The sequence below is a fragment of the Apostichopus japonicus genome, chromosome 14 (assembly GCF_037975245.1).
Source record: "Apostichopus japonicus isolate 1M-3 chromosome 14, ASM3797524v1, whole genome shotgun sequence".
NCBI lineage: Eukaryota > Metazoa > Echinodermata > Holothuroidea > Aspidochirotida > Stichopodidae > Apostichopus > Apostichopus japonicus.
Genome location: NC_092574.1, coordinates 5,347,445 through 5,633,326, shown reverse-complemented (window position 1 = coordinate 5,633,326; position 285,882 = coordinate 5,347,445). Strand labels below are relative to the sequence as shown.

The window sequence follows — 285,882 nt, the reverse complement described above, 5'->3', positions numbered from 1 at the left end:
TTACTATATTAATAGCATTTTTTTCCCTTCATATTTCTTGACAGGATTTAAATATTTGAGGAAGAATAAAGCAAGATTTTATTGAAAGAAAAGATGTGTTTGTCTTCTTTATATGTACACTAGTGTCTCCTAGAGTGGACCCACAGGACCATATGGGCTATTTGATTCCTTGCCGGGGCAAAAGGAAGCTAAGCGAGGGAGATAACATGTGTTTGTGTGTGTGCCAATAGCTTGTGAAGAAGGTAACTTGGAAAATACATAATGGATTAACTTCATACTAGGTATGTGGATCAGTCGCGGTGATTCAACAAATTTCTTAGCTACTCTTTGAAGGCCGAATTTGAAGTGGTCCATAATTGCCTCAGTTTACCTGATTTCCACACCATGGTGTACTTGGATTCATCCTCATCAACAAGCAAGGTATATAATTGTATTATTTTGATAAACAAACCAATTTTTACTTGCTAAAGATGTGCCTGTTGACACCTTTCATGAGAAAAACCGGTGCAGATCCAGACTTTTAAAAATGAGCTGGTTTTGTCATGGGCCCGGTTGTTGCCAACCCCCTTGTTGGTGGGTGATGGTCGGGGGTCTACCCAGAAATTTGTTTTAGTTGTGCAATATATAGCCCCCAACCCCTGGATCAGCGCCTGGGAGAAGAGTCGGAAGACCCGAGCGAATATTATGGACTTGTCTAGAATATTCCACCTAAGATGTAGTTCCAGTAGAGTAGTACAACAAGTCAACAACAGAGTGCGTATGATCACATTTGTCATATTTCTGCAGTAGACAAGCGGATCGAATTCGGTGACCATATCAAACGCTAACTTCAACTCATATATTGTGCAAGACTTACGTCGACCAAAATGTAAGTAACCATATTTTGTATGTGTTTTCCTAAATTATTTCACAAATACGTTATTATTGCTCATACATCTATGGTTTTCCATATTTTCTCCAACAGGGCGAAGGTAACTTTCAAAATAACCCTTACTTCTGATTCAAAACTGCCATTCAAAGTGTGAGTACTTTTACTCCCTTCCGTTCTCATGTTGTTAAGGCCAACTCGCCGTTAGTACCGTTTTCACGAAATGACTAAGCTACAGTTTTAGGCGTTAATACTGTAACTAAAGACTTGTGATACATTAATACTTATCTGAAATTATTCCTTGCTTGTGCCTTTTTGTCCTGCAGTCAGGGGAATAAGGCAATATGCCTTCAGTATTGGTTTGACTGCCGGTTCACTGGTACACACAGCTAGATGAATAAGGAGTCGAGACTGATGCATGCACTCTTCATCGGGCTGCCAGGCAAATAAGACAACCCATCATTCTTCTCACCTGGCAGCTGGTCAAAATTTGGAAACTGTTCTTAATATTTGTCATCCTCGTTGTGATGCCCGAGAGGAGTTTTTAACGAGTACTTAACATAAACAGGCTGTTGGGTTAATGACAAATCATAACTTTCCCATTTCCCACAGCTTGACATATTGGAAACCATATCTAGGCTAGTCCTGCACATAGTCTAATTAATTCATTTATCAAAGACTTGAGTTTGATGCGAATATTGGTTGGAGCGTAGTAACGTTGGAGTAGATTATGGTAATGATGCCTTACTATGATCTAGTGAATTCACTTGGTATACTTGATGCTAAAAACTTTTCAAAGGACAATAAATATTACCCATACTTTGTCTCTCACTTGAGACATTTACTCCACTAGAAATAGATATTAATAAAATCAAAATGATTGTATGAAAAGAAGTTTATATTTATTTATTTTCTCAGGCTGAGTGTTCCAGAACAGGCCCCATTCACAGCAGTACTTAAATTTGCAGCTGAGGAGGTGAGAAATAAAAGAATGAAGGATGTAGGATCTGTTACAATTACTAGTCCAGGTTTATAGACAAAATTATGTGGGAGAGATTCCCTCCAAATGGGGTGGGTGGGCAACTTTTTTGAATGAATGGGCCAGATATAAGGAGTGAAAACTTAACTGGGGCGCACCTAACCAACGACCTGCTGTTGATTTCAATCCTTTGATTCTGAGGACTTTCAAGCAATAGGTGTGTGTACTTTATTTGTATTCACAAAAACATAATGTCAATACAGCACAGTTGATAATTAATGGCATAACAGGCCTACCTGACAGCATCCTCAAAATGCCGATAAATTCTAAGCAGCTAGCTCGTTTTTTTGTGATGATGTAATATAGATTGATTTCTTTTTCTTGTTCTTGAGACATCTCACGTGCCGCAAAAAAATCACTGGCAGGCTGCCTGTGGCCTGCGGGTCGTAGTTTGCCCACCCCAGTTGTAAGGTGTTGATTCCTTGCCAAAGGCAAAGGAATCCATGCGATGGTAATGGTGTGTATCTGTGTATGCAACACTTGTTTGTAAACAAGTTTTGTAACCCAAAGTTCATGGTTGAACTCAATTTTTTTCTGTGAAAGTCAAAGGTCAAGTGGTTAAGTGGTTGTGAAAACCTAGTAAAGGGTGACTCCAAAAGTGGAGCTTGGATAGACTCTATACTTTGCAGTTGGATAGTCCAAGACATTCAAACATCATTTGAGATTAGCAGAGCCCAAAGTCTGATAATTTTGTAAATATCATAACTCCAATTGTAAATAAAATTCTTACCTTGTATGTATATCCACCTCAGTGAATACAAGAAGCCTATTGTTTTCTTTGAAGGTCAAAGTTCATTTGAAGTCAAGAGAAGGTATTAAAACATGGTAAAACTGAAAACATGTCCACATGATTGTAAGAATCCTGCCAATCATGTGAATTAAACAATGGTCAAACCTATAAATGTTGTCTGTGGTGTTAGATTAAATCTTCTAGTAATCCTGAATGAAACTTAGATCTTAGTTTCTCTTAGACTCATGTACAGTATACATACAATAAATTTACTTGATATTAACTGTGAACTTTATAAAGAGCAAAACACCAAAATTCCAGATCTCATTCAGTATATTTCCCTTCTACTTCTATTATTGTTCAAGTCCATCAAATTAATATAAATATTCATTTTTTTTCACTAAAAGTTTGTGTGTGTTTTTCATTAGGAAGGCTAATGCCCCTGATACAGTACATGTTGCTTTAACAAGCCACTTAAAATGTCTCAATCTGTAGTGGTATTTGATTCTGCAACTTACTGTAGGCCTACAGTAGATATGTCTTTGTTTTATACATAGATATATATATTTTAAACTACTCATTTCTGATATCGTTGCACATAATAAATTCTTTTTAATTGTCTGTTTTTTGCTTCTTCTTCTTGCAGTTCAGTGTTCCACCAGCTACCAGCGCTATTATCACAAATGGTAAGGATTTCCAACTCATATCTTACCAGCTTTGTAAATTGTAGCTAAACATGAATTTAGTCATCTTAGGCATTTTGATCTGTTGAGGTGTTTACATGTTAACAATGTTAATAATGTTTAAAGAACTCTAAATGGAGCAGAACCTTATTGGCAAATGAACTAAATGCACCATATAATGTCTAATGTTATAATGCCTTTTATTAGTATAAGTGCTAAATACAGTACTGAGCACTACTGTTGGCATGATTTCATGTCATTTCTGTTGTAAGATCCTTTCATGATAACAAATGGACACATTTTGCTTCTGTTGCCTTTGCAGACGGCATTGGTATAAATCCTGCCCAGAGTGCTGGAAATGTTTTCTTAAAACACGGATCTGAATTGAGGCTAATACCGAGGGACAGAGTTGGAGAACATATATGATCCTCCTAATACACTGTAAACATTCCACAGATGGAACCAGTAGAAGCCCCAATGCCCACCAATCTAAGCATGAAGATTGTTGTGTTAATACCCTAAATACAGACATGATACAGACTCTGGTACAGACATGAATATTCTGTCTGGGAGATATTTGGGTCTGTGATTATGTAACCTGCAGATGGACATATCATTGGCTGTATTTTACTTTGGCTTGTTGCTCTTCTGATTTCAACCTCTCTACTAGAAGATTCTCACATTAAAATTGCTTCTTCTAGTGTGTAAAACTCGGACAACGTTTTTTCTCTCTTTCTATATATATTTACAAATTTAGTTTATTGACAATCTTGATTCTCTAAGCTTTGAGAAATCTTTGTTAATATGTAGTTTGCCTTGAATTTGAACTCAATCTTTGGCAAAGTTTGTTTTGCCTACAGGAGTTCTGACAGAACCAATTAGGAGACATGGCAGTTTGTTTGGGTGGAAACATCTAATACAAGTTACTCAATTTTTCTTCCATCAAACCCATTCATCTATCTCTCATCATGTCAATGAATTTTTGCCAAAGGTAAAAAAATTGCCAAAATGTCTGGAGAACTTTGCTAGCATAAAGTGTTATAAAACTTTATTACAACTGAAGAAAGCTTTGTAACAATAATTGATGGCAGAGTACTTGCATGAAAGTTATATTTACTGTTTGCCAAATGACATATAGCAACAAAATCCTTGTCTGTTTATTCTTGTTGAGGAAGTAATGATAACTTGTATTTAGTCTGTCTTGTGGAGTTTTGTTAAGACTGAGGCTAAAAACCCTATGCAGTTCCACATCTATAATCAATTTCATCAGGATCTGAGATCAGGTAGTCATGGTGTCATGTCAAAGGTCATCTGAAGATAAACTCTGAAACAGCTAATACATTTTACAGCCTCAGTTACACTCACAAACCTGTGTCAAAAGGATTATGTTGTCAATGATACAAGTGAGTTTGAGATAACTCCTACGTTCATGATTTGCAAGAAGTGATAGAAAGTCCAGTCTTGTGGCACTGCTTGGGATTAACTGTCATTGGGTTTGTTCCTGCTTGTGTGACTGTCCTATGTAAACTTTGAATGTTTTATCAAATTCTTTGTATCACTTCATCTCATGCATGGATTTAACTAAGTCCTTGTGGATTTTAATATCTGACAAATGTTTATATTGAAAACAGTATGTGTTTATAGGTAAATATCGCATGTCCTAGGTAATGTTCGGATATGTTTCAAATTATTTTGGTCGACCTAAATAATTATCTAATATCTTAACACTCTACGTAATCAAGGCGACTTGTCTAACAGTATATAATGCAAACACATTGGAGTCGTATTTAGGGTCTCTAGCTTCCTTATATATCTTGCCTGTTATGTGTCAGTTTCTTAGTAAAACAACTTGAATGGGATGGTTTTGTTTCAACTATGTTTCAGTTCCATCTATTTTTAACATTAGGGCTTTTATGTGTCGTACCCAACTTTACGCATTCAAAAATAACTTAAAAGTGTTTCCTTGTGGGTATAACAACTATTGAAATTCCCAGTTCATTGAGGGCCAAATTTTTGGGAAACTGCTTTGTTTGGTGGTGGTTAAAGATGTGTGAAAATTCGGACATGGGTACTGATTTTCAGTCCAATTAATAGATTCGTGTTCATTTACATTACATCATACATTTTCTTTCCTGGTCACAGACATTTTATTATTGGTGATACAATTTGATATGTCATAACTTTATGTAGGATTAAGCTTTGTTTTTGTGGCAAAGAAATTAGTCCTTGTAAGGTATGTTATATGTCTTGAGGATTTGGAGTTATGTTTTATATCTTGAGGGAATGGGGTTAGTAAGAATTCATATACAGTGAGCTAGCTTCTGACAGCTTTGGCCAATACTTAATTATAAGTATATGTAAATTTCATAAAATTTAAGTAATAGCAAATGAGGAAAACAGTATGTAATATGGTTCCTCTCAACATATCAAAGGATCACGTTCAGTTTTAAGTTGTTCTTATCAAAGCTGACTTTTCTGTCAGGTGTGGTGGTATGGTAGTTACAGCCAAGGGCTGTTTGAGTATTGAAGGCATTGAAGACTCGCGCACAAATAAATGTCTTATGCCGGTAATCTGACTTAGTTTCGAATGAGGTGTAATAGAAGTGTTAGACACCACCATCGATCCCAGAAAATACACACACAGCTTGCTACCGTCAGTAATAAGACACTAGTGATCAGTCAGTACATACAGCTACGGTCAATACCCACAACACAGTGTATATAGCAGCGATGGACATCTCAGGTCCAGATAAAAGATAACAAGGTATCACGTTTCATTACTGTCTGCATTTTGTAGCGACACAAAAAAAAACCTGAACTTGCAAGCAACGGAAAGTTAACTTTTTCAGAGCACAGCACGCTGTTTGGGGCGAGTCTTCAATGCCTTTAAGACAGTTCAACCTGTTGAATCTGCTAGTACACACAGACAGAATAGTCTACACAATAAAACGGTAAAGAATATTTTGTTTCATATATATCTTATCTTTTATTCATTTTCTTCCAAAAAAGTATTACACAAGTTGATGACAATAAACAAGTACGAGATGATATTTCCCTGAGTCTGGTTTATTCCCATCAATTTAATAACTTTTAAAGTGGTAAAAATACAAATACTTATATATTATTCTCTCTCGCTTTGAAAGATTGGAGACCCTTTTCATAAACATGCCAAATACAATAAAAACAAGTTAGAAAATACAAAACCGATGTATTTTACTACTGAAGATGTCAGACAATGCTTTTCTTTCTAAAATATTTCATCTATAAATTTTGTGTATTGCTACTGAAGTTGAAATACTGATTATAAAAGTGCTTTTCATAATAATATCAAAAAGATATTGCTCACCAGGAAACTAAATATCAGTTATGATTTATAGAAATATTTAATGGACCGACCCTCGGAAAACAAATTCTTTCAACTTTTTTTCAAATGTACTAAATATATATTGAATTTCTTTACTGGAATACTTACTTTTCAGCTTTTTACTAATTTGGAAAGCTTCAGATAACCCCCCAAAAATGGATGGGGGTGGGGGGAGCAAAGGAGGGAGGAAAAGAACAAAAGGAAACTGCAACAGATTTAATACACTACATATTAATTACCCAAACGGAATGTATTAATTACAAATTGTTACAAATGTAACATTGATGGAATTTATAATTGGAAGACTTTGCTGAACTTCTGGATGATAAGGTTTGGCAAAGTAGTTTCATTTAGCTCAAAGGTTACTCCCAATGAATGCAAAAAGAGACACATTTTTGTTGATATTTAAAAGATATTTCTAGAAACTAAACTTCCATCTTTTGAGTCTTCATTCTACTACAACTTGATTGACATTTCATAAAAACAAAAGTTTTCATTAATGACAAGAAAGACTTAATGACGAGAATGGATGAAACAACTCTTATGGAAGTAAAGTTACTCTCAAAGCTTGACGGAAAACACAAACTTGAAGGAAGAAAGCATTCCTGCAAAGAGACTTTATCAACAAAATAATTCACATCACAAATCATAAGAATGCTACTTTGTGGACTGGAATGTTATAAAAAAAAGGTATTTAAGATGAAATCTTTTTAACAGTTGATTTATATTTTGTCTGATTATTCATAAAAACAACTATGAATATTCAAAGATATTCATGATTCAGAATGACGTTACTAGGTATTAATGTACATATAGAGTGAATGTCAGAGAAGAGTAGCAGAAACAGGTCTTGTATTTTGGTACGTGATTCACTTCAAATCTAAGATCATATGATCAAGAACTTAAGTGAATTTATTGCATTTCATGAATAAGACAAAATTAGTCAGTTTCATAACAATTCAAGTGATAGGCAAGTGTTACTCCTAAATGATTTAACTTTTCATATATATGCATTTGGAATTATGAAATTTGCCTTAAGTCAGGAATGTCTGGCTCATGTTTCATTATAACATGCATCTTTCAAACAGAATATAGAATAATTTACACAAAATTACGTAGTGTCTTCTACATGCATGCGATATTTCTCTTCCTTACGAGTGACCTGTCGTACAGATTTACATTTCTGAAAAATTTAAAGTTATGTTAACTCTGGATACCTATGAACGATCTGTTTTAAATCCTGAGTGTTTGAGACATGACTAGTGCACTCAACTACCATGTTATGAAATTTCTGCTGGTCAAACGTCATTTGAATATATTTTCAATTTAAATTCATCATCTTTGTTGACGCTGAAATGTACCTATAGCAAAGCAATCAAATATTAATTTCATTCTTAATTTATTTATTAATTTGACAGAGAACCAAATAGCCAGCTAAATAGATACTCTGTCAGTACAAGAACAGCAAATTATTGCCCAAAGAAGAGTCTAAATGTGCTTTCCTCAACGAATTTAATATCTTGAATATATTTTTTTCAAATCAGTAGTGAAGAGGGCCAAACTGTAAAACTTGAGCCCCTCATGAAAAAAAGAAGCATAGCAAATATATATTACAATGGAGAAATGAGTCGCCTTTTGAGACCATTTATGGTCATTAAAGGTTTTATATTGAAGTATAAAATATTTCACTTGAGTGATGCAGGCCAGCCTTTTTTGAGAGTAATATCTTATGAACTGGATGTCCATTTTCTTAAAGGGTGTGAAGAATCGCGCACAAAGAAACGTTGCATGCCCGCAATCTGACCTAGTTTCAAATGAGGTGTAACAGAAGTGTTAGACACCACCATCAATCCCAGAAAATACACACACAGCTTGCTACCGTCGGTAATTAGACACTAGTGCACAGTCAATACATACAGCTAAGGTCAATACCCACAACACAGTGTAAATAGCAGCGATGGACATCTCAGGTCTAGATAAAGGATAACAAGGTATCACGTTTCATTACTGTCTGCATTTTGTAGCGACAAGAAGAAAACGTCATTTGCTAGCAACGGAAAGTTAACTTTTTCACAGAGGGTGGCACACGGTTTGGGGCGAGTCTTCAATGCCTTTAAGGTAAGGGCTTCCAAGGATATTGCAACAGTTGAAATGTTCCTTAGCAAATTCATGGAAAAATGATATTTGATTCATGGTACAGTGTATCTTTAGAGGACTTTTGATAAGACTACCAGATTGTTAAAAGACCTTACACTAGACACATACGCTTGTAGCAATGCTATACTGTTATCTTCCTTGTTGTGTTAAAGTTTTGTTACGTGGAGAGCCGTCTGGAGGTAGCCTCCACGGCCGTTCGCATTACTGAGCTGCCCATACTCCAGTATAAAGCTAAAGTCCTCCATCTGAAGACAACTTATGCCTTAATCATCCTGCGAAATGAAATGAAACAAACCAGAGTTGCCCAATTTGAGAGTAAAAATACATTTATACAAACTATTAATTCTCTCAGGGCTTTATAGACAGCCCTTTAGTAAAATGTCTGATTTGTGAATAATCTTTAGCAAAGGAGGCCATTTATGTATCTACATAATTGTTCAAAAAGTTTTCTGAATTGTTTTTTCTTTTTTTTTCCGATTGTCGGATTTCAGCAAATTGATTTTACACAATGATGGTGATAGTGATTCTTGCAAAAAACCATCCAAATTGTTAATAGGGAGAGGTAGGTAGCAAGGCTCTTAGCAGCTTGTTAATATGTTTAAGACAAGTACCATTCTATCTGTGTTCAACCGTATACTAAATTCTATCCGTTAAACTATTTACGCCTTTCAAAACGATTAAGTATACAATGCATACTGGTTCTTTTTAGAAAGGCATAAACAATGTCAAAGGTATAATTTAAGAAACAAATGAATGACAATGTCCAACAGAAACTACAAACTTTGTGACTTCTATTAACTTTTTTCCATTTTATATCTAGTGGATGATAAAGGAAGTTGCTATAAACATGAGCAAATGATAAGGTTGTGAGGACTAATACATCAACGAAGGATCGTTACTCTAAAACTTACTCGCCGTGTTTGAATGTCAGATAATTCTCACAAACGTGTCACCAGAAAGCAAGATTTTCGAGCTTTGTAAATTTAAAAACTCACCCATTCATCATCCTCAACCCCTTCCATCTCTTCCTGGGGGAGGGGAGTCTCATTTAAGGTAAGAACGTTTGTCATGGCACTCAATAGCTGCAAAGAATAGGAAGAAACTTTGTTTACAACACGGTCTCACAATTAGTCTTCTAAGTGCATAATATATGAGTGTTATCACACTTGTTATATTGCAGCTGCATCACTTATATTACAGATGCATCACATAACTCTCCTAAGTGCATAATATATGACTGTCATCACACATGTTATATTACAGATTCATCACTTACTCCCTACATCACAATTACCCTTCTAATACATAATATAAGACTGTCATCACATATGTCATACTACAGCTGCATCACTCATATCCTTTAACAAAGCACCACCAACCTCTTCTTTCTTCTCCTGGTCAGACTTCATCTCGAGTAATTCTTGACTAGAATACTTCGGAGGAGGTGCGTTCACCTTAGGAACTTCACTCACTGACAAACAAAGAGAAGAAACCGAAAAAGAAGAAAAAAACAGAAAAACTTAAAGAAGTCCTTTTAAAGCATAAAACTTGAATCTTTACAAGGTCAAATAATAATAAGATTAAATAATAATGATGATATGTAGAGATAGAACCTGCGGAAACACCTTTCAGCAATGAATTAGCAGAGATGGCCTTTAAGAAAGATGAGTTAACTTGTCACAGGGAACCCGTACCAAAGGTCTCTTTTGCAATATTCAAAGTTATTAAACAAATTTTTACTTAAAAACGATGCACAGGGAAGACCAAACATGAGTTCAGTATATTGTTTCATTTTCAAAACTGTATGCATAAATTAGTATAAACATGACCATATCAAAGTCAATTAATATTTCATACAAATTTAGAAAATGATAAATGATATGAAGTTACTATTGTTCACCGCTGAAACATTTTTCATTTACTGTTTAAATACAAATATGTATTTCACTCTCAAATTTAAAGTCCATGTTTACAATAACGCATAATCCACCAATTTCACCGAAAGTTGCCAATACTTGTTGATGACATAACTTACAAGGTTTCATTCCTTCTGGTCCAAGGTAGACTCTTCTTTGTTCTTGACCATTCTCTCCATTAAACCAATCAGAGCCTTCCAATGACCATTCCCATGATGCTCTGGTGTCTGGGAAGATATCGTCTTGGAAGTATTCTTTCTGTAAAATGGAGGAGATTCGTTCACATCAATATTATTTTCATCTTTACCACCTTCCCTCCATCCCCCTACACCCCTCCCCCTTTGCCTGTATCCATATGTAGTAGTCAAGGATATTATTATAGTCATTTATCTCAAACTAGCATAAAGGTCACTATTCAGTCTTAATCATCCCTATCTTCTACTGCTCACTTCCATGACTTACCCTCCATCTTCCCTCCTCCTCAACTTCCAATCGAGCCCCACCCGCACCCCCCCTCCCCTTCCTTCCCTATTAGTGTACAAACTATCAAAAGTTAGTCCATTGAGATTGACATCTGAACTTTGACCTTTTCTGAATCTTGCAATAGAGAAAGTCATCAGTTAGTATCATCAACCTTCCTTTCATCTGTTCTCTTTCATATTTCCTACACTCAACCTTCCCCTGTTCCACACCTCACCTTTTGTATACCTCTCCCTCCAATAAAGATGAAGGTTACCCTTTCTCAAATTTGTCTTCTAGAATCCACAAGAAAAACTTCCAACTTACCTTGACCCTTGGCACTGTGAAGGTCACAGGTTCCATTGTTGTCATAGTCAGCCGCATAGCACGCATAACCTCCACATCCTTAACTGCACAAATAGTTTTTGGAAGGAAGGAGAATGCCTGTTGACAGAAACACCATTGTAAGACATTGAATCTCTTGGTTAAGTAGATACATCAATGGCAAGTGAAACAAAAGGTCTAGAACATACAATTTGGGACCGCAACTTTTTCATTGAATAAGTGCTGTCAGGTGAGATATAAAACATTACAATGGTTTCATAAATTTTCTTGTGAGAGTTGTGATATAATAGACAACAACAGCACTGACAGTCTTATCGCTTGAAAAACTTGAAAAAAATTGCTTTGCAATCAAGTTTAAATGTATAAACAGTATGTAATAATTTCCCTTAACCACTTCCTTTAAGTTATGCTACTTCTAAGCTTTGGTTTCCAAGAGTGTGGTTCACAAGTACTGATGACAACCTTCATCCCAAATCTTACATGCTAATTAGGTTCACCTGCTGTCAAAAAGCTGTCAGTCATGTGACTTTAGCTGGTACGAATGCTACGACATGACTCTTTTGTGTAGAATTCTTTGCATGAAGGGAAAAAATCAATATTTAACCACAGCAAGTTACTTCAAGCAATTTGTTACCATGGGAATAACCAACCTGGTGAATTGAAGTGGCTGAGAAACCGGATAGATCTGAAAGGTACGGCGGTTCTGCGAGAACTTCAAACAAATCAGCTGTAGAATCCCCCTAAATGAAAATAAATAACAGAAACACTCTGAATGAACAGTACCAGCGATACATACTTCTCTGACATATCAGTGTGAACTTGAATACTTCTGAAGGTATATATCAGCAGCAAGATATAGCAGAGGAAAAATATATTGGGAATCTAGCAATTTCAGCTTTGTACTATCGAAATAATATTGGTATACAGTAGAATCATTCCTGAAATAACATATAATCTACTTGAAAGGACTGTTTAATTTTAGAATGTAGTGATTTGAAAGGTATCTGAATTTACTTTGATTGATCACGTGGACACAGTTGATGTAAATTTACGTTATAGTGCCCTGTAAATGCGTTTTATTAATGAAACCGGTTTGATTGTCTTAGCGGACGAACCTTTCCTGAGAGAAACAAGATGTTTGTGTCCTCATCATAATGTGGAATAAGGAAAGACGGCGAAGTCTTCAGATCGACAGAGTGAACAGGTCTGCTGAGATCGGATGCTTTAAGGAGAGTAACCAACCTAGTGCTCTGACTGAAAGAGAGTTTAGAGAGGAAAGATATAGTTGATGGTGTCTGGTAACTAATAAATGTTTGGAATAAAATCTGAAATGTCAAAACCCTACCATAAATGTGTTAAGTACAACTCTTGTAAATAATCTAAAACGAAGATATGTAAAGAATAAGGGAGTTATCAAATTGGAAATATTTCTATTAGAGCAAAATATAGTTAGGTTAGGTTACTATAAAGGTTACTATATAGGTTAGGTTAGGTTAGGTTACTATATAGGTTACTATAAGTTAGGTACTATAAAGTATACAAGTAACCTAACTGTCTGCATACATGCAAAAATAAGAAGGTATGCTATGTATATAGCTACTGTATACTGTGTTTGCAGTTAGGCTATAAACACTGTTTAAGATTACTGCATTAAAGTATTGTTGAGAATGAGAGAAACACATTGTGGAATTCCTAATGCAGTTTCATTATATGAGATATATAGCATATAGAAGAATAAAAAAATGGAAGCATTTGTAATTAGTATTATAGTTAGATAGGTACTGTAGTATTTCGGACAGCAGATTTAAAGATACTTTTTAAGAAAAAGTCGCCCAGGAAAGAACCTGGGCAAGAAAACCAAACTACCAAACGACTGATCCGCTCTCAGCCCCAGTCCCCTTGCATCGGGACTGTGACTGTGTGATCATCGTCAGGTGTGTATCACCATTCCCCTTGAAAGCGAACAGATACTACACATGATCTCAGCCAAAAAGCCGAGAAGCGACTGTATAAAGTGAACCAAACAACAGAGACATTGTGTGATGCTGCCTAGTTCATAGAATGGTTACGGTCACTAGAGTCCGAAACTTTGACAACATTGTGAACACAAGATCCTCGCAAAAATATGACCTAAACGGAAATTCCATAGAGTAAAAATATGTCAAAGAATTGGTTTTAAGCGGTTAAAGGCTTTCAATAATTGCAAAATTTTAGGTAATTAAGGATCACATAATAAATTCATCATATATCAATACAAATATGACAATACTCACTTTTTCTGTCCAGATACTATGAGATGAGTTCCATTTAAGACAAATAGAATGCGAGCTCCTTTATTGCCAGAAACAAAATTATGTTCCTACAAAAGAGACACTAAAATAGTCAGTGAGATTTGCAGATGAAAGATAAAAATACAAAAATACACCATTATCATATTTACGGGGAAAAAAAACAGAATTTTATATTTTTATCCGTTCTGAGTAATCCAACTAAGGAAGTTTCAATTTTTGTGTTACTTCTTGAAGATATGATATGCTTACCTGAACAGGAGAGTTAGATGATCTTGGCTCGTACAGCCTAATCTTGCCATCCTTACATAAGGTGGCGACAAATTTACCATCTGGACTCCATGCTGCACTGAAAATCTTAAAAAAAAGAAAAGAAAAGTCAGATCCTATTTAGCACCTTTTACAAGTTTGTAAACCACTTCAGTGGTAAAAGTAAATATTGTGGTTTGTATATACATTTGTATGTTAGGATAGGGCTAGGTGATTTACTCATCTTTTTCTAAGATTAAACCATAGTAATTACCATACCAATGCACATTGATACTAGACTACAAAGTTTTAACCCAGACAGGTGAGATGGCTTGGTTATTATCCATTTGTTCACTCAGTGTTTAATGTATAATTGTTTTACCTACCTGATCTGTGTGCCCCTCCAGGGTAATTTTATCCTCTCCCGTTGAAATGTTCCAGATCTTCACTGTCAGGTCTTGCGATGCTGACAGTAAAACATCTTTGGCAAGAGGATGAAACTTAATCAAGTATATTCTGTCGTTGTGACCTGAAAGATCAAAATGAAAAAAATATAATTTATTACTTTTGTTGACAGAAAAAATCAGGCAAAAGACCCGTTAATGAATGAAAATTGGAGATTTATTCATCCATTAATAAAGTTACCCTAATAAAGTGGTAGCAACAAAATATATATATATATATCACATATTAATATACAGACAACAAGGATGAACTTACCCATTAATACCACCTCAATATCAGCGGAAAAGCCTTCACTAGTTTGACCACTTATCTTCCAGACGGTTATCTTACAATTGAGGCAGCACACAGCCAGACGATTATCATCAAATGGGTCCCAAGCAAAGTCACTCGCATCAGATCCATGCTCAATGAAAGGCACAGATTCAGGCAGCTTGCATGGTTTATCTAGCTGCAAAGCCAAAGGTCACAATCAAGAGGGAAAAATGAGTATAAGGGAAGAAAAACAAAAAGGAATTAACCACAAACGGTAGAAGGACAGAAAATGGGCAAAGGGAGATAGCTTCTTAGTATAGTATTGAGGACAGGCACAGGGAGATAGCTTCTTAGTATAGCATTGAGGACAGGCATAAGAAGATAGCTTTTTAGTATAGCATTGAGGACAGGCACAAGAAGATAGCTTCTTAGTGAAGCAATGAGGACAGGCACAAGAAGATAGCTTCTTAGTGTAGCATTAAGGACAGGCACAAGAAGATAACTTATTAGTATAGCATTGAGGACAGGCACAGGGAGATAGCTTCTTAATATAGCATTGAGGACAGGCACAAGGAGATAGCTTCTTAGTGTAGCATTGAGGAAAGGCACAAAAAGATAGCTTCTTAGTATAGCATTGAGGACAGGCACAAGAAGATAGCTTCTTAATATAGCATTGAGGACAGGCACAAAAAGATAGCTTCTTAGTACAGCATTGAGGACAGGCTCAAGGAGATAGCTTCTTAGTGTAGCATTGAGGACAGGCGCAAGGAGATAGCTTCTTAGTATAGCATTGAGGACAGGCAAAAGAAGATAGCTTCTTAATATAGCACTGAGGACAGGCACAAGGAGATAACTTATTAGTATTACATTGAGGACAGGCTCAAGGATAAAGCTCATAAGCATAGAATATTTTATACATGAGTTAATCCATACAAAGGCAGTTCAATATTTCTTAGTAGAAATAAAAAGTACTAATTACCACCTGCGTCCTTCACTCATGCCATTGCAATATTATCACATCCACTATCATGTATGTCTTGATGATATAAATAAAAACATTCCAAGTAGCCCACTTACATCAATGATGGCAATGTTACCACCCGCTCCAGACAGAGGGACTGCCGCCCATTTCTTGTTGACATGGAAACCGTCACATTCACTCATGGTGCTGATACTGGTCTTCTTGAGGCTGGTGAACTGCAACGACCGATGCATCATGACGGTGCTGATGTGACGGAACTTTGACGTGAATCGCTTCAAGATGGGCCCCTTCGGTTTTGACTTGCTCTCCACGGCAACCGCAGGTTTGACGACATCACCATTACTGACTTTAGAGGCTACACCATCAGCCTTGGAACTTGTGCTTTTGGAAGGTGGTGAAGGCTTTTGTGGCAAAGTAGTCTTTGCTGGTTTATCAGGCTATCAGACATAAGAAAAATAATTAATTAATGTCAACAATTTGTTATGACTGAGTACTCAGTGAACTAATAGGTCTCCCTCAGAAACCCAAGAATGGCTTTGACAGTTCCTAAGGAAATTGATTATCCTTAGACTTCCAAGAAATCCTTCAGGAGTGTTAGCTCTGTGGTTAACGCCGGTGCCTTTCAATCATAAGGTCCCGAGTTCGAGTTACTCCAAGATTAATGTATGTCGTCCAGTTACAGAGTTGTTGACAATTGACAATTCATAATCATGGACGTTAAATATGAATCTAAGAGACTGACTTCGATCAGCTCGCGGCTTTGATAAGCCAATGATGGCTTCTTCGTGAGTTCCTGCTTGCAGGAGGATCTAAAATACATACATAAATACATACATACAATAGCAGAAGTACATAGTTATGTTCAGTGCTCTTGTTATTAATGAGGTCATCTGAAGGACATATTCAATCCTGTGGAGGAGCATTGTAATGACACACTTCAAGATCAATATATAAATATGTAGAATATTAAGTAAACTAAAACTACTTATATAACCTCAGGATCAACAAGTACAGTGCTCTGAGATTTACTGATATATTTATGTCCAAGTTTAATATGGCTATTTCTCTATAAATTGCCTTAAATGAGGGTGCTAATTAGAAGAAATCAAATCTTGCATATTGTTTAACCATATTACAGCTTCATTGGTTACAACCTAATACCCAAATGGTTGGGAATGCAAGAGATATATTGGCCTTAGTAGCCACAGGAGGAACTGGCCACTAGAAAAACATCTATATTAAAGGAATGCAAATAACATTATGAAAGATTCTAGACAACCAAAATATTCTTACACTCCATATTACCAACTTTGTTTAACAGAAATTAATAAAGATGGAAAATTACCTTTTGTACTTTGACCTCTTCTGTCTTTGTCTTTTCAGCTTTGTTCTCAGAAGAGGAGGAACCTTTCTGTTTCTTTCCAACAGGCTTGGCCTTTGATGGATTTAAACTCACCCTTGCAACCTGAAATTTCAATCATAGTTTATTCATTCAGAGTTTAGTTTATGTGGTTTAAGACAATTATCTAACAACAGTCAATGATGACCAAAACTCAGACAACATTCACCAACAATTCCAGTCAACAAACACTGACCCCTGAATAATCACCGATTCAAATCCATTTCAACAAATTACTTTGAAAACGGTCGTGTGATTATAAATTTATTAAGATAAACATATCCATTTCAACAAATTACCTTGACAACGGTCGTGTGATTATAAAATTATCAAGCTAAAAGACCAACTGTCTTTACGCTTGTAGTTTAAACGGAGGAAGCTACCATTACTTCATAAAATCTACTAAAAGGTGGACTTAATGAATATTCATATTTTTACTGACCTCTGCATTGTTGCCCTCAAACCACTCCTCTGAGGTCAACCCTGGTTCATCTCCTCTAAAATCAGGGAATAGTTCCGGTTGGAAATCTCTGTGGGACTATAAAACATAAAAGTTGACATTACTTCCACCATTTAATATGTCTCATATTAGAAAATTATGCAATTATGAAGATTGAAGAAATTTTATACGATATATGCCAAGTGTTAAAAGGAAAATCACTGATACAACTCCCAGTTGAATGGCTTATGCTACCTAATGGAATTAAGAGAATGAAATGTATCCATTTGATCTAAAAGTGTACATTATACAATAATCTCTTATGCTGCAAAGGTACATGAAACTGTAATAGAGCTACACTAAACATACTGAATACACACTGAATATAAACCTACACCATAATGTGAAATCATAACTTGAAGCATACGGAAACATGACTGTTAAGTTTTCTCTATGAGATGGAGAAATTTGTAGAAACCACTTCACACACACACCCATACATGTTTTTATTACATTCCAACCGAGGACCCCATTGTATTTTCCATTGTTCAAATCCACGTACCCTAACCTTAACAATACCCCATACAATAGAATTCTTCCGATGACGTGGTGATTCTTTAGAAATCACAACCGTGGACCTGGAATTCTTTTGTTCAATTCCTCGGTCAGAATACGAAACAAACATACACACACACACTTATCAGATTTTATTGTTTACATACTTTTCTTGGAACTTCATAGGAGACCGGTATGACCCCATCTTGGGTCAGTTGTAACAGGCGATTCACCTCGCATGACATGACATTTAGCGCCCTCTTGTTGACCAATGCAGCACCCTTTTGTTGCGCCTTGCCCACATAGGTAGAGCCTGAAAGGGGGAAAAAAAAAATTGAAAGTTGGAACACCAATTAACCATATTTTGACAGAGATAGAATTTGTTTTTAACCAACTGCTATCTACTCTAAAAAGTCTGTGAGGGTAATGTAAGAAATTTAGACGGTTTGACAACAGATTCTTTAACAGAACTGTTAGCATTATGACAAATTATTTCTGAAAATTAGAGTTTCTATAAAGACAATAGGAAGAAACAAGAACAACAAGACATCATTGGGAAACATATAATGGAAGCAACTGTTAAACCATTGTGATGAAGTTGAGTTAAATGTATACATTTAAAACCATACAACATGAGATAAACCCTGGCATATGAAGTAGCCAATTATCGACAGAACTGCAAAAATGATTTAAAGAGATAATCTTACTAATGTCAAAGAAAAATGAAACGGTTGTGAAAGCAAGAATGTGATTCGTAGTATTCCCAGCAGTCACAGTATACAATACAACCATATCTATACGTTGAATTAGTCATCTGTAATATGTCACTAGTCTCACACACAACAAGATATCACTCACATTCCTTGAGGAAGGGACTGGAATCAATGACATCATAAAATCTTATGGTTGTCTCTCCCTGTAAAATCAGATAAAAGAGATAAAACTATAATATGAGGTCTGAAGGGTGAAATGTAGATTTTATCATCTTGATGATGTTAATGATGAAACAAAGACAGACACTTTTACTTCGTTAACTCTCTTGTAGAATCTCGACATTAATGGAGAAATTAATTAAATAGGAAAAAAAATGACAGATTGGGATACAGCTATGTTACCTATTAAGCCAGAATGGCGTATTGAATGCAACTCAGTGTTTTGTAACTAAACCGTTATTGAAAATTACTCAGAACAATTCCTCCTGCCAACTGTGACCCACTGTTAATGAGTTAACTCTCACCAATGTCACTATACAGAAGCTAGCTAGTTCAAATATTGCAAATGTAAGAATAAATTAAAAGACAAATCTACAGATATACTAAAGAATACATTCTTTACTAGTTGAGAATATGTTGACTAAAATCATTCCGAATGAAATGTCCAAATTTCTGCTTTTGTTTGTAAAATTCCAAGTCATGAAATGACGACTGTCTCGAATAGTGAGTGAGAGATATACAATTTAAGGAAACAGAAATTCAATCTTTTTCTACCAATACACTGAGATATGTGATTGTCAGCTGAAATTAAACAACCAAGTCACGAGATGGTTTCGAAATGAAGTCGTTGAATCAGGAACGTACCTTGCCAGCTATGAAGAGCATCTTTGTATCAGGATCGTAGAGAGGAATCATAATTCTGAAGAGAGAAGAGAAGCAAAATCAAGTTGTCGTACACCAATACAAATGTATACTAGTATCTGAAATTTGCATATTCATGAAGGTTTCATGTATGTATTTTAGATCCTCCTGCAAGCAGGAACTCGCGAAGAAGCCTCATTGGCTTATCAAAGCCGCAAGCTGACCGAAATCAGTCTCTTACGTTCATATTTAACGTCCATGATTATGAATTGTCAATTGTCAACAACTCTGTAACTGGACGACATATACATTAATCTGGGAGTGACTCGAACCGGGGCACCTTATGATTGAAAGGCATCGGCGTTAACCACTGAGCTAACACTCCTTCATAATACCGGTGTTGTGGCCAGAGTGGATCAAGGCGGTCATATAGTAAGATGGGTTTTTTCATCCAACAGCTATCTATGGTTTACCCATTTGAAATGGCTTTCTAAATTGAAAAGTTTTCCAAATTTGAGTTAAAGTCTTGAATTGGAAGACACCCGAGGTATAAGTCGTATTTCATAAGCCCTTGCGGGTTTCTCCCACATTTGCGGTCACTTAATCATCGTAAAAATTACCGCTGATAATTATTATATTATTATATATATAATGATCTAACATTAGTTCATTTGACTGATTGATTGATGTTTGATTGATGATTGATTGATGATGATGATGATGATGATTGTGATGATGATTGATGACTGATTGATCATTTGACTGATTGATTGATTGACTGATGATTGATTGATTGACTGATGATTGACTGATGACTGATTGATGATGACTGATTGATTGACTGACTGATTGATTGACTGATTGATGATTGATTGATGATTGATATTCAGACAACTTCAGGAAGTTTTGTAGAAATGATCATTTCTTGCTGCTTAATAATGTAAATCAATCAATCAATCAATCAGTCAATCAAAATAAATCAATGAAGTCATTGGTAAGAATAAAAACACAGACTTACCCTGAAGAGGGGTCAAAACTCAGTGAAGTTACTTTCTGCTTAAAGTTCCTCACGTCAAATAAAAATGCTTGTCTCTGTCGTGACTGCAAAAATGAAAGCACAGAACAGATTTGATTAGTCTTTAAAATTGTCCAGTATTTGGGCAAATAAGCGAGAAAATGCTTCAGTTGTGCAACAATGTTAGGTACATTGCCCTTTGAAAATGTTATGAAATGCTGAAATCTGTATAAAAAAAAACAGAACAGGTCTTTTAACGAGAATTCCCCTGCTGACATGAATGCAACAGATTTCAATTTCAATTTCTGTATTCCAGTATAAATTACAAAATTAATAAATAGGACACATAATAATGATACATAAAAGACGTAAAAATGTACAATCATGAAAACATGAACAAATAAGAAATAAGATGGGGGATTAGAAGTTTGAAAGATTAAAAGGATTCTAACAGAGATTATAATGAACCCATTTTGAATATAAATGGCTGCTCTGTAGATAAATGAGTTCTTAAAAAGCATAATTCTAAAAGATTCTTAACAGATTGATGAAAACATCAAAGGGAATGGTAAAAACCAAGTATAATGGTGTATACGGATCTAAGACCAACCATTGAAATCCCACAGAAGATAAGTCCAAGTATAAAATACATTACCTTGGTAGCTCCTGTTGATAGCACATAGTCCTGGTCTCCAAACCAACACACTCTGGAATCTTTCTCATTTTCATGACCTTTCGTTTCCTGAAATTGTAAACAGAAATCATGGACTGTAGCATATGGACAGTAGCATGGACTGTAAGCATATGGACTGTAGCATATGACTGTAGCATACGGACTGTAGCATATGGTCTGTAGCATATGGACTATAATGTGTTCTCCCCTAAATTGCATGGTAGGCTACCAATGATAAACCTTTCAACACAATCTAACATTCCTTATTTTGATTTACTACTAACCTAATATTCGTCCTATATCTTTGCTAGAATTTTACATTTACGAAGTTATCAAATCGTCAAAGTGATCTATCACTGAGTATTTGTATCTTATAGGCATTTCTTTGCTTCACGTCATGGACCACCAAGATCTGGCAACTCAAATGAAGTTATAACACCCCCAAACACAACCCCCTTACCCCCTCAAAAAAAGAAAGATTGTACTACTTTTTTGTAGGTAAAATTAATAGAACAAATTTTCATTTATTTCACTGAACTATTAAAGACATAATTGCTTGTTCTGCTGATATTAAAGAGGCCATGACACGAAAAATCCAACTCATCGAGAGTAACTTCCTCTGAATCTATGAGAAAATCTATGTTCAAAACTATCCTCAACACCTTGAAAACCTCAAGGACTAATTAGTAATTAACGTTTTAATATTCGCATCCGAAAATAGATATCTGAGAATGCGATTTCACAACAAGACAATGATGACGTCATGTTAGGAACACACGTGCAAAGCCCAGGCATGTATCGGATACGCGACGATCATACCGTTCCATATACACGCACATTTACACTGAGAGAACAACCACTGTATTACGCTATATCGTTAGAAATTTCAAGTTTGTTTTTCAACTGTTGTAAACTATCCGAGAGAAATGCCGGTCCGTTGTGTTGTTGGGGGTTGCATAAATATCATTACCCATGCAATTAGCCTTCATCCATGGTTGAAGGACGAAAAAAACACGGCGATTATGACCAAGTTAGTGCACAACACCAGCGCCGATTTCACTGGGCCTAGCCAGTATGCAGCTCCGAATGAAGCGAACACTTCACGGAAGCATACTACGATCCCTCCTTTTTGTTATGAAATAAAACAAATGGACTTTAACGGTTCGACATAAAAGAGTCATTCTTCTGTCAAGTAATCCACAAAAAACTACTCTGAAGACCAGATCGGGGAACAGGAAACCTCCAATGGGGCAAGTGGCGATCCTTAGGAGGTAGCGCGCCGAGCACTAGTAGTACTATAGTATTAGCGTTACTACACTGAAGTCGCAATAGACGAAGAGATTTTACTGTATCATCTAAATTAACACCCCCTTCATTGCTCTATTGTATACTAATAAGCTATGAGGTTAGCTTCAGAAGCAATGGGTTACATCTTCTTGTGAACAAATCTCAGTGCCCCAATTTATTTCTGGAATATGCTGGATCAGTTAGTTATAGCAATAATTTCTTATTCCTATTCCAGGAAAACCATTTTTTATGTTGTGGAGGGAGTGGGGGTAATGGGGATGGGTCAAAATAGGTAGGTAAAAAGATTTTATTCCAAAGGGTGTTTAATTAAATCTCAAAGCGATTTATTTTAAAGTCACAGAGCCAAAATTTCACACAACATAGTTCAAGTGTTAAATCATTGAACAAAATTTATTCAATATCAGTTCTAGACAGTCATTCTGGACAATCTGAACTAACATTAACAACAATCATTGTATTATATGACATAAAAGTAAAACTGTACTTTCCATAAACATTATCATTCTTAAATAACACTAATGTGATTTGTGACATCAAAGGAGGTTAAAAGAAAACAACTTACATGAATTTTTTTGCTTTAAGCCTACAAAGCAGTTGCATGTCCATCGCTATCAATCGTTGTTGTGACAAATTAATTAGAATAATCCAGAATCAAATACAATAAAGGGTTATTTAAACCAAGAAACACTGCACGAAGTAACTCACATGCAAAAATGTTACACAAGCACGACGACACGTACAACACTGATGATGGGCAATGTGAAACACAGCATCACACGCATTAAAACAATCGAAGACCATTAACAGGGTGTACTGCTGAGTTTTTGAAGAAAGACTACAAAACAAACCAACTGCTGCTGAAGAAACAAAGTCTAAACATTCAAGAGTTCTGCTGCCTCCATTGGTCTTTATTATGACTTTTCTGTCAAATATCATTGGTGATATGGATATTTTGGCTTCCAGATTAAAGGTACGAATCAAACGTCTGGGAGGTAAATGCCCCTAAAAAGGTCAATGCCCGTTCCCTTATGCACATATTATATGACATCACGGTCACGCCAATACTTGTGTCCAAATGCTTCAAAACATGCCTTTTCTTTCATTGTTGATGTTGGGTCTGGAAAATAACCTTTTCATCCTGAATTAAAAGTCTTGAATTTCAATATATCAACACTGAGGGAACCCTGACGGTTGATAATCCAACACAATTGTAGTTTAGAAAAGGAATTTCTCAACCAAGGCTTCCTATACAATGAGTTTTCTCCTGGCAACTTGAATCCAGTGTAATGACCATTGGCTGGAAAATCACTTCTGATCCTTTGGACTGCACATGATGGTAGCACAACCCTGACGTGTCTTGCTAGGAATCCCAAGTATCATTGAACCTGTTGACCGTAGGCTATGTATCTGTACTGCCTGGGAAAAAATTTATGAAAGTTAAAAATGTATTAATGTTGGCCATGATGTCCACAATAACAAGCAGGCATACAATGTACAGTTATGGTTACATTTGTTGTGATTTTACACCTTCCGTGTATCATGAAACATTCTTTTGTTTCAGAAAATTGATTTGCAAAACTCCAGGCCAAAGTACTAGCCAAGTAATAATGAGTATGAAATAACACATATGCCTACCTAGCATGGCTGCATAATGCAACTTACATCCCCGAGCCAAACTTTCAGTATGCAACAACCCTACTAGTACTACACACTCTACATATGAGTTGTAAGTTACCGTAACACAACGCACAATACGGTTTAGGGTGTTCCGCGAATTCCAACAACACATGCACAAAATGGACTGGATTTTGTTTTTAAATGCTTCGTTAATAAATTCTTACCACGTTGTATGTTCCTTGCAATGGTTTCGAACGGATTTCTTCTTCGATATGTTGTGGAGCTTCAATTTCGGCTCGTTTAACAGGCTCGAACTGATACGGTTCTAACACCTCCGCTCCACCCTCAACGTTCGGTTCAATATTGGAATGATCATCGCCTTCACTCTCTGCTTCGAATATGAGAAAGGGCACTCTAATTATAGCCCAATTTCACTGCCTAGTGAAGAACCATTATCACTTTGAACTTCGGTTGCCGCAATTGGTTCTGGATCCGTCATTTCACAGGAAATTTTGATTTGATATCGCACTTGTGATCGGTGTTTTGTTTAGTAACTACTAGTGGTATGTGTACTTGTCTACTGTGTACGTGAATGGTATATTCGGAGGATCGTAAATGTGTTCAAAACGTGACGTCACATGACGTCATGCGAATCGGAAAATTTTCGAGTAAACAAAGTTTCAAACGCCGAAAAGGGTAAATTCATTCTCAATTTTCGACTTGAAAAATCAAGTTTTAAACTGGCAGAATGGTTGATACATGTTCTAGAGAACATTCTTTGATGGATCCCAAAAATATAGGACTTTGAAATTTTCGTGTCATGGCCACTTTAACATTTACTGTCAATAGTTTTGTCTTTTTTGAAATGCAAGTCAGAGCAAGATGATACAAATTGACTACTGTAGCAGAAATTTTCATGTTTCCAAAGATTATTTGGAAAGAACTTGGGCACAAACTGCTTGTAGTGAGCTGCCGTACAAGAAACCCCCTCCCCCTTCCCCCTCCCACCCCCCAAAACATAAAGCTTGAGCATTAAGGCAATATTAAAGTGGTTACAATGAAATATGCTTGGTTAAACTAGACTTTAAATTTTGTAAAATACTTGAAAAATTGTATCACAAAACGTCTTTGTTTGTAAAAATAAATGCTAACAAAAAGTGAAGGAATTACAAATTCTTACACTAGAAATGCTGCTCTGCCTTGGATCAACAATGCGAATTGTTTTGTCTTTTCCTGAAGTTGCCAGAAGACGGCCATCTTGTTTCCATGACAGGCTCTGAATGGTGTCATTATGTCCATCAATAGCTAAAAATGAACCAAAGGAAAATAGAATAAACAAGAGCATCAATGATGCAGTATCTCAATACTGGAAGTTTTAATTTTGATTCCTAATTTCAAATCTTTGCTCTGTCTCTACAATTATCAATCATGGTACAACAAATATATAACTTGCATTTTTGCTACTTTGCCACGAATAGTCTCTGCAGGTTACACTTTATCCTGCTAGTCTTGCCTTTAGCGCTCATTGCCTGTTAGTCGAAAGGACGACGTTGCAAGGTTTAGTAATGTCATAGAATATTTAAGAACTTGTTTCTTATGTGGTATCCTTCATCTTGGGTCAGTCTCTGTTGGACTTTTTGGTCATATAGTTTGACGTCAATGACAACGGCCAAATTAGAAGAGGCGAACAGCTCGACCAGATTCTTGATGCCTGCCTTGAGAGCTAGGCCTATTGACCTACTGTATGTTACTGTAGACTGCAGTGGTGACTACCATCAAAACTGTGTCCACTTCTAGATATCAAAACAACCCACGTTTTTCATCTCAATTTTTCTGACATGAAGATTTCATGGATTTATGACTTGGAAAAATAATGTAAAAGAAGATTACAAGTTTTTATATGCAAGTGATGGGTGGCCTCTTCCTCCCCTTTTAGCCACCTCAGTTCCTCTCCATTTTGTTATTTTATTTTAATTCTTTGTACATTTGATGTCAAATATTACAGGTTCAAAAGAAAGCTAAACATACTTCTTATAACCTTATACATCTTATATCCTTATAAATAAAACATAACCTTATACAATTTTTATAGTCTTATAAAAGTTGTGATGCTATGGCCGGCTCCTCTTTTATACGTACCCATCAACAAACTTACCCTGGTCCTTCCTAGGAAGAGCTGTCTGAACACCAGTACAATGCTAATGTGGCTATCACTGAAAGCCTAATAGACCTAGGGGGCCTAGGCTAGGCCTATATATATATTTTTTTAAATGCACTAGGCCTACAGTAAGTAGCCTTCAGAAATACAAGAATGTGTATACGTAATTATACAAAATACATGAAGGGCAATCAAACAAACTTATCATGGCCCTTGCTCTGAAAAGCTACCTGAACACCAGTACTATCCTTAAATGGAGGTTACAAAAACGAAGGCCTGATATAAAATGCACTTATATGTAATTAGCATGCAATACACTACACCTGGCGTACCTAACTACAATACAAAAATTGGTCGCGAGGGTAGCCATTTTCGTATATCTAACATGTAGCTGCCATGAGTCATAGCCAATCTGCTACAAAACAGACTTGGGGGCGGGGCTTAATCATCAAAAACGGACCTTTTTACTAAAAGTAGGGGCGGCAGCTCAGTGTTGTTTTAAGAAAGAAAAATCATTTAAACATCAAAATAAAGCAAATAAAAGCCATAAAATGTCATATACAGCTGGTAAAATTCTTATTAATACCTACCTGTAAACAACAAATGAAAGTTTAAAATGTTAATAAAATATATAATACATAGGACCCTATCTTAGACGATACCACTGTTGACAGACAATTCTATTCTATTCTCTTTCATAAAACATAAGTTTTGGAGCGTGTGCAAAAATGGGTTGTTTAAACTGGATTTCAGACCAAATTGGCCCGATTTGGACATAAATCGGTGAAAAAGTCATAGAATGAGATAAAATTCTCGAATAAAAAATAGTAACTTTTGTTGGCCTATATGATATATGCTTGCTCTGAAAATTCCAGAGAAAAAGAACTTTATATGAAGACGCTGAAAAATTTTTAAGAGAGGAGAGAGTCCCACTTACTGTTACAATATCTCTATACATGTAATGTATTGAGATAAAAATTAGCCAGGGAAGGGTTTTAGTGAACAAGAATAAACCAAATTTTCTGATCCATCAAAAAGAACTGGGATTAATATAAAGACAAAATAATGGGATGAAAAATAAAGAGAAATTCAGCTAAAGAGGGCACAATACCAAATAAGACAGTTGTGCTGACATTTACTATTCACAAGTTTATGAAACATTACAAAATAATATTTGTAATGTGTTTCAGTATGTACATATTACCTGTTTATGGCAAATACTTTCTAAAAAACATTGGCAAAAAAAAACTACTGTAACTGTGATTCAAAAGAAGACAAAACAAGAAACTGAATATGCATATATGTATATGCATATGCATATGAAAAAGCAACCTACAAAGCTTCTCTGCTCCTGATGATATGTCAAATATTTTCAGGGTGCTCTTGATGGATGCAGCAAGGACACTGGAAGCCGATGGATTGTAGGAAATGACCTCGACTGGGCCATCTTGTTGCGGCAGGCTCAGAGAGGCTGTTGATAAGCTCGTACTTAATCCTTCTTCTGGAATATCCCAGATACGAATCTGTCGAGCAGATGAAACGTTTCATACACTCTCGTCTCTGTCACAAACATGAGACAGCTACTAAGCTTAGAGATAAAAATGTTAAAAATAATAATCAACATTTTTTTATTTCTTATTATTTATATTTTTTTTTAAAACACATTCAATGCAACTACTTTCTTGTTAACAGGTTTTTTATCCTCACAGAGTGAAGAGAAATTACAAAAGACAGTAATGGTTTCAGGTTTTCAATCAATGTAACCGGCTTACCAATCCATCTTGTGAGCAAGTAGCTAACTGAAAATCATCAAATGGGTTGAAATCAAAATCTGTCACAAATTCTGAATGAGCTTGTAGCTGGGGAATGGACATATCCTTGCGACCTTTGGCATCGACAGGAAAGACGGCTAGGTTGCCTCCATCTGCAAAACAAGTATCAGTTTATAACATTTTCTCATTTTTTACATCCCAAATTCGTTCAAGCTGAAATTTGTGTTCATTATTCAGACCTTAACAGTTGCAGTTTCTTCAACAAAAGCTCCAAAGGAAGGAGGAAAAGAAAGAAGGCATAGAAAGGTATTTAACAATGGAGTGATTAATTGCTGCATATACTTTAAACCATTTATCTGTTTTCAACAGATTTTTTTTAATACTTTAAAATGATAAGCATCATTAATTTTATCATCCAACTTTCATTGAGACTGGGAGCATTTGGCCGAAAGTAGAGTTCATATTCTAATGAGAAAAAAAAACCAGCAAATTTTAACTAGCCGTGTGGTACATTGAATGTCCCAATAAAAACATATTATTTTAATGTAACTTAAAGTCTCAATGTGTGTTTGCTGATGAAACTTCCGAAGCAGATTAAATGTTTCTTATTCTAAATACACTCTAACCAGGTGGGTTTAATGGAGTAAAGCTGTCGCCATTGAAAGAAAATTTTTTATTTTGTTGCCCTTATGGCGCGATTGATTTACCGTAAAATCACTGCGACTGCCCATATCAGTATGTTCAGTACACAAATGTAACCTACATATAGCTCGTATCGTCCACTTTTTATACCCAATTTCACGGAGAAAACGTCTGAAAACACCTGTTTATTCCTTGCAATGGAAGGAAATGACACAATTTTGCAAGCTGAAAGAAAGATACTATTCAAATATGGACCTAACACAGGCTAGCACACAGGCGAATGATCGTAAATTAAACAGAGTGATTTTATTGGCCAATGACCTGTTGGGCGGGGCTTGCAAATTTGGATTGAATTTTGTAGAATCTACGAACTCTTTAAAAAATCTGGCGAATTTTATCCAGCTCAAAATGTTTATTAACAGATACTTCAATAAAAATAATGTTTATTAATATGAAAATTGCAGAGAATGGTGTCATTTTCAGTAAGCTTTTAGAGCAGTAAGCTGGAAAGGTCAAAATTAAAATTTGGCAAACAAGCATTGAGACTTTAATACTTTGAAAACTCTGTGTAAAACTGCTGGTAATACGGAAAAAACCAAACTTACTTCCAGATTCGACGTTAAAGGCCATAAGAGCGGCGCTTGCCTTGATATGGTTGCCATGGCTGAAGGGCAGAGAACCCACTCTGAGTCCTGTTATCCATGACTGTACAAAAAACAAACAAAAAAAAAAGGTGAAAGAGCTTCACAGAATGTAGATTTGAAACATAATTTTAAATTCATCTGTTTCTGTTTACCCAAGACTTTGCACATTTAATTCCTTATTAATAATATTGAGAACAATTTCAGCATATAAAAGATATGTTTTAGGTTTGCAATGAAAGAACAGTAATTTAACTTCCAACAGGATATGTATGTCTGTCTGTACCAATGGAGCCATGTTTTAATTACACAAACCTATTCCAAACTGAAACAAGGAACATGATCGGATGTACTCCTCTCTTTTTCTCATACTCATCAGTATAGCTGCTTATAGAACTGTGTGTTGTCTGTACTTCTACTTTCATTTTGTATATATCTTGTAACATAAATTTCACAACTTCAGTGTAAATCAATTGCCACAGAACAATCTAAAGACATATCAGTACTGAACATTGTGAATAGTTTGAAACTCTATTTTTATCAAAATGTTTTAATATGTACTCAGCACAAACAGAAACCAGAGCAAGACTAAAAAAGTTTCCTACAATCCCATTAATATTCCACAACTTCACAAATTCTCAACCAGGCCCTGACTTGGAAATCAAAACTATATTTAAGCAACATTAATTTAAATCATAATAAAAAAAATCATTTTCAGTTGAAGTAATGGTACAATCAAATAGCCAAGTACACTTGTGTTGAATAGCAAATATCGTGTCGTCTATTGGGATCCTCTGATTTTTAGCATATAAACATTATAGTTGGTTAAGTCCATAAATTAAAGTTAAACAAAAGCCATATTCCGTCTCTCTTAGAAAAAGAACTAGAAAGGTAAACCGTATATTTGAAATATCAAACAAAGTTTTACTTAATGAAATACATAGTTGTGATAATACAGATTGCACTGCCTTCATTTTCCAATAACTTCTAAATTATGAGCTAGACCTATGCAAGGTCAGAATGAAAATTAAGTTTGCTCTTACCTCCATATGAGGAACCTTTTCCTGAGCATTCCTGAACTTTGATACCTTGAACCGACTCATCCTGTCGAAAGGTTCTCCTGTTCAAGTTGACCAAAAGGGAAGACGTGCTATAGAGCAAAAAATTATCAAGCAATCTTGTGTCATTTATCTACATGTGCAATATGTTATTGGTAGACTATACAACTGCACTGCCTCTGTTGAACAATTAATGCTGTGCATTATTACTGTTATATTAAATTATGATTTTATGGTAAAAATGTGAAATTCTTTAAGTGAAAAGAAAAAAAACACAATAACAATGAATAAATATTAAAAGAGACACAAACCTAGTCATTTCTAAGCTAATCCTGCTGTATGCTGATAATGAAGAACGTATTAGAGAAATACAATGAAGCAAACGGTTTTCTTTTACGACAATGTGTGTTGAATTTCCTTCGCCAGCATGAGACAAGACAATTGGATGATGTCATTACAGCGCCCCTACCCCAATAGTGTTTGGCTTGTTAATGTTTCTCCTTAAAAGGCTCTATCCGAGTCTACTGTATGTGATGTTACTTTGTTTACTTATGTATAACTTGTGAGGGCTGCTGCTGAATAACCAACGTTTGTTTGCCAACATTGTCATTGATTACTATAGATTTCAAAAACAATACGATTTGTGGCTTTATCAATTGGCTGATGCTCTACACATGCGTTTGAGGGAGGGGTGTGTGGGTCCTTATTACAATCTCTCGTGAGATTGATATCTTACTCAGATTACAATTCTTAGGCCTAATTAACGAAATTAAGGATACTTTATAAATGAAAATCAGTTCTGGTCTGTCCAGCTGGGTTAAAGTTCAATACCCGGCCTGCTTGTTGCTTCTCATGCACAATCTCCAGTTCTTCGAAATGATGGTTCTGCTGCCTTCTTTTCTGTGTACGACCTCAAACAAAATTTGCAACGCCTCTTTTGTACTGCTTGGCTTTGCGACTTCCTGGATTGTTTCACTTTACTTGTTTGACCATTTCGGTGCAACATGTTTACGCTATTTTATTTGATTCAGCTCAAGGATAGTAAAACACACTGTGTGGATCTATGGTCATGTGCATTCCTCTCTGGCATAATTTGATAGTTTGATTCTAGTCAAAAACTTTGTAGACATCAAACTCAAAAACCGGTGTGAAGTTAGATACTTATTCCTCGTTCCTCGTTCGACGTTCTCTTTGCACTCTTTGGACCGGGCAAGACGCATTATGGTACCTTTCTACAATGTCCTTAGAGTTCATATGACCATGGAGGTTCTGTTTTTACCTCCATGATATGACCAATTGGTTAGGTGGTCTAAGGCCTGCTGGTTTTGATTAGGGCCTTAAGGGATTTTTTCAGGTCCCGTTACTTTCATGATGATTTAGTGGTCATTTAAATTGGTCAAACACTCTTTGGACGGTGCAAGACGCATTATGGTACTCTTCTACAATGTCCGTAGAGTTCATGTTACCCATCGGTTTGGTGATCCAATGCGTGCTTCATGGATTAGGGCTTGACCAATTTAAATGACCACGTTTGGACCGGGGAAGACGCATTATGTTAATTTTCTACATCGTCTTCAGAGTTCATATGACCCATTGATAAAACTTCATTATCTTTGGAAAAATACACTAAAATGTACTTTTTCGACAAAAAACCTTGATCATCTCGTACAGAGGCAAAAGGCTTTCCATAGTTGTATATCGAATCCATTATGAATAAGTAACATGTGTACTACAGTTACTTATTCGCGAATGTCGAACGAGGAACGCGGAATAAGTATCTAACTTCACACCGGTCGACTAAAGTATAAACACACAAGTACATACTGTATATAGCCATAGTGCCACAATCGGAGAAGGACGTACTGTAGATACTCAAATTACAAGTTCCAAAATAATGCAGAACAATTTGTGTAAATAGCATAAGATTGTTGTATCAATTGGATCTTCAGAAGCAATATAACCTAGAGTATACAGTGGTGGTGTCTCACGAAAATGTCAGGTAAACTTATTGCGCTGAAGATAAAAGTTAAACATAAACACCACACTAGAGTCTGACCCTTTAGTTAGAGATTCGGAGTACAAAGTAACACAGTCACAATCACAGTATAACACGGCTAAAAGCCTATGTTGACAGACCTAATGGTACGTGTTGACGGTGTTGTACAGTCATGTGATGTTGGTACTGCATCAAATTGTTTGGATTAATAGTACGACATCGCAGTCCAGTTTAAAGCATAACTCTAAAAATCTTATTCTAACGTTAGATCAATTGGCAAGAGTAAAATGTCATTGCCAGTGCAGGCCTAAGCTTGGTTTTGATATAATAATATTGTGGTTATTTGTTAAACTAGTCACTAGTCTATCTCAAATGAAAGTATGGTGATGTGGTGTTGCCATTCTCTGATCATTTCAATTTTATTCCTCATTTGGTTGCATGTCTAACAGTTGAGATTCCTCTGGATAAATGTGGTATATATAAATATAGATATATGTATAAAAACGCTATTCCATCGCATTGCAACTTAGAATTTCATGCACATTGAGTTCTTTTCACTGCTGCGATCATCATGTAACTTGTTGGCAACTCAATCAGAATTGTCTGATGATCGCCACAGTGAAAAGAACTCAATGTGTGCGTGAAACTCTGAGTTGCAACGCGATGGAATAGCGTGATTTTACATAAATCTATATAGCTCTGCACCAGTTGTATTGAGCACTATACTGCTATAACTGAATTCACATACTACGTATATATATTTATAATTAACAACAAGCTTTCCAGCTCCGCAGTTCATCAATCTTTCTAATCTAATCTATGGCATTGAATACTGTACTAGATGCCAAACAGTTATTACATAAAGAGATCAATTTGATGCCAAATTTAATGCTTTGACCAAAAGCTTTGTTTTGTTTACTTTTATTGTGTTCTTTTATCATTTATGTGTCACGTCATTCACTGTAACAATTCATATTTAATAGCAAATACCAGTCCACACAGACAGCCCAAGTGCTAACTGAGTTTTGTTTCATTTGCAGAAAGTCCATTGTTGCTTTAATGTGAATAGCAAGTGTGATCTGTAAAGATGCCAATCCTCTATTCGACTGTGGCGAGGAGTACGACGGTACTAGCCTGTCAAGCAAGCTGCAGGGGAAATTTTAGTGAAGTTGTTGAACAAGTTCTGATGAAAATAACTCCTGAGAATGCTAAATTGACATACTCAAATGAAAGCTATCTCTTTCATTACATCACAGATGATCGGATTGTCTATCTTTGCATAACAGATGATGTGAGTCTTGATTAATTTTTCTTGCTTTCTTAAGGATAGAGAGGTGTGGGGTGTCATTCTTCAAGAAAGTTGTTAATCTTGTATGAACTTGCTGTATGTCTTTGTTCATTCCCTTCCTGCTACCCATTCCCAAATAACCTCACTGCACCTTCACCCCAGTATATCCTATTTCATTTTAAACAACAATGCAGTTTCAAACCTTAGTGCCACTCAGCTGTTCTGCTAAGAAGCTCTGCATATATTTTAAATGTCAGACCTCAGTTGCTGACTTGTGTATGAATGTGCAGAAATGATATGTTCGGCCTACACATATAAGCATCATTTGTAAAAGTTCCTTTAGTGTAAAACGTTAGTTTCGTGTGTGTTGACTGTTGACCAACATGGAATGGACTTTGGTCATCCAAAAAATTTTATATATTTTGGAAGGATTGGATGATAGTTAACTAGAGCACCAATGGTGCAGAAGCTCATACCTTTTCGAGCTTAAAAATGTAGGGCCCACAAAACTTTATGGCCCATCAAATTTCAGGCCATTTTTCAGATTCCACCAATTTTGGGCCCATGAGGGATAACCCCCCCCCCCCTCCGTTAGCAGAATCCTGGCCACACCACTGGCTATAATTCCTATTTTTCCCCCTTTAAATCCTATTTTACCCACTCTCTCAAACAATACCACTGACCTACCCTATTAAACTTTCTCCCCTTTACCTGAGCAGACCTGAAGCACTCCTTGCCAAAATTTTGGCTGGCTGCCTACATACCTCAGGCTCAAAGACTTCTAAGAATCGGCAAGTGCTGATTGGCTATAGGGCTCTCATGCTTACAGTTCAACAGTTAATAACAACTCCCAGTCCTGCTTTAATTCCACTAACAGCCTCTGCAGAGCTTAACCACAAATGTAACAAACACTGCAGAGACTGGGAGACAAATTAAAGGAGCTTTGGCAAAAGGTGAAGGCTCAGATTTTTTTAAACAATGGGGATTAATTGTAATTAATTAACTTTTGACCAAAAATTATTAGGCATCACCTTATTCATACACAATCCAACAATCATCAGTTCAACTTTGAATATGATCCAGCAAAATCTTGAGGAGATTGAGATGTTTGAAAATATTACAAAGAATGACCCCCGATGACCCCCTAAATGACATTTGACCTCAATTTTCCGAACACCCATCGTAACCCTCATCCCGAGGAACGTTGTGACCAAGTTTCATGATAACTGGCCATACACTGTACGAACAGGAGCAATTTGAAAATATAGGGCCGCGGCCCGGGCCACAAAAGACCCCTAGTTGATCTTTGATCTCAAATTCATGAACACCCTGAAGGTAAAACTTCCATAGTACTATCGTGACAAACCCTCAACATTGTACCATGGAATCTGTAGGAGAAGAAGCATTTTGCGTATTTCCACAAAATGGCCCATTACGGCCCACAGGTGACCATTGACCCCAAATTTCGGACCATCTCTGATGGCCCTATACCCAATGGTCCTTGTGTCCAAGTTTCATGAAATTCCATCAAACACTGTGCGAGTGGGAGCGGTTTTACCAATTGTTGACGGATAGAGTGATAGAGTGATAGACGCCGCACTGTAACAATAGCTCACACCAGCATGCTGGTATGAGCTAAAAATCAAATCTGGAAGGGTAGTTTACAGTCCAAAGAAAAGCCAAACACTATGCTGATTTTTTCTTTCCTTCTACCTCTCGGTTTTATTTGTGTGTGTGTGTGCATGACAAGTTTGCATGAGGACCTACAAACCTGGTTTGCAAGGGGAGGGGGATAGGCAAGGGGAGGGGGATATGCAAGGGGAGGAGGATAGGCAAGGGGAGGGGGATAGGCAAGGGGAGGGGGATAGGGGAGGAAAGGTGGAGTGGTGAGTTTAGAGTTATATTAACTTGTGTAGTATGTTAAAATCTAGCATAAAATTTCTGTAAATACTTTTCCTTTGCAGTAAAGTATCATCATGCCATTGGGAAAACATGAATGAAAATGATCTAGTATGCTTGTTAATAGAAATTAATAAAAGATCAATGCAGAGTTTCGTATAAGTAAAAGATGCGTTTATACATATTTTGTCTAGCATTTGCTAGATAATCACAGTCAAAAGTTATGAAATACCCTACAAGTGTTAATATCATTTGTGGAAATTGCGTCACAGCGTTTGTGTCATAAAAATTAGGATTCCCAAATTGCACACGACATGATAGATGTAAGCCGTAGACTGTTGCCTAGTCACTCGTTCACTTGATATTATATTTTAAGTAGATTTGACAGGCTGAAAATTTTGTTAGTTCATAAATTTAGGATCAGATTATCCAACTAAGAGACAATTGTTTAGGACAATTAATTGTTTATTACAACTGACAAAGCAGGAAAATTTGCTCTTGTAGAATTTAATATGACCTTGAAATTGTTTAGATCTTGTCGTAATTACCCCACTGGAATCAGCACGAAGATGTACATACCTTCCTGATTGTTAATTATTGACCATTTTGAGTGACAGCACAGAATGTTCTTAGTAGTTTGTGTAATCATCGATGAATATCAACAGAACATTATCTTTTTTTTTATCCTCTAGGAATTTGAAAGATCAAGAGCATTTGCATTTCTCTCAGAGGTGAAGAGAAGGTCAGTATTGGCGCCTGTTGTTTTCACCAGTAAATCATTTCATTAAGTGTTCCCAAAATTTAGTTGCATAAATGGCAGGTTATTTGAAAGCCAAAGTCACTCTAAAGAATGTTGATGAACTGTGCTTAAAATCACACCTCCTTGGAATCATGTACGTTCAGAACTTTGAAACAGAAGTGTAAACATTGACAGATGAGAATGTGCACCACCATCTGACAACCTTCTTGAATATTGAAAGAGGTAATGGCACTCCATTCAACATCATTACTCTAAATTCATCATGAAGGTTTTCAAAACCAATTTTAAAAGAGCAGAACTTTATCCCATTACCTAATCTACAACCCAGAAATACTGAATCCACGGATATCACCCATCAGTAATTTAATCCCATTACCCAATCTACAACCCAGAAAAACTTAATCCACAGATATCACCCATCAATAATTTAATCCCATTACCCAATCTACAACCCGGAAATACTGAATCCACATTTATCACCCATCAATAATGTAATCCCATTACCCAATCTACAACCCAGAAAATCTGAATCCACAGATATCACCCATCAGTAATTTAATCCCATTACCCAATCTTCAAACCAGTAATACTGAATCCACAGATATCACCTATCAGTAAAGTTTCAGACTGGAAAGTATTACCACCAAGTTTGAAGCCTTTGCATTTACAGTTTTGGAGTATAGTCTTAATTGTGACACACTTTCATGGTATAGAATTGACCTCTGACCTCCATTGTTCATAGCCTCAAGTGGATTGACTGTCTTTCTCCACTAGTTTTGTCAAACTTTGAAGAGTGAAGTGCAGAATATGTTCTCGTTTGATAACTCGTTGTTTGCGATGTCTCCTTAATAGTGTAAATCCTGTCGCAAAATGCAACCCAATTGTGTTACATAGAACGTCTGTGGTATTTAACCCTCTCTGTGTATGAAAGAGAAGGTGACGACTTAATGAAAACACTTTCACTAATGACTGTTATATGTCAACAACATTCAGAAGGGTAATACCTTTGCAATGATCAAGTTAAATCTGGTATGATGTTCTGGTACTTCAGGACACAGTTTCCTCAGTTGTCAATCAGGTGATCCCATATAAAGTATACATACATACATACACACATACATACATACTTTTATAAAGCGCAAACTCCATATGGTCAATGCGCTAAAATTTACAAGAAAAATAATACCAACAAAATGTACAGTTAATTAAACTGGTAAGTCTTAAGTTGTTTTTTGAACAGTGCAACAGAGTTAGAATTACGTATGTATGAGAGGGAAGAGAGTTCCACAACACAGGACCTGCACTGGAAAAGGCGCCCTCACCCACCCGTTTCTTAGAAGATGACGTAAGAAGCAGGGTCCCATCCATTGCAGACCTGGTAACAGGACCAGATAATGGTGCGGTTTTCCACTGAAGCATGTTAGAGAGATAAGCCGGGGCTGCATGATTCATACATTTATATACACATAAAGATATAATTTAAAAGTATAAAATATTTATAAGCCAGCTGGCTTTCCGGTTTTACCTCCAGGTTTACCTCCACCTATGGATCTAGAGTACACACCGCATTGCCTTTTGCCATGAACAGCGAATTTTCTCGTGTCTTAGAAATACAGATGGTGAGTTGTCCCTTTTTTGGCATTCATTGTATATCTGCAATTTATATGTTATTGTACAGTCTCTTGTTCAACTCCAACGATCATTTGCTTTTCTTTACTCGTTGTGTTGCTTTTTCTTTGCCAGAAACATTTTGGTGAAAGCAAAGCCACAGGATCTACCATAGATGCCATACAGAATGATCTCGATGATCTAAACAGAATCATGGTGAAAAATATTGGTAATTGGACTATTACTTCCCCCTTCACTAACCCAGTAGTACTCAATTCATTCATTCATGTCGGTGACGAACTAAAAACAATACTTATTCCGTAAAGAATTCATGTTAATTACTTCAGTTAAAGGGATAGATAGTGACTAGCAGACTTCTTTCTTTATAGTTCACTCCATTACAAAGATTTACTTAAAAAGTAACAATAAAGTTGTTAAAATTTATAAAAAAATTGTTCAAAAGTATTGTATTCACATACAGAAATTCAGATATGTTTTTGTATGATTATTTAACTATTCACTGTCTGCAACTATCTTCACAAATATTGGTAACACTTTTTTCAAAGGTATCGAAAATTAAAACCCTCGGTAAATAATTTTTCCTCCAGAACAAATCACCAATCGTGGAGAGAAACTCGAACTATTGATAGATAAAACTGAGGATTTAGCAGAGAGTGTAAGTTTTACTCATATATATTCTTACTTTGCATCAGTTAGACCATCCATCTGTTTATAACTCAAACACAGTAAATAATGAATAATTTATTACTGTAGGTATATATGAATATACTGTTTAATATTAAACCTGTACATAAGCACAGCTTCGGTATATATATATATATATATATATATATATATATATATATATATATATATATATATATATATATATATATATATATATATATATATATATATATATATATATATATATATATATATATATATATATATATATATATATATATATATATATATATATATATATATGCCAAATCATGTTGGTGTGTGTCTGCATGCACATGTGACTATGTAACTATGTATGTGAGGAAATACCTCACCATGAACAGCAGACATGGTATATTTAAGCTTGTCAGTGAGTTCTAAGTAGAAAGTTGTCCTTGTTGGTGAAGGTTGGGAGTCAGACTAGTGTCAAGTACAGTGTTCACTAGTACAGTTAAATGCAGGGGAGGGGGTCCCTTTGGTGTAACTGCAGGGTTTCACAGTAACTAATCCTTTTCAGGTAAGTGTAAAGTCTGAATAACCTATACAAGTTAGTAACACACCACCTGCAAAGGAAGAAATTGAGGGGAAAGTTATGTTTACCAATTTTGCAACTGTTTTTAAGGAAAGACTAGAACAGGAATATGGAAGGGTCTTCCTAGCTTAAAGCTGTATTATGTGTTGAATCTATTGTTAATGGAAATGCCTAAATAATTCAACATAAAATAACACATTAACGGTTTAAAAATGAAAATATAAAACATTACCATTAATTAACATTTTGGAAGTTTTCTATATTGGAGTAATCAGTTAGTAACTATTTAATAGCAAAAATTAGGATCGGCCAACTGGCCGTAACCATATATAAATTTTTCAGTTATATTGAAAGGTATGTAAACAAGAATGTTTCAATATTTAAGTTGGTTTACTGAAAATGATTCCAGTCATTATCCCAAGTGCAGCTTTCTAATGAGTTTTACATCTAAATGTCTAATGTAATTTTCATATTTTGTTCCTTTGTGCAGTCTGTCACATTCCAAAAGAGCAGTAGGACTTTGGCGAGGTCAATGTTTATGAAGAACCTAAAACTAATCATACTTATGATTGTTATTGTTGCTGTGAGTATATTTTCAACTCTATTTCACTTTATTGTACTACCCTGGTTACTACTTGCACACTCTGCATTGTGCCAATGGCAAGCTAAGAGTATGATTGGTCAGTTTTACATAAAAAGTTGCTTTGAAGGGCAGAAATATTGGCAATGTGTGTTGAAAGCTACATGATTGTTGTCCCTCACTTTAATGTAAATTATTTTGACTTTTTGCTAAAACCTTGCTTGTATGCTGTGATGTCATGGTGATAGATGTACGTCAAAAATATAATTTCCTATGATCATCTTGTCGTTTTATCCTTGAAATGTGATGCATTTGGAATGCTTGCTTAGTGGTCAATATTCTTCTGTTTTAGAATTTCTTTAAAATGAAATTTTGTTGTAGAAAGTTTTTTTTGCTCAGTTGATAAAATGATTTACAGGAAACTTGATATAAAGAAGAACGAAAATATTTTCAGCCGAATTGGTGTGATGCTATCATTGACTCTATGTTATCAGATTACCAGATTATCAAAACTGGAAATTTTAACATCTTAGCAGCCATACAAAATTCTTTAAAGATGTGGTTGTGTCCTAGATAGTGCAGGAAATTTCCAGCAAATTCATTTAAGATTGAATCTGTAGTAGCCACTGGAATATCCCTTCAAGTAATTATCATTAAGTACCACAAGCAAGAAGATTTTCAAACTATTGATGATGTAACTGCTGCTTAATCTGCCAAAGATAGATGGGGGGGGGGTGGGGGTGGGTAGGGGAGGTGATGTGGTTGTGTCCTAGATAGTGCAGGAAATTTCCAGCAAATTCATTAAGATTGAATCTGTAGTAGCCACTGGAATATCCCTTCAAGTAATTATCATAAAGTACCAAAAAGCAAGAAGATTTTCAAACTATTGATGATGTAACTGCTGCTTTATCTGCCAAAGATAGATGGGGGTAGGGGGATGGGGGAGGGTAGGGGAGGTGATGGTTGGGAATTGCAGTCTGTTTTAGTGTTGGAAATTAACCATTAACTACAACAACTATCTTTCAGGTGATTCTGTTTTTCATCATCGCTTTTGCCTGTGGTGGATTAACCTTCAAGGAATGCGGACGTTAGCCATGTTGAATTAATTTCAATAGTGTTCGGTGATATCGATGGATCAGGATACCCTGGCTAGATCTTCTGGCAGCTGTAGATCACATGGGACTACATCTTGTTACTTTGGGATTATTGATACACATTTTTACGATACAAAGAGTTTTTAATTTGATGATAACCATTATAACTTTGGAGGGATAATCAGGATAATCTTTGGAGGGATAACCAGGATAATCTCAAATCAAACTTTGGAAGGATAATCAGGATTATAACTTTGGAGGGATAATCAGGATAACTTTGATAAACTTTTGCAAATTTCGCTGGATAAGTCTTCATTCAAGCAGAGAGTTGATATGAATTAGGTATAAATTGATATCAAACATTATTATGAAATCTGTCAATAAATGGGAGACAGAAAAGTGCATAGTGTGCAAGAAATGCATCAAAGCATACAGCAATTTAGAAAGAAATTGTGAATTTTATACTTAACCTCTCCAATGACCAAACCTGCTTCCCACTCCTCCCAGCCACCACATTATCTGTTGTACTCTTGATGTGTACTCTCCAGGCACTGGCAGTTGTTAATGGAATCTTCATATTGGGTCTAACAATGGGTCCACCACATTATCTGTTGTAATCTTGATGTGTACTCTCCAGGCACTCTCAATTGTTAAAGGAATCTTCATGTTGGGTCTAACAATTGGTGTGTGAAATAAGATTCAAATGAAGTACAGTAAAAGGTATCTTTTTATTAAGAGGGACCCAGAAATAAGGGCTATTAGAGCTTGACAAGTGTATTGCCATGCATGATTCAACCCTGAAAACTGAATGATCATTTAGCTATTAAAATTCATACATTTCAGATACCTTGATTATGGGCCAATTTTCCTCAGAAATACATGTTTTCTTTTGAAACTGGGGGTCTTTACATCTTCCATTTTGTTTTGCTCGATATAAATCAAACTGTATTTACTCTTTGCCTTTCCAGTCCTACATTTATTTTAAACTAGTTGCTTCACTTTCATTAATTTTGTATTTTTATTGTTTTATAAAACATTAGACTATATGCATTGCTTGTAAGGCAGTACATCCTATGCGAGATTGTGTATTATCTTCAACTACTGATACCATTATGTTAATTTGTTGAAGGACTAAGGGTTATGAGCTAGTGGTATAAACTTGTAGTAGTCTGTATACAACAATGTGATGTGTATGAAATTGTGTTAATTGACTAAGGGTTATGAGCTAGTGGTATAAACTTGTTGGTTTGTATACAACAATGTGATGTGTATGAAATTATGTTAATGGACTAAGGGTTATGAGCTAGTGGTATAAACTTGTAGTAGTCTGTAAACTGTATACAACAATGTGATGTGTATGAAATTATGTTAATGGGCTAAGGGTTATGAGCTAGTGGTATAAACTTGTTGGTTTGTATACAACAATGTGATGTGTATGAAATTATGTTAATGGGACTTAGGGTTATGAGCTAGTGGTATAAACTTGTAGTAGTCTGTATACAACAATGTGATGTGTATGAAATTGCGTTAATGGGCTAAGGGTTATGAGCTAGTGGTATAAACTTGTTGGTTTGTATACAACAATGTGATGTGTATGAAATTATGTTAATGGGCTAAGGGTTATGAGCTAGTGGTTTGTATACAACAATGTGATGTGTGTGAAATTATGTTAATGGGCTAAGGGTTATGAGCTAGTGGTATAAACTTGTTGGTTTGTATACAATGTGATGTGTATGAAATTATGTTAATGGACTAAGGGTTATGAGCTAGTGGTATAAACTTTGTACATTGTCTGTACATTTTTGTACTTTGTACATTATCTGTATACAACAATGTCATGTGTATTGAAATGTTACATCACAGTCAATCATGCAGAGTGCTACCAGGAAACGGAGAAAGCAAAATGGGGCAATACATCATCTTGAGCCTTGACCTGACTTATTATATGCTGTGTCATGAGTGATAGTTGCCTTGAAATATTAACTACCAGTACTAGGTTAATTTTGAATTATTCCAGTTTTAACTTTGAATCAACTAGGATAAAAGCTTTGGGCATCATGAGGACTTGGTGATGGTGAGAGGAATGAGAGGGTTGCAAGCTGGACAAGTCTTTAAAAGTATTCAGCTTTGGTGATGTTTCAGTTAACTAGAGCTAAGTGTCATTATTTAGAACATAGTTTTAAGTTCTTGCAGTTACAGATTTCTAACTTGAAATGTATATGAATTTACACATTGTGTACTAATATTTGGTTTAAGATATTATCTAAATAAATTGACTACTTTTCTTTCATTTTTATTTTGAGTATTAGCATTTTTATTACTTTTATTGTCTCTATTATTAACAATACCTTTGATAGAAACACCCCCCCCCCCCCGAAGGAACCCCTCAAAGAACAATAAACAAAACAAAACACAAGATACATGTATTGGGTTAAATTAGGAGTTAATGATATTGCTTCAGAAAAGGATACAAACATATGCTACAGTTACAAAATGAAGTAGGATTGATCAAGTATATTACTAGTTGCAAATAAATGTTCTTTATTTGCAATATCTGAACATGACAAAATTTAAGCTTATCTTCACAGCAAAGACTGCTATGAAGACATAAGCAAGACAGCACCAATTTGAAGTCACTAACAGCTAACATTTGGAAGAGAAATACGACCTTACTGTAAAGATGTGAACTTATAAACCATACGTGGAAGACTGTTAGAGCTCCATAATAAGCCCACATTGTACTGGATCCTAATGTCAGTGAACAGTAACAAGTCTATTCCTGGGATTTACTGGTAGAGCTACAAGAATAAGCCCTCATTGTACTGGATCCTAATGTCAGTGAACAGTAACACGTCTATTCCCGGGATTTACTGGTAGAGCTCCAAGAATAAGCCCACATTGTACTGGATCCCATTGTCAGAGAACAGTAACGTCTATTCCTGGGATTTACTGGTAGAGCTACAAGAATAAGCCCTCATTGTACTGGATCCTAATATCAGTGAACAGTAACAAGTCTATTCCTGGGATTTTCAGTCTGGAAAGATATTACAGATCTCCTTAAATTGCTCACCTGAGCTCTATATTAAACAGTTCCATGAATTTTGCATATAAACAGGAGACAAGATTCCAAAGTAAACAAATACTTTGATTAGATATAACTAGACCAGTGCTGTTGCAAGAATACACCAAATTTGCATTTAATACAGATAATAGCTACTAGTTACAAATGTCCACTGAAGCAGGAAAACATAATCAAAATGTCTATTGAAAGGTAGCCAAACAGTGATTAGAGGAGAGAGAGTCTTCAATATGTTTGCTTGATCCACTACCTTGTTTCACATGCTTTTAATTCTATCTCTTCATTTATATCAATGAGGGCTACAGATTTTAAGGATGATACTGGAGTGCAATGATAGTACTGTTACTGCCCAATTGCTACCACATGGTCTGAGATATCAATAACTCACATGATCAAGTTTCTTCTTACCATGGTAACCAATCCAGAAACCTTACTCTCTTTGGATCAGTGTTCAATGTCAGTTTAAACTTCATTGCCAATATCATTACCAAATGAGAGACTTAAGAGTCCGATGTAATTACATCCCTTCCTTACTTGATATTGGATAGAAACACAGCAAGTTGAACACTTGGGTAAGAAGACAGATTCCTGAAATTGTTTGAAGATGGTAACAGTAAAATTCTAGGAGGTTGGCAAGTAAATCACTTAAAACTTAACTGTTTGTCTCAAGGGCCTCCGGCTGATACCAACCTTGTTGGTAAAGGAAGGCATTGTGATACTGGATCTTTCATTTCTGGGACTATACTAGATAATTTTTGGAGAGGAGGGGGGGACAACCCAGAGCTCCCAACTGACCCGCAATTCGCGGTTGGACCCGCATTCTAACACCCAAACCTGCGCAAGCGTCCGAAAAACCCGCATTGTAATTGTCAAGTATACATAAAAAAAATTGCATCAAATTTTGACTTAGCAACCATCATTTCTTTAGCATTTAGCATAATAGAGTATAAAACCTCCTTTACAGCATCATTTGAACCTCAAATTAGCCTATATTTCTTTTCATTGGGGCGAGCAGCGAACAATTTCATGCCACGGGAAAGAATGAACAAAGCCTTTCTAAGTGCCACCATTTTACATGTAGGCATCACCAGGATTCCCCAAAAAATCAAAAGGGGAGGGGGACACCCCTCCCCTTATAGTGTCCCCCTCCCCTTATACCCCTCCCCCAGGACGGCGATTCGTGGCATGGACCAGCATTTGCCTTCTCAAGAGTTGGGAGCTATGCAACCTCTTAAACCAGGACATTTTCTTTCCTTTTTTAGCAGACACTAATTGTTTTTAATACTAGGAGATAAGAAAAAACTAACAATATCATATAGGTTACCTATAAAACACCTCAAGTTATCCACTAGTTTGACCAGTAGCAACTATTTACAAGAGGTTATGAAAGAAAAAGAAAAAGAAAGAAAAAAACTTCTATTTGGCATGAACAAAATACAAAAAAAAACAAAATAAATTATAGTCTTGTAAGCTAGGAAACTAAATAAACTAACTATATTTAATACTAACAGATTCTGCAAGAGATTTAATTATGTTAATTTTAAGCTGACAAACATAATATTCTGAATAAAGAAATGTTGTCTTCATGCATAGGCATAATAAAGTTAATGAATATTTACAAATGATGGTAAAACTCAAACCACCTTTCTGGTTGTACAGATAATCAAATCTGCATTCTTGTAACCTCCCAAAGATAGTCAATATTTCTGATCAAGCTGATAACACACCCTCCTCATAAGTCTGTTTCATATGGTGAAAATAGATAATCATTTTGCATACACAAACACTATTTACAGAATGATTTGTTCATTATTTAAAAAAACCATTAAATAAATCACACTTCTAACTTTTCAAAATATAACTGTATATTCTGAAAAATTGAATCTGTATAATAACCTCTATCACTTCTTTTTCTTACTTCAGGAGTAAATAGCCTGGATGAACAAATGCCAATATTCTCAACTTTAAATGATCAGCAGAGTAATGTCACTACAAATCTTGATGGGTTTGAAGTTTTGAGAAAACTTAAAATTCTGAAAAGCTATAAAACTGACACAATTTTTGTAAATGGTGCTTTATGAACTTGTAACAAAAGGTTGTGGTCTGTTGGGAAATTAATTCCTTGCTATACCATTCTATTTCATTTCTTCATGGCAAAATGCACTTATTAGACCAAAATACAAATTAATTATGCAAAGGTATTATGTAGAAGGGAAACCTTATTTAAGTATGAAGTTATAACATAAAGCAGCTAGTGTTAATGTAGCCTAACATAATAACTACATATGTAATAAAACCTATGTATTGTGAATGCATAATAAATACAAACTCATATGTTTCAATGAACAGTTTGCAAAAATTGTGGCCCACTTACCAACGTATCGAACAGGAAGTTCACAAAATGAATATTTCAGACATAAACATTGGACACATGCACAGGCAATTGTATTGACCTTTCCATTCAGGGTTGTACATTGGGCTTCATATTTCATGCAGTCACTATACCTTTCACCATTACATGTGTCTGTCCCAAATTAGCACATTTTAAGGTTTCTCTCAGAAAAAATTGTTTCTGTAGCTGAGCGAGCCATTCAATACAGGATACGTTATCAAATACCCTTGAGTTATTACTTGCTTTGCTGGCAGAATCCACGAATATAATGAGTTCAGTCAAAGTACTTCACTGTGAAGGCCCTACATGGTTCTTCAATATCACATACTCAGGTCAAAACTTTTGCTTGCCCAGGCGCCCAGTTAATGTTTGAAAAATAACTGTACTTCATTAGGTTAACAAAGTGATGTTGACGTTTGGATATTTCATTCCTAGGTCTATACAATAGGCAAAAAAGTTATATTGCCCCTATTGTTTGATTACTTGGAACATATTAGTGCCAAAAAAGACCTAAGAGATGGGTACTGGTTTGACTGTGTTGATAATGGAATTAATAATGCGGCTTTAACACTAGAAAGCCATCAATTTTATTACTTGCAGACATCTGTGGTTGAAATGTATAAAGTAATGGGTAGTGCATCAAAATTAATGAATTGCTAATAACACACACTCCATTTTTAGCTCTTTACAAGAGGTAGACAATAATAACTGGTCTGGAAGGCAGTTGTTTTACAATGCTAAGCAACCACATATTCATGTGGTCAAAGTCAAAAGGCTTCCTTTTTAAAATGAATACCCAATTTACTAGAACTTTTGGCTACAAAGGCTGTTCAAGTTCTTGAAAATATCAATAAATCTTGCAATGCATGGTTAGGTGTCTGCAGAATGAGTTCATGGAATACCATACCCCATCACTGATTGTACCTATCAACATTACCAAAGTCCAGCTCAATAATTAATACCAGTATGTTACTCTAACACCACTCTAACACCAATATGCCATGAATAGCACCTAGCATGGTGAGATGTTACAAAGGTGCTTCCACCCCAACTTACTGCATAAATTACCTCATGCAAGTAGACATTCAATGCGAATTAACCAAGCTTTTGATTCATGTTAATATAGGGTAATATTTTAAGGAACAGTTAAAGGATACAATGTGAAGGTTTCAAGTAAATTTGATAACAAAAATAATTCTTCAATTTTCTCACATTGTAGTAGTTGATTTGTAAATAAAGCAGCCACTACTAAGAGACCCTAATGGTAGTAAAGCCATGAAACTATAAGACATCTACTATCACACTGATGAAGGACACTTGTGATCTAAAAAGAAACTTAGTATTTGAATAAACAGACCAAAAAAGTAAACAGACAAACTATGTTGTTTGCTGTGAGGAAATACTGGCAAGATAAAATGTAGACTTTGTTATGGATTTGATGAAATGAATTATAGCATAAGCATATTCTAATCTAGAATTAATATACAAATGTATGCAATCCAATACATTGATTATTGATGTTAGTAATTGCCCTGACTTACCTAACACTAAACTGGATCTTGAATCACTATACTGTCATAGACATTCACACCCATGTATGCATTCCAATTAATTCACTCTTGCTGTTAACCTTTGCTGATTGCCATCCAGGACTGAAAGATTAACAGTGTCCCGATCATTTGAAATAAGCATCCTGGATGTAATCAGATTCATTCACACTTTCTGTACAGGTAACCTTAGTGGAATACCCCAGTGGCGTAGGAAGGTACTTTTGAGTGGGGGGGCTGAAGACTGATGGCCGGCCTGGGGGAGGGGTCTAAGGGAATGAGTGTCCCCCTCCCCTTTTGAATTTTTTTTGCATTTCCAGGTGGCCTCAGATGCAATTTGGTGCAATATAGCACACTTCAACACCCATTCCATTTTGTAAATAATTTTGCAATTTCACCTGGCCTTAGATGCAATTTGGTGCTCCAAATGAGATTTTTTTCTCATTTGGAAATGAAAAAGGGGTTTTCTGACTTGCGGAGCGGGGGGCGGAATGATACTTCCGCTCCCCCATATTTTTCACTTGGGGGCTGGCGCCCCCAGCCCTCCCCCCCCCCCGGTTCCTACGCCCTTGGAATACCCTACTGAATGGACCAGCCATGCAGTCCAACTTACTCCTACTCTATATATGTTGGTAGGTTATCTCACTTGTCTGCAGCACTACATTCTAAATCAGCCATAATCTACAGTCTGTATCAATCAGATGATAATCAGAGTATAGCAACATTATTTTCACTGTCTGTCTATCTTTGTTAATAACTTAATCTTTATTCTAACTGCTAGGAATCTGTAAGTTTATCAAAGTAATAGCACGGTCAGAAGAGCAGTGAGTTACATAAAACTGGTTAATTGAGAATGTTGTATCAAAAATGGTAAAAAAACAAAACCGTCACAACTTTGCACTCGTAGGAAGGATAAAATCCAGAATAAATTTCATCTCCCAAATACTGCAAAATGTAGAGTATTAGTAAGACTACTACTTAATCTGATTTTTATTTTGTTTATAAAATAAATTGCACTTAGCTAATGCAAGAGTTGTCGGAGAATTAAGGCTTCAAAGATTTTACACTCGCATCTTTTCCATAATTGGCAGAAGCATATCAAAGCGAGGGCGCTTTGCTGGGTCTTCGTTCATACAGATCTTGATGAGCTTAGCTATGTGTGGAGAAACACCAGGTGGGATTTCCACTCTTAAACCTTCGCCTACAATCTGTGAAACAATGAGAAAATAAAGGAAAAAATATATTATGTAAGTATGTATGTATGTATGGAAGACTAACCAATCTTACACTAGTCAAAGGAAATAATCACAAATGTAACAAAAGTTTAAACCAGAATGCAAAATGCATTGAGGTTTCGATAAACTTCATTACACTAGACCAGAAATAGCTCTTTATAATATAATTATCCTGAACCATTATTTTGATGTACAATTAAATTATGACATGATAAAACCCAGGTCAGTCTACTGTACATGGCAATTAACACCTTAACCAAAAACAGTAGGGGTCTTGTACATACCAAGTATGACAAGTATCCATGATTCCTACCTTGAGACATCATGTTTAAAGTTCTTCAAAGTTTGACCTCTGGTGACCTCAAATGAACTTTGACCTACAGCACCACCAACAGGCTTCTTGTAATCAATATGGCAAATCCGTATACCATGTAAGAGAAGTATCCATGATTTCTACCAAATGGTTTCAAAGCTTGACCGCTGGTCACCCAGAAGACCTTAGAAGTCCACCGAAAGCCAAGGACTTTTCTATTTAATATAACACATCCACATACCAAGTTCGAAAAGTATCCATGCTTCCTAACTCAAGATATCGCGTTTAAACGTTTTGACCTACATTAAAATAACAGAGTTCTTTTACTCAATATTTATAACACATCCACATGATAATGATTATGAAAGGTATCCATGCTTCCTGCCTTGAGATATGTCGTTTCCAAAGGTTAGAGTGTTTGACCTCTGGTGACCTCAGAAGACCTTTGACCTCCACCAAAAACAATAGGGGTCTTCTACTCAATATGGCACATACACATGCCAAGTATAAAATGTAACCATGCTTCCTTACTTGAGATATGTTTTTAAGGATTTAAGCTTTTGAACTCTGGTGACCTCAGATGACCTTCGACATCCACCAAAAACAATATAGTTCATCTTTTGGATGGACCTCAAAATTCGGAACTTTGTAGGAAATATAGCCTGGATTCTACTCTATCTTGACTGCCTGCAGAACAACCAACTTCATTTGGGTTGACCCAATGGCCTTGTATTTATTTTACCCTGTGTGCTTTTATATTCTATAAGGATTTGTGCGTATGTGTTTGTATGAATGGAAAGTGGCCAGCGGTGAGCAACAAACCTGTAGGTCAAATCATTCCTTCAGTTTTCATTAAAAAGACCCCGCCTTATCAATCCCCTCCTACCCATGTTAGAATAACCTTATCAATATTCATATTTCACATATTGGACTCTTCAGTTATATATGAGTCTCTCTGTTAAAATCTATTATTCGAATACAATCTTCACTAAAGTGTAACTTAGCCAGCTACACACTGTTTCCTTGTGTTATTGTTATTTCATACTGATGGGACACTAGTACTAAATACCTCCAGTCAAACCCAAAGGGTGGAACATCCCTTACACATATACATACACATACACTCGCACACACAATGACTGCATAGGTTTCTCTTGTCATGGAAACTAAAAACTATATTTTTTCTTTCATGGTAGTGGGTGTTTACATTCTAGATAAGGAAATTATATTGGATTTAATAGCTGACCACCTTACTATCACATGTAGGCCGTATTGTATGGGCATCTCTAAAGGAAAGAACATTTTCAAGAACAAAGGAATGCCTTTCCTTTGCATAGATCGTTCACAATCAAGACAATTTCCCATGGATATTTTTGGGTGTGAATGTGGATAATTGGGTATTCGGGCTTCTACAAGCATTTATATACGGTCTCCACTTACACCCATAGTCACCACAGAAAAACAGTTACAACTTCCTGATGTCACCTTTGACCTACCTTCATACCAATTTCCATTGGTGACAAACCAGCAAAAGGAACTTCCCTTGTAGCTATCTCCCACAGGAGAACTGCAAAACTCCACATATCTGCACCACGGACATTCATATCATCCTGCCCTCGTTGCAACGCTGTTCGAAAAAAAAAACAATAGAATATCGGCAAAATGTTAAAGTGATGTTCTGGTGTCTGAAGTCCATTGCTTAACAAAATTCCTGGGAAGAAAAATTTGCTTAAACTTTGATGAAAGCATCTGGCCACAACAGAATTGATCACAGCATTTGAGTTGAAAATATATTTTTCTTTTCTAATGTACTGAATTTACTTAAATAGAAGTCACATACTGATGATTTTCTACCTGAAGCACTGAGCAGACAATTCCAACCTATATCACATTTCAAAGCTTAATCAACAAAACTATTAAGATAGGAAAGTATTAAAAGGTTTGAATAACATCTGTCATGATGACATCACAGGCCACCTACTACCATCCACACCCTGGAGTAACAAGGAGGGTTTATCTGGTGGAAATAGTTTACCTTCAGACAACCATTTCTAGAGGTACTGACCTACTAGTAAGGTTTTCAACTTACAGTGCAGAATATTTGATATGTGACATATGGTCTGCCACCAGAATATCCCTGTATAACAAACCTACACCATACAAAGCAATTCAGTATAGAATAGTAGGCACCAATGGGACAATGTTGCAATTTAATGTTTGAACCTTACATATGATAAATAGCTAACAATATTCTTCAACAAATCTACTATATATATGAAACTTTATTTACATCAATAGTAAGGGCATCCACAAACAATATGCAAAATCACATTGTAACATTTTGTTACCTACCCTCTGGTGCCATCCAGGCAGGATAAAACATTTTGCCTCTGTTTTGAAAAGAGAATCTTGTATCAGCCATGCTGATCTTGGCAGTAAGATCATCCTCAATCTAAAATTAAGAACAGAAAGATTTCCATTAAATGAGAAAAAAAAGGTCAAAATTCCAGATGATCTCAGACCTACATTTCTGTTCAAAACAAACTGTTTTCTCAATCCCAATACTACAATGCATGTCCAGAACATGACAGCAACCTCATGGTCAAGGTTAACTTCAGTATGTCTGCACACGAATTAACCAACATTCTAATGCAGAGTACATCACTAAATTTTGAGGAGAATGCTATTCTTTGATATTTTTATGGACATGTTACTCACATTTGCCAACTCTCATTCCATATTTCCTATTAATTTCAATCAAATTTCAAGCATGAAAGCTAGGTGTTGCTTTCATGCAGGAGACATCAATCAATAAAATCACCTTTGAGGCAAATCATTTGTAACACACAAATCACTTTCATAGTGTGTAAGCTCCACCCACTTTTAACTAATATTAATCTGCAATGTGAATACATCTGAACATATCAAGAAGGGTAAGAATGTTCCATCCTTGTTTGATTTAAGACACAAATTTACCTTGTAACATTCAAGAAATTATACAGATTGCTATGGAAAACTGTCTCTATAAAGTACCTCATTTGCATATTATGCAAATTAGGCAACAATACGTCATTTTCTTTATTAAATGCAAGAAATAATGGAGTATATGAAACCAAATTTCACATATCAGTAACAAAACTGAAACATCTGACTGTAAAGCAATAATACAACCTACAAAAAAAACCTATTTCTAAATAAGTACCTCCTTCTTGATACAACTTTTGAAACGAGTACCTTATTTGTTTATATGATGAAGACGACAAATTTCAACTTTTATCGTCTTTACCATGGGGAGCATGATTATTCAATGATCGTAAAGTGAGCGTAGTCCTGCTGACACCAATAAAACACACTAATGCATCGCCAGGTAGCTTAGGCAACCTGGGTCAGGTGCAATTTTTGATTCCCCATTTTTGGGGGAATGTCAGAAGTAAGCAAGAGACATTTTAGGAATTATCCATTTATAAGGTCAAAATAACATGCTATCTTAGGGCTTTAGTTTTTATCATACTTTCCAAAAACTTGGAAAAAGCACCCCACACTATCCTTCATTCATACTCAACGTACGATATTAGATTAACATGTTTGCGTGGATTAAACCAGAAATACGTACACAAACAGAAATTGGGGATTTTCCACTATTCAATGATATTGGAATAGGGCAACCCTTCATGTTCAAAAGTTCACAATGAAAAGTTTTCAACTATCAACAAGTCACCACGTGTTTGGAACTTCAGACAAGAAGAATGTAACATAGGGGCTATGTAAATACGGGGTTTTAAACTATATACATGAGAATAGTACAGAATTATTTATATCGTTAATCGGCTGTTGTTTTCTCCAGAAAATATACTTCAATAAGTACAATATCCATCTTTCGTACAAAAAGTTCTAAAAAATTAGCCAAAGATAACTATAAATGACATGGTGGAACCCTCCGCAATAATTAACGAATCCATTCCATTACAGCATCAAGTCTCAAGTACCGTACTTCACTGTGTGTACCAGTACCGCACCCTCTAGGCTACAATATACAGTCCCGGGTGGAGATAGATTTTAGCTGCATATTGTAAACCTCTTATCAACAGTTCTCCTTAACCATGTCATATGAACTACACCACAAATGGGCAACATTGACAGTATTCCCTGCATATTTGAACATCAAATCAAAAGTGTTTTTCTAACTTGACATTGTGAATGAAAGTTAAGTAATTACCATTATGTTCTTGCTATTGAGGTGGTAGCCAGGTATTAGTGGTTCCATAGCATGGAGGAAGGCCATCCCTCTAGCAATATCTAAGGCAAAGCTCACCATTTGTTCATGTGTTATCATAATATCTGCCAAATTAAAATAAATATGAAAAAAACGGTTATCTTTTACCATTTACAGATCTTTACCCTTTTGTTAACATATATGCTAATAGACCCATCAGTACAGTTAATGTGAAACTAGTTAAATGTTAATAATTAGCATTAAAGCAGTTTTTTTAGTTTGTTGAGCATATTCACCAAACCTACCAAGTATAACTAAATTAAAAGATGGCACTTGACACTATCATATATTTCTTATTTACTGAAAGTAATTTAATAAATCCATTTAAGTCGTGAGTGAATGCTGAATTTGGCTTTTATAAATCTCTGGTTATTATTGTAACATTGATAAAGGTAACTGAAAACGTCTCTGAGCAAAGTTTAAATTTTCAAATGAACAGGTATCATATAAAAACAATCTTTGTTGATTCATCTCAGTTTAAGGCAGATAACCTTAGTGGACAACAAGCACAGCTAAACCTGACATTCACCAGCCAGTTCATGACACTTGACTGGTGAATTCAAGTATCTGCATGTTACAGGGTTTAATCATCCACTAGTGTAACAATTTACCAACAGCCAACTCAATAACTGCAATTCACTCAATGAAGTTGATGTAAAAAACTTCATAATCGTAAAATAATTGTAATCAGTAACAAAAATGTCTGTGACATCTATCAGAAACGAATGAAATCATTACTTACTCGCCAATTACTTGTAAACACATAAACTGTAGGAGGAAGTGTTAGTTTGATGCTATTCCTAAAGCATACCATTTAAGTATTGTATGAAGATACTGAGGGATTGATGCTTCAATCATAGCAGGATCTACTTCACAGATAGATTGCCGTAATCAAAATGACAGGCCGACATAAATTTATGCATTTCTTACGGAGGCTCATTTTGCAAATGTGAAGTACTTTTTTAACAATTTTTTCTTTCTCTTGCTCCTTTCTTATTACATGTTATTCCAGTTTATGTTAGCAAAGCCTCCAAATTGAATTTGGCAGATACTACATGCTCCTAGTTCATGGCTTTACTGAGGACTACTAACCTGTGGCTTCATGTAAGACATGGTGCAGCGACCCATACGGAACATATTCACTGAGAACCACCAGGCTTGGGGGTTGATTAACACATCCCAGCACAGGATGGATGTTGGGGTGAGAGAAGATTCTCAGACGAGGAAACTGCTCAGCAAACTCCCTCGATACTCTTTGAGAAACATTTGGTGCTCGAACAAATTTTGCCATCACTTCTGATCCTTGCCAAAGAGCCTTCCACATCTGATACATGCAAAACACGCAAGAAACACACAATTTTAAAACAGACACATTTCTTAAGTACTGTCATTTTTACACTTCTTAGTTCTGAACAGATTCAATTAATTCTTCAATTTCATCAACGACAACAATACAATGTGAGAAAATACTTCCTCCTTATAATTGTTTTGCAACATTTAGATAATTCTAACAGTTGCTGAATTTCAACAAAGTTAAAAATAACATTTGAAAATCCTAAAACTCATTGAAGAATTCAAACAAGACATTTTGACTGAATTAGAACATTTTATTGATATTGTTAACCTCCTTAAATATGTTGCGGTTGCAGCTCATGTTGAGTTCTATGGATTTGCATATAAAACATATTCACCTCCCCTGTCGGCCCTACGTTGATCTTGGTCTGCATTTTAATGTGTTTAAGTTCAATTCCAGCATACCGGGACAACGTACCATCACCTGCAAAAAATAATGTTTCCTTAATTATGTAACTTAGTTTATCAAATATTATACTGAGTTGGACAAGGCCAAGAAGTTGGTACATATAAATTAGCAGTAAAATAATGACTATATAAAAAATAAAAATAAAGAACAACGGGAATCAATGAAATAAGAGAGATGATAGAAATTGTACTCACGACTTCTCGTTTTGGTGCCACTCCAGTTGTTAGACCTGTAGGGTATTTTGTTTATTTCCTGGCCCATTTCTTTAGCTTGTTCTGAAAGAAAAGTTGCAAGGTGGGGGTTACACAAATAATCCTCTTTAATTCTTGATGCTTTCCATGTACAGTACTGTAACTAATCTAAATAATCCAATGTGAATGCTTAGCCTGAACTTCCCTGAAGATCATCTTCGATTCACCAATAACTAAACACAATTGTGCATTTTTCTGTCAATTGGACTTTTTTAGTCAGCACACCTACGAATGTTTATTCATGGATAACTAATAATTTATGAGTATAATTTTGTGGTTTTATATTTTAAGTTGGTCAACAAATCATGATATGCTAGCAAGAACTTTACAGCTACTACCAGAGTACAACTCATGGAAGTTTTTAAAGACTATATCCATTCAACAACATAAATATGCTGTATTTACCTTACTTTAAAATGTATTGAAACAAAGGTACAGTATGACATGAACAAAGAATCCATTATGACAATAAACAATCGTAACACACACCAAAATAATTAGTTAATTTGATTCAGAAAGTAAAAGAGAAACTGTACCTTCTAACTGCTTCCTTAGTGATGGTTTTGCCTTCTCCAATGGTGAATGATTGAATTTATTGGCAAGATTAATGTTCGCCCCATTGTTGACAAGGTCCTGACGAGATATAAGTGTATACAGTTCCAGTACAAAATATTACTAGTTACATAAATAACATATATGGTACGTTAAGAACAGACCTCCTTAAAACTATATAATAAACCCTGATCTAATGTTTCCCCTAAAATAATTTAATTTTCTTCTGATTTAAACAGCTTCATTTACAGTGTGTTCACACTAATAAATTAATAATTAGTAATTCAGTAAATAATATGTACCCATCATTAAGAAATATTTGCAAGAGCATAATTGGAGCTCAGATTCTAAAAAACTCGCAACTTGACATAATCCACTTGATTTTAATAAATATTAACGCTATTTTGCCAAATAATCACTTTGTGGTACATACAGTTACCACCCGGAAAAAAATGGGGGGAGGGGGGTGGGGGGGTCTCATCTTATCTTATTAAAATATACACACATGATGCATCTCTTAGAAAGTTGCTCACCTCTGCTATTTGTTCATATCCCCAGAAACAAGCATAATGAAGAGATGTGTTGCCATGCTCATTAACAGCATTCAAGTCTGCTTTACACTGCAGTAACTGTAAAGTAGAGACAATAAATACTCTGAAACAGTAGTACTTAACTAGTTTTGTTCAGGTATGAATGAACGAGTATTATTCTTCAAGGGCCACTGCAGAATTTGGTCATACAAAATCTGACACAAAAACTGTAGAAACTGTTAATATATATATGTCTGAACAAATAACATAATTTATATTTTTACATCTTCAATTACCCCTTATTTTACATGGTGATGTCTGTCGTCTAATAATAGACCAATTTTAAACAAAATTGTGTATTAACCAATCTAATGATCTACTGTATATATTGTTATGTGATAATTGTATCAAATTCAATAGCATTGAAAATTTGATCGGAATCAATGCAAGGCAGCATCAATTGTCTCCTTAAATATGACTTCATTGTCTACAACATAGATAACTGTATGCATCATTAAAACTGTGAATTTATTAAAATTCAACACAACATTATTACAACAGTTATTGGAGAATTAGTATATAAAGTAAACTCATCCATGAACATAGAATAGAATTTTTACCTTCATAACTATTTCTCGATGGCCATGAGCAGAAGCTAGATGCAGTGCTGTATCATCCCCCATATTTGTAGAGTTGATTTTGGCTCCTCGACTGATCAGCATATCTACAATATTCAAATGTCCCTCTTTACTGGCCCAGTGCATGGGACTGAACCCATGATCATCGCTAGAGGACAAGAATCAGAGCAACATCACTATAAGTATCCAGTGACCAAGTGCAGCTATTCATATGAAGTGTAACATTTTCAGGCAGAAAGAGGAGAAATGTCCAAAAATCTTCTGTTTTTTACAGACAGAAGAATCCAATTATGACACTTAGTACATAAATAGTGAAAGATAACAGTTGCGAAAAAAGAAAAAAAAACCTGTTTCCCAACATTGGGTGCTTTATAACATACATACATAGATACCAGGAGGGTAACGTTAACGTGTTCTATAATTACAGGCAGTCCAAAGACTACCAAATATTGACTGGCAATATTAATAGAAGACACCGCCTAACATTACCTAACATAACCTCAGTGCTTACAATACCATCATAGTACTATTTATGCAAATAGGGAGTATACATGTATTGTGCATATAATTTCACCTTATGTGACCTTTACACATCTAAAGATCAAATCAAATGATACACTATTCTATATTAGACCAATTGTAACAACCTACCCTTGATTTGGATCATTCTCCACTTTGTCCAACCAGACTCTCACAAAAACAGCATTCCCTTCTCGAATTTGGGAGAAAATGTCATCCATTTTAAGTGCACTAAAACAAAAATGAAAAGAAAAAGAAAAGTAATGTACTTGACCCCGAGTAATAATCTACTCAGAGCACATCAAACTGTACCAGTTTTCAGATGGTATCATCACTCAAATACAGTAAGTTAATGGGTAAAATTTATTAACACATAAGTCTTCCTCATAGGCCAGACAGTGTGTTTTATATTATCTGTATTTTTAAAATGGACTTTAACTGTCTCAAGCTATACTGTACATGATTAGGTTCGTGATCTTTGGTCGAAAAAGATTTTTTTTTATATGTAGTATACCTCCTGCTAAGAATTTTAGGTTGCAAACAGTGTCAACTCCTAATTTGATCAGTGCAGAATATACTACTTTGCCTAAGTTGCCTTCATTCTCATATTTACCCAGCATAATCTAGTTCTTGAAGAGCTTATCTCAAGACATAGAACTCATTAAACTTTATGTTCCAGGGAGAAATTGAAAAAAAACGTTTCACAATTCACATTGTGAGATTGGTTAAACATGATTTGTTAAAGGAGGCTAGCAGTGATTCCGATTCACTGGAACACACTAAATGAAACATTTTCAACATCAACATTTCATCTTGATGTGACCTAAAAAAAATCACTCGGGATCTTTTCAAGTTTTCATGCAAAAGGACGGTATTCACCAGCGTAGAAAAGCCAATAGACTGCTAGACTAAGACGGTCGATGCCTGTATTTTAATAACATTATTAAAATAACCGGGCGACTCAAATTGAGGTCACAACCTGTAGTTTGAGAACCAATGTTGTTTTGTACCATACTTGTACTTTGACCAATGGGATTGCAGCCAATGATTGTTATAGGTAAAGAATGAATGATGTCATAATGATGAGTACTATGTAGTGACTGAACCAATTGATTCCAAACCATGTCAGTTAATATCATTCTGGTATACAAATCATGTGCTAATATTCCCGGTGTTTATGTCACGCTTGATGCTAAGACAATGGTGGTGAGGGTTGGATGACAGACAAATGATGGCCTCTAAGAGTCATATACAATCAAACTTCATTGGGTACCTATACTACAGGATAATCTACATGATGATAAACTTTGCAAAACATATTGTTTTGAGTATGAGAATACACTGGATAAAATTAAAACATTTATATTTAATATTTACCTGTAGTGCAAGAGAAGATTTGATCTGTTTTACCAAAAGAGCGGCTTATCCTTTGTTAGGCCTAGCCTGTAGGACTTGGGACACCTGTTCTGTTCAGCAGTGACACTGTCAGTCAATAGTGTTGCCTCTGGTGCAGCACAAATGCTACCAGCAGCATAACTTGCAATACCAATAGGCCTGACTTTAATGTGATTGTGAGGCTAGGCTACACTTACAGATGTCTACTGTGCTTCATTTCAGTACCAATACTGCCCGGGGGGCAGTGTCATTCTGCCATTGGTACTTCCCGCCATCGAAAATGTGCTCTTTTAGTCATTAAAAAAGGGCCTTTCCGCCATGTTACTGACATGGCGGTAAAGCACTTTTCTATAGCGGAAAGAGCACATTATTGTGGGTAGGAGTTATGTTAGTATACATAGGTTAGAAATATAAATGTAAAATGTTATCCATGCTTTTCCATAACATTTTGTGATAACTTTAATCAAATATCTGTGGGAATAACTTTTAAGTTCCTCTGAAGCCTTGTTTGCCAGAGTTAGCGGTGAAATGTACCCGATGTTTTCCCAAATTGCGACATTTATATCATGTATTGATCACATAATAAAAATATCTGCAGTCATGTGAATGACTGAAAAAATAATTGATTACATTAATATCTTTGTGGAATGACTTCGAAATTCGATCGTAAACGCCATGGGTTTGGACTTGGAGCCCTTCCGCCATGGCGGACAGGTATGTACATAGGCGGAATGGCACTAGATTCATGAATCATGGTATGAATCAAGGACAAACTAAAACGAATGACAGCGAATGACCGAATGACAATTGACTTTGTACAGGGTTAATTATCATTTTCGAATGACAACGAATAACAACGAAGGACGGTGGTGAGAAGAGATAGAATGATTAACGGAGTGGAGTAAATGCGGTTATTGGTTTTCTGCGCAAAAATGAGTTAAGGAAAATCGCATGTTACGTGGTTGCAGGGTTTTGATGTAGTTTACGGATAGAAATCAGGGAAAGTTTTTGTGTGAGAATGCGCTTGAGTGCTTTGCTTTTGACATTTACCTCTGTAGATTTATATAGAAAGATAACTTAAGTAATTGATAGGTGCTGGCTAACTGATTTATCCACGATTAATTTACTATAAGGTGCGTTTGTATCTTCTCCGTTCTTTACTAGATCTGTAAGCAACGCACTTCGCGTCCACTCGGTTTGCGTGGCTTCAATATACCCACAAAGTCTGAACTGTGATATCCGGTTGAAGCAAATGTCTGTGCTGTCATTCACCCGCATTCGTTTTAGTCAACGCAATTTTTTAGTGTGTACAACATACTGTCATTCGTTATGTGTAAAGCAATTGTCATTCGTTTTAGTAACACCCTATGAATCATGCTGCCTAGGCCTAGGCCTATACCATCTACAGAACCTTCGAATGTGTATCTTGCCATAGGTGGCAAGTATTTTCGTTGGAATTATCCTATGTAAAGGTACATTATTATTATTATACTAAAGGGTAGGCCTAAGCATTGTAGCCTTAATTTTAGCAACAAACGTGTCTACTGTACAAAGATAGCTTGCATAGTTACTGAGTTAGGCCTCACGCAGAAACGTTATCTTGGCTACCCTACACGCAAGTTAACGTTAGGCAAGGGCGTTGACTAAAACTAGGTAGGCCTAACGCTAAATCTAACGTTAGAAGAATTGCCTTTACAATGAAATATTGCGGTATGTATTTAAAGCAAGAAATTTCTTCCGAACCTGGATATCGGTAGGTAACCCGTCGATAAAACTAATGAAATAGACTGTCGTTACCCGACAACATCATTCCTTTCGTTAGGCTAGCCGGCGTAGGCGTACAATATTTACCAGCGAAATAGTATAGTTTGTTCATATCATATATACCCACTACGCTAAACGGTTACAATCGGTAGAACCGACTGGTAACAAGTCTAGTAAACATTTTCTGCATTCCAAACTGAGTACAGTATTCATTTATCTTTGGGCACGCAATTGTAGAGATCGGAGTTGACATGTCTGCGGGCGAACGGGGCCATCATAAATTGCGTCATCTATAGATAGATAGATAGAAAATTTATTGTCCATTTCAGAAAAACAGAAAACGGAAATTATTTCCCGTCGACAGTAAACATAATAGTGAATACAAACATAAACATACAATAAGTAAACTATAAGTGAACAACTACGAGAATAAAACTAAATAGGCAGAACCAGAACAGTAACAGGGGCAGAACAGAGGGCTGCAAGTGATAGATCACACACTGTGGCTAGATCTCTTTACACGTGAGTTAAATAAGTGTGTTGCCTCAGGTAAGAAAGAATTACGGAACCTGGACGTTTTTGTATTGGGCACCTATGAAAAGTTTGCTGGAAAAATCAAAACTAAGTGGGTACAAGGGATGTTTGGATACTGATAAGAATATGCATGTGCGATGGTTATACTCTCGCTGTTTACATTCCAAGCAAGTTCTTTACTCAGAACGTGTGTAGGTATATACTGGAAGATTTGGGGAGAAGGAACTTGGTCGAGGTCACCGGCCTCTCGCAAGGCCGACCAGTGGCGGTGCGTCCATACAGTCGGGGGGGGGGCGGATGCCCCCCTCCCCTGACGGACTCACATGGACTGCTGGCGCCCTTTTCAGCTTTTTACCACTTTTACTTATTCGCGATTATTTACTTTTTCATTGCGCTCTCATCTACCTATTGACATTTGTCACATTTTGTTGGCGATGACACCTACTTATTCTTCGTTTATTTGCAAATTAGCAAGGCCAGGAAAGGGTCATTTCCGGCGATCTAGTAGGTATCTTTACTCAAAAAATTCTGTACGGTCCGCGCCAACTTGTCATGGCGCTCCGCCTAGATAGTGTTGAAAGCGCCACTACAGACCATTCTCGCCCCCTTGACCAATACCCCTAGCTCCGCCACTGAGGTCGACCATCGGTATGTTACGAAAAATAGGAATCGAAAGAAGGAAAGTTTACCCGCCAACTTAACATCCCTACACCCTAGGGCCGGGCATTGAAAATAATACCAGGCTTCAAGGATAAGCATTCCATCTTTGACGGTGAAATTTCAAAGTATTCACATTTAGGCTTTTTTATTGGGGTTGAGGAGGGGTGGGAGTGCAGACCGTATTACCTCACACAAAAGAAGTACTTATTCGAACACCCTTGCGCGTAGACCTAACTTTAAACCTCATCCATATCCTAAATATACTTCGGAATGCACCAGCAATTCACTTAATAAAACATTTCACTTTGGACCAAGGACACCGTGTGCAAATAAGGAGGATTGGAGGTGATACAACCAGATATAACAGAGGTTTGAAGTGACCCATTACCATTACTTTTGTAACACTATGCTAAACTTTGTATGTACCCAAATAAAACATTGAGACATTTTTTATTTAAAGATGCGTCAAATGACATGTAATACCTTTATAATTGCGAGAGAGTCATAAAATAGGCGTTAGATCTTTGCTCCGTGTAACTGCTTCGTAGTATAGTTTCCAGATTAAGTTCTTAATGGCGTATGTAGCATTTACTGAGCTAATCTTGAATATCAAGAGCACAGACTGACTGCTATACTGATATTGGCTAGTGCTTTTTTGTTGTTGTGCAAAACAACAATTTTCAGATATTTGATGCTTTGACGAGTTGTACTAAATGTGCAAAACGAAAATTTTCAGAATTTGGACTTTCTGACGAGTTGTAATAAGTGTGCAAAAGGGTAATTTTCAGAATTTTGACGTTTTGACGAGTTGTTCAAAGTCTGCAAACGCGTAATTTTCAGTCTTTTGAGGTATTGATGAGTTTTACTAACTGCGAAACACGGTAATTTCAGTTTATTGACGTTTTCACAAGTTTAAGAAAGTGTGCAAGTCTACAATGCAATGTCCCCCTCTACACTTCCGTATTTTCCGTTCACTTTAGTAATTCATCATATCTATAATTGATAACATATAGCTTGATTACAAAGTTTTCATATATTGAACTTAGTCAAGTGACCTTAGACCTCTCCCAAAACTACTCAAAGGATAGTACGCCCGGTACTCATTAAGTATGAGATTCATGCAAGCTTTACCATAGATGTTGAGAAGCTACTTGCATGTTTACATGGAACTTCTATTATTTTTGCAACTTTTGGACTTTGACATCGCTCAATAGCGAAAACATCCAAGAACTAACTAACTTAAGGTGACCATAGTTTCCTGACTGGAATCAGGGACATTTATTGCGTGACTGATTGGGGGAGGGGTACACCCCCTCCCCATTGGAAAATTTTCAAGTGCCTATAAGGTGCTTAGATGTAAAATGGTGATACTTAGAAGCACTTTTTAAATCAATTTTATTTTCAAAAATGTAGCTTTTTCTTAGATGAAATTTCATTACTTTACGAAAGAGTGCTAGGCTAGATCGATCTAGCATATTTTAACAGTGTTTCCACTTTACACTGGCCCACCTGAAATACTGGTTAGTTCCGTTCTGCGACTACACACTTGACTAAATTTTGTTTTGACAATTATTTTACTAATAATGTGGGATTTTTCGAAATTCCTGAACATTTTGACGAATCGGGGAAATTTTCGGTGACACTTGTTCATCGGGGACAACACACTGTAATTGGGGACTGTCCCCGGAAATCGGGGACGTCTGCATGGTCACCTTAAACTAACTTGGAATCTGCAAACCAATTGCAAGTTTGAAGTTCGTACGAGTTATAGTGACTTTTCGTGTTTAAGAGCCAGGGCACCTTAAACGGCACATACCTACCGTCACACATTATTACAATGGCATAGATTCCTGTTAGCTTTCAACAAGGATTACTGACAAATTTGGCAACTTTGGAACTCTACACAGTGGCGACGTCGCGCTGAGTACTGGGGACTCATGGGCATGTAAATATGGCCCAGTGGTGAAACAGTCCAATGACATACAGTCGTATCTAAACATGTATGGGATGGATACTACAGGTATGCTAATTGTTATTAAAACAACGTTCCTGTCCAATGGCAATTTTGTCTCGATTTTTCCAACATGACTCAGCAAAATATTAATAAAATGTGTGTAATCAGTGGAGGCTACTCAATGACTCAGCAAAACTTTATGAGACAACGGGTTGGAATCACATTGAATTTAGTTCAGTGCTTGGAACCATCGCGTATCCGCCGTCTGGGTTCAAGTGAGTAAAATCGGTCTTAGGCCTATGATAGCATGTGACTCGCAGTTTATCATAGCTCTTACCAGGGAGCTGCTACTCTAAGCTCTCTGTATACAATATATGCTACGGTGGTCTTGGAGGTGTATGTTAGTGCTTTTTTTTAGAAAGTAACTTGCCATCATTTTTGTCCAAAACTATTGGTAGTATAAAGTGCACCTCGTGAATTGCCCTTTCGGGATGGCGATAACACAGTGATCATATGTTCATTCATGAATACTTGTTAAAATTCCCGAATCTGTTAGTGTAACAACTCAACTTACAAAGATTATGTTGAAGTGTTATCAATACATCAACATCGCTGCCATGATGTCACGTTATAGTAACTAACGTGTCAACTCGACAAATATTTACTTATTTTCAAGTTCAGTACACAGCAAATATCATCCACATATATTCATTCCTGAAACTCCCTTAATTAAAGTAAATTCAGATCATTTGTAATATGTCGTACCCTACTAGTACTATACGTAAGCACAACGTTTGTATGTTGCTTACGGACCACCGTACTTGAATGGGGTGTCAGTGTCTCTCTAAACAGTACAGTACAGCCACCGTCTGTGACTATTTAAAATCTTTAAATTCACCGAAAGACAGGACATGTACACCCAATCTAAGGTAAACTGTCTTTGGTTTCACTGTAATCGGGTAGAAACAGCGCGATGCAAGCACCTAGCCTCTGTTGGGGTATGTTAAGTCGCCTGGCCGATGTCTTCGTCTTAGAAGTTGTTGGTATTCCCAATATGGATTCGCAAAACTGGCATTCGGTAACCCTAGGCCTAACGTTAGGCCTAACTTTCTGTGAGTTCGTCTACGTATCAGTACTAGTCTAGTGTAGTATTACCATTCTATGAGTATTAACCTTCTGAAGTATTCTTAGTCTAAAGCATAGAAATTGATAGGTTAGTGGGCCTAGTACAGTATAGTCAGTATTGCGAAGTTCGGAACACTGCGTAGTTCGGACACCCCTAAGAAATACACGATTCCACTATGACAACCTACAGCAAGAGCCAATTTCACAAAAACTACAAAGCTACAGTTATTATCTCTCCAAAATTATCCGTGTGCAAGTAAGTAGGCCTACTTACATATTTGTCAATAGAAGGAAGTTATACTAGTTTTGGGGTCTTTTAAGGCTCTGGTGTCCGAACTTCGCAGTCTCCATGCTACACATCTTTACAGAAGTTGTACACTTAACCAGTTAAACTATAATGGTTGTGACTATTTACCCAATGGTGGGGTGAATAAGCATGGCATGCTTTCTTTTTCACCAGTGAGCTGAGCTGATTTAAAGAAGAAGAAAAGTCAACAAATGCACTGATTCTAAATTGCGTTTGTTTCTTCTTCTTATTATGATGATTTAGTTTTTCTAGTTTTATTATTACTTTGTAAACAGAATGATGAATAACAGTCATCTTGTCTGTGCTAAGTTTATTATGGAGACTAGTATAATATACTGATTGCCTTTTACTCAAGCCAAGAAAGCATTACTGCTCACTCAACTCTGTTTTAAATATCGAGATCAACTTTTTAAAAGTGATTAATGATGAGCTACTCGTGGTTTCAACATTATCTATCTGTAGGCCATTATCAGTGCTCATTTGAAGCAACAAGAATGGTTTTACCTTGATGAGAAGAACTTTTTTGTGTGAATTCTGTGGATACCAAAAACTTATAACAACATAACTTTGGCAACATATAAGTACTGTGAAGTTCCAACATGGTAATTCTTGTTTGACCACCCCTTTCCCTCCCTCTCCTTTGGACACTGTATACTCTTGTGAACAAAATTGTTGGTACAACACTTTACATTGTATGGGGTATCATTCAGTCTTGGTGACAGATTTTTTTTATATTGAAAAGAGATGCACCCAAGGGGGACATGGAAGGGTCCTAGCAGAAAGAAATACAGAACAACGCAATAGTATCCAGTTTCATCAGTGTATTCACGTCACAAGTTAAGAACAGTCTCAGCCTGGTATTAATTAAAGGTGATAGCCAGCATCCTTCAAACCCTCACAACGTCTATGGAAGCTGTGTCATTACAAACAGGAAACTCTTGCCATCAACCCCAGAAAATATCTGTATTTTTCAGTTAATTAGTTTACTAGCAAAGCTTGATGTCATAGATCCTCTATGCTTAAAATCTTGGTCAGCAGTGACCAAACAGCATGGCCCCAGCTGGTGACCAGCTGCTTCTCAGAGTTCACCCATGGAGAGCCAAACAGGCAACATTTCGCTTAACCACAATATCCGTTTGCTTTTTCTTCATCTCCAGGACTCCCTGAACATTTTATTCATAAATTTCATTATTCTCTGAAACTTTTGGTCTACTTTTGGTGCAGAATTTGACCCTCCAACTGCAGATTTCAAGTTTTCATCGGGAAATACAACAATGGCATTAGTTGCAAGACAGGTCAAACAGTCAGTTCTTAGTGTTGAACAAGCTGAAGGTGTGGGTGCCAGAGTAAGAAGAAGTGTGGGGAGACCTCAGGTAAAGTAAACAGAAAATTCTTTCTTTGTTTTTTTGTTGTTGCCATTGGTGACCATTTCTTAAATCATAATCCAGTCATAATGAGGGTTCTGATACCTTTTGAAGGAAAAGTATATATTTCTAAAAAAATTTGTTTTCTCACTTGAGGCACCAGACAGGTATTTATCATGTATTCTCAGTTTATTTCAACATTTGCTTTCTTGTGGAATTGTTGAAATAAGATTTTTGCTCCAATTTTTGTTATTTTTTAATTCAATACTAATCAAATGTCAAACCACCAGTGCAATATCAAAAAATCCTAATCTGCTCATCTGATGATTTTTCTTTTATTAAAAGTTTCAAAACATATACACTTAAACAGTTATAAGAGTAAATAGTTATTAGTAAATAGGCAATAGTCCAATTCTGCCCCTCCCACCTTCCCTAAGGTGGTCTGCTCATCGAATGATTTAAAAAAAAATGAAAGTATGAAACATTGAAAAGAAATAGCCAGTAGTTATAAAAGTAAATAGATATGAGTATTATAAAGTCCAATTCTGCCCTCCCACCTGTCCTTAAAGGATAACTTTAGGCACAATGGTCAGGTTTCTATAATTTAGTTCAACCAGAAAGAAATGACCAGTACACAGAAAATGTTTCCATACATACAGTATTCCAGGTTTCAACATTGCCATTAAGATAGTAAAACGTCTTCTGAATACTCCTTTAAGTCCAACTCAACCATGATATTGGAGTTATCATTAATTTAATTGTCAATGTCAATCCTTTGTTGATACCAGGCTAAGAAATCTGTGCAATGATGATGATGTGTGTGAATGTATGTATGTGGTGCCTTGGCTTTCAAACACTCCTAACTCAAAACTTTGAGGAGGAATGAAGTTTATACAACCAGAAAACCAGGTTGTTTTCCATGACTGTTAAAAGGGCATTTGTTTAAGGGCAAGCTCTTGAAGATCAAGGAGCTGACCTCATCGTCTGTGTGGTAGACTAGGTAGATAATCCAACTTCTAATGTTCTGTAGTAATATGTAACATATCACTAGCTCTAAGGAGCTGACCTCATGGTCTGTGTGGTAGACTAGGTAGGTAGTCCAACTTCTAATGTTCTGTAACATATCACAGTAATATGTAACATATCACTAGCTCTAAGGAGCTGACCTCATGGTCTGTGTGGTAGACTAGATAGGTAGTCCAACTTCTAATGTTCTGTAACATATCACAGTAATATGTAACATATCACTAGCTCTAAGGAGCTGACCTCATGGTCTGTGTGGTAGACTAGATAGGTAGTCCAACTTCTAATGTTCTGTAACATATCACAGTAATATGTAACATATCACTAGCTCTAAGGAGCTGACCTCATGGTATGTGTGGGAGACTAGATAGGTAGTCCAACTTCTAATGTTCTGTAACATATCACAGTAATATGTAACATATCACTAGCTCTAAGGAGCTGACCTCATGGTCTGTGTGGTAGACTAGGTAGGTAGTCCAACTTCTAATGTTCTGTAACATGTCACAGTAATATGTAACATATCACTATTTCTAAGGAGCTGACCTCATGGTCTGTGTGGTAGACTAGGTAGGTAGTCCAACTTCTAATATTCTGTAACATATCACAGTAATATGTAACATATCACTAGCTCTAAGGAGCTGACCTCATGGTCTGTGTGGTAGACTAGATAGGTAATCCAACTTCTAATGTTCTGTAACATATCACAGTAATATGTAACATATCACTAGCTCTAAGGAGCTGACCTAATGGTCTGTGTGGTAGACTAGATAGGTAGTCCAACTTCTAATGTTCTGTAACATATCACAGTAATATGTAACATATCACTAGCTCTAATGAGCTGACCTCATGGTCTGTGTGGTAGACTAGGTAGGTAGTCCAACTTCTAATGTTCTGTAACATATCAGAGTAATATGTAACATATCACTACTGTAGCTCTAAGGAGCTGACCTCATGGTCTGTGTGGTAGACTAGGTAGGTAGTCCAACTTCTAATGTTCTGTAACATATCAGAGTAATATGTAACATATCACTACTGTAGCTCTAAGGAGCTGACCTCATGGTCTGTGTGGTAGACTAGGTAGGTAGTCCAACTTCTAATGTTCTGTAACATATCACAGTAATATGTAACATATCACTAGCTCTGAGGAGCTGACCTCATGGTCTGTGTGGTAGACTAGGTAGGTAGTCCAACTTCTAATGTTCTGTAACATATCACAGTAATGTTGTGCCTACAGTAGTCACCCTTACAGGCCCTCTGTCTAGACCAGCGTAACATCTCAAATTTGTTAATTGCACTGTTTTCTTTAATCTTGCAGCTACGTAATCTGGACCCATTTTTGATGTTGGATGAGTTCAAAGTTGCTAAACCTGCTGGCTTTCCTGACCATCCTCATAGAGGATTTGAAACAGTGAGTGAAAACATCTACTTACATGGAAAGATTATTACTAGATGTATAACTACAAGAATCAGTGTGTCTCTTCATTACTGTGAAAACTAACAACATGGTAAGTCAGTGGATAATGGGTAAATTTAAATACAAACGTTTCAAGCATTTTTTTGCAGCGACACCAAGGAGGCTATCATGTGCCTCAACTATTATAAATGGATTTTAGTCACTGTTACCACAAAGAGTGAATGTGTCACACTAGAGCATAGATGAAAGTTTCCAGTTGACATATATACTTCCCACCATATCATTGCTAATGGCTTGGACTATGTGGAATTTACAAATTAACCCATCATCACTGTTTAAATTTTGAGGTCAAAGAAAATTTAGCATCTGTAGTATAACCCATGTGCCAGCTCTCATTGCAAAGTCTTCCTGTTTCACAAACATTTCTAAAATGCCTTAAAAATCACTTCTAATCACTAAGATTATTACATCATCAATGGTTCATTTCATACTCTTCAACATCCAAGCAAAAAAAAAATTAATAACAATAACTGCAAACATGAAAATAGGTGCCTTTCCTGATGGTCAACTTCCCAGGTGGATGTACATTATTGTAATTATATTGTAAAGTCTGTGGTATGGTACCTGAATAGACTGACCCAAATTGTTCTTTTATTTTTCAATACAAATCTCTAACTCATATTGTCAAAGTGAAATACTGCCCTCTATTTGTCTCTTAGCACTATTCACAAACATTTTTTTGTCAACCCTAGCCACATAGGTTGACACTTTGGTCAACGCCAACAAAGTTCAAGTTTATGCAGGAACCTGACATGGACATTGACTTAAATACCTTTTAATGTATTCTAAGAGTGTCTATTAATGCTTGGAGTGAGTATAATTGTTGGTGTTTTGTGTCATGAATACATCATGTCCATCAAAGATGGAATATTAAATCATCACTAATAAGCATCAGTATAGCCCAAAAATTGAGTGTGCTAAATTTGCTAGAAGTTTTTCAAAAGCACCGTAGCTGGAGATTTTAAACTCTCAAATTTATTCCCAGACACTGAATGTCTTAGTGCTCAGTTACATGATTGTTGAAGTTTGTACATAAGTGAAGTTGGACTACCTATTTTACTCTGTAGCATATATTGAGAAAATGTTGATGCCTTTCCACCAACAAACAACTCATTGCTGTTGAATTCTAATTTATTGGTGTTGATATTCTGTAGCATTGTCGCACTAGTTGTGGCTTTTGTCCTCAGGTTTAGAAATGTTGCTTCAGCTTGGTTTGTCCTAGAACCAAGTCTGCTCATATATGTAACACAATAGTTTTCTCTAACAGGTAACTTACATGCTTAAAGGAGCTTTCAAACATGAAGATTTCAAGGGACACTCAGGGGTTATCAGACCTGGAGATTTGCAGGTAAATAACATTAATTATAATTGTCTTCATTGGATTAATTCTGACTATATGAAAGGGACTTGAAACTACCATTCCCTGTTGGGTTGAGTTTGGCTTAGGATTTTGATTATTAATAATGTTAAAAACAAAAATATGTAAGACAAGGAAACAATGACTCTACTTTTCTACTTCAGGAATCAAGCTCTGGGATTTACTTGATCAATGATAATATTTCAAATTGTAACTCTATGGGAATTGTTAATGAAGGAAAATGCCAAGAAAAAACTGTTTTCATCTCAGATGTTTTCAATTAACTTTGATTTAGTATATAGTATCAGTACATATTAGTGATGCTGAAGTGTATAAATGCCTCAGTCTACACATGTGCTCTCCTTTCTTTTCCCCATCCTCCTTGTTATATTCTTTACCAGTGTACAATCTCTTTTTTATCAATCTCAAGAACAATGTGAGGAAAAAGGATCATATTGCACTTCTGTTTGCTCTTTTTTTAATGCAACACTAAATAAAGCAAAGATAAAAGTACCATGTAAATATGACATCACATGTTTATACACACTACAATTTGTCTACTGTATGATATTCTGTAATGTATTGTTATTTTGCTGGAAATAAATGAATGAAGGAGTGAATCTCAGAAAGGTATCCCTCTTCAAGTCAAGTAAGATTATAGAATGTTTCTTAAAGGATTGGTTCAGTTGTCATACATGTTTATGTGATATGAAAGAGGACAATAAAAGAAACACAATGGTGAAGAAACTGTTCAAATATCTTTTTTCGGTTAAAAAGATGTTCAAGTGTAAAGTTTTATCAGATTGTGTAGAAACTGCTGAAATCTGACTAGCTGTGATGTCACATCCTCACATTCCTGAAAAGTCTTTGTTTTTTTCTCTAAATATTTTGTGAGATTTCATGACTTTCAACCAAAAGATATGTCAGGAGATCTCATACTTGTCAAAGGAAGTACTTGAGATTAAACATCTGAAGAATTTTTGATTATATTATTTTCAAATGTGTTAAAAAATGTAAATAATTTTTAAAGAAATATATTCACAAATGTTAAGGAAGTGAGGATGTGACGTCACACCCTCACAGTAAGTCTTTCTACACCAGTCGTTTTCAAAGAAATTTTGATATCTTCAAAGTGTCATATCTCCTTAACAGAGCATGCTATCATGGTAGTTTCTTCACTGTTCTTTTTGTCTTTTTGTGCTCTTTCATACAAAATAGACATGTCAAACACCTGAACCAATCCTTAAAATTGTAAAAATTCAAATATTGAATTAAAAGTGAGATGATCCTGTTGTGTCATTTCTAGTGGATGACAGCCGGTAGAGGCATAGTGCATTCTGAGATGCCCCAGGGAGATGAAACCGGCCACGGTCTGCAGCTCTGGGTCAACTTATCCAAACAGAACAAGATGGTGGAGCCTGAATACCAAGAATTGTTGTCCAAGGATATACCAGTGGTGGAGAAAGATGGTATTCGAGTCAAAGTCATAGCGGGCGAGTCATTTGGAGTAAAGGTCAGTCTTCTAAAATTGCTTACTGAGACTAACCCTACTTTTTAAAGTAGCCTGAGTCATCATATATGGCACTTAAGCTAATTAATACAAATTGATTGTAGTAATGGGATGTATACGTATATATATATATAACTTAACCTGTTTTTGTAAAGTACCAACTTTGGACGGACTCTTCTGTATCATGTTCCTCATGACTGTGGTAGGGCTGTCCATCCCGAGGTGGCTGGGAGCCTTCTCGTGTGGAGATACATACAGTTCATGCTTCCGGGAGACTTTGCATGGAGAGGTGTGGTGAGCACGCATTTTAGGAAGTGGGGACAGAGGAGGCTCGTTTTAGTTGCTGGTCAGGGGGTCCCGTCCTGACTGAAAGTTCCCTATAGAGTTGGTGGTTTCAGCACTGCACTCCTTTGACCCACCTTGGGATCACCTTGGGATCACTGCCTGCAATGTTCTCCTTCAGAGTCTACCATTTTGAAGTCTTTTATTCCCTCCTGGAAAGAATCATTCAAACAGTTGATGCAGGGTTGTTCTTAACAAACCATAGGTCACATGTTGATACTGGTCTGACTTCTTAAATAAGATATTAATGTCACCTTGTTTCATCTGTTGGATTCTGAAGATACTGGCAGTTTTTTTTACAATATGACAATGAATATATTAGAACAAAACTTTGGTTATGATTCTAAACATACTTCCATATTGATTTTAGTGTTGCTTCAGCCTTTGTTTGTTATCATACCATAATCATCAGACTATGTCAGGAACTTAACAGAGAAGTCTAAATGGATATATCTGTTGCAATACTTCTGGATTCCCTTCTATCAGTGTCAATCAGGATTGTAAATGGTGAATTGAAGTTTAATTAAATCCAGATACAGCAATATTAGTGGGTTGTTCCTTACTACATATATAATACATCATACTTCATTGATATATAAAGCCTTGTGCTTGGTTAAATCCTGTAAGTTTGACTCTGAGAATGCATTTAATTGAGGATCATTACTGACGGTTTGATTTGTACCTAAAACAGTTCTGTGGTGCTTTTCTTTTTAAATGTAATTTCAATAAGGAGGCAGTTTCTTGTATTTCTAATATTTTTTGCAGAGAAGTGTGTGAGGCTTGGGCTGAGTTTAATTTTGATCATCCAGACAGTAATTATGGTAATGAAATCATTTTAAACAACAGTCATATATTGGTTAACAATAAAGTAATTTTCCAGTATAATCTTTTAAATCACAGAACAATTCATGTGAAAGATTTCATTAAATATGATGGCTCGGTAATTCCATATAACACGTTGCAAGCGAAAATATATTTTAGAAATTTTCCTTTTACTTCATACTTTGGGATTATTCACGCCATTCCTAGTTATTGGATGGGGTACCATGATTCTGTTTTGCTCCCAATGAGTGAAAATAACTTTAATATGTGCATGCGCACACATAAAATAACCAAAAATGTTTATAATAAGCTAATTACCGGTCTCTGCACGCCCCCGTCGTCTATTATGAAGTGGCAAGCTATGAATTTTCCAGTGAAAATAGATTGGAATAAGATTTTTAGGCTTCCTTATACGTCTGTGAATGACCCCAAAGTATCATATTTACAATTGCGTTTTCTACATCGTATTTTAGGCATAAATAGCTTGCTTTATAAAATGAAAATGGTAAATTCTCCACTTTGTTCATTTTGCAGGAATGCCGATGAAACACTAATACATTTGTTTTATAATTGTAGTCACGTTGAGCGATTCTGGGAGGCAGTGAATTCAAATTGCATTAAAATTTATTATACTTTTAATTTGACCAATATTTGTTTTGGTGATATGGATAATCCTGTGAACTTTTTAATTTTGCATGCTAAAAAGTATATTTATACTTGTAGGTTGAATAACAAAATCCCAGATTTGCACGATTTTTATTTTAAGTTTCGCTTTCACCTTGACCTTCACCATTTCATTTCTAAGCAAAACAACAATTTATGTAACCTTAACGACTTCTATGATTTCTTTATGTAAGCTTCTTATGTAAGTCGTTTTGCTGATTCTTTTGTATTATGTGTTACGGTATTGTAAATAAATACAGTGGAAAAAAAAAAAAATTAGTAACGGTTAAACTAACAATTGCTGAATCACTGGAATTTTAAAAACTGGGAGGAGCCCTTGTCAAAAGTATGAGAGTTAGTATTATAAGCCAAATTGTAAGTGTTATTAATTCCTATAGTAGTTCATTGAAACCCTATCCATGTGACGATTGTGGAGGAAGATGGCTGAAATCAGGCCTTCTCTTTTGCAATGAGTCTTCAGAGAAGAATGAAGCATTCATGTAAATTCCACACAAACCCCTGCTCAAGTTAGCATACCTATTATTAGATGGTAGAGAGTGTACTCTAGCATTTGGCCACTTTGTCAAATACAGTTTATGTATGATCCGTTATGTTGATGGCTTAAATGCAGCAAACTGTGCTACTATTGGGATAAGTATGTTCTTAGCAACAGGATTGCGCTAGACCCTACTGCTACAGGAAAGAACAGAACATTAAAATGGTCTACACAGCATTATCTTTGGCTGAGAGTTATAAAAGTATATTTCATAATGTATATACATTGATTAATTTATAGTTTTCCTCACAACATCATTGAAATACTAATGAGCTTGACTAACGAGAAGGATTTACAATGTTATGCACAATGACAAGAGGAAATATGACCAAATCTGTCGTGGGCTTGACATGAGTATGCTACCTTATATGGACACCAGTGAATGGGAGAGAATAAACATTGTTATTGAAACAAGAAACTATTTTGATGCAAGTGAGCAGTACTACAAACCAGCCTATATCAGAGCATCAATTCATCTCCACCATGTGAATGAAACTGGAGGACGCATGTTGTGAGCTTACAGTTAGTTATATAGGTTTTCACATAACCTTTTGTAAACAATAAAAATGTTCTAATTCATTTGGAACCAAGACTTAGTCCAATTACAATATAAAAGCTCTTCCAAAACTTAACAGAATGATAAAGATTCTTTGTGCTTCAAGAATTTCTTATCAACCTATACAGGGTGGAGTTGAATTGTTTGTTGTGTAACTTTGATAGATTGAACTGTCAAGTGCAAAAAGCTGTCAAAAGAATGTGATGCCCATGCATCTAGTAAAGACACATGCTTTACTTAGGAGAGCAAAAAGGAAAGATGCAGTTATCATAGCCCAAATATGATATAGAAAGCTGGCACATGAACACTAACATAGATCAGTTGTGGAATTTGATGCTCTTAGCAAACACAGATTTAAGTCAGGATTTGCCTTTAATAATCAACAACAAATTACTTAGAGAGCAGTGTCAGGATTTGTACTTTGAAAAGCTCAATTTCGTGAGAGTGTGCAAACGAAGAAATACACTGCGAGTGATTCATGGACGGCATTGTCCTGGAACACACTTTCTTACACAGACTTTCAACAATGGGTGTATAAGACAGTTATAAGTTAAGCACTGTAATTGTGTACAACTTTTCATTAGGGATTATCTTCAAATGTTGAGTGAATGAAACCCACAGTTTGCTTTGGCTTTCCAAGATCTTTAATGTAAGTTTGGTTCACAAAAGAATTTGTTAGTTCAATTATTAGTATGCTCGTATCTTGAAAGTGCATTGATGTGACTGTAAATTCCACACTAGAAGATTTGATGTCCTGGATCTTGAGCAATTTTGGGCATTTAAGACATAAAGTATGTATACTTATCAGTTATGCAATTGTTTAGTGCCCACAAGTGCGTATTACATATACCCATGCAGTGTTCAACATAGCTAGAACTCCCTGATTTCCTGGTTTGGGAATTCTTGGACAAATTTTAATACTAGAACTTACTTGTTCAGTCTATCATTTCATCAAGTTCAGTTTCTTAAAGTCCATATCTTTGTAAAAGCCTATGCTAATCACATGATCACATAACAGTCCTATTTATTGACTTGCAGTATCATACAAAGTACATGGTACTAAGCTAGTACAGTATGTACGCAAGCTGTTGTGACATTGTGTATTGCATATAGTGCTATTCCTGTGCCAATGCGTAGGAGTGACCAGAAAGATTTTAAAAACAACAGGTTATATATTTGCATGATTCACACTCTGAGTGACTCATCATTAATATAATAAAGGGTGTCATCCATCTAGTGCATGAACCTTAAGGACTTTATAAGTCATGCCAGTGGCAGCCCTTGTTTGCTTTTGGAGGGAGGGAGGGGGAGGGAGGGGGAGGGAGGGAGGGAGGGAGGGGGAGGGAGGGAGGGAGGGAGGGGGGAGGGAGGGAGGGAGGGAGGGAGAGAGGGAGGGGACCGACACAACCAGTTTCGTCTGCTAGGTTTTTATACTTAGTGTAAACTTTCAACAAACACCCTAACTTTGCTGGCAAAATTTCAAGTTATTAATTTACATTCTCATTTTTCCCACAACAGATATATTTTACTGAATTGCTGTAAATGACAAAGCAAATTAAAATGACTGATAATATTTAATGGTTTTGCTTGCTGTCTGTGTTTTTCAGGCCAAAGTGCGCACCAGGACACCCACATCCTACCTAGATTTTATTCTGCAGAAAGGTGCCAAGTTGAATCAAGCTGTTCCTAATGGTTGGACATCCTTTGTGTATGTTCTGTCTGGGAAAGCATACTTTGGTGAGAGAATAATTTTGTTGATACATTACTCTTACTTTATTGACCACTGTTATAAGTATAAGTTATAGTTTAATTTAATTTAATATCACATAGACCTAAGCTTGACTTATACAGACGTATATTACACAGACTTTTATGTCAGTGCCTTAATGAAGCAGCTCAAATTCAATTGGAAACAAAACATAAAACAAAAAACATTGTGAATTAGGGAGGGGATTCTTATTTTTCCGTCTCATTATTTCGTGTTGTTGATATGAAAATAAAAATAAAATAAAACTGTTAGCAAACTGCTTATCCACTAGAGAGCCTGTGTAGGAGAATGTGTAAAAGTAAGTTGGCCTGACGTTTCGATCCTAGCAGGATCTTCTTCAAAGGCTGAATGACAAGTAACAGTAACAGAAGGGACAAAAAAACGCACAGAATACAGACAGGTTAATGAGCATGGTGAACACAAAGAGATAGATGTAAGGGGATTAGTGGACAAGGGATGGAGAGAAGAAAGAAAGAAACCAACAGGGGAAGAGGAGAGGTAGGAGATAAACAGTGGAGGGACGAAGAGAGGATTAAGGGAAGGGGGTAGGGAATAAACTGGAGAAGAACAAAGACAGAAAGGTGTGGAGAAAAAAAGGGGTGGAAGAGAGCTATGAGAAGAGGAGTGAAAAGGGGGGGGGGGGGAACAAGGGGAAGAAGGAGGCGGGACAGAAGAAAAGTTAGTCATGTCCTTCCTGAATGTTGAGCCCATGAGGTTGAATGGTGCGAAGGCGTTGCATCCACAGCCTCTCTCTGCTGATTGGTACTAGGGGGGGGGGGGGGGGAAAGATGTTTTCTTAACATTGCTTCATTTTTTCCAGCTTGGTCTTTCAAAATAGTTTATCATGTTCAATGTTAGTGACCAAATGGAACATGGTAGACTTTAATAGCTTGTAAATATATCCTTTGGGGGAGGGGGGTGGAGGGAGGGGGGGTTGTGTGTAGTCTGAGTTAAGGAGTTCTTATGGAATGGTTTCTTTTCACTAAACTAGGCAGTGGAGCTGACAGTCAGGAGGCTGAGCCTCATCATACTCTTGTTCTGAGTGATGGAGACTTTGTAGAAGTAGAAAACAAGGTAAGTGGACTTGTTCGTGGCTTTCTGTCTCAGATAAAGAATGGTATTAACTAGAGGGGTCTTTCACTTAACTGGAGTGTGTGAGTGGTATTTCAAGGTATTGAACCTAGTATGTTAATGTTAGGGTCACTGGGTTTGTACTGCAATGAAAATTGAAATGGTTTGTTTCAAATACTTTGATTAGTTTATTTAATGATACACAAATATATAAATAAATAAATATTCTTGGTGACAATTTAAACAGGCCTCTGAGAAGAGAATTTGCTGGCAACTTGTCATTGGATGTTTCATTAGAGTTGTCCACTTACTCTTTGTAAAAGAGGAGGATGGGTGGGGTGAGTGTGGGGGGTGGGTGGTAAAAGCATTAATAATAATAGCCAAGTTGTCTGCTATTGGGTTGATGCTTTTCAGAGGAATGATAAGTTATTCTAGCTGTGTTTTGTTGTTTTGTGTTCCAGTAGTTCAGTTGCTGCTGCAAACTATAGCTTTGGTTTCCAATTCTTGTTTAAAACCTTTTTTAGTCCATAAAAAGACTTCAAATTGTCACTGAATTTCATGTCCCTCTCATTTGCAGAATGATGAACCATGTCATTTTGTTCTGGTATCCGGGAAGCCACTGAATGAACCCATCGTTCAACATGGTTTGTAACAGTAGTTTTTACATTGTTAAACATCCTTGTTATTCTTAATTTCTTAATTTGTACTAATTAATATGCTTGCATTGAACTGCAACTTATTATGACAGTTGGGCTTAATTGTTAGGATATATCATGTACACGGTGCGGTTCCATGAACAAAACAATACACTTCCTATGCTTAGATCCTTTGAAGTTTGGACAAAAGAAGAAAAATTCTGCAAAAAGTGTGGTATTTTTTTTATTCCTTGCTCAAGACAAAATTAACGTACAAGATAGTGATGGTGTGTGTGTTTTTTACAAATTTGTATGTGATGCCTTGGTTTGTTAAAGAGGCCATGACACGAAAATCCAACTAATCGAGAGTAACTTCCTCTGAATCTATGAGAAAATCTATGTTCAAAACTGTCCTCATCACCTTGAAAACCTCAAGGACTAATTAGTAATTTGTAAAAAATGCGATTTCACAACAAGACAATGATGACGTCATGTTAGGAACACAAGTGCCAAGCCCAGGCATGTACCGGATGCGCGACGATCATACCGTTCCATATACACGCACATTTACACTGAGAGAACAACCACTGTATTACGCTATATCGTTAGAAATTTCAAGTTTGTTTTACAACTGTTGTAAACTATCCGAGAGAATTGCCGGTCCGTTGTGTTGTTGGGGGCTGCATAAATATCATAACCCATGCAATTAGCCTTCATCCATGGCTGAAGGACGAAAAAAACACGGCGATTATGACCAAGTTAGTGCACAACACCAGCGCCGATTTCACTGGGCCTAGCCAGTATACAGCTCTGTATGTAGCGAACACTTCACGGAAGCATACTACGATCCCTCCTTTTATATGAAATAAAACAAATGGGCTTTAACGGGTCGACATAAACGAGTCGTTCTTCTGTCAAGTATTCCACATTAAAAACTCCAAAGACCAGATTGGAGAACAGGAAACCTCCAATGTGGCAAGTGGCGAGCCTTGTACATGTATGAATACATAGCCAGCACACTGTACATATGGGTTGTAAGTCACCGTTACACAACGCACAATACGGTTTAGGGTATCCCGCAAATTCCAACAACACATGCACAAAATGGACTGGATTTTGTTTTTAAATGCTTCGTTAATAAATTCTTACCACGTTGTATGTTCCTTGCAATAGTTCCGAACGGGTTTCTTCTTCGATATGTTGTGGAGCTTCAATTTCGGCTCGTTTAACTGATACGGTTCTAACACCTCAGGTCCACCCTCAACGTTCGGTTCAATATTAGCCTGATCATCGCCTTCACTCTCTGCTTCGAATATCAGAAAGGGCACTCTAATTATAGCCCAATTTCACTGCCTGGTGAAGAACCACTATCACTTTGAACTTCGGTTGCTGCATTTGGTTCTAAATCTGACATTCCACGGGAAATTTCGATCTGATTTCGCGCCGATTTGTTATCGACTGTTTTGTGTATTTATGTACACTTGTTGTACTGTAAGTATGATATGTGTTCGGAGGAATCAGCGAGTGCCAACTCGTGTTCATAACATGACGTCACATGACGTCATGAGATTAGGAAAATTTTCAGCCGAACGAACTTTTCAAGCCCGAAGAGGGTAAATTAAATCTCAATTTTCGAAGGGAAAAATCAAATTTTTAACTGGCAGAATGGTTGATATATGTATGAAAGTCGGATGAGTTTATTAAAGAGTTTTACAACCTTAGGTGCTTGTCACAAACAGGTGGGAACCTAACGTCATTGAAGCAATATACCGCTGAGTATTGTATCTCTCTTAAACATTCCCATATCAGTCTCTGAATCATGTTAGTTTGCTGGTAGTTACAGGTCACTTCAGGGTCCAAAGAAGTTAAACACGAAAGCATTGCATAGAACTCATTTACAATCTATTATGAACGTCATGTTAGATAGATTCCCTTAAATTATGTGTGGTTTTCTAGTTGCGGACCAATTCTTACATACAGAAATCCGTTTTTTTTTTTAATTCCAATAAAGTTTCACAAAATTGTACGAATATCAAAGACACAACGTGGCAAAAATGCCTGGCCCGTTGCAGCAAGCTAACTTCAATTTTTCACTCATCCATCAACCAAAATACCATTTCCTGTTACACATCGCATTGCACTGTACAACATTGTGCCATGTGAACATCGTTGCATACATGCGAACTTCAAATCGCCATAGCTCATTTCTGTCGTTGAAAAACCTTGCCTAATTCACGTTGATTGGACTGCTAATTAATATCTTCGTAACTGCTGGTGCTGGACATAAGTTTTGGAATTAACGCTTGTGATATTTGTGAGCGGCGGAATCCTACGGGATACGCGTATGATAGTCGATATTCGTGATCGCATTCGAATGTGAGACTGTTTTTTATTCCGGAGTTCGCTGCGACGTATTCGTAACTTTGAGCTAGCCTAACATAACGATAGTGTGTAAGTAGTCAGAGCTAGGAGTAGGATGTGTCAGGACGGCATTCACCCGGGGTCTCCGAATAGTTTTCCAGTTTTATTTATGGGCTGCACTTACATCCCTGTTCTTACCATTCTGGTTTGAAGAAGTCGAACATTTACAGCTTTGAAATTTTGTGATCACTTACAAACAAACATACCCTATAAAAACAAATTCCTTGGTGTGCCAGCCCCCCTGAAACTCATTTTAAGAAAATTGCTTTGGGTGAAATTGAAGGTTTTCAGTTAACTTGTGGTCATGTCCAGTCAAATATACTAGTTTTTGCTTACTTTGTTAGCATTAGTTCATAGTACATAAGCATAAGAGTTATATTGATAAATACCCTGGGTTTGCACCACTCATCAAGCAATCCTTTTTTTAATTTGAAAACCATGCATTAGTTAGCAGATGATGAATTGCACCCTAATTCCACATGGCTATGAATTTTACGATAGGGAATAAACCATCAAACTGAACAACCTAGTAAGTATTGCTGCTGTGGTTGATTGTGTGATGACATTTATACAAACAATTATTGCTGGCATCTAGGAGGTTGTGGCTTGGCCTACTTTCTTTTCTTCATCACCCGATCACCTCCAGAGTCCGTGCCTTTGCACTATATAGTCATGAACATGTGTCTTTAACATACCAATCACAATATATCCTTTCTCTATCATCAGGTCATTAAAATGACACAAACTACCGTCTAATTGAGTGGATAGGTGGAAAATTGCAAAAAAATGCAGTTTCTCAATAGTTGTGTGATCAATTGAGTTGTATGTTTGGGATGTTGATGTTGGTAGTCCAAACACAATTCAGTGACATATTGTTTTTATCTTCAAGACAGTTTCATCAGCTCTGGTGGCTGATGGTATTTGGCCTGTAAATAAGGAATCTAGGATCAACAGTCAGTAGTTTTTTTACCCTTACAAACATGATCCAATTATGATTCCTATTGGTTTCATCTCATTTTTCTTCTTTGATGAGTTTTGTGAGATTTAAACTTTATTTACGCAGTCCAAATAAATACACAGGCTAAAAGATTTAAATATTAAACCTAAGTGAGACTCCTTTGGGGGCATACACTAAAGAATAACCAGTTAAAAACTTTCATATGCCAGATACGAGATACACACCTACTTCCCTGCCAAGGCCCACAGAGGCTGACCCAACATTAAGAAGTAAATTCAACCTAAATGCATGCCCTTTTGTGTGTTAAAGTCATAATTTTGGATTTGCTTTGAATATCTTCTGAAAAATCTTCTGGAATCATTCCTTTCAACTTTTCTTTATCTTCATGTTAACAATCCATTAGGCAAGGAACCTCAAAGCAATATTGCTGCCCAAACTGTCCCGTTGCACTTTCTATTTTTGTAAATGAAAGTACATTTTTAGTTATGTAATAGTCTTTGCTCTGATGCCTGCTTTAATATTCTGAGCATAAATCCAAGGAAAGTGTAGTCAGCTGTGAAATCTTGTTTCTTCAGCCAAAATTCTGATCCAACGTAATAGCAGTTGATGGCATTCTAGATTTGAGGCACGAAGATTAAATCAATCTTGTTTAGTCACACCTGGTTTCATGTCACCAACACATGATGATTGTATAATTGCCACTAAGTAATCTTGATCAAGGCAAAGAGTGAACTGATGTCCATTTTAGTGAAGAGTAATTATTGAAATATATAAGCCATATCATTACTCATTTCTGAATAATAGTTCATTTACATATTTCTGAATAATAGTTGCCGTGTCATAGTTTATTTTGGTTGCCTTAGGCCGACAAGGTGCGACTACCTATATATATATATATATATATATATATATATATATATATATATATGAGAACAGTAATGCTGCCAGATTGACTACTTTGTTTGCAGCTCCCCTATATTGATTCCCATTATTCTCTGTGAGATTCAAAGGTCCTGTGATGTCAGCAGATTGCAAAAAGGTGGAAGTTGCAAAAGTCCTCTCTGAAGACGTGCAACTTGCACAAACTTTGTGATATGCAAATTCATACATTACTCACATGATCTGTGGCTGTCTACCAAGTTTAAAAGGAATGAGACACAACATGTGTATTAAGACTGTGTTCAGTCATTCAGTTTGTGCTACGGCACAACATGTGTATTAAGACTGTGTTCAGTCATTCAGTTTGTGCTACGGTACAACATGTGTAAGACTGTGTTCAGTCATTCAGTTTAAGATACAGCACAACATGTATAAGACTGTTCAGTCATTCAGTTTGTGCTACGGCACAACATGTGTAAGACTGTGTTCAGTCATTCAGTTTGTGCTATGGCACAAAATGTGTAAAACTATGTTCAGTCATTCAGTTTGTGCTACGGCACAACATGTGTAAGACTGTGTTCAGTCATTCAGTTTGTGCTACGTCACAACATGTGTAAGACTGTTCAGTCATTCAGTTTAAGATACGGCACAACATGTATAAGACTGTTCAGTCATTCAGTTTGTGCTACGGCACAACATGTGTAAGACTGTGTTCAGTCATTCAGTTTGTGCTATAGCACAACATGTGTAAGACTGTGTTCAGTCATTCAGTTTGTACTACGGCACAACATGTATAAGACTGTTCCGTCATTCAGTTTGTGCTACAGTACGTCACAACATGTGTAAGACTGTGTTCAGTCATTCAGTTTGTGCTACAGTACGTCACAACATGTGTAAGACTGTGTTCAGTCATTCAGTTTGTGCTACAGTACGTCACAACATGTGTAAGACTGTGTTCAGTCATTTAGTGTATGATACAGAATAATATGTATAAGACTGTGTTCAGGCATTTAGACTGCGCTGCAGCGCAATATGTAGTAAATTGAAAGAAAACAAAAACAACAAAACGTTTTAGTTTGGCTTCGGTATACTATCAAAGTTATTTTCCTGACGAAGTCTATTTCTTTGCAAGAAGAGAATTTTTTCACTTCATGGTGATTCATTTTACTTGTTAAAGAAATTCATAATCTGTATTTTGGACTGTCTTTGCCCCCCTAGGTGGGCCTCTTAGTCTGCCTTTACAGACAATTTGAACAAAATTGAGCTAGTAAGGTTATCCTTTTGCAACCTATACCCTGCCCCTGATTGGTTGAATTCGCATAATGAATTCTAGCATAAAAGTGGCAAACGCTAACTAGACAACTGAATCAGACAAAAGACTTCAAAAGCAGCTATATCCATATCTGTTGCTGATTACTCACAGAAGCTGTTATGATAATATTGTATGTTAACAACCATCTGTGCCTAACACACTCCATGCAGCTTTACTAATAGATGCTAACTTTCAGATAGATGCTAACTTTTCAGTGGGTGCAGCATCTTACCCCTCTACTACCCATGTACTTGAACCTATGCCCCTCTACTACCCATGTACTTGGACGTGTACCCCTCTACTACCCATGTACCTGTACCCTTCTTCTACCCATGTACGTGAACCTGTACCCCTCTACTACCCATGTACGTGAACCTGTACCCCTCTACTTCCCATGTACTTGAACCTGTACCCCCTACTACCCATGTACTTGAACCTGTACCCCTCTACTACCCATGTACCTGTATCCCTCTACAACCCATGTACCTGAACCTATACCCCTCTACTTCCCATGTACTTGAACCTGTACCCCTCTACTGTCAATGTACTTGAACCTGTACCCCTACTACCCATGTACTTGAACCTGTACCCCTCTACTACCCATGTACCTGTACCCCTCTACTGCCCATGTACTTGAACCTGTACCCCTCTACTACCCATGTACTTGAACCTGTACCCCTCTACTACCCATGTACCTGTATCCCTCTACAACCCATGTACCTGAACCTATACCCCTCTACTTCCCATGTACTTGAACCTGTACCCCTCTACTGTCAATGTACTTGAACCTGTACCCCCTACTACCCATGTACTTGAACCTGTACCCCCTACTACCCATGTACTTGAACCTGTACCCCTCTACTACCCATGTACCTGTACCCCTCTACTACCCATGTACTTGAACCTGTACCCCTCTACTGTCAATGTACTTGAACCTGTACCCCTACTACCCATGTACTTGAACCTGTACCCCTCTAGGCCTACTACCAGTCAGCTATGGTTGATCAGTTAGCTATGTTTGGTCTGAGTTAGTGGTTAGTTTTGCTGCAATCATGCCATAACTTTTCATGTATAATGATAGCAAGTGCCCCTCTCCTACCCATGAACTGGAACCTGTGCCCCTCTACTTCCCATTCTACTACCCATTTACTTGAACCTTTACCCCTCTACTATCAATATAATTGAAGCAATGCCCCTCTACTACCAATATATTTGAACCTGTACCCCTTTATTACCCATTCACTTGAACCTAAACCCCTCTACTACCAATGTATTTGAACCTGTATCTACTACCCATTCACATGAACCTGTGCCCCTCTACTTCCCATTCTACTACCCATTTACTTGAACCTTTACCCCTCTACTATCAATTTACTTGAACCTATACCCCTCTACTACCAATATATTTGAACCTACGCCCCCTCTGCTACCCATTTACTTGAACCTGTACCCCTTCTACTACCCATGCATGATTAGACTCAACTCTGAAATGGATTCCTTTGAGTGAATAAGCCTGTAGAAAATATTTTGCAAAAATTTAGCTGGATTCATGAAATATTTTTGGCAAACCACAGTTATGTCGACTGGTTAAATACAACAGGTATGACAGTATTAAGTCTTGTTTGTGGCCTTTGTATTAGGCAGATTGATTGATTGAGGCAAACCCAGGAGTCAATCCATTTACCAGGGCAGCTGCCTGTGGAAACAAAAGAAACTGTAAAAGAAACTGAATATAATAGCCGCGACGCGTGACTTGATTCCAGACTCCTTTGAAGTGGTTTCTACCACGTTGCCTTTATGCATCATGCTTGTTTGATATTTAATTACAAGTTGTATAGTAGTTAGTCTGATTACCCAAAGGTTGTGTAAATTATTGTTCTTTAACAAGGTATTGAGGTCCCTACACAGCGGGTGTCCTTCCATAGAAGTGTATAGACTCTATCAAGTTAATATTGAAAGGCACGTGGCGACAGCTGGATCTAGCTCTACTAGTAGTACTTAAATAATATCACTGTATTGTACTCCTCAAATTACCATCAATGCATGCAAACAGCTATTGTTACTATATCAACTAAATATTGTATTGAGTGGAATTATTTTTCGCCAAAAGCGTGACAACATACAAGGTCACATAAAAGTGAGAACGCTTATAAAAGTAACGCTGTTGTACCTGTGATCGCAGGTGAAATAGGAAAGAAAAAATGTGCAGACACTTGTGGAAGTGCTGGGTTTGGAATTGGTTAAATAATCAATTAAACCACATATGGACCAGCATCTGAAAATGTGTGGAATAAACTTAAAAACCTATAAAAACGTGGGAAAAGAGCTATCTATCTGTGGCGAAACTGTGACACTTGTTTAAAGTTGTCTTCATGGGTATTAGGTTGGTGGCAGTTTTGTTTGATGTCTCATCATTCTACATGCAAATCAGTACCTGTCCTGACAGCCTAAATCATATATTTCTGTGTTGAACAGGTTTCCTCCACTCACATTATGATAACAAGGTATTTTGTTTCCAGTAGCTCTTTCACAGGGGCTAGGCAAACTGAAATTTGTTTGTCAAATGTTCATACCGAGACAACCTCCCATGTCAAAATGTGCCCATTAGCCATAATCTACCAGTCTCCTGCTGTTGATATCCATACCGGATGAATCATTGTCCTTTATCTCACACTTGGATTTGCAATAGACCTTACTGTGTTATGGGAATACTCAGTGTACATAAGGATGATGGTAGTAGCTCCATGTGGATGATAAAACTAAAAGAGTTAAGGTGTGAACAACTCTTCCAGTTTCAATGGGAGTTATCATCAGCTGCAGTCCAGCAGGTAGGGAAAGTAGTTAGTTACCTATGGCTAATGGGTCATTTTGTGAACACAGTGTATGAATTGAAAAGCTTGCATGAATACATGCTTTCATATTCCACTACTTAATATTCAAGACTGTGTATGAATTGAAAAGCTTGCATGTATAAATGCTTTCATTTTCCACTACTTAATATTCAAGACTGTGTATGAATTGAAAGCTTGCATGTATAAATGCTTTCATTTTCCACTACTTAATATTCAAGACTGTGTATGAATTGAAAAGCTTGCATGATTACATGCTTTCATTTTCCACTACTTAATTTTCAAGACTGATTTTTTTACTCTGTTTTATGTGTACTAGGCCTATGTTTGAAGCAAATTTGGCGTAGCAATCAGGTGGTTTGGGGTTCGATCCTTTGGCCAAGTCATAGTTAGGTGAATACTTCATCCAAGAGCCATCTACGGTTTTCCCGTGTGAAATGACTTTCTAAATTGAAAAGATTCCAAATTTGAGTTAAAACGTTGCAATGGAACCATTCGATGTGAAAGTTTTAATCCATTAGCCTTTGCAGGCTTCTCCCACATTCTGGGCTGCTTAAGCCTCATAAAAATAACAACCTGATTATTATTATGATTTCATTTATGCTTGATCATTTGTTATACATGTTCACAAATGTTCTTTCAAAGTAAAGGTTGGAAGAAATCAAAATTTGCATAATGGCTAATGTGGTTTGATCTTTGGTGTAATCACTAACCTGTGTGTAGTATGTAATGTATTTTTTATTAATAATTATTAATTATTAATATATTTTGATATAAATACACAAATTATAATTGATTTTGAAGAATTTATGTCCAGTAACTATTAAGTAAGTTGGGGTGTGTTCATGTGACTCGACCCAAGCTTTGGTAAGCTCAATCTCAAGCTAACTAAGGTCTGCAGCCCTATTGTGTGAACCCTAGTGTTTTTGGAGGTTCAAAGGTCAACAAAATGTGGAACTTGTTAAATGAGAGAATTATTGTTTGGCGTTTGCAGATTTGAGGTTTGCATTGGAGTTTAGCTTCAAGTTTCTTTTTCTGTAATTCATGCAATCAGAGCCAAGTTCAAGTTAATTCTGTCTGACGCACTTAATATATATGTAAACTTTGGACAAATATCCTGTGATAATTTACTTCTCAAACACAAAGAATAATACTTTGTGGTTTTATGGTAATTTAGGTGTTTTTGAGGAATCTGTTGATTACTTGCTAATTTGTTTGAACTAAGAGTAAATTACAAGCAGGTTACATTTTAGTACTGCCTGCCCTACTTAACATCACACAGCTTGATATAAATCTTTTAGTCTCAAATAAAATAAAGGGAAACAGTGGAAAGTTAGCAATAGAAATTGTACCTTTCCCACGGATCTTAGCCAAAGGAGTAGAACTGGTTGCTTGTTAGTTGCCAAGAGATTAAAGTGAAAGAATTGCTCATTTGTAACAGAATAAAAGACTTAATGATGCCTGTTGATCGGGTCGACAGTATAGACCTTGACCAGAAACAAAGAAAATATAAATGGTTTTGTTTGAAATGAACACGTTGTATGTTATTATTTTATCATTTTCACTAATTTGGCATATTGTGGTCAAAAGCAGGTTATGGAGGTAGAGGAATAGAATAAAGTATGGCTGGCCTGTACAGGACCAACTGTAGTTCTATAGTATGGTCTTGGATGTAAGACATAGCATACAGGTGAAGTGTATGTAACTTGAAAAATGACCAACATAAATGGAGGCTTATTTTATCAGTGGTAGCTTGATTGCTACTTCCAGCTCAGGGCATTGCTAATATTATAATAACATATATAATATATATAATAATATATTACATCATATATTCTCCATGGATGAATTGAAGGTCAAAATATAAATCTTGTAATTTAACATATATACTATCCCAAGAAGGTATACTTTAATATATTTCATATTTAATCAGTTTGATGTGCCCTGTTAAATTATTTCATGTCAGCACTATTCAAAATGAAATGTGAAACCTTGTGATAAATCAGGTTGCTATTATTCCATGTTGAAATTATAATCTGCTTGTCAATTGTGTTAGAACTGAAGGGCAAAGGTCATGTAAGATCGAACCAGAGGGCAAAGGTCATGTGTAAGTTTGTAAAGTTCTGTTTATAGTTTAGTAACACTTGTGTGGACATTTTGCTACTTAGGTCAAACTTAAAAATCCTGGTATCTGAAGAATGTTAAGCTTGACAGAATGAACTATTCTGTGCAAGTGGGTGTCTCATACTGATTAAAGAAGCAGAATATCTCTAGTTGAGGTCAAAGTGCCTTTGATGTCAACAGCTAGCTTATCAAATGCAACAATCTCATGATCAAATGATTTCTAGTGGAAAATTTGGAGAGAGAAAAAAACATCTAAATTGTTACATTATAATTACATGGAAGTGCTATATTTTGTGAAGAAACGCTTGCTGCCTTGATTGAAGTCAAATGTCACTTGCAGTAAGCAGAGGTTAAGATGAAATTGTATTTAAAAGATTGTATAAAATCCCCACCCCCACCCTCCCACCTGCCCCCGCCCTAATGTTGTATCCATCAGTCATCTCTGTGAACCTTTTTCTTCATTTTTCTTGTTTCATCTCAGGTCCGTTCGTCATGAATACTCAGGAGGAAATATACGAGGCCATAAAGGACTATCAGAGTCGACAAAATGGATTTGAATTAGCCAGGAAATAAGAATCAAAAGGAGGCAGTCGATAGGCTGGCAAAAACATGAGAACAAATCATGGGCATAGGCGTAGGAGGCGGGGGGGCTGCACCCCCCACCCCCAACCAAATATTTGGGTGAAAATTCGGGCAAAATGCTGAGAATTTTTCGGGCACCTACTGAAAGAAAAATAATTTGCAATGTGTTTTTCAATGGTTAAACTGATATCATTATTATCATTATGATCATTATTATTGTAACGACTTCCCCAATAATTATAACCAATATGGAAGTGTGATAAAGACGGAAAATTGCTTGTATGTTACTGGCATGCGATGTAATAACCGATGCACACGTATATGATATGCAAATTAACATGTTGAATGCACGCATAGCGCGCGCGGAATTTTGATTGTATTTTTCAGGCAAGTGGTTACAGCCCCCCCCCCCAAATCAAATTGGGCTCCTACGCCTATGATCATGTGACACAGGCTACCCACTGGTAGCATGGGTATAGCATTACCAGTAGCAGGTTATGAAAAGAAGGGAGCTTATTTATTTAGTTGTTACATTAAAACAACAAAGTTCTGTAAATAAACAATTAAAGGCAGCATGCTGCTTTATTGGAGAAGAATATTTAGAGGATTATTTATGTTAAAGGGAATAACTTGGAAATAACAGGACAGAGAAAACATGGGGATTGGATTAAATATTCTAAAGTTTAAGTTAACAAAACAAAAAAACCATTAAGTCTTTCATGTGACTGGGTGCCTGGTAGTTTGCAGTATTTATAAATGTAAATGGAATGCTAGTTTACTGATATTCATCGGGTTGTTATTACAGTCTTAGAGACATTCATTCCACTTTCAAGCATATTGAAAATTGAATAACTGAACCCACTAGAGTACTTCTTCTCCCACACAGTTTGAATTGACTGGTAATTAATTAGCATTTTAAGAACAACAACTTTAAGAACAACAACTTATTCACTTATTCTTTTATAAAGATAGGCTGGACACCTAGAATATCATTTCTTGTTGGGTGTATTATCTCATTATACTCATGTAATATATATATATATATATATATATATATATATATTTATATATAGAGAGAGATTGATGATAATATAATACAATAATATATTATACTTAAAAGAGACACAAATCAAGCCATCATTATTGGTCTATGTGATAGAGATAGTATCATGATAAATCTTGTTCCATTTAGAGATATCACAGATTATACTGTACTGTTCCTTCATACACAAAGCTTAAGACTTGATTAAAGTCTTAATATGATGTCATCTAGCCACTTGTGATTCAATTTCTTATGTTTTGCTTTATTTATTACAATTTTTTTGTTTCCTGTAAAGGACATGGATTGAAAATGCTGAAAATAAAATTCTGAAGCTCTCAACATGAAGGCATTGGGTTCAGTTTCAACAGCATTCTTCCTTGAAAATATGAAAAATTTCATAACCTATTGCCACTATGGTATCACAGATTTACAACATGAAATCTCCTCGACACGCCTTTAAAACATTGTCAGGAAATGAAATAAATAAATGAAAAACTAAGATATCTCCCAAATGGAGCAAGATGTTTCTTAGGTATTTGAGGAAGTTGTTTATTATAAAGATCTGTGTCATTTAAAGCCAGAGAAGATGATTATTAGGTTTGTGTCCCTCTCAATGGAATATTTGAGAGCGTGGTGGCCAGTTGGCTAAGGCGATGAACTCGTGATCCAAGGATTGCTGGTTCGATTCCTGCCTAGTTCATTACGTTGTGTCCTTGGGCAAGATGCTTTATCTCACTTGCCTCTCTCCACCCAGGAGTTAAATTGGTACCTGTGAGGTAACTTGTCATTGAGCGCAGTATATAACTGAGCTGCTGACTGGAGGGATTGTCTCTGGGACAGGTTGTCATTGACCAGGGGTAATGTAACATCTGTAAAGCGCTTTGAGACCTATCGCTGGTATAAAGCGCTATATAAAAAGCAAATATTATTATTATTAAATTCTGATCGCAGACACCATTCCACAAGGAAAAAGAACTAATATATTTGCAATATCTTTTATGTTAAAATCCCACCTCTCCATATCCTTCATTTCTCCAATACATGTATCATAGTAAATTACCTGTTTTGTCATCATGGTATTTCAAAGGCTTTTTTTTCGTTGTATAAACTTGCTGTCGATTTGAACTAAAATGACTTAGCTTTTACTGTAGTAGAGTTCAAATATTTCAATGAATATTTAATGAAGGTTTGAAAAAACAAAACAAAGACAATTTGACTTTATTTGCCATGATGATGTCTCTATGCTATTATCAGATACAGCTATTTCTAAGCTGGTTTGGGAAATTGTTCGTCACAACACATAGGCCACAGCAGGGGGGGGGGGGGTTGGGGGGATTGGAAAATTGTACATGCAGGCAAACTTTCTGTTAGTTGGGAGGTTTGTATAACCTAATTCATGTTTTCTGCATGTGTCACAGAACAAAACCCGAAATATGTACAGTTTGGGGAGTTTGTATAGGGCCTACTTGTGACGGTACTGATGAACAATGTGCATTTAGCACTTTCTGATATTTTATTTCCTGTATGATGTTATCGTTCTGATTTTGTCATGGGAGTTGGTACTTCTGTAAGTACGGTAACTTGGACACAAAATTTCACTGTAGCCTTCAAGATTTTTTTGTCAGCCCCACCCACTGCCATTGGGGTAGACCAGTGATGATGGATGAGTTTGCTTCTCTTTTAAACATGCTGAAGGGAATTAACCCAAAGAGCTACAAACAATAGCAGATGTCAAATACCAGAATTATTTAAGCACCTGGCTGTGCTTGCAGCATAAACTGTCCGAATCAAATACACTTAAATGAACATGATATGTAGTTAATGTGTCATAAAGGAAGTGGTGTTTTGGCAAATATTTGGAATGAGATATTTCTATAATGAGCACAAGTTTGGTATTGGCTTTGGAAGGGGGTCATGTCAACAGGGAGGGGTCATACTTGACGTGCACTTGGCACAAAATGCTGACAATACCCCCACTGTTTGTGGTAGGGGTGAAAAGTTCTTTTGTATCAAGCAGAGTTGCACAAACTTTGTCATTCACTGTTGACTGCTGTGATCATGGGCAACTAGTTACCAACTAGCTTGTTTTAGCTGGCAATCCTATTGCGTTTAGTTTTGTACTGTCTCACAATATGTAGTTAAGTAGGTTATGTAAAGTCTGGTTTTGTGCATACTTGAAACTGGACCTTCTTCAGCTGTCTGGTAATACGTGTATTTTTAAACAATTGTTTTTGGCATTGTCTCATTTGATACTGGTTGTAGCTTTCATGATATTGCAATTAGCTGCTGGGAGGGTGCGTCTAACTGGGTGATTCATTTTATTGATCACACTGCAACAGTTGAATGCATAATATATTAGTTAGGATGTCTGTGTTATGTAAACAATGGTAATTAACACAACCTTCCCAAACACTTTCCCATCATCCCACTCATAACCCTCTCCAAATATTTGGCAATATTTTGTTGTCGAAAAAGAGAGAATTTGATTCAAGTTTTCAAGATTCACCTTTAAGGTATGTGGCCAAATCCTAAAAGGTCATGTGAGGTCACCAGAGGTCAAAGTCTGAAAACCTTGGGAACAGATTAACTCCCCTGTAAAACTCACGACCTTTATACTTGGTCATGTGGATTGACCTTGTGTGTAGATTACACTAAAAGTTCTCAATAAATTTGGTAACCTGTTAGGTTTCTGTTTAAAAGTCTGTAACATCTAAATGAATTTTCTGCCTGAAGTCGTCCTTTAAGGTTAACACCTAAAGTTAGGATTCGTCTGAGCTGGATGACCATAAAACGTGATAAATTATGTTATATATTAAGTTTAAGTCATAGATAAATTATAAGTCATAACTAATATGGGGAACTTATAATTTCCGAAATGGACATGTTTTATTTTCCCAAAAACTATAGGACATGTGTATCAAGGGTTGCACGCCAAATGCTGTACCCTTCTAACACCCCCCCCCTCCCCCAATGGTATGTAAAGATTTGACCTCATCTGGTCCTATATTTCAATTACATATGCAGTTCGGTCAATTTCCTTTCGCCTTCTGTCGAGTTTCATTCATACTGTATGTTTTGTCAATGATCCAACTTTTGGTACTTTATCAACTAACGTTAAATACACCGCTAATGAACCTTTTCCAATTGATTAATTGTTAGCTAAACTAGCCAAGCTTTTGTCATGGTAATGAGTCTTCTTGTGAGTCTGTCCGTTGACAATGGATGAAAGGCTTCTTCTCACAGGTCCATTGCTGATTTGGAACCAGTCTTGGGTAACATCTATTGGGGGGGGGGGGAGGGGTAGCAATTTTATCGACAAAAGGAGGTCAAAGGTAATTTGGAGTCTTGAGAGGTCAAAAAACGAAAAAAATCACATAAAAGTCTCTTCCTCAGCTTTTTTGTTTAAATTGGATCAAACTTGGTCATTACAACCAAAGATGGGTCAACATAGTTGTACTTTTTCCAAGGTCAAAGGTCATTGGTTAATTAATATTATAACAACGAAAAATAAATGCCTTCTTTTCCTATAGGGTGTATGTTTCATTTTGATCAAACTTAGTTATACTGATCAGCTGATGATGGGTCCTCAAAATCTATACTTAACTTGCGGGTCAAAGGTCATTTGCAGCCAAAGAGGATAAGGAGCAAAAATCACATTAAGATTTGTACCTCTATATAGGGTTAGTTTGATCTGACCAAACTTGGTGATTGTGTCCTGCAGATGATTGCTGATAAAAGTTGTATTTAGCTTACAGTTCAGTTTCTTGGTGGTTGTGGACACTTGACTTGCAATTTACCAGTTCCTGATGAGGATGCAAATTTATGTTTCTGATACTTGTAAATGTCAAAGTTATCATCGGACAATAAACAACAACAAAACACAGATGATATCGGTATAATATACGGTGTATAAATATCTTTATTCGCTTCATTTACAGGTTACTGTAAAATGTTATGATCTAAAAATAGTAATATCCATATTTATAAAAGTTGCAGCACTTTAAGTTAGTTAATATGGCATGGTTGCTATGGTATGTTAAGGTTTGCTTAATACTATGCCATATTTATTGTACAATAAAACACATAAACGACCATTTTATTATAATAATAGCTAATATGTATAAACGATAGCCTCATTGTCATAAATACTAAACAAGAAAAAGAAAAAGAGAGTCAACCATTTTGAATTCTATTTCATTCTGTTACATATGTAACACTTTTGACGGGTTTGATATATTGTGTTATCACTTGAATCACCTCAGAAATCTCTTTGTTATTCATGCAAAATAGTATGTCATAATTAACTTTTAACTATATTTATTTCTTACTTTTGTTCGACTTCAACCTTTATAGATAAGCATAATAAATAAAATATTTTTTAACATAATCAAATTATTCGCTTGTGACATATTTTTTACTGTTGTTTTTTTTTTCTATCAGCATCAGCCGATTGCTTGCTAATCGATAATCAAAGGATGACGTCACAAACTGTCACCCTTCATTAAACCTGTGATCAAGGACATATAATACACATATTCCATTTGAACTGTACAGATGGAAACAGACTTATGCTTGGTACAAAGTTACTTGATTCCAATCAATACTTCTGATTAGCTTGCAAGCTGCCTTTAATGTTTGTCTTCAGTTCACTTACATGGCAAACCAAAGTACTTCCCCAACGATGGTTCCTCAAAGACCGTTAGCATTTTTAAACTTGTTGAAAGAGAATTAGAAGTTATTTATTTCCTATCAATTCTAATGCTTCAAATTATTCCGAGGTATTTAAAAACTGACCTTAAAATAGTTAGATGTCCAAAGGGGTATAAACTACCCCGTGCGGGACAGTAAAAAATATATATATACCAAGTTGATTACTGGCGACCATTTTTGGTATTTTCTAGCATATTCAAAGGGTAGTACTGGTAAATTCTACATGTTGTCACTTAACCCTTCAATGTTAGTACTAATCCATTGTTTCATAAATCCTTTTTTTTGTTGTCTTCATATGGACGAATGGGCACAAAATCCAACAATGTGGGACCTAAGCAATTAGAAATGCATTGTAAATATACATTCCTTTCATTGAGGATTCGTATGTGGGGTAAACGTGGTAGTGTTAGCAATAAAGTCAACTTTCGGTGTTCAAAGGAGAAGCAATGAGTATGATGAATGACTTCATCCAAGAAGCTTAGAAACTCTTGTTCCGTTTGCCTTTTTTAAGAGGCATCATTCTAACGATTTCGTATACCCCCCTCCCCCCCCCCCCCCACACACACACATAATACATGTTTGTATTACATTCAGACCGAGGACCCCATTGTAATTTCCATTGTTCAAATCCACGTACACTAACCTTAACAATACCCCATACAATAGAATTCTTCCGAGGACGTTGAATCACATGTGATTCTTTAGAAATCACAACCGAGGACCTGAAATTCTTTGGTTCAAGTCCTCGGTCAGATAGCAAAACAAACGCACGCATACGCGAGCGTGCATACACATTTTTATTTGTCTTATTTCCATAGTGAGCAAAAATTACATTATGTTCAGCATTCCAACTTGAGCACCCACATTGTCTAGTACCAACACCTTTATTTAAGTTCAAATAAAGCATTAAATCTTAACGGATATTTTTTTCCTCTCTGTGCCGTTATTTTCGAACTTGCTGACGCCTTCAGTCTTAATATTAGGCGGAATATAACAGACTATTGTATCTCTTAAATGCATCAGCTGTTCTCATATAGTTTAATGTTCATGGCTAAACTTTCATAGTTTGGTCTGCACTTTCACGAAGTTTTACTCAAAATAAGGTTCCAGTTGATCAAACTCAGACACGTGACAAGATTTTTTTCACCAAATGATGGTTAATAAGCAAGTAATAGAGGCGATCCCGAACATTTCATCTCCCGGATTCTTCTCATTATTAAACACATGAATGAGCCAATTTGAGAATACTTTTTAACTTAACTGCGCTGTTTTCAAATGAAACTTATAGCTAATCGAGCTAAGTTTCCTACACTGTAATTGGACTTTACGATAGAAATGCCCAATACCGTTTTCAAAATCAACTCAAAACCTGTTTACATAATAATTCCTTAAAAGAATTGTATAAAATTACTATATGCTGAAAGAAGCCACTCTCATGGAATCATTGATATAATTCTCAATAATCTTGGCATATAACAATAGAGATGAATAGTAATTAATCATCCGTTAATTACTTATGATGATCTTCGTCTCTGATTCTGTGTAGTCAACATCATTGATCACTCTAAATTACTTAGCAACGTTTTCTCTTGGTCTGAAGTGTTTAAGATTATTCGAGGTCAACTCTAGTTTCTTTAGAAAAACTACTGCTTGCTTTGTTAATAAAATGGCTATCGATGTCCGTAGCCAGTCGTCAGCACAGGAAGGCTGTCCCCCCCCCCCCCCACGCCCCAAGCAGGCTTTAGTGTGCCCCATTTGTGCCACCGTCATTGCACAAATCCTTCACGTGTGTCAAGTCCTCTCGTTAGATTTGTTAATGCCTATCTCACTCAGAATCCCTGGCTAAGGGTCTGTGGTTACCAACACCAGTAATGTAGAAAATCATCATAAGTCGTTCCTTTTCAATGGATATAAAATCCATAGTCGGCCTTAGCAAGTAGTATTTAGTGGGGTGCTGTGGCCCCAGTGGCGGCGCCAGGAACTTTTAGTTGGGGAGGCTAAGGGGGGGCTGAGCCAATTTTGTGGGTGGCTTACAAGATTGAGTGATCGCCGTCCTGGGGGAGGGGTATAAGGGGAGGGGGTGCCCCCTCCCCTTTTGAAATTTTTCCCAATCCTGGAAAGGCCTACATGCAAAATGGTGGCATTTAGCGAGGCTTTTGTCACCTGAAAATTTCTCCAAAAATATGCATTTTGTTTGTGAGTAACTTTAGTCAAATTAGAATGGAAGATACCAATTCACAGTTTTCGTATCACTAAAATATTACCTGCTGTGAAAGATCCAATTCCTTTGCTCAATTATTATATCGCGCTCTCTGACACAACTCCTGTTTTAGTCTGTATACACGCTGTTTGTGAAACGCACACGCGGATAAAGCTGGATTCTGAATTGTTTTTATCAGTCACCAAAACAAGGCTTCCTGCACCACAACTGAGTCACTGACTATTATCATGTGAAAAATTCATCAAAATTTCCATTGACCATTGTAGCACTGCGTTATGGCTGACACAATTTGGGTAGGCTATATTGTTTCAATGAGGTTTTTTTTTGGTGCCTATTTCAGTTGGGGGGCTAATGGGGGGCTGACTACTTCAGTGGGGGGGCTTTAGCCCCCCCAAGCCCCCCCCCCCCCTTGGCGCCGCCACTGTGTGGCCCCCCTCCCTTCCCCCTGACGACAACTAGTTACACCTCTACCATATTACACTTCAGTAGCTTGCAGTGTAAACTCACCAATATGAACTGAACGTTGTAATATAGGTTTAGAGTGCTTTCTGTAAGCCCAATGTAAGGCTGGTTCACGGACATAACACCCACAGCCCTAGTTAAAAAAAAGGGGGGGGAAGTCGCCCTTCGGTAGGTGATACAAAAATAATTGCCTACAATTCTTAGCCAGTTTGAGGGGAGAGGAAAGGTGCTGGAGTCAGGTTAACCTTTGGTGCACTCACATACTCTTTTTGGACCATTCGAGGTAGTTTAAATGCCAAGGTAACAACAAATGGTTGTCTAAAACAAATGTGAAGTGTTAAACTGTTTAGCTGTTGTCTTCGGAAAAGAGAGCCACTGGTTACAACGGAAGATCTCATTCGTTAAGAGGCTAGGATAGGTTCCTAAATGACGTATCTACTTAAAATTGAATAAGGCCATCGATCGTAGATTGTCACTATGGATTTCAGTTGAGCACAGATGTTAGGGGGTATGTAGTATATACATGGATAGTAATATTTAACAACGTAAGTGAAGTACAGCTGAATATTGGGGGCGGGGAGGTCGCCGGAGGGTGGCGAGGTGGGTTTGATTGAAACGTGGAGATGTACGATGTAAAAATCGTGAAGGGTCTTAGAATCTTATAACCCAGAAGAGAAATAATGGGGAAGAGAGCATGTTAGGGATGCTCTATCTCAGTTCCATGCACTGAACAGACACACTACTATATTTCTTTCCATGCACTGAACAGACACACTTCTATATTTCTTTCCATGCACTGAACAGACACACTACTATATTTCTTTCCATGCACTGAACAGACATACTACTATATTTCTTTCCATGCACTGAACAGACATACTACTATATTTCTTTCCATGCACTGAACAGACATACTACTATATTTCTTTCCATGCACTGGACAGACATACTACTATATTTCTTTCCATGCACTGAACAGACACACTACTATATTTCTTTCCACCCACTGAACAGACATACTACTATATTTCTTTCCATGCACTGGACAGACATACTACTATATTTCTTTCCATGCACTGAACAGACACACTACTATATTTCTTTCCATGCACTGAACATACACACTACTATATTTCTTTCCATGCACTGAACAGACACACTTCTATATTTCTTTCCATGCACTGAACAGACGCACTACTATATGTCGATAAAGAACACTCAAGTACACGAATACTAAATTGAGTATCGAACTATAGGCAAGTTAGAGCTTCCTCTGCAACACCTCTGCAAACACCTCCCCTAATTTTGCATTCATCTTTTATTTTTTTATTTTGTTCATTCATTTTGCATTTTGTATTTTGCATTTTTTCCCTGGTTTGGCACTACCAGGGGAACGGAGTCGGTTATTCCCTCAACTCGCATCTACCCACTTGAACTTCCCTATAGTCAATGTTTCAATTTTATGACACGTAATAAGTGTTTGTATTTCTCCTCCCGAATGCACAATGTTAATCTTTTACAGAGGGGGCATCATATGATGTATCGGCAAGGATACTACTCATCTGCAATGTATTTCAGAGTGCGTCACGTACCAATTAACAAACACCACGTATTAACTAACATCACAGACTACCATGGAACTTGTTTAGTTCATCTGAAAGATTCCTCTGGGGACAATCGGTACTCTAACAGTGTGAAAATGATGTAACTAATTAAAGTAAAACCTTGTGTGCATCTTCGTTCGAAAGTTATTGCACGTATGCTCTTATATGAAGACCCTTAATACTGACAGATTTCAATTCTGAAAAAAAAAAAAAAGTTTGCAGTTGATACAAAAAAACATTTTGTCGAATTCTCACGAAGGTCCTTTCAGCCTTAACCACAGATATAATTTGTCTAACTCTCGCTGCAATGCTGCGATTTTCAAAAGTAATAGTTAATTTGAAGATATTTTCAATAAGTTTGGTAGATTACAAGACCGAGGTGTTGTTCCCTGTGCCTACATCCCTCCACCGTATTCTACAGCTCAAACAATTCTATAGTCACCCACCGGTATGACAGTTCATACAGATGCCAATGATAGCAGACGATGGAGTAACCATGACTACAGATAAATACTGATATGTTGAACAGAATGCACATTGCCAGTCTGTATCGGCATTTCGTTGAACAGGGGTTTCTTCTTCTTCTTCGTCTTCTTCTTTCTACGTGCTTAAGATGGATATCTGAGTCAATATGGACCATGAGGTATTATTGAGGTATACAGTCTGCTTTGGTTTTTACACTATATACTATGGGACGTTATGTAATGGTGAGTAAAAAAGGAAGTTAGTTTGCATCAGTGTGATGTGGGGTAACTTGAAGACACATAGTTTACATCGTCAAGTATGTATATATTAGGTTCTCCTGCAAGCAGGAACTCGCGAAGTAGCCTCATTGGCTTATCAAAGCCGCAAGCTAACCGAAGTCAGTCTCTCACATTCATATTTAACGTCCATGATTATGAATTGTTAATTGTCAACAACTCTGTAACTGGACGACATACATTAATCTGGGAGTGACTCGAACAGGGGCCTTATAAGATTGAAATGCACCGGCGTTAACCACTGAGCTCTAACACTCCACAAGTTATCGGTCTCTTATTCATATTGTCGTCGTCAACAAAAGGAAAGCCTTGCACTGTTTGTTTCACAACCGATGACGTCATCCTGGGTATCACGTAGTCCTCTATCTTTTGGAATTTGATGAATTGATGCATCTGCAGTGACGTTGTGAAAAGTACCCGTTTGCGCATGGCGGAACCAGACACTCACGATGTGAGACACAGCTGTAAAGATAATGTCATTTACATGATTTCAGTAAAGCGCCGTGATAAGTTCCTTAATTGTGGTAGGTAGTCTTTTAAATGATTTAAAGCCATACATTTGTATCAGCTCAAATGTTCTCTTGAGTCCCTCTTTCTGTATCCAAACGGTTCCACGATTAGAAAGAAAAAATATGTCTTCGAATGGCACTACTAGTCTATCGGAATGGTAGGTTGTGATTTGTAATACACTGCCTATAATGAACCTTGGTTTTTTCCATTGGTTCATAATGCCAAAGCAACGATATTATATATGATTACAAATGTCTGCCAAAGAATGTTTAATCAAAACAGTTACATTAGTACATTATTTATATTTCAGCGTTGAAGTTACTCGTGACATGTTAATTACATCGAGGTGTAAATATGCTGATGTCTGACATACTGTATAGGTTTCCCCCTGATATAATGACATTTCCCCTAACGTTTTGAAACAGATTACGTTCAGAAACACTCATACTATACTATCGTGGTGTTCACTGCCAGAAATTCGACTGGGAACATTTTGTGTTGATTAACTATGAATTATTACCTGCAGTCCTGTTCGGATAGCTTGATACCTTTCTTTCCTCGAAAGAAGTTTTTACAGGGTCTGTCTGACATCAGGCAATCGCACTCACAGTTCTCATTCTGTAGGAATGGTTGTGGGCACTTAATTGGACACTCACAGGAACAGGTATTGAGATTTAATACTTTCTCGTTAGAACAGTTAGCTTGAGTCACACCACAGAACGGTTGCTTCTCCACGCATTCACACGCCGTGTCTTGTCTTATAGATTTGGTCAGAGGCGTATACGTATCCAGCAAAAACTGTTGGTAAGAACACATATGCTTGTCAAAAATGGCATCTGTTGCACAATGATGGAATGATCAACAGTGTGAAGACACATACTTTGTACGTACTAAACCATGATACGAACATGATGACTATGTCTCCCTACCAGATCATCAGATCTATAGTCAATCTGATCCGTGATTTACACTACCATTTGTGTGGGGGGAAAATCATAAAATAAAACATTTTTGGTTACATATAACCAAAGATTTATTAAAGTGATGCCCCGTAATTTTACCGTGCGTTACTCACAGGATTAACCACGGTCAGCTGACCTGAATGGACCAATAGGATTTAGGAATCTTTACTAAGTATGAATGAACATGCGATTAACACATGGTGACCTGAGGGAGTGAAAAACGTTATTAAGCGCACAAAGCGATTTCGATTGGGTCATGAGTAGGGTAGAGTCATCATCCCATTCACATTCTGTTTACTCGTGAATGTACCGCGACGTGTATGGTGCGCCTAGCGTCTCATTGGACGACCAGTGTCACATGTCGTTTTCTAGTGCACTGATTGGACGAAATCGAAATATGTCGAATTAAATTTACATATGTCGAATAAAATTGGCATATGTCGGTTTTTCGTGTTCTAATTGGACGATCATTGTCACATGTTATTTCTAGTGCTCTGATTGGAAGAAATGTCACATATATGAAATATATATATATTTTATATGAAAAACTATACAAGCCTAGCTATTAGCTACTATATTGGCAATGCCAAAAAGCAAAGCTGTCCAGACAGGTCCTCCTAGGCTGGCAGAGATACGGAGTCGATTAAAATACAAATCACATACATGTATATTTTTTTTGCTGGTTTTTCCATGGTCAAGGTTCCAATTTTTGTCATTACGCAAATCTTGATGAAAAGAACGTTGTGAATAAACGTTTAGCTATTCTAATTTCAGCTGCTTTGATTCTGGGCCTATTACGATGCAGATGTAAATTATAAAACTTACTGGTTATATATTTACGAGTGACCCGCTTACCTGTCTCCCCACAACATTAGCACCTCATTCTACCGTGTCTAGTATGCCCTGGTAATCTTTTAACACTGTGCACCCTCAGTTACTCATTCGTTTTCGTAGTGGATTCAAATCTTTCGAAAACTGCCCGGATTACGTTGGATTATTACCTTCTTTACATCATATTGGATTTCTAAGCGTTCCAACAGCCTATTACAGCCTGATAAGTATCCTTTTCTTATAGGGAAGGGAGTTTGGGGGCTATTTTTATTGTGCAACTCACGCCCATATGTTCGTTTTTTATTAGCGTAACGTTATTTTCTCAGGTAGTAGTTCCGCGAAACTACTTCGTTCGAACCGCCTATTTCACACTATCGCGAATAGGCGGTTTCTCATCTTTGTGTACATGTTTTTATCTGTTATACTTCTGCTAAGATGTTATAATTGTTTTAATGTACTTTGGTTACTTGTTCGCTTTCTAAGTGTTGGATTTCACTTTTGTAACGTACTTTGTAAGCCGCGAGCCCCTATCAGTGTTAAAAGATTACCAGGGCATACTAGACACGGTAGAATGAGGTGCTAATGTTGTGGGGAGACAGGTAAGCGGGGAACGAAGTAAATTCGTAGCACGGACACAAAGATATGAAAATTATATCGACATATGTCGATTTCTTTCACATATGTCGATTTCCTCCAATCAGAGCATTATAAAATGACATGTGACAATGATCGTCAAGTAAGAGCACGAGAAACCGGCACATGTCAATAACATTGGACATATGTCGATTTATTCCAATCAGAGCATTAGAAAACAACACGTGACACTGGTCTTCCAATAAGAGCACGAGAAACCGCCATGTGTCAATTTAAGTTTTACATATGCCGATTTCAGGAATTATGGCACACCAGGCGTCGATTTCATCCAATCAGAGCATGAGAAACTTACATTTGTCAATTTAATTCGAAGTATGTCGTTTTAATGACTTACAACACACATAGGCGCACCATAGACGTGCTACCGATGTGTTCTATGTTGTATTTGTTAAACACGGGCGGTACCACGTTCGACCAGGTAAGAAAGACCAGGTACCTGAGAATATCACCAAGAAACCGCACCGCATGATGAAATTTGGCATATAAAACAACCCATTAAATTTGTGGGACGCAAAATTATATGTTTGAATTCAATGGTTTAATAATCATATGCCAGCAAAAGATAAAGGTATGTATGGAGACGTTCTAGCAACAACTCAGAGGAGTGGCCAGTCTTTTAAAACTAGTACCTTCCGAAACATGTAGAAAAGTTTGCATGCTAACATGTAAGACAAGAAGGATTGACTTTAAGGGTGAAATGAACAATGTCCATTTATGTAAATGATCCATAAGCCTTGATGAAGAAGATACATCATCTGTCGTGTATTCATTTGGCAGACAAACGTAATGAAAGAAAATATGGTCACCATTAAAGATGCGGTACTTACATAAAACGTTTTATATTCAGATGAAATGGAGGTGCATTCTTGATGCTCCAAACAACATCCGCCATTTTTGCATCGCTGAACCACAACGCATTCTGGGAACAATGTTTGATAGCCTCTGTCAATGTTTAGTTCATGAAATGCGTCTAAAATAGTGTCACGTGGTTTACAGCTCGCATTGAGGAATTCCTCTTTTATTTTAAGATATGTTTCTTCTCCTGTTGGAGAGGTAGATTCTTTAAGAGAAAAAAAGACAAAAGAAACAGTTGCATAATTCTGATGAGAAACTCTGTTCTAATTTTTCGCAGCCTATAGTGGCTAGCATGTATGAATTTGCCAATGATATGAAATCCCGTTGACCCGGCAGCGAGTTTTTTTTTATGCAGGTAGGTTCGTACCATTGTGTATATTGAATAGCCAATCACAGCCAAGTTCATTTTATTCAATATACACAATAGTACGAACCTACCTGCATAAAAAAAACTCGCGACCCGGCAAACGATCATGATGTTTGTTTTCATTCCTTGGATACAGTTTTTGCATCTATATATTATCTTAAGCTAACAAGGCCTGACGAGAGGGGGTGCAATCCTGGGGCTCGGGGTCAAGAAATATGGATGTGTCAGAGAAATGTAGCTCTAGACGCCTCTGCGTATATGCAGTAATACGTCATTAAAACGCAGTCAACCAAAACTAGGGCATGTAACAAATGACTTGCAAGAAATGTAACAGATGATACACTATAGGGTATGTAATTACAAAGGACGAACTTCGACATACAATAAATCACAAACTAGGACATGTCACAAATGTACTATAGGACATGAAATGTATGACATACTATAGGGTACGTAACTAATAATATACCAGAACATAACACGTGACAAGTGACGTACTAATAGGACACTTGGCTTTTGAGGTACTTTTTAGAGAGACAATACTTGCGTGTGTCTATATATGTAGAAGACCACACAATCGCAAGGAATGAGTATTTGGCATGACAACGTAAGTGTTAGGTAACATATATGTTTAAAATCTCTGCATGACGAGGTAACTTGGGCAACAGGGTTGTAGATTATTCGATGTCTGTGATGAATATCAATGTGATACCGGTACATCATGTCACTCTTCTTTGTTAAGCAGACGATGCACTCTACCAGTATACCTCGGTTAAAATTGTATCACACGCAACCTAACTTAACTGGGTAAGACCAAACTTTGGTTATAGACACACATGTATACTTTGCTTGTAGACAGTGTTTGTAACTTAACGTTCAACTGTTTTGGTGTGCAGTGCTGTAACCTACCCGTTTGTCTCCGCCTTCCGCTCCTCCCCGTCCTACCAGCTTTCCGTAACGTCGATTCCTTTCTAGTTGGTGGCGGTAGACCTTGCTCCCTCCGCACTAAACCAACCACCTCATCCAGCTCAGCTGCTTGGGATTGGTTACGTTCTAACTGGCGAAATTTTTGCTGTTTAGCAAAACAAAAAGGGGAGAAAACAAGGTAAACAAATCAGCATACGTATATATAGAAGCTTATATTTACCTTACAAACATGACGTAACAAAATAACATCAATCCCAGGACCTTTTGTCGTGATAATTATGCCAGTATATCCTGCTGAAGATTCTAACGGTGATTTACCTCGACAGTTCGCTGTGCCAGTTTATGTCGTCGAATTTCGGCGTCAATTGCTTGAAAGACGTTTACTAAAACTGTTATAGGTCTAAATGATTTATCTATAGCCTCTGACGAAAATTATCTGCATCACTGAAAATCTCTCACAGTGATTAATCCTGTCAGCCCCCCCCCCCCGCCGCCACCGTCCCATGCCCACCTCTGCTTAGGTTGCTATCGTGGGAGTAAGAGAGACGTTTAATTTCAAAACGTGTTATCAAGAAATATCAAATATACGGATAATTGATACCGATACTTGAGCTAAGATCGTTATCCGTAAAATCATTATCAAGCATATCTTGATATGAGGAGAATATTTACCCTTAAATACTATTTATAATAATTCTACAAATTTAATACATATTTATATCAATTATTTACCGTATTGTACTTTGTCCTTTCGTGATAAAAAAAAGGAATATTTCATATGTAAAATAGGAAAGATACAATGACCAGTGAGTTTTTTTTTTATTATAGCCAAAGAAGAAATGTTTGTTCAGAACTATTTCGTCTGCATATAAAATGGAGCTATACATATACAAACACACACGTGACCCAAACGCATGCAGTCTCTTAATTAAGTTTATAAGGTACAGCTACATGGTAATTGTCTTTGGTTCTTTTACCAGTTGCTCTACAAAAACTTCGTTGTGACGAAAAATTTTATTCAAAACTTATTCACACACACACTCGCAGATCTTTAAAACACCCGAAGTTAAAGTTATAGGTGTATATCATTTTTTAATATAATTTATATATAGGAAACTGGCATATTGTAATAACCGACTCATTCTACAATAATGATTGGAGTCTTTTGTAATTACTAATGCATTTGGCTATATAAATGTTGTATCATTAAACAATCAATGCTGCGGTGTGTAATCATAGGCGTGGGAGGCGGGGCGGGGCTGCAGTCCCCCAACCAAATATTTTTAAAAAATTTGGGCAATATGCTGAGAATTTTTCGAGCATCTACTGAAAGAAATATAATTTGCAATGTGTTTTTCAATGGTTGAACTGATATCATTATTATCATAAGTATTGTACCGACTTCCCCAATAATTATAACCAATATGGAAGGGTAATAAAATGGCAAATGACTGTATGTTATTGGCAGGCAAATGAATGCCTAGATGATATGCACATTAAGACGTTGAACGCGCGCAGAGCGCGCGAAAAATTTTAGTCTTTCTTTTGCGAGCAAGTCGTTACAGCCCCCCAAATCAAATTGGTCTCCTATATACGCATATGTGTGTAATAACTGATGAAATTTGATAGGAAACGTAATGGGCTGCATGAGAAAATACGATATGTTACTATACGACAACGGAAATAAAGGCATTTATATTACTAAGGCATTTTTATACAAAACGCCTCAACGTTTTCTACAAAATGCGTCAGTTATACAAGTTGCGTCTATAAAACCAAATAACACAGCACTTGGTCTACAAACCCGAGGATTCGATAGCATTTACGGTGGCCAAGATTATTGTTTACAATGTCTACAATACCTGAATGTGTTAATCAATCAGATTTGGAACTACTAAATCGGTATTTTCTTTCTTCTTCGGTGTGACCAACTAAGGAATGTAAAATTTACGTCATATAACAGAAAACGAACCAATTCAGTTTACAACCTGAAAGAACTGCATGTCTACAGCGATGAAAAGTAATAATTGAAGTTATTACCGCATTAAAACGGTCATCAATAGTACCCGAAATTAGGCTAGACACTCAAGTTATGGTCATCTTTGCACAGATTAGTAGTTTTCCACAAGAGATACTTTAGTGTCTGTCACATTTGCCTTTTGGAAAGTTCTTTTGAAAACTTTTGGCAAATCTGAGCCCCTCCCAAACTGCTTACGCATTAGAACAACATTTCCTTCGTACTGACTGGATTTGGGTAATGAAAGAATAATACAAGTTAAACATTGTTCTGTAATACCTAGTTTATTTCTACTTTTGGGGGAGAACGAAAGGGATTCGATGTGCTTATAGTTTATAGAAGTTTCCCCTTTTTAATTTTTTCTTAATCATCTTAGCTTGAAACCAAGTCAGGGTAATGTGTGAGTTTTACTTGCTCTTCTCGTCAAGTGAATGTTTGATAGTTTCACGCTCGACAGATTCATTACAAATAGGATTTTCCATCAAGCAATGTTTGTTAACGAGACCGCCATTTTCAAAGCATCGTCATTCCTTGCTTTTCAATCGCAGGGATCCACATACAGGTAAAGACAATGATATAATATTCTGTAACAATTCAGAGTCTTAATTATATATACACAAGAAGACCCGGATTAATTAATAGTTTAGGTATTATAAAGTCGGTTCTGGACTATGTTCAGTGGCGTAATCATTATGTATGCTAAGGGGTAGCTAAGATCCTATATGTCGTCCAGAAGAGAGGTATAGGGGAGGTGTGGCTTCTACCCTTAAATTTGATAAATGTTCGTTACATTGTTCTATGTGTTGAAACAATCTTTAAGAAATTTCGACTGTCAAGTTTTTACAATACATTGCCTACATGTTATAAATTTATGTATTGTACACAAATATCTCCTTATATTCTGGGATATGCTAATTTATGCCAGTGTTTACCCTCTCATTATACTTGGATATGTTAACATATGCCAATGTCTACTATCTCCTTGAAATCGACTTTGTTAATTTATGCCCGTGTCTATACCCTCTCCTTAGTCTGTGCTATGTTAATAGGCCTATATGCCAACGTCTACCCCTTTTTGTTATGGACTATGTTAATATATGCCAGTGTCTACCCTCTCCTTGATATGGACTATGTTAATATATGCCAGTGTCTACCCTCTCCTTGACATGGACTATGTTAATATATGCCAGTGTCTACCCTTTCCTTGACATTGACTATGTTAATATATGCCAGTGTCTACCCTCTCCTTGTTATGGATTATGTTATTATGCCAGTGTTATACCCTCTCCTTATACTGGGATATGCTAATGTATGCCAGTGTCTACCCTCTCCTTGTTATGGATATGTTAATATATGCCAGTGTCTACCCTCTCCTTATTCTGGAATATGTTAATTTATGCCAGTGTCTACCATCTTTTTTTGTGGACTATGTTAATATATTCCAGTGTCTACTCTCTCCTTGTTATGGACAATGTTAATGTCTGATATGGGGTCAACTCTCTCGTTGCTTTTGCTTGGCGGAATCAAGTATCCTAGCCACCGAGTAAGTGTTTGAACCCAAAATTCGACCTCTTGTGGGTATAACTTTACTGACCCTGAAAATTAGCAAAGCTGTCGACAGTGAAGTGAAAAACTGGAATCTAGCAAGTTTGCACAACATGGAACAATTAACTCGCGGTGAACATCAGAAAGTTGTGGATTGATGATACTGAATCAGGTAAATTTCAACAACTGACAGATAACATGTCCGATTCAACGTGTGTGTCTGGAACCATGATTTCCAAACTGCTGGCTGCTCTGTCAAGTTAAGTTAAGATTTGGACAACTATATAGTCTAGGCCTACTACATAAATATGAGACCGAGAAATTAGCAAATATTTGGTTTTAAAACGAATGTAATGTTAATGCATATGACAGCATGCCTTTGTGCTCTGATGTGCCTTCAGGGTCTTATTTGATTTTTCTCTGTGGCATGTTTCGATCATTTAAAATGGTGCATTTCGTGACAATTTTAAGGTTACGGCCTACTGCTCATGATTGCATATTCCCCGCACTCCACCACCACATGGCCTATACTGTTCACTATTGCGTACCTCGCCTTCCTTGGGGAAACCCCTATCAATCAACTCGTTGACTTGAAATGCCATTAACATTGCCCTTGTTTTCATTATGTAAACTTGAAGCGAGAATGGGCATTTTTATATATTATCAGTGGTACAAACCTTGTTATTTCTGTTATGTCACACCTTGTTACTGCTACATATTGCAACCAGAATTATATCATCATTTTCATCAGTTGCGTGAATTTCTTTGCCAAACTAATTTTTTCGTTCAACCCCATCTTCACATTTTGCTCTGGTGCTTTTACCCGCTCTCTTACCTTCTAATATTAATAGGAATTATCATTACAGATATGGTTAGCATAGGCCCAATACATGCTTGTGCTACACTAAGAAAAGGTTACAAAGATATGAATTACTTTGGGATGTGTTAAAAAACAAAGATTGTTGTGTCGCTTCGGTGTAGAAGTAGCCTACATCGGTTGAAGTGTAAGATACTATAGATGACAATTAAAGCGATTGAAGCCAACATGGTAACAGCTAATAATTATGGTCCAGTACCTTTAGCCGATCCTGATGTAATGAGATAATGTATATGCCTTTGGTACCAGATACACACCAACTCAAGATCTCGTAAGATCAAAACAGACACAGCGGTGCCGAGATTCCCAACGTCCGACATGTGATGTGCGATTACGTGAACACCTAGTTACAACCAATCTCTCAATGCCCTGCAGTATGCGACTCTGAACAGATTTGTAAGGGATTGGGTACACTTACACGACTTCGACATCAAAAATATTTTCGACTTTATATCAGATTGTAGCAGTACTTTTGAATGAACAGTATCCACCCTGTGATTATGTAGTATTTTTCCAAAATAGCAAATGTGCCCTACTGGCAAATAAAATGTGACCCTTCGATGAACTGTCTTTTGGATATCTTAAGCCTTTGTTAATTTTAATATTTATTTTAATTATTCACGTGCACCATAATAGTATTGATAGCATACTAACACATCATATATATGGCCGGTGTGTATCGGTTTATAGCATAACGAGTAGTGGTTATGGGAAGAGACAGTCCCCCTCTGATGTTGTCCCCCCCCCCCACCTTTGGAAGCTTACTACCCCCTGCTCCCATCCCCCATACATTGTACTCGATGTAGTTAAACGATCTATCATCATTATACTAAGCTAAGTGTATTAACCAGTAAATATTTGTGATAGCCTATATAGTTACATGCACTATGATACTAGGTGACACAAGTAATTAAGAACTCGGCTATTTGGGGGTAGAAAATCACACAACAGATAGATAACTTTAAAGGATTATTTCCCCTTAATGCCACAATTGCGACTCTAGTCCCCCCTACCCACCCCTCCCCCTACTTTCATATGAAACACGATGTTGTTAAACAGAACGGCCATGTGATATTTGAGTAATTTGTGATATTGACATAATGCGAACTGTAACTCTCATACAATATCACCACGCAGTTGATCCGTTAAAAAATGTGTAGGCTAGAGATGCACACTGCATATAGTTTGGGGCTTAATGGGGTGATGCTCGGCAATATGATTTGAATAGTCAATAGATTGTTTGCAAGACTTATCCATTCATGCGTGGTAAATGGCTGTAGAAATTATACTGTAGTGTAGAATATTGAACGGTCTCTACGCCCTTTGTTTGATCCCTATACTTTTAGTACAGTTGTCAATAATTATCAAGTTCAAATGCGATTGGGTATAGTTCCTTTGTTTGGAGTTGGTTATATGTCTATTGTGTTTGTAAGCGCATCGGTAGGCATGGTACAGACTCAAAGGATTGCCGTGAGAAGACCTTCTCTCCAAATAGAATAGACAAACTAACCTTCGCTGGTGAGAATACCTCGCCCACACCAGCAGCTCATCAAATAATAGGCTCGGAATTCGAATGTATAGTTCGGCGCCTTCATCGTGCTTTTGGGATCGCTTGCGTATAGCCTATCTACATGCAATAATGTACTTACTTTGAGTATAATTTGCAATAAACTACCCGGTATTTATAACTTGAAATAAACTACGTCCAATGCTACATTTAAACTGATTGCAGCCGTCGTGGCTTCAGTTATTCTCAGCGGTGCATGTATGTATGTAACATAATATTGAAACATGAACATATTCGATATTCTGTGGATGGAAATTTCCGCAACTGAGTAAAAGAGAATCTAAGCGAGGCTTTACAATATGTCACACACAAAAAAACATGACAGTTTTTAATTATTTGTGTTGTTGCTCAAAGTTAACGATTGCAGCCCCCCCCCCCCCAACCAAATATTATTGAAAAAAATGTGGGTAATATGCTGAGAATTTTTCGGGCACCTACTGAAAGAAATATAATTTGCAATGTGGTTTTGAATGGTTAAACTTATATTATTATTCTCATTATTATTGAAACCGACTTGTCCAATAATTATAACCAATATGGAAGTGTATAGTAACATGGCAAAATGATTGTATGTTATTGGCAGGCGATGTAATAACTGATGAATGCTTATATGATATGCACATTAAGATGTTGAACACGCAGGGGGCGCGCGAAAATAGTTGGTTATATTTTTCGGGCAAGTCGTTACAGCCCCCCCCCCCCCCCCCAATCAAATTGGTCTCCTACGCCTGTGACTATAACTGCACCAACCAGATAGAATAACCTTGGGGAGGACCCGCGTAGAGTCACATATGAAACCTACTTGCTTAGTTAATCGTGTATTTAGAATTCAATGCGCCAGGTCTTTGTGTCAGCTAAGAAAGGGATTATGTATATTGTTATGAGTTTTTGTTTTCAGGTGCAAACACTTTCCCGCCGTCCTTGGTTTACTTCACGGAGGGGGCGGTGTAGGCAGTTCAAAGGAGTTTTGTCTTCTAGGTGAAGTCACGATTCCCTTTTAACTTTTTTTTTACACGATAAGCTATTGAAGATCGAATAATTACTTTTCAGCCTGCATGAGCAACAAAGAAGTTATTTCCGATCTTACAACAAATAACAAGCTATATGATCAACGAATAAATTGTGAAAGGTGTAAAAAGATGTGTAGTTTATATTTGTATACAGCCAGCAAACACAATCAATAAAACCTAAAAAAAATGAAAAAAATTAAAATTAGTTGAACTGTGCTGCGGTAAAAAAAATACAACTATGTTGATCGTGTATTTAGTGACAAATGATAGCAAGGACGAATAGAGGGTGTGGAATATGGAACGCCAATTGTAAATGTAGAAACGGCATGCGCACAGCTTGTGTATTGTTGTGCATGTTCATTGTGACTGCATATGTAAAAGTGATTGTGTTTGTTCATGTCTGTAATTCGTTTATTCATTCCAGTGTAAATATATCATTATACATAATGTATGTACTGTACGTATGCATGTCTCTATGTATGTGTGTGCGTATATGGGTGTATGTGTGAGGGATGTAGTTCCACTGACATTGTATGTATGGGTGTATGTATGTATGTGTGTAAGTGTGGGTGCGGGTATGTATGTATGCGTGACATTGTATATGTGTGTGTGTATGAGTGCATATGTGTAGTTCCACTGAGGTTGGATTTCATGAGGACCATGTTGAACATTGGGACGATATTTATCCATACAATATTTCCTCCTGCACTTTTGCCACCTAATTTTTGGTTACGGCCAACTGCATGTTATACATCACTGGGACAGAGATGGTTAAAAAAAGGGGAAATCAAACGGTCATTAATTTCATAGAATGATATACCAGCAACCGACATACCAACACCGAGTGATGAAAAGCTGGGTGCGGAGGCGTGGGGTGGGGAGGGGGGGGGGGTTACGGACGGGAATACTAGTTTCTTAATTCCCCTATTCCACAATGAGCTACACGTTAACCAATGATCACAGAAACTAACAAACGTTGATATAACACTATTACACTAACCTTCTGTGGTGATTTTCAGTATATCCTTATTTTAAAATAATTGTAATATCTGGAAAATTGCTTTAAAGTAAACATGATGACACCATGTGATAATTTAACTATTAATGCTAGTGCAGTGTTTTGGCAATGTCATTTCGAAATCTTGCGAGTTCATCCGAATATGCTCACAAGTTTGTCGTCAATTCATAATTTTGCGTGTTCTATGTTGCATAATAATGTTTATGAAAAAGCGGGGTGTTGCCTTGACAAAAAAAAAATGGAATAATTATTTTTCCATAATTGAGTACAGATCGAACGTTTCGTTTGAGAAGTCTTTGAGTTGGCATTTAATCATAGAACAGATACTCTGTGAGATCCTAATTGACATCCCAAACAAATGACAGCTCAGTTTAAACGGTATCCATGTTTTTAAAATTGAAGGGAAAAGCTCATACATACAGTAGGCCTATTATATATGCTATACAACAACATTATAAACCATCGTAAGTTTACCTCATTTTAACAACTTATTGAGTTGCCTTTGGTCAATCTTTAGATAATACCGTAAAGAATGTAGTTTATTAACTTGACCTGAGCTTCATTTCCATTAACACAATAGTTGTTGAGATGCATGAGATAAAAACTTGAACTATTGTGAAATGTCTTGGCGACGAAATGTCGAGATTCCGATCAAATGTATTAATTGCTAGTGCTTTAATCTTATATAGAATCATTGTCTCAGTTAAATCAAGTGCAGCATTATTGGGAGTTGTACTTGATTTGGTGCACGTGTTGCCAAAAAAAAAGTTTGAAAGCATAACTGTGAATTCCCATTCAGCTAAAACAACCGAGTCATATTTTATCTAATAAAGAAGTAATAATAGCTCTTGGAAAAATCTAACAGTTTGTTTCCGTCGTTAAGCAACTCAAGTCGAAGAGATGATACAAAATGAGAAAATATCGTTCATATCCTACAAGCAAACTATTTAAGAACATAAAGTAAACAAAATTAGTCACCCCTCATACTCCTATATGTGACACTAAAAAGGGATCAGATTTCACGCTTTGCAACCAACACAGTGTATATGTGTAACAAGAAAGTGCTTTACCACAAGTTTCGCTCATCACTATAAAGACTAAATACATTTGAAACGGAGCCATTTGCTCAATTGGATACTCCAGCATCTTTGATTGATTAACCTCAGATGTTTAAATGGTACGTCACAAGAACGACATGTGGTAGGCCATATTGAAATTAAGCATGAACTGACTGTTTATTGCATGTAATGGTGTGTATTAAACGTGCACATACACACTCATATGTATATATATATATATATATATATATATTTATATATGTATTCTAGGTTGGTTGGTGACTGGGATGATGTTGTTGTTGAGTGTGAGATATGGTTGTCTTAACCAAAGTGGCAAATTTGATTAACAACCGTTGTAGTACTTGAATTCTTAAACAGTGCCCCCTAATTATACTAACGGTGTCGCATCACAATTTATCGTTCCATTGACTTACACACTGAACTCGCCACTTTCAGGGCCCGCCAAAGCATAGATAGAAGTTTTTTGCAACTGGCATATCCTACCCACCTCGTGATAGCTGATGTCTTAGGCTGTCATAGCACTTGCAAATTTCCGTATCATGAATGTTTAGATTTTGAGCTCGATGAGGAGCAAGTTAAGCATAGTGAAAACCAACCCTTCCTCGATCGTAGTTATATGAACATTTAACCAAAGAATTTCTAAATGATTAATATCACTTTCAATCCTCTATATTTTCACACCATCTGTACTTTAAATTATGCTCTTTACGTTAGGTGGTTTTAGCTCCCCCCCCCCGACAATGGTTACCTTTTCTAGCGGATGTAAACTACTCTAATTGTGGTGTGGGTACATATAAGAGGAACTTGGAACGAGGAGGAGCATGATGAGTGAGTTTGACCAACTTTGACATATATGCATACTATGCATGTCTGGAGCCTCAGGCTTGGACGCTCATTTGATTCATTTCAACAATACGTTAATTGACAATTAAAAGTTTGTAGGATAAGAAGAGCTTATAAGTTGTCTATAGACAGACATACATGCATAAAGATAGACACCTTGATATATGACTTTGCTCAATCGATGAACAGGGTTTGTATCACCAAAAATTTGATGGATGTTTGAGCCAAAACACCAGGACCATGCAGCCACCGAACGAGTTGCGTTTTCAGCACTGACATCTCTATATAGCAAAACAAGTTGTAATCTTAATCGTACGCTCTGCATTACCTGGACCAGATTCGAACTAAACTATTATTAGTAATAGTTTGCCCGTATAATTGAACGATTACAACATATATTGCAGGGCAGGCTAAAACGCTTACGAAGTTGACAATCACCGGGCCCTCTTAACTTTAACAAGTTGAAAATTAATCACAATCATCTTTAAGCTCAACAATTTTCTGTAAAATGTCACAAAGTTGACATATGCCTATAGCGTTATCATTTTGCAATACGTGTGTTATTGAGCCTATACTATCGTGTTTGCTAGAACATGATGTCAGAAAAGAATAACAGGATGAAAAACGTCGAACCTGTCTTAAAAAAGGTGAAGTTCTTGCATATTTTCAATGAGCTATAACAGGAATCTAAGCTGTGGTGGACATTTGGCTTAAAGTACACGGTTCTACAATATTGAAGGAATTTACACTTGATCAATTTTTCTGATGGGACCGCCTACTAAACTATTCCGAAATCGATACAATGAAAGAAATACGTCCTTCACTTCTAATACTCACGTGGAAAACTTTGTACACAATATGCCAATGTCACCCATTATGGTTCTTACATTGGTTCATCTAAGTCTCCAATACAGCGGTTAGCACATGACATAACATAAATTTGGGATAGCGGGAGAAAGCAGGAATTTGTGTAATTTTTTTCCCCTTTTCATTTTCGTTGTTCATACTTTCGAAAGCCAGATTTTAGATAGGTCAATTCAATGACATGAATGTACAAAACTTTCTTGAGAAAGGTATAAAATTATATATACTGCAGTGTAAATATTTTAATGCATATGCATGAAGGATAATGGGTGGGGGTTGTAATATGGTCTAGCCCATGCATGCATCTAGGAAAATGGGAAATAAAATCCCCATCTTCTGATAATCCAGCCCAATCATAAGATTACCGAGTATACGGTTTTGTTTACTAACTATACTATTGTACTGATAAATCCATCGACTACGTTGACAGTGTTTTCCTCGAAACGTTTACGCCTAGTAAATCGTTCAGCTTCCTGAGAGCAAAACAAACAGAACTGCCATGAATGGAAAGATTAGGCATAGGTTTTGGAAGTGCTCGCATACTTAATTATGTTGAGCATTGATTGTTGTCAGTTAAATTACATTAATGTGTAAACGTACGCTACTGTAACTGCATTCCTATACTGGTGTCATAGTTCTTATGAATCCATTACCACTAGAACGATCCAGAAATGATCTGCTCGGCGAACAGATTCAGAATAAACCCCAAGGCAGTGTATGTCTGTATTGTAGCTCGGAATGGAACGGACATTTTCATACCTTTCTCCTTAATACGTCCGTATCAATTCACTCAAGAGAAGCCCACCCAAGTGTTCTCAGCAAAAAAAAGTGCCAAAAAGCAACGAATTGCCAAATGATCCTACCACTGAAAATTGAAAGTCAAGGCGGCGTTTAGAAACCATGTTACTTTACCTATATAGACTAAGTGTATAAGACAGTGAATAAATTGAATGGAGTATGCTGCCACAAAGGCCAAGACACAATCAATGTCTCAGACAACCTGGTCTTTTATTGTTTTTGTTTTTTAAGTCTAAGCGGATTGGAGTACTGCTGAGGCCTTATACAGTGACTGGATCATGCGGTATTGCATATCTGTCGGCGTATATCTAACTTCAAAGAGTTTTGTCATTCGTTATGTAGCATGCCTTTTAATACAGACTAGCCTGTAAGTGAGAAAGATGTTATTCCAAAAGGAACCATACCTTTCTAGATCTAGTGAATCCAAATAAATATCAGGGGCGGATCCAGGGGGGGGCCCGGGGGGCCCGGGCCCCCCCTTTTTGAAAATCCTGATTTTTTTTACCGCGTTCGAGGGAAAGGGCCCCATGCGTGATCAGTGGCGTAGCTACGGGGGGCCTGGGGGGCCGAGGCCCCCATGAAATAGGCTGGCCCCCTCCCCACTGGCCCCCACTGGGAATGGGGTAAAAAAATGTTGTAAAAAAATAAAAATAAGTGCGATTCACTTATATTTTTTGTTCAATAATTTGGGAAATAGAGTTACACAATTATCTCGTCTGCATCTGGCATAATAAGAATTGGCTCCGTTTGTACTGAGCCGAGGTATCAGGTTTTCATATATTGCCTCGAGTCAAATGAATATAAGCAGGCGCGGATCCAGCGGGGGGGTCCAGGGGTCCGGACCCCCCTGCTCTTGGCCAACAAAAAAAGAGAGAAAAAAGAGAGAGAAAAAATAATTAAATTAAACGCCAATTTTAAACATGTAGGACGTCAGAAAAGCGGTTATCCTCACAAGTCATCCAGGTGTGTCTTTTCCGTCAAATGAACTATAGTGTGCACGCGTGCTACACGTGCCAAAAATGCCTAACGATCTCAATTTTCAGACCGAAAAGTTTCAAAATTGAGGTGGTGTTCGAATTTTTTTCGGCGGTGAGGTTACAGAGCGGTAGGCTGCTAGGATGCGCTAACGAATTTTTCATGAGCAAACCCCTCACCCTTCCAGAATCCTGGATCCGGCCCTGCATCAAACAGTGGTGACGGAACGGGAGGGGATTGGGGACTAAAGGCATTATGATTTTTGTATCATCTCAACTCATCTGATATGTAATACCATATTTCATAGATTGTTTTTTACTCATCAATTGAGAAATTGCAGACATGAGATCCATATTTTCAGGCTAGGTAAATGCTGCTTAGAATACTCGGGAAGTGCCGTTTCCGGCCATCTGGGGGGTTTGTAAAGCCAAAAATTTTCTTGTACGCTCCGCGCCAACCGATGATGGCGCTCCGCTTAGATAGTTTTACCAGTCAGACCCCCCCCCCCCTGTCACAAATCCTGCATCCGCCCCTGATATGTCATTGAATATTCCACAAAACAACTTTTTTATGCCCACGATGCATGTTAGTCTTCCATCCCCTTCCTCTAATGCTATTTAAGTCCACATGTGGCCATATCCTGCAAACCTACCGGTAGCCCACAGGGGTTTGAGTTGGGAGAAAGGCCTTGACAGCTTGAAACGACAAATGATGCCAACTTCCCTCAAGTTAAAAGTCTGGCTGAGTTGGCAAGGCCAGTCAGCATGAAAGAGAAAAAACTTTTTTAGCATTTCTGTCACCAAAGTTGCACATCTTTTTGGTTGCTATTTTGCCTCACAGGTGCCATCTCCTGCGATATGGGGTTGCTGAAATCTCAAATTTTCTCTGTACGCTCCGCGCCAACCAAGGTGGCGCTCCGCTTAGATAGTAACCTCCGGCCCCCCACAAGAAAGAACAGCCCCCATGGCCCCCCACTCAAAAAATCCTAGCTACGCCACTGTGCGTGTAATTTTTTGTAAAATAAATTTGCAAAAAGAGTACACCATCATTCTGATAAAGTGAAGGTGAGAGGGGCACTCTGACTGCATCAATAGTCTCCATCTGGAAGGGGGCATCCAAGATGAAATGGCCTGGAGTAGCCTGGTAAAAAGTAGTTTGCATCACCACCTACTCCCCAAAGACGTAAATCCCAGCTCATTGCTCGAAATTGCAAATATATGCCCGGCAAACCATGAATACATGATTTATTGGAAATAAATTTTACTCCAAACTTTCACGAAAAGTAGCACCAGATTGCACCGAGGACCTCCATATTTTGTGAAATTTTCCAAAGGGGGAGGGGGCACCCACTCCCCTTAGACCCCTCCCCCAGGACGACGATTAGGCATTTCCCATCTGGGCCCCCCCTTCGGCGAAATCCTGGATCCGCCACTGAATATAAACATCTAGCACACTTGGTCTCTCCTAGAACACAGAAGTGGACCAGCAGTTTCCGAAACGATGGTAGTGTATGTATAGTTAATAGCATCTACGATCGGAACAGGGAATTATTATCTTTAGAGAATCAATTTGCTCTTTTGTGTTATTCTAATCGGTTATCAAAGATCAATTCACTACCGATGCTGCAGTGATAAGAACGTCCCTCTGTACATAGTATACCAATGACGTTTCGCAAGCGCGATAAATGGACTAAATGGAATAATATATAATGCACAACAAGAAGGCTAATGTAAAGAAGCCGTCAGTCCAAAATAAAGTTTAACTGCTATAGGAAATAGAACTGAAAACTCCGTGCGTAACAAACACTTCTATATAAGCGATAGTATTTACGTTATATTACCTTGAATAGTCAACGAATGTTTGTATACATTACAGACACATGTATGACTTACGATGAATATTACATACTCTACAGATCAGTATATAGTTCACGCCGCCACGATTGCCTTATATAAACCGACATACCGACCACCAACGACGACTCTTACTACCTTCATCGATATTAAACTGAATATGCAAATTTTAAAATCTCAGGTATAGTAAATAATTAGGTAGTTCTGATGTCTGACGTCACAATGACGAAACACCCTCAAAGCTGGGCTATACGCATTTACAAATAGTCACGGTCTTTTCACTGCAACTTACATAATATTATATTTACCGTAATATAAGATAAACAAATTAAACCAACTAATTCGTCAAAAATAAAGGGCGTTTTCAGAGGATGAGAAGTGGTTGTATATGTTTGCTGGCAAAGAGAAACAGAATCTTGAATGTTCATGACTAGAACCGTAAATAGAGATGTACGACTCTGAAGTTAATGAGTATGTTATTGTATTATGGGTGTACCGGGTAGCAATTATGATATTGTTGCTTTGACGACCCCTAATATGTAAACTCTTGTGCCACTTAGAATGTATAAGTTTATTCACAGAATAAACTTATTAGCAACTTTAATGACAAACGTTGCAAGTCTGAGGCTCAACTTGGACTTACACAAGTTCAGCCAGACATCGGATAGGTCACACTCTATTGTGTCACTGTTGTATGTATTTTCAGTCGACGTAGGTACCACTTCCTTGCACTCTTCACACCAAGGAAGGCCTTTGCGCTATTCAAGTCCTTCGGTACCGTCACTTTGTACACGTGTTACTTATTGGAAAACGCCTATATGACAAATGCTAGATCAGAAACGACTTTTTTTTTCAAGTTAGTAGCATTATTTTCGTGACGCTTAAATTGACTTCGACATTATAAAGTCACGTTACAAACTAAACAGGAACTTATTCACATGTATGTATATGGATACCTCAGTGTTCATAAGAACACATTTTATTTCACCGTATATAGGGATGTGAACGAATGGAATGCTTTCACCGAGTCTATTGTCTTGTCCTTTCAAGAGCGTAAATGATCTTGAAGTATGCTTTACATGGTAAATATAAGAATTGCAAAAGAACTACAGTACAGGTATATAACCTCTACATGTGATTAAGTCTACGAACATAAGAGGGGATGGGGTTGTTTTTGAGGGTAACCCATGAAATAATCTTATTAATTATATACCTTGAACAGCCCAATGGCGATTGCTCCTTACATGGTGCTGTGTTTTCACTGTTTTTATTATAATCTATGTAGCAATATGGATGTTTCTATATGGATAAGGAGGTTGCAGTGTGGACACGCAAAATGCAGCAAACGTCATCACGCATACATGGATATTTCATCTTTGGAAATTAAGTGTGATATGTTCTAAAAACAAATAGGGTTATTAGAGTTAATATCATTAACTGCCGCTTTAAAATGTAAGAAAAATCGGTTATTGTGTGTGTGGAAATATCATAACTTAAATCTTCCTGGTGTTACGTCACTTAAGCATGGTGAAACCGTTTTAGTTTCCCCCTTTATAGTTGTTTCTTCCAATTTTCATGGTGAATGCAAATCGTATTTCTGCAGACGACAGTTCAAATGAGACACATTACGCGTATATCATATAGGCCTAAGTCATTTAGTATCTTTTAAAACCTTCTATAGCTGTTTGGGGAAGGTACTAAACAAAATTATTTCCTGGATATTTGGGGGGGGGTGGGTGATGGGGGGGGGTTAACATCAATATAAGCATCTATGAATTTGCTTCTCTTGAAAATAGAACTGACTCGCACGTTTTGATTGTTTGCAAACAAGTACATCTCCTACTTGACAATTGGATCAAAGAATGAACAACACTGTTACACGATAACCTGTAGGTTTCAGTCACCGCCGCCCTATAACAGTTTCAAGGAACCAATTTGCTAAACATCTGAAACGTTTTACACGAGACCACAGGCTGCTCAACATCACACAAAATTCATGACAAACTTGCGTGGTGACCCGAAAACCGACCTAATTTAAAGTCTAGAAATGCCTCAGAATGCAACTTTGATGCCTCAGCTACTTTTTAGACCCTTCCCCAAACATACGAGTCGGACTCCAACGAGCCATGGCCAAACCCCTTCTTTACCGAAAACCCCTTATATTCGTTTCTGACCCTTTCGTAAAGATTCATGCCCATACGTAAATCAGTCGGAGGAATTTAGAATATCCCCCTCCATTACATTTGCATTCCTATGTGACGGTCACTCAATGCTGTACCTTAGCTATAGCCTACTCCCTAATTCCCTGTATTTTATTTGTGTTTAACTAAATAGAGTTAGTGCTAAGTAACAAACTTTCATCAGTTGCCCTATACCGTCTCTCCCATTGTTATAAACTGATGAGGATGTACTATAGTCAGTGGCGTAGGAAGGTACTTTTGAGTTGGGGGGGGGGGGCTGAAGACTTATGGCCGGCCTGGGGGAGGGGTCTAAGGATTTTTTTTTTGCATTTCCAGGTGGCCTCAGATGCAATTTGGTGCAATATAGCACATTTCAACACCCACTTCAGTTTGTAAATAATTTTGCATTTTCACCTGGCCTTAGATGCAATTTGATGCTCCAAACGAGATTTTTTTCTGCCAAAATGTAATGAGTAAAATGACGAATGTTGTTATCATTTATTGAGAAATGAAAAAGGGGTTTTCTGACTTGCGAAGCGGGGGGGGGGGGGGCGCGGAATGATACTTCCGCCCCCATATTTGCGCCCCAGCCCCCGGTTCCTACGCCCTTGACTATAGTCATACCTACAATAGGATTGACATTACCCCTCCACCACCTTTCCTGACCATGTTCAGCACCCACTGCATGTAGTGTGAACTATAGATGATCGAAAATGGAAAGACTGATAGATGTCAGTCTGTTAGACAAACAAGGAAATAATTAAGTGTTATAGTGTATACACCAACCTTCCATTACCACATACGTGGTTCACAGCAAACATGTGGCAATGTTTTACAATTCACAGTTTGGCAGGGTTCAAAGCACTTATCAGGCCGGGTGGGCGGGTGGGTGCATGGGTGAGTGCATGGGGAGGGTCTGATCTCTTACTACCGCCCGCAGAAGGCAGGCCTGTATACTCGTTACTTACCCGAGGTGCCGCGATACTTGTTGGCAGACAGAGATATAGTATGAGAAGTGTAAGACAAATTATCCGAATAACTCCAAAATGACAGTTCCTTAATTTGATGTTAATTCCATTTAATAATCCAAGCGGTGAGATTGAGGAGGAGGAGGAGAATAAATGCCTTTGAATTAAATGACTGTTTAAAGAAATATAACGAAATCGCGATAATCCTCTAGTAATACTTGGTTCTGGTCTTTTTGTGTTCCATTTGTGTTTAGTTCTACATTGATCGTGGATTCTAGTTGTAGGGTCCGATTCACCTCTGATTAATAATGTCTTTTCTGGCGTTGAATACGAAACTGAATCAGCAGGTCTCGATTCTGTTGAGCAATTGGAGTTAAGATTCGGTATTTTTCTTCCGGTGAGATTATTCTCTGGACTACGTATTTTTCCATTCACCATGACATCGGAGTAATGCAGACATCCTGCTAAGCTACACGGCGTATGCATGCCGTGCTTGAAACCACGACAATGTCGTGACATGCCCACTCTCCGTTCTGCATTCTTCATAATGAAAGTTTTAGGCGATCCCAAGCAATAGGCACATTACATACAGAAGGAATCGGGAAACATGTCGGCTGGTTCATATATCCCTATATTGTGTGACACACGTGTACGTCAATAGTTCCAGTCGGTGTGTTCAATCATTCAAAATGTACTATACACACAATGGGCTTCACGTGGTTTTGAAGTTCATGTAATGTTGAATTATGAATAAACAGTCTCGCTTCACACAATGTACTGAAATGATGAACGGTTCCAGTGTTGATTTATCGCTTAATACATAAACAGGTGTGTTTATTAGCTTACCGCAAAGTAAGTTCACGTTGCAATACATAAACAAAAAGCAAACAAACTTGCTTCTTTATTGATTGAATTCCGTTAAGGAACAATTTTCAAATGAGCGTTGAAGAGATTAAAAAGCTTTAGACATAGAAAAATACACAGTATACTGATATGGAAAAGTATCAATCTTGCACCTGTATGTAGTGAAGCGAGGGGGACTTCATTCACTAATCTGATTGGTGCTAAGAACACACCAGGTGACAACATTTTCATATGTGACTTATTTGATTGGTTCATTCATCTAAAGGAGGCGTAGCCATTCTCGTCGTGTGGTCTATACTTCAACGCCTCATGCGTAGAGAACAACAAGTGAGGGGAATCAACCTGTTAATGACGATTGGGTAATTTCTAGTGAAAGGTTTACCTTTCTGAACATTGAACCTTAAAGACCAATCAATGTATGATGTCCCTGATCACGCAACCCTTCTCACAAAACCATAAAATCTATAAGTAGGAGAGAGAGAGATAGAGAGGAAAAAAGAGAGAAAAATCTACCGATAAAATATTCTAAAGAGACCGAAGTAAAAGAAAAATGAAAAAGAAGAAGCGGTAAGCAAACTGCTTATGTACTGCAAACAGCCTACTTATGTAAATAAACAGTTAGAGGGCGTGGCGAGTATATAACAATATGTTTTGTGAAATTTTGTTGTATGATGAAATTCGACCGAGTTATATATATATATAGTTAAGAACAGAGCCTGGTTACTCGGGCAATCGATAAGCCTATACTTAACCACGAGCAATAAACCAACTGAGCTGGTGGATTAGAGCAGAGAATCTGCCTCTATTGTCATAAAGGTAGCCGTAAGATCAACTGTAGTAACAAGTGATTTTATTTGTGCCGCCATATTAACTTGCATGGCACGTTTTAAACTGTTTGTATATCTCTGACAGACAGATAAAGAAGACACGAAGGCTGAATAGAATGACAGTCAAAAGCACAACGCGGTTAACCAATTCACACGGATTAAGCTATTGTGTGGGCCCATCTACGGTTTGTTCGATAAAATTAGTTCTGGCCAAATAGTTTAACAAGATAAGTGGGTAACGAGAGTCCCCTTGGGACATTGCCGTCGATGGACCGGTCAACTCAGCTGAATTGGTATGGCCACTTTCTTAAGGAAAGTCTTTTCATTAGATATTCCTATTTGATATGAGTGCATGAGCAAGGGGGGGGGGGTGGGCCTGTTTATTGACCTCATGTCCCTGGTCATTAATACGGTACTCCAGTAGTTTAGCTGCTTCTTCCGAACAATTGATCAATCTGTAAAGTACGAATTTCCTTGACCCGGAGTCCTTGCCCAAGCACAGGAAGCTATTACTATAATTGGCCAAGCATCCAGAGGCAAATTGGCGAACTGAACAATCGAGGAGTGCTCGAGGGCCCAGAGCAGTTCGGGATCCATGAACCTTCTTGCATATAGCCTACTATAGAACTAATGAAACCCGACATTTAGTACTCTTACGTACAAGTCTTGCCCTAATACTATAACTAAGCGTGCCATGTATCCTAGCGAAATAACAGAGAGACTAGGCCTGTCATAACTGGATTGTAGAAACTTCCAATTAACTCAGCTCACCCTCTTCTCTTTTCAAACAACTGTTTTTTTTAATATAATACCAAAATAGACGGTATTTTTTGAATGGACAGGCGAATTGTAGATATTGAGACATCACGAAAAATTTGTATATCATTTTCCAGTTGACGAAAATGATCAAATTGTCAAATTGCTGCGTTTCGTGTAACTTGGCAACACGTCATTTGTCCAATGACCTTTTTGCCCGGGGTCCACTCGGTGCATTATAGTCATATATAACACTGGTTCCCATGTTGTGAACCAATACTGAATCGCGAGACAAGATGCTTTGTAATGACGCTAGAATAATAACCATTTAGAATAGCTATGTATATCAGTTGGAATCTCACTAATATTTATATAGTATAGCATATGTAACTGTATAGTCTCCGACATTTGGTTTTGTTATTAAATATCGGTTATTGAAGCACTAAGTATGTTTGATAAAGTTGTATTGTCATTTTAACGCATACCTAACCTTAGAAACACTGCAAAGTTTCAGCGGCGATTGCGAGATATATTTAGCTTGTCCGTCTGCTGCCGTTAAAGAGAGAAGGTTGTAAGGCATTCCCTGGTTTAATTCATAAAGAAGTAAATAGAATATTCGTCAATCTCTTTTTTTATCAACTTTATCGAGCTTTAATCATAACAAGTAAATACATTAAACTAAGTTCATAACACAAGCTTCAAGCTCTTTCGGAATTAGGTGACACCAATCTTTGAAGTTTCGTTCATAGCAGGAATGATATCGTAGATGGGTGTGATGTTGGATTTAGATTCGGAGAGACTTAAACTAATAGGCAGACTTATTTTGATCAGATTGATGATAATATCTCGACCAATACATTTTATTGATATCTATATGTACTGAATCATAACATAGATATATATACAAATACACTATATCTCTCTTGTTTATCATGCAAATGTATTTTGTGGCGACACCAGGGGACTGAGGTGGAGGGGTTGGGGAGGGGGGGGGGGAATAGGCTATTAGTGAAAATGACATGTATTTGTTAACAGATGTGCTAAAAACTCGATTCACGACATGCCAAAAAAAAAAAAACAGGAAGGGGAGGGCGGGGGGGGGGGGGTGGTAAGAGGAAGGGCGAGATTCCGCGGGGAAAATGCAGGTCTATTTACAGGCTATAATAGTATAGTTTAGACAAGTACCGTATAGTCCTAGATCTAATGTAGCCGGCTTTGTCTGTTCGTCGAGTAAGTTGTTCAGTTCTTTGCCTCGTATATACGTCATGTGTTCCTTGATATTACTCCATTGTCGATAAAATACCGTCACCACTTTTCAAGGCTATCCAAACTTGTACGTTTTATCATAGAGTATATAAATCGGACTTAACATTCTACACACAACTGTATAACAACGAGACTCTGGTGGTTGATTGACTCGTGAAGTCTCGGTTTAATTATCAATCCATACCGAGCGCCCCAACAAGGGTGTAACCACTGAATAGCATACAGGTCAGGATTGATGGACGTTTACTCCTATTAGTGAAAGTAGCATGTATTTGTAAACAGATGTGCTAACAACTCGATTCACGACATGCCCAAAAAACAGGCAGGGAAGGGGGGGGGGGGAGGCGCGGGGAGAAGGTGGGCGAGATTCCGGGAAAATGCAAATTTGGAAGGGAACATTTTGAACCATGTGTTTTTAGTTATCTTATAATTAGATTAAGTTTCAAATAATCGAAAAAGATCGTTAGTGAGGGAAATTTTATTTGATGGAGTATAAGGAATTGAATATTCACCAGTTTGTCTTTATACGTGTTTATATGACTTAGAAGCATGAAATAAAGGGCGAAGCGTACGAGATTCTCATCTGCTTTGTTATGGACGCCCCAATGGTTATATGCAAAGTAGCATATAGACTCAGAGGTACATCAGCTGTAATGATCGCAGTGTGGTAATCTTGCGTGAATGATGATACACTATAGTTCAACTGAAACACAAGAAGCCTATAGTATATTACAAGTCGTGTCAGATAAACTAAGATATCTATATTATAACCTTGAAAAATATTGTCGTATCATAGTTCTCAGTTCCAGTTTAGTTCTCAAATCAACAGCTTAAAAGTTCACACCAAACACGACTGGTTTGAACACCTGCTATATCATGAGAGGTTCCGATCTTGTTACCGTCCTGGCTTTGACAATTTGTCCATAATAAGAAAGCTCACAGCTATATATACCATTGGTGCTGGCTGACGGTTTCCGAAGACTCCATCTTCATTCTTTGATACAATATTATCCCTTCTTTCCCCATAGCCGGTACGATAGTCGTCATACGTATACCCTCTTCTAATGGCACAGATACACAATGGAACTGCGTAGGGTCTCTTGAGGCATACAAATATTTCGTGACAGATGCAAAAAAAAAGTGTCTTTATTCTTTTAGCTTCAACTTTGGTATTCCTTCTTGTACATGATTTTTTTTTGTATCTTAACAGTTTTAAACATTTACAAATACACTGGCCTTATAGTACGTGTGGGTAGGTCTTACGCAAGTATCTCATAGCTCAGAGACCCAAATAAAGACAACAATTAATTTCAAAACAATCCACAGAAGTTTGGCTATGAATGTGTCCATCACTGAATTATGTATACATTTTCATATTTACTAGTCTCAAAGAATAAAACATTAAATACAGAACAGTATGATACAGTATATTATATGATGCCATACGGACACAATTAATGTTTAACAATGTTGTTGGCCATTAAGGTGAAACATGGTTGTTAGAGTTTACAACATACATGAAGTCAACAAGAATAGGGCCTGTTTGTAAACGTATTGACCTTAACGCAGAGAGCTGCTATAAATCGCTTGCTTAGTGGAGATATAAAATAAAATTGATTGCTATGTCAAAATTTCAACCATTCATCTATAAATTTCGACTCTTCAATAAAAGTCGAATTTTCGAGACAAAAGTTGTACTTGTTGTCCTATATGAGCCATTGGCGTAGAGCACATAAACATCATGATATTCTTAGGGCTGAGAGAATCCTAAGCCACTGACAGACCGAGGAGGGGGTGGGGTGGGGGAGGGGGAGGGGAGGAAGTACATTGATTTAAATGAAACCCTACCCTTGGTTAAGCTGTTCAGGAACTCCCGTACGTCGTATGAGACTATGCATATGAGGGAACACCCAGCTTATGACTTCCTGTCCTCTGATCATTGCATTATCATATACAGTGGTACATACAAATAACATAGAATTGGACACTATCAGATAATTTTTATCCCTATCGTTATTGAGCACATGCATTTACGTAGTGGTAAACATTAAAGCCACGAAATCCGACATTGTTACGTAACCATTGTTACGTAAACATATCATGCAAATCGCAATTTCATGAGATCACACAATAAACTACTTCTGTGTGAAAATCGCTCAAATCGCTCATGGGGCAAGAGAGCTTTTGCTGCTGCTGCCCCTTCTCTGTGGAACAGCTTTCCAGAACATGTAAAACCGATCCATCAGTCTTGCTTCTCAAAACTCATCTGATGAAAACTGTTTAATTAATTGTTCAATGTTGCCCATTTTTTCTTGCATTTTTGTCTTGTACTAAGTTTACTGTTTTTTTGTTTTGCTGTCGCACTTTTTGTGTCACTGCTCCATGAGCGTCTTTTTTGACGGATACCGGCGCATTCTAAATGTCCATTATTATTATTATTATTAAGAATTAAAATTTCTTAGTCAGACAATCAGGCACATTTCCTTTACAACATAAAATATATCGCTTCTTATAATACTTTCTGGTTCGTCCCATCTTATCATCCCCCACCCCCCCCCCATCTCGCGGCATATGACCGCCACGTAGTCGTCTCCGGATCCGACGTGCGAGAGTTTATCCCCCAAGCTTTACGTATATCTGAATGTCTTGTCAGATACTGTGGGGGGGGGGGAAGTGTAGGCACTCTCTTCTGCAACATTTTAAGCAGCCGAGACAGGCGGAGTTGTTTCGAAATCAATAGAACAACAAGAGTAAGATTTCCCGATTCATCGCTTACGTATAGCTGTGCACAGCAGCAATATTTAATACTAGGCCGACAGACACTGGCTCCCGGTGGGTTATCAACTTGGAAACTTATCCTGGATGTGAGGTGGACGTTCTAGTCACTGCAAGACTTCATACAGGCCAACACTGATGACACCAAGGTCGCTATCCCTATAGCCAGTAACTGCATGAACATATACATGTTCACTCAACCACCCAGTAGGATCGACCTATTTAACATAAATTACAGCAGCACAATGCGCAAGAAGAAGAAGATGCTGTTGAATTTTCATGTTTGCAATATTTCAGACTTTCACCTCTACTGACCTCAATTACTTTCCAGTTCCGCCAAGTTCAGCAATTTATTTTTTACTCAACAATGGTATAACGTTAAAAGTTCACCCGTGCTAATTATGCACATTAATGATGTAAAGGGGGGTGACGTAAACTGACGAAAACTGGCCCGTCACCAAGTTTTCGGTACCATCAAGCGGTGGTTTTTATTTTTGCTTCACGTTTTTTAGTCCTCAGTGGCAAGAAAAGATATCAAAGTGATGCAAACCAATCCTTTGCGATAAGAATATCGACCGACGCGAGTTCCTGCTTGCGGGAAGATCACATATACATACATACATACATACATACATACATACATACATACATACATACATACATACATACATACATACATACATACATACATACATACATACATACATACCTTTGCGATGAATTTGAGAGTTATATTCACAACAACAGTAGACGCGGTTGCAGAAGACAAATCATTTATTTATTTAAGACTTGGTATTAATCTATTATACTATACAAGGTTTTCTTATAATATATAGTATAAACAATTGTAAATTTACAATCTGACAATCCAAATCAACTTTAAAGCAGATTTTTTTGTGTAATTCGTTGTATATCAAATATATTGAATTTGTCATATGATGGAAATAACAACGTTCGTGTTACACGAGTATAGCGCCGAAATGCTAGTATATCATGTATATTTACACTGTTGAGTTGCTGTAGTTCGACAGACTGTTTTGATGTTTAAAGGCAGACAGATTTTTTGAAGTTAACCATATGGCTGTGGCACCTCTGCAAGTGAGAACTTAAAATAAACCAACCAGATATCCTTTGTAGTAGAGCGTCCTTTTTGAGATGTATAGCAGCTTTCACTACATGTAGTACAAGTATACTAACTTCGAGAGCTATTTGTAGGTGATTCACGGGCATGGAATGACACTGACCGACGCCTCGTGTCTGAAGAATACACCAAGTAGACACAGCGACATCATCTTACAAACAGGAAAGACAAAACAGAGTAAGACAATAGTCTTGTTCGAAATCGCAAGATGAATAAGATTGTGTAAGATTTTGTTAGTCAGGATGATATCCGAGATGCTCTTAATCTAATCACCTCCCTGGGATTGTCAATGCCAGTGTAGAGACACAGGCTGACATGGTCTGCTACCCATGCATGCGTCCTTTTCTCTCTTATTCACACTCACTTAATTTGCCGACAGAGTCATCTGTTGTGCCAATAATCCGCCACAGTCTATGACGCAATTATTTGATACATCCGTCCACCGTTGTAGTATCCCTTGTGTTTACATCCAGCGTGTCCTTAATTCAACGTGATCAGTTTGGCCTTCAATATGAAAGGAAGAGATTGAATTCCACCCTCGTCTTCGCTGCAGAATAAATAAAATAGAATACATGGATAAGGTCAAGCAACCTCTCTGACCAGAGTGTTAGTCACCTCATATAAGGTCAAGCAGTACTTTCGTGGATAACTGTATCAATCGAACAACGTTTACTGTGCCTGGGCAGACGTTTACTGTGCCTGGGCAGACGTTTACTGTGCACGGGCATATGGCAAGCCGTTTTAACATTTACCTCTCTATTCTACTTAAGTAGAATTAATTCTACTTAAGTAGAATACAATTAAGCTTAAGTGAAATGAATTGCACTTAAGTAGAATTGCATTTTACTTAAGCTTAATTGTATTCCACTTAAGTGGAATTCATATTAGCTTAAGTTTAAACGGTTCTTGTTTACATCGTATTTTACTTAAGTAAATTACAATTCTACTTAAGTAAAATACAATTCTGCTTAAGTAAAATTCAATTCTACTTAAGTAAAATGCAATTCTGCTTAAGTAAAATTCAATTCTACTTAAGTAAAATGCTATTCTACTTAAGCAAAATGGCTTTTCAATTTCACTTAAGCTAAATTGCATTTTACTTAAGTGAAATAGAATTACGCTTAAGTGAAATGTGATTGGTCAATCTATTTCACTTAAGTAAAATGCAATTTAGCTTAAGTAAAATGTGATTGGTCAATCAGTATATGCTACTCATTGCGTCACTGTACTTGCCGCGAAGTCCTACTTTGTATACTATTATAGGTACCTCACCACGTGTTCATCCGCTCAATAGGTTAACCATTGTCAGAAAAGACGTAAAAATACCTAACGTAAAGCTTGCTTAAGCATGTTATCATTTACTGTCATCGTTTTTTCTGCCTTCATATGAAAGAGCATAATTTTAAGTACAGATGGTGTGAAAATAGGGAGGATCGAGGGTGATATAAACCATTTTAAAAATCTTTTGTTTAATGTTGATATTACTCCGGGCGAGCATATGGAAGGGTTCAGTGTGATAAACTTGCTCCTCTTCTAGCTCATAATCTAAACGGTCATGATATGGAAGTTTGCAAGTGCCATGATAGGCCAAGAGCACAGCTCTCATGTGGTGGGTAGGATATACCAGATGAAAACTTCTATCTATGCTTTGGCAGGTCTTGAAAGTGATGAGTTTAGTGTGTAAGTCAATGGAACAATTAATTGTGATGCGATACCTATAGAGTTACGTTCAAGACGTACTAGTTACGTAACCATTTGCGGCCATTCCCCCATTCTGCGATACTTATCAAGCTTTCGTTGTGTATATACGAACATAACACCATACTTAGCAAATGAAGCAAAGCTATGTTTATCACTGAGTCTGAACGTTAGACTTTTGGTAAATGCAGCCAGCCAATAAATCGTTGCAAAATGTTGCTGATGCAGTTGGAAAAGCACTTTTGAGGGCAAGGGAACGACTACAACACGACATACCACCAAGCAGTGGTACTAGTAGTAGTTGTACCACAAGGCACGGTACCATGTAAACATTGCCCCCAGACCAACCACTTCTCCGCACGAGGTAAATGTTATAACGGCTTGCCATATCCTTCAATTCCACTTAAGCTAAATTGTATTTTACTTAAGTAGAATTGAATTTTACTTAAGTATAATGCAATTGTATTCTACTTAAGTAATGTACAATTCTACTTAAGTAGAATACAATTAAGCTTAAGTTAAATTCAATTTCACTTAAGCTTAATTGTATTCTACTTAAGTAAAATACAATTTTACTTAAGTAAAATGCATTTAGCTTAAGTGAAAAAGAATGACACTTTTACTTAAGCTAAATTAAATTTTACTTAAGTAGAATTGTATTTTACTTAAGTAGAATACAATTAAGCTTAAGTGAAATTGAATTTAACTTAAGCTTAAAAGAAAGTGGTAATTTTACTTAAGTGGAATACAATTAAACTTAAGTAAAATGCAATTCTACTTAAGTGCAATTCATTTTACTTAAGCTAAATTGTATTCTACTTAAGTGCAATTCATTTCACTTAAGCTTAATTGTATTCTACTTAAGTGGAATTAATTCTACTTAAGTAGAATAGAGAGGTAAATGTTAAAACGGCTTGCCATACGGGCAGACGTACACTGTGCCTGGACAGACGTTTACTGTTCATGGGCAGACGTTTACTGTGTCTGTACAGACGTTTACTGTGCATGGGCAGACGTTTATTGTGTCTGGACAGACGTTTACTTGCTGTGTCTGGACAGACGTTGACTGTGCATGGGCAGACGTTTACTGTGTCTGTACAGACGTTTACTGTGCATGGGCAGACGTTTATTGTGTCTGGACAGACGTTTACTTGCTGTGTCTGGACAGACGTTGACTGTGCATGGGCAGACGTTTACTGTGTCTGGACAGACGTTAACTGTGCCTGGGCAGACGTTTACTGTGCATGGGCAGACGTTTACTGTGTCTGTACAGACGTTTACTGTGCATGGGCAGACGTTTATTGTGTCTGGACAGACGTTTACTTGCTGTGTCTGGACAGACGTTGACTGTGCATGGGCAGACGTTTACTGTGTCTGGACAGACGTTTACTTGCTGTGCCTGGGCAGACGTTTACTGTGCATGGGCAGACGTTTACTGTGTCTGGACAGACGTTTACTGTGCCTGGGCAGACGTTTACTGTGCATGGGCAGACGTTTACTGTGCCTGGGCAGACGTTTACTGTGCATGGGCAGACGTTTACTGTGCCTGGGCAGACGTTTACTGTGCATGGGCAGACGTTTACTGTGCCTGGGCAGACGTTTACTGTGCATGGGCAGACGTTTACTGTGCCTGGGCAGACGTTTACTGTGCATGGGTAGACGTTGATCCATATACTACTTTTCCGGTTTTCTGAATAAACCATCCGGTTAACCGATAGTGAACTCTGCAGGGTAATAATGCACGCAAAATTCAGAAATTATTGTTTCAGACTTACCGATGGAAGGGATAGTCTAACTGACATACGTAACATGTGTCCTGACCTACGCTGTCTTGCCCCCACCCGCCCCTCCCACACACACCATTATCTGCGGCGCATACGCGTATTGAACCATCAGTGAGCGGTCAAGAAAATGTAAATTTGGAATATTATCGAATTTCACTTAATGACATGAAGATTTTGCGCTTTATAAGTATCATTTATTATTATTATTATTATTATTATTATTATTATTATTATTATTATTATTATTATTATTATATGACATGTAGGAGATTAAGGGAACCTTTATTCAAATCTTCTCCAAAGAGGTATATTTATAAATAGGACAGAGAGAGAGATAGCGTGGTGGTCAAGTGGCCAAGGTAGTGAGTGGACTTCTGATCTAAGGTATACAGGTTAGAGTCTTGGCCAGATCATTACCGCTGTAACTTTGGGCAAGGCACTTTATCTCCATTGCCTCCCTTCACCCAGGTATATAAATGGGGGCCTGTGAGATTATTGTCAGTTGGGCGCTGTTTAGCTGCTGCCATGTAGAGGGATTTGTCTCTATGTTTGACAGGTTATCGTTGACCAGGGTAATTTTGTGATACGCCTTGAGCACTGTTAACGGTGGATATGTCTGCGCTTTATAAATCTAAATATTTATAATAATTCAATAAAATGTATGACCGGAAATTCTTGTTACTTCCCTATTTTTGATTTCTGTGTTGTGTTCTAAAATCCCGTTATAATGTAATGCCACGTTCCTTTCCAGTTTCATTTCAAACAGTGAATGAAGTGCAAACGTTTTGTGCTGTTTGCATCTGATTCGTACTCGGACTGAGTTCATTCGAGCCACAAAATATTGAGAATCAAATTAACGTCTTTACCCATGAAACATCAGATAGTAATAAAATGAAGGCGTGTGTCTCAGTTTGATCAAATATAAACTTATTTGGAGTACGGATGACTACTAACATTACTGACCAACCCCCCCCCCCCCCCACAAAAAAAAAGAAGAGAGCGAAAAGAAGCTGCTTAGAAGTTCCCAATTCGATATAACAATTTTCAATACGACTTTCAATATCCTCATATTCGTAACCCTATATAATTTTTTTTATAGCCTCAAGAAGCATCCTTATCTTGAAAAAAAAAACATGCAAATATAAATAATAATATAGCTATACATGCATCGACACAGTGAAAACCCACTCGAAATATCTATCGGTGAGTTTGTAGTTTGAATAATGACTTAAGGTACATAATTAATGATGATATGTTATAGACCTTTAAGAAACACTGTTGTCCATCCAGGTTGTGATTATTTAACACTATTGTTTTCTTTACATAGATTAAATTGACTAGACTATTTAGTGTAATCTACACATACACACACATACACTTTCTTTAACACTTCTGTTTTCTTTCTATATATTTAATTGACTAGACTTTTTAGTGTAATCTACACATACACACACGCACACATGTTGGTTTACATTCAAACCGAGGACCCCATTGTATTTTCCATTGTTCAAATCCACGTACCCTAAACTTAACAATACCCCATACAATAGAAATTCTTCCGAGGACGTGGTGATTCTTTAGAAATCACAACCGAGGACCTGGAATTCTTTTGTTCAGTTCCTCGGTCGGATAGAAAAACAAACGCACACACTATGATCTATGACTATGATCAACAAAGAAATGACCACATGAGATAACTGAGTAAAAGTTACTCGGTAATCACTCTGGTAAGAAATCTTCTCAGTTTATGACTTTATTGATCGCTGTCAGTTGTTTTCGCTTAAATAAGTAAATTAGAACTTCTAAGAAAAGATTATCTAGCAGATATTTGTTTTTAAAGGATACTGCAACGCTTTTAAAAAGGAAAGTCAATACATCTTCGCAGGGGCAAATGAATGAGTCTACTCCCACGGATAAACTTTGTCAAACGAAATGAAGGATACAACCCACTTGGACACAATTAGCTTGGAATTTGTTCCCCTCTTTGAAGCCATTTTGGTCGGCTAAAAAATTAGTGAGTGCCCCTGATATCACAGTAGGATAACCAAAGCCGCACCAACCAACACATTATCGGACACAGTATAAATCTGCATGACGTCATTATAACGACACAATATATCAAAATATAGGTTACATTTACTGGCTAAATGTTTGCGGGCAAGAGGTATCCCTGACAGTGTCTCAAAATAATGGTAACAATAGACAAAATATAAATCAGGAGCATCTTGCTTACGTATATTAAGATCAACGATATGACATAGCTTAAAATGATAGTGACGACAGCAATAAAGAGCGACGTCTTGCATACGTTAAATAAAAGGATAGTGACGACAGCAATAAAGAGCGACGTCTTGCATACGTTATGTAAAATGATAGTGACGACAACAATAAAGAGCGACGTCTTACATATACGCTAAATTAAAATGATAGTGACGACAACAATAAAGAGCGACGTCTTGCAAACGTTAAATTAAAATGATAGGGACGACAGCAATAAAGAGCGACGTCTTGCATACGTTATGTAAAATGATAGTGACGACAGCAATAAAGAGCAACGTCTTGCATACGTTATATAAAATGATATGGACGACAGCAATAAAGAGCGACGTCTTACATATACGTTAAATTAAAATGATAGTGACGACAGCAATAAAGAGCGACGTCTCGCATACGTTTTATAAAATGATATGGACGACAACGATGAACTTAAGCAACGAATTATGTAATTTAACTGAGCTCAAACAATAAATGAGCAGTTTCGTATGTAGTGACATTCAGTGGCGTATCAAGAGGGTGAAAATAGAAGGATAATAAAAGGATCCGTCCCCGGTGCCAACTATCCTAGGTACGCCAATGGTGAGATTATTAATATGCTGTCAAATTTATCTGAAGTCATTGGTCAATTTCTGAGTGATGACCAGGTAGTTTTCGTTGTATTGACTGACAAAAAAAATATATATAGAATGTGGTATACGATTGTCAAATCCAAAGTTGTCCTATCCTGAGATGAAGACCTATGTCTCAGTATTTATGTTTGGATGAAGTTATTATTGTTTATGTTTGAGTTATTAGTTTTGCCTATAATCCGAAAACTGATTCACTTCCATCTATATTCGTTTGTTTTGTGATACATCTGTCACCAAAGTTCTTTATTATACCCACTATTGTATAATCACTATAAGTATGGCGCTTATATAATAGAAAGAGAGGATGTCACAAAGCACATTTCCGGATATGCATATGAAAATATAGCGGCTCCTTTAACCAATTGTTAGAATGGTCAGTGTACTTTTGTTCAGTTCAGGACATTTTCCAATTGATAAACGGTTTTACCCAACGGTTTGGGTGAGCGAGCGACCTACTTCGTATCAAAGTTTGGGATGAATACTTATGTTGATATCTTCAAAGGGTCTGAAGTATCAATGATGTAACCTTTAGTTTCATGTTATTCTTTCATCAACCTCTCTGTTCTGTCCGCAGAAAATTTTATTCAAACGTTACCTTTGGAAACGTTTTGGAATGTAAGTGACTTGTTTGCCCTGTGTTTCACCACACTTTCACGACGCAGACGGATTCATATCCCATTTCAATTTATTTGAAAATTGAGAAGCTTGCTTCTATTGTTATCTTTTTCTTCGTTGCACATTCCTGCTCTGTGGTTAACAAAGGTAACTTCCAAACAATGGAAAGTTGAGATTATTTTGCTCATACCGTAAATCAGGTGAAAGCTAGCTATAGCCACCTGCTCGGTGGTTAGTATGATACGTACGTAATCACGTATGGGTATGTCGTCTGCTGCTTGATGTCTGTTGCGTAATAAACAAAGCAACCGCGGCGATTCCATGCACATGGTATGGTGCATTTGTACAGCTTCGACGTACACCAAAACTTCTTGTGATCGGGCTTTTATTTTTTTTATCTCGAAAATGTGTGTGTGTGTGTGTGGGGGGGGGGTGTGTATGTTTGTTCACGATGGAAAGAAAAGGGGTTGGTGGGTTCCGTGTTCCTGTTTTACGTAGGACTATCCGTCTAATCATACGGCTTTGGAAGCCTGAAGAAGCTTTGCATTTGAGTCTGTGAAATAACGTCAGTATGCTGTATCTCCTGACTCTTACCTTGTTGACCCTGCCACATTCATGTAGACTTGTTAATATTACTGGATAATAGGAGAAATCATTGAACTTCATAAACTAGTGTTCAGTCTCCCATCACGAACATATTAAAGGTCACAAAAAGTTAAGTTCGTTTGTTGTTTTATCGGCCTGTCTGAACAGATATGTATCTTCCCAAACTTTGCTCAACAACACTTTCGTGAGGGACTCATCCAAACTTAACTTGTTTCCGATGAATAAAAATTGAAGAGGAAGTTGTTGACATCAATGTACACACACTAATAACCATTAAATAGTACACTTTGGGTTGTATGGTATCGTCATTATTGTTCTATAGATACTAAGTACACTTGTGGGAAGCTCCTTTAAGTTACACTCGGAAACCTTCATACCTTATTATCGGATATATTTAGTTGGGGGTCCATAACAAAGATGCACGAATTGTGATCGCATAAGTTACATATATCGATGAATCCTTACATTGCTAGACGACACATGAATAAAATGTTCGAGTTCGAGTCACTCCAAGATTAATGTATGTTGTCCAGTTACAGAGTTGTTGACAATTGACAATTCATAATCATGGACGTTAAATATGAATCTAAAAGACTGACTTCGGTCAGCTTGCGGCTTTGATAAGACTATGAGGCTTCCTGCTTGCAGGAGGATCTATACATATGCTACATGTAATTTTGTGCAAAGTAATGACTTTCTAACAATTTACAATTATGACAGGTGATATAAAAATATCGTCGTTGAATTGTCGGGGACTTGGCGACATGTCTCAACGTACAGATGTTTTTTTATTATTAAAAGGACGTTATATTGGTGATTGCACTTGTACAGTTTATGAAATCATGTACAGACTGCAGGGAAAAGCAAATCCCAGGTTTGCTGTTTGCCATTTGATGAGAAAAAAAAAACGAATAAAAAACGTTGACTCGCTGTCCCTGTATCCTCTGTCAGGAAAGTGCTAATCTCTTGGCCCGTCTACTACTCAGTGGTTGAAACATTTTATAACTGTGCGTCCTCTTCTATCCTCGTTAAAGGCTTTTCCTTTACCATTTTTTCATGTTGAAAGCAGGGTGATACAGGCAAGGTGACCCACTGCCCCATATCTTTTTATCTTATATGTACTGAGCATCTACGATTATGATTCCATTCTTGGTATTGATATCTGTGGCAGGAAATGTAAAATGACTCGAAATGATGATGACACCACGTTCTCTATCGAAGCGAACGAAAGATCTTTTCGCAATTTTACTCGATCAACTAAATTTTTTTGGTGGAATTTCGGGTCTAAAAATGAATATTAGTAAGTCCCTTTTAGTGGCACTAGGAACATTTACTGGTTCTACAATGGTTTTAATAACTGCCAGAACGATAGTTGTTTGTGTTTTTTGAAAGTATTGAACATTCCTCTATATAGGGAGTCCTATAGGCATTACCTTCAACACTGACATCACTAGTATGATGGTTAAAGACTATGACAAAGCTCAGTTTACATTAGAGAATATAACGAATTTCTGTTGTAACTTATAATATGAGTGTTTTGAGGGAGAATAAAAGTTTTAAATCATTAATCCTCCCTCATTTTAATTAATTTTTGTTAACCGTTCCTTCCCCATCTGGCGAGTTGATTGCAAACAGTAGTAACTTGTTTTTTTCAATTTGTTTGGAGACAGAAAGCAGATCGACATGTAAGTCGAAACCAGTTTAGTCAAGATTATTCTGAAGGTGGTATTGACAATGATTGACGTATCAATACACTGCGTTGCGCTTAAAGTTACTTGTTTTTGCACGTATGTTAAAAGCGGTAGTCACGGACATTTTCCCTGTTATTTACGAAAATACATTATTGAAATTATTGAAATTTTTAAGTATGGGAATGATGTTAATAGGCATGCAAATTAACTTATGAAGAATGGATTTGGAAAGATGTCTTAGCCTTAGCCCACTCTTTTTTTAACTAAGGGTTTTTCACTCGGGAAAAATGAAAATGACACATTAATTCAGAACCAGTCGTTGTGGCATAAACTTTTGCATTACAGCAGGCAATCAACCTGTTGCTTACTCTCAATGGTTCAGAAAGGGCTTTTACTTCGTAAACGACCTTGTTGATAAAAGTAAAACACTTTCTACAGCCAAGACAATATGATTAGTACTTTTGACATTAGCACTCATTTTCTTGAATACCATCGGCTAATTAAATCTATTAAAAGTACGTAAATATCCATGCTTCCTAACTTGAGATATCGTGTAACAAGGTTTTCAATATTTGACCTCTGGTAACCTCAGCCGACCTTTGACCTCCACTTAAACAATATGTTTTTTTCCCCTTAAGTTTAGGCATCGGCGTATGAATAATGAATAATGCATGGTTCCTATCTTGAGATATCGTGTTTACAAGCTGGGCGTAACACACACACACACACATACAATTTGAGACCATTCCTTCTATGTATAGTTTGCGGAAGTATTTACAAGTATATTTTAACATTAACGAAAATATTTTTAATGAAAATATGAAGGTAAATATTTAGGAAAGGTACTGGCTACCATGGTATAACTTATTGGGCTTGAACGATTTATTTAATAGCATTTGTATTTCAGCCAAAGTTAATGTATTGAACGTATCTGCTGTTTTTTAATTTACATGTTTTTAATTTTGTAAGTTAAGATGGTTGCGAAGAAAAACGAAGAATAAGAAGATGATAAAATGAGGATAAAAAGGGTTCACTCCCATGTCGGACACAAACAAGCTGGTTCTTAATCAAACCGTGAACTTGATGGATAGGTATTAGGAGAACCTTCGAGTATGTCTTCTCAGATATCTCACCTGCAGGCAGAAGATTGCGAAGAAGCGGCAGGTGATTAAGCGGGTTATCTTTCTTTAAACAAACATTTCAAGCTGATATACTCAGCTGGAACGAATCAAACCTCAAACACTGAAATATGTTAAAAACTTAAAAAAAACTGGTCATATTCTTGCTTAGCCTTGATACTAGTAACAATTTTAGAGCGGTATACGTGTGCTGTCATATATGGATATTTTCAGGGCATATGGTAATCACGTCCCATTATCACAAATGACGGTCCGTGTAGGGAAATTGAGAACACCCAAAGCCCGCGGACAATTTGAAAGACTTCTCAGTGTTACACATTTTAAGCTGAACGGTTTTGAGACCGGGTTCGATGCGGGTGCAAGATAACCTTATAGTATAACATGGTTGGATGACACGAGGCCGTGTGCTGCGTCAATTGGTCCATAAATATATATATATATATATAGCTCTAAATCGCGGACACAATTTTGGCCTACTCTTATAGACTACGGGGACAATTAAAGTTAATCTGTCGGAAATATTTGCTAAAGGTGTGCGAGTCCACAATTAATTTTCTCCCTGTTTAAAGGGACCATATAAAGACCGTTAAATTGTTAGACGGCTTGAACAAATCTATCAACCATGTATGTCAATGTTGTTTACTTAGTGACCAATGTAACAGTATCGGGGCAACGAAAGTGTGATACCGTCTTGATAGTACGTTTGTCTCGATATAAGGCACTGGGGGGGGGGGGGAAGGGGAGGTTGATGAAATTATTAGTTTTCGTGACCAAACACCGTCTTGATAGTACGCTTGTCTCGATATAAGGCACTGGGGGGGGGGGTATAAGGGGGAGGTTGAGGGTGGATGAACTTGTTTGGTTTTCGTGCCCAGACTCTGTCTTGATAGTACGCTTGTCTCGATCTAAGGATGGGGGTTGAGGGTGGATGAAATTGTTTGGCAAAAATGATGACAAAATGTAAATCTTTTGACTCAATCAATGATTCTTGGTGATTATTGTATTCAACATCCGTACCGTACTTATTGTAAAACCGAATAGTATCGAATGTCTTACTAATATGATCCGATTAATACCTCGTACACTTAATACGCAGCAGCGTCACTAAAGAAACACGAGAAACACAAGTTTAAATAACTCATTGAAAGTACATCAAGCAGTTAATGACAGTAGTAGCTGCGCGTGACGACATTAATTCGATTTTCATAACTCAAAAATACCTCAGCATAATACTTATAACTTCCGCATTGAAGATTGTTTTTATTGTGTCGTGAAGAAAAGCGCAAATACAACGATAAAGGGAATTAAGCGAGCTAGTATGTTATTTCTATAATAATAAACCTCCAAATATGTTTTCTACAATAAATCCATTTAACAACCCTACTCAAATTTGAGGATTATACGGCTCTTTTTCAGAATTTTTATTTTATTTGCAGTACCGATAATTGTAATCCCAGTAATCAGGCCATGCGTAACCAATGAGCTCAGTGCTTGAAAAGGACTTGTCCACCCAGGGTAGTTTAGTACTACCCTGGCTAGATGGAACATAAAAAGTCACCTTGGAATTGTGGCTAACGGAATATTTGGCACCCAAGAGACCCTGAGTAGGGTAGAAAACCAAGTTTAAACAGTATCGCTTACGAAGTGGAGAAATTGGAGAAATTTACCATCAAATTAGTGTTCACTACAGGGAGATTTAAAATGAACCACACTTAATCTAAAATAAACATTCCTCAAAAAGGAAGGCGTCGTACTTAAGGCCATTAATTCTGGCAAGGTATTGACCGTGGATGGCGGCGATATAGGGCGTATAATCCACCCAGGATAGGGCGTACACCCCACCCAGGAGGCTGAAACCACCGACTGCACGCATCTTGTGGGACGATTGACTATTGTACAAGTAAGAGAAACAGCTAAGATCAGAGCAGTGAAACTTGCAGCTCTGGAAGAATAAACTTTTGCACATGAAGGGGATCATGATGGCACATAGCCAAGGGTGCACGAGTGAGGGGAGTGGAGGGGGGGGGGTGACGGAGAAATATAGAACTGGCAAGAGGATATGAAGTGATAAAGTGTGCAATGGAAAATTCAGGGTTGGTCCCAGCAGGCAGCATTGCGTCTGTCTGCTGATGTGATATTAACTAAATATAACGAATTTATGAATCTTGCCTGTAGTTAATGTCAAATTTGTTGGTGCCCCACAAATGCGATCTTATATTCATCAACCATTAGTCTTCCCTCTCCTACTTCTATTTTGACGGCACTTACAACCATTGCTCTTAATGTAGGTTAATTAAATTATTGGGGGCCTGGTGGATGGGAGGGCAAAATGCTGCTGCATTCAAACTGAAGTTAATCACAAGAGGGACAAACTCAACATGTAAAATCCCAATATAATAAAAAAAAATTATTGGGGGCCTGGTGGATGGGAGGGCAAAATGCTGCTGCATTCAAACTGAAGTTAATCACAAGAGGGACAAACTCAACATGTAAAATCCCAATATAATAAAAAAAAAAATGGAAACAAAATTATGAAATTTTTCTGGAATATATTTCTGCTATGATGATGTTATAATGAAATGTAAGTCAAATTGATATTGCATGATTAACTTGAATACTAATTTACAATTCATGTTATTGCATAACTTATGGTACAAACTGTAAGGATATTTGGTTATATTTATTCATGAAATCATGTATATTCATTTTACTGATCATTACATCATAGCCCTCTGAGTAGAAGGTGTATCAGAACAAGTAAAAGCTTTATGAGCCACAAACTTAACCACCATCATTCATATATGAGGTGGACAACATTGATAAACAGCTGAAGAAAACAAATAACAAACAATATTATTCTCATTGGGAAACTTAAATCATGTAATATACTAAAAAAACACTTAAACAAGTCTGAAAGTAACAGACAGACTTAATAATGTTTTCTGTTTTATTCATTTCTATGTTCTTTGACAGGGGTGTGGCATATGCAAATTTTGTGGCTACAAACATGGCGCTTTTAATACTGACATTGTTTTCTTTCTTTCTAATATGGAATACAAAAACTTTTTGGTACTTCAAGATTGACAAAATGGCCAGTCCCTGATACAGCTCTACAAATTGCATATACATTCACATCTCTCAACTTCAAGTGTTTCTGCATTCTGTACATAACAGCTAAAATACACAATTTTTTTTAGTTTTGTTTTTTGGTTTATCATATTTTTTGGTAACTTAATAACATTACACAACTTTTCAGCCTGTTGGTTTAGATCATGTGTAGCATTTTGTGATACACAACCTGACAATGAGCACACAGTCACAATGCAAGGGGACTGGGGTTGAGAGCGGATCGGTCCTTCGTGCCCAGGTTTTTTCTTGCGTGACTTTTCTTAAAAGTTATAAACACGATACAACTGTCTATCCACAACTTTAGAATAGAATGCTATTCAAATGTAAATATACAGCTTATCATACACTTATAATAAGACACTCCTCCTTTGTGAGATTGATTCTTCCTTTATTCCTCTATTAGCAGGTTTGACCATTTTTTTTGGGCAAATTTAACCTCCTGCCCCCTGTTCCCACTTAATATGCAACATGTGCGGTATGAGATATGTTAATAGTTTCTTTTTGAGACTTCAGTTTATAGGGTGTGAAGACGCGCGCACAAAGAAACGTCTCATGCCGGTAATCTGACCTAGTTTCGAATGAGGTGTAACAGAAGTGTTAGACACCACCATCGATCCCAGAAAATACACACGTCACAGCTTGCTACCATCGGTAATTAGACACTAGTGTACAGTCAATGCATACAGCTACGGTCAATACCCACAACACAGTGTACATAGCAGCGTGGACATCTCAGGTCCAGCTAAAGATAACAAGGTATCATGTTTCATTACTGTCTGCATTTTGTAGCGACACGAACAAACGTTACTTGCAAGCAACAGAAAGTTAACTTTTTGAGATGGCCGCACGCGGTTTGGGGCGAGTCTTCAATGCCTTTAACCCATGCTGACCTCCAGTGACCAATGACCTCCCTCATACTGCACATGTTCAGTATGAGACTGGTGGTGGTAGTCCTCCTTTCTTGTGATATCTTGTTTTATATAGAGGATGTTCATGAATTCACAAAACTTTGAACTCCTCCACCAAAAATCAAGAATCTTCTGTGACTCAATTAGTTTCATCTATCAACCTCTATGAATGCGATGTGTCTATGCTGTCCTTGGGTTTAGGGATCAGGTTTACAAGTTTGGAGTAACCCACCCTACAAGCATTCATCAGCTTGAAAGTTTAATTTCGACAGCAAAAACCAAGTTGCTTGTGTTGGTATTGATCTCTAAGTGACATCTTCCAACAGAGCCTCAGGCTGGCCAGCTACAAGACATTCCAAAGTTTGTTTAAATTCCAGTACAAAACCATATCTTGATACAAAATTATGTCAAGGTTAAAGTCAAACCGAAAGGTGTCTTTATTAGGCATTGGTAGAATCTGACCAGCCATGAAAACACATCTAAATGGTCAGCTCTTCAAATTCAGGCTACAAACTACTCCTGGTATATATCCATCAGGTTAGGGAGCCATTTGTGCAGAATTAAAACAATGCATTAATCATTACCATGATGCTTGAACAAGAAGGATAAAGAGTATCATCATCATTGAAATGATGACATCTGACATATTATGAGGGTCATCCCATAAACAAGCTTTAAACATTATCTCAAGATAATTTATACATTATCTAGGGGCAAAACAGAGTACCATTACAAATATATAATAATTTATTCATATTGATGCTAGCAGAATTTATTTAACACATTAAGTGACTACATCATATAATTTTACATTACTAAAAGCGTCAAATATTTCTACCAGATGATCATCACTTTTCTCTGACATACAACAAATTATTTCTAACAGATGGCTGCTGTATCTAGCCTCATACCACTGGTTACTTCTATGATGACCCCTAGCTCTTAGCAGGTGACCAGTTATTTCCAACAGGTGACCACTTGTTCCTAGCAGATGACCACTTGTTCCTAGCAGATGACTGCTTGTTCCTAGCAGATGACCAGTCGTTCCTGGCAGATAACCGCTTGCTCCTAGCAGATAACCACTAGTTTATAGCTGTTGACCAGTTATTTCCAGCAGATGACCACTTGTTCCTAGCAGATGACCACTTGTTCCTAGCAGATAACCGCTTGCTCCTAGCAGATAACCAGTGGTTCTTAGCAGATAATCGCTTGCTCCTAGCAGATAACCACTAGTTTATAGCTGTTGACCAGTTATTTCCAGCAGATAACCACTTGTTCCTAGCAGATGACTGCTTGTTCCTAGCAGATGACCACTCGTTCCTAGCAGATAACCGCTTGCTCCTAGCAGATAACCACTAGTTTATAGCCGTTGACCAGTTATTTCCAGCAGATGACCGCTTGCTCCTAGCAGATGACCAGTGGTTCTTAGCAGATAATCGCTTGCTCCTAGCAGATAACCACTAGTTTATAGCCGTTGACCAGTTATTTCCAGCAGATGACCGCTTGCTCCTAGCAGATGACCAGTGGTTCTTAGCAGATAATCGCTTGCTCCTAGCAGATAACCACTAGTTTATAGCCGTTGACCAGTTATTTCCAGCAGATGACCGCTTGCTCCTAGCAGATGACCAGTGGTTCTTAGCAGATAATCGCTTGCTCCTAGCAGATGACCACTAGTTTATAGCTGGTGACCTGTTATTTCCAGCAGATAACCACTTGTTCCTAGCAGATGACTGCTTGTTCCTAGCAGATGACCACTCGTTCCTAGCAGATAACCGCTTGCTCCTAGCAGATAACCACTAGTTTATAGCCGTTGACCAGTTATTTCCAGCAGATGACCGCTTGCTCCTAGCAGATAACCAGTGGTTCTTAGCAGATAATCGCTTGCTCCTAGCAGATAACCACTAGTTTATAGCTGTTGACCAGTTATTTCCAGCAGATAACCACTTGTTCCTAGCAGATGACTGCTTGTTCCTAGCAGATGACCACTCGTTCCTAGCAGATAACCGCTTGCTCCTAGCAGATAACCACTAGTTTATAGCCGTTGACCAGTTATTTCCAGCAGATGACCGCTTGCTCCTAGCAGATGACCAGTGGTTCTTAGCAGATAATCGCTTGCTCCTAGCAGATAACCACTAGTTTATAGCCGTTGACCAGTTATTTCCAGCAGATGACCGCTTGCTCCTAGCAGATGACCAGTGGTTCTTAGCAGATAATCGCTTGCTCCTAGCAGATAACCACTAGTTTATAGCCGTTGACCAGTTATTTCCAGCAGATGACCGCTTGCTCCTAGCAGATGACCAGTGGTTCTTAGCAGATAATCGCTTGCTCCTAGCAGATGACCACTAGTTTATAGCTGGTGACCTGTTATTTCCAGCAGATAACCACTTGTTCCTAGCAGATGACTGCTTGTTCCTAGCAGATGACCACTCGTTCCTAGCAGATAACCGCTTGCTCCTAGCAGATAACCACTAGTTTATAGCCGTTGACCAGTTATTTCCAGCAGATGACCACTTGTTCCTAGCAGATGACCACTTGTTCCTAGCAGATAACCGCTTGCTCCTAGCAGATAACCACTAGTTTATAGCTGGTGACCAGTTATTTCCAGCAGATGACCACTTGTTCTGAGCAGATGACCACTTGTTCCTAGCAGATGACCACTCGTTCAATAGCAGGTGATCCAATACTTATAGCAGTAAACCAATAATTGTCTAAGCTTCGATCAGGTTTGATCTCTACCTCTTCATGGAAAATCAGTGAGTGGTGAGGGATTGTACTTGGATAAACTCTTCCATCAAACTGTAATCAAAATGAAGAAAATTGTCAACTGTTGAAGTCATCAAACCAGACTGATAAATGCTCTCACTGAACCGGCCGACTAAGACATTCTCTTTGGCTGAACAAACTGCACTTTACACAGTGGTGTAACCACTGCCCAGGGGGGGGGGCAGGATCCCCCAGTCAACTGTCTTCCCCCATTTGCCCCCTAAATGACATTGGTGGGCAAAAAAAATATTCGACAGAAATAAAAAAATGCATTTCAAGGCTCAGTAAAACCTGTTCACGGTTGATGTAAATCCGCAGTTGACAGGAATTCACAACTTAACACCAGCCAATCGTGTCTCAAAAGAAATATTATCCTATCACTTTGCTTTCTGTCTTCGCTAAGAGGCCCTTCATCCTCGCTTCCCTCACCACACGCACTACCCAACAAGATAACCTGCTACCATGTTTGTTATATCATGTGTATGTTTATAACTTTATACCATCGTTAAATCGGCCATCCATAGTTAATCAGATATTGTTAATTGGAAGCTGCAGCAATATTGATTAATTTCAACATCGCACGTGTGAACTCACACAGACTGATCAGTTGGTAGAATAGGCCCAACCGAAATATTATTTCCAAAGACTATACAAAATTTAAATCATTAATATAATAAAAACGGATTACTATGGACACTTGTGTGGTGCCTGAGTGAATGATGCCTAAGTCCATGAAACCGAGCTTCATATAAAAATTCATTCAAATCATAACCATAGTAAATCGTAGACAATAAGATAGCTTAAACTGTACTGTTGAAAGAATAATCCAGACAAATGAGAAAAATGAGAACTTCAGACAAGACAATTGAAAGGACGAGAAACTGAACCCAATTGTCAAAATCCTGTCGCTATAACATTTTTGATTTTTTAAATTTATCGCAATTCTAAATTTGATTTGGCAAATAACAAATTTTACTGAAAACTTGAATCATCCGGGCAGATATCAAACAAAAGTTTTTTTTTGGGGGGGGGGCCTTTATTCATTAGATTTGACCGGTAAATTCTCTAAATTTGACCGGTTGTGTTACAGAAAAACTGGTAACCGTGCTGTAGGCTGTAAACTTCAAACTGGTATCCCCCGGCCACACTGCTACTGCCACAGTGCCACTGCCATAGTGTCACTGATTAGACTAGGCCACCCCTGCATCAGCTTCTATTTTGAGTGAGTTATTACCTAATTGAATAATTTCTTCTCAACGATTCAATCTTCTAAAGGCTAATCATATGCAGAATTTTGAACAAGGTTATATAATTTTACATGGCTAAACTCTCGGCTGATTTGGATAAAATGTGAACGCTCTGAAGCCTCTAAAGTCCACCATATCATATAGCTTCCAGAGGCTTCACCCCTGGATCCAACCAGGGGCCACCTTTGGTCCCCCTGGACCCCATGCAGGCAGGGCAAATATAGGTTTTCATATTTTCAAAAAAGAATTAGGTTATATTCAAAGTGTATTTGTATGTAATGTTAATGTGTACCTGTATGACCATCCACATGCCATCAGCTGACATTTTCTCTGTTGTTCCTTTTACTTTGGGGGGGGGCCAGGGGGGGAGAACATGCCGTTTGTCTGTTTCCAACTATACTGGGACGTCATGATTGTTTACTGCTCTAGTTAAAGTACGGAGTACCGATGTCTGTAAACAATATATTGCATTAAAATTAAAAGTTACTTGTGTTGTAGCAATGGAGTCAGAAACTATGGTTTAGTATCAATCACCCCGGCCAAGAAATGCTGGATTTTAGGGTAATCTTATGTATCTGCCCCCTACTGAGCTGAGATAACATCTCTCATCGTTTAGATCTACACTATACACCGCTTCTGTACTATCATTTATCAATTCCCTATGCTCGCTTTTGGCAGCAATGATTCTTACATTATTTACTTTCAAATTTGTCATCCTTTAACCTAACCTTTCTCTGTTTGCTTTGTATGAAACAACAAGTGAGTGTCATCTGTCTTGTGATCCAGATTCTCCCATTCCAAGGTTCCCTCCCACCTGACTAAGGGGACTATTTAAGAGGAGGTGCAGGAAGAGGGGGGGCGGATATTTTCACTCTACTTTTCCACTAAACACTGTTGTGAAAAGGCATAGAGCGTCTTTACAAAAGCATTGTTTTTCCATTATTGTTGTTAATATTAAGTTTGCTGGATTTTTTAACTGAACCATTTAATGTATTTTCCATTAACTGTAAGAAGTAATCCAAATGTATCAATCTCTTGATGAGAGCGTAAGTAAAGGTTACATGTTATGTACATGTCTATAAGCGCAGACCAACAACCACTGCAATATAAGCATTCAAATGTAGTTCAGAGTTACCCAAAGATCATTTAACTGTATTGAATCCAACTTTTAGCTTACACTATTAAACTTGCTAAAAGTTATAGACTAGACAAGATTTTCTAGCAATAATAATAATAATGGGGATCTATATTGGTGATCTCTAACCATCTCAGGTATTCAAAAGGTCATATTTCAAGTGAGAGACAACTGTTCATATTTGTAAGGACTTGAGAACAGTGGCAAATGATGACTTCATATCCTTGCTCCCCTCTGTCAATGGTAGTTTTGTTAGTACAGTATCCTGGCCAAAACACTACATAGGATCCTGGCCATATAACACTACCCTTCAATGGTAGCTTTGATAGTCCAGTATCCTGGCCATAACACTACCCTTCAATGGTAGCTTTGATAGTCCAGTATCCTGGCCATAACACTACCCTTCAATGGTAGCTTTGATAGTCCAGTATCCTGGCCATAACACTACCCTTCAATGGTAGCTTTGATAGTCCAGTATCCTGGCCATAACACTACCCTTCAATGGTAGCTTTGATAATCCAGTATCCTGGCCATAACACTACCCTTCAATGGTAGCTTTGATAGTCCAGTATCCTGGCCATAACACTACCCTTCAATGGTAGCTTTGATAATGGAGTATCCTGGACATAACACTCCCCTTCAATGGTAGCTTTGAAAGTGCAGTATCCTGGCCATAACATTACCCTTCAATGGTAGCTTTGATAGTCCAGTATCCTGGCCATAACACTACCCTTCAACCATAGCTTTGATAGTCCAGTATCCTGGCCATAACTCTCCCCTTCAATGGTAGCTTTGAAAGTGCAGTATCCTGGCCATAACATTACCCTTCAATGGTAGCTTTGATAGTGCAGTATCCTGGCCATAACATTCCCCTTCAATGGTAGCTTTGATAGTGCAGTATCCTGGCCATAACACTACCCTTCAATGGTAGCTTTGATTGTGCAGTATCCTGGCCATAACACTACCCTTCAATGGTAGCTTTGAAAGTGGAGTATCCTGGCCATAACACTCCCCTTCAATGGTAGCTTTGATAGTCCAGTATCTTGGCCATAACACTACCCTTCAATGGTAGCTTTGATAGTCCAATATCCTGGCCATAACACTACCCTTCAATGGTAGCTTTGATAGTCCAGTATCCTGGCCATAACACTACCCTTCAATGGTAGCTTTGATAGTCCAGTATCCTGGCCATAACACTACATAGTATCCTGGCCATAACACTACCCTTTAATGGTAGCTTTGATAGTCCAGTATCCTGGCCATAACACTACCCTTCAATGGTAGCTTTGAAAGTGGAGTATCCTGGCCATAACACTACCCTTCAATGGTAGCATTGATAGTGCAGTATCCTGGCCATAACACCACTCTACAAATGTTCTTTGACTGTTATTATATCCCCTTCAATTGCTCCCCAAACTTTGAAACTAACAATAAAATCACATCATCTGTACATCATTAGACCACTCTTTAATCCTTATTTAATCCCACTCATAACAACAAAAAAACTGTTAAAGAAAGTAATATTAAACACCATTTTCATTGTTTTTTCAGGCATAAAAAGAATAACAACATATCCACTAAAGTTCTAGTATACAGAAGATAAAGAATAGTGCTTCTCTTTGGAAGAAAAATGAAAATGCTCTTAGACAGTAAAGTTAAATAAAAAATTAATTAATCTCCAGTGATCAGATCACAGTTACTTAAGCCAAACACTATAAATGATTTAATATTCCTACATTTTTACAATTTCAGAAACTCCGCTGGGATGATGTGGCGAGAGACTCTTTGGCGCTGGAAGGCATCAGCGTTCTTCCTCTTTACTTGTTTCACTGTCAAATTAATTTGGGTTTTTCAAGAGTATTGAGGAGGATATACCCAACAACTAAAGCAAGGCCTATTAAGTATTGTTGAAACAAAAGAAATAAAGACAAATGACCAGTGTGACCGATGTTTCTTGGGGGACACAAACTGGGAATTCCGGCGTAAAATCTGTTCAAAGACTTTACCAAAGAGTTTTTCTCTAAGACATGTATTTATCCACAAAATTGTAACAGATATTTCGTTTTCTTCACCATCAGCATTTTACAAGCTACATGTATCTACCTTGCCTTTCCCCAAGAGGAAACATTGTTTCTCATTTTCAAAGTTTGCTGTACTCCTGTTTCTAGTCACAAAGTTTTTACCAGGAATCTGGGTTGAGCACCTCTTTTCACCCTTTTCCAAAAATACCTTTTTAACTCAAAACAGAAACTGCCTTCAGGTCGTACAAGCCTTCAAAAGTAGCATTTTCCATTCCTATTTTTTTTTTTTTTGTCCGTTCTTTCCTTTCTTTTGTTTTCCTTCTTTGGTTTTTTGTTGTCTCTGCCAAAATAAGTCTAAAAGTATTGATTGGAAATAGATCAAAGGAATTCTCCTATTTGGAAATGATGTTACTACGGAAACCAGAGATTGTTCTTCTTGCAATCAACAAAGATTAAGAAAAGGAGATAATAAGATGACAATAGATATAGAAACAATGACTGAAATAACCATTTAAGAAGAAGATGGTAGCCTGGAGGAGACTGGTATAAAGCATGATTTGAATTTAGGCCAAATTCCCGTTAAAACCCCCTGGGGATAAGTGATATGACGGAAATCAGGAATATTGGTGAGAACTGATCGCTTATTACTCCGAGTGGTGGTGCAACCGATTTGAGGAGGCTTAACATGGGGGTAAAAACTGGTAACTTGGCACTAATTCGACAGCCAGGAGATTACCAGGGGCTATGTCAAGTAAATTAAAGCCAAATGGCATTACAATAACTCCAAATTACCCCTCTTTCTTCCTTCAACTTGAATCTGTCCAAGTTCATTTCAAATCAAAGTATCAAGAAGTAAGACCTATAATCCTGTCTGTCTAGAATATGTCTGTACTTTCCAATATGTGAAGACAATGAACTTTCCCAAGCTTAGCTAACTTCTAGAAGTTTGCCAAATACCACGGGGAATATTAATTAAGATCTTACAGATCTCAGACACAAAGTGTTTCTGAAGTAAACGGTGAGGTGACGAAGAATCGTTGAGGGTGGTGCGGTTCCTCATCGCAATTTGCAAACTTCAGCTCTGTCACAACTTCTCAATTTTGAAGAGTCGGTTCTAAACCGGCAAGCAAAATGGGGCAGGGAATATTTTCTATTGTTGGTAATTTAAATCTTTGAAATACTTTGGTTAGGGACACCACTGAAAGATGCATGAATCATGCAAAGCTAGACCACCATGAGATATAATTGTCATCATCCTAGGACAACTGAAATTAATATCATAAATCTGTTCAAGCCACAAACAAGTTATGACATTGCCTTTGAAAACCTGACATAGTGGAGGCAAATATATATTGATAGAGTATGATGGTAAACATACCGGTGTACCTTGTGGTCCTATTGGTGTTGAGGGCAGCAGGAAGAAGAGAAGGCTGCAATTGGTACCAAACAATCCAACGTTAAGTTCTCTTTGATCATGAGCATATTTTAACTAGTAATCATTAACAAGTGCCTTAACATTTCCCACACTGTACACAGTGAAGTTTTCAAAGGAATAAATGAAATGATTGAGTCAAGATTCTTCTTCACATAACACATTTAAATTAATTGGTATGTTACATGAGCTTTCTATCATGATGGTTACCAAACCAGAAGGACTCTTAAGACAACAATTTATTAATTTATTACTGGTCAGTAAATATTCATCATCTCCAGGACGATACCAGTATATCGTATTATTATTCTGTAACTTTTTAATTAAATGACCAACTACCACATATCTCAATGTGATTCCTATGTTCCAAGGTTAAATATGGATCGAGTAAGAAAAATAAGTATATGTCATAAAAAGCTGGAACAACTGATGGCACTCTAAGGGGTGTCACCAAAAACCAAACAAAAATATGCTTTGAAGCGGAAGCTATTGTTGTGATCCCACAGAAAATGTGCCCAACTTTTAATAAAGGTTATCAGAAACTTTCAGAAACTTAATCTCCTGGCTACTTTTGGCCAGCAAGTATATTTTCTCTGACATTAAGAAATGTTCACGTTAGACGATAAATGCCAGAGGGAGGAGAGTATATGAGGGTTAAAATGTTGATTGAAGTTTAAAAATGAGTGACTACATATTTGGTGGCGATACAGGTGACCTTTAATGTTAATATGTGTTTTTAACATTTTACCTCTGACATAATACATGTACCGTCTACAAAGAATGTCACTACATTGTTGCCAAGGCATCCATGACAATAGCTGCTGCCCAAAGACATACATCTACAATACTACAATATATAAACAATGTCAGCTTCCTTGTGGTCCGAATGTTTCAAAAGTTTGGAACATAAAGGTGGATGTGTCAAATTCTTGACAGGCTTTAATACCCCACTTCAAACCAAGCACGTCAACTCTGATCATTCTATGGCAGTTAGAACAGGTGACAGGATAGAGCGCTTGTCTGTAAACATTTAAAGTAATGCGGGTTCATGCATTACAGCCAGAATTTCTCTAACTTTGACCTAAATGCATCTTAATGTTTGTAAATAATATATGATTTCTGGGCCAAGGAGAGAAAACTCTTTACTGATTGTTTATTGTCATGGTGTGCCAAAATCTAGCTTTATGATTGGTAGAAATTACATGGTGACGTGTATGTTGTGTTGCATGGAGCAGTTTTTCTTTAAATGTCAGATTGGTGGTTATATTTAAAACTCAACGTAGGGGGACCTTGCAGTATAGTACTTATCACTTTTGCTGTTACAGACAAATATGGACAACAAATTACTCTATTATTTCTAGTTTAGGATATAAGAATTAAAAGAGGGCAATTGCCATTGTTATCATGCAAGTAAATGAAAATCCATTACTGCCACAGTACATGTGTTACCTTGTTCCATGATCAACCTGTGAATTAAACAACAGTCTTAAAGGTACAAACTGCCAGTATATGTGGTTTGCAATGATTCGACCATCTCTCAAGCTTTACTACTTCAGCTATGTGTTTGGATGCACTGCCATGTCACATGATTTATTTCTAGTATGCTCCCCCTGCCCCCCCCCCCCCCCCGGGGGCCCAGTCATCTCCTAAATAGAAAACCAAACTTGTGTTGATAATGTAGGAAATCAATTCAGTGAAGAAGGGTAAGTTTCTGACAGAATCAAATTATATTTTTGTTAAATGTCTCTTTCTTCTTGGGTATTACCAAGTAAATTTAACTCATCACATATCCCCCAATGGATTGTGAAAGCATGTGATAAGGTGTTGTAGTATTCATGCTGGAGTACATTTATTCCTACATGTACTCAGACTGAGTAATATAAGTAGTCTTACTCTTGAATCTGGGACTTACAACATATATACACTCAGGTCAAGAAATGATGAAGTCAATGTTTAGTCCCTTGAATTCAAAGTCTCTATTAGGCAATTTATGAAATCATTCTCATTTTTTTTTATTGCCCTGATTCCTTGAAATATGCTAGAAAATCCAACTAATGGTCACCCCTGCAGTATAAGCTTACAGAGAGTTTGTTGCCAAATAAGAGAAACTTGTCCAAAGCCAGATTTACTTCTCTAATGTGAATCCCACCAAGCATAGTACTTTTGGGCAGGCTTCAGCAACTTAAAGAGCAGACTACATGTTGGAGACAAAACTAATCACCTTTCATTTTTGGCTCCAATATTTTCAGTATCGTCAAGGTGATTTTGGTGGTGTCTATAAAACAAAAAACCCTTCCTGTCAGCAGAGTTGAGCAATTTTTGAACTTTTGATCAACTGGTTATCTAATTTACTATTAGCATTTTGGAATAAGAACCGATGGTGAATCCCCGTTCACACTATGTATGTAACAACACCACTGATACAGTACAATCAAAAAGTGGAAGACTGTGTAATTACGTGAGCCCATTAACACTACCTTGATGCAATACAATATCATGCAGAAGTGGAAGTAAGTTTGACTTCTGTCTATGATAAATGTGTTGGACTGAAATTGTTTACAACAAAAAGAAAAGAAGAATGTCATTTACCACTTAAAGGTGGGATCGCTCGTAATTTCCTCGTAAATTCTGTCCTTCACACCACCCGATTCAAAAATAATATCAATACTACCCTCTACCGGTTCGTCGCTGTTGTCTCGTAATTTCTCAGCAATCCAGTATTTACGGCTAGTAAGCAATAAACGGGTTCGGTTACTTGAACGGTGGCCTTGGCGAAATTCCTGCATAGTTTCTTGTCTGTGGCAGTACAGCGAGTTGTTATGGAACAACTCCCTGGTCAGTAGTATGCGGTATTACGCCGCGTTTTCGTGTGTGTTGTGTGATACAAAACTCTGTGCTTTGTTTTACGTTCAGAACTTTTCACAACTAATGGGCTGTACAGTATAGGTTACGGTCGAGCTTTGCATCAGGCGTAATAGTTCGACCAGGGCGCTGCTACTCTAGGCTCTAGCAGCTTCCTGCTTTTACTCTTTTAGGCCTACATGGTGAGCAGTCGACGTCAAGAAACAGCTCAAAAAACTATAGTTATGAACTTTATGTCTGATTTACGCTGACTGGTGTCACAAAAAGACAAACGCGAATGAGTGAAAAATATGACTGAAGTGATTACAAAATTGGGTATCAAACGTAAAGTCAAGTCCGTCATGTGTGAACAATTGGTATTTCAGCCAATATAGGTATTAATTATACATAAACAGAGTCACAGCTTACATTGTATTTTATATATAAATTTTAGTTATATATCAGGAGGGTAAGACAAAGCATTTTATGTCATATACCATATATAGATAAATATGTACATTTAATTATTTTTGGACTCCTGGCAACGGGCCCTTTAGGCGATCACTTGCCCTAGCTGCACCCCGTCCTCCTAACCGGTGCACGTAAACCCTGTCCTTGCACCCCTTGACCCGAATTAAAAAATAACGAAACTTGAACGGAAAAGGGAAGGAAAATACGTGCCATAAGGGGCGGCTCCACCCTCTTTAGAAAGGATTGGCAAAAAGGGAATAAGTACATGAACAATAAACTAATAGTTATTTCCATTGAAAAGTGTCTCGCTGAGCATCGGCCGTCAAAGCAAAAAACTTTTTTTCCTAAATCACGTCAGTGTATTGCTTTCCAGCGTACTGTACTCCCAGAATTGACTCTCCTGCTTCTTGTTCCGAACAGCTCCCAACGAAATGCCAAAAAGTCGGCAACGGGGTTGGGGTGGGTTACCCAGCTCCACCATGGGGCACCTCATCTCGACTGACTCGAATTACAACTCGAAACTTTAACTGAAATTGGATTGAATTAAAAAAAATATATACTAGCTGTCTGCATGGATCATACTTATCTATACTATTGTGTGACCATATAGGCGTACAGGCTCTATATAGTCAACCAGGAGAAACTGGGGGGAAGCTTTTTTTCTTGCCACAGAAAATTAAACATTGCCCGGAAGTTCCTAGCATGATTAATTCATTTCTAACTTCGACGGCAATGAAGGACAAAGAGAACCATATAGGCCTATGCCTGACTATAAGATCATTGAACCATCAGGAACAACTCCGAATAATCTTCCATTTGCCGATTCATTACACTGGGAATAAGGGGTGGGGGTGGGGCTTTCCATTTGATCCGCAAGTATATTGAATGGTCACCACAACAAGGGTGTATAGCTTGGGACTAGCACGGGGAGACTTGTCAACCTTGTGAACTTTTTTTGGGGTGAGATGCGGGGGGGGGGGGGGAGTTAGCAAACTAAAACATACAGGGTAAACAGAGGGGAGGAAAGAGGTCAAAAAAGAAAGAGTGAAAGACAGATGAAGGGATGGAGGAAGAAAGTAAAGAAAATGTGGAGATGGAGGCTATGGGTAGAGATAGATATGATATGAAAGTACAGAGAAAAAAAAACCAAGAGCAGAAAAATGGAGATCACTGGGATACTGTCAAATACACAAGAAGAATATACAATCTAAATACTGGAATTAAATAATGCACAACATAAATACAGCTTTATGACATCAGCAAATCAAAGGGGAAAGATATAATGTTTCAAGGATGCTGGAAAATAAGACACAACAGAAGATGGTTATGGTTTCTGATCTATTAGGCTTCTTCTCTCTACTGCTACCAGGATGTAAGAGACCACAGGGACTCGCACAACTCTTTAAGTTGTGATGACCTCTGACCCTTACTATGCCTAACTGTTATCTTGCCAGGAAATAAATACACCAGTGCATGAGAGGAGGTGAGAGACAGGACTGATTGATCGTGTCGATAGGGGTACATGTGATTCAAGAAGATAGATGTAAAGATTAGCATCGTTTGGATACTTCAAATGGGACCCCTTCCCCACCCCCCCCACACCCTCCCCCACGTTCAAATCATATCCCCTCCTGGCAACGGAAATGAACACCAGTATAAATAAACCGATACAGATATTTATACACGCTGTGCGTGTAGGCCTATATACAATAATATAAAGCTGGCCATTCTCTGATTGTTACTCCTTGATTGAATTTCCCCAACCTTGCCCACCTTGACTTAGAGGGTGGCCAAGCTCCTGATTTACAGTCATAGCTACTATCGAACAAAATGGACGAAAGCAATTTATCTCAATCTGGTGATGCAGATGTATCATTAGCTGCTAATCCAACGTTTGTGAATGTCGCACAACCTGTCAACAAAAGTCTGGGAAAAGTGCTTGCCCCTGCCATATGTATGATCTCTTTTGTTCAGGATCATGTAAATGTGGCAATGTGTATTCGTATAGTCTGAGATTTTTCTCCCATGCTGCTCCATATCTAATCCTACTGGTGACATTGGACAGAACATTGGCAGATGGCTTCTTGAGAGGTGTTGAAGTAACTGGATCAGGAGTATCTGTAGAGATTACATAAAACAATAGTTACTAGATTGCAAGTATCCTGCTATAGCTTCTATGGCTATGACTAAAAATATACAGTACCTTTTGTTTAGAACTTATCACACTTATGCAGCACTGGAAACTGATATTTCAATTTAAATGGTGTCATTGAGTTTAGAGGACATTGAAGTTACAAGTATGTTGGTGAAACCAAGACCACCCTCAAGAAGCAGTTCTAGTCACAAGTCAATACCATGAAAATGGAGACTCCAGTAGGGGAACACTTTCAGCTCCCCAATCATACCATTAAAGACATGTCCCAACAGGTAACTAACTTCGTAGACTAACCATCTCAGACACAGTACACCACGGCAGAGATAGAGAGAGTGGACGGAGTGCCCTAGCACCATTCAACTGAATGGGCTCAATATACAGGAAGGACATGACTAACTTTATCCTGCTCCATCTCTGTATTCTGCTATAGTTTATTTGCCCTCTCTCCTTACTTAATCCTCGCTTTGTACTCCACAGTTTATCTAAATACCTCTGCTTTCACTGACTCCTTTTGTTCAATACACCATTAACTTCTTTCTCTGTGTTCACCATGTCCTCTCTGTTCCAGGCTCTATAGTGTCTCTTTAATTTACTGTTACTAGTCAGTTTGCCTCTAAAGAAGATCCTGATAATATCAGGCCCACTTACTTTTATAAATTCTCATACACATGTATGCTTTTTAGTGGATGAGCAATATGCTACCATCTTTTTCTTTTCTTTTGGAATTTAATGAGAATGAAATTGTATTATTTTTCTGATCACACCAGATCAGATAAGATTAGCACTGCTCTTCCAGTCTGTAATTCATGCAAGGATAAACATATAAATTTACCTTCTCCTTTCTGAGTGTCAACTGATCTTTCTGTGGTGACAGCTGCTGAGAATGCCTCTGTTTGACTTTCAGCATCTTTCCGGAAAAGATGCATTTGAAACCTATACAATGAAACAAAAAAAATTGTCTGTAAATCATATAACTGAAATAGTAATTTTACTGTACACCCCAAGCTTAATTGTATGCGTAATGAATCTGGTAATGACCAAATCATTACAAACATACATGTTTTTATCATACCTACCCAAGAAAAAATATGAAAGAGAAAAGTAACAAACAAACACTTAGGCAGATTTCAATAATAACATATTGTTAACCCACATTGATTTAAACCCAGACAAGGATGAGATATTCTTTCATACTCTTCTTCAACATATCCATAAACCGCGGTACCTTTCAAGAATTGTAAGGATAATTTTGTGTTGCCCAACTGCTTGCCCAACAACTTGAGCTCACATGTCAATGTAAAATTTACTATGTAAACTTCCTGTCTTAGTGAACTGATTGGTTTCATATCGCTAAAAGATGTCCAGTCTTTTGATCAAAGTTTGATGTACACTCATTATTTACCTACTGTGTAAACTTCCTGTTTATGTGAGCAGTTGGTTTCATGAGTGAGAATTGAGATGCTAGCTTACTCCATGACACCATTGTGAAAAATTCCTGTTTACATGAATAGCTTGATTTCAGACTACCATTAATTTAACGCTAGATTACTCTCCACAAGAGATAGTTTCGGCCACCAAATTTAATAGATATTATAATTTTTGAACACTAAACATCAGATCATTCACAAGAAGCTGAACAAAAACAAGCATAGTACTGACTATATATAAAAAATATGATAACTTAGCACAGCATCATAAAGTATGAGCATCAGGCCTACACAAAAAAAACTGGTACTTTCTTACCTCCAGGCATGGCTATATAAAGGTTTATAAAGGTATAGCTATATGTACTAATATGGTCCCTCAATTTGTGAGGCTAATTTACCTAATTTCTTGCATAGCAGTTGGGTTCCTTCAAAAATCCCAAACACAGAAATGTACACATGATTGCTGGAATATTGGACAGACAGTCAGTAGATAACAGTATAACACCCTGTTGCCCACATGAACCATTAAAACTTGATTGCATATATGCTGGCTGTGGCTGACCTTAGAAAAACATAAGGTCTAGTTGCATACGCAGCGGTGTGAAAACATGTGAATCAGTTAGTAGTGATTCTAAATTATTTATGTATAGTAGATGCATTATTTTTATAGGAAAAATTGCAGGTTCATGTGGTTGTACTTGTACAGCACAGTAGGCCTTCCTCACTGGTGTATATTACAAAATTAGGGAATACAGTTACTATGAACACTAAATTCAGATACTTATTACTAATACTATAGGCCTTAGTCCTATGTTATATGCCTAGTTAATTATGACTGGGCATAGGTGAGGCTTTTCTTTCAAATGCTCATTCACAAGAATTATTCCTCAAACAAGGACAGCTGATAACAATTTAGAACCTGGAGGGGTGGGGATGAACAGATCACCTAGGCCTAGTGGTTAGAAAATATATTTCCATCAATTTGTTGAGGCAAAAAAACAGTTTACTTTTTGGTGATGAGAAGGCCCAGCTTTCCATGGCATAAATATGAGGAGTGAAACTAAAGACCCCCAGTCCCTGTCAGTCTTCTTTAGGAAGGATATTTTAATTTTTAACTGTATACAGTACAAAGTGGCTATTCTTACGACTAGTTGTAAGAATAATTTCCGACTACGCATGGGCAGTTGCTATTTTTATGATTAGGAGTACTAATTTTACGACGAGGAGTAACAATAACTTCCGGTTAGGGTTAGGATTGAGGTTTAGGGTTATGTTTAGGGTTAGGGTTACCCCTACTACATGCGCAGTTGCTTTATTTACTTTACTGCACTTGAATTTGCCTTTGTCGTAAGAATAGTTTATAAATAATTGTTACGACTAGTAGTCGTAAGAATAGCCACGGCCTATACAGTATCCTCATGACAAGCATTCACAAACAGTGATGATGATGACTCAGTAATACAACTTACTGCTATTTTGTGCTAGGATAAGTATGATAAGGTTAGCATACGCTAGGTCCATTGGAAAAATAATGAATGATAGGCCTAGTTACAAAGCCTAGGCTCATCAAATCATGTATGTTACAAATACAATAGCATAGACACTGCAAAGTTCGAACACCTAAGCCTTAAAATACCCCAAAAACTATCTTCATTTTATTGACAGATATGTACGTACATACTTGCGCACGGGTCATTTTGGAGAGGAAATAACTGTAGCTTCCTAGTTTTTAGTGATATTGGCTTTCGCTTGTAGGTTATCATGGTGAAATTGTGTATTTCTTAGGGGTGTCCGAACTTTGCAGTTTTCTGTACATCGCAATACTGACAGTTACCTAGGACAATACCCTGTAGTACTACTATGTACTAGTATGGGTACCGTTGTTTTCCGCACACGTTACTTTCCGCTGAAACAAAACGGTGTTTTCCGCAAACAAATTTGTCAGCGGAAAACAACGTTTTTTTCAGCGGAAAGTAACGTTTTTTTTTTTGGAGGGACAGAATAACTTACTGAATTGATTAGGCACGTGGAATGAGTTAGGAAGGTGGAGAAGATAGGATTTAACTGTAACAGGATAAATCGGCCATGATTTTAGATGTAACTCGTAAGAAAGGTGGTGCAAAATGCGTGTTCGACTATTAAAACAGCCCTTACTTATACAACCATTTCCAGCGAAAATCAAAGATAGCGCCTTTTACAACTTTTTTTTAAAACTATCATTACGCCGACCGCAGTTTTAATACTTTATTAGATAGTCAATCCTTCATAACGCGGGTGTCCCTTTGCCCTTTTATCGGCCGACCACCACATACTTCTTCAATAATCCCTAATTACACACCCCCAAGCCTCTGTATTATAAGCAGCTTAACTTTTCTGACATGAACTCAGTCTAACCATCCTTTATCGACGTTCTTTGATACTTTCTCATGTTATTTTAATCATCCTGCCTGAATTTGGTATCCTAAAATATGCGGAAAATATAGTATACAGGAAGGTGAAAAAAAGGTGTTTTCCGCAGAAGAATTTTTTCAGCGGAAAGTAATCAGCGGAAAGTAACGTATGCGGAAAACAACTGAAACCTACTAGTATTACCCTATACAGTTTTAGCCTAGCTTAGCAAATCATTACCTTTTTGTGTGATCCTGAAGCAAATGTTCTGCGAAATCTGCGTTGCTAACAGAAGTCAAATCGTGGACATGTTTGTAGAGCTCTTTCTCCATTTGCCAGTTTACGTAGGAACGTAGAAGATAGATCTTCGTGGCATCTCTTCGTCGCTGTTGTTCCTTTGCACTGCTGTTTTTGTCAGGTCCATGCAACAATGGCTTTCCTCCACTTGAACCTACGCTAGTTCCAGGATAAGGTCGTTTTCTTTCGCCCGATTCTCCTTGCCCTGATCCCTTTTCCATGATTGTCACTATACTCTAGTCTAATCGAATGTATTTGTACGAAAATCGTACAGTATTCTTTACTCAAAAGGCACACAAACAACAAACTATCGCGTACGAAAATCCTTTGCGGTAAACAGCACAATAATCTGAAATGCTGTGTTATAACATTATGTGTGCATGGGTACGGGCTTGTTACGCATACGCTTGCCTGTGCTATTCACTGATCTAAATTTGCCACCGAGGTCACGTGAGTTTTCGGGGTCCCATTAAACCTCGCTGAAACCTCGAAAATGCCAGCGCCCTCTAAAAAAAGTCTACGAGCGATATCGCCTTTAAGAAGCCAAATAAACAGAAACTTGCAAGACTAGGATTTAAGGTACCATACTTTTCACCTTGTTGCCATGGAAGTGCATAGTGGCAGTTAGTACTCTTACTACAGTAATAGGACAACCTCAGGGATGTGGTGTGATCACCACAGGTTATAAGCTTGGCTAAGGTAAGAATAGCCCTTAGGATTGACTGTAGCAGTAAAAGCATCAATTTACCCGAGAGAGAGAGTTATGTCATCCACCTATGAGCTTTCATCCTTGATTTTCCACATAATAGTAAAGGTCACTTGGTTTGGCAACTGACCATGTGTGTTCATCACCTTGTTATGGTCATGGTCAAATGACAGTTCTGATTCTTCACCCAGTTGGGACTGTCCTGTCATCTTGGGGGCTTGTCACCTTTTACCCTGTCAAATCAGGCTGATCCCTGCATGCATGGAGGTATAATTATATCTGACCTGACTGAACAGCAATTCTGTTGCAGTTTTGGGACCCACATGTTTCACTGACAATACATGATTAGCTGGAAAGATATGCTTGTCTTCTTTTAGCAGGTATTTTTTAGAACGTTCTGAAGGTCATTTTAGATGTAAAATTGATGAGTACCGGTCAGTGGCTTAGTCAGATGGGGGTGGAGGGGGCAGTGGCGGAGCGTCCATTAAGTCAGGGGGGGCAGATGCCCCCCCTGACGGACTCAAATGGACTGCTGGAGCCGTTTTCACCTTTTTACCATTTTTAACTTATTAGCGATTATTGACTTTATTATTGCACTCTCATCTACTTATTGACATTTGTCACATTTTGTTGGTGTAATTTTCTGACAAAATGCTCTAACAGCGGTCTTGTGATGAAGCGCATGCACTTTCAACACGCGTATAAACTTCAGAGTTGTCACAAATGGCGATGACACCTATTTATTCTTCGTTTATCTGCAAATGAGCAAGGCCCGGAAAGGGTCATTTCCGGCGATCTAAGGAGTATCTTGACTTGAAAAAATTCTGTACGCTCCGCGCCAACCTGTGCTGGCGCTCCGCTTAAATATTGTCGAAAGCGCCCATACAGACCATTCTCGCCCCCTCTAACCAATACCCCTAGCTCCGCCACTGCTGAAATGTGCAATCAGAATGCTATGAAGCCACAAACTTCATTCCAATATATGCCTATATCAAGGTAACATTGTTGCAGTCTGTGGTATACATACGGTTTCTTTACTTTTCTTCAACAAACTGGATGTGTTTGGCCCTTCTTTCGTGCCAAGTGAAACAAGCTAGTTCACTTCATGCATCCTAGGTGATCACCACACCATATGCCATTGACTACTTGATCCCTTATCGTGTTGGCTGACGAAGTAGAGGCCTTTATACTTTGCGACGTGATTACTGGTTGCTAAAGAGGCTACAACAAACTTTCCCGCCAAAGTCTTAATACTTCATCGACGAAACAACTGTCGCATCAATTTAATAGCTTGTAGTGTGAACGGAGATTTCTTTGTCATATCGTACATAGTATAAACTGGGCTGTGATTGGTCAGTTACAGTAGATGTAATACAGCACAAAAAAAAAGAAAAAAAAGAAAAGCGGGAAAATAGTCTTCCTTACGAAAATTTTTATTATTATTTTAATATTTATTATTATTGAAGGTTTAGGTCATCAACTATGAAAATGAATTTCACTTCATGGTTGATCTTCAAAGCTATTCAAACTTGTCAATATCACAGGAGCCATATTGATAATTATATTAAACTAGATGCATGGCAAATAACAATTTATTGTTGCAGTAATTTGGCCAGCTGTTTACAGATTTGCAAGGATGGTTGGTACAGTTTGTCTATTTTTGTGACAATACAACAAAAGATCAAAGAAAATTCCATATCTCTTTGATGCTTTGTTATAACAACTATTAACTACAATGAAAGTCTGACCTTGGTTGCATTCTGTTAATTTCTTTGTGAGATACAAATACACCTTAAACCCTTGTTTCAGGTCATCAGCCACTTTGAACTTAAACCGAAAAACAATTTGACCTAGAAACAAAGCTCATTATGATTACTAGATCAAAGAAATCTCTCCAAGTGCGTGACTGTGTTTCATACACCACTGATACCTGTATTGTGTGAGCGTTATCCCATTATATGCCAGGCTCTTAACAATCCCAGTTAGTTTTGTGCCATGCCTCCTTACAATTTTACCAGACATTACCCATACAGAGCCCATCTTGATCAGCTTACTTACATTACATTTTGCTTTGAATGTTATCCTCTGCTAGAGTCCCAGTGTTTTACCGAGATGCATCTTCTTTTATCGGCTCACATTACCGTAGCTTCTTTCAACCATCTACTGAGAATCAATTTAAGGGCTATGAATAATTCCGTATGTCACTGCAAAATATCAACCTAGCTCTGTCCCATTTGTAACAAACACTTTGAACATTCTTCTCTGGCATCTGCTACATGTCTAAGCCAACCTCACTACCTAAGGCCACTATAGTATCAAGAATTTAATCGCTATCATTGCTTTCCCTGCAGAAAACAGATGATGATCGATGGCTATAACCAACTATTGATATTTTTGTCTAGGTAACTTTCAAAGGCGGCATAAACCAGCAATCCTCATTGACAAGACTTGGCTGTGATAAATTATTAATTATTAACGACTATCAAAAGAGCAGCTACATAAAACTCTTCCTCTAATACAAAACTTTCCTCCCCATGCAAGTACCCTTTGAAGGCTTTTGTAAAAATCTTTTACAATGACATCAACAAAAGTCTCCCATAACACCTACAATTTTCATCTTGTTCTTCATTTGAATACTTTGTTTTTTTTTCTATAATAGAATTGGTTTTACAAGAAACTGTCCTAAGGTTATCAAAATTGTCACATTAAAGGGTGTGAATACTCGCGCAAAAAGAAACGTCTATTGCCGGTAATTTGACCTAGTTTCGAAGAGGTGTAACAGAAGTGTTAAACACCACCTTCGATCCCAGAAAATACACACACAGCTTGCTACCGTCGGTAATTAGACATTAGTGTACAGTCAGCACATACATCTGCGGTCAATATACCCACAGCACAGTATACAAACGATACAACGATGGACATATCTCGATTGCTTTGCAGAGTTTTGCATTGTAAGTACCTCTGTAGTATCCTTTAGTTTACAGACATTATTTGGGTGCAGGAAGTTTCTTTGGACCGCAATCTCTTTAATATCGGCATCTGGGAGGCGGAGGCTAATTCTGCTCCTACAATTACAACTGTCTTAACGACTCACATCACCCCTAATTTCCTACCTTTGACATAAATCTCCTGACTGACACTATTCTGTCTCAAATTAAACATTTTTTTTTTTTTTATGAATAGTGTTTTTTATCATAAAAACCTATGTTTGTAACACAAAACTCCATTTGTTTCACATCAAAAGATTCACTTAACCTCCCACAGCTCAAAGGTGGGGAAATTAGTCAAATTTCAGTCTCTGTAGGCTGTAAGTTAATCTAATCTGTCACTTTCAGCTGGTCACAGACCACATTATTAGTAGGGTTGTTGAAGCAAGTTCAAATTGTTCAATATTGATGGTAATTAGCTTAGAAACCTCACCATCATGTCCAGCTCCACCTATGAGAGAGAGAGGGAGGTGGAGAGAGAGGTGGAGATATCAAACCAATGGACTGTCATGTCCAATGCAACAGTCTACAGGTAACAAAGTCATCCCACTTAAAATACCTAATAGCCTTAATAAGACAGAAGAATAATACAAGGGTACTCCCATGTAACTATCAGAGACCTGTGTTTAATAGTGGTGAGGTTAAATAGGACAATGTATGGTATATGGATAAATATACCATATACCACTATTATACCACTATTAATCCGTAGATTTATTGCCCTATTTATAAATTTTGTAATTTATGCTCATGGAATAAAGAAATTGAATTGAAAAAAAATGGTCTTTATGTAATTCATTGGAGCCTATTAATCCATAGATTTATTGCCAAATTCAATTTTTCACACATCATGCATTTCATTATTAGAAATATCACAAATTATGTAATGGAATAGATGTGCCAGGCTAAAACATATTGCTAGAGAGTGGTGACATACCTTCAATTGATTATAAAGATCTTAAATGTGATTTATGTGAGCATTGAGGGAGGAGGCGACGTGTCTCAACCCACACTCCAATTGTTAAAATATTTTGCAAATATGGAATGTTACCTATACAGTAACAAATACAAAAATAAAATGCATTTAAGATTAATATCCTACTTAACGGTTTATCTTCGCATAAAATTTCCATACTGTCTCAAACAACTGGCAATATGTAGGATGAAGATGGCAAGGAGAAACAGGGGTATGGGAAAGAAGTGATGACTGAATGGACCTGTCAGTTGTGACTCCATAGTTGAAGATTATGAGAACTATGAGTTATGAGAATTATGAGTTTTGGTCTGGAAAAGAAGACTGGAGGGATATACTATCCAAGCTTAAATGTTAAATTTATGCTAATCCTGGTTATGTATCATTCTATCTATCATTGATCGGAATAACCCAGGATTCCTTACACACTTGGTTAAGTTTGACTTCTGGAGTAACTGAGTGTACCATGAGCACTTTATCATATAGTTTGACTTGTGTCCCCTATCATTGCCTCCCTGTGCGGAGTTGATGTTAGATTGGTACCCTTTCCACCTTGTAGCATAACAATCCTTATAATACATCTAATCTCTGTGATATAAACAGATTCTTTCTTGTACTATCGTGCAGGAAATAATCGTACAATCACAACGTTATATCTCCATTCATGGCCAAAATTCACAGAGATCTAGCAAATGACAAGTTCATACATAGTTCATACAAAACAAAGCATGTCCCACCTTTGTCAAAACATTCAATGGAACGCCTCCAGGAACAGATGTATTGAACTTTCCATTCATGACGGTACATATCAGACTATATATGCTGGCATAGATATTGCCTATCACCATTAGTTAATAATGTCGGTCACATACTTCATTGCTTCAAATGTCTCCCTCTAAATCAAACAATGAGCCATCATTCTAAGGACAAACTGAAACAAGTCATTGAATGGGGGAATTCCACGAGACCGAAGGTCTGCGAGACCGAATTTCCGCGGATCGATGGTCCGTGAGACCGATGGTCAATGGATGGTCTATCGATAGCCCGACCAGACTGAAGGTCCGAGCAAAGTGACCAGAGCCTAAATGACACCATTTTATGATTCCGTGCACATACTAGAACAACAACAAGAAAGCAAAAAAGAAAGAAATAACTGTTTGAACAAAACATTTACGGAAATATTGCATGTATATTCTTGTGGCCTGTAACCCATTGAATACTTTTCACTGGCAGTTTCAATGTACTGAGTTCAGCAATTGTGTTCAGTGTGTAGGCCCTGCACTGTTGAAATCATACTGAGGTCAATACATTTAATCACCATGCATCCAATAGATGTTTTCCTTGTTATAGTAATCAAACTTGATACACTTACATTTGGATATTTCATTCACTCCAATAATGGGCCTAAGATCTAGGCATCTTCGCAGCTGGTGCATTCATATTGCAATATACAATGAGGCTAAATTGGAATGTAAGGGCATTGACCTGTTGGTGGTGTGCAATGTAAATGAATCCTAACCGAAAATAATACCAAATATTCAAAATTGCTCACACAGGAATATGTTGCATTGAGCATTCCCTTGGCTGGCAAATGAGATGAATAGAGTATTTCGAATGAATATTACACCACCTGTATCAGAGAATAAGAAATGAAGTATTAAGTGTAGCAATCATAAGGTCCCCGGTTCAAGTCACTCCAAGACTAATGTATGTCGTCCAGTTACAGAGTTGTTGACAATTGACAAATCATAATCATGGACGTTAAATATGAATGTAAGAGACAGACTTCGGTCAGCTTGCGGCTTTGATAAGCCAATGAGGCTTCTTCGCGAGTTCCTGCTTGCAGGAGGATCTAAAATATATGTACTTACATACATTTTGTAATTGATTTAATACTAAAATATATGTGTTTTTGCATTTCATTTCCAGTTTTCATTTGCCAGTAAACAGTACTCCTATCCAGACAACTAGGGCTCTTATCAAAGACCTTTAGTTCACTGGCTGTGACCTAGGCAAAGCCTACACACAGTTACACCTATTCTCTTCATTCTTTCACAGTGTGGTTTTTTTGTACCTTAAAAGACCTGCACGTTTGGAGTGCTTGTTCTTGTGTTGTTGTGCGTGTGAGGAACAGGAATTTCTGTATGAAAGAGTGAATTGTGAAAGGAAATGAACTAAAAATATGGAAATAAACAAAATATTCTAAACATTCCATCTGAAGTAAGTATTTTTAAGTTGAAATAAAAAGGTTGAATATGATGTGAAGTAATACAAAGACGATCCTTTCATTGTTGTGGTTGGTATTGTTGTTTAAGCTAAGTATTCCAAATAACAGCAATAAAATGATTTTGTAATTGTTTTGCTGCTCAGAGCAGGCTTCTGTGCATTCTGTCAACATGTTTACGAGGTGCAAACCGAGATCCCATTAAAGGAGGCCTATGACATCCTCCCAAGGTTTAATCAACTAACAAATTATAAATATTTATAAGTAGCATGTATGTAGGATTCTCAACATGTGGTCGCCCCAGACATTTCTTCATAGCATTATTAAATCACATGAAAAAGCCTTCCCCCCCCGCCCTCCTCCCCTCTCCCAAGTTCAATCAAGTAATCAGCTGATTTCAGCCATGTTTGGTTGAGTATGTTTTATCCAAATAAACCCTGGATTTTGTTACTTTTTTTTGTTAGCTTTACAATTAAAATCAAACAAAATAGCAGTAATAGTGCAATACACAATCTGAGCATTATAATCTGTGGAAATAATATGGTTGCTGACCCCGCCCGCCCCCCCCCCCCCCAAAAAAAAAACCCCAACCTATTAGCAGCTACAGAGGGAATAATATGGCAGCCAGAATTGAATAATCTAACTTTGATGTAAATATTATAAACATGCACTATCATTTATTTGGTGTTGAACTGTCAAGTTGGTCAAAGTAGAAACTTTATTTAACTACAGCCAAGAATTTTATTTTAACCTTAAGTTATGACAAACATAAACATATGCTAATGTCTCCTTTTGTGACACTATAATTATGTTATTTATCAGGAGAAATAAAAGAACAGTTGCATGACTTATTCATCCTTTTTTACCTACCCTGTTGGCACAAGTCTATTACAGTAGGTCATAGACCTGATAAAAAAGTGCATAGTTTGCACCATAGAAACAAAAACCACTGAAAAATAAAAAAGTATTAAATAAAAGAATAATACAAAATTATAGAGCCAGCCGCCTCCAGTTGACATGCCCCGCCGCTTGGAGAGTATGTAAGCATGCCGGGACGCCATGATATTGGATATAAAGTTGAATGGACTGATGATTAAGGAAAAACAGCCAACTAAATAGCCACAAATATGGTAATAACTTCACTTCAATAGTACTAATCACTCGTACAAAGGTAGTCACTGCACTAATTCAACAAATAAACTCTGTCGAATAATAAGCTAATTGGCTACGGAACAACAAGTACATATATACCTTGGACAATGCAAAGGGTGGGTGGCAGTCGAATAACTGACAAATTCTTACCCAATAATACTTTACAGTCTGTCTAAAACATAATACCTCAGACTGAATTTGACTGATTTTGAGTGAACTTGTCTAGGCAGCTATTCTGGTGCACTCAAACCACAGATGACGACACTAGCATATTTTAACACGCACCCCCATATGTCTCAAACAGAGTGTACAATGCAATCACTCACAACAGCATTCAATCATAGCAAATAATCAAAAAAATTTGTTTGCTGAACAAGTCTACCAGAATCTACCAAGTATTACCTAAATAAGATTCAAAAGTGAGATACCCTTGTAGACACTTTCACCAAAAGAAAGGTTTCATGGCAAGAGATATATATATACCAATTTCATTTATTCTCAACATTTTTGGGGACAAAGATACTTTTTCATACATGTCAGCATTATAATCACAAGTAACAGACAAAGTACGAAAATCCTAAGTTTGAAGTTTTAAACTTTTAACTTTCAACTCATGATTTGAGATGACTCTTGAATTGTCAAGATTATGAATGACATTGATAGGGTACTTTCACACACCCCTCCCCATCCCCCCTGCCCCCAAAGAAAGAGAGAAAGCAAAACAGAAAGTGAAAAATTGCAAAATGAACTCAGACACTTATATTTATATATACCTTCAGTCACATTTTGTGATTTACAACTTTTCTTGAGAAAGTTTGGAAAGGACAATAAAATATGTAAAGAAACAATCCTCAGGGTGGAATACTTATTACTGCTACTGTTTGCATATGTTTGACTTTTGATGCAAAGTGGAGAAGGTTTTATACTTAAATTTAAAAAGAATATCAAATGGCAATGCAGTTCATTACAATTTTATTTATTTCAAATAACGAAGAGAAATTTGAAAATTTTGAAAGTTTCTGTTTTTTTTGGTTTTGCATGTGATTAATGGTAATTGTGATTCTTTACTATAAAGTCTAATAGAGCATATATTCCTCTCTAGGAATATTATCCAGTGGCAAACCCTCACATCCCACTCCCCCCCCAACCTCCAGTCAACCTCATTTCTCCCCAACTATAAAACTTCAAGGCAAAAACAATCATATTTTTGACGTTGACGGTACATATAAAGGGTTTAACTCTCTTTCCCTGCTCAGTTAACGTTAAATTATGATGTCATCTCTCCAATTTGATCATTAAGATCCAACAAATACTTAAGTTGTAAAATATTTCCATAATCGGTTTCATCTGACCATATGAACAGCTAAAATTACCAACTCTTTCAGACGCGTTGATAAAAAGGGGGGTATTAAACACCACAAATTTAATACCTGAAATAGCTTTATAGAATATAGGTGCTTGTTTAATACCTGGTAGGCATTTCACATTTTGTCTTTAACATTTAAAGCCTTATTATGCATCCACTCTCGATGGTTCTAAAACTCATTCTTAGTACTTCCGTGTAGTAAAATAATCACAAAATCGTTACGATATCACTTTTTGTCAATATTTGCAGGCATCCAGCAATTAAAAAGTTCAACCAAATTTAAGCCAATGTGTTTGTGTGCAAACATTACTTGGACACGTGTTCAATGTTCTTTCGATCTCTTCGAATGCGCCAAACTTTTTTGCAAAGAAAAAAGAGCAACATTATAATTGTGTGATTATTTACTACACAATACCTACCAAACTTGATTGTAGCGTTAGAAATCAGTCAGTTTGGTTTTACTATGGAATGTGTAATGAGGATTTAACATTATTCTGAAAATTTCAGCAGTTCCTCCTCATCAATGAAATCTGATGAACATATCCATTTTAGCCCCCCCCCCAATTTTTTTTTTAAAGGCTGTTGTCTCTTCACATTTCTGACATTCCAGCCTTCTTTTCAGCCTGTGTCCTGAAATTTAGCCCCACCCAATTAATTTAGCCCCACCCAATTAATTTAGTCCCACCCAATTAATTTAGCCCCACCCAATTAATTTTGCACCTTCAGGAGAGTTCTCCATATGAAGTTAATTAACTGAGGCCGGCCCTTCTTCCTCTTACTTAAATCATAAATGCAGCTCCCTCTGCTTTAAGAGATCTTTACTTTGCAAAGTTGTCTAGCAATTTGTTCATACCCAAGCAGTCATTAAATTGTTTTGGATGGCAAAAGTTTTACACGAAATGAGGCATTACTCAAAATTATTACCATTTCTCATCAACTTTGATACAGGGAAGAAGAATAAATTAACATCACCGTAAACAATAAAGAAGTCGACAGTTATGGGCCATTAAGCTTATTATGTGGCCTCCTGCAAGTCAAATGTCTCCCATATGTCCTTGGCAATCAAGAGTTAACAAGAGTTAACAAGAGGGCAATCCATGGAGTTGCAGATCTCATCTCCTCCCTGACAAAAGTGACGCTTGGGTTAATATTTCTGAATGCATCTGGTGGTTATCTTTGTTAATAGGCTGGAATCCATTTTTTTTAAATGTTTAGTTTAGTTCAAAGTTTAGTAGAAAATGGATAAGGAAGGATTTGGAAAATCCTCAATAATTAGGACCTTACTTGACCAGACTGACAGTGAAGGTGGACTTCGCGACATACTTTTTGCGCAATTTAGGCCAATTTGACCTCTGACCTCAACGGGCCTTTGACCCCAACTATAAACACCTAAATATGTCCTATTTTAATATTTGTCTCATCATTCTTTACATATTTGTGTGGTTTAATGACTTTTTCCTACAATTGACAAGTAGAAAATGGCTATAAACCAATGTTTAGATTTCTTGACCCTTGACCTATGACATCACCAATCACTCAGGCACAAGTTTAACATGGTCAGGCACCTACCCACCAAGTTTCAACTTGATAGGACTTTACGTCTACGTGGAGTTTTGTGACATATCTTTTGGCTAACTCACTCACTCACTCACATTTCTGATGTTGGGTGAAGTATAATATCTCATCTCCCTATGTACATTTCATATAGGAAGATTAAAAAATAACCATTTGAGACTGTCACCAGATATAAACAGAAATCAACACAACAATATGTAGGAATTCATTTTATTCTTCAATAAAATTGCCTGTAATGGTACTGGTCTGAGGACTTTCATATGGTTTAATAGACACTTGCCAATTTAAAGCCGCCTTCTGTGATTGGCCACCTGTTTTTGTTTACATAATTTATAACGACAGCATGAAGGAGGGTGCAGCACAAAAAGAGTCCATGTTGGGCTTGTAAGACTGTATCCAGTAACCCTATCAGTTTCTGATACTTTCAAAGATTTTACCAACTATTACTCAAAATAAGGTAGTAGTTGAAACAAAGTGGCAAAATAATGTCTTAATTAAATGAGAATTAATTAGCCAATACTCCATAATTTCATTTCATTTAGTTCTATATATTTTGTGCTCCTAGTACTTTGTCTTCTAGTACATACATACTGTAAATCAAAATCTTTTCACTTTCTTGTTCCTTTTATTTCTTTCTTCATTTTTGTCAGAATTTGAATTGAAACTTGACTAGTCTAACTATTAATGAAACTATATTGCTCTGGGCTTTTATCATTGAAGAACATCGCAGATTGATGACAACATTACAAAATAGATGAGAATTTTCCCGTTTTATTCCTCTCTCCCATTTGTTTTATTATATAAATTTGAAACCAGCTAATGAATTATTGTATTGCTCTGGGGTTTTATTATTGAATAACACAGAATTTAGTGACAAAATCCAGGCCCAAAGAAAGCTTATTTTCAAATGTGTGTTTGTCTTGGCATATTCGAGGGATGTGCCCGCCTGTGTCCTGGTAAAATAATTGTTTACAAGTTTGCATGGACACAATGCGACATTTAGTCTTAAGTGTCAAGTTCTTGAGAGTAGTTTTCCTTGATAAAATTAACTTTAATATCACTCTGAGGGGTTGTCTAACCATGACCCCTTGCACCCATAACACTGAGACCTCATGATGAAGCAAACAGATAATAATAATATGATATATCACTGGTTCCACATCAAGCTACTACCATTCAAGGGACTCATATAATGCGATCGGACAGTATGAATGCAGCCTAATTTTCCTCAACATCTCCCGATGAATTGATCTCAAATCATTTAGCAACAATGTTTCATTAAGCCTACTGATTCAACTTTTAACAAATAAATTTTGCGTGTTAATAGTGCTTGCAAGCAAAACAATCTTTCAAAGAGAGTAATATAGGCCAACGGAACTGACCCTGTGGTCTTGAAAGGAGCTGTTCCTGAAGTGTACAATGGAGAGTAATTTACTAGGTGACAAGCTCAAAACAGGATTATTAAGAAACTTATAAAAAGGTTTGTCAGGCCAAGAGATCTATCTGCAACTTATATGGGTCACTGACAATAAACAATAACAATACTATTTTGTTATACCAAGTCCTTATGGTTGGTTGTAACAGTACATCTGCTGGTGCGCCCGCACTTGGTTTCTTTATAGATATCTTCCCATTGCTGTAGTAGCTCACCTATTTTTTCCACCCCATACAAGTCCTTGAAAGGCAGTAGGGGTCTGCATTCTTACTTCCAGAATAGCAGTCTCCAATTTGTATGCCATTATTAAAGTAAACTGTAATATCTACTTTAAATGGACAAATACTCTCAATTTGTGACACTACTGGTGTCGGCAACCATAATGGTAAATACAAAGCACCTTGGCAGGGGGAAGCCAATCTGTAAATATATCTTATCCCTGGCTTTCAACACCTGAATACTGTGAAAGTTGACACCGCCTTCCTTTGATATCTGTGGAATTCGGTGGGGTTCACAGCTCCAAATTGAGTGTTAAGTATGCCACTATTAAACGTGATACCTGAATCACCGCTAAAGTCCTGTATTAATTTTTAGCAAACAAATTTTTGTAATACAACCTTAAATATTGTCAACAAGGTCAAAAGCATTTTGTATGTATAAAGGCAATGTCTGAAAAAAAGGACCTCAAGATTGGTTCTTTTGGTGTTTTTGGCATGTTTGGTAGGCCTATGTCTTGTGGAACTATACACAAGAACATGTTAAGCAGCAGTAAACAATGTTTGAAAGAATAGTTTTGGCCACTAAGTGTGCATAGTCCCAGCTCTTCTCCAGACTAGACAGTTCTAGGAACATGAGAATATTGTAGGTACACATAAAGTTACAAATGACTGAAAACATCAGTCTGCCTACAAATGACTGAAAACATCAGTCTGGCATGAATACTGTTCATGGTGTAGAGGCATGACGGCTACAAAAAATCTCACAGGAACCAGTACCAGGTGCATAGCCTGCCCCCGGGGTGGGAGGGCGCAAAACAAAATTTGTTGTCCCCTTTTCAAGAGTAAGTGCTTAAATAATGCTTACATCAATATGACTGTTCAAGACACCATAAAGCCTTTACTGTTTGTTACACATTCAAATTTTAGAGACGGGGGAAAGGGGAACAAAAAGGTTTAGCTGACATCTGTTTTGGGAAGGGGCCTCCCCTCTCCCTTGATGAAATTTTTGTTTCAGTTAGGGGACTTAAATTGCGCTATCGTTTCCATCATTGTAACTATATTTGCCAGTGTCTGCAGCGACTTTGCATGCTTGTGCAATTTCTTTGCTGTCCCCAATTGACCCTGAAAGTTTGTCAGGGGGGGTGCACTTTACCCCCTCCACCCAGTGGCAGAGCTTGGGGTATTGGTCAGGGGGGTCGAGAATGGTCTGTAGGGGCGCTTTCGACACTACCTCAGCGGAGCGCCACAACTGGTTGGCGCGTAGCGTACAGAATTTTGTTGAGTAAAGATACTCCCTAGATCGCCGGAAATGATCCTTTCCGTGCCTTGCTAATTTGCAGATCAACGAAGAATAAATAGGTGTCAGAAAATCACACCAACAAAATGTGACAAATGTCAATAGGTAGATGAGAGCACAATAAAAAAAAGGCAATAATCGTGAATAAGTAAAAAATGGTAAAAAGCTGAAAAGGGCGCCAGCAGTCCATTTGAGTCCGTCAGGGGGGGGCATCCGCCCCCCCTGACTGTATGGACGGGACGCTCCGCCACTGCCCCCTCCACCCCCATCTGGCTAAGCCACTGACCGGTACTCATCAATTTTACATCTAAAATGACCTTCAGAACGTTCTAAAAAATACCTGCTAAAAGAAGACAAGCATATCTTTCAAGCTAATCATGTATTGTCAGTGAAACATGTGGGTCCCAAAACTGCAACAGAATTGCTGTTCAGTCAGGTCAGATATAATTATATCTCCATGCATGCAGGGATCAGACTGATTTGACAGGGCAAAAGGTGACAAGCCCCCAAGATGACAGGACAGTCCCAACTGGGTGAAGAATCAGAACTGTCATTTGACCATGACCATAACAAGGTGACGAACACACATCAGGCGCGTATCCAGGGGGGGGGCGTTGGGGGCGCGCGCCCCCCGGGTAAGAAAAAGAGGAGAGAAAAAAAAGAGAAGAAAAAAGGGAAAAAGAGGGGGAAAAAGAGGAGGAAGGAGAGGAAGGAAGGGAAAAGAAAAAAGAAAGAGAGAAAAAGGAGAAAGGAGGGAGTAGAAGATGAATGCCAAGACACCGGGAAGAGCAGAGGAACATTCATAATTAAAGTGCTGATCACTATTATATACACATGGTAGCCAGTGACGAATCGAGGATTACGGGAGGGGGGGGGTGCGTCTCACCCTACCCCTTACACCGACAACTCCAATTTTGACGTTTCCATTTTCATCTCTCACTAATGTAGATATATATATATATATATGTATATATACCATCTATGGTCTATCATAACGCGCGTGTGTGTATGGACGCCTTAAACAATTGTACAATTGTGCTATGAAACCAGCTGCGGCTGGTCTCGGACTCGACCGAGTCGTCGGGGAACATGACGCACGCATCACTTCTTGGGATTGTTCCCATCTGCATGAAAACGCGCGCCCACAACCCTACGCCCCATCCCTCTAATCGCTTCCCGATGAGTTACGAAACTTTATTAATGGCTTTCGCTCGTAGTACCAAGACCTTGACAAAATCCGGCAACACACCACTTCATCGATAACAAGTGATCGGTTATATCGTCCCCGTTCTGTCGTAGTGACGAATGTTCAAAATGTGAGTTTTGAGAAAATGCGCTCTAAAGATTTTCATATTTTGACTTTAGTATAGCGTAACTAAAAGAGGATCTTTTTTACCGAAAGTTGTCAATATTTTAAATATAACAAATAGAACTTTGAGTTCTCATGTTTGTTGCTGAAATTTCTTACATAGTAGTAACTTTAGTGTAAACATTTTCGTCGTTATGTCATGTCATTTTCAGTAGACATTCGCCACACATTCGTCACTGTGCTAGAACTAAATTTTGAAGTTTCGTCCTGTCACAGACTTGTATTTGTCACTCTTGTGTGTAGTAGCCATAGGGTACACGGTGAATGTTCACTGTCACATGGGGAGAGGAAAGGGGGGGGTTAGATGGAATAACCTTACAATAGAAGAAAATAATCGAAGGGGTGGTACATTGGTCTTATTAATTTTAAAAAGAATGTCCACGGTTTACTTTTAATGTATAAAATAGACAAGGAATGGGTTATACGCAGGTATCAACATACGTGTTTTAGTATGTTTTTCTTGAGTGACATGGATGGAATCGGATATGACGAGGGGAGGTGGTATATAGGGCAAGGAGAGCCGGCTGTTGAAATGGTGGTATATTGGTCTTATTAATTTAAAAAGAACGCCCACGTTTTGTTGCAATGTATAAAATAGACAAGGAATTTGTATGGGTTATGGGCGGATGTAAGTGTTTTAGTATGTGTTTCTTGGGTGAAATGTAGGGTGTCGGATAGAGAGATGTTGAGGTAGGGAGGGCAAGGAGAGCCGGCTGCTGAAAGGGTTATATATTGGTCCTATTTATTTTAAAGAACCCCCACCATTTTCTACAATGTATAAAATAGACAAGGTATATGATGAAATGTGAACACATGCAGTTGCAAAAATAATAGTTCCAGTGGCGTAATCTGTTAAGTCGGAACTCTTATAAAGCACACAGACTACGGAAAATTGTGTGCAATTCTTCATTTTCAAGTTAGTGTATTACGTGAAATGTCTGTGACGATAGTTTCTAAGTATCCTTCAAACGCTTTGGGAAGCTAGTCCACTATACTATCCCATAATAACCAACCCAACAACTGTGCCATTGTTCAAGTGTTTCCAAGTTGTACTATAGTATGTTGTTCCTTCTTTTTATTTCCTTCCAGTATACATATAAAAAAATTCTTACGCTCACAGGCACATTCATAATATCCAACCCCACCTCGTGTGAATCCTCAGATTTAAAGAAGGAAATAACTGTGCCATTGTTCAAGTGTTTCCAAGAAGTACTGTAGTAGGCCTATGTCGTTCCTTCTTTTTATTTCCTTTCAGTATACATATAAAAATTATAGAGAGGAGTCATATAACACCTCAACAAGAAGAATAACTCATATAAAAGTTTTTTTTTTAAGATGATAGGATACCAAACAGTCCAAGAATAACTAATATAAAAAGGTAGAAAATGTCAAGATGATAGGATATCATATAAAATACATAGATCTACTAATAAAAAAGTTATTACATAAAACTATGTAACAAACAGACTATAACAAACATTCTAAGTGCTCGCATGGAATGGATAAAGCAGCACGGTAAATAAATAAGTTGCTGTAAACTTACGTTCGGTATTTTGTGTGGATTTCTTAGATTTCTGCTCGATTTGTGCAGGAGAGTTTTCAGTACAGTATACAAAGGGTTAATCTGATCACTGTAAATCTTATTAGCCATTCTTGTAAACTCAGGTCTTGCAGCAGCATTTACTTTTTCTAAAAGTATGTTGTATTCTAAATTAATATAGATGATGTGTATTTAAGAAACTTCATTCTTCTTTTCTTTGGTTTTTTTTTGCAATATAACATGGTACCAGACAGGCACTGTATAGATCACATGTGCCAGGGTAGAATAATAGTATTGAAAACATTTTCCTTAGCATTTTGGTTAAAGAAAGACACAACGTAAGCCACACTAGATACTATATAATATACTTTTTAATACCTTAATGCTTTGCAAGAAAAGGTCAAACTGTCATCACTGTATACTCCCAGTACTCAGTTTTGGAGGTTCTAGCCACATCAGATCCCTCAATAATAATAATAATAATAATAATACGTTGCAACCTTGATAGAATGAGACCTTCATGTTTTATGGTTTATTTTCAAAAACAAATTTCCCTAATTTTTTTTTTTGGGGGGGGGGAGTTACGCAATAAAGTCTTGCGGTCACATGTTGGAACTATGTCATTTACAGAACACTGAAAATTTCATTGGTCAGTTTCAACAGAGCTCTTATGAATTGTACATGATACAGCAGTATCATCGGCATATTTTGTTAATTTTGTTAATTTCATCAGTATATATAGTAAATAATATAGCATATAATAGACCCCCACCCTCCCACCCCAAGGCACACCAACCTTTATTTCCAATATTTCCGATAACCCTTTATCCAACCTTACTTGTCTGGGCCATCCTTGAAGAAATTGTGTCAGCCAATGAATAAGCCATGTTTCTTTGATAAATCGTAAAAGATCCTTCATTAATTGAAGCATTTGGCAAGACAGCATTAAAGGTTGCTATACAGATTTTCTAGTAATTCGGTCTAAACGCCCCCCCCCCCCCTCCTCGTCCTTTGTAGCAAAGTAACTACTTAAGTATAAACTATGCTAGTACCTTCCAAAGTTTCATGTAAAAGTATGTGACCTTCAATTATGTAACTAGGTATTACTTAGCTAGAAAAAGGTAGTTTTAAGTTAGGCTAGAGTAATGCTCGTGATGAGCAAAGCCGCCAATAGCTAAGAGAAACCGTACTTCTTTAGGGAGATGTTACATTTGTAACGATTTGACGATTTGTATCTCGGCAAAACGTCAATTTTCAGATTGTTCTCATTTTGACGAGTTGTCGTATCTCAACAAAACGTCAATTTTCAGATTTTTTTCATTTTGACGTCTTGTTATACTTCGGCTAAACGTTAAAATTCAGATTTTTTTTTCATTTTGACGACTTGTTGTATCTCAGCAAAACGTCAATTTTCAGATTTTTTTCATTTTGACGACTTGTTATATTTCGGCTAAACGTTAAAATTCAGAATTTTTTTTCATTTTGACGACTTGTTGTATCTCAGCAAAACGTCAATTTTCAATATTTTGTCATTTTGACGACATGCTGTATCTCGGCAAAACGTCAATTTTCAGATTTTTGTCAGTTTGACGACTTGTTGTATCTCGGCAAAACGTTGAGATTCAAATTTTTGTCATTTTGACGACTTGTTGTATCTCGGCAAAACGTCAATTTTCAAAATTTTGTCATTTTGCCGACTTTTTGTATCTCGGCAAAACGTCAATTTTCAGATTTTTGTCATTTTGATGAGTTATTGTATCTCGGCAAAACGTCAATTTTCCAAATTTTGTCATTTTGACGACTTGTTGCATCTCGGCAAATTTAATAATTTTGTCGTTTTGACAGGCAAAACGTCTTTTTCCGAATTTTGTCATTTTGACGAGTTTGTTTCTCTTTCATCACCATGTCCCTTCTACGCTTCCGTAGTATATGAATACTGTATTAATCAATTAAATGACGAGGTGAACTAATAAAGATATTACCTTCCCATAATCCTGGGTGTTTTCAAATGGCAGTTAGTTGGTTCTCAAGTCAGTATGACATGGTTGTTATGTTCGGCTTGTTCCAAAGGGTAATATTCGTCGATATGCAAAAATGCATGGACCTTAGACAAATAGTGTTACTGAGTGGTTGTAATGATGACTAAAGTATTCGTCAGTATGTAAAAACGAGAGTGGGTCTTAGGCGGACATTCGTCAAAAATGAGTCAGAAAAAACGAAAAAAATAGACTGTTTTAAAACTTCTACCCCGGCTCAACCGATTCTTCACCCTCGAAATAGGTAAGAACAATATTTAACTCAATTTCGCCAAAAGTGCACGTTCGCCACTACGCGAAAACGGGGACGATATTAGTGACCGCTAGAGGTCGTGCACTGACCTACATGGAGTGTGACCGCTTCCGCCTTTACAATTTCCCAAGATCAGGCCCCGAAAAATCTATGAAATCCCAAGGGCACTGTACTGTATGGATATCTAGCAATATCTAGCGACATCTAGGATGAAAATCCCAAGATCTTCCCTAACTGAAGGCAGATAGAGAATCGAAGCCTTCAGTGTGTAATGAACTTGAAATTGTGAGTCTTTCGAAATGAAAAGAATGTGGGGCAAAGTAGCGTAACTCCTGTGGGCTCGGACCGTGCTGAGCAGGTGGCCCCGACCAAAAGTGGGCCCCGCTATACTGATGCACAGAAAAGGGGTATACCTCTTTGGATAGGGAGGGCCCGTTTTACTGGGAAAGAAAAACTCATGCAAAGACTGAACAAGACAATATACATATTTTCACGTGATACGGAATACGGACACCATGATCATGGGTTCATTGGGTATTAATGTATGTATCGAGCTATTTGTGTTATTTATTATTATAATCGAAAACGAAGTATATAATTTAAAACCCAATTCCAGCCAATGTTATACTGAGTACAACATCGGGACATATGATTTTTTGAAAAATTCTAAAACAATAACCCAACACCCAACAGACTTAAAACTGTGTTCATTTAAAAATGAAGTCAGGGCTTTCATAAAAATATAATAATAAAAGGTAAGAAATGGAATAAAGATGACTTCGTTGTATCTGGTAAGTAAAAATTAGGCTTACATGGAGACAAAGTTTCAGCCGAAATGAGGCCTATGCTAAGGTTCGATTACTGTATTTGTACAGTAGTCCCCATTATACTCCATACAGTAGGGGAGGGGGACACATGCCCACTCCCCCCTGGAAAATAAAAAATTAAAAAGAAAAGTTAAGCATTTGACATTTCAATGATTTCCCCCAACCAACAGTTCTCTAGTTATGTTCATTGCATACGGACCCATAATGCATTACTGAAATTATTGAAAGTCAAAATCCTAAGAAATGAGATCTCAAAACAACCGATGTGTAAATGCAACTTGAACGGGAAGTGTCTTTTCCGACGATCTAGGAGTATTTTTTGGCCAAAAAATCGTTGTACGCTCCGCGCCAACCGAAGGTGGCGCTGCGCTTAGATAGTAGCAAGTAGTGTGTTACACCTTTTTGGCTTCTTGTAAATAATTTTGCGGATGCCCTTGCTTGGACCTCCTGATAGGGGATCCCCGTTGGGCCAGGAGCCCCCGGGTTCATCGTTACGCCACTGGTGGAGCTTTGCATAATAAACAGATAATAGTTATTTATTCCAGTCTCATTTCACTTATTCGAATTTTTAAAGCAAACAGCAGATATCACATCGTATTAGTGAGCATGAAAATGGTGTTCCGGGATGAACAGCCTCAAAACTGTAGATGTGTGTAGTGTTCGGTTTCGGAAATATATGATATTTTTCATTTCCTTCAACGAAGTTTTATAGTAGCCGTTATAAGAGGTTTGAATATTTGTACACCAATATATTAACTGTGTCTGAATTTTCGAAAATTCCCTGACCACCATTCTTCATCATACTTCCCTCTACTCGTGCAATTTTGACCAGTCTGTTAGGGGGTGATGAAGGTTTTTCTGTATTGGTTGTCCATAGATGAAATTTTGTGCAACATTATGGGTATGTTTTGAAGTGAATTTATTCACGAGAATTGTGAACTTTCAAATTCTGAACAAATAATTGGCTTAAAACCTTGAAAAGTGGTGCTTATGGGTTATTGTGGGCCGCGACATAAAATCACCTACAAAAAGCAATGATCCATATGAGTTGTGATGAGGTCAACATGATGTGTGATTGGTGACAATCTTCAAAAGGTTATGAATGGAAAAAAAATTCTTGGTTCTCAGGCAAAAGTGTGCATCTGGTTGGTCATTTCATCCTCGAAAAGTGTCATTTCCGGTGATCTGGGGGTGTTATCAAAACCAGAAATGTTCTTGTACGCTGCGCGCCAACCGAAGGTGGCGCTCCGCTTAGATAGTAATTCGCGCCCCCCCGGGTTAGAAAATCCTGGATACGCCCCCTGCACATGGTCATTTGCCAAACCAAGTGACCTTTACTATTATGTGGAAAATCAAGGATGAAAGCTCATAGGTGGATGACATAACTCTTTCTCTCGGGTAAATTGATGCTTTTACTGCGTACAGTCAATCCTAAGGGCTATTCTTACCTTAGCCAAGCTTATAACCTGTGGTGATCACACCACATCCCTGAGTTTGTCCTAAATGACTGTACATAGTAAGAGTACTAACTGCCACTATACACTTCCATGGCAACAAGGTGAAAAGTATGATACCTTAAATTATTGCCCAGATGTCTAGTCTTGCAAGTTTCTGTTTATTTGGCTTCTTAAGTGGTAAATGACATTCTTTTTTTCGTTTTGTTGTAAACAATTTGTGCACATGTATACAAAAACAATATACCTATATTATGTACAGAACACTTCTTAGACAGGTCCATTGAGAAAACACAAAAGGGTTCACATATACTCACTAAGGTGGTCTACATGGCCAGCAGTAAGTTAATTCAAGCTTTTTCTTTTGCGGCCTGTGTCACGTTTAAAGGTTTCCAGACTTTCACTGCTGTTGATACATCGACTATCAAAGTTAAATCAAGCAGCTAATACTTTTTCCATTAAACTTTTTACAAGGTGTCATGTTGATCTGTGTTGATCTTATACGACCTTTGACCTCTACCCCCCCAAAAAAAATTCTGCAGTTTTGTTTAATTACTTTTCAGACTTTGACTATGTGTGCTTCAAGTGATCTTTGACCTTCCAAAAGAAAAGCCAATAAGGCACTTATTAAACCAAAATGCGCTTTAACTTTGTAGTTACCATGTTTACAAGGTTTCGGACTTTTGACCTCTGTTGACACTTACCAGTCTCAACAGGCTTCTTTTACTAACCAAATGGGAAGGGGGGTTGGGGAGGGAGGGGTTGGGGAGGGAGGGGGTTGGGGAGGGAGGGGAGATGAACATATCAAGTATGAAGTTCAACCTACATATGCTTATTTAACTATCATGATTACAATCGGAATCAAATCTACATGGACAAACACGTACATACATCATCAGTACAGAAACAGGAAAATATTTTCTTAGCCGACAATCAATTTTCCTGATGTGTTCAATGTACAAAAGTGCATGAATGATTACTCAGCAATACTTGGAGTGTTCATCTTTGATCCCTGGCATCATTTCATGTAAAGTGATGGTTGGAATACATTCCCTTCCATGCTATGGAGGTCCTATTAGAGCCAATGTGTGCATTGCTTGCTAAAGTCACTCTTCTACATACACAGTAAACTTCCAATTGACTTGTAACATGTCATGTACATGCTTTACATGTAGAGAACATGAACTATAACAACAGCCAATTAAATTTGATCTTTTACAACTCAAAGATTAGTGCAACTTCCTCAGTCTCACTTCAAATTTCAGATCTTAGCTAATTGTTAATTAATTAAAAGCAAAACAAAGCAAACTTGACTGGATTTTAGACTAGATCTTTAACTAGAGCAAAGTTTTTATGACAAAATATTATTATGTTTATGTACATATATATAAATATATATAGATATGATATATACATATATATATTTTTTAGTTAGATATATTTATAGTTTGCAAGCAAGTAATATCGAGCTTAAGGTCTGTATCACGTATACCACTTCCTTTTGATAAATCATTCTTGATTTAAGTAAATTATGTTAAAATTGAAATTCCATGAGACTTAACATCAATGAATTCAAGTCAACATAATTAATGGATATTTTTTATCTGCATCAATATTTCAAATGATCAAGAAGAAGTAATTTCATAAAATTCTATTCATCTTCCATAAAACAGCAGTTACAATCATACGTTGCTTGGCATTTTGCATTCCACTGGGGTTAGTTGATAACCAACGCCTTGCAAGTCCTGGTTTTGGCTGAGGTTTACAGCCCTACACTAAAACAAATTGACTAATTTGTTCCTTTCGGATCGGTCCTTTATGAGTACCGACTGTGCTTGAGTGGAACAGGTGCCGAAGTGACTTTAATGGAAGAATAAAATAGCTAGGTACTCGACTTGTACTTCTGATAAACCTAAGAGGCAAAGCAAAATGTAACAATTGTCCAGATAGAGGGGCTAGAAATGATTGCTTGATGACTGTTGTCAATAATTGTCTTCTTTGTCTTCACTAGTGCACCCCCCCCCCACACGTCCTTTCCCACTCTTCCCAACTCTTGAGGATAACAAAAATGTCAGTAAAACTGTCCAGAAAGTTTCATAGTTCACAGCTTGAACTTTCTTAGAGATAGTGTGGAAAACAGAAGAGTAAAACTTCAGTTTTACAAATGAAGTGATATCTGATATGTATGTACACAAGGATATATGAAGAATTAACTCGTTCTGGAGAAGGTGAATGGAAAATATTTATGTTACTAAATGTTATGCTTCTCAACTTGTGAATTGAACGGTTGAATTTTAAGTAATTAACGGAACCACAAAGCCTTTAGGATTATTTTTTATCCCTTGCCACATTTTGAATGAAAACATGTAATATAAAACATGCCCAAGTTTATTGTGGTCATTAAATAAATCCACATAAACAAAATTCTTTCAAGCTCCACTTTGGGAATGATCAAGCTTGTAAGTGTTTAACACCCACTAAAGTAGCTCCAGTGACGCGCATGGTGTTTATCCAAGTTTTATTTTAGGGGAAAGTACATGTCCCACTATCAAGGATATAAAAAAATCCTGTCTGCTGATCTGGAACTAAGTCTATATTTGTAATTTTCATTATTTTCACTAAACCATTTAATATTCACACATAACTATAGATATATCCTAATACTCCCCATACAATGAGACTGGACCATGTGACATGGTGGTAACGTGTTTACTTTATAGTCTCATTATTTCCTACACACCTTTAAAAGGTCATATGAAGGTGCATAACACTGAATAGTGATACAATGTAGATCTTACAAACATTGCTCTACATTGGATCAAGATACCAAGTAGGTGATACTGTGTCATTGTGATACCAAACAATGCTCTACTCCGGATCAAGATACCAAGTAGGTGATACTGTGTCATTGTGATACCAAACAATGCTCTACTCCGGATCAAGATACCAAGTAGGTGATACTGTTTCATTGTGATACCAAACAATGCTCTACTCCGGATCAAGATACCAAGTAGGTGATACTGTGTCATTGTGATACCAAACAATGCTCTACTCCGGATCAAGATACCAAGTAGGTGATACTGTTTCATTGTGATACCAAACAATGCTCTACTCCGGATCAAGATACCAAGTAGGTGATACTGTGTCATTGTGATACCAAACAATGCTCTACTCCGGATCAAGATACCAAGTAGGTGATACTGTGTCATTGTGATACCAAACAATGCTCTACTCCGGATCAAGATACCAAGTAGGTGATACTGTTTCATTGTGATACCAAACAATGCTCTACTCCGGATCAAGATACCAAGTAGGTGATACTGTTTCATTGTGATACCAAACAATGCTCTACTCCGGATCAAGATACCAAGTAGGTGATACTGTGTCATTGTGATACCAAACAATGCTCTACTCCGGATCAAGATACCAAGTAGGTGATACTGTGTCATTGTGATACCAAACAATGCTCTACTCCGGATCAAGATACCAAGTAGGTGATACTGTTTCATTGTGATACCAAACAATGCTCTACTCCGGATCAAGATACCAAGTAGGTGATACTGTGTCATTGTGATACCAAACAATGCTCTACTCCGGATCAAGATACCAAGTAGGTGATACTGTTTCATTGTGATACCAAACAAATGCTCTACTCTGGATCAAGATAACAAGTAGGTGATACTGTTTCATTGTGATACCAAACAAATGCTCTACTCTGGATCAAGATAACAAGTAGGTGATACTGTTTCATTGTGATACCAAACAAATGCTCTACTCTGGATCAAGATAACAAGTAGGTGATACTGTTTCATTGTGATACCAAACAAATGCTCTACTCTGGATCAAGATAACAAGTAGGTGATACTGTTTCATTGTGATACCAAACAAATGCTCTACTCTGGATCAAGATAACAAGTAGGTGATACTGTTTCATTGTGATACCAAACAATGCTCTACTCTGGATCAAGATACCAAGTAGGTGAAACTGTGTCATTGTGATACCAAACAATGCTCTACTCTGGATAAAGATACCAAGTAGATGATACTGTGATACCAAACAATGCTCTACACCAGGGAATCAGATTCAAGAGGTGCTAAAAATTTCTCTGTCTGATTGTGAAACCAATATAACAGATGTTTCACAATCAGTTCAGTAATTCAGTATTGGTCAACCGCAGGAACCTCATCACTGGAAGAAAGGGACTTACCTGGATAAAAATCTCAGTTGTGTGACTGTAGGTATACCCTGCAGATGTCCTTCTCAGAATCATCAAAATTGTGAGTCCAAATACTCCAGCCCTGTTGTTGAGCTCCAGTCTGTGGCTCTCTCAAACCCGTTCTTCCTCAGATGATAATCCTTTATAGTCTGTCGTATATCTTCCTCTGTGTTCATGACAAAGGAGCCTGCAAAATGACACAAAGATTCTCCTTCTTAAAACCTTCTCAACATAAAACCCCTGACGGCTCTGAACCTGAGAAACTGCACATATGATGCTTGAATTATTTCCATAGTGTGTCCTGTCATATTACTCTATGTACGGTAACGTGTGTAATCATCAGTATGCAGTGGTCTTCACCGAGTTCAGGATTTAAGTAGGTATACCACCTCTTGTTTAGTTTGATGATTGTTAGTATATTGATGAAAAGTAATTAGACCACATATGCCCCATCCCCCACCCCCCTCCTGCTTCCCAAACCCCTCTACTGTCTATAGCTCTGCAGACAGCTCTAGGCCTTCCACATAATCTTTGCAATCTTTAAATGATATTCCTGCCACTAAATCTGGTATACGTTTCTCTTTCAACCAGTAATATTTAAAGAGAGAGTGGGGGTTGGGGTGGTGGGGGAGGAGTTTTAAGTTTTGGTTGCAAACATGTTCAACTTCCAAAGATGAATTTATTCAATCCACCATTTAGTTCTTCATAGATACAAAGACACATATAGTATTGCTGTCTGTTAAAAGTTTGTATGTTTGAACAGACCATGCATTTAAAAATTCTTTGATACAAAGGAAGCACAATGCCTGCTGGGAACTGCAGAAAAAAGTTGTGACCAGGGTGATCAGTTGAATAGTCAAGTGTTTTGACCAAATCATCCAGCAGCAAGCTGTGGCTGGAATTTAAGCACAGCCAGGGGTATATCACCTAGATATTACTGTAATTCCAAAATAAACCAAATTCACAAAAAAAAACCTACTTGAATGTACAAATACACAGACTTGGAAACATTATCAGAGATCAGTTAAGTAGATTTGCAGCAGTAATGAGGGATCAGGGATAGCAAGTTTAAAATACTTCATTGTTGTGTGGAGGGGAGAGGAGGGAAGGTGGGGTGGGGGGATGTACAGGGCCAGTACCATGCAGTTTATTGATATTAGCATCACTTAAAGGCAGTGAAGACTTGCGCACAAAGAAACGTCTCATGCCGGTAATCTGACCTAGTTTTGAATGAGGTGTAACAGAAGTGTTTGACACCACCATCGATCCCAGAAAATACACACACAGCTTGCTACCGTCGGTAATTAGACACTAGTGCACAGTCAATACATGCAGCTAGGGTCAATACCCACAACACAGTGTACATAGCAGCGATGGACATCTCAGGTCTAGATAAAAGATAACAAGGTATCACGTTTCATTACTGTCTTCATTTTGTAGCGACACGAAAAACACTTCACTTGCAAGCAATGGAAAGTTAACTTTTTCAGATGGCGGCACGCAGTTTGGGGCGACTCTTCAATGCCTTTAAAAGCCACTTCTGGCATTAAGAGTCTGAGAACCATTCTGGACTTTGGCTAACCTTGACCTTTTGTTTTAGGATGCTTCCATACAGGTGATTAACCATGCTGCAATGAAGATGGGACTGCTTTTCAAACTTTAAATAACCTTTTGTTAATGTAGTGATGATATGATATGGACTGACTAGAGCCAAGCTGTACAGAAATATAAGAGCAGTTGACATCCATAGAAACCAAAGGATGTATATTATGGAGATGACACATTCTACAATCTGTGGATAACCTTCTTATAGACACTGACTGAGAAATAAAACAGTGAATAAAACGTGAGGGGGGGGGGGGGCTGGGGGCTGATCCATTAACTACTTAAAATGGATCCAATTAGTCTGTTGGAACTCAAATATCCAAACTTTATTGCTTGTTTTGTTGCAAAGCCCTCTGTATACAAACACCTCAAAGAGGTATATTGTGTTAGCAGTAACAACGGTTGTGGTTGTCTATAAATATTATAATTGCAGTAGCCTCTGTTGTACTGATAGGACCCATTCCTTGATGTAACTCACACAAGGGTAGATGTAGCCAACAACTGTTTTAATTAATCCTATTGGGAAATCAAATATGCATTTGTTGAGGTCAATTACTTATCATACTCAATATTCTTCATCCTTTGTGGATCAGTGTCTAAAATGAACAAAAAATAGGATCTGCTGTGAAGTTTGACTTAATACAGCCTCTGTGTTCATCTGTACTTAGACAACATGTCCCATAGACGTTTCAACCTTAAAAATTGATGTAATTGTTGCCCATGGCATTTGTCATTTTGTTTGAATTGCGACAGTTCCCGTTTGTTTCATGACGTAAGCGAGCCACATATTGCATATCAATTGCAAAAGTGTTGCCAATACCAACAATAATTCAAATTGCACAAGCAAAAAGAAAGAAATATATGTTTATACAACCGAATGCTTGGCACTCCGGCATTTTGCACCAACTTCCAAACAATCTCCAAGAGCAAGTGTTCAATTCATGTTGCAGCGAGGGGAACTGTTTAACTTACGATGTGGCTCGCTGACATCATTCTTGAAGCTCCCTCCTTATTGAAATTAACATAATAGCTGCCAACACAGTAGGTTTGAGAAAATAATTTGAAAATTCCTGGAAATTTGGGGAAAGGTTTAGTTTTGACTAGTTATTTCACAGAGGGTATAGGAATATTAGTCTCAACTATGAGGTCACTGCAAAACCCCATGGTTTATTTCTCCTTTAATTTGTGTGTATACCTTTTAATTGCTAACACATACAAAATTATCATGATAGGTGTTACGTGGGGAGAAAAAAAGCTTGTGAAATGTCTGAAAATGACATGTATTAATTTGGAACAAAGTTGAGAAAAAAATGGAGCAGGTATAGGTATAAAGGATTGATTATTGACAAATCAAGGAATTTTCTAGGGCTTGGAAGGAGTGTACCACCTAGGGTGCGCTGATTGACCAACCTATAAATGTCTTTATTTAAAAAACCAAAACCAGAACAATGCTTGGAGGCAAAGTGTGACCTATTTTCCCAAAGCAATAGTATTTATCAAATTTCGTTGTGTCACGTACAAGGGTAGCAAAAGCAAAAACCCAGTTTCTGGGCAGGTTCACTTTCAAAATTGAATCATATGTTTGGTGATCGACACACAGGGAATCATTTATCCAGTATTGCATCGCAAAGAGCTTTACAATATCGACAAATTGCTATACAAGGCAAAGAAATACAGCAGTTATGTACACTGGCAACCATAGTACTTCATAAGAGACACTTGTCAGAAACTTCAATACTGCCAGTGGCGGAGCGTCCATACAGTCAAGGGGGCGGATGCCCTGACGGACTCAAATGGACTGGTGGCGCCCTTTTCAGCTTTTTACCACTTTTTACTTATTCGCGATTATTGACTTTTTTATTGCGCTCTCAGCTACCTATTGACATTTGTCACATTTTGTAGGTGTAATTTTCTGACAAAATGCTCTAATGGCTATTTATTCTTCGTTTATCTGCAAATTAGCAAGGCCCAGAAAGGGTCATTTCCGGCGATGTATGGAGTATCTTTACTCAAAAAATTTCTGAACGCTCCACGCCAACCTGTCGTGGCGCTCCTCTAAGATAGTGTCGAAAGCGCCCCTACAGACCATTCTCGTCCCCCCCCCCTGACAAATACCCCTAGCTCCGCCACTGAATACTGCTACACAAAATCTGAACACAAATATACACAGGTCAAACCATACTAACTTGGACAGTGTACACTCATGATTGTTCGGCACTAATAGGTAGGACAGACATATATCCATATGTATGTCAAACAATCTGTGTCCTATCTCTGTAACTCACATTGGCTCATGATGAGCAATGCACACAATCAACATGTTCACCACAGAACCGGGAAAAGAAAATATTACCTCACATAGCGACTGCCGCTGATGGGAAAGAAGCTTATTAAAAAAGTCATGGATTTAAAGGGAGTGAATTAGACTCGCGCACAAAGAAACGTCTGACGCCAGTAATCTGACCTAGTTTCGAAATGAGGTGTAACAGAAGTGTTAGACACTACCATCGATCCCAGAAAATACACACACAGCTTGCTATCGTCGGTAATTAGACACTAGTGCACAGTCAATACATGCAGCTAGGGTCAATACCCACAACACAGTGTACATAGCAGCGATGGACATCTCAGGTCTAGATAAAAGAGAACAAGGTATCACGTTTCATTACTGTCTGCATTTTGTAGCGACAAGAAAAAAAAACTTCACTTGCAAGCAACCGACAGTTAACTTTTTTTAGAGGGTGGCACGCGGTTTGGGGCAAGTCTTCAAATGCCCTCAACTGGCAGTGAAACAATTAATATTCAAATGTAAGTATTTTTAAATGGCTCGCTCTGCTGCCGAAACATTATTTGAAAGAGGCATGAAGTGTTTAGAAAGTCTGTGATACACATTACAGGTAAATCTAGTGTAGTACACAGTGATTGTGTGACAATGTCCATTGAATGTATAGTCATGAGTTGGAATGGTCAGACCATCTGCGCCCTGCATGATTTGAGTAACATCTTGAAAATGAATCGTTGTGTAAGTACAGGCAGGAGATGGTCTTGCATTTGCTTTAACTTACATCAGGATTTCTCATTTTATTCTCAGTCTTTTCAAAGGGTCAAAATATACCCAAAAAAGTGCATTTCATGATTTGGTTTTGATTGTCTGCTATGTACATGCTGTTGCTAAGGATTTGATTGTTGAGTAGTATCATTTTTGCAGTGTTTATAATAGGATGCGGCACAATGCAGCTTTAATATCATCCTTGAGGGTGCCATATTCAACACTAGATCAACCTGTTATTATTGAATACACAAACCTGCAAATAAACATTGATCTTGGAATAGTGTACCTCAAAAGACTCACCATTGGTGTTATTGTCCATGTCAATGTAAAGTACTAAGCTAGGCTCAATGAATAGACATTTGCAGACAAAAAAAGCTTTTCTTACTGAAAGTACCAAAGCTTTCAAGAGTACTATCCTGTAGATTCTAAGACTTTCCAAAGTTATTCCCTCACAAACCGAGGAATGTCCTATCACACACTTAGGAATATTAAGGAATAGCAGATGGTGACAGTACAGTATATGATTGTTGAAGTTGTTGTGTGTTACACTCAGTGGTCATGTCTCATTCATCATGCGGTCACATGGAACTGTGCAATTGCAATAAAGATATGAAGAATCTAAATATGGGACAAATATTTAGTTTTGAGTTTGAGTTTTACCTTCTGAGATATCTATACGCTTGTTTTCATAAGCATCTTGCATAATTTTGAGCAATTTTATATGTCCCCTTAACAATCTTAATCACCTCCTCCCCACCCCTATCCAACAATCATCGTTTCAGGCTTATCGGTTGACCAGTTTTACTGGTAGTGTATAAGCCAGACATTAAAATACCAGCACAGCTTCACCTGTTTGTTGGTAGAAGTCATCAAAGTAGAAGAGAAAGCAAAATGTTGTGGTTTACTTTGGTTGCCATGGTTATATATATATATATATATATATATATAAGAACTTTGGTCTAATCCTGGAGCCAAATGTCCGAAATGAAGATATGTTGACAAAAGATTATTAAGAGCGACCAATTGGTTCTAGAAAAGTCTCTAATAGTGTCAAGATAACATCACCGGCAGTGAGTGCTTTTAACATTTGACTAAAGTATGACAACCTGTCAGGCTTGTCAAATAATATCACAGATATCTCTCTGTTCATCTGCTAAAGCAGTATTTCCTTGTGTCTAAAGGTTGACTGCTGTTGGTTTAATTAAGAACAGCTAAATTTAAGACCCACAGTAATATGTATCACAGGCTAGACAGCTGATACCCAACTCGGAAATTCTCACTCAATGAAAATCCATTATTGGAGGAAAAGACATGAGATTGGATAAAGTGGACAGACTACCCTTAATAGTCGCAGAGTTGGGAATTGTTGAGATTTTCACTATTCCAGTCGGAAAGTTAATTGAAAACTTGTAAAAGATTAACTATATTTGGAATTTATTACTTGCATACAGTACCAAAACTTTTGAAAAAGTGCAAAATTCAAGGTTGGAGTCCAGTAAATGGTTCTCAGACACAGACACAGAGCCAGGAAATAAATCTGACAAAAGTAATGAGGGCTCTGAAATAGTGATTATCATTTTGGTTGTTGTAGAACCAGTTATGGGGGGTATATGTCCACCTAATGCTATCACTAATAAAAGCCAGGAACAAAATATACGACAGTTTGACTGACAGCCGGATGATTATCTGCTTCCAGCACAATTGAAGAACCATAACAACTGAAAAGTTTGCCAAGTTTGTAAGTCCATCTCAGAAATTGAAAGGGGTCTACTCTGTTGTACGTGAAGCAGGTTCTTTAGCAGAATTTAATTTGCGAACATTCAATGTGGCAAAAACAATAAAGTCTCCTTTTCATTGCAACTTGAGGATTAAATGAGTGCCTCTACATAACCCCAATGCTACTTGTTTATATATTATCTAAAAGTTTAATGAACTAAAGTTTAATGAAAGTTTAATGAAAGTTTAATGAAGTTTAATGAAAGTTTAATGAACAGAAAAAAAATCATGTCCTGCTTCTTCTTCTTCCTCTTACTTCTTGAACTTCAAAGGGTATTTAAAGATGAAAATCTAGCACCATTGTCCAAGTTCAATGTGTGCCATGAATTTTAAATGTTATTTCAGATGACAAAGATCTTGTCTTATGTTTGCTATTGGGCTGCTTCCGAAAATGAGCTTTATTAGATACTTGACACAATGGCTAACATAATCATCTGTCTAAAACAATGTCGTAACCCACCTTTGTAGGTAGTGATTATATCCCAAGATTGGTTTTGAGCGGAAGCAATATAGGACGATTGCTGTTAAAATGATCATTTCTTACCGGGTCAAGGTCATGCAGACCGTACCCCAAACATACTTTACAAAGCTACTAGGACACAATAACTGACAAAACAATTTGATTTTCTGCACAGAGATGAAGTATCTTAAACAACCTTTTCAATTTGTGGATATGACAAAATCAGGTCACCATGTTACTACCATCAGCAGCAACAGCTGACTTCTTCTGCACATGGATCCGGGTGAGGGATACCATTTAATCACAGAACCCCTTCTCCTCCAGTTGGAAGTCTGACCTCAATATATGACCGTTACTAGCAAATTTTCGAGCACAGCTACTTGACCCGGAAGTAATTGTTTCGCGCAAATCCGGTTCTACGGACTTCGGTTCGCTACTTCCATGTATGGATGTAATCGGTAAAATTCGCAAACATCCCAATGTCATTCGGGTTTACGAGTATCGTAGCTCGATAAAGGATACTTTAGAGACTCAAATACGATCATTTCCGGAAAGAAACGAAGATTTTACCAATAGAACAGTGCATTTTCTTATCGACGACCAACGCAAAAACATAAAGGTAAGTCAAATCGAGTCGACGTCTATCGTTATGTGACTTTCGCGTCTTAGACAACTTTTAACCGTGAAAATAGCATTTTTGTAATATATAAGCTTGAATCTTACTCATATTTTTCAGAAAAGTTGTAACTCCCCCGAAAAGTGTGATTTTTTGGTCAACGAAAATGGTGCTCCTATGTGGTTTTGGTTGCCCCTAATACATGTATCCTAACGTACATAATACACATATACACGAAAGCACCGTATCCTATAACGTGCAGCCTAGCGCTATATGTCGACTATGATGTAGCTAGTGCTAGATTTGCAACGTCTCGTATTTTTCGTAATCTTTCTATTCGGCATAGATTCCCTTCATTTTTTTGCGTTAATATGGAAAAATCAGGGAGTTGATAAGTCACGGTACCACTTATGGCTACTAAATAGTTAAAATTTAAAAATTCGAGGGCATAGCGGACAGTAATATTACTATAGCCTAGGCTAGCCTATAGGCCTAGTACTTTCGTATTTACTAAAGTAATATACTACGACAAGTTTTTACTACAGGTAGGCCCTAGCCTAGTTTTAGTAATACTAGAATACCTGCATAGTTTAGTCCAATTTTAATAACGGACTAAGGCTTATAACCTTTAGTTCTTAGCCTACGCCTTCTTGTCCTTGTGTAATAATTCTAAGGGGCATGTTCTTGAAAAGATTTGGACTGCATAAGATACAATTTAGTATTATTATTATTATACAAAAATTATGAGTAGTACTAGTAGACTGCCTTTGTACTATGTATAAGTTAAGATCATGGCTTATTATGAGTTTTATTAAAGCTGGACTGGGTGAAAATTTCCTCCATCCTGGGATCGGGATCCATTTCAATGTCACTTTGTTACAAGTGTTCAAGACCGTTATTAGATCCATGACTTCAGTCTAGGCCCAATTCCCTATGCTTAATATGTAGTTAGGTAGAGCAAGATACGTAACACAGAAATAAAACTAGCTTGCTTAATACTGCTTACACTTTATACCTATTGCTATTACAGTTAGACCTACTGCTGGTACTTGAGAACAATTGCACCTCATAGAGCCATGTAGTTGTACATAGCTACTATAATTCCAGGTGACTTAAACATTATCAGGGATCATTTTGTGACAACATGTTTTGCTGTTAACGAGAGTTTACGATCTTTTTATAGTTAAGTTTTTTTCTATGATAGGTACAGTAGTAGAAGTACTTAGTTAGTCATTCACGTACAGTCTTCCCTATGTGTGTGTGTATGTCACACACAGATTTCTCTAAGGTGCTTTCCCATGTATATATGACCCAAAAAAAGTTATTCCCAAAAAGAAGAAAAGTTTCATTCACTATTAAATTTGTTTTGTTATGTATAATGACTAACATTGCAAAATGCAGTTCCACTGGTATTAAGTGTTAGCCCAGAGAGCTTCCAGAGTTTATTACATCCCCATGTTTATTATCCTCAAATCTGAAGTCTTCATATAAGAGTTTATTTATAGAAATCTGTTAATAAATGTAGTCTCACATTCTATTTAATACTATACATCTTTAAGTTCCTAGCTCTGTTATATGTACCCGTAGTAAGAAGGAATGCAGCCTGTGGATCAGTTAAGTGCCTGTTGTTACAACTCTGCTCCAAACTATTGTTTGTTTAATCAGGTTGTATTATTAGTGTGCTACCTTTAAGCAATTTTGTTTTCTATATATATGTAATTTACATTTTTCCTCAGTTTCTGTTATACTCTTATAGAAAGAACAAGTTGTGTGCAGCAACAGGCTGTAATATACTCAGCAGTCTCATGCCTATTCTCTAGCTAACTCGAACAGGTTATTGGCCCAGACACATACACTGGAAGTTAACTGTGTAGAATAGATTGTTGTTTGGAATTTATGTGCTGATTTTGGAACCATTTCTTGGGAAATGTCGGTACTTAAATTGGTTAATTTAGTCGTGACAACTGACCAATATGGCTGGAACAACAGAAGATATGACGTGGAAAATTAACAAAATGGATGGCTCGAACTGGCTGACATGGAATTTCCAGATGAGACATTTGTTTCTTGCAAAAGACCTGTGGGCTATGAGGATGGCTCAGGAAAGTTGGGGGTTACTGTATGTGAGAAGTAGAAGAGTGCAAACTTGAAAAAGACACAACTGGCATTTTTCACCATTGTGCTTGCAATAGCATCTAGTCAGCTGGAAATAATTACAACAAGTGACAAACCAAGTGATGCTTAGGATGCCTTGCGTACTCTGTTCGAAAAGGATTCTCTAACCAACAAAATTCAGCTCAAGAAAAAGTACCTCAGAACTGAAATGGCAGAGGGCAACTCAGTTGGAAATAATTTGAATTATATGAAAGGAATTATGGATCGTTGGGCTGCTATTGGTGCTCCTATTTCTGAAGAAGACCAGGTTGTTAAAGTTATATGTCAAGTTTGGACTTATTTATTTACTTTCTAGTTTCTACTCTTACCTTTTACTTTTATATATTTGTCTTTTAATTTTAATCTTATGCTATATGTCACAGGTATATCTCACCATTTCAAAGTTACAAAACTATCCATCCTGCCACCTGAACTGTTGTTGCTATGTCATGCCTTCACTATGCCACCTTGAAATACCCCTTCCAGTCATAATGCACTTGACATTGTGTGTGACTTTTTTTTCAGACAATATTATTGTATGAAGTCTTCACAGTATGAAGTGTGTTTCATTTCAAGAAGTATTCAAATTTTGTTAAGCTATTCCTTCCATTTGAACAAAGTATTTCACTTTGAAGTGATCGAAGTAATTTATATTTCATGCCCATATTTTCACAGGACATTAAAACATGTTCTTTCATGGAGAGTGTCACACCAAATGTTTTTGTTTTCTTTTTTCTGTTGCTTAAAGTGCCTTATTGTTACAGTTATAAAATCAATAAAAGACCAGGCAACTCTATTTCCACTGTTGACTAATGTTCTACTATGCATGTGAAAAAGAAAACAGCCCTACTCAAAATATTTGGTCAGAGTATCCATAGAACGTAATGTATCCAAACACGTCCTGTGTACTGAAAGTCCACTTTTAATTAAAGTCCCCATATGTGGCAAAACCACTTCATCCCTCCAAAATACCCTAACTCTTCCCAAAGCTGGTGAACACCACACCCATCCCAAAGCTGGGAACCTCAAAACCCTTCCCCAAATCCGCTAAGCACCACATTCCCTCCCCCAAAACCCCTAAAAACACCACACCCCTCCCCTAAACAACACACCCCTACCCAAGCCACAGTACTTAACTCCAATATTGACAAGTGGTTATGTAGTGTGATACATGAACCAAACAAGGATTGGTATTGACTGGAAAACTGTTAACTGATATTTATTGATGAATATAAGCAACAGATGAGTACCCAGCTTTGCAGAATCTCACTGAGTAAGGGCTGCTGTGGAATTATGGTAAGTGGGTAAGTATAAATCATTTGGTATTGTAGGTATAAATCATTCGGAATTGTTGGAAGTTCCTTAGAAAACAACTAGAAATAAGGTTTGGCCTAGGCCATGTTACCTTTGTATATTCGACATGTGGTATGACCCCTTCAGTTTTGACAACAGACTCAGAAAAATTTGTGTTACCTTAATAGTTACCACCATTAATTTAGCTAGAAAGGAAACACCATCTCCCTTGCCCCCTCCCCCATTTTGTCTCTCTTACCCCTCCCATACGCAGCTCTCAGTAATTTCACATTTTACGTAATCATATATTAGAATTTGGGACAAAATTTCTTCCAAACCTTATCACAACTTAAATTACGCCACAAAACGTAGCATTCCTAATAGACCGTACACTAAAGGAATTGGTTCCACTACATTGAAAACGATTTGAGTGAAGTCTTGTCGGTAGTAGCCCATAGCATGCAAACGGCTTGGCGAAAGTCTACCTAATTTCAAAATGGCGGCGACAGCAACAAAATCGCCGAGTCGAGGTAATCGTTTTGTGACTGGCCGTCTTAGACAACCATTTCACCTAATCTTTACAGCATCATGTAGGAGAGTACAAGATCCACAAATGGGAGAACTTTTTTGCTGTAACTCTCTTTCGTTGGTTCGTTTTGACCTATTTTGTGTCAGTTAGGAATACATGTGTGAGGACGAAGTTGGATTGCAATCGTTGTTTCATAGGTTTTCGTTGAATTTTTCTCGGGTATCTTTGCCCTACCATACATTGGAATTACTTTTAATCCATTCTGTGAGGTTCCGGTAAGTTGTAAACTATCAATGTCTGTAAATTCTGTGAGTGAAACGTAGGACCGACTTTACGTAAAATGCGGGCAAATTCAAATTTAATGATATGCGTAATCGTTGATCATTCTTCGAGGTCACGGGGTCAGACTCCCAACTGTCCTCCTACTCCCTCAGTCATCAAAACAGAAGAAGGTATACTTGACATCCACATCTAAGTGTGAGCTTAATTCTTCTGTTTCACACTATGGATATCCTGTTTGGTTACCTGTAAGACTCTTGTGTATTGCAGTATTGCCTGTCTAAATGATTTAACTTCCTACCGATTGGCAAGCTTTTTAAAACCAGATAAAGTAGGGTAGAGGGGGAGGGGGGGTGGGGTGTGGGAGAACTGTATAGTAAGAGAGGGAGTATTAGTTGTCATATTTATTTTGCAAAGTGTACATTGGTGGGGGAAGCTTTTCTACATCACATATATGTCAGCATCTGTGATGGTCAATCTTATTCAATGTTCACAATTGGTTACCTTCAAATGGATTTTAAGAGATCATAAATTTCTTCATTAGAAAATGTATGAATTGTTTGGTTTGTCGATGGAATTGAAAAATGATAATACGTGTTGCTCATTTGTCACATTTCTTATTCTATTTGTTCATGAATTAACATACGCACCACATGAATGGTTTCTGTGACTTGTACTGAGAAACCATCAAAGTTGCATGTCCCTATGCACTTTAGAATACTCGGCCTATGTAAAGACATCACAGTATGTTATGCAATCATTCTAATGCACTATAGAATACGAAGCCTTCTTAAAGACATCACAGTATGTTATGCAATCATTCTAACGCACTTAAGAATACTTGGCCTACCTAAAGACATCAAAGTATGTTATTTAATAATTCCAATGCACTATAGAATACTCAGCCTATGTAAAGACATCACAGTATGTTATTCCATAATTCCAATGCACTTTAGAATACTTGGCCTACCAAAAGATATCACAGTATGATATTCAAACAGAAAATAAATCAAGAAAAAAAAAGATAAGCCAATAAAGAATTATAATTAAAAAAATTAATAAGGTCAGAGAATGTGATACCAAATAGTATACTTTAAAATATTTAGCACAGGGTTGCTGTAAGATCATGCATATAGTTTTAGCAAATTTAGCTTACAGTGCATTATCAAAGCTGGTCACCTAACATTGGAAGTACCACACTTTCAAAAGCATCCCAAAAGCTTTGTGGAAAACAATCCCTTTCATTTGTTTTCTGTGAACCAGATGAAAGCTGACTCTTACAAACCATAGCTTTATGAATATAGTAGTTCATAGTATTGCAGTAAGTAATTCTACTCTCACTGTGCAGCTTGTATTCTGACGAGTTTGATATAAGCAACTGCAAAGATGAAGCAGACTTGTCTTTTATGTACTAGTATATCACTATACCCGCACAGTGTTGAGGGTGATAGCTGTGTACAGCACTGCAGCAATGGCGGAGCGTCCATACAGTCGGGGGGGGGGGGAAATGCCCCCCCTGACGGACTCAAATGGACTGCTGCGCCCTTTTCAGCTTTTTACCACTTTTTACTTATTTGCGATTATTGACTTTTTTATTGCGCTCTCATCTACCTATTGACATTTGTCACATTTTGTTGGCGATGACACCTATTATTCTTCATTTATCTGCAAATTAGCAAGGCCATGAAAGGGTCATTTCCGGCGATCTAGGGAGTATCTTTACTCAAAATATTTTTGTACGCTCAGCGCCAACCTATGGTGGCGCTCCACTGAGATAGTGTCGAAAGCGCCCCTACAGACCATTCTCGCCCCCCTTGACCAATACCCCTAGCTCCCGCCACTGCACTGCAGTATGTGGAGTTGGTAACTTTACTGACCAAACTAAAACAAGGTGCATGACGAACCGCACATATCCAGACGCTATACGCATTACAAACTGACTGTATTAAGTTATATAAGAAATCTGTCCTGTTTACTTTAGTATATACAGCATAGCAGGTTGTCTTAGTATTGAGCATTATTGTGGTCAAGGATTCTTCTGAAGCAATCATTTGGAAGAATAGGCCAATTAATACCACTTCTTTTGAGATATATGCTATAAAATTAAAGACTATCCCAAATGCCAGCATGGTGTTCAGTTTGTAAAGTTTATGCTATAAATGATTTCTGTTTGTTTCTCTGTGGTGAATAATCCAGCTCTCAGCTGGACATTAAATGGTCACTGCTAATAAGTTTCACACCCTCTGATATTAACTTAACAAAATAAGACCAGTGATATAGTATCCAAAATTTGACAAGATGGCTCAAAGTTTGATTGCATATCCTTTCCTTATCGCTGCTGACAAAGGGCCTTACAATATATAAATGAAACCCTGTGACTGCATACAAACCTAAATTTTGCTACTGTGCTTGAAAAGGATTGATGGATAGCATTTAGGTATAATGTGTGTAAAATGCTTTTACCAGACTAGTCACATGTACACATTACCGTCCTTTACTTCGAAAAACCATTAACAATTTCAGTGAGCTTAGTTGCCATGACAACCAAGTGTCCAATGTACTGGTTTTCCAATACTTAACCTAACATCTTCAAAGACTTATTTTCATCTGATATGATAGTAGGCCAATATCCCTTAAGAGGAAAACAGAAAGGACCACTACGGTGAAATTAAAGATTGATCAGAAACGTCTTTAAGTCCTTCCTTCCATCAAATGAACCGTGGTTCCTAAACATGGCAGGAGGCTACTATATCTAAACTCAGTGCGTTAATACACATAACTCTAACTTTTTTTTCAGTTCAACACTGTACAGTCCAAGCTTAAGAGAATGTTTGCTTCACGGAAATTAGCATACTTTTCAGAGGGACCGAACCATTTTAATCTGTTCAGCATAAAGTGGTTTCAACTCAAGATCACAACAATTGAGAGCAGTTTGAATTTCCTCAATATATTTCTTCCATGATGAAGGCTTTAGTGTAGCAAAGAACTAATGACTTATTAAGTTGGTCTGATGTTACTAGCCTCAGGTTCATTTCATTTTGTTGCCTCTGTGGCCGAGTTTCATTGCATTTTCATAATACAGTAAGTATCAACATATTTTGTGTATTATTAATGCATCATAAAACCCTTACCTTGTCGGCTGATCTCTTCTCCGAGGCATTTCCCAGTCATGAGCAAAAATCGACATGGATCTGTTCCCTACAAATAAATATAAATTTCTTGTTAGCTTCCATCTGTGACTGATTATTAGTACAGCCCATTTGACCCCTTAACAGGACCTGTATCATCTTCAGGAGACATTATATGTGCTATTAGCAAAATGTTCTATATTCTGATCAAACCACATAATGTTATTCATGCTCCTCCTCAGTGTTGATTAGGAGCCCTATCCTTTAATTAGAGAGCTGCAAACCCGTTGCTACATTACAATCTTGTGTCCCACAAATTTAATGTAATGATAATAACGTTTACCTGTGACGGATGATGCTGATGCCTACATTACTTTCATGATTCCTTGTCATGTTTTATTTGGACTAAAGTAGAGACTTTTCTTCTCAGACCGTGCGTCTTACTATCGATGGACATGTAGTCCACAGATAAACTCAGACATAGCTATACTAGAGGACAGATGTGACCAGTCAGTCTTGATAACAAGTTCAATATGAAGCATCATAACCTGGCCTGTCTGGATACTTTAATACTAACAATATTAATCTTGCTGGTATTTTTAATGCTTAGAATGATGTTAAATTACCTGGGACACAATTAAACCTAACATTTGTGTGAATCAGCTGCACCTCCTTCCCAACCCAACAAAAAAAAACCAAAATTATGTTTTACATTACATTATTTTACTTTCCTCCTTCAGGGCAGTCACCAGTTTTTACATTATACTATCTATTTTGACCCTTCTCCATGGCTGTGAATTTGGAAACTTTGAACCTTATCGAAAGTACAGTTAGAACCTCCTACTTTTAACATGCTGAAATATGGAGCAAATGCAATCAGCTTTGCAACACATTTAAAAGCTAATGAACCAAACAAAAAAAATGAGAGGAACAGCTGTAGTTTCATCCAAAAAGAGAGAGTTGCATGTTTAGTCTTTGTTAAGCAAATACACATGTTAAGCCTTTCTCTGGACAGCTGTTAAATAAACAAAACAATTGCAGAACAAACAATAACCTTGAAGAGTGTGTTGTGTAAAGTGAGGTCTTATATAATAAAGTCACATTAAGGGGGGCGCTCTAACAGAACTACAGGAGCAGTGGAAGTTTTAACTATCAAATGACAGATTTAAACTAGTACCACAGCCTGGACACTAGTAGCCTACAAGCAGAGTTCCGGCTCTGAATGTGAATACAAGTACAAGGCTCTAAGCTACGTTGAGTATGAATACAGGCAACTATATGTTGAGTATGAATACAGGCAACTATGTTGAGTATGAATACAGGCAACTATGTTGAGTATGAATACAGGCAACTATGTTGACTATGGATACAGGCAACTATGTTGAGTATGAGTATCGAATCACTACTGCAAGTCTGTCATCTGCCTTGCAGGCTTTGAGTACAAAAGTTACTTAAAATACTTTACTGACCCAGTGGCATCCTAGAAATAAACTGAAGGCAGTAATGGGATGACAAATCAAGTACATCATCACCAAACCCAACCAGGAATCAAGACTCCAATTTACATCTTCAAACTTACGCTCAGAGAATGCATTGGCCTGGGTTTACAGAGTTGATAGAGTTACATTAATTATGTTGGTAACACCCTTGCTCTATGACATGGTTTAACTGCATTGAATCTAGTCTAGCTTCAGTTAAGTCTCTCTCTCTATACTTCAGGTGAAGAAAACTTTGACCTAACTTTCTATTCATACGATGGGAACTTCTAGTGGGGGTCTAGGGAACAGAAATGGAAGATTAAAGACTGCATTCCAGCTAAAAGAGGATGATCATGAAAAATGATTGTCCCTGGTAGTGTTATTTTTAAACTCTAACTCTGTAAACACAACTAAAAGAAATTGTTGGTGGTTTCTCCTCCTATGAAGAACAACTCCTTTCCCTGCTGACAGAATGCCATCATATACAGACTCAGGGGTCGAAATTTACGCTATTCCGCTATCCCGAGATAGTGAAATCATGAACGGAATACCAAGTTGCTTGGGTTCACTATTCCGTATGGATAGTGCTAAAAGTAATAGCTAACAACAAACTTTGACAAATCCACCTAAATTTACTTGTCTGTCACTAGTCAGGCAACAATTTTAATTTTATTTGTTTCCCGTGCGTTAAAACTTGCTCAGAAATACAAAAGAAACCCTCTTTACACGTGAGTTGCAGTTACGTACAGTACATACATGTCCCGTAGGCCAACTGCACTTGCACAGTATAGCAAGCCTTACATTTCCCTCCGATTTATTGCACCTTACACGTTCCGTATACCATCGCGTATGTAGGGAAAATTATCACCTCGTGGGTAACAGGTTAGTACAGTGTTGAAAATCCTTGTTCAATTTTCCGCGAACACACTAAAAACAACTGCCGATTTCCCGATTTTGGTTATATTTTTCGGGCAAGTCGTTTCAGCCCCCAAATCAAATAAGGCTCCTACGCCTATGCTTGTGGGTGTCCAGGGGCGAAGGCCCCGAAAAATATTGGTAATTTTGCGAGTCTGGCGATAAAAAATTAGCAGTTGAAGATGCAAAATAATAACAAATTTTGGAATTTAAATTGTCACGAAACTGATGAAAATTTTAAAATGACAAGTTGGAGACTGTGGCAATATTATGTTATGAAAAGAGATTTAAATTGTCTTACAATCTTTAAAAAGTTTAACTTACAAAACTTCCGATATTATGAAACAAACAACGTTCGGCAAAGCCCGGTTTCTAGACTGCCATATTATAACAATGAATATACGTAAATCAGTTTACAACTGCAGTGTTTACCCCTACTTAAATACTATGTTAGGCTACACATGTGCTGCGAATTTTCCCAAGTACATTGCCAAACAACTGTGAGCTCATCCCGTCTAACACCTGTTTGTTAACATTTTTTGGCACGTTTCCAAGAAACGTTACATGGGGTTCAACTGTTTTGGCTCCATTCTAGAATTAATTAGGTCAGTCAGTAAAGGATCGGTAAAGTAATGCGAAATATTATCTTAGGCGTTCAAGAAAAGAAGGTAAAATATCCCCGTAACATTTAGATAAGTAAAACACACCTCAAGCCAACTGACTCCTCCGCATGAACAAAACAATATATTCCCCATGATACACGAGGCACAGTCCATACTATACAAGCATAGCACGATATCAAGGCCCCTATAGTTACCATCTTTATGAAAGTAACCCTTGTAATGACATGTTTTAGGCCACTTGGCATGATTCACTAAATGCTTAATATTGTTTCCATGTTCTTGTAGAAAACGTCAACTTCGCAAAATACAATAAGTTGTGTTTTGTAGTTACGTGTGATCCGTAACCGACGAGGTGGTTAGGCTATTTGCTATACACTTAACTATGGTAGGATATTATTTTTGCGTATATTTGGAAATTCTAGAAAATACTTTTTCTCCCGCTTAACACCAGATGTGGTCTTACGGTTTATTCATAAATGGGTGTACTAGAGCCTTGTTTTCATGACATTAGTTGCATTTAGCACGATATGCCAGATTCGCGTGAATTTTTCGAAAGTGTTTTGCTCGATCTTTTCGTAATATTTGAAAGGTGTACCAACTTACTTTTTGTACACAATTGGTATTTTCTCTACTGATTTTCGTTTTTCCCCTCTATACAATGAAGTGAATACGTTGTGCATTGAGTATAAACTTAACGCGAATGCAAGAAAACGATGCGGGGACTTCCAGCAGACAAATGTTTCCTTTGCGGGATTACTGAGTCAGTTGAAGGGAATCCCGCACATTAGAGGGAACGCTGAACTGAAGTCAAATTCATACGAAAGAAAACGTTAACTAACTAACATACAATATTAATTAAAAAAAATGTGGAATGGCAATATTGTTCAAAACATTTCCCGCGAGGCTGATTTATTACAGCAACCTTCCTGCGCGGGGCCGTAGATGTCCGTGTGACCCGTATACCCTGAAGTGTGCGAAACTAGCCATTGACATTGCCCTTGTGAGTGGGTTTTACAACCTGCATCATGGGTTACCTGCTTTCTTGCCTCAGTACACAAAACACTAATGATTATCAATAACCCAACAAAAGAATCAACATATAATTTTGTTATGTTTTTTTCTTCTTTTTATTGTTTCAAAGGAATAGTGGAAAATGAGACGGAATAGTGTATTTTCAAATCCACTATTCCGCTGGAATAGTGGTAAATATTCTAAATTTCGACCCCTGCAGACTGCTGTGAAAAACACAGGATGAATCTGAAAGCACCTTTAGTTTGCAATAAAATCTCATTCGCCTCTTTAAAACTCGCTACATGAGGTCATTTAATATAAGCCCATTCCAGGAGTCAAGTAAAAGTGTTTCTCATAAGACTTTGCACCCTCTATTGAACTGCACATTGGAAAACTGATTTACATTTCAATAATGAAATTGATAAGCCCTATTTGTTTAAGTGAATATTCATATTGTAACGGAAATGTATCCCTTTAAGTAATTTGTTATTGTAATATTCGTTTTAGGATTGAGCGTTCCCTCGGTTCTACCCGTCGATGGCCTCTCTCTCTCAAAACATGTGTAGAGCTTTTGCGAGTTGCAGGTGGGGACAGCCAATGAAAATCGTACCCCTGTTTGTTTATAAACCTTGCTGAATCAGCACCCGAATTGAGATGTGTCCCATGTTAGTGGTAGCGCAGATTGTTCTATTAGTTTGAGCTCACCACGCTCACGAGGTATTCCAAGATTAGCCTCTGACAGAGAGAGAACCGAGAGAACGCCTATTTTCTGTAAGTTGCTACCACTTCACTGGTATATTTTTGTTCTATCACACGATTATGTGCTTGGCATGACTCCTAGGTTTAATTGTTTGTCTTAAGAAAGATTAAATCGGGTACCTTTGGGGTGACGGGGGTTATTTTTCGTACACCTAGGGAATTGTAAGAAAATTATCGTTGCGCTAAGTGCATTGAAGTAGCAAGAAACTAGGGTGTATTTTTAGGACGTCATATTTGTCGTCACATTCTATAGGGGGTTCGATAATTGTAATTTCGACTTCACTAGGAGGCTCACAAACGCTATACCGTGTGTTTCATGTGGGCGTTTGTTTTATATATATCTTTTGTGTTTTCTTAAGCAAAGCAAGTAGTGAGAACGACTAGTGTCAACAAACGCTAGTATTATCCTTCATCTGTAAATACATTTACCCACGTACTGGTTCGGTTGTGATCTCGAAAAGAGATACTGTATTTTATTTAGTAATATAAACTGGTTAAGTCTTTAAGCCTGTTGTTGAGTAAGTCCCAATAAAATATCTTGTATGCCTCCACGAGTTAGTGTAACTGCGTAAGTGCGTAACTGCGTAAGTGCGTAACTGCGTAAGTGCGTAACTGCGTAAGTGCGCAACTGCGTAACTGCGTAAGTGCGTAAATGCGTAAGTGCGTAAATGCGTAAGTGCGTAGTTGCGTAACTGTGTAACTACCTAACTGGGTAACTTCCTAAGTGCGTAACTGTGTTACTGCTTAAGTGTACAGACAGTTCCTGTACCATTTCTATTAACTGCTTATCTGTAAAGTCTGCCAAGGCCATAATCTGTGGTAAATTCATGTGCCAGTGAATCAAAGATCAACGTAATAAATCAATAAATAAGCGATCAACAAGTCATCAACCTCTTCTCCGATTTTTGTCTTGATATGTGTTGAAGATTTTTATTAGTTCAAGCAGCTGGACTTCGGGGACACTGGTCAACGTTACAATATTTAAGATTGGACATGCAGCTAATACTGAGTTTGGTCCATGTCTACCAAGTAGACATTAAAGAAACAGGATGTGTTTCCAAATTCTACAACATAGTACAAACATAAATTACCTTATTCTCAATATGGAGATCATCACCTTTGCTAATAACAGCTGCTTCTTGAGATAAAACTACCCTTGTATTTGAAGGTGGCCCTGAAAGATTTAAAAAAAAATTAAATAAATTTAAAAAAAATTAATTGAAAGGGAATGAAAAGAGGAAGAAACAAAATGCAGGGAAATTAAAAACCTGTGGTCCTTATCTGGTTTATAGATGAAAGTGATCAGACTTCTATATTTTGCAGCAGAGAGTCCGACGCTTACAGAATCAGTGACAAGCTCACCAAATAACCAGCCAAAAGGATTTGTCAAAGGTCTGTAGAAAGACCACGGCTTCCAGGACAATTTCTTCCTGGCCACATGTAACAAGACAATGTCAAAACTATAATTTCAACTTTGCAATAATCTTACCAATAATCAATTTTCCTGATAGGATGTAGATCAGCACACTCCAATCTGGTTGTACTGGTATCTCCAGATGTCTGTCAGTCGCTATGGTTACATCACATATATTTACAGGTGTGATGCAATTCGAGGTACACTGGAATAAATAAAGTACAATTATCTGGTGAAAACCCAAGATGAAATAGAAAAAAAATAGCACATACTGCAGTATTTTTGTTTCATAACTAAATAGAGCAAATTGAAGATATCATGCCTTGAACCATTGAGATGAGTGTTCATCTACTGTTACAATTCTGATTTTCATGTAAAATACTGAGGATTATTGTAATAACAGGTGAAACTGTAGGCCTTTACTGACTAATAATTGTGATGGATAATAACAGAGGAATGGAAGATAGTCTAACTGGGTCATATTAAATTTACTCACTGATTGAGGAAATTGAGTTGAATCTTTTTCTTCTAACCTATTTAATCCTCAAAATTCAAACTCAGAAAAAGATATCAAACCTAAGAGTGCATCTCTTCTCTCTTGCTTTGGAGATTCAAAGCTTAAGATTATGAGGGCAGCATTTCAGTTTATATACAGGGAGAGCATTCACCTTGTGTACAAAGAATACAATTATATGATGGGATATAACGGGTGATGTGAATGATACCCTGGAGGTGGGCAGGAGTTAAGGGCAGGGAGTTTGGAGCACTTAAATTATTACAGAAAATAATTGCATATGTTCAATAATTAAATAACTTGGCTTCCATCATTGCAACTCCCCCCCCCCCCCCCCGCCTACCTTACCATCTTACATTCTATGTTTACTATGATTAAACACACCTTACTGCTGAATGCCTCTCCTAGAACAACTGACACTTTGATGCCATCTTGTATAACCACCTCTGGAATGTCTTGGACTGATGTGTACTGGTACCCAGGCAGGGAGAGTTTGTCCTTCTCAGAGATATTGACATAGAGTTGAATACCAACAGCCTCATCATCGGAAACGGGTGACTCCGAGTAGACCATGCCACACCCTGATGACACCACCTGTGGTTCAACATTCATTAAGATGATCATTTCAAATGCATGAAGTACCAAGCTTAAATACCAATTTGTGGAGATTTCATACAAACTTGAATATCACTTTGCAAATATAAGTTTAACATCATATCACTATAACACAGCCGATATAAGGAGCCATTGATGCAGTGCATCTGGGCATGCAAGCAGCAGCCACCCTGCTGTGTAAACACTTTCTTCAAGACTACATCTGTTGAAGTCAGGGCTGAAGTGGGAGAGATAGTGGGCATGGGTGGGATGGGGGTGGGGTTATGGAAATCTAGTAAAACTATCCAGAAATAAGGGTAAAACTAAACACAATAGGAAATATCATACTTAACAAGGCGTACATAATGGTATGTTGTGTGCCACTTACAGTTTTGACATCCAATATGATATTTTGAGAAAAGAAGTAGATATGTTTGATAAGAAATTTAAAACTGGATTGCCCCTGATGAGCTTCTGTGTCCTTCCGTTTACACATGCCTTATACTAAATCGCATTAAAAGAGTATAATGTTGCTCGAAATGGATGTACATTAGAAAGCCAAACTAAACATTGCTTGCAGCTGATTTAACAGTGGGCTGGTAAATCCTACATATGCCTCTGAGAGTGTCTGCCATATTTGTACTTGTCCCAATCCCCCCTCCTTCAAGAATAATTGCTTTCAAACTCTGACTTACTTGGACATCTCCGGGTGTTACTGTTCCAACATTTCCACAAAAGTCTGAATATTTTATGGATCCCTGTAGCATGTATGTGACCTAAAAAAAAAATTGGCAGGGAAGAAAAATTAATGTCTTTATCACCAAATTAGTCAACCCATGATAGCTTATAGCTCCAAGGACCTAAAAAACATTCAGTTTAATGATGGTTCACTACATTAATGTCTTTAATAATTAAGTGCCATTCTATGATCTTATTAGGACAAAATGATCACTGCTGGTCAGATCTACGATAACATTTGTCTTGCTCACTGAGTTTTCAATCTCACGTTTAATACATTTTTGATTGTAAATGTACTCAACAAAATGATCTCAACAGTTCTCACTCGGAACAATGGAATGTATGTCCACATGGTGGCTTAAGAGTCTTTAAAGTTTGCATCCTCCATCCCTTTTACCCTCAACCCCCCACCCCAACCCCCACCCACCACATACAATGAGAAAGTGAATAATCATAACAGGCAGGAAACTCTGTGCTAGCGGATAATGTCATCCTCAAATTGCTGTCATATTTTTAGTCCAGTATTGAGTACTGTGCTCATAATTGTCTTTTCTTGTTGTTTTTCTTGCAACCTTCATTTCCCTAACATATAACATATATATGTGTCTACAACAAAAGTATGCATAATTTGTGTGACTTGCTTCGAGTGCAATAAAGAAGCACCTCATACATTTCACAAATTTAACTTATCTATGGAAACACTAGACAACTAAAACAGAATATGACCACAGAGGAAGAAATACTATCATGTATCAATCACATGAGATCCAGAGGCAGAAATAAGGTACAATCTCCTCAGATTCTTCCATTTTACTTGAGGTAATGTGGTTCCTTTAGTAAGATTTCAAGGTTTATAAAGCAACAGCATTGGCAAAAAATATCAGAGACAGATCTCACCAGTAGATACAAATTTCAAACACACATGTAATACAGCCTCATATGTGAAAAAAGGGTAATTGTTGAGTACATCAACGCATAAACCTCAGAAGGGTATTGCATTAGCTTACCGTCTGAAATCCTCTACTGGGATGATCTGGCATACAGCTTGGTTTCTGAGCTTGGAAATGGTCTAACTGAAGAAATGGATCCAAATAGTCCATCTGGAACACACAAGCAGAGAAAGGTCAACGTTATCTTTTGGTTCCCCCAAAAGACTACAATACTCTGCATTGCTTTAAACTACAACATACACACTGCCTCTTTAAGATTACATTAATCAAACTGTTAAACATTTCATTGAGGCTGACAGGCAATTCAGGTATTCTGCTTCATTAGAAAGCCATAGGAAAACTACTTAAGGTGAGAGTGCAGCATCATCTCAAATCTAATTGTAAATATCTATATGCACAACAGGTAGAACATTGAATTATTAAACCACAAATTCTCAACCACTCCCAATAGCTTTCTCACAGAAGTTGAGTCATTTTTTGTAGAAGATAAAGGGAAACATTAAAGAGGCATACTGCATTCAAAAATAAGATGCACAATCATGACAGCCTAAATCTCCTCAAGTTAAAGTTTTTGACAGGTCACAAGAAGTAGCCATCTTGCAAAGGCTGAGCAGATCAAATGTTGATCATCAACAACAACAACAACAAAGTCAAGGACATATGTTTGTTTTCAAACATGATCAACTGATCCGATAGATTTTTAAATCACCATTACAAATGCATTCGTGAGTACACATTCACTCATAGTAGCAATTCAATTCTTCCCCAACAGAATTAAAAAACCAAACAACTGATAAGAGATGGTGGGCAAGGCCTTCCCCCTCCCTCTTCCCCTTTGTACATGCCACTGTATTACACCAACTGGTGCTAAGTTAAAGCATGTATACTACTATACTAGCACATGTGTTTAAAGTCATACTTGCAAACTCTAACCAGCCACAGCAGGTGTACACAAACAAGCCTGTGTCAATGTGGACTTGTTGATAAACAAACCTTAATTTGTTTCATCATACTTTTTTCAATAGGGGTAATTCCCAAGGAAACAAAATACATCACTATAATAATATGATTAAAAGGAAGCTTTCAAAACCAAATAGAGATGATTGAGATCATTATGATAGTAGGAGTATAGTTCTGAGCTTGTTAATAATGGAATGCAGCTTTAAAGTGATAGAGAAGAAATAAGACACAACTTCCAACTGTCTTGGAGGCTACCAATATCCAAAGTTAATGTTTTAAAACATACATATCCAATTCATGATCAGAAATTAAAGCTGCAGACATGAACTAAATTTGAGAGAGCAATGTCACCTGCGATGGTATCAGACCCAGTGACCTAAGGAATACAAGTCCTCTACTAGAGCAAATAAGCTACATCCAGCCTTTACACATTCAAAAACATTATGTAGTGATTAAATACCTACTGAAAAGAACACAAAATAATATTTTCATGGTTATTTTTTCTTTACTTTTATCAAGTAACCACACCCTGCACCCTTGTAATCATCACCTCACCTTTGACCCTCCAATTGTCCTCTTCACTCTGATGCCGAGACCCTCCTCTTCTTCCTCTGCGGGTATTGTTTTCATCACATGACAAGACATTTCGGTGCTGGAAGTGGTCGATGCACTGTTACTAACAAATTTTATAAAAATCTGCAAAAAAGGAGAAACAGAAATTATAAACTATGACAAAGTATGTCCAACCACTCCTTGAAATGTCAGTTTAAAACTGAGTACGCAGATTAAAAACGATAGTGAAAAACTGATAGACGAAATGAGCCATCGCATTCCAAACAAGAAGAGGCAAAGAAATGCACTTACTTCATGAAACCAAAATAGAATCTGCAACTTGAATAGTTTGCAGCGATTGTTTTACCTGTATTCTGGCTATGTGAGCATGTACTAATAGCAATGTCCCACATATGCTGAATTTCAAATTGCTCAAGATTGAATATTGATTTATGTAAATGTATACTTAGAAACACACATCCACATATGTATGAAAGATGAAATAGCATAACCAGCACTGACCATAAAATCAGGTATGCATCAGTACACATATAGATTTGTATGCATACAGCTCTACATACTATTGGCTAGCTAGCTAGCTAGCTAGTTAATAGTATGTAGTGATGTATGCATACAGCTCTACATACTATTAGCTAGCTAGCTAGCTAGCTAGTTAGCTAATAGTATGTAGTGATGTATGCATACAGCTCTACATACTAAATAGCTAACTACCTAGGGCAGTACAATAACATATAGATCTGTATGCATACAGCTCTACATGCTATTAGCTAGCTAGCTAGTTAGCTAATAGTATGTAGTGATGTATGCATACAGCTCTACATACTAAATAGCTAACAACCTAGGGCAGTACAATAACATATATAGATCTGTATGCATACAGCTCTACATGCTATTAGCTAACTAGCTATATCTAGCTAGGGACAGTATAATAAACTTGTAGTGAGTTACCTCTCAGTGCATGTACCTAACAGCTTACAAGGTAACTTCACTTTTCCAGTATGCCATAGCTTAAGGGCATGAAATATTATAAACCAGAAAATTAACAAATTGGATATGATGGAGAAAATATGGCACTGAAACTGAATAAAATGCTTCCTGTTGTCTGGGTTCTTGTTCCTGTCATTTATCAATCAATCTTGAACTTGTTTGGTCAGTCTTCAATCAGTTCTGTCCCTGAAAACTTATGGACTATTAATAATTCAGTCAACACAACTTATAGGACAAGCAGTAACTGGTGACTGACAGTATAGTTACTCAAGAATCCCTCACTGTATGTACATCATTCACTCAAACTTAGTGTCTTCTCAAGGAATTTAATATGCAGTGTTTGACTGGAAGGTGCAAAGGTTAAAAGCTAATAAATAATACCTAATTTAAAAGGTGTTGAGCATCCAGGAAATTCATTCGTGGCAAGAGTCCGAAAGAACAGTAGGTTTAACTCTGAAACAAGTTGTGAGAAACTACAAATATGAAAACAAAACAAAACAAACATAAACATAACCTTATCAATAGGCACAAGAGGAGTACTGCCAATTAGAGGTGTGCATCACTACCAATGTTTGATAAGATCTTTTAATACCTCAAGTGTTACATTACTGACAGACTCTTCCCTTTAAGATGATCGATAATAACAGAAAAAAATCTCTGCTTTTCATATATAGTGTAGTTTATAAGTTACCAAAACATACTGAAATTTTTGTTTTTTACGAAATTTGCAACGATTTTCACGATTTCCCTATACCTGACTCGCAAGCTGACCCCAATTAACGTAAATCACAAGATCACGTTGTTGGCGGGTAGTATGACACAGTAGGCTGTATGAATGTGCTCACATACCTGTCAAACTGGCACAATAATAATGACGATAGTCTCAAACGTAGGTTAGTACAACATCCGTAAGAAAAATCCAATTAAACAATTTAGAAGCCCTTGTATGCACTATTGTTGAGTTCCTTGTTCCGTACGTCATTGAATCCAACAGAAAGAACACATAGAGCTTGAAATACAACTGCATTTAAACTCAATAGTGGTTGGACTAGCTCTAACAATTTTCTCACTACAATAAATGCCTATTGCGTTTATTTACATGCATGTCTCGTGGTGTGGGCTTCAGGAGGAATCATTCTAGCCCAACTTCACGGCAGTCCGCTTCCACACTGTGCAAACACAAGTGGCAGCATGTGCGCTACCGTAAGTAATACTTACAAGATGTTTTTCACTGAACACACACAAATTTCCTCTCCGTATTACACATTTAAATGGTATGGAGGGTATTAAGACATCTCGGCCCCAAAAACTTGCCCTAAGCGACGTCCATGCCCCAATTAATTTGCTTGTGGATACTTTCCCCATGTAGACATTAGGTTGTTCATGTCTGACATGTCTCCCTGTTCCAACACTTACTGTTTCATTATCGGAATATATAAATAATGTGGCATAAAAGCATCCATCTTTCAAACATGTTTTACTTCAGGCCTATTAACAACCTTGCCACACACAAATTTCAATTGGGGCCCGAGATGGCTCTGTGGCTATATTTTCGTAATTTACATTGGGGCAGTCGGCTTTAACGACAAGAAAAAGCAGGATGAATAACACCTAATTAAATTTAGACCGTTGAATGTCTCACGCAATGATTCTAATATCCTCTCTGCCCTTTCAATGTTATGTTTAAGTTAAAAAGCAAAGGTGTTCAATAAAACTAAGGGCCTGTGGAAATATGGGAAGATAAAGACTTAAGTAGCATAATCTCATTTTCAACATATACTTAAAATGAAGACTACAAATGGGGCCCAGGGACATAACTCTCCCAGGGGCCTACTTGGCTCTCAAGGACTCCCCTGACATCTGGAGTATTTCATGCAAACAGTTTGTCTAAAGCATTCTTAAATCTGCAGTTTGCATTGATTTGGAACTTTGTGTCACACGGACTAAGCCACAGAGTATTCAAACACAATTGGATACATTCTAAGAGATCTCCTACTCATTACAGAACATTGTGTGTCCCACAAACTTAGTCTATGTCTTTATTTCTTTCATTTGCAAACCTTTCAAATCTACCTGTCACACTTCATCAATCCTGGCTTCAATTGTGTTTACTAATATAGTAATATGTTACTTTTTAACTAGCTAGTGTGGTACTAATAGATAATGTGAATATAGACAACCAACCATGCCAAGTCATGAAACACTGAGCATGTAACTGTATGATGGAAAGGGGCATAGGCATAGGAGGCGGTGGGGGGGGGCTGGAGCCCCCAACCAAATATTTTTGTGATAATTCGGGCAACATGCTGAGAATTCTTCGGGCACCTACTGAAATAAAATAAAATGAATAGTTTAAAAAAAAATCTCCTTGGTACTTAAAATAAAGTTCTAAGCTTGCACGACTAACTCGCCATTACTAATGTAAATGCCAATATGATATGTACATTAACATGCTGAACGCGAGCCGAGCGTGAACAAAATTTTGGTTATATTTTTCGGGCAAGTCGTTACACCCTCCCCCCCCAAATCAAATTGGGCTCCTACACCTATGGAAAGGGGTGTCCTCATGGTCTTAGCAAACCATGACCCAAAGTTGTGAAAGGAGGCTATCAACTCAAACTTTTCATGTTTGCTGAGTTGCACTACATAATATGAAACCATGTTTAATATAATGACTGTTAATGTTGTTCCATGTATTCTGTATGTATACCAGAATCTACCTGTCCAAACATACTTTACTGTATATCTAGTACCTTTACAACAGTATGTCACTGTCCCATTGATGTTATGCATGAAAGAAGATGAGGCTTATAGACTTGGAGAGCCATATCACATTTCTATAAAAAAAAAAAAATTGGGCATCATCTTCAGTTATACATTTTATATAGCCTTGAATATAGTCTGGGTTTTTACAGAGTAAAGTACAAGCTAGGCTACAACATTCACTCGTAGCTAGTAGCTGTAAAGCTGTGAACATTTACTAACGTGTACTGCTTGTCACCCAAAAATCTGTACAGTTACTGAAAGATCTCTATGCATCTGTGAGGCTTACATTTTAACATCAACCCCACGAACCCCATGCACACCCAAACTTAATCTGACATGGGCCTAATCACAACTTAAATACCATCATGAGCAAAAAATATGAACTTTACCTCTGCATGGACCCAATTGAGGGACTAGTCTGGGTTATTCTGGTACATGCAGGGACTTAGTTTCCCATAAACACATACCTAGCGACCTGGCTCATCTATTGTTATTATTATTATTATGTCTATGTTTTTTTTATCATGTTAACTGTCACTATAAGTTATCTCTGAACATCCAAATCCAAAACACTAGCCACATCTGATTCATTCATTTAAACTAAAAACTAGCATATTTGCTTACCTTACAAAATGGCAACCACCAGTAAGTCTGAGACTTTCACCTCAAAAAATTTGCCTTTGCAAGGATGAGAGTTTGAAATTTTTCCAAAAGCCAGCAACAAATTCCTTTTCACTCTCTTATCTTACATTTTGTTTGCAAAGAAGGCTACTTTACCTTGAAGTTCCATCAACTCGTCACTTCAATTATAAAGCCACACATTATGAGACGGAACAAAAACCGAACGAAAACTTGCGGATGCATTGAAGAATGAAATCAACATGGAAGATGATTACCCAGTACAAAGTAATCAAATATAAATAAATCTAGCTTCACTGTCAACAACAAGGATTCTATAATTAAACATATGAAAGCTAACTGATAACATTTCTACTCTAACGAGGATTCATCATCCTTCATATATAATCAATAATTCTTCTAACATTGTAAATACAACCTCAAGACCTAAAGTGATTTTAAGATTAAGCAAGGTTCAAACAACAGCTCATGTCTATGAACTCACAATATTTAAGGAGACACGTACAACCCAGCATTTTCATTAACTTACTAAACATCATGTCATGTGACATCATCTAACATGGAATCATTCACTTTCTCTTAAGAGCTCTGTTGGCCACAGTGCAAGTATAATTGGTTGTCATGGTGACAATGTTGGTATGATAGGTTACCATGCAATGTTGTAAAATAAAGTCTGATGATTACAAAGATGTTTCATAGCATTGCGAACTACGAGCAACACAAACATGGAATAAAAAAATGAAGATAAAGTCAACCACTTCTTCCTTTAAAGTCTCTCTTAAATTAGAGCAATTTCTCTTAGCTTTATAGGGAAAAGAAAGAGAACAATGATGATGATGATTGGAATTGTATCTGGAGGAATTATGACCAGCACATATATATCCACAGGTTAAGATCTCTGACTGCCATATGAGATGCAAATTACATCTGCCCCCTTCACATACCCCCCTCAACCTATACCCTTCACCCTCTCCATATAAAATTTGTGTTTTTACTGTAAGTAGACAACTGTAGCTGGTAGAAGGTGTATAGCATTCAATCTGGCATAAAAGCAAGTCAAGTTGAATTTAAATTGTGATCACTAGTTTGTTTAATTTCACAATTAATGTTCATTAAAACCTCCAGAATTGTTTCTTGCCAAACCATCAACATTTGGTATATATCATCATGCACTTCAGTGTCAAATGTATTGCATAGGCCTGTATACCTAGCAAAGGAATTAGTACATCAACAAGGAAGTTGAACAGCTAACTGCCACCTATCTTGATAAGAAACAAAATACAATCATCATATTAAACTGTGGTGCTCACTATTGTATTGACTGGTCATTATAAAATTGAATCTGCAGTGGGAGTTAGTAGCAAAATGGTTTATATGCCAGCTGCTCTTATTGGAATGAAATCTTCCATTAACAGAACCATTTCATTAATATCTAGAGCCATAATACTAAAATGTTAATTGTATATGATAAATGTGTCATTATTATGTTATATGTTAACTTTCTAAGTCTGTCCATGACTTACTTTGACTAATTACAATGGCTAACGCTGCTATACATAACACTTAAAGTAACTTACAGGTACAGTATATATACTATTCAAAATTCAATTAGCTGATGATCACTTTCACCTTACGACTCATTTACTACAAAAAAAAAATGCAGACTGACTCTAAGTTGCAATTAGACACTCAAGAACAGTGCAGAGTATTCTTAAGAAGTTATATTTTAAGGGAAACCAAATATTGCTGAAATTCCCCAATAATTCTAACAAAATTCTGAACTACAATTCAAATTATTGCCACCACTTAGGAACATGCTGTATCACAAAATGCTTATTCACTTCACTTAATAGACACCTATTGAAATTTTAGTGATTTTCAATTAATGGCCTCTCTACAAAGCGTGAGATTTCTCCTCCACAAATTGAACGCACCAAATATCTACTTCTTGGACGAAAAACCTTCGACTCATTCCTTCCAGATGCTAGAATTTTTTTTTTAAATGACCCAGCCTTGACTTTCAGATAGCTGACACTGTGACCGTTGTCCGCAATGTTGGAATTCTGGGGAAATGCGACACTAATTCAGATACTTGATCCCTCAAACAGAATATATTCAAATCAAGCTCATGGATCCAATGCCCTGCATATATGATTTCTTATAAACCACTTGACCTTTTAACTATTTCTCCTCTGACAGAGTTTTAAACATAATTAACAACAGTTAGGCTGTTATGACTGTATCCAATCATCAGCAAGGATATCTGTAGCTGCATTTGGAGTTAAAGTAGCCACATCGCTTGACAGTTCTATTGATCATACATACTCCACACATTAAAGGAACAATAAGCAATCTGAAAACATAATCCACTACTTCCACCAGAATAACACCAGGAATGAAACTTCATGGTAATAAGGTTAAAAGCTTACAATTATCAGAAAGAAACAGAATGGAACATTATTACAACTTTGTAGCACACAAACTTTTCTGTGTTCAACAGGATATGGTTGTTACCATGTGCACTGCCTGTGGGACATGAATACATATGCTGCCCAAAGTTTCTGTTTCCAGACAGTCATTTTGAACACTAATATTGTAAGTTATGCGAGTCTCATTTGCATCAAGAACAAGACCACAGCACTACAACATATATACCAGTGACCAATACATGTCACCTACAGCGAATGTTTAAATAACATAGTTTGTGTACCAATAAACATTTATTCTGGACTTGCATTACTGTTTTATTCCTTACCCACTAAATTACAACTTACAGGATTATTGATTTCGATTTCGATTTATTTCGATTTATTTTAAACCAGTATAAATATAAAATATTTATAAATAGGCGTACATCAAAAAACAGGTCTTGTTAAGATTAAACAAATGATATGGTAAATGGTAAGTGAAAGAAATAAGATTGTTAAATGGTTTAAACATAAAATGATGAAACAGTCATTACTGAAACTATAATAAAGGTTCTAAACTATCAAATTGTATAAACATTGCTGCACGGTATATGAACGAATTTCTATACAGTTGAATTCTATATTTGGGCAAGATATTTGGATTTCTGAGGGTTCTGGTTGACTTCACTAGATGAGTGGGACATGCAGTGGGTGTTTTTCGTCATTCCTGATTTTTCCTGTCATTCTGACGAATTCTCTCCTAGCAGCTCCATTTACTTCCTCTCTTAATGATTGATAGTCGATATGCAGTATTTGTGATGCATACTTAAGGAATTTTATCAGTCTGGATTTATTGGTACTATAGCCTATAGCATTCCACAATTCCAGTGATGGGTTAAACCCGAATTATCTATCTCTCTCTTACTCTCTCTTTAACACAGGAAACTGATCAATTCATTACACCCACAAAGTGTTCATTTCCTATTAAATTTAACAGTTTCATTATCATCAAATAATTTCTTTCTCTTTCATTATTATGACAAAAAGAATCAAATAAATTCTTAATTTGAAAACTGCTCTGGCATCTCTCTTTTTGACATTTACAAAACCCATGATCAAGTAAGCCACAGTATGTATGTATATGAAAACTTCATAGGAACTGAACCCAAATTTACATGATCGTCTCAATTAGCTATTTCAAGGCAAACATGACATTTTAACTGCAATACCTTGTAAAACAGCTCCAAGTCCTTGAGTCATACAAGCTTATTTATTAATAATCAGCTACGCTATGGGCAAAATGAATAATTTATTTAGTTGTATAGAAATTTGTTCAAAGCAATATTGGTAGACCACAAATAAGAATTCATCTCAATATTGAGCTGTGCATATTGGGTTCTTTTTTTGTTTTATTTCAAATATTCTGTTCTAAACCAATTCTCTGAGTAACATATATGTGGAAACATTTAGTGTACCTCTGAAAGCTGCCTAGGAACCTGCATCTAGGGATCTACAGCCAATTGATGTAAACCTCTCATAAGTTGTGGATGTTGGACTGGTGATGAAAGTCCAAATATTAAAAATTTATTCACAGAAATGTAGTTAAATTAGCTCTCATGAAATGCTAATACTTGAACATAACACGTATACAGGATACTACTTCCTCATAGGTATTCCTAAGACATGAATCAAAACCCAATAAGAATGTTGTTTTGATGGCAAATAAAACACTAGCTCGGATAAACAGAGCTCTTGAAAGAAGCAATCACAAACAAGTGCATCAAGACTACTCCGTACAACTTGATACAATATCAACTGTAAGATCGTTTTCAGAAGCTGGAAAAGTGGACGGTCTACATAAACTGATTTTTTTTACTGAATTCGGTTTGTAGACAAACAAATGACTCTATGGCATTGTTTGTGTGATACTTCACGTATTATCTTATACTAAGGTGAAGAGACATCCTTAGATTTCATTGACTATCCTCGGAATTGTCCCCTGACTTCATGTCCTCTCACTGATCATTCCCAAATTTGTAAAAAGATCCAAGAGTAATGTAAATTTCAAAAGAAAATGCCTGTTTCTAGAGAATATATATATTACAAAAAAATTTGACGACCAAAAATTGAAATCTCAAGAGCGTACAATCCCTTCAAACGTAGTGTCAACATGGGGGGTCAACATCAATTTGATATTGCGAGAATTTCTGAAAATATTATGGTCCCCTCATCTTTTACTTCTTATATGATTATTCTCAAACAGTTGTAAACTAAGTACTATACATCTACCACAATTTCTTTCTTCTCTTGATTTGTCAGTAAACATTTCATACCACCACCATTCCAACATTAGCATTCAGTGTTATGTTTTTTCCCCTCACTTCAAAAGTACAGTTGTCAACATTGGGGTCAACATCAATTTTATATTGCGAGAATTTCTGAAAATATTATGGTCCTCTCATATTTTACTTCTTATATGATTATTCTCAAACAGTTTTAAACTAAGTACTATAGATATACCAAAATTTCTTTCTAAATTCTTGATTTGTAAGTAAACATTTCATGCCACCACCATTCCAACATTAGCATTCAGTGTTATATTTTTTGTCCCCTTTATTGTATGTACATTCATTTGCTTTCTACTGAAGACAGTTTTAATTTTAGGCTGAGGAGGTGATTTTGCTGCTGTTGCTCCATCCTCCTACATTGATCCTGGCAGGCTCCAAGGACAGTTTACGCTGCTCAGCAGCTGGAGACAGGTTTAATCATGCACAGCTAAATGTGCTTCATATTACATACTCCTGTACTCAAGTACTGAGGTGATATAAATAGATCCTAATGTCTGCAGCTAACTGTCTCCTTCTCACATTTTATAATCATACATTTAGTTTAATGATTGGGTCTCCATTCAAAGCTGCTTTACAGTTACTCAATACTGATTGAAGAGAGTAATATTTCTTATTTGTCTACAAGAAACTTATGGAAATGACCAATTATGAGTAGTTTGAAGACATGGCTGGCACATGATGAATGAAACACATCGCAACACTCCTACGAAGTTATAAGAAATTTGCTGTCTCATATATTCTGGCTACAGCTGGGTAAAGTTGTCCGTCACAAGTTTTTGACAAACCGGAACACAAAAAACACTTAAAAGACAAAAAGTCTAGCTATGCCCTTGCTCTAACTGCATGGGCAAAAACAAAGGAAGTCAAAAGGCAATTTGATGGGTTGTTCCAATGTACCATTGGCAATCAACTTTTCCAAACAAAAAGAATATACATATATGTTTATGGACTTTATAATTCATTGTCATAAATACATAAATCTGTTGCCCTAACAGTTAATATATATTTGTTAACTTGAGGCTGTTTACCTGTCAGCAACCATTAAAATAACAAAAGGAGAATACTGTACATGGAAGACTATAAATGAAAACTGGTGACAGATGCTTGGTAATAAAGTACCTACACAAAATAAACTACCTATACAAAATAAAGTACCTACACAAAATAAAGTACCTACACAAAGTAAAGTACCTACACAAAATAAATTAAATATTTGGCTTGGAAGTACTTGGGAAACATGAAATGAAAACTGGTGATAGATGCTTGGTAATGAAGTACCTACACAAAATAAAGTACCTACACAAAATAAATTAAATATTTGGCTTCTAAGAACTTGGGAAACATGAAATGAAAACTGGTTACAGATGCTTGGAAATGAAGTACCTACACAAAATAAATTACCTACACAAAATAAATTAAATATTTGTCTTCTAAGTACTTGTGAAACATGAAATGAAAACTGGTGACAGATGCTTGGTAATACTTGGATAATAAAGTACCCACACAAAATAATATACCTACACAAAATGAAGTACCCACACAAAGTAAAGTACCTACGCAAAATGAAGTACCCCCACAAAATAAAGTACCTACACAAAATAAATAAAACATTTGGCTTGTAAGTACTTGGGAAACTAGATAAGAGAAATTTAACTTATTATGGAATACTGATGAAACTTTTAATTGCAATTGAGCAAATGTAAGACATGCTAGTCTTTACTTAAATGTACCAATTAAGCTAATTAATAATACTATAAACTCTCAGTTCATACAACTGTGTTGCTCAGGCATTTTGTTACAATTTAGTGGTAAACACATGGAAGTCTAAGTGCAGAGGCTGTAATGGGATTCTTCACATATTCAATACATGTAGTAAACTGGCAATTTTACATTAAACATATCACTTTTCCTGAACACAATAAACTGTATGAATTAAATCTAGTTTTGTCAACATTACCTTAGTAACCAATACCCAGGTACATACAATGAATGCCTACAATGCACCATGTAACTACAGTAGATGATTACAACAACCTAAATCCAAAGAGAGTTGAAGGATTTCCCAGGTGTTTTATTTTGGCAAGCTGAGACAGATGAACCATACTTTCCATGTAAAGTATTCAATGCAAATGCTGATGTTTTCCATCTCAAGTTATGTAAATTGTCCTTGTAAGATGAAGCTCTTGGTAATTTGTAATAGAGGTAATAAAGGTGGTATATTCTACTACTGATGCATTTGTTAGAGCAGAAATACCACTGACTGGGTACTAGACCTCTGATGACTGCATGCTGCTTTAAATATGTCAGTTCTTCACAGTACAATGTAGACCATTGTATTAAAGCTACAGTTCAGTTACATCACTTGTAATAGCCAATGTTATTCCTTGACAAATATGACAGATAATGTTCCCTGCCCATGATTTGATAATGGAGTTAAACTGTTACTAGTTTAACTCCAAAAATTATTCCTTTTGATTATGATTATTAATATTTTTATTATTATTATTAGTATTATTATTATTATAATTATTATTATTTTTGGTTGTTGAGTGAAACAGAACCATTAGAGAATTGCTAATTTATTTTTGAATTGATGCCACATAGTCTAATTAACCATAGAAAGTTGAACCATATGACCACTTGAGTGCTTCTATTATATATCTACCAGGACAATTATACTTCAATTTAAAATATTAAACAATGTATGCAAGTAATGAGTTGCTGACCAGACTTACACATTTTCCACAAAGTTTATTAGACAAAATCTATTTCTAATCTACTTCAAAATCTATTTCTAGACAAAATCTAAAAAGTTCATCCATTTGACTTCCCTTAATGTAATTAGTACCTTAAATGAATTTCTGAGGCATTGAGCAGTGTCATACTGGGCAATTAAATATAATCTCAACAGGTAAAGAAAATGCTCCGAGCATGTCAAGTAACACAAGAAAATTGAGTTGAAACAAGATGGCAGAGTTTGATCTGCACTGTAATTGAAAGGGCTCTCCCCCATTTGATTCATGTTTAATAATACCAGTTTCCTACATTAATGAAACTTACATTGTCAACTATAAGACTAGTGACATATAGATAAATTGTAAAAGTTTTACTTCAATCATTGACCAAGAATACAGAAAGGTGAACGAAGAGAGAGAGAGAGAGAGGCGGAGAGAGGAAAGAAGAACAGAGAACAAGCACTTAGCTCTATCACGCATAAAAAGATGACAACTTAAAAAATAATTTAAAAGCACTCAAACCTTTTTTCAATAGATTCGTCTACTGCAAACACAAGTTTATGAACCAGCGTATGAGAAATCACTCCTGTATACTTTATTCCCTTCCAGGTATCTGGCTTCCCCTCGACCAAACTCAAATTCGTCTTGAAATAATCTGTACTTCATATACTTCCCCGGCAAGCTGCCGCGGCTACGAGAAAGAAGAAGCCAAGAAAAAAAAAATCAATAAATTTGAGTGATTCGACACTGCTGCTTAAAATACAGATGTGCGACAAACCCTTGGGCTTTGGTTTCTCGTCAATTGCATCTGCGGGCTCCTATGGCAGCCTCACTCTACTAGTCGTTAGCATCACCTGCGAGACATTCGCTGCCTCGGTTAATAGTGAATGCAATTCTGATTTGTCTCCATGCATCCCTCCCGTTAATAACAATTAAGACACACCTCAGACACCATCCATGTCGATCCCAGCAGCAAAGTGACTAGATGCAAAACATTTTAGCTATTTCTCATCTCTCTGGGAATGTCTCTCTCTGCCTTGGTCACAGCTAACTGGCAGAAATCGTCCGCAAATTTGAACCCCAGTTTACACCTGACTATCAATCATGTCTAGTTAATCTAAAATATCTGGAAGACAAGTATTAAACTCAGCAGACTGTCTACAAGGTATTAAGGATGATTTCATTCTCAAGACAGGTTTATACACATCATTACTCTGAAGAATTATGAACAAATTTAGGGAGCAATCATTCTCAGTTATGAGGAATGTCTCTCAAAACCTCCTTTTATCACAATTTAATGGCACTTATTTGTTTTATTGTCTCTTAGATGAAACCCAGAGCTCATAATCCCATCTTTAGATTGATTATATTGATTTTATATATTTAACTATTGCAGTTATTGGATTTCACATCCAACCTGCTAACTCTTCAAGTCCTAAATCATACAAATTATATGGTCTGGGCAACGTTACAACCTGCAAAATTGCTGTGATGAAAGGTTGTCAACTAATGAAAGCCAAAGTTGAGTTTTAAGCATAGAGCAAACCATCTGTAGCTGCCATGACGATGCAGTAATGCAATAATCTATTGGACAAATTGACCTTGGTTTAATTCATATTAGATGTACAACTTTGGAAAGTTATTGAATGTTGTGCAGCAATGGTTTTGCAATGTGCTAATTTATAGTCTGATAGTTTATCTCATTGCTCCCATAGGGAGGATATGAGATATTGAAGTTCCTTTGCCCATTGGACGATATACGGCTATGTCAGTTGCCACAGCAACAGTTACCATGGTAATGGTCAATTTTCATGAGTGCTGCTACTTTCGGGGGATCATCCATGGTGGGATACCCCAGGGTGACTGGAAGTCAATGACTGAGGGAAGGTTCAAACCATGTCTGCGTGTGTGTGGGTGTTAGGATGTGGGCGTATGTCTGTGTGTGTAAAATTTTGTGTTAAAAACTCCTTTTCTTGTTTTGGCTATAACTGGAAGGAGAAACATGGAATTGACATAGAAACTTTACAGGTGTCATGGAAATGTCAAGTACTATCAAAATATGTGGTTGACATGGGAGCCGAGGTCAAAGGTCACATGGTTAAAGGTCAAATGTATATTTTAAGGTAATTTTGTGTCAAAAACTCCTCCTGAACAGCGGGGGCAATTTTCTTCAAACTTTCCTTGCGTTTTGCAAGCCCTTATATGAAATAATTTAGGTCCAAAATAGTAGAAATAAAAGAAAAATGATATAAATAAATTCTTATCTTTGTTTTTTTTTTTCTCTTCAAAGATTTATTTAAAGACAAAGCAGGAAAATGTTTCACCAAGAGTTAAATATAAATGTTTAAGACCCCAACTTTTGAGAGAGGTAGCACTATCTAGTTTAAGCATTAAGATCATGGCAATTAATCAAGCTATGGCGGCCATAGTTACTAACATAGACCTGGGTTAAGAGGAATAAATTTCAAACAAAGCGGTCCTTTTTGTGGAAGGAACTTTCATGACAGACCTTCGCTGCAGTTTGCTTTTAGGTAACTAGAGACTAATTGTTTACAAAGAATAAGCATCAATACCTGGAGCCATGCTTGCATAATAATTTCCATTGTTTTTCATTGTTCTTATCATCTCCCAGAGGATATTGACCAAATTGTTTGATTAGTTTATTTTGAGCTTTGTTTGTTTCAGGATGCAATTTGGCAGAAGAGAACTACTTAATTTAAAGGAAAATTTTCACCAATGGTGACATGCTTAAACTTTGGGGCCAGTATAAAGGATGATCTTAATGGTGACCTGTGAAGCCAATTGGAGAAGTAATCTGATAAATTAAGTAGTGCTCTTTCTGATCTCGTTACTGGCATTTATTATGTATTTATTATAAACTAGGACATTAGGCCTATACACCTTGAGCTATCACATCAGGTTATGACAGAATATCATAGATTTATCAATCACTTGTTTAGAATGTGTAAATAGTTACGTTCCTTTAATGCAAGATGGATGTTTGAATAAATTTGTCACAAATAGCAGTTTTTGTATAAAGTAGCTTGTGTTGAATTAGGCCTATAGTCATGTATATTGAACTGTTTTGTGAATTTCAATTTGTGATCACGCATCTGAGTTGCCTTGTTGGAATTGGTCATTAAACAAAGGTTGTGCCAACACACACTTTAACTATGCCTACATTAACTCAAATTATGGATTGGCAAACTGTGAGGGCACTTTCCATTTTGTACGCCCAGCTGTACCAATTATCTAAGGACAGGGGTGGGCAACCTTTTTGAATGAATGGGCCAGATGTAAGGGGTGAAAAATTTACTGGGCCGTACCTAACCAACGACCCACTGTTGATTTCAAACCTTTGATTCCACGGACTTTCAAGCAATAGGTGTGTATACTTAATCTGTATTCACAAAACTGAATGTCAATACAGTACAGTTGATAATTCATGGGGATAGTAGGCCTACCTGACAGCGTCATTAGTGCCGTTAATTTCTAAGTAGCTAACTCGTTTTTTGTGATGATGTAACATATATTGATTTTTTTTCTTTTTCTTGAGACATCTCACCAGCCAAAAAAAAAATCACTGGCAGGCTGCATGTGACCCGCGGGCTGTAGGTTCCCCCCCCCCCCCCCCGGCTTAGGACCTTGTAATTTACACAACACTTGAAGCCATCATCTTAACAAAGCTGTAGCTGTCGTCTTTAATATTTTTCCTTCCTTTTAGTATCATAATTGCATAACAATTCATAAGCACTTCTCTCTATGCAGCACGCCCATAACTACAGTGAGAAACAAAATATGTCCTATGCTACTCAGCTATTAACACTATTATTTCTTTCCCCATATCACAGTTTTATTTGATTGACTTGGACTTTGCTCTAAATAGTCATAAACTTATTTAGTCAACCACTCTCTATTTTTAAGTCGTAAAAAAAGACCTATTAGAACCATCTTTAAAGAGAATGAATTCTGATAAGTTTACCTCTCAATTAAGTCACCTATAAAATGCAGTCCGTATCACCAATTGATGGTCTGTCCATTCAAAAGAAGATTGCTCCCCTTCAATAGAAAAATCGATACTTCCATAGGCGTAGGAGGCAGAGGGGGGGGGGGGCTGCAGCCCCCCCAACCAAAATTTTTGGTGAAAATACAGTCAATATGCTGAGAAATTTTTGGACAACTACTGAAAGAAGAAAAATTTGTTGTGTGTTTTTCAATTTTTTTGGTGAAAATTTGGGCAATATGCTGAGAATTTTTCGGGCACCTACTGAAAGAAGAATAATTTGCAATGTGTTTTTAAATTTTTGAGGGGTGAAAATTAGGGCAATATGCTGAGAATTTTTCGGGCACCTACTGAAAGAAGAATAATTCGCAATGTGTTTTTCAATGGTTAAACTGATATTATTATTATCGTTATTATTGTAACGACTTGCCCAATAATTATAACCAATATGGAAGGGTAATAAGACGGAAAACATAACCAAAATTTCAACATCTTAATGTGCATGTCATATAGGCATTCATTCCTTTATATTGGTTTTTTTGTACAGTGCTCTTGAGCATGTTTTATTTCATGATAACATCACTTTAATATTTGGCATTTAATGGTATTTATTTATATATTTATCGGTTATCGGCATGTGATGTAATAACCGATGAATGCCTATATGATAGCACATTAAGATGTGAACACGCACGAAGCGTGCGAAAAATGTTGGTTATATTTTTCGGGCAATTGGTTACAGCCCCCCCAAAATCAAATTAGGTTTATTTAGGATTTGTCTCCATGCATCCCTCCCGTTAATAACAATTAAGACACACCTCAGACACCATCCATGTCGATCCCAGCAGCAAAGTGACTAGATGCAAAACATTTTAGCTATTTCTCATCTCTCTGGGTCTCTCTCTCTCTGCCTTGGTCACAGCTAACTGGCAGAAATCGTCCACAAATTTGAACCCTAGTTTACACCTGACTATCAATCATGTCTAGTTAATCTAAAATATCTGGAAGACAAGTATTAAACTCAGCAGACTGTCTACAAGGTATTAAGGATGATTTCATTCTCAAGACAGGTTTATACACATCATTACTCTGAAGAATTATGAACAAATTTAGGGAGCAATCATTCTCAGTTATGAGGAATGTCTCTCAAAACCTCCTTTTATCACAATTTAATGGCACTTATTTGTTTTATTGTCTCTTGGATGAAACCCAGAGCTCATAATCCCATCTGTAGATTGATTATATTGATTTTATATATTAAACTATTGCAGTTATTGGATTTCACATCCAACCTGCTAACTCTTCAAGTCCTAAAACATACAAATTATCTGGTCTGGGCAATGTTACAACCTGCAAAATTGCTGTGATGAAAGATTGTCAACTGATGAAAGCCAAAGTTTAGTTTTAAGCATATAGAGCAAACCTTCTGTATGATGATGCAGTAATGCAATAATCTATTGGACAAATTGACCTTGGTTTAATTCATATTAGATGCACAACTTTGGAAAGTTATTGAATGTTGTGCAGCAATGGTTTTGCAATGTGCTAAATTATAGTCTGATAGTTTATCTCATTGCTCCCATAGGGAGGATATGAGATATTGAAGTTCCTTTGCCCATTGGACGATATACGGCTATGTCAGTTGCCACAGCAACAGTTACCATGGTAATGGTCAATTTTCATGAGTGCTGCTACTTTCGGGGGATCATCCATGGTGGGATACCCCAGGGTGACTGGAAGTCAATGACTGAGGGAAGGTTCAAACCATGTCTGCGTGTGTGTGGGTGTTAGGATGTGGGCGTATGTCTGTGTGTGTAAAATTTTGTGTCAAAAACTCCTTTTCTTGTTTTGGCTATAACTGGAAGGAGAAACATGGAATTGACATAGAACCTTTACAGGTGTCATGGAAATGTCAAGTACTATCAAAATATGTGGTTGACATGGGAGCCGAGGTCAAAGGTCACATGGTTAAAGGTCAAATGTATATTTTAAGGTAATTTTGTGTCAAAAACTCCTCCTGAACAGCGGGGGCAATTTTCTTCAAACTTTCCTTGCGTTTTGCAAGCCCTTATATGAAATAATTTAGGTCCAAAATAGTAGAAATAAAAGAAAAATGATATAAATTAATTCTTATCTTTGTTTTTTTTTTTCTCTTCAAAGATTTATTTAAAGACAAAGCAGGAAAATGTTTCACCAAGAGTTAAAAATAAATGTTTAGGGCCCCACCTTCTAAGAGAGTTAGCACTATCTAGTTTAATGATGGCAATTAATCAAGCTATGGCCGCCATAGTACTAACATAGACCTGGGTTAAGAGGAATAAATTTCAAACAAAGCAGTCCTTTTTATTATTATTAATTTATTATTAATATGGTTCCTTATATAGCGCAAATACTATAACATGTATATTCATATGCGCTTTACATGATGAAGAATAAAACAATAATAAGTAGAATTAAAAAAACAAAACAAAACAAGTTAAATTAAGTTAATAAAAAAAGTGGATAAAAGAATATAATAATTACATGATAAACAGTACAACAGATATATAACAAGAAAACAATTTACGAAATAATAATACATAAAATGAATTCAGATATTATAAGCTTTGCAGTATAAATGAGTCTTAAGTTTGGATTTAAAAAGGGTAAAACTTTCAATATTTCTTAAAACCTCAGGGAGTGAATTCCATAAAACTGGCGAAGCATAGCTAAAAGATCTCGGTCCAAATTTTGCAGTTCTTATGTTAGGAACAGTTAAAAGCAGACGGGACGAGGAATGCAACGGTCTAGAGGGAGTGTAAAGAGAAATTTGTGGAAGGAACTTTCTTGACAGACCTTTGCTGCAGTTTGCTTTGAGGTAACTAGAGACTAATTGTTTACAAAGAATAAGCATCAAAACCTGGAGCCATGCTTGCATCATAAAAATTTCCATTGTTTTGCATTGCTCTCATCATCTCCCAGCTAGGATCTTGACCAAAATGTTTGATTAGTTTATTTTTGAGCTTTGTTTGTTTCAGGATGCAATTTGGCAGAAGAGAACTACTTAATTTAAAGGAAAATTTTCACCAATGGTGATATGCTTAAACTTTGGGGCCAGTATAAAGGATGATCTTAATGGTGACCTGTGAAGCCAATTGGAGAAGTAATCTGATAAATTAAGTAGTGCTCTTTCTGATCTCGTTACTGGCATTTAGTATGTATTTATTATAAACTAGGACATTAGGCCTACACCTTGAGCTATCACATCAGGTTATGACAGAATATCATAGATTTATCAATCATTTGTTTAGAATGTGTAAATAGTTACGTTCCTTTAATGCAAGATGGATGTTTGAATAAATTTGTCACAAATAGCAGTTTTTGTATAAAGTAGCTTGTGTTGAATTAGGCCTATAGTCATGTATATTGAACTGTTTTGTGAATTTCAATTTGTGATCACGCATCTGAGTTGCCTTGTTGGAATTGGTCATTAAACAAAGGTTGTGCCAACACACACTTTAACTATGCCTACATTAACTCAAATTATGGATTGGCAAACTGTGAGGGCACTTTCCATTTTGTACGCCCAGCTGTACCAATTATCTAAGGACAGGGGTGGGCAACCTTTTTGAATGAATGGGCCAGATGTAAGGGGTGAAAAATTTACTGGGCCGTACCTAACCAACGACCCACTGTTGATTTCAAACCTTTGATTCCACGGACTTTCAAGCAATAGGTGTGTATACTTAATCTGTATTCACAAAAACTGAATGTCAATACAGTACAGTTGATAATTCATGGGGATAGTAGGCCTACCTGACAGCGTCATTAGTGCCGTTAATTTCTAAGCAGCTAACTCGTTTTTTGTGATGATGTAACATATATTGATTTTTTTTCTTTTTCTTGAGACATCTCACCAGCCAAAAAAAAAATCACTGGCAGGCTGCATGTGACCTGCGGGCTGTAGGTTCCCCCCCCCCCCCGGCTTAGGACCTTGTAATTTACACAACACTTGAAGCCATCATCTTAACAAAGCTGTAGCTGTCGTCTTTAATATTTTTCCTTCCTTTTAGTATCATAATTGCATAACAATTCATAAGCACTTCTCTCTATGCAGCACGCCCATAACTACACTGAGAAACAAAATATGTCCTATGCTACTCAGCTATTAACACTATTATTTCTTTCCCCATATCACAGTTTTATTTGATTGACTTGGACTTTGCTCTAAATAGTCATAAACTTATTTAGTCAGCCACTCTCTATTTTTAAGTCGTAAAAAAAGACCTATTAGAACCATCTTTAAAGAGAATGAATTCTGATAAGTTTACCTCTCAATTAAGTCACCTATAAAATGCAGTCCGTATCACCAATTGATGGTCTGTCCATTCAAAAGAAGATTGCTCCCCTTCAATAGAAAAATCGATACTTCCATAGGCGTAGGAGGCAGAGGGGGGGGGGGGGGCTGCAGCCCCCCCAACCAAAATTTTTGGTGAAAATACAGTCAATATGCTGAGAAATTTTTGGACAACTACTGAAAGAAGAAAAATTTGTTGTGTGTTTTTCAATTTTTTTGGTGAAAATTTGGGCAATATGCTGAGAATTTTTCGGGCACCTACTGAAAGAAGAAGAATTTGCAATGTGTTTTTAAATTTTTGGGGGGTGAAAATTAGGGCAGTATGCTGAGAATTTTTCAGGCACCTACTGAAAGAAGAATAATTTGCAATGTGTTTTTCAATGGTTAAACTGATATTATTATTATCGTTATTATTGTAACGACTTGCCCAATAATTATAACCAATATGGAAGGGTAATAAGACGGAAAATATAACCAAAATTTCAACATCTTAATGTGCATGTCATATAGGCATTCATTCCTTTATATTGGTTTTTTTGTACAGTGCTCTTGAGCATGTTTTATTTCATGATAACATCACTTTAATATTTGGCATTTAATGGTATTTATTTATATATTTATCGGTTATCGGCATGTGATGTAATAACCGATGAATGCCTATATGATAGCACATTAAGATGTTGAACACGCACGAAGCGTGCGAAAAATGTTGGTTATATTTTTCGGGCAATTGGTTACAGCCCCCCCCAAATCAAATTAGGCTCCTACACCTATGGATACTTTGACCTCTTGAATAACCAAATATGATAAACTTCCCTCTCCAAATTTAGACCAGTCTTGTTGACTATTGTAAGCCTTGCAGTAACTTGAGCTAAGGTTCTCTTTCTCATTGCATGCATTTTACTCAATTATATTGCCAAGTTCGAACAAAAACCTCAAACGCAAAGCATGAATAAACCATAAACAGTGCTAAACTCTCGGATGAAGTAGGGATTGATATGCCACGTCTCCTATTGTCTGCTGTTAAAAGGGATGAACAAGTTTCCTTCAATGTCCTCCACACACTGACAAGTCCCTTTTAAATCAAAGAACTTTAGAGTTTCTGTCATAATTACAGCTGCACTTTTCATTGGTTCCTACCTGTCTGTCATTCTGACCAATTGTAATCCATTTTAATATTTCCATATACTTAGATGTACAGGTAACTATCTCTGGGATCTACATGGTGGCAACCACTTAGCTACTCCTAGTTAGAGACTTATTACCCATTTTAATAAAATGGAAAAAGTCTTTGTTCCCAAATTTAAGGTGATGCACACCACTTTTGTTAATCAGTAAGGTTTTGCTAATTGTCATGTTTCCTGTCACAATTCTGAACAGAGATAAAGTTGATAGATTCTGCTTTAATGTTCTTTCTTTCCCTTAACAATCAAGATATAGATGGTACCACCAAAAGGAGCCAAATTCAACACAAATAGCAGCTTTAGAGAAGTTATGCACACTAAAAACCCACATTTTGAAAGCTTGCATAATTTCTAAAACTGCAATTTATCTGAACAAATAAAAAAAACCATAAAAAAAAGCTCTCAAATCGTCCTTATAAAACCCCAAGTCGCTCTCTCTCTCTCTCTCTCTCTCTCTATCCTCTTCCTTACTTTCTCCTCCCCCTTAATTTCTTTGACCTTCTGATTAAAACTCATTGTCCAGGGAGTCAAGACATTAAAACTAAATTATCATTTTACCAAAGAACAGGATTCCTTGAAATACAGATATGTCAAAATTGATCGCACTTTTTCAGAGAATTAACTATTAAAATACACTCATTTGCTATATAACAAAAAATGAGTGAGGTCAGCGATATTTATAGTACTACACTCGAGTCGATATGTTGACATACAGTACATGCCTTCAATTGAGCTCAGGTTTTATCTGTCCATGGATAAATCAAGAGTATTTATAAGTGTTGCAGGTTATGCAGTAGGTCCAGAAGGTTAACGTGTCCTTTGATTTGTCGCACATTTTTGTATGTAACGATACTTCCCTAGAACTTTGATTTACTGCAACATAGATAACATATCCCTTTATTTTCCTCCCTTGTTCATGTAACATTGCTACATGCATACAGCTGTGATTAATGGCAGGCTAACAACTGTTTAATATATAAACAATACTGTCAGTGTGTTTGAACTGTTTGATCCAACTCCTTGAGTAGTCACGGGGTCTTAAAATTAAAATCACCACCCCTGCAGTACCTTTTTGTCACAACAATAAATATTGGGAGCGTAATACAACCTGTGAAGATGAATATGCGAGCCTGCGAGGAAGAGCATAATAGTAAATTAGTTGAGTGCATGCTTGCAGATGGCCTCAGGTTATTTATAGATTCATTATAGATCAAGTATCAACCCAAAGTTACATACTATAGATAGTTGTATCTACGTGATCAGGCAAACACCTTACAGTACATAAAGACACTGTGTATCCACTGACGATGGAACTGCAAACAATTCATCTTGAAAATTTCATTGAGTTCCATTTAAACTTAGATTCATAAAATAAAGCTAACAAATTCATCATCTTACTTGCTACATCAACCCTCAAGAAGGCTCAAGCAATTAAGCTGTTGAGAAACTAATCACTTGCATACCTACAGGGCCTTAAAGTTGATCTTACTACGTACTGTAGGATTGAAATGTCCAGAGCCTCTAATTATTTGTATAAGTTTTGTGGCTTTGATATGTCCTGTGCTGAGATACTAACTCACTAACTCACAATGGACCGACTGTGGCATATAAGTTAACAAGATATTATTAGGGATGCACCGGATATCCGGTCTGGCCGGACGACCCTGCCGGATAGTGAGCAATTATCCGGTTCCGGCCGGATATTTTTCACAATCCGGCCGGATGTTTTTCAAAATTTGGCCTGAATTATTCCTTAAAAAGGTGTTGGTATTAACTTAATGTAAACTATTTCCAAAAATTAATAAAAACATTCAAAGTAGGGAAAATTTATGTTTAACATGTTTAATTTAATTTTCTCAATAGTCTGACCCACTGTTTCTAAAGATCAACCAAAATAATACAACTACTGTAATAATATGAAGCGATATCTACTTCTTATTAATGATTTTCTTTTGTGTAATGAAAAAATCCGGTTCCGGCCGGATTTCATGTACTATCGGGCAAATCCGGTTCCGGCCGGATCCAAAAATTTGGATCCGGTGCATCCCTAGATATTATGTCAGATGCTAGTCAAAAGAGACAACGAAAGCTCATCTTCAAATTAGCTCTTAAACAATAAGACAGAGTAAAAACAGCCAACAGGTCTGTTACTTTGAAATTAACTCTTCATATACATATCATGTTCATTAACACAACCTATAGAGACCAGAGTAATACATATTACTATGCGAACCTGAAGTAATATTGACTGGAAAACTTTGACAAAATTTGGTATTCAAATACTTCATGTAGTTGGTTATACAAATGGGTTAATTTCTTCCTTAAGAAAAAACGAAAGGAGTTAATAATTCCTTGTAAAAGTTCAAATGTTTAAACTTTCATTCTACTGGTTGACACCATGAAGAGAATGTATTCCTGTTTCACAACAATATATACAGTACACCTTAGCTCTAGGATACAACGATTATAAGTAGATAAATTTATATGTCAAGCATTAAAGAAATAGCCACTGGCCTTATGATTGTACTGCAGATCTGCAAAGATGTCATCCAGTAAAAGCAAAGCACTAGATACTTTAAACTTTCCTTTTGTTTGAAAAACCACCTGCACAACACGTGGAGGCCTCCAGTGTTAATTAGCAGCTCTCTAGTCTTTTTCACAGTGAAATGTTTTCATGACAGAGTTTCTACAGGATATATAGGGCTAGTCATTTGCTATCAATGATCAAAAAGCAAATTTATCTCAACTGATTCTGATTGGATAGTACCGTGGGGAAAGAAACATTTTATTTTTGTCTGTGTGTCAGTGTGTGTGTATGTATCAAGTTGTAACATTATCTCCATGTAAGGCAGTAAGTTTGTACAAACAGACTGCGAAAGGTTAAAGGTAATCCTCAACGTTTGCTTAGCAATATATATACATTATTAACTTGGTGGACATAGGACTAAATCAGGCTTTATGTGGACAATACTGGCAAGTTTGATAGATACATACATGTAGCAATATTTGAGGTACTTAATCACCCATAATTACATTTCAATAAGTAAATTTCAGCAATTTTACAGAGTTTTCTTAAACATGTACAACAGTCCTCGATCCGATTATTTAATGATGTCGCTAAAAAGCATAAATTTCTGGCATATTTGCATAGAACTGTAAATAATGGGTGAAATGGCTTCATGTTAAAACTTGAATCAGACTTGAATTGACCAGAGCTTTTATGGACAGTGGCATTGCCAAGGGGTGGCCTGGGGGGTGGGGGGCACGTGCCCTCCCACCAAAATATTGTACCACCCCAGGTGCCTCAACAGATCTGCGATTTGTAGTGATAAAGAAATATTCAAACAGAAGCATTTTCTTACAGAGGGACGAAACGTATTATGTTCACCAGTTAAACTTCTTTCCACCGACCATCACAATAAGCAGTTGTTTTCTCACTAACAAGGTCACAGAGGCCCCAACGTGAACCGCTAGTGCTCAAACCAGGGAGTTGTTATGGACCATAACAACTACCTGCTCAAACTACACTACTACCCTGCATGAATTTAAATTAAAATTTTCAACACTCTTCTTCACCTTGTAGACTTTCCTCAAACCCGCCACGCAGGCAGAAGCCTGCCATACAGACCTTTACAAGTTGACAGAATCGTAATTCGAAACAAAGAGTGCGGTTTGTTTGGAAACATTGGTACATTGTTTGATAATTATATCATCGCTACATAAAAGAGCTTAAGAAGTTTCAAGCTATTCAAGCGAAGAACATCTTTTTTTTTCTCTCATAATGGATAATCAACAGATAGCAACAAATTGCATCTTATGACCCATAATTATTTCAAAACATTATCAAAGCTAAAGGGTTAATTTCCATTTTTTGTATAACTTCTTTATCCGCCTCAATGACAAACATAAATATTGGACAGACTAAGCCCGAACATTCTTGAACATAAGTTATTTCAAGTTGCAAAATATAGCAACAGATTGCATCTAAGGATCCTTATTGAATAAAACAATCCCCCTCCCCTTAGATCCCTCCCCCAGGATGGCATTCACAAATAAACATTGTGTCCCCCTAATTAAGTGCTGTGCCCCCAAGATTGCAATGCTTGGCGACTCCACTGATTGTGGAGGGCCCATTTTAAGTGGTATTGGTTGCCTGTTGTAATTTCAATGTTGTAAGCAACATATATCCTCGATATACTTAATGATACACACAACACTGTGCTGACACTAGTACACACAGAATACTTACCTATGTGCAGTATATCAGTCAACTTCCATATAATGTACTGTATTTACTTCCTCAATACCAAGTTTCTTTTAAAAACACTAAGATTGTGCCTAGCATTTCTTTCCATTCCATTCGTATGCACACAAAATGACAATTGCCAAGTTTTTGCTGTGCAACAGACTTTACATAGCCTATTGTGTCTTGTGAATTAAATGAACGAACCTTGTCCATTGTCCTACTTTAGTTCCAAGTAAGTCTCACTTTCAAGCGGTACCATTGCATCACAGATTTATGCACTGCATTAAATATGAGTGTATAGCTTAAATAATGCTGACTCAGAACAATATTTAACACCAACAGTTCATTTAGTGAAAAATACCACAACAGAAACAAAAAAAAGCAATTTATTCTAATTCAAAATTGGCAACAAACATATAAAACATCTAAATCAGACAACATTGAGGAAGATTCTTTGCTACTGTGGATGACATGGTCATAATTCATAAACCATGTCTTACTATGTAAACACAATATCAACGCAAACTTTCTGGAAGATTCTTTGCTACTGTGGATGGCATGGTAATAATTCCTAAACCATGTCTTACTATGCAAACACAATACCAACGCAAACTTTCTGGAACATTATTTGCTAATGTGGATGGCATGGTCATAATTCATAAACCATGTGATACTATGTTAACACAATACCAAGGGAAACATTATTTGCTAATGTGGATGGCATGGTCATAATTCATAAACCATGTCATACTATGTGAACACAATTCCAAGGCGAACTTTCTGGAAGATTCTTTGCTACTGTGGATGACATGGTCATAATTCATAAACCATGTCTTACTATGTAAACACAATACCAACGCGAACTTTCTGGAAGATTCTTTGCTACTGTGGAAGGCATGGTCATAATTCATAAACCATGTGATACTATGTTAACAAAATACCAAGGGAAACATTCTTTGCCAATGTGGATGGCATGGTCATAATTCATAAACCATGTGATACTATGTGAACACAATTCCAAGGCAAACATTCTAGAAGATTCTTTGCTACTGTGGATGACATGGTCATGATTTCATAAACCATGTCTTACTATGTAAACACAATAACAAGGCGAACTTTCTGGAAGATTCTTTGCTACCGGGATGACATGGTCATAATTCATAAACCATGTCTTACTATGTACACACAATACCAACGGAACCATTCTGGAAGATTCTTTGCTACTGTGGATGGCATGGTCATAATTCATAAACCATGTCATACTATGTGAACACAATTCCAAGGCGAACTTTCTGGAAGATTCTTTGCTACCGGGATGACAGGTCATAATTCATAAACCATGTCTTACTATGTACACACAATACCAAGGGAACCATTCTGGAAGATTCTTTGCTACTGTGGATGGCATGGTCATAATTCATAAACCATGCATGTGATACTATGTTAACACAATACCAAGGGAAACATTCTTTGCTAATGTGGTTGGCATGGTCATAATTCATTAACCATGTGATACTATGTTAACACAATACCAAGGGAAACATTATTTGCTAATGTGGATGACATGGTCATAATTCATTAACCATGTGAAACTATGTAAACACAATTCCAACAAAAACATTCTGGAAGATTCTTTGCTACTGTGGAAGGCATGGTCATAATTCACAAACCATGTCATTCTATGTAAACACAATTCCAATGCAAAACTGTGATTAACCTTTGAAAAACCTTATATTTTGTGTTATGAGCAGACCAACATGTTGCATTGTTAAGTACACAGAACACTATAACATTACCTATCCAACAGGGAATACTTAGTCACTTGGAACAGAATTGACATGAGATACATCCAACACAGCAAGTCTCTCAAATACACTTTATAAATGAATCACAATAAATTAGAACCTTGGACTTACTTCATGATACAAGAAATGAAGAAACTTCTTAATATTAGTAATAAACGCTTTTCACAAGATATAAGGCAAAAGACTAGCTCCTAAAATTTATGATTGTATCAACCTATATGATTTTCCCTGCTTTGATGGTAAACTTTTTACATTTATTTTACTGTAAAAACAATAACGAAATATTCAGTACAAATATGAAACAAACATTCTTCTTTCTAAATTTGTGTATGAGGATGACACAACAATTTCTCAAGAATACTGGTAACAGGAATTTAAAACTACTTTCACAAACGTTCTATATATATAGTATATGAAACAATTTCACAGATTTTGCAAATAAATACACAAATAGTCAAGGGCTCCATTATACAAAGACACAGTGTAGAAATGAATTCAAATTACTACTACTGGCTTAAGCATTCCTGGTATTGATGGCTTCACCCTCAAGAAAAATAATAGCAACTTTTGATATCTCAACTCATTTCATTAAAACTCCATTTTTAAACTTAATATTCACTATCAGTACAAATGTACTGCATGAATGAAAATCCTACCTCGAAGACCGGAATACTTCCAACAGATAGAGCTAAAAACACCAGTCCAATACATTTACAAGTAGTTCTCCATCTTTTTCCCATTAGGATGTAAGCCTAAAACTCTAACTGCCGCTAACAAAAGTCTCTATGAAACCTTATCCCTGTTTGCACGACATTCACGACGCATCCCAAACGCGACTGATCACTCAAAGAGGCCTGCAGCGTCATATTTTCTCTAAAACTGAAATTTTAATGCCTCCAAAATTAAAATGGGTAGGAAAGTGGTTGGAGACGCAGTGTCCTGAGATATCACTCGATTTGACACTCCATTCTACCCCCCCTGAGAGTCTCATGAATTTCAAAACAGCTCTTTCATTATTTTTGGATTTTCTTGCTGCAATATAAAACTTGTAAAGGTTTGGGGATCTATTGAAGCGATTCGTTTGCAGACACTTGATACGGCTCTTTGCACTCAGGAATGTAAATGAAGTTTATGTAAATTATTCCGATGCAATTGTAATTCCGGCATAGCATGGCCGCCATTAGACAAGGGCGAAAAAAAAAATAAGCGAGAAAATGTGTCATTTTCCCTTCCTTCTGCAATCGCATGTGCGTACATAATTCAGGAGAAAGGCATAAAATTGACATTTGCACAATGTATGTAAATCTATACTGTACAGATTAAAGGGGTTTGGTATGTTCTGTTATAATTTAGTATGACTGAAGAAGACATAATTGACAAAAAGAGAGGAAAAGGTACATAGAGGAGATAAATTTGAACGTGAAATTAGCTACAAAAGAAGTAAAATGACTGCAAATAGCTGACCAATACCTATACAGACAAACATAACATTTACAAGTGATATTTGGAGACACAAGATTTTGGATACTAAAGTAGTCTTTTTGAGTCGATTAAGTAGTATATTCATTGCTATTTGATAATAAAATTCATAAGAAGGTTGTTTACTAGTAGTAAGTAATAGGTTGAATTTTTTATATATTTCAACTTGATTTGATTAATTAAAGTGTTTAGACAATGGGATATGTACAACAAAATGGAACAAAACAATTACTTGCTCACTTTCAGTATCTTCATTTGGTGAAAAGTATCGAGAAAAGTATCTTATTTCACCAAGGAAATCTTACTTTAACAATACTCAGGAGGTTTAATGAAATTACAGACCAAACTAAAAGCAGTACATTTCTGTTGCATCGATGCCACAACCAACTTTACATCTTTCTGAAAGACAGGGAACAATTCATCTGGAATTGCACAGCAAAATGCAAAAGCATTTAAATTACTACACTGATGCAAATATATATGGCTGTTATTGTACACTGGAGATACATATCATGTTCTCTATTATATGTTGTGGGAAGCCATATGTCATTAATCTCAGAACAGAAGAAACTCTTTCTTTTCAATGCTGCAATAAATATTTATATCCTAAACAACTAGTGTAAAAGTCTCAATGCTACATTTTACCTTTCTCTAGCATCAGTGGCAGAGCGTCCATACAGTCAGAGGGGGCGGATGGACTGCTGGCGCCCTTTTCAGCTTTTTATCACTTTTTACTTATTCGCGATTGACTTTTTTATTGCTCCCTCAAATACCTATTGACATTTGTCACATTTTGTTGGTGTAATTTTCTGACAAAATGGCCATGACACCTATTTATTCTTCGTTTATCTGCAAATCAGCAAGGCCTGGAAGAGTCATTTCCGGCGATCTAGGGAGTATCTTTACTCAAAAAATTTCTCCAGCTCCGTGCCAACCTGTGGTGGCGCTCCGCTTAGATAGTATCGAAAGCGCCCCTACAGACCATTCTTGGCCCCCCCTGACCAATACCCCTAGCTCCGCCACTGTCTAGCATGGATGAAATCCTTACCATCTCTGGACGAAGTGTGCCTCTGATGAGCCATAGTTCTAGTATCCTCAGTCCCTGCTGTACAGGATGAGATGATGCAAATGCAGGACAAACCGAACTGGAAGAGATATTGAAAATATATGATCATAAATACACCTGTGAGTAATGACTGAGTAATCAGCTTAGAACTGATTAATTAATCACAGGCTTTAATTATATATTGCTTGAATTGATGATACACATTGATGGAGTTGTCTGATGATCGCTCAAAGCGTGAAGCTCTGAGTAACAACTACTAGTGTTCCACTAGTCTCAACATACATTTCGCTCTGTCCACCGGACATAGAACACTCTGCGCCAAAGATAGACGCAAACCAACCAACTTTATATTTACAAATATATATATATATATATTTATATATATATATATATATATATATATATATATATATATATATTTATATATATTTATATATATATATTTATACATATTTATATATATTTATATATATATATATATATATATATATATATATATATATATATATATATATATATATATATTTATATATAAATCAACACAACACAACACAAATTTGATCAAATTGGTTTTCAGCCATCAGGTTTAATGTTGATACAGTTGAAAAAAAAAAAATCTACAGTAGAACTATCCAGAATAAACAGACAGGTGAGCATTGACAATTGTTTGTCATTATTGCCAGGTGTCCTACATTCAAGCAGCTGTTAGTGCTTAACATTGGTCATCAATTCAAGCATATTTACTCATAATAGGATTGTAATTGATGATCGGCAAAACATCCTCTGCCAATCCCCCCCCCCCCGCCCCCATTTTTCCCACATGAAGAATATTGCCCAGTAATTAATGATGCTACTTGATTGTACAAAAAACTTGCCCAGATAGTTTCACTGATACTAGTATTAACTACATGTGCAATCACTAATTGGTAAGCTTCAATTTTCAGCTTTCTTGTCCAACCTTAAGACTTTCTTCCTCAATTTGAATGTAAACATATTTTGTTGCATTGTACTGAACAAACACCACAAGCAATATGCCAAAAAGCCAGTTCAAAATGCTAAGAATAGATTACTTGTTACCATTCTCCTCACGACCACATTACATGAAAGATATGCCAACTATAGGAGATACAATCCCCTACAATAGATTTATAAATATCATAGCATTTTATAAGATTGAAGGACAAGGAAACAATGTTGGCAACCCTTCTGTCCCAGACTCCCAATATCATAAATATTTATTATTCAAAAGGGGAAAAAACATACCTAAACCCCCTCAGCAGTTTCTAGCCAAAGATGATAAACATTGATTGATCTTGTCTTCATTTCACCGCCAGTAATTTCATCTCGCTACCAATCTGTGTAAACCGAAAACTGCCAGCATCTAAGAGAGTTAAGTTTTTGACAGAGACATGAGCTGTATGTGTTACAGTATAACAACAGCTAGGGATAGAGTACGATAACGGCAATGTCTGGCTCCTGCACACTTTATATCTGGAGGTCAATGACTGCTAGGAGGCCACAGATGGGAGTACAAAAATACATGAAATTTACTCACAGAAATACCTAAAAAAGGACAAGTCAAGAAATGCAAGGCTGAGGAATAATACACAGAAAAGCTGCAGAATATTCTGATCATCTACTGGAGAGTATGTTGGTATTAAATGACTAGCAAATTAACTAGAAATTTAACAGGAATTAAAAAACCAAAAATCACACTCACTTATTCCTTAAATTTTTTTCTTTCTTCTATTAGTATATTCGAACATTTACTCTCTTCAATCCTTATTTTATCGTATTTTCTTCCTTTCTTATAGAAGTTACTTGTGAAACGTTTTATGCTTTTATCGTCATTGAGCATACCAAGTTTCATATTAAGTCCTTGTGGCACAAATTTGTATACATTAATCACCCTAATTATTAGGTTCATCAGACTTTAGATGTATGACTCATAGCTGCTGTGGGTAAGACCTGTGGAGTCATACACAAATTGCAGTTTTACAGTGTTATACATATGCTACTGCTAAGTAATTAAGTTCAAGCATATATATAAAAGAACTCCTGATTTGCCAATGTCTTGTCCAGTGGCAAATTTCAACCAATTAGAATCATTGAAACATATTCTGAGAGATAATTTCTATATTTCTCCAGAGAATGAACACTGCTGCTGAAACCCACACTCTAAAATGGGTTACAACAAGCAGGGTTCATTTTGCAAATTGAATAGGTAAGTCTACTTAATATATAGGATGGGTCTTTCTCTCTATCTCCTGCCCCCCCCCCTCCCCCTCCCCCACCACCCACCCAAGTCTGGTGGTAAACAGTCTTTGTGAGAAAGTTTGATTATTGGAAAGATAACTCTTTAACCTATATTTCACTTTTTCAAGTTAAGATAACAAAGAGAGCCCATAGTAGTGCAACAGCACATTGAAATTGGGTCTCTATGATGAAGCCAGCCACAAGAAGCTGAATTTGTTTTTCTCGCTAAAACTCATTGCTGCACACAGGAATGAGAAAAATGAATTGATACGATAACTCCTTAACAGTGACAGGTATCCACATTCATTTTCAATATGAAGTGCTACATATGATATCTGTTCCATTGTTCCATATTGTCTCGTCTAGCAAGCTAATTCAAACCGGTAGAATAATTCTGTAGATAGACCATTCCTTCAACTACATCAGTGACAGCAGGCCTTTCATCCCACTGTCATTTTCTAATCAGCAAAGTTTATAAATTTACAGCTACAATCTGGCTTAAATAAATTCTGCAAAATACCAATAAAAAATCTTGACATGCAACATAGATATTTATTGACTGACATGATACAAGTTGAGACTAAAACACTGGATAACTAGTACATTCCACATGTGGTGTTTTATCTTGACAGCTGAGATGGTGTGATCATGTTGTCATCGCTTGCATCAATTATTCTTTATCTCTAAACTGACGTGTTGTTGAACATCTCTGTATTCCATCCACTCTTTACAAAGAACTTTAATAAAAAATCCATCAAAGAAATGTCGTTCATAAACTAATTGCAAGATCTGTTCAGGCCGGTAATGAAAATGATAAAAAATAGAAAAAGATTGGGGGCTCTGAGCAGTTCTGTTTTTCTTCTTCTTCTTCTTATTTGATTATCAAGAAGAGTGAGCGAAGTATTAAAATTTTGTGCTGGTAACTGGTGTTTTGAACAGGTCGAGTAAAGAAAACCAAAATGAGCAGTGTTGGTAGGGGATACCAAATATATTGTTTTCATTGTTTGGAAATTCGGTGATAAATTTAAGTTTTCTAACAAGGACTTGGAAGGTATTGACTTTTAGTAGTTACTTCATGAATGCCTTTTCCATGCACATATTGTTCTTTAATGGAAATATGTCATCTTTGCTTGATTCGATCCTTGGCCTATGACCATTAATCTTCCTACCAAATTTGAAGTTTATTGGTCAAGTAGTTAAAGAGATATCAAATATATGCAATAAAGTTACAGATTTGACCTTTAACCTCAGTTAACATGGTAACCACATATTTAGATAGTACTAGACATACCCATGAAGGTTGTAAGTCAATGTTTTCTCCTGGAGTTATAAGCTTCATTTACCGGCTGTTCACAACCGATATTGCTTCTGCACAAGGAACATGCTTAAAATTGTCATTTTGACCTAGAGACCAATTCCTATTCTGTAGCATTTCAATTCTATGACAATTCCCACCCAGTAACCTGGTAAAGTGTGTGGTACATCATCTTGAACTGCAGATGATGTAACCGTGAGAAGCCACTGGATTCCCGCTGCAGCAACACAGCACACAATACAGTCTCCAGCATTCAACTCGTACTGATCTTGTTAGGAGCGGATTACTGTGGTACAATCTTGGTACAGCATAACACAGTACTAATAACGTATACTAGTCTCAGAACTAATGCAGTAATTGATAAAGGCTGAAGAAGCCACACCTATCTTATGTTCGCAGCAATAATTAGGTCATCAACGGTTGTCTTTATGCAGGTGTTACGGGATTCACTTTGTTTGTACCATTGAACCGTTAAGAAAGTCTTCATGACCCATATCTTGAGGAAAAGCTAGTTTAGTTCCAACAAATCAGGTCAAATACTGCCTACCGGTGTGTACACAGCGAACATGTTTAAGACTGTACCTTTATTTTGTTGACAATTTGATAGGCAATTGAATATTTATGTTCTTTGTCATACACTTTTATATGTATACAGTACCAGTATTTAGTTTGAGTGGGAACATACGTCATCCATTGCATACTATCTTGTAAGCCTGTAATTTTACATGCATGCAGTACCTATACTGTAAAAAGTTACCATGCTTCATTTTGCACTATGTGTTTGTGAAATGTTAACTATCAATTATCATGAAATAATTGCTTTATTTGAAGTAAGACATGATAGACATTATGGTTGGAGATGAATAGCATATAAATTTGCATTCTCATGCATCATCAAGGCATCAGAACAATTTATAATTAAGGAAAAAAATTCTTTCTTTGCAATTTGCCAGGGACTTAGAGTTGGGCTCGCATAGGCTGGACTCGTCTACAACACTAAGCAAACCTCACACATTGTGTTTGTGTAACAGGAGGCCCAAGCTACATTATAAATTACTACTTACTAGGCTTTGGCATAGTAATAGTAGCCTATATGATCAATGTTGGGCCTCGGCTAAGTTATGGGAGTATTTATTGTGCTTGTTTGCGCAGATGAACGTTCGTTAGTTAATATTATACTACTATTTTGAGCTGCTGGTCATTGTATAACAAGGTGATTGGGTAGTTGTTAGCTTAGGGGCACGCAACTGTTCTGGGGGTTCATTGGGTATTATTCTTTAGCTTGTATCTGAAATTACTTGAAAGTACTTAGAATTTGCATTGGGGAAGATGTATTTTGTGGGTGGGATAACAATATTAGAGATTATGTATAGCTGCCAGCCTGTTAGGTTATGAGCATTGTCTCGTTTTGTTAATTTTAAAATTTGATAAAATTATATTTGGATTAATTGACGTTTCTATTGGTCTTCAATTTGAGATTGGGTGAACTTTCCTTCCTTAATAAACGCATTATATTCTCTTCCAAGAGTGAGCTATAGTTTTCAGCGTCGAGTGGCGTTACATTTGTAATGTACAGCTGTATTGATACACATTATATATGATGTGTTCAATGTGGAGTTGTAACCACTCAATCGATCTAATTTCAGTCACTTTCATCTCCATTTAGAACCAAACATCATACATGCATCACATATGCAACACTCACTGGTTGTACAGATCGACCGTAAAATCTGAGAAACAATATGCAAAACTTTTTGAACTGTACATATATGAGCAATAAAAAACTTGTCTACACATCTGCAGAATATCTTCCTTGTTATAATAATTATGTGCATAATTTACAGGAAGTTGCAAGGAGAAATGATTGCTTCTAGCAATTATCACACGTTCAGGCACTTGCATTTTCATATTCAAGAACTTTATTCATGGCATTCAATCTTTGACTTTGGCCTGCTTATTCCTTTGTGTATTGTGTATGGCTTCTTTCGCGAGTTCCTGCTTGCGGGAAGATCACATATACATACATACATACATATTAAATATATAACTTCATGAAGATGTCTTATATTTAAAATAAAAATAGAAAAAAGGTTTACAGTAGCCATATGGTTCCACAGACTACTGATTTAATTTGCCAATGTTGTTTTTTGCCGTCAAAATATCAGAGAAATGTAAAGTTTTAAATAACCTTGTAACAATTATAAAAAAATGAAGAAACATCATGCTAAACCAAACATACATATCAAGTGAAGTTAGAACTTACCTGTGCGTAGGTTATGCAAACTAATTATGAGCTGCAAACGCACACAACAAACACATTTGGCAAAGTTTGGAATGTCATATACCAAGGAACTGCTTAGCTTTGTTGTGACCACAACATAGACAAAATACGTGTAGCCAAAAGCATTTCAAATTTAGCCCTCAGTGACCTGAAAAAGAATGTAACTATACTGTAAGTGTAAAAGAAAGCGTATGAAACTGCTGTTTGTACTGACTGTACACTATATTGTCTAATTACCGACGGTAACAAGCTGTGTGTGTATTTTCTGGGATCGATGGTGGTGTCTAACATTCTGTTACACCTCATTCGAAACGTGGTCAGATTACCGGCATTAGATGCTTCTTTTTGCGCGAGTCTTCACACCCTTTAAACACAGATTTACAGAACTATTCCAACTCATTCAACTCTAGCTATGTACGTTATGGATGAGAAAAACACATTGTCATCTATAACGTTCATTGATTGCTGTTGCAATAAACTTAGTAAGAAATAAGTCCATAAGAAACTTTGTTACATTTGATGTAAAGTTAAAACAGTGCCATTGACTGTACCAAAATAGCCTAACCATGAAAACACATAATTACTTCTTAGTCCAAAACAGCCTATTTCTGAGAAACTACTAGGCACTAGCACTATGGCTTAGTTGCAAGTTGTATTAGAAAGTTACCTGTTACATTTAATGCAAAGATAAAACAGAGCTGTTGATTGTAGCAAAGTAGTGAAAACACATACTTGGTCCAAAACAGCCTTCGTGTCTGAAAAATTACCAGGCCCTAGCTAGCACTGTATGCGTCTATGGCTTGGATTAGCCTAAATAGGCCTAGGCTAGCTAAGTACGTAAGCAAGGCATAGTTATCGAGTCCAATCCTAGCCTTGGGGTATACATTCAGACTAAATAGTTCAATGGCAAGATACAAATTTCATGATAAAGACGAAAGAAAAACGTTCAACTTCCTGCCAACACACCTAGTCCCGACAATTTTCTTCGCGATGTTAATTTCGTTCTCGCATTACGTACGGCTATAATGTGGCCGCCTGCAGGCTAGGCTAGCTCTACGTCAGCGTACGCCTGTATGCTGTACGATGTTGACCGTATAAACGTTACATCCAACGTGGCCAAGGCCTTGACTAGGCCCAAGTTTTGCTGAAAAGTGATGCTGTTAGGCTTAATATCTGAAGATATTGCCGAGAACAGATAGCTTGCTGTTGACAAACCAAATGATTGCTCTGACAGTAGGTGGACCTGGAATGATACTTTTCCGTTCAAAATAACACGCCGAACATCTGTCAGAGAATTATAGCACCCTATAGCTAGGAAAGTTTTGTGATTTACAAAATCGACCTGTCACGGTCGTAAATCCACCTCAGGCTCTAAGGTTAGCCTACGTAGCTGCTTATCAATATTAGGCTCTTTGTGTAAACACTGTGTGGAAATATGTTCATGTCAAACGAAGACCCTCATACACCCTCATGTGGCAGGCGTTGAAGACTAATTGGTAAAAAGAGGTCATTATACGACCGAGGCCTGTTATCGGGTTATCGATGATGTCAGTGATGGTCATCAACTTCAGGAAGATATTAATATACTAGGGCAATGGGCTAAAGATTGGGGCATGAGTTTCCAGCCGTGAAATGTAACATTATGACCATTACTAGAAAGAGGAAACCTGTGAATTTCAATTACATGCTCAATGGGGTTCAATTGGTTAAGGTTGATTGTGTTAAATATCTGGGTATTCATATCACTTCAGATCTCCAACTGGGGAAAGCATATTCAAAATGTGTGTAACAAAGGAAATAGGATATTGGGAGTTCTTCGTAGAAACTTATCCCCTTGTTCGAAGGATGCAAACTTGGCTGCATATAAAGGTCTCCTCCTGTCAGTTTTGGAATATGCTAGTTCTGTCTGGGATCCCCACCAAGCTTTCTTGCAGCACAACCTCGAAAACATTCAGAGGCGTGCAGCCCGTTTCATCGCTTCAGATTACTCAAGAGAGCCTGGCTCTGTCTCATCTCTGTTACGGGACCTAAACCTGGTGCCCTTGGCAGAGAGGCGCAGACAAAGTAGAATCATCTTATTTGCTAAGGGCATCTATGGTCAGGCTCAGATCCCTATTGACTGCCTAAGAAAGCCTCTGCGTAGGAGTCGGAACATGCACGATATGCATTTCTGCCAACTGTATGCCAGTACCAATTGCTATAAGTATAGTTTTCTTCCAAATACAATTAGGGATTGGAATAGTCTGCCTTCAGACCTCATTAGTAGTTCCAGTGGTTCTGTGAATCCTGTCACTTATATCAGTACTCGGTCAGATTTAACTATAGTTACTCTCTTGACGTGTGTGTGGTGAGATATTGTCCCTTTTTGCGGATGTGTCACCGTATCGAAGACGAAGACGAAGACGAAGAGGCAGGTCGATTACGTCATCTCAGGAAACTTTTCCATGATAGCGTGCTATAGTTACAGTAGACCTATACAGCAGACCTTAAAATCGGGGTTGTTACAAGTTGCTGACCGTTAGCCAGGGTCTAACGTTATTCTTTGACAACAGGTCTGACTCTAAGATAAAAAAAGCTAGATAGCTAATAATATGTGGACACTAACAAGTAACATATATGGTCACAGAAACTTTGAAAGCCACAATGTTTGATCTCTAGAGTAAGGCAAAATATATATTTTGCCTTACTTTGGAGATCAAACATGATGCTGCATCTAGACATACAATAGGTCATATTTTGGTGTTTTTACATTTCTTGTGTACTGTTAGATATAGCACTGCGGTGTTTATACTGCCAATGTAATTTATTGAGCCATTTCAAGTTGGTTTATACTTTTCCGCAATGAACTCCAAGCCCTGGTGAGTGTCCTTTTAGCTGGACTTCAGCTGCAGCTGTTGCAGATAACTATTGTTCCCATATTCTCCATGATATTGGAAATGTAGTAGCCGTTAGGAAGAAACGGGGAGAATATTCCCCCTTTTTTTCTTAATTGTTGCTTTATTACTTTTCATGCTTGCTATAGATAGGACCGAAACTTTGAGACCTACTTGGCATCGATTTAAAACCGATTTTGCTTTTCACTGGTGTCCCAGCAAACACAAAAACGTTTTTAAAACGTTATTAAAACGTTTCGTCTTTTGTTTTGATAACGTTATTTGTGGTGTAATTAATATGTCACGAAAACGTTTTCAGGCTATTATTTCAAAACATGTTTTCGTTAAAACATTAATATAACATTAATATCTCATAAAAACGTTATGCCGACGTTTTTATAACACCACATTTAACGTTATAAAAACATTTTAGAGGCTCTTTTAAAATGTTATGATAACGTTTTGTGTTTGCTGGGGTGTCACACCCCCAGTAGCGTAGCCAGGATTTTTTTCAGTGGGGGGGCGCTGGGGGGGGCTTGACCATTTCCTGGGAGGGAGTCTTGTTACTATAAGCGGAGCGCCACCATGAGTTGGCGCGAAACGTACCCCAAAATTTAGCTAAAAAGGCCCCCTAGATCGTTGGAAATGACACTTCCCAGGTCTATTTTTTTTGTGAGTTTGACACCGGCATTGACATTTTTCGACAAATCTGCAAATTGCGCGTGGAAAATAAGTAAAGATTGACTGGGCTTTCAGGCAAGTAACATACTGAAATGACCGAACTATATGTAAAACTGACATCAAAGATTGCGTCTGAAATATTATTAGGGTGATAGACTGATTGGCCGGTAGTTCTCAGCGATAGTATTGTCTTGCAAATTTTTTTTTTTTTTAGCGGTTTAAGAGCATCAGGGCATGTCCCAGAAGTGAAAACCCTATTGAAAATTAAAAAAAAAAAATATCGAGGCAATGACGCGAGCAATGATGTGAGAAACCTGTATGATGTCAGCATTTTTTTAACCTTTTAACATCTTCTTTGGCATTCCAGTACATGGAAACCACCTTTCTATAAGGGTATAGCTCACTGGCTTGTTTGATCAGTTAATGTGCACTGGTTACATGATCCTGGTTGGCTGTTTGTATTAGTATTTATTCAGGCGAGTATAGAGAGGGATTTTCGAAGGGAGGGGCGAACCTGTAGGCAAATTATCAGAGCCGCAGATTCGGTATTGGAAACTATCTAAGCGTGGCGCCACCATAATTTGGCGCGAAGCGCACCAGAAAATTTTGGCCGAAAATGTCTCCCAGATCGCTGGAAATGGCACTTCCCAGGCATTGCAAGTTGCATCTAAGCATTTTCTATTTTGAATTTACTAGCGATATCATAAAAACGTACAAAAAATATGCTCAAGGGGGGGGGGGGAAGCGGTCTCAGTCCCCCTTCGCCCCCCTGGCTACGCGCCTGTATATTAGAGCAGGAATTATATAATTCGACGGTCGTTAACATGCATTTTCAGTACAGTGCGACTACTGTAGATGTATTCTCGTATTCATAACCTTATATGTTATATTTCAAAATACGATATTTTCTTCAAAGTGGATAGATGTTCTGACCTTTAGTGAGCAGGTGAGGGGGTCAATTATATAACAATTAAGCCTACACCACAGAAATTTCATAAAATTCTGCACTATAAATAATGTCTCACATACTTTCCTCACATATTACTATAGCTAAGTTTTACACTCTTTCACAGTGTTCTACAACTCAACCAACTAAGCCAAATCATTGCATCCACTGAAAGTGGCATACTCCTATTCTAATATATACCAATCCGTCCCAAGCGTTCTCCTCAGGAAAAGTGAAAAACAAAGAAACAAAACAAAAAGCAGCAAGAGAACAACTTTTTTTAATATTTTTTCAATCAGGATCTGTTTCTTGTGTGTGGCTCGAATGTTGAGAATGAATGTCGGGAAGTACATGTGGTGCAAAACTTGGGTCAATTGAGGTAATTATAGACCATTTTAGGCCTCCCATGCAGGATCAGCGTACGATAAATGGTTACCACTGAGTTAAGATGTTTGTTTACAAGTGGCGAAAACTCCAGACTCTCATAGCAAAAAATCTTCACGGTCATTATACAGAAACGTGATGGTGCCATGATTGACTAAAACTTGTCAGGTATTCAATGATGTGGATAACGTTAGCTGGTGAGAACTTCTATCGAGAGTATTAGTGACCACATTACTTTTATTATATACAGTGCAAGTCAATGGGGAATTTAATAGGCGTATGCTACATCAACACTTTTGAGAGAGCGAGAGAGAGAGGCACACATAGTTAACACTGCGTACCTTTGCAATGATGGATATGATATGATATATTGGGTTGATGCGAACAATAATTACCTCTGTCTCATTTTTTAAATTTTTTTTGATGTGTTTCTCCTGTATGACTTCAGCTGAAACAATATAAGTTAATTTGAGTTCAAATAACTATTTATTGCTATTCAGTTTCCTTGTCCAGCGTTGGCGACTGCTTGCGTGCTATTTGAATCCTAATTTGTACTAAAAAATAATATATAAATGAATGAATGAAATAATACGGAATTTTGCAGAATTGGCACAATCGGCGTTCCATATTCTATGACGAGCATAATGAAGATTTACGAAATGGTCAGTGCTGATGAGTTTTGAAAATGACACAAACCGACTACGTCCCGTCACAGTTTTCATCTAATTTACAGGTTTTTACATCTTTTTTAATGAATATACACTCTCCATATTTGAATTCGTGAGCGCGTTTCAAGTATTCAGATGGGCCTCTCACAACCAACCCATCACTGTGTTACTACCAGCTAAGCTTAGCACAGGCTAGGCCTACAATTTACTTTAATTTTATTAGGCCTAGTACAACTACATGTTACCATACTGTGATGTACTGTGCCTACTGGCTACATCAGCCGAATGAGATCGACCTAGGACTATAGTGAACCAAAGTTTTACATCGCAAAATGAAAATTACTGATGCTCAATACCAATTGACATTTTTCTTGTGGTTGCCCGAAATTCAATGCGGTTTATGATTTTCGACTGAAAGTTGTAATCTAACAAACTTCTGAATGTGAGTTCTGACGATAGGTGAAGCACGAAGAAAGACTAAGAGTAAGAATGACAGGGTCTGAATAACCGAAAAATATGTGACAAGTTCAATGCCGCAATTAATTGAGAAATATTTCGTCTTCAGACTTGAAATTGCCTAGGAATGGCAAATTGTGTCTTTTGAATCCCTGTAACTGAAATTTTAAGCATTAATTGTTCACAATTAAATCACAGAAGCTTGTGTAATATTTCTAGATGTGTGGCCAGTGCATTTGGCAGAATGTGCAATTGCATGGTATGCTATATCTCGGTATTCTAATAGCCATAAAGAGCTTGCGTTAGTGGATAGATTATTGCCTGAATGAATCATGTTCTACCAATTGTTTTCAGTCTTTTTGTCAAATAATGGTTAATGGTGTTTAAATATGAAGTTCCATTCACCATTTCAGTCATATGAAAAAGTGTGTCAGTTTCTTGGTTTACATATGAAATTGAATGTATTTGGTTAATTGGTTTAGATGTTTGACTTTCAGTTATTAGCCTTTGCAATTCATGTCTTGAGATTTTCTTGGCCATAATGTGATAATTGCAGGGATCATTTGTATGCAGTTACAATACTACCAATGAAAACTATTCAAACAGTGAACTAATATATTTACAATTCTTTTTGCCATAGATACCTTATGAATTCAGTTGATAGAGAACTATTGCTACCACAAGAATTATCCAAGGGATAATGGTATGTCTCTTTTAACTTACTAAATATAAAACGTATGGAACATTGTACATGGATGTATTAAATATTTTCAAAATCCAATGTAATCTTTCATTTGTATCTCTTCTGTAAAGTAGAAAGTGAATCAAGATTACAAAAATTCACAAGCATCATCCATTATAAGGCAAATTAAGTTATGGATTAACTTAATTTGATTTTCAGGTAGTAGAGCACAGAATTCATTATTCTGAAGTCATAGCTTTAACTCCCAGAATATGTTAGTGGTATACTGGAACATTAAATATAATTTCTGAGAGTGACATAGAAGCGATTGTAAGAAGAGATTGTCTTGTACATAGATAAATTTCTTTCGTTGCCCTTTTGGGCGTTGAGTAGCATGGTAACGGTGTGAGTTGCGGTTACATGGTATGCAAGATACTTATGTTTTGTCTGGCTCTCCAGCAAGGAAACAGTGAAAAGTGGAGACTGAGTTGAATTGTATTGTATTGTAGCCAATATTTTCTTTACTCTAAAAAAAATTGTTCATAACTTCCCATCACTATTGTATTTATGATGTTGGAAGAGAAAGAAAAGGTGCACTACTTATGAAGCTTATAAGGTAATGCTATCAAATTTAAACTGGTCCCAAGCTTAGAGTGTTGCAAAAAACTGCTTGGCTGGTTTATTCAAAAGTAGAAAAAATAGAATAGCAAAGCTGACATAATATATATTAGAAGTGATGTAATTAGTTTAATATCACTTACTAATGATGGAGGCTGGGGAGGGGAGGGGGAGGGACACTTCTGGAGACTAAAGAATCCATGATAACCATTAAAAAGTTTACTGTAGATTTGATAACAAAAACAATCAATTCTCTGCCTCATAAGAAACTACATGTTGTTTCTTCAGTATTAATAAATAATGACTTTCGTTCAATTTTCCTGCATATTTTCATCATCTAGGCTATTCATCTGGAGGCAGCTCTGAGACAAGCAGAGGTCCGTCAAAGTTTTCTTCTCCTCTTTATTCTATTAATAACTGTTAATTCATTAATAAAAGCTAAATAACAAGTTTTACTTTGGTGATAAGAGTTATTAAGTGTACGTATCAAAAAAAGGTGGACAAATGACAATGGAGACGGCAGATGACCGAAGAGAAACAAACTGATATTTTTCATTGAAAATCTATAGTTTACTGAGCTGAATCATTAGTTTTTACCTGAGAGATTGATATCAAGATGATAAGGTTTTTTCTTCCGCAAGATACTAGAGCCATTTAGAAGAGTGTTGTCTTCATTTATCTTTTGTACGCCCAATATTCCTAGTCTGAGTCCTATTACCTGTTCTTGTCTCAGTAAATTACTTTTATAGCATTCTGTCATGGAAAACTGGCCAGTTTTGCCTTAAACATTCATTTTTTTCTTTGACAGGATTTGCTGCAGAATTTAACCTCAAACCCACAAACCATTGAAACAGAACCAACGACAACATTGTAAGTGGACGTAGTGCTGTAAGCACAATTTAGGCTTAATGTTATATTTTAAGAGGATTTTTCTTGTATTTAAAGTTTGATTGATCTCTTCCTTGTTCTTGTCTTTGTCTGTTTTCAAATGGTGCAAAGTAGATTATCTTTGTTTATCTTTATATAATAAATCTTTATATAATAAATTATCTTTATGTAATAAAAATTCTCTGTCTTAAACAATGATACTTCATAAGATGCAATTTTTGTTTAACCTTACTGTCATTATGTTTCTCTTCATTTTTTTCAGTCATATTAGTTCATCTTTAATAATAATAAATATAATTCCCACACTTTTGAAGAGAAGTTAAATTTACACTGAAATACTTCATATTCAGGTAGTGTCTTCTCTAATCCACAAAACTTTATATCGAACATCGTGAAATCGTATCCATTTGCATAGTTTTCATATAACCTAAGCAGGCCTTTTTGAATGTAATTCTGATCTTAACTGAAGAGTATAGATTCATCAAAATACCATCCAAAGCTACTTTCGTACAAAGTTGAAATGGAATTAATCTTATAAAGGAAAGTATGCAATTTTCTAGATGTAGATATTCAACTTTTCTACATGAAAGAAAGTTTTCTTTTTAATTAGTCAAAGGGAGGTCTTTGAAACCACTTTCCTACATACAGTAAAGCAGCTTTTTGGGAGTTCTGTGAAACGGTATTAGATATCATTGTACGTAAAATGGTTATCATGAAAGTTTGAAATTGTAAAGAAGGACCATTTGCTTCTTAATGATCACAAACATACCTAACATTGCAGTTGAACCAATTCAGATATCTAATAATTCTGTTCCTGATCTAAAAAACTAAATACAAAAGAAGCTATTCCATATAACCATGTTCCCAAATTCTTGTATTGATTGTGAAAGTTGAGACACTCCTAGCATAATGACAGTCAAGAGTAAACTCAAAATTAATTTTCGTCAAAATATTCTTACTTTTAAAGTAAAGAAATATTTTAACCAGATTTTCTCAGAGAGTAGTCGAAATAGGTTTCTATGAGTCAGCATATCCTTTGACCAAAGCATTTTTGAAAGTACAATGAGACTGTGCATTCTGATCAGGCTCTGATAATGGGTCGGATAAGGAAAGGATTGGACTGAGCAAAGATGGTTAAAAAAATAGATAGCATTTGGAAATATTTACTCTGAACCGGTTTAAAGTTGTAAACAACTGTTTGAACATTTATCTTCTCAGGAAAACTTTACAGCAGAGACTTGAGGCAGTTTTCCAAGAAGAGAACAAAAAGCAGCAAGGCAATGGAGTAAGTAACTTTTCAAAATGTATCGTAACTTAATGACTGAAGTTTAAAGATAATGATGATCACTGATGAAATGTTACCATTTGTTTAATAATTTGCTTTTCTCTAGAAACTTCTCCCAGGCGTTCACCTCCTTGACAAGTTAATCTCGAGAGAAGGTCTAAGCTGCTTGGTTCTTAACCTGTATCCAGAGGAAGGTTACTCACTGTCAGTGCGAGGGTCAGATGGAACTGGTCAGTTAATATTTACGACGGTCAGTCTGTTCTATCGGACTGTTCAGTTGTCTGTAAACCAGATGTATCAATGTCTTAGCTACATACAAGAGATGTACAATTTGAACATGAACAGACTGACTGAGGTACTAAAATGCAATACAGGTTCTGATAATATTGAGACAGTTTTTCAGAAATATTTTATTTTGAATAGTGTGCACACTATGTTCAAGAACCATGAAACTTTCCAAGCATTTGAGAAACATGCTTGGTTTTGCTTGTTTCTGCTCCACCCTGTAATAGTTTTCACTCCTTATAAATTTCATGCATGACCAAAGAGTTCTTGTATCTGGATGATGAATAAAAGGTTTATTTTAACTTTTGATTCTCCTACACAGTTACAGAAACTATGAAATTGCCCTATGAGGTAAGACTATCTTTGGTTTGGCGAGTGAGTCGAGGGTTAGTGAAAAATGTTTGCATAGCACTTTTAAAGGCTATGAGCTTTAACCTCTTATGAAATGCTATTGTTCTGTGTACAAAAACCGCTATGCATCTTTGCACTGGTATAGCAATCTGCCCAGTTTGTGATGCAATACCAGGTATAAATTATTCACTGGAGAGGTGAACATTTTATGCAATATATTGCTTCATTGTGTGCGTATTTAGAAATATTAAACATCTCTTCCTGACACATCGGGATTTGGAGTAATAAAATACAATTAACAAAGTCATAACGTGGGAAAAAAAACAATTACAGTATTTCACTAGAGATTCAGTGGTGATAATGTATATTATTCACTGTGCCAGGTTATTTCTTTAATCAAAATATCAGCATTTATCAGATTTTCAGACAGAAGTGATGTTTGTCTTATCATATAAATTAATAATGAAATATAATAGATAAATCTTTTTAAGTTTAGTTGAACATAACTAATGACTTCATGATGCTGCTATACATTTTAGAATTATGTATAAAGAGTCGTTAAAATTACAGTTTATTTAAATAAGAAACCAATAATGGGAACCATTCAAAGATTGAAATTTATATTTTATCCATTGGAGCATATTTCCTCAGGGTTTATTTAGATCTTTCTGGAAACAACTTCCATGTTTAGAGTGTTGAGAAGTGAATGATTATTCAGGTAGCCTGCACAAAAGGGGAATGTATTTCTAGTCGAGTAAATGTGAGATTATTGAATTTATGTAACCTAAATACATCTTGTTGGATGATCAAATTCATCTACAGTACACTATGGGAAAATTCTAATTTTATCTTCATCTTTCTTTCCAGGAGACTGAATTTTTAAATTATGTTGATAATGAAGAGGTATGTATTTTTGAGAAAAGACAAGAAAGAAAAAAGGGTTATAATGTTTCAGAATTACAAAATGTATGCATGTATTGATTCTTAACTGAATAAGTGAATACCATTTTCTTTACCTTAGTTTGTAGAGATGTCTATGACAGCCCAAAGCTGATCATAATTTGCTAACCAACATTCTGCTTATTCTGTTAAAGAAAAAAAATGTTCCAGATGAGCTGCCTAAGCAAATCCAATCGCATACATTTTATTTGTTCCCACGTGAGGTAAACAACTAGATCATTATACACTGCCACATAGAGCTCTGAGACAAATTTGAGCTAAAAATCTACTTCCTAGTGAAAATACAACTTTGATCTAGATTGATCAATGCATCATAACATGAGTACAGTAGAGATATTTTTGCAATGGACTATCGTAGCACCGTTGTATAGCAAGGGAATTTCGTATGTTCAGAATCTAGGGTAATAAGTGTGTCATATAATCTTGTGAGGAATTCAGTATCCACAATTGCTACGTGGATGTGGTCTAGCATTTACAGATCTTCTGAGAATCCACTGCTATAATCCACTGCTATAATCCATTGCTATAATCCACTGCTTGTTCTTAAGTTCGTGGTGTAATTCCTACTCACCTAACATTGATTATTGTTGGTAGAGCCTAACAGACCAAGTTATACAAGTTGAGTCTGTGTTAAACATAAGAGCAGAACAACAGTTTTGTAATCTATACGCCACAACAAGTCCACCCATCTTCTCTTTTCAGCTTCCACCAATTTTACTTGATCTTTTAGAGAAGTCTCAGAAAAATTTATTTTATCAAGGAAATGTTATATGTGAAATCCGGGACTTCAGGCAATCAACCAGTCACCAGACATTTGCAGTTAGACACACTCTTTTGAAACCAACTGCTCAGGTAAAGTACTAAAACAGTTCAGTTTAGTTTTTGTGAAGGGGCTCTTTAGGTCTTCAACAATACATTTAGTCATCCAGGAAATGAAATCTACTTCAGAGTGTTCATTGTCTTACTTTAAATGTGCACTTAAATGCTCTTATCAGTTTTCACCCTCTGAGCTTCAAGTGGTCAGCAGGTTATCTCAAATGGTCTCAAAATTGGCCATTTTCTCTGTGACTTATACTAGCTGATTTTGCTTTGGCAGAAGGTTGTGAAAATATTTCACAGTGTATAAACAATGTCATGTAACTTTCGTTCATAAACAACAATTATTAAAGGGACTTGCTAGCTCAAAATTGGTAAAAGAAAATGACCTTTTATTCATACATCTATGTGTCTATTTTAAGACTGTTCTTTCTGGATGTTGAAACATTTTAGAATAAAAATTGTATACTGTAAAATCCTTACCAGTGAATGACATGGTTGATGCCCACAAGGGTGTGATACAAATAAGAGTTGGAAAGATCTGATCTTTTCTGGTTCTAACTTAATTCTTGGACAAGTTGGACTCACTTGCTCTACATTAGTCAGATAGTTATTTTTTGAATTGTGAGCACACTTCTATGGCAAGGAATCACAGAGCCAACTGGCTTTCTGATTTCTTGTGTCACTTCTGGGTAGTACTTACCTTGTAAATGTTGTAAATTGTTAATTAAATTTAGAAAAGAAACTTAATGATTCATTGATTGAATGAAGCAAGAGTTTTAATTGATTGTTTTACATCTTTCATGACAGAGTTTACTGAGTGATGTAGGATACTTGAGCAGTGATGGAAACAGATGGACCATGGTAATTAACAAATATCATAGATAATATAATATTTACTAAGATGCAGCATGCCATCACCCTGTAGATTTTTAGCTACATGGTTCTCAGTCTGTGACAGTTCATAGATGTGCTTAGAAGGGAACCAAGGACAGGGCTCTACCTTGTAGAGTAGACTTACTGGCTAATTCAAGCAGACACAGCCATGAGCTAACATATTAGATATCTCCAAACAACTGCATCATTACTGTAAATGTGTAGGAAGGTTTATATAACACATTGGCTGTCTTAATTTGATGATTTTGATCCTGAAACATGATTCATATAATTCAATAAATTCTTCAGGTTTAGAATGATGACATATCTCCTGGGGTCGTGTGTGATGTCACCCTTAAAGGCTGTGTTTGTATCGCGTTGTAACATTACAATATTCTGTTTAAGCCTTGTTGTAGTTACACATATAACTATGAGATGTATCAGTTGTTTTCTTATCAGAAAAGATTTTAACTGTTTATAGTCTGTCCCACAAATTACATGTTGTTTTTCTGTTGTTTTTCATCAACAAACCATTTAAAGCTGATGCCTTATTTGTTTATCTTGACAAAAATACAGTATGAAAAGAAGCTGACATTTAGCTTTCAGACATGCTTGGAGAAGTAGTTTGTGTTCAATTATTGTTATTATTTTAAGGTCATAAGATCAATAAGTCTCCCCAAAGTTACTCTGTCTTTTCTTAACATAAAGATGGTATAAATGGCCTGCATCTGTCGGATTATTAGATTCTAATCATTTCAAAAGTGTGTTTATGTTTTAATTGATCAGGACGATAAGTTACAGTTGGAGAGCCGCCTTCTTCTTGCCACTCAAGATCCTCTCTGCTTGGAACCGTCAATCTCCGTAGCTTGTCTCTCCAACGGAATGCACCAGCAGAGGAACAGATTGTTTACCAGACCAGTCAAGAGGTAATTACACATCTTTTAAATTAAAGTAACATGTAATGGTATCATTAATGCGGCCATGTATATTTTACAAACTTCAAGGAGTATAGTAGTCTCAAGCAAAAGTGACAACTTGAAATTCCATATTCTATTGATGTAGTTAAGATGTGAATACTATGACATGACATTTGCTGCATTAAGTTTAGTCAAAATATGTGTATATGCTCACAGATAGAGAATTAAACATTTATTTGCCATAGGTGAAAGTCATTAACTAGGCAATCATAATGCCATGTGTGTTCTGATATGGTTAGTGTGACAACAGGATATATGACAACATGGACAGATCACATCCATGTTGCATCTTTTAGTAAGATTGGATTATGTGATATCTGCACTATGGTAAGTTAGGCAGATCTCCAATAAGATTCGATGATATAATAATTTAAAGAATGGCAACATGGACAGATCACATCCATGTTGCAAGTTTTAGTAAGATTGGATTGTGTGATATCTGCACTATGGTAAGTTAGACAGATCTCCAATAAGATTCAATGATGTAATTATTTGAAGAATGGCAACATGGACAGATCACATCCATGTTGCAAGTTTTAGTAAGATTGGATGATGTGATATCTGCACTATGGTAAGTTAGACAGATCTCCAATAAGATTCAATGATGTAATTATTTGAAGAACGGCAACATGGACAGATCACATCCATGTTGCAAGTTTTAGTAAGATTGGATTGTGTGATATCTGCACTATGGTAAGTTAGACAGATCTCCAATAAGATTCAATGATGTAATTATTTGAAGAATGGCAACATGGACAGATCACATCCATGTTGCAAGTTTTAGTAAGATTGGATGATGTGATATCTGCACTATGGTAAGTTAGACAGATCTCCAATAATATTCAATGATGTAATTATTTGAAGAACGGCAACATGGACAGATCACATCCATGTTGCAAGTTTTAGTAAGATTGGATGATGTGATATCTGCACTATGGTAAGTTAGACAGATCTCCAATAAGATTCAATGATGTAATTATTTGAAGAATGGCAACATGGACAGATCACATCCTTGGTATTTTATAGTTGTTTCTTTATCTTTCACGTTTTAGTTTATGTTCAATATATTCTTTAACACAATGTTTCACCTACCTTGACTACATAACAGATGAATGCGGTGTTTTGACTTCTTTCATATCAAAATTGGGGCATTCTTTGTTTGTTACTTAGTTTATTGTTATTAATATAACCAGCAACCTGCAGCATTACAGAACAAGGAATACTACCTTGTTACGTTTTGTATCAAAGATTGCACAAGTTACTTTGGTGAAGCAGGTTAAAGATTTAGCATTAATTTCAGCAGCGAAGCTTAAAGAACACTGCTGTATCAAAAAGAAGCAGTAGTACGAAAGATATTCCTCAGAAGAAGTATGAAAATGGTGTGATTTTCATTTGAATAAGTTTGATTATGTGGACTTGGTGATCATTTTGAGTCGAGTGTAGTCTTCAGGCATGAGCTTTTTCCGCGAATTCGCGGAATATCCGTGATTTCTTTTCTACCTCGGGGACAAAAACTATTATCCTAACACACTGTAGCATATGCAAACTGGAGCCTATACCACAATTTTTGCAAAGTTCAGTGATTTTTTTTTTTTTACCCTAGCTCATCCCTGAGTCTTGATGCCTCTCCACCCCTCTTTATCTTGCTTCCATATTAATGATGTCAATGATGACACGTCTGTTTGTCATACATAGGTCCCTCAGGAGACACTCACAGTTACTGAGGAACCGTAGAGCAATGGCTAAGACATTTCCTGCTCCTCCTGGTTTACAACTGATCGACTTTCTAGCCAAAAGACAAGAGAGGAATGCACCTCCACCTGTCAATTTGAAAGTTGGCAAGCCGGTGAGGATTTATTAAGTGAAATTGATTCTATGTTTTGGTCTTTCTCACCCAGAAGTTACTGCTGCATAAAATTGTAAGTTTGGAAATAAAAGTATATTTTAAAGCATGAGGCAAAAAGCTCATGTTGGATGCAATTCTAAGATGAAAAACTTCCTGCTGTTGTGGGTGATAATCTTTGGAATAGTTTCGGTATAAAGCACCAATGCATTTTTTTGGGTTAATTCTAAGCTACAGAGTCAGTTCCGCTTTCATATTCTACATATGTTAGACGTAAGAATATAGTGTCTACTTAATTCTTTATTTATATTATTTAGCCATCAAAATGAGGATGCCAAGAGTAAAGTTATGACTGAGATGAGACCTGCAACTCCATCGATTGTCCTCGTTTATATTATTTAGCCATTTCTTAACTTAGATTTCGTTCAGTTAAAATCTCTTGTGACCTTGCATGTTTCATGGTAGCCCGAAGGGTATTTTGTACGGTTCTAAAGTGTTGATGTTTTACTTTTACAGATTTTTACTGTTACCGTTCTTGTTCCAAGTATCATGTTAGAAACATCACATGAGCTTAGAAGACTAAATTTAAATTAAAAAAAAAAATCTCTTCCTTACAATTTTCTGGGTTGTATTGAATGAAACTGACTTGTGCACCATGTTTCTTGAGGGCAGCCCCATCAGAATTATGGTTATTTAAGGATTGCAATCAATTAATTAGAACACAGGACTTGTAATCTTGAGGTAATTAACTGTTTCAAATTCTCTTCTTAGCAAAAAGTGTTTTTCTTCTTCATAAAAGTGTTCACAATATCCCCAGTCACTTTATGTTATTGATTTTTGTTATAAAATTGAACATGAGTTAAAAAGCACATCCTGCAGAACATGATTTTAATTGTATTTGTCATTCCAGTGTGTAGACATGTGGCGACAAAGAGACTTAAATCTGCAGGCACCAGAATCCATTAATGTAAGTATCTCTATGACTCATTCTTATAATGGTCAAGTTTTATTAATGTCAAATTTACAAAGATGGCACTTAAAAAAAAAATAAGAGAAAAGTGAAAAGAAGCAAAAACAAATTGTAACCTGAACTTGAAGAAAAAAAATAATTATGTCACCAGCCTATCAAAAAATATAAACAAAACCAATAAAACAAAGTGACACATTTCAACTGAAAGAATTCATTGTATAACTACCAAACTTTGCAAGTTTCATGAGAATGTTTTCCTTCTTCCTAGTCTGAAAGAATTGTCTCGTTTTGATTTTAGTAGGATTTATCCTAAAAAGAATCGTTTTCCTTTCCACTGTGAAACATACTATATTCAAAAAAATAATGATATTCATTCCCCAATTTCTCATTTCTACAATGATTCTGTCGTTAAAATTAATACTGAGGAAACTTCCCAAGACATCTGGAAGTTTGTTCTTTGCAGAGCGAAACTTACACAGATTCTTATGGAAATTGAGATGTTTTTCATGTATTCCTGCTTTCAACTTTGTGTGCGGCAAAGTATGATGAGAGGAGCAGAAATTTCTCCAGTTTTTCTTTTTTACTGTTTGCTTTAAAAACTGAAAGTCTTCTACTAAACTGCACTGGTTGTCTTTATTTGCCATAGGTGGAGCAGTATTCGACAGCACTTGATCGTCCTAGATTGGTTGATAGCTCAGTGGTGAGTATCAATCTGGTATAATAGTAGCCTAGTGTCTTTAATGTAGCATGCAGTGCTACCTCAAGTCTAGAGTATGAAAATACCAAGTTTGTACACATTGACAACAAGATTAACAGCAGAGATGTGCACAGTTATCGTATTCTAATACAAAGATATGATTTATCTTGCTGTCTGGATTGGTTCTGGGGTGTAATGTTAACATAAGTCATTCTTCTGATAAAAGTTACTAGTTGATTCTAATAATGCATTGCTGTAAATACATGATTGTTTTACCACTCATGAAAGATTCACTTAATTTACAAGTGAAAGGTGTCCTGCAAAAGCCATGAAATTTGATTTCTCTCTCAAACAGCTTTAAGTAGCTGGTAATAAGTCATTTATGCCAGTTGATGGTAATAACATTATCTGTCCCAATCCTTATATGTAAAGTAGGCTAGGCTTGATACATCTGCATGAAATTGCTGTAGTTTTGTTTGTTGGCATATATGTTGTTTTGAAAGGTAACAGCCATTTTGTCATCACTTGGACGTGGATTGAACAGAAGAACATGATATGTTTGTTCTCCAGGGTACTTTGAATTGTGTAGTGAAAAGCTAATCATGCCACTTAAACCATTGTTTCATAATATGGCCCTATGTGTTACTGATCTTGATGATAAGCAATACAGTCTGAAAAGGTGTTATTTTGAGGCATGAAAGGGAGAAAAAAGTTCTTCAAATGTCAAAGACATGTTATGCTTTTGAGTATAATTATAATACTCCTCATATAATGTTCCATATATCACCTAGATACCAGTTGAAGAAGTGATCTTAGAGACTGAGCAGTCTAGTGGCAAGAAACTCCATGTGAGAGTTAAAATCCAACAGAGACAGCTGGACCAGATGTACCAGGGTGAACTCTACTTTGACAGAGACTATAACCCTGAAGAAGGCAGGAAGGCAACAGGAACAACCAAGTAAGATATCATTCACCATTCATTTGTCTTCTTGCTGATAGGTAAACCATCCTAGTGCCATGTGTGGTCTAAACGTGGACTATAAGGAGGACATACGTGGCCTATGAGACCACTGTATGGAACAGATAAGTGGTTTGCTGGTAACTTAGTACTTTTGATACTTTAAATCCCTCCAAAAATGTCTTTTTTCACCTCTTTCAATGATGTGTTTCTAGTTCATGTACATTCATCACAGATAACAACATGGAACTATATTGTAAGTAGACCTAGAGACCCTTACATCATTTGAAATTCATAAGATTTATTCTCTGTAAGAGCAACACCGGGACGACCCTTAACATAACGCAGTACTAAGTTAACTGACAATGTATTATATACTAAAGAGGTACAGTATGATAAGGAACGACTGTCCCTCCCAATTTGAAATATCGTGTACATAAATAACCATTTTGTCAAACATAAAGTGACAGAAGATAATATCATTGTTTACTTTAATATAAGAATTATTAGTATCAATTAATAGTTTGGTTTCCAAACTGACTGTCCAGTGCCTTTAGGAGACTTTTTGCCTGGAAAGCACAATATCTTTGATTTAAGGTATTATGAATATCAGTAGATTTACAATTTCATTTTATCAAGACACTTTAACCAAAAAGGGCAAGCTGAATATATTACAGAACATATTCCAATAGCTTGGCATATCATTATTGTATAACAGCAAATCCAAGTACACACTTTAATCATGTGATAAAGCTATCCACGTGATGAACGTTTCATCCCCCGCAACTAAATAGGGTCTAAATAATGGTAGGACAATGAATTTTATCCATCCTTCTTCCAAAAGTAAATAACTAAGAGAAAAAAGGTCCTCATGATGAGAGGCAAATTGCACCCCTGAAGTAATGACCGGAGCTAAGGACCCAGGGGACGGTAAACCTGTTCAGAAAGGCAGGTTTGCTTCAAACAAAGTGGTCTACTGAGAAAAGAGTCGATTTATCTAATTGACCTTCAGACCAAAAATACTGTAAAAGTTCTCAAGTAAAGATATCACTTTCTTAAAGGAATCTAAATGACTTTCCAGAGAAAGAGTGGTGTCGTCAGCATGTTGCAAGAGCTTAACCTCACAAATGGGAATCCTGCTGCCCCTTGCAATGTCATTATGTGAACACTTCATTGCAAGAGGCATTTGCAAAAATCAGCAAAATATATAAACTGAGTGGGCAAACCTGTCACACTCCTCTTTCCATTTTGAAATTATCTGAGGAGTAGCCATTGTTTGAAAAGTTTGTCATGGAAGAAGGTAAGCTCAGTGAGAGTATGAAGTGGGAAAGTGAAGATTGCTATCCAGGTGGACACATTTTAACCTTCAGTTTGGATTCCAACTTCCCTACGGACCTCTGAAACAGTTCTGGGGCAGATTTTACGCCAATTTTTCTCCTTTAACGATACTTCTGATATTAGTTTTTGGGAAAAGTGTTCAGATTATTTAACAGCTGATGAATGGTCAGCTTTCTAAGAGCCTGAACTTGTTTGATTTGATTTGATTTGATTTGATTTTATTCGGCAAGATATCAATCTTCATCTGCATACAAACAAAAAATTGCACATAAAGATAAACATTTAAAATACATGAAGGGAATAAACTTAAATGCATCGAAAAGAAGATAACATGCCAAGGATAACCCTTTAAGCTAAAAGCTTATTTCCAAAGGGGTCCTTAAAACCAATAAAATACAAAAGATAAGAAATAAACTATTAAAACAACTAAAACATGCATACAAACACTGTAAAAAAGAAAGATATTTACAAGCTAGACATTCATATGATTTAAAAGGTAGGCTTTGGCATCTTTTTTAAAATTGTATTTCAGCAGGATGGATTTTATGTTTTCAGGTAGCCTGTTCCAGTTTTTAATTGCATTGTAATAAAAAGACCCAGCACAGTGCGTTTTAATTTTGGGAAGTTGAAAATTAAAACTACTACCTCTTGTGTTATGGTTATGAACACTATTTACTCTAATAAAACTCTCCCTCATATAGACTGGAGAGGTACCATGGAAAACATTAAAAACATGATTAAGACGAAGCTGTTCAGCCCTAGTGTTGATGTTCAAAATACCAAGAGTTTTAAAGTCAGCATGGTTAATGTGGTAATAAAAATCTTTACCCAGAATGAATCTGACAACTTTGTTCTGGGCACATTGTAATCTACGAGCGTGGTACTTAGAAATACCTCCATACCAAGATGAGATGGAATAATCAAACAGACAAAGAACAAGGGCTGTACAGATGGTCTTTTTCATATTTTGATTAAAATAATTAGCTTGCCTGTAGAGGAATTTGAGTCGAGAATTTGTTTTACTAATAATGCCAAGAACAATTTGTTCGCCATCAAGGTATTGGTTTAATTCCAGACCGAGGTAAACAACAGAATGTTTGGCCTTAATCAGTTGACCATCACAAATAATTGAGAAGTCAGTATACTGACCAAGTTTACGTTTGGTCCCAAACAAAATCAACTCGGTCTTACCCATGTGTAACGACAATTTGTTTTCAATGAGCCATTTATTGCCACTCTCCAGGTTAGAAGAAAGATTTTTTTTAATATTGTTAGGATCTTTGTCAGAGTAAATTAAAGCACTGTCATCGATGCATAAATGTTTTTTTTTTTTTAATGTAAATCTGAAAAAACATAGAATTGCAACTGTCGGCTATTAGGTTGATGTATAAACTTCTCAATGTACAGATTACTATATCTGTTTTCACCTTTTTAAAAATTTGTGTAGTAGATTATGTTCTTCTGCTCTGCGCAAGTGATTACTGTCTTTTTCCAAGTGAGACTAGAACTATACAAATTCTGTTCATACATATTCACAAAATGCTGATTTGTTGGCTATTCATACAATTGATACAAAACTAATTTGCCAACTGTAACCTGTGATGTCATCTTACAGTATTTAGAGCTGGATTGTGGAGACAAGGTTTGTGGAATGAGAGAAGTATGATCCATGTCCCTTTGTATGATAATTAATGCTTTGATTACAGCAACCTTACTAGATTCTTTTGATTACTTCTGCTCCTTCTATTAAACATAGGAACATCTCAACATCATTTCTGTGTTTTAATATGTTTTTTTTTTATATCATATTTATGTTGATCATGCTGGAAGAATAATTCTTATTATACTTATGAACAAGTACTTCAGGTGTAAATATTCTAACTTTTTGTTCATTCTTTGCAACAGGTTTTACTTAGGATGCTTGCAGAATGCACAAAGGTAAACTATTATGTAACTTCACAAATCACCCACATTGCCCCTACTGCAGTGTCTTGACTCATATCCACACTACAATCTGTAATTACTAATCATGTATATTTTCTCGCCTACAATTGGGTTGCAAATTGTTGTTTGTTCAAATAGTGCATAATATCCTGGCCCTTATAACAGATATATATGGTAAATATGTTAATCTTACTTAGTGCTTTAATATGCATCTACTGCCATCGATTGAGCAGCTGCTTGCTTTGTTTGGTCATCAGTTTTACAATGCTGAGATAACAACTGGTCCAATGAAGACACCTTGACCCCTCCAATCACCTCCCTCATGCAAGCTTTTTCTCCCACGTTAAGGTTAATGAAGAGTGATTATTGAATTTGATTTGCTTCTCAACATTTCATTGACGAGATGCTTTTCAGGATCGTTTTAATCACTTGCAAAGATTAAAACTGAACACAAATTGCAAAATTTCAAAAGGTTTGACTTTGACTTCAATATTTGAATGAAAGTTTGTGTGTCAAGCTCTTGAACTATATTATTATGTGATTTTATGACAGGATAATGTCAAAGCAATTAAAAAAGGCAACTCAGATAACTGTTGTTAGAAGCAATGAGAGTGTAACTATGTCGTTGGTTATTGTTGTCAGGTACTTGAAGCAGTTGACAGATACTTTAAGTACTGAGACCAAGAGACCGGTCAAGATATCTCGTATAATGCCCGGTCAGCCCCCGCAGGTGATCCAAAACTCTGCAGTGCAACAGCAGCAGCAGGGTGCAGTGAAGGTCAAGACAGAGGTCAAGGACCCTTCAGAGAGGGGAGGCGGTGGAGCTGCAGGTAACAACATTCAAAGGAGTACCACCAGCAACAAAATCATTCATCTAACAGGGGTAAGAATTTCACAAGTTTTCATTTCATGCTCTTATGTGTGCATAATTTCAACTTTTCTTATTTGCATGTAGTATTTTAGTTAAAGACAATTCAGAAGAGTTTTTTTTTTTTTTAAGTTAGCTGATGAAAAGATTTTAGGATGGTTCGTGTTCTTATCATACCATTAGTTAATTAATGCCAGTTTGTCTGTTGTTCAGTGATGGGCATTGTGTATTACTAAATGCCGAAATATATCTGTTTAGAAGAAAAGTCTCCTAACATAGCTATTTCTCATTTAGGGTGGTGACAATGCAAGTCTTCATGATAGACGCTCACTCCAGTTGACTGTACCATTGAACAAAACTTTACACCAAGCTAGCAATCCACAGACGTCTCGGGAACAAGTGGCCAATTCGTCACCAATGGTCACCCTACAGACCAGTAATCACCAGATTGTACGCCAGCCACCGGCTTATCCACCGAGGTTAGTTCTCTGATTATGCTTGGCCAAGTAACAGCTAGATAGGGTGAACTCCTAATTACAGACCTCCCAGTGAAACCTTTAAAACCATATAATCTTTAAAAAACCTATATTGTAAAAACAGCTCTGTATTTTTCAAAAATACTGTTTAAAAATCTTTATTTTCATTTTAAGTTAAAAAAAAAATATTTTAAAGATTAGTTTAGAGTAGAAATAATTTTTTCAGTCATGCTAACCATTGGCCATTAAGTTTTTGTGGACAGCCAGGCATTTATTCATGCAGTGATACAAAACAGACTTACAAGCAACAGTTAGTGTAAGTCAGGTATTTTAAATAAGGGCCACAGATGATGTAAAATGGGAATAGATTGTGAGTATGTTTCAAATTAACTTCATTTTGGACCTTTAAATCTTTATTTTCATGTTTTGAAGCCTTTAAAAACCTTTATTTCTTCGTTTACAACCTTTATAAAAAACCTTTATTTTGCTTCTGGGAGGTCTGTTATTTTGACTACTTGGTTCATTTCAAATTTCACAGAGAGATGATAAAGTAGTAAATTGTGTTTGTGTACGTAACTCTTGTATTCAAAACGAATATGATGTAGTGTAAACATGGAAAATTGAAAAATCTCTCTTGAATGAAGAAAGTTGAACAAATACCTTGGTTACCATGACAATGCAGTATTAAACAGAAGAGGAATAACCTCTAGAAGAGAATATGCTATCCCGTAGGGCCCGTAACTGTCCCTTGTAACACAGCTGACACTGTTATCAGGTATTGTTCTTTAATAGGTGTATTTTAAACTTGGAAATCAGAAGTTACAAAGCTGTGAATATAGAAGTATTTCATTGCTTAGATCTATTGGGTTGTAGTGTTAGGACTACATGAAGTGTGTGTAATCTACTGTATGTGTAACACCTGTCTGTATTGTCAGTGATGTTCACACTTGATCTCTAAATGTTACAGTTACCAACCAGAGAATACAATGGCTTAGATCTATTGGGTTGCAGTGTTAGGACTACATGGAGTGTGTGTTTTATCTACTGTTTGTGTAACACCTGTCTGTATTGCCAGTGATGTTCACACTTGATCTCTAAATGTTAGTTACCAACTAGAGAATACAATGGCTTAGATCTATTGGGTTGCAGTGTTAGGACTACATGGAGTGTGTGTAATCTACTGTATGTGTAACACCTGTCTGTATTGTCAGTGATGTTCACACTTGATCTCTAAATGTTACAGTTACCAACCAGAGAATACAATGGCTTAGATCTATTGGGTTGCAGTGTTAGGACTACATGGAGTGTGTGTTTTATCTACTGTATGTGTAACACCTGTCTGTATTGTCAGTGATGTTCACACTTGATCTCTGAATGTTAGTTACCAACTAGAGAATACAATGGCTTAGATCTATTGGGTTGCAGTGTTAGGACTACATGGAGTGTGTGTTTTATCTACTGTTTGTGTAACACCTGTCTGTATTGCCAGTGATGTTCACACTTGATCTCTAAATGTTAGTTACCAACTAGAGAATACAATGGCTTAGATCTATTGGGTTGCAGTGTTAGGACTACATGGAGTGTGTGTAATCTACTGTATGTGTAACACCTGTCTGTATTGTCAGTGATGTTCACACTTGATCTCTAAATGTTATAGTTACCAACCAGAGAATACAATGGCTTAGATCTATTGGGTTGCAGTGTTAGGACTACATGGATTGTGTGTTTTATCTACTGTATGTGTAACACCTGTCTGTATTGCCAGTGATGTTCACACTTGATCTCTAAATGTTAGTTACCAACCAGAGAATACAATGGCTTAGATCTATTGGGTTGTAGTGTTAGGACTACATGGAATGTGTGTAATCTACTGTATGTGTAACACCTGTCTGTATTGTCAGTGATGTTCACACTTGATCTCTGAATGTTACAGTTACCAACCAGAGAATACTATGGCAGCATCGCCTTCATCTACCGGCAGTTCATCAGTACCAACGACACCAACAGGTGAGAATTATTACTATACAATGCTATCGTCTCTCATGATTTAAGAGAGCGATCTCTGTTCAGTTAATGTGCTCCATCATTGCCTTCTATCAGAATGACAGGCACTGTGTTGTCAACTAAAAATCTGGCTTTAATTTTCACTATAGTAGTCAAGTTAATAATGTCGATCTAATCTAATCTGATCTAATCGAGTTGGATTATAGTTCACAGACTGGTCTGAAGTGGTTCTCTGGCATGCCAGGTAGTCTGAGACCAAAGTGTCTTGTGGAACAAGCTAACCACCCTTCAGTTACACAAAGCACAAACAGTTTACTAGCAACTCATAGAATTATCAACAGAGAAGCTCATATTGTAAGTCAACAAATATTTAAAGAAAACAACAAATATTTAAAGAAAAACTTGCTTTGTTCTCCCGTTCCTCTGTCTCTCTTGACTACTTTTGAGACCAGCACCTCGCCTATAAATGTCTACAAGTGTGCAGTTTGTGATTAAATTTAAGAATTTAATTGATGTTTCAAAACTTGTGGTTTGTTTGTGATTAGATGTTCCTTGTGTTAATGTTTATTATATATATTTATCTATTATTAGCATGTCTAGGTTTGGTGATATCTGTTGTTTATTTTGTGTTTTGGTTTTTTTATTATCAGTGAGTGACTGGCATACTGTAGTTCAAGTTTCTTTCTCCTTCAAGGTATTTTTCAGTCACACATATACACAGCTATTTTGAACTACATCTACAGGTTGTAGGTGGGTAGGGGGGGTGGGGAGGGGGGAGGGTGGGGGGGGTAGTGGAATGAGAGAGAGAGAAGAGGCAGGCTGACAGTCCCTCTATAAAAGATAAAACTGAGAGGAAATGAAGATGACCCAAACAGATTTACTCAATGTAAACAGCTTCCTTTTTTTAGGGTGCCTCTTGCCCACTGCTGCCTTACCCCAAAACAAAAGTTCTTCCAAGAGAAATCTATGACTTCCCAAGCTGGTTTGGACCGTAGATGTCAGAAGAGGATAAGAGAGACTTGATGGTGATGTTAGTCTATTCTTGTATGCGATGTTTTAGTGTTATCAGTGGCTATTGTACTCATGCATGCAATGTTATCTTTTGTCCTGACAGTAGTAAGACTTGCTACACAACCCTCTTCTGTAGTTCATCATACGTCAGCGGTCTCCTCGCCTAGTTTACCGACTCAACCGGTACCTCCCTACCCACACAGGAGGATCACCATCCCTAAAGCAAAGACGTCCTTCCAAGGTGACGTCCATGGTTTTATTTCTTTCCATCGTTTTCCTTTTCATTCCATGTTCAATGGTTTTATGTGGTTTGGTCTTTATATTGTTGTAGTTGTACTGCTGTAAAACCTCTTTTGATATTTTTCATTATTTTCAGCTAGCAACGAAATGTCATGCTTAAAATATGAACTTATATCTGCTGGTAGCATCTTTTAAAGAGAAGTGACAATAAAAAAAAAACAGACTGTGTGGTCTCTTACCATGTTGTCTATTTGTGTAAGATGCACAATGACTGGACGTTCGTTTCAGTCCTCTGTTTCTCACGAAATAAGAACTTTGGGTGTAATGAAACCCAAATGTTGCCATTGTGTTCCATGTGTGTGTGTGTGTGTGATGCCAATTACAGAATGTAGAAAACTGCCACTTCATTTTAATTTGAGAATTTAAACTAGGACAATGGATTTCTCTGTTCAGACTATGAGCATCATTTCTTCAGTGTTGCATGTTCAGGGATGTGCCCACGCTGGGCAGCCCCGCCCAGCTCTAAAAATTACCGCCCAGCACTGTCTTACAAATCGTGAATCCCGCCCAGCACTATTTTCATCTAAAATCCCGACATTCCTAACAATATATCAACATAAATTGGGCCTAGCCTATGCCAAAATCATACAGACTAACAATGCATCAGTTACACATGCGAGAAACATTACTTACGGCTCTCAATCGGTCCCTTGTAAAATTTCTTTGAAACAAACTAATAACTTTTACCTGGTACGTAATATATTTCACTAAAAAAAATTTAAAAATGTAAATTGTTAGCAAAAATAGTACTTGTGTATGTGCTTAAAAAGCTACACAAGTGCATTTGGCATCTGAGCACTTCAAAAATCCAAAAATAAGAGGGAAACCCCTCCCCCTTAGACCCCTCCCCTAGTACGGCGATCAGTACACCCGGCACTCAGGAAATCCTGGGCACATCCCTGCATGTTCAAAGTATATGCTGTAGATTATTCATAGCAAGGTGAGGTGAATCAAAGAGGGGAAGGGGTTTTAGTTCTTTGTTGTTACGTTGTTTATGCACATTAGATCGAAATAGTGAAATGGTTTCTATGGTGAAAGATTTATTCGTAGAATAATTATATGTTAAAGTGTTTTCATTTTGAAGATGTGTTCTTCACTTCCTTTCTACATTCTCTTTCTTCCTTTCTTAAAATTTGCAGTTTTTCAAAAGATGCTTTTGATTGACATTTTCAGCAGCTCAATTGTCTGTTTTTGTTTTGTTTTTGTAGGTTCGATGGGTCCTCCCACCACCCCTTTATCTTCGTCCACCCTTACTGTCAATGCTAGCGGTGCTACTGCCATACAAGCTACAGACCTCTCACAGTTTAGCGGCCTCCAGATCTTACAAGAGGCTACCGGTGATAATTCCGATGGTAGGCAGACCGTCTCTTTGAATTTGACAGTCCCAGGTGGTTTGACTGTACCGATTAGTCTTGGTTTGGTCTCCGCTGCTCAAACAGGTAAAACTACATCCTATCTACTGTACCTGAATTATTTATCCTTTTCATGGACTGCTGCTATGTGTTTTATTTGGGTCAGTGCAACTTGTTTATGGCATCAGAATATCTGGGATAGATTCTCTGTGTCAAAGGAACACAATTTCATTTTGATATTTTGTTAGACTGTTGAAAGATGCTGCTATCATTCCTGTCTGTGTTTCCATACCATTTTTAACTTCCTGAGAAAATTACTAAAAATACTAAGTACTACTTACACTTTAATTGGATAAGGTTCATTTTAACTAAAGAGATGTATGTAGTTAAATTGAGTTGGTTGCTTTAAATTGGGGAATTATTGTGAACTCACAAGACACACAATTTTGTGTCGCTCAAACTTTTAATGTGTCATATTGTTACGTACGCAAAATTTATGCCCAATGTCATAATGCCAGCATTAAATTGATTTTGTTCGGGTTCTTGTTTTTGCCCTGAACGGTGAAACATTGTGACACAGGATTGGAGCAAATCCAATACAAAAAGCAGGTTTAAGTGAATGACAATTGATTACAAATATCATCTTCGGTTCATAGATGTAATGAATTCTAGGCATTAGAGGCTTAAGTGTTTGTTTATACTTTAAAGCGAAGTTATAATGTAATAATTATCTCAAATTGGTCCCTACCATAGTTTTTCATGAGCTGATGATTGGTATGTGGTACTCATAAGCAGGAACCTTGCTGTAGCTTGCACAGAACTAACAGGACTAATTTTGTTGTGATTTCCCCACCCCTCCCCAACCCCCCTCCTCCTCCTCCCTCCTCCTCTTTCAGGTGGCCTGGTATCTATTCAAAGGTCTGTCAGTAGCTCCTCCAACACAGCAGCTGTCACCACCAGTAGCTCCCGAGGCAGGACCACGACTCACATCCTACCCAACCAGACTGGGATGCTGACAGGAGCCATTAACATAATAGGTAAATACAGTATGTTAAAGCACTACGGACGTCAAGACAATTTGCCCCATATTCACAGGAGCCATTAACATAATAGGTAAATACAGTATGTTAAAGCACTATGGACGTCAAGACAATTTGCCCCCTATTCAGTTCATTTGTTGTGTTTTATAATGTCATTCAAAATCTGTTGAAATTTTTTGTAAACTCTTTTCATTTCCATATTTGAAGTTTTGATAACTATGGGAAACTCATTAAATATGTGCAAACTATGACGTAGAGTGTTGCTCTCATCAAAATGTCTTATTTTGGTCCTTGATATAAAATTAACCCCTAATAAAATCACAAATATATCATTTGATGTTCCTCTTTTCAAAGTAAGAACACAATGAAATATTTCAACAAATCGCCTTAGGCCACGGACCTTTGTTCAGTGTCCTTGAAATCAAAGGTGGTGAAAACAGAGGGATCACGTAACAGAAAATTAGGCAGTCACTCCTTTTTTACAAAATCCATGGGCATAATCGGCTAATGTTTATTCATAAAGATAATTAGAATTAAGAAAAGACTGGTCAAACTTTGATGGATTTGATAGGAGTTGCAGCTATTTTCATGATTTCCAATGCCTATCAGAGTGATTAGGACAGTGTTGTTCATAGGTGTCTGTAGACCTTTAATAAAAGAACACTAACTGTAGTAGCTTAGAGACTATGGATCCATACTGGATGTATGTTTGATATACTTTACTGAAATGTTCTCTGAGTTTTACGTGGTTGTTGGGGAATCAGTATCCGACAAGTTGTATTGACAATGTTGTCATGGTACATGGTCTTTATCGGAAGGGAGTGGGTTCTGAAAAAGACTAAATCACCACTAAGATAAAAGGGAATATGGTTGACTTCACTTTGAATCCTTTGTCAAGATAGCCCCCATACCCCTTCCCATCCCCTGCCCTACTCTATTGCCTGACAACCCGACTTTGAAATCAAGTACATTACGAGCATGCTAAGAAAACAAGCCTCAGATATATTCATGAAGATTCAGCACCATTTAGTGGATGTTTTTTTTTCTACCATAGGTGGGTCTAATATTATGACCAGTAACCCCCAATGTTCCCAGGCAGTGATAACCAACACCCCTGTGAACCTGACTACCAGCCAAGCAGCACAATTAACTGGTCAGGTAACCATGACACAAGCTAAACTGGCTCAGATAATGGCTAGCCTCAAAGGAGTGTCCACCAAACAAGGCAACCAAGCTCAGGTTTCTCTATTACCGGTAGGTGAAAGATAAACAAGAACAGGTTGGCTTTGGGGGGAGGGGGTTTTGAGGGGGGGTGGTAGGACTGAAAATTCAGGGATATGGTGACAGTTGCTCAGCTAGGACTTGGTAGTAGTTGGATGCATTTGAGTGACTCACACTACTTTTAGAACCCACTTTATTGAAGAGCACTCACTTGAAAGTAACCACACAAAGTTGCCAATTTGATTAAAGTTTCAGAAAATAATACCGTAATTATTTCTTGTAGGGACAACATCAAGCAGTGCTCTACAATACGACTGTCCAACAACGACCGCAGCAAGTATCAGCAGCCACCCTACAACAGTTACTTCAGTTACAACAGCAGCAACAACAGCAACATCAACAACAGCAACAACAACAACAGCAGACACAACAACAGCAGCAGCCAGCACCAAACATCACCATTACACAAGACCAACTAGCTCAGGTAATCCAACTTGCTGTAAAAGTCAGTTAAAACATTATATGTGAGAGGTGGTCCTTGAATGTGACCCAGACACCATCCTTGGAAGCAATAAGAATTCCATCAATTTGTCTTGTTCAGTCTTCAGTAACTTGGAACTTAGTTTCTGTTAGAAATGATACCATTGTCAATGACTATACTTGCACTCTATACTAGCTTACCCCATATTAAAGTCAATTTACAACAACCCTTTGAACACTTAAAAAAAAATGGGTTGAGACTCTCGACATTTTAAGACGATTCTGACAAATTTGTTTTATTCTGTTCCTGTCATTGTCATGAGTTGTGGCAGTAAAGTCAGGTGGTTTCAGGGTAAGACACCTTGTAGGTTTATTGTTACATGATAGGTAGCTCTGTATTAAGTTATTGGTATTTGGAATGTCATGTTATTAACTGGTTATTACTTATTTTCTTTTGCTAGATTCTTTATTGTTAGAAACCACCTTTGGTCATCTTGTAGTTTATCATGTTTGAATGTTGGGTCACTAAATTCCATACTTCTCTTGGATCTATCAATGCCCTGTTTTACATGTAAAGGATGGAACAAAGGAGGGAGTCTGGGCCCCTCTTGTGAAATTGTTTGGCACTTAGCTACAAACATAATTTTCATCATAAGAAGGTAAACTTTCAAAAACTTTGTAGCATGCTTTACACACGTGCATTCCTTGCCTTTCATCAGTTTGGCCTTAGGCACCGCTTTGTCGGTACTTGTCTCATTCCCTTAACCCTCCACCCCCCCCCCCCCCCTTACCCTTTCAATAAATCCTGGATCTGCCACTGCATGCTATTTTTGATGTTACTGTTGATTGTGTTGTCTTCAATGGTTATCTTATGATTAGTTTTCTTTATATCATTCTAGGCTACTTCGGGGTCACCATTGAGGGTCAGAGAAATGTTGGCAGAGAAGAATAGTCCCACTGATTCCACCCAGTCTTCAGAAACTGCTGTGACATCAACCAACATGCTGTCTCAGTTCACCCAACTACAGGTAATTTAAATTCTTTATAGGAATCAAACTGTTTTCAAATTTCTGTATGATCGTTCAAGGTATCTCCAACCTCTCTGGACATTCCACGTCAGCTCAGTCAGTTACAAATAAAACATTAATTTCAGGAATCATTAGTTTTGCCTCAGTCCATTCAACTACAGGTTAAGTTTTCATTTCAGGGATTCAACTTTACTGAGAGAAAACCGCTTCAATAGACACAAAGACAGATAAACCATAAGAGATTATTAAGAGTTCTAATCAAGTGTTATGATTGACACTGAACCTAGCACCACTGGATATGCTGTAAATTGAGTGAATGAGTTGTTGTTACTGAAAGCAATAAAAGTCAAAACCTGATATGTAAACCAGTTGTCCTTTGTAAGAGAGATGTAGGGAAGGGTATTGTATGGGAGTAAGATGAGAAAACTGCAAACAATGTAACTTCTTCTATTCTTTACATAGTGAAACCACATTCATTCTGTGCAAAGTGAAACCACTTTCATTCCTAACATAGTGAAACCACTTTCATTCTAGGCATAGTGAAACCTTTTTCATTGTGTGAAACCACTTCTATTCCTTACAAAGTGAAACCACTTTCATAACTTACAAAGTGAAACCATCTAGGCATAGTGAAACCACTTCTATTCCTTACAGAGTGAAACCACTTCTATTCTTTACATAGTGAAACCACTTCCATTCCTTGAGTAGCTATGTCACTTGTACATCTTGTTAAACTCTGTAGTGATTTTACACATTGTGAATGCTTTATAATGATGTTATTAATTTACCTTGCAGGGACTGCAGTCTGGAATCCAACCTATTTCCATTGTACCTCAGCAAACTCTGAGTCACCAACAGTTACAAGCACAGCTGGCATACCGTAAACAACAGCAGCAGCAGCTGTTACATGCTCAACAACGACAGCAAGCAAGCCAACAAGCAGCGGCAAAAAGCAAGGCCAAGAAATCAAAAGTGCCGCTCCTGAAATAATCAGCGCTTGAAAAGAAGTTTCACGGGCCTCTGGTGACTTAAAACCAAGAATGATATTAAAGCAACGTTTGAGTTGACTTTGGTTAATGTTTGATTCAACTTGATGAAAGTCTCATAATGCAGTGTTAATTAAGCTGGACAAAGAAAAGTATGCAATACCAGCCAGGAGTTTGCTTGTTTTCATCAGATTTGTAAAAGTATCAAATAGTGACTGGGGGAAGCTTTGAGAAACAATCGCTGAATGAGAAACTTTTGAGAAACAGCCGTTGAAGTTGAACAGAATGTTCAGTCAGTTAAAAACATCTGATTCGATCAGTCGGAATCGTTATCTTAGTCTGAAGAATTCTCAATGTGTTTGCTGAAGTTTCAGACTAATCTGTGTATCTTAAACAGAAGAAAAAAATGTCTTCCTGCTTAATAACCATATTAAGTTGACTTGATATTTATTTGTACTAGTAAAAGTTATTTACTTCTGGTATATGCAGGAACTAACGTACAAACTTTGCAGGTATTTAAGTGTGGTTAAACGTGCAATTTAGAATATGAAGTGAGTTCACATATTGAATAATATAATTCGAAGAGTCAAAGACTAGAGTGTGTGTTTATGGGAGACAAATATATACATCGCTAACCAATGTGCAGGATCAGATGCAGTATTAAACTATACTCCAAGTTATGTATCTATACGGATTCAAACACAATTGATCTACATCAATCAATGGTGTGTGTAGGATCAAGTAGGCTATACTCCAGGTTATGTATCTATATGGATTCAAGCACAATTGATCTACATGAATCAATGTGTGTGTAGTATCAAGTAGACTGTACTCCAGCTTGTTTATAATATGGTCCATAAAAAATTGATATTGAGAGGTTTTGGTACTAACTTAGTACAATGCCAAAGCAATGCACAAATCTCAAATACTGTGTTGAAATGAAAGTTAAAATTCTGTAGCATGGTAAGGATGTAATAAAAATGAGACACAAATTGTATTGAAATTATATTATTTTGCTTTTTGATGAACCGTTGAAGAATTCTACCGCATTATTCTAGTTTACACTTGGAAACTTAACAACAGATTGTTGCATAAGGCAACAGCTTTTGGTACGAAGACTTTTGTAATGTTACAATACAAATAATTTAACACTGTCAAGGGTTATTTCATTATGCCCATATTCATTCTTATTCTACAATAATTGGTATGCAAAGTAAGTAATAAACAAAGGTAGAAGTAATATCTTCCAGGGAGTATATTGACTCAAATGTAACCGTTTATTGAAGAAGCAAAATGTAAATTGACTAAAACAGCTCAAATATGGACTACGTTGATTTGATAAGAATGACGAAAATAGGATCAGAATATGCATCCAGTTAAATATCAAGTTAACATGAGGCACCTTTGGACTTCTATAAGCGCAATACTAACCAAGAAGCAGTGATTCATGTTAAAGTCTTTGTTTAGTTTTCAGTTACCTTGAGATTTCTTATTATAAGTTATTCTGTAGAAACCTGCAGATTCATTAAGTCTTTTATTTTAAAAAGAAAATGGATACATACTATTATTATTTTTTCAAAACTTATGAGAAAAATCTGTGATGAAACACAGAAAATGTTTTACTATTTGTACTCTGTTTTTGAGATGTATTTCTTAGGATGCAGTTTTAATTGTAAATAAAACTGTCTTTGAATTCATATTTCCCTTGATTTATCAATGGTCATTCGTTGAAGGGGGGGGGGAGGGGTGGGAGGAGGGGGGAGGGGAGAGAGATTGGGTAGAGTTTATGTACCTTATACAGTGAGGTACAATACTACAATTATTTGATGCACTTTTGGATACTTTATCAACTATGATATATATTTTTTTGTCCAATGGAAAGAAAGTAAATATAATCCCTTTATTCTTTCTAGACCTCTGGACCTTTCTTGTTGTAGGTACTATGTTTGTGTAAAGTACATAGTAGGACTGCGTTTCAACCGTTACATGGAAAATTAATGAGGAGAAATTAATTGGGTGATGAGTAAAAATTACTAATTCATCACCATAATTTACAAAATACCAAGAATTAGCAGATGAAAACAATAGGTACCTTCACCACGCATATTAGCCTGGCGAGGACACCTTTCACAATTCACAGTTGTCTCGAACCTAAGAACGATACCATAAGCAGAAATTTGTTTTTTAAGAAAATTTATTAAAATTAATCTTCCAAATCTGAGGCAGAAATATATTCATTGTGTAAAAGGGATGTGGGCCTGACGTTCGATCCTAACAAATTTCACACACTGTGTTGACAGACAGGAATTTTTGTTAATATTTCCTTTCAGGAACAATGATTTTTTAACTCATATCACAGACAGTGCAAACATGGTGGTAACATAAGATCAAATTTGCATATTCTGTTTAGGTCTTAGTACAATGCACATAGTCTTAAAAGATGAAAAATTTCCCAGTTAAACTGAATGAAGAATTTGTGATTCATAATTAACATCATCATTGTCAAAGTCTCTGTTGTCTTCTGGTTAAACAGACTATGCACAGCATATTTAATATGAAAATGTTGCCCTTTTTGTTATCTTCCATTTGAGTAAACATTCATTGCATTCAATTGCAAACATTTATCGCAGTGATTTTTTAAAGAAACCAAATTTGTACCAAATTTGCATCTAGCACAGATTTGCATCTGGCAACACTGTCTTGT

The 285,882-nt window shown here is 36.9% G+C and overlaps 9 protein-coding genes, 2 long non-coding RNA genes and 1 other non-coding gene across 27 annotated transcripts; 6 read left to right on the top strand and 6 right to left on the bottom strand.

Annotated features, from left to right (window-relative positions):
- Positions 1-773: 773 nt before the first annotated feature.
- On the top strand, positions 774-6,370 carry LOC139979782 (ubiquitin-fold modifier 1). The gene is made up of 5 exons (XM_071990883.1): positions 774-868; positions 965-1,021; positions 1,787-1,844; positions 3,284-3,323; positions 3,643-6,370. Coding segments are annotated over exons 1-5 (261 nt in total). The 5' UTR covers positions 774-866; the 3' UTR covers positions 3,747-6,370.
- LOC139979776 (coronin-7-like) lies at positions 6,282-31,630 on the bottom strand. Of its 3 annotated transcripts, XM_071990874.1 has the most exons (25): positions 31,480-31,625; positions 30,634-30,740; positions 29,555-29,654; positions 28,308-28,459; positions 27,872-28,058; positions 25,558-25,682; positions 21,435-21,521; positions 20,783-20,865; positions 19,768-19,822; positions 19,049-19,106; positions 18,358-18,503; positions 17,639-17,734; positions 17,143-17,262; positions 15,893-16,234; positions 14,819-15,011; positions 14,485-14,627; positions 14,102-14,206; positions 13,835-13,920; positions 12,677-12,815; positions 12,212-12,301; positions 11,544-11,660; positions 10,877-11,015; positions 10,221-10,312; positions 9,837-9,923; positions 6,282-9,113 (listed from the first exon to the last, which is right to left on the bottom strand). In XM_071990874.1, exons 2-25 carry the CDS (start codon positions 30,691-30,693, stop codon positions 9,105-9,107), a joined length of 2,811 nt encoding a protein of 936 aa, XP_071846975.1. In that variant the 5' UTR covers positions 30,694-30,740; positions 31,480-31,625; the 3' UTR covers positions 6,282-9,104. The 3 variants fall into 3 exon arrangements, with proteins under 3 accessions (XP_071846975.1, XP_071846974.1, XP_071846973.1); XM_071990873.1 differs by lacking the exon at positions 6,282-9,113 and having other exon boundaries at positions 9,825-9,923; positions 30,634-30,710; positions 31,480-31,630; XM_071990872.1 differs by lacking the exon at positions 6,282-9,113 and having other exon boundaries at positions 9,825-9,923.
- LOC139979783 (uncharacterized) lies at positions 23,130-25,211 on the bottom strand. Its single transcript, XR_011797326.1, has 2 exons — positions 24,602-25,211; positions 23,130-24,176 (listed from the first exon to the last, which is right to left on the bottom strand). It is a non-coding gene; the product is annotated as an uncharacterized lncRNA (long non-coding RNA).
- Positions 31,631-32,463: 833 nt separating the features above from the next.
- On the top strand, positions 32,464-43,425 carry LOC139979781 (vesicle-associated membrane protein 7-like). Its single transcript, XM_071990881.1, has 8 exons — positions 32,464-32,647; positions 33,685-33,935; positions 36,524-36,573; positions 38,123-38,210; positions 38,335-38,428; positions 38,808-38,875; positions 39,948-40,040; positions 41,064-43,425. Exons 2-8 carry the CDS (start codon positions 33,732-33,734, stop codon positions 41,127-41,129), a joined length of 663 nt encoding a protein of 220 aa, XP_071846982.1. The 5' UTR covers positions 32,464-32,647; positions 33,685-33,731; the 3' UTR covers positions 41,130-43,425.
- LOC139979778 (scaffold protein ILK-like) lies at positions 42,467-61,520 on the bottom strand. 2 transcript variants are annotated; one of them, XR_011797325.1, is made up of 13 exons: positions 61,361-61,520; positions 58,355-58,453; positions 57,686-57,851; positions 57,069-57,164; positions 56,520-56,616; positions 55,927-56,007; positions 55,662-55,747; positions 55,063-55,294; positions 53,914-54,035; positions 52,050-52,149; positions 51,194-51,324; positions 42,885-49,357; positions 42,467-42,586 (listed from the first exon to the last, which is right to left on the bottom strand). XR_011797325.1 is itself a non-coding variant. In XM_071990876.1 (12 exons), exons 2-12 carry the CDS (start codon positions 58,441-58,443, stop codon positions 49,211-49,213), a joined length of 1,347 nt encoding a protein of 448 aa, XP_071846977.1. In that variant the 5' UTR covers positions 58,444-58,453; positions 61,361-61,520; the 3' UTR covers positions 42,623-49,210. The 2 variants fall into 2 exon arrangements, 1 of the variants encoding a protein (XP_071846977.1); XM_071990876.1 differs by lacking the exon at positions 42,467-42,586 and having other exon boundaries at positions 42,623-49,357.
- Positions 52,973-53,104, top strand: LOC139980413 (U4atac minor spliceosomal RNA). Its single transcript, XR_011797563.1, has one exon. It is a non-coding gene; the product is annotated as a U4atac minor spliceosomal RNA (small nuclear RNA).
- A 3,192-nt stretch (positions 61,521-64,712) lies between the features above and the next one.
- Positions 64,713-98,336, top strand: LOC139979779 (pirin-like). 4 transcript variants are annotated; one of them, XM_071990878.1, is made up of 9 exons: positions 64,713-64,804; positions 67,119-67,334; positions 69,664-69,756; positions 71,090-71,170; positions 72,486-72,692; positions 77,236-77,365; positions 78,388-78,470; positions 79,045-79,111; positions 90,127-98,336. In XM_071990878.1, the coding sequence occupies exons 2-9, from the start codon at positions 67,236-67,238 to the stop codon at positions 90,216-90,218; spliced, it is 852 nt and encodes a 283-aa protein (XP_071846979.1). In that variant the 5' UTR covers positions 64,713-64,804; positions 67,119-67,235; the 3' UTR covers positions 90,219-98,336. The 4 variants fall into 4 exon arrangements, with proteins under 4 accessions (XP_071846979.1, XP_071846978.1, XP_071846981.1 ...); XM_071990877.1 differs by lacking the exon at positions 64,713-64,804 and adding an exon at positions 65,350-65,458; XM_071990880.1 differs by lacking the exon at positions 64,713-64,804 and adding an exon at positions 65,357-65,458 and having other exon boundaries at positions 67,186-67,334.
- Positions 98,337-99,733: 1,397 nt separating this feature from the next.
- LOC139980033 (uncharacterized) lies at positions 99,734-124,706 on the bottom strand. Its single transcript, XM_071991390.1, has 5 exons — positions 123,728-124,706; positions 106,116-106,278; positions 104,812-105,044; positions 102,058-102,335; positions 99,734-101,489 (listed from the first exon to the last, which is right to left on the bottom strand). Exons 1-5 carry the CDS (start codon positions 124,271-124,273, stop codon positions 101,390-101,392), a joined length of 1,320 nt encoding a protein of 439 aa, XP_071847491.1. The 5' UTR covers positions 124,274-124,706; the 3' UTR covers positions 99,734-101,389.
- A 19,603-nt stretch (positions 124,707-144,309) lies between these two features.
- On the bottom strand, positions 144,310-252,308 carry LOC139979871 (pirin-like). 9 transcript variants are annotated; one of them, XM_071991048.1, is made up of 14 exons: positions 251,883-252,307; positions 246,328-246,445; positions 245,047-245,143; positions 227,468-227,636; positions 216,431-216,502; positions 215,045-215,185; positions 213,587-213,679; positions 212,537-212,617; positions 211,632-211,841; positions 210,809-210,938; positions 210,411-210,493; positions 204,537-204,603; positions 189,633-189,828; positions 144,310-148,628 (listed from the first exon to the last, which is right to left on the bottom strand). In XM_071991048.1, exons 6-13 carry the CDS (start codon positions 215,132-215,134, stop codon positions 189,695-189,697), a joined length of 888 nt encoding a protein of 295 aa, XP_071847149.1. In that variant the 5' UTR covers positions 215,135-215,185; positions 216,431-216,502; positions 227,468-227,636; positions 245,047-245,143; positions 246,328-246,445; positions 251,883-252,307; the 3' UTR covers positions 144,310-148,628; positions 189,633-189,694. The 9 variants fall into 9 exon arrangements, with proteins under 9 accessions (XP_071847149.1, XP_071847151.1, XP_071847146.1 ...); XM_071991050.1 differs by lacking the exon at positions 246,328-246,445 and adding an exon at positions 223,338-223,417; XM_071991045.1 differs by lacking the exon at positions 246,328-246,445.
- On the bottom strand, positions 159,341-164,551 carry LOC139979990 (uncharacterized). Its single transcript, XM_071991311.1, has 3 exons — positions 163,953-164,551; positions 160,730-160,830; positions 159,341-159,860 (listed from the first exon to the last, which is right to left on the bottom strand). Exons 1-3 carry the CDS (start codon positions 164,228-164,230, stop codon positions 159,658-159,660), a joined length of 582 nt encoding a protein of 193 aa, XP_071847412.1. The 5' UTR covers positions 164,231-164,551; the 3' UTR covers positions 159,341-159,657.
- LOC139979756 (uncharacterized) lies at positions 196,442-200,100 on the top strand. The gene is made up of 2 exons (XR_011797319.1): positions 196,442-197,153; positions 198,887-200,100. It is a non-coding gene; the product is annotated as an uncharacterized lncRNA (long non-coding RNA).
- A 4,071-nt stretch (positions 252,309-256,379) lies between the features above and the next one.
- LOC139979658 (uncharacterized) lies at positions 256,380-285,671 on the top strand. 2 transcript variants are annotated; one of them, XM_071990670.1, is made up of 26 exons: positions 256,380-256,533; positions 257,565-257,627; positions 258,566-258,601; positions 259,033-259,094; positions 260,331-260,397; positions 260,504-260,627; positions 261,005-261,033; positions 261,901-261,936; positions 262,696-262,845; positions 263,620-263,673; positions 264,472-264,611; positions 266,358-266,508; positions 267,416-267,472; positions 268,122-268,175; positions 268,964-269,130; positions 272,374-272,406; positions 273,055-273,295; positions 273,575-273,759; positions 275,690-275,763; positions 276,878-277,012; positions 278,280-278,510; positions 279,320-279,460; positions 280,518-280,717; positions 280,968-281,168; positions 282,064-282,192; positions 282,988-285,671. In XM_071990670.1, the coding sequence occupies exons 2-26, from the start codon at positions 257,625-257,627 to the stop codon at positions 283,180-283,182; spliced, it is 2,895 nt and encodes a 964-aa protein (XP_071846771.1). In that variant the 5' UTR covers positions 256,380-256,533; positions 257,565-257,624; the 3' UTR covers positions 283,183-285,671. The 2 variants fall into 2 exon arrangements, with proteins under 2 accessions (XP_071846771.1, XP_071846770.1); XM_071990669.1 differs by having other exon boundaries at positions 276,875-277,012.
- Positions 285,672-285,882: the final 211 nt, after the last annotated feature.

Excerpts from the sequence above, each read along its gene's own strand:
- LOC139979782 (XM_071990883.1), top strand. Across the intron at positions 1,845-3,283 it reads TTAAATTTGCAGCTGAGGAG|TTCAGTGTTCCACCAGCTAC; the intron begins GTGAGAAATAAA and ends TTCTTCTTGCAG. Across the intron at positions 3,324-3,642 it reads CAGCGCTATTATCACAAATG|ACGGCATTGGTATAAATCCT; the intron begins GTAAGGATTTCC and ends TTGCCTTTGCAG.
- LOC139979776 (XM_071990873.1), bottom strand. The coding sequence starts at position 30,693 with ATGAGTCGGTTCAAGGTATCAAAGTTCAGGAATGCTCAGGAAAAGGTT. Across the intron at positions 15,012-15,892 it reads GTAACATTGCCATCATTGAT|CTAGATAAACCATGCAAGCT; the intron begins GTAAGTGGGCTA and ends TTGGCTTTGCAG. Across the intron at positions 14,207-14,484 it reads TGGAGGGGCACACAGATCAG|ATTTTCAGTGCAGCATGGAG; the intron begins GTAGGTAAAACA and ends CTTTTTTTTAAG.
- LOC139979781 (XM_071990881.1), top strand. The coding sequence starts at position 33,732 with ATGCCAATCCTCTATTCGACTGTGGCGAGGAGTACGACGGTACTAGCC. Across the intron at positions 33,936-36,523 it reads ATCTTTGCATAACAGATGAT|GAATTTGAAAGATCAAGAGC; the intron begins GTGAGTCTTGAT and ends TTTATCCTCTAG. Across the intron at positions 40,041-41,063 it reads TTATGATTGTTATTGTTGCT|GTGATTCTGTTTTTCATCAT; the intron begins GTGAGTATATTT and ends ACTATCTTTCAG.
- LOC139979778 (XM_071990876.1), bottom strand. The coding sequence starts at position 58,443 with ATGGATGACATTTTCTCCCAAATTCGAGAAGGGAATGCTGTTTTTGTG. Across the intron at positions 57,852-58,354 it reads GAGAATGATCCAAATCAAGG|CGATGATCATGGGTTCAGTC; the intron begins GTAGGTTGTTAC and ends CTTGTCCTCTAG. Across the intron at positions 56,617-57,068 it reads GATATGAACAAATAGCAGAG|GACCTTGTCAACAATGGGGC; the intron begins GTGAGCAACTTT and ends ATATCTCGTCAG.
- LOC139979779 (XM_071990878.1), top strand. The coding sequence starts at position 67,236 with ATGGCATTAGTTGCAAGACAGGTCAAACAGTCAGTTCTTAGTGTTGAA. Across the intron at positions 69,757-71,089 it reads CTCATAGAGGATTTGAAACA|GTAACTTACATGCTTAAAGG; the intron begins GTGAGTGAAAAC and ends TTTCTCTAACAG. Across the intron at positions 71,171-72,485 it reads TCAGACCTGGAGATTTGCAG|TGGATGACAGCCGGTAGAGG; the intron begins GTAAATAACATT and ends TGTCATTTCTAG.
- LOC139980033 (XM_071991390.1), bottom strand. The coding sequence starts at position 124,273 with ATGAAGAATGCAGAACGGAGAGTGGGCATGTCACGACATTGTCGTGGT. Across the intron at positions 105,045-106,115 it reads CGGAAGGCGGAGACAAACGG|AATCTACCTCTCCAACAGGA; the intron begins GTAGGTTACAGC and ends TTTCTCTTAAAG. Across the intron at positions 101,490-102,057 it reads CTATCCGAACAGGACTGCAG|CTGTGTCTCACATCGTGAGT; the intron begins GTAATAATTCAT and ends TTATCTTTACAG.
- LOC139979990 (XM_071991311.1), bottom strand. The coding sequence starts at position 164,230 with ATGGAAAAGGGATCAGGGCAAGGAGAATCGGGCGAAAGAAAACGACCT. Across the intron at positions 160,831-163,952 it reads CTTCAGGATCACACAAAAAG|GTTTCAAATGCATCTTTTCC; the intron begins GTAATGATTTGC and ends TTCATTGTATAG. Across the intron at positions 159,861-160,729 it reads TGACACTCAGAAAGGAGAAG|ATACTCCTGATCCAGTTACT; the intron begins GTAAATTTATAT and ends TAATCTCTACAG.
- LOC139979871 (XM_071991053.1), bottom strand. The coding sequence starts at position 215,134 with ATGTCTTGTCATGTGATGAAAACAATACCCGCAGAGGAAGAAGAGGAG. Across the intron at positions 213,680-215,044 it reads GGACAATTGGAGGGTCAAAG|ATGGACTATTTGGATCCATT; the intron begins GTGAGGTGATGA and ends TGTGTGTTCCAG. Across the intron at positions 210,939-211,631 it reads GAGAGGCATTCAGCAGTAAG|TGTACCTCGAATTGCATCAC; the intron begins GTGTGTTTAATC and ends TATTTATTCCAG.
- LOC139979658 (XM_071990669.1), top strand. Across the intron at positions 260,628-261,004 it reads GCGAGGGTCAGATGGAACTG|TTACAGAAACTATGAAATTG; the intron begins GTCAGTTAATAT and ends TCTCCTACACAG. Across the intron at positions 261,034-261,900 it reads CTATGAAATTGCCCTATGAG|GAGACTGAATTTTTAAATTA; the intron begins GTAAGACTATCT and ends CTTTCTTTCCAG.